Source organism: Lithobates pipiens, unplaced genomic scaffold (genome assembly GCF_037356315.1).
Source record: "Lithobates pipiens isolate NorthernLeopardFrog02 unplaced genomic scaffold, aLitPip1_a1.2 Scaffold_8, whole genome shotgun sequence".
NCBI classification, from domain to species: Eukaryota; Metazoa; Chordata; class Amphibia; order Anura; family Ranidae; genus Lithobates; species Lithobates pipiens.
In genome coordinates, this window is record NW_027507903.1 from 410,984,912 (window position 1) to 411,273,269 (window position 288,358).

Here is a 288,358-nt window from a genome sequence, read left to right on the forward strand (position 1 = left end):
ATCCAGTGCTCTCGGAGTTGCCTGAAGTCTTCTGGGACCTATGACACTCATATCCCAGAGGTTGCAAAAAGTGTAGTAAATCATTCTCGCCTAGGAAAGAAATGCATGAGTGAGGATAACAAAAAGGAAAAAAAAAGAATCTTGACCTGTAAATTCCATAATCTTGCAGAGTACGGGACACGGTACATGTATTCATAGACCATGATTATATGCAGGTCATGTTGGACACTGGCAAACTTTGCTAGGGTTACCCCTAATGCACATTAATATAACCCCACCACTCAGTGAAACTCCAGAGGGACATGTGTCCTGTACTGTACTCCAACTTAAGGAATTTACAGGTATGTCAAAATTCTTATTACCTTAACTGAGGGGTGAGAAACAACACAAAACAGAACTGCCAACATGCCCACAAAGAAAGATCCTTCAAACACTTAAATAACAGTTTGAAGCACTTCATCCTCGAAGCTTGCATCCTGGTAGAACTTCGAAAATGTGTAAACAAGAGACCAGGTAAATCCAGAGACCAGGCAAATCATGAGACCAGGTAAATCACGAGACCAGGCATTGTAAATCTGGGATACACATGCTTGATGCTAAAAAGACCAAGAGAGTACAACTTCCCTGGTGAAATGAGCTCTGATGGGTAAGGGAGAAAAGCTTTCCTTATAGTATAAAAGAAGGTAAAACATTTTTTTTAAGTTTTGAATAGAAAGGATATGGATTAGAACACCTGTCATATTTTTTATTTTTTTGCTCCCTGTGCCTCTATTAGGGAGATTAACTTCCTCTGTTTGTCCTGTTTACTGTTATCATCAAAATTGAACTGCCATAGACTTTCATTCTGCTTTTTGCCCCCCCCCCCCCACACACACACTTCTGTGGGTCTTTCTCTCCTTGCTCCTTTTTTCTCTTAACACCCCCCCCCCCTTTTTTTTTGGGCTGTCAATTAACTGATTCTGCGCACCTCGCAGTCTGGTTATCGCTGCTTGTGGACATGTATTCTGTTTTGATCATTTCAATTGACCCACCTATATTTGTAAATTGTCTGACTTTTTTTTCTGTGCACAATTGAGAAATAAAGGAATTAAAAAAATAATATTGAAAGCAAAAGAACATCCCAAATTCTGGGTTTACACCAAAACAGTGATAGAGTAGAAATCTTCTAGTAGTTCTGGTGACCCTGGTGACACCCTGGGATTCCCTCACATTGGAGGGAGTGTCTCTGACTTCCTGTCTTGGCACAGGAAGCGAGGGGGGAATCTCTCCCATGGGACACAGAGGGCAAAAAAGAACCTGACAGAGGTTATAACCCTCCCTTACTCTATACAAATGAAAAAAGATGCCTTTAGTTACACTGTAAGGGTGTAAGCCTTGGAAATAAGTTATCTGATCCATCTGGAAATCCAGAAGCAGAATTTCTTCTATGAGAACCTCCAGAACAAAGAGGGACTTTTTCTTTCGAACAAAGGCCAAGGCTGTCAAGTAGATCCTGAAAGCCCTGACTGCATCCAGACAATGTAAGGCAGTTTCCTTGTTATGTTTTGGAGCAAAACAGAGGGAAGATAAGACAATGTCCTCACTGAGGTGGAAAGAAGAGACTGTCTTAGATAAAAAAAGGAAGGTTTTGGTTTCTATGCAAAACGAGAAAAGGCTTTTTACAAGAAACGGCTGCCAACTCAGAAAAATGCCTAACAAATGTAATGGCGACCAGAGGGCATCTTAAACCCTTGGACCTGACAACAGAATGCAGCCTTTTAGTGGGTGGGCCTTAACGTTGAGCGGCCATATACATGTGGCCCTGTGTAAACAAATTACCGCGCCGAAAGCGAGCTCCCTGCATGCTCCCAGCATGGTAGCCAGTGGGGATCGGTAAGCGCCCATACTTGGGATCGGGAGTTGTCTGATCATGTGACCACTGTGACAGCCAATCATAGCAGTCACATGACCTGAATGGCCACCTCCGCCTCCCGTTTTTTTCCCCAATTATTTTTTTGCAGTTATAAAACAAAACAAACAAAGAAGGAGAAAAATAACTACCAAAACATATACATTCAGTTGCCATATACATGTAAGCTTCATGTGAGAGCTATCTTAATCAGTCAGACAATTATATAAACCAAAGAGATGGTACGTAGATTCACATTCTAGAACAATACATATAATGACACTACATGTTTATATCCCTGATTTTGTATAGCGACCGGACATGAGGAAGCACCAGCTCTACTAAAAATATATGCAAAACATAACGCTGTCTGCATTCGCACGAGCATGGCTATTCGCTTGATCACAACTTGAAACAATACGCATCACTATAACGACTGGATTATTCAATTGCTCAGACCATTTATCATCCAATTAGTACCCACAACCTTGTAAAAGAGATACTAAGTGCTCCTAGTTAAATTCAACAACATCGCAGTAGTCTGAAAGAGACCAGCGAAAAGGGAGCTAGTCCTGGTACTGCTAGCCACAGTTCCCAAAGTATATAAAATGAATTAGGCATGCTCCTATTGTGGTATATAAAGTATCTCATAAAGTGAGTACATACATCACATTTTTGTAAATATTTTATTATATCTTTTCATGTGACAACACTGAAGAAATTACACTTTGCTACAATGTAAAGTAGAGAGTGTACAGCTTATATAACAGTGTAAATTTTCTGTCCCCTCAAAATAACTCAACACACAGCCATAAATGTCTAAACTGCTGGCAACAAAAGTGAGTACACCCCTAAGTGAAAATGTCCAAATTAAGCCCAATTAGCCATTTTCCCTCCCCGGTGTCATCTGACTCATTAGTGTTATAAGGTCTCAGGTGTGAATGGGGAGTAGGTGTGAGAAATTTGGTGTTATCACTCTCATACTTGTCACTGGAAGTTCAACATGGCACCTCATGGCAAAGAACTCCCTGAGGATCTGAAAAAAAAAGAATTGCTGCTCTACATAAAGATGGCCTAGGCTATAAGAAGATTGCCAAGACCCTGAAACTGAGCTGCAGCATGGTGGCCAAGACCATACAGTGGTTTACCAGGACAGGTCCCACTCAGAACAGGCCTCGCCATGGTCGACCAATTAAGTTGAGTGCACGTGCTCAGTGTCATATCCAGAGGTTGTCTTTGGGAAATAGATGTATGAGTGCTGCCAGCATTTCTGCAGAGGTTGATGGAGTGGGAGGATCAGCCTGTCAGTGCTTAGACGATACGCCGCACACTGTATCAAATTGGTCTGCATGGCTGTTGTCCAAAAAGGAAGCCTCTTCTAAAGATGATGCACAAGAAAGCCCACAGTTTGCTGAAGACAAACAGACAAAGGCCATGGATTAATTGAACCCTGTCCTGTGGTCTGATGACACCAAGATAAACTTATTTGGTTCAGATGGTGTCAAGCATGTGTGGCAGCTACCAGGTGAGGATTACAAAGACAAGTGTGTCTTGCCTACAGTCAAGCATGGTGGTGGGAGTGTCATAGTCTGGGGATGCATGAGCGCTGCCGGCACTGGGGAGCTGCAGTTCATTGAGGGAACCATGAATAGCAACATGTACTATGACATACTGAAGCAGAGCATGATCCTCTCCCTTCAGAGATTGGACCGCAAGGCAGTATTAAAACCATTATAACAACCCCAAACACACCTCCAAGATGACCACTGCTTTGCTAAAGAAGCTGAGGGTAAAGGTGATGGACTGGCCAAGCATGTCTTCAGGCCTAAACCCTATTGAGCATCTGTGGGGCATCCTCAAATGGAAGGTGGAGGAGCGCAAGGTCTCTAGCATCCACCAGCTCCGTTATGTCATCATGGAGGAGTGGGGGAGGACTCCAGTGACAACCTGTGAAGCTCTGGTGAACTCCATGCCCAAGAGGGTTAAGGCAGTGCTAAAAAATAAAGGTGGCCACACATAACATTGACACTTTGGGCCCAATTTGGACATTTTCACTTAGGGGTGTACTCACTTTTGTTGCCAGCGTTTTAGACATTAATGGCTGTGTGTTGAGTTATTTTTAGGGGACAGCAAATTTACACTGTTATACAAGCTGTACACTCACTACTTTAGATTGTAGAAAAGTGTAATTTCTTCAGTGTTGTCACATGAAAAGATATAAAAAAATATTTACAAAAATGTGAGGGGTGTACTCACTTTTGTGAGATATTGTATATATATGAAATTACTTTTTTACTTGTTTCATACTATTGTCATGAATAAATAATGTTCACTACTACTTTACTATGTTGTCTGCATATAAGAAGACTTTCTCTACCCAGCCGCCTCTATTAAGCGCTTGCCGACGGCCTCACGCCGATATACGTCGGCAGAAGGGCTCGTACAGACAAACTAACGAACCTGTACGTTGCCCTTTAAGAGGCGGCCAGAACGGACGCCCGCAGTAAGCTCCGTGAATCGGGTCACGGGTCCCACGGACTCGATGTCCGAGGGGATACCCACGATCGTCTCACGGGGAGGAAGAAAGGGGAGATGCTAATGTAAGCAAGCATCTCCCCATTCTGCCTAGTGACAGTGTCACTGATCTCTGCTCCCTGTGAGGGGGAGCAGAAATCAGTGACACGTCACACATAGCCACACCCCCCAGTTAACCCCTTCACTCCCAGTGTCATTTACACAGGAATCGGTGCATTTGTATAGCACTGATTACTGTATAAATGACAATGGTCCCAAAAATGTGTCAAAAATGTCCGATGCGTCTGCCATAATATCGCAGTCATGATAAAAATCGCTGATCACCACCATTACTAGTAAAAAAAAATAAAAAAAAAAAGATTAATATAAATGTCATAAAACTATCCCTTATTTTGTAAACGCTATAACTTTTGGGCAAACCAATCAATACACGCTTATTGTGATTTTTTTTTTACCAAAAATATGTACAAGAATACGTATCGGCCTAAACTGAGGAAAATTTTTTTATATATATTTTTGGGATATACATTTTAGCAAAATGTAAAAAATAATGCGTTTTTTTCAAAATTGACGCTCTTTTTTTGTTTATAGCGCAAAAAATTTTAACCGTAGAGGGGATCAAATACCACCAAAAGAAAGCTCTATTTGTGGGAAAAAAGGGACGTCAATCGTCAGTTAAAGCGACGCAGTGCCGAATTCCCGAAAAGTGCTCTGGTCTTTGCCCAGCTTAAGTGGTTAAACCTACAGATGGTATCCGCCTGTCCTATATAGCTGGGGCTAATGGTTCAATGGCCAGCACAAGCTATTCATTTCCATACATGCCCTAGGGGCAAAATATAATAATTTGACCCATGATATGAATCGACTGCCAAGACCAAACAAGCCCAATACCTCCCACAAGTATGCCAAGGCCTTGGCCATGTTAAGTGACAAAATAGACCTTTTCCCAGGCTTATCCATTGGCAGCTGCATATTTAGAAAAAGTCTGCTTATATTTATCTCTGTGGACCTAGTAGGGATAAAACTGCACAGGTCTGGATGAATCAGTTTCTGCATTACCCTACTTAGTCTGGTTGCTAGGAACCTAGCTAAAATCTTATCGTCTGAATTCAATAGCGAAATGGGACAAAAAGATTCCGGAACCAACAGGTCTTTCCCCGGTTTCACAAAACAATGAAACAGGCATCATTCATGGTATCTGTGAGCATAAGTGAGTGGAGTGCCTGGTTAAGGCCCTTTAGCAACTGGTAATTTTAATGGGTCCAGGAACTCCCTGAGACATTTTATAGTATAATCAACTTTACTCTGATACAGGTGTTATTGTAGAAGGAGCCAAAGGAAACCCAGTATTACATTCTGGCTGTGGGAGACAGATCCCGCTGGCATGAGAATAGAGGAGATAAAATTAGTATGGTGCTGAGAATTAGCTGCCACCACTAGCATATGAACACTTCTCTCCCCTGCCTCAAAATAATGACACTTGGAGAAAAATTGTAAGTGATCGGCCTTGTCTATACACCTGTATAGTATTTGCGCGTCCTTCCAAAGTGACCTATTATAGAGGGTGGGATCCTGGACATATTTAGATTCCTTTAGCTTCACCTCATCTGCAAGAAGAGCCTACCACTTCAAGTTAAATTTTTTTGGGGCGCTAATAGCCGTGATCAATAGGCCTCTCAGGAAAGCCTTCATTGCATCCAAGACCTTCAACCAAAAAGCATTAACTCACCAATTAGGCGTAATCCGTGGTTTGAGTTTAGCTATTGTTACTAATAGAGGGGAGAGATCTGAGATACCTCTAGCCATCCGACACACAAAGGAGAATCGAGTCTGTACCCAGAGATAGATCAATTCTAGTCAGGGTCTGATAGGTGCTATAGCAACAGAAGTATACGTAAGACATAGGATTGAGGAGATGCCATATGTCATGCAATCCTAGTTCTCTATATTGTCTAGAGAATGGGGTCTCCATCCGAGGACCCACAGGGTGTCTATCTATGCTAGGATGACATACACTATTAAAGTCACCTCCTATCAATATGGGAATGCCTAGGTAGTCTGCCAAGAAAGTACGTATCCTCTGTAATACCTAACTATTATATGTTGCAGGAATGTACATGGAATCCAAAATACATTGTAGAGAGAATATTGTGCAAACCAATAAGATAAATATGCCTTGGGGATCAATCAATGTTTGCCTGCAGCAGAACTGAATTTTAAAAGAAATCAAAATGCTGGTACCTCTGGCATATGCAGAGCATACAGAACGGAATTGAGTAGGGTTTGTTCTGTTTTGCAACATATATGACTCTATCCACACTGAGGCTGGTTTGGGTTGGGGATAGGGGGGCGCCCGTTCCTTGTCTTGATTCTGGAGCTGCGATGCGTAGCAGTACTTCCCTTCTGTGTCTCTCTTGAGATATTGGCGCCATGCTACGACCTGTTTGTGGCATCTTTTGATGCCGCAATGCTGGGACATTCTCAGTCCATCTCACGCTCGAGATGGGGTTGGCATGGGTCCACTTTGGCACTTGCTTAGTGGATCTCACTCCTATTCTCATACGACATTGTGCATGATGTTGGTCGGGGACCCCCCCACACCCGGATTACATAAGCAGGTGAGCCTGATTGCCTTACCATTTCACTATGTGTTTTACACCAGGGGAGTAGCACACACAGCCCGTTCACTGGATACACACACGTAAGTTATGCACATATTTTTTCGAGTCCCTTTTTTGCCACGTGCAACATACCCATATCTATCTATATATCTATATATAGCTATCTCTCTCTCTCTCTCTCTCTCTATCTCTCTCTTTCTACATATTATTCACATATTTTTATACATTTCTTTCAGAACACTATAGTTGCAATCATCCCCACACATGTGGAATGTGTTGTGGCGATCGGGCATGCTATGTGGATGGGTTATTTTTGGGCCGGGTGGGGATTAATTGCCTCAGCTCCGGAACAGACAACCAGTTTTGAGTTCGATCTTCATCGATGCTAGCTAAGCACAGTGTTTTAGCCGACCTATGAGTATAGACCCCTTTCTCCCCATGGGGTCTTTTCTCCCCTTAAAGTGTATGTAAACCTCAAAAAAAAAATTGATGTCCTAATGTAGAGTATAAGATTTCCTATCATTTGAGGCCAGTCTTGCCACAAACAGTTAATCCAGCTCTGAGCAATCCTCTTTTATTGTTCAGTGAGATAAATCTTGACAAACAGAGAAAAACTTTGTCAAATCCTCCCCCTTGCTTTGAGTGACAGGTGATTTACATATCTCATGCACTAGCCTAAGAAACATGTATTATTTTTTAATTACCTCCCATTCCTTTCTTCTGCTGCTCTGCAAGGATTGGCTGTTCCACACCTCTCAGTTGCCGAATGTTGATGGGAAGTTTCAGCTCCTGTAAAGACAAGGTCCCCTGTACTGTCAGAATATTTCAAACTCAACCCCAGCCGGTAAGGCTGGAATCTCCACCACCCAGAGCAAGTGAAGGAAAGACTTTCCCCTATTTCTGTGCAGGATTGGATATAGACCATGTCAGAGAGGGCTCTGTCTGGCTGAACAAAAGCATTGGGTGATCCAAGGATTGGATTTTATTTGTTCCACATCATAAGTATGTTGGATTAAACAGGTCTGGAGTCAAACTGGGCAAAGTAAACTGCCTTAAAGGAGGCTACCATCAAGCCCAAACCCCTCATGTAGAAGAAAACTGAGAGTTGCTGTTTTGACCTGAAGATCATCATGTGAAACATTTCTCTGAGGAAGGAAGACTCTGGCTTGAGTTGTTTTCTTGATTAGACCTGGGTATTCCAGCTGGTGTAAGGGCTTAAGAGCATTTTTTAGAAATGTCAATTATCCTTCCAAAGGTTTGAAGGAACTGAATTAACCTCTGGACACAGGTATCTAAGGTTGTGAGTGAGAAGTTCTTCCGGGTAACTTGTGACATGAAAGCCCTGATAGTCTGAATGCTAGTGCTACCTTACAAGGAGGACATTGCACAACTAAAGGCTGACACCTCACACCTGGGCAACAGAGTGGAGTCTCTGGAGCAGAGATTTAAAGAGGCACTCCCTGTCATCTCCATGCTGCAGACTAAATGCATCACACAGGATCAGCAGATGGAAACTTTGTTCTGCCAGTTAGATGATGTGGAAAACCGCAGTCAGCAGGCGAATATCCGAATTAGGGGCCTGCCAGAAGCTACGGCCTCCAAGGATATTATCCCTACTCTAGTGGCCATATTTAAGGAAATATTAGAACTGCCTGCTACTGCCACTGTTGAGATCGATTGCACCCATAGGGCACTCAGACCCCCTTCTCGGGATGTGGACAATCCAAGGGACATCATATGTAAGCTACATAAATACACGCTTAAAGACCGCATTATGCAAAACATGCGTAGCAAACCTTACTTTGATTTTGATGGTGCACACTTATCCTTCTATCAAGGTATTTCCAGGCGCACCCTAGTGCAATGCATGGAATTCTGCCCCTTCCTGGCTGCTGTTTAAGAAGCCAGTCTGCCATGCTGATGAGGTTTTCCCTTTTTTCTTCAAGTGACCAAAGAGGGCAAATCGGTGACCTTATGCACCAAAGATGACCTTCTGCAGTTCTTATGCACTCTTGGATTGGATCCTGTAGACTTTCTGGACTGGAGAGGATGGAAAGATTTCCCAACCATCCGACCACCTCATCCATGGCTACTGCCAAACGCAGAAGTTGTAAAAAGGATCAGAAACGTCCTCCATCTGGTTCCTCACCAGGACCAGCTACCTCCAGAGACTGACAGGGCGAGCCTTCATGACTACATGGTTGAATCTTTTTTGTCATGGGGTGTCCTTGCTGATGCGTCTATGACCCCCCTGTGACACCCAGGTCCGGTCTTGATTTATTTAAAATATTGCAGAGACACCCTCCAGTGGAGTCTAGGGCTACCCATGATATGTGCAGACCCACCCAGATTCTGTTTTTTGTTTCTTGTAATTTATTGCTGATGCTGCCTAGGTATGAGCTCTGAATATACACTGGCCTTACCATGCCCGGCTTGAACCGCAGCCTGCAGGCAGTTATTATTGAAATAGAGATTCCTCTCTCTCCCTCCTTCACCTATGGCATCTCGATAGATAGGGTGGAAGGAGGCGGATATTCCTTAACTTACCCCCATGTTGGCACACGTTCCCCACATAGGCCCCAGTTTATTGGGTATAGATCCCTATTGGGACTCTGGGTCATTGCTTGAGACCTTTACCACTAGGAGGCAGGGCCTCGAGCGTGACCCATAGATGTTTAGAACGTTACTATGGTTTTTACCATATTGTTATATCTGTTATGTTTTTACTGATAACTTTACATGTTTTTTTTTTTTCTCCCTTTCCCCCCTCTCTTTTCTCCTTTTCTCCCAGGAGTGGCCTTCTACATCATCACCCACATCAACGCATGTGGCCTACAATGTCCGCGGCGTCTGTTCCCCAGGAAAACGTAGCAAGTTGTGGTAGAAACTAAAAAGGTCTGCGGCACAGGTGATTTTCTTGCAAGTGACCCATTTTATTGCCCATTCAATCCCTAAGCTACCCACTCACCTCTTCTGTCAGTGGCTCCTTAGCACTTCCCCAGTATCTAAATCTAGGGGGACAGTTATTGCAATCCACAAATCCTGCCCCTTTTAGCCTATTGGGAATAGAATAGATCCCCTGGGTAGATACGTTTTCCAGAAGGGCAGCATTGCTGGGCAATTGTATGCGTTTGCCACTATCTATGCCCCCAACACTAACCAACTCATAGATACAGCCCTGGAGCAATTGGCTGAATTTAAGGAGGGTCTCCTGGTCTTTGGGGGAGATTTCAGTGTTAGCCCTGACCCCTTACTTGACAGGACCCATACCAGAGTTTTGCACTCTTATGCTTTCCTCAAGCATTTTTGCAGGACCCTCCAGTCCCACCTTTTAATGGATAGCTGGAGAGTAATCCACCCCTCAGGTCAAGGTTTTAGTTGCTATTCCAAAGTACATGACGTATATACCCGCATAGACCATATTTACGTGGACCGCACTACCCTCGAGCTCCTGCAGGCAGCGTCCATTGGCAATATCACTATTTTGGATCATGCTCCGGTCACAATTGCTCTCACCCTGCCATCAGGCACCCATAGGGCATAGACATGAAGGCTGAACAAAAATCTGCTGGACAATACTGCAGTAATGGCAGGGGTAATGGACGTTATAACTCTTTCAAAGAATATACCATGAATGTCTTCGGTGAAGGCATTGTGTGGGAAAGTCATAAGGCAGTGGTCAAGGAGGAGTTGATCTCCTTGGGCTCAAAACTCAAGAAAGTGTGTTGGGCAGACTTTCAAAGAGTACTTGATGCCCTTCAAAAGTAGAACTCCAACATAAACATAGTGGAGACCCTGAGGCACTGAAGAAACTGACCGAACTGAGGGAGCTATTCTTGAGTTTGCTGGACCGCCAAGCCTGTAAACAGTTTAGATATCTGTCTCATAAATATTATGAACATGGAAATAAGTGCGGTCGTATGTTCGCAGGGGGCCTCCAGAAAAAGCATGGCTTACATACAAAAGCTTCATTCCTCCTCTGGAGAAATTATGGTACAGTCTTTAAAAATTGCCTTAGGGTTCCGGGATTACTACCCCAAATTATATAACTTAGACTCTGGTTTACCCCCCGATGCGCAGGTGACTAGATTGAAGGCCGTTCAGGAGGATTTAGCTTTGGCCGGTGTCCCTCCCCTTATATTCTACTCCCAGAGCACCAGTTAAGGTGAATTGATGCTACCTATCCAATTGACCCCCTCTTTAACAGATAGTTTTCAGACTGCCTTACCTTTCACCTGGGCTAAGTCTTCCATTAGATATTTGGGCATACAGCTAATGGATCGCTTTGATGCTCTACATGCTGCCAACTATGCCCTTTACTCGATGCGGTTAAGAGGGACCTTTCACAATGGACACAAGACTACTTATACATGGCTAGGACAGGTAAATATAATAAAAATGACCGTTCTGCCACGTATACTTTTCTTCCTACAGATGATACCGATACCCCTGCCCAAAAATGTCTTTATCCATTTGTCTAGTATGCTGTCCAGGTTTGTGTGGAATGAACGGAAACCCAGAATAGTCCTGAGAGTACTGAGGAGTCCAAAACATGTGGGTGGCTTGGGAATCTCAGACATACAGTGCTTTACCGGGCTATTGTCCTTCAGAGGATCCTCAGCTGGCGTTTTCATACTCATTCCAAGCTGTGGGTCTCCCTGGAGAAGTGTATGGTAGGCAGGAATTTATCATAAATACCATGGCTGCCCCGGGAACACAGGGGGTTGTCTGATACCACCTCCCCATTGATGGCCCACGCTCTTTTAGTTTGGGATCGGCTCAACCCAATTCTGAATTTATATACTAGTGCTAGACCTCCCTCTATCCCTGACTCACTTCCTCCTGCACATCCTTCCGATTCCAATCAGCAATACAAGAAGAGCACACTGCCGCATTTACTGAATGGAGTTCCTACCTGGGAGGAGTGGATTAGCATTGTGAGTGACATCTGGGAAGTGGAAGACTGGATAGTGACTTGTAGGGGTTCTCGGGACGCTTTGTCAGGGTCTGGACAACCTGGATGGAATATGTTTCCGGCCCTGGACACGTGTCCTCTAGTTTAGACATAGCTTTGTTGGAGTTAGCAGAACCATCCCTTTAAACCCGCATACTGCCAGGAACCTAGAGGGCCGAGAGATACTCCTCGCCACGAGGCAACTCTCCACATTCCTATAGGTCATCTATTTCAATCAGGAACCGGGTACTCGGCGTGGACATGACAAAGGCTTATCGCAAGATTACAGGTATGATTCAGTTGTCTCCTTTCTCCCCTTTCTTTACTATATTCTTTAGAAAATGTGTACATCCCGTTATGTGAATTATGGTTTATGTGTTATAGAACATGCAATAGATTGACATGCTGGCCCAGTGCCTCATCGCTGGAGGGGAGGCTCCGTCCCTTGAAGGTAGCACTATTTATCCCCTCAAGCGTTTAGCATTAGCCTCAGGTACCCCTGGCTTGTGTGGAGGGCCAAGGGAGGTTTGTTGGAGGCTATTTTGTCCCCAATCCCCTGGCACCTAGCGCTGGCTAGGTGACCCTGTATTCACTTTGAAATTATTCATAGCACCCGCTGGCTTAGCGCTAGCAGATGGGCTATCACACGGAGGCTCTTTTATACACATTTCTATATGCCTACAGATTATGTCCACCGTTGTTATTTTCACTAAGGCTGCATTCACACCTGAGTGTTTCCAAAGTCGCATGTTTTTACTGCAACTTTGCTGCCTTTTTACCGTGATTTTATTCAGGTCACCAATGTAAAAGGCAGAAAAACACCTGTATTCTGCCGCAAAGAAGCTTATGTTCTTTTTTGAGCTTAGGGCGTTTTTCAGGTGTTTTGTTTCAGGTGACAAAACGCTCAGATGTAAACAGGTGCCATTGAAATGAATGGGATTTTTCTTGTTGGACGTTTTTTTCTGGCGTTTTATGAGCTGAAAATGCTCAAATGTGAATGCAGCCTCAATCCCTAATGGGGAAAAGAACTTCGGCTACTTAGCAAAATATTCACCATTTTTTTTCCTCTCTTTTCTTTATTTGCTTCTAAAGGAACTGATATAACCAAAGCTTGTGCCTGAAGTTGGTGCATTGTGGTTATGAAATCTGTTTTCTTTCAGTCTGAAGTCTGAAAATTAAAAGGTAAAAAGTGAGGAGGGGGCAGAGATAGAAATTCTATTGTTTACCCCTTTGAAATGACAAATTGGACCCAGAGGTTTGGGACGTCCCAGTTCTAAACTGGCACAGCCACCAACAGACGTCCTCCCACACCTAAGAGTGAGAGTTCCCCTTCGTTCTGAGAAGGGCTACTTGGAATAGGAGTTTAGGCCTTGCGACGAAAGATGTAAATCATACTATAAAGGGGAAGGAAAATCCTCTGTGGTCGCTCCTCTACTCCACCACACTTTGACAGTGGACTGTACCTCAGCATTCTTGAGTCCAATGCAAGGCTATAGGCTCTACTTTGTTCTTGATGATGTCAGAAGAGCTGTCCCGCTGTAGTGCAGGGGAGGAGAGGCTGCAGGGACCGGTCTTATGTTCTATTCACACCCATGTGCTTTTTTCATGCTTTTTTGCTTTTGCAGAAACGCATGACATTATATTTAACATGTACATTTTGTGACACTCTGAGCAGCTACGTGTTAAAACTAATTTTAAAAGCTGCCAAGACCCAACATACTCCCTTTTAAAATGTGCAAATTTAATGCATTTTTGTGCCTCTGCATTTTTGGAAAGGATCAGGGACTTTTTTTTTAACGCAAAACCCTTTTTTTGTTCAATAGACTTCAGTGGAGAAGCTGCAGAAAAGCATATAGTGTGCTTTTTTTTACCACGATTTTGCTGTGATTAATCTGTCCAACAAAAAAACTGCAGTAAAATCACAGTAGCATAACGCAAAAAGCACAGCAAAAAGCACTGCAGAAACACATAAAAGCAACATGCATAGGTGTGAATAGAGCCTTACTGCCTTGTAGAAGATGTGTAAGTAATGCCGTGTACACACGATCAAACAATCCGGTGGAAAAGTCCGGTGGACTCAAGTCTGCCAGACAATCCGCCCGTGTGTAGGCTCCGGGGGACTTTTTTTTACCCAAAAGTCCAGCGGACTAAGATTGTAGTTTTGCACATCAATCTGTCCGCCAAACTCGCATTTCGGTGGACAATATGGCCGTGTGTGTGCTAGTCCGCGGTACTTTTTAAATGAACGGACTTTTCCCGCCCGGAGAAAAGTCTGCTCATTTTGAGCGTGGCTCCAGGTAGCCGGGACCAGCGAAGGAGATGTCGCTGGCCCTGTCACCTGGTATGGACTTAAAGCGGAATTCCCTATGCCGAAAAAACGGCATGGGGGTTCCCCCCTAGGACCATATCAGACCCTTATCCGAGCACGCTACCCGGGCGGCCAGGAAAGGGGTGGGGACAAGCGAGCGCCCCCCCCCCCCCCCCTCCTGAGCCATACCAGGCCGCCTGCCCTCAACATGGGGGGGGTGCCACCCCAAAGCACCTTGTCCCCATGTTGATGAGGACAAGGGCCTCTTCCCGGCAACCCTGGCCATTGGTTGTCGGGGTCTGCGGGCAGGGGGCTTATCAGAATCCGTTAGCCCCCTTTAATAAGGGGGCCCCCGGTCCCCCACCCTATGTGAATGAGTATGGGGTACAATGTACCCCTACCCATTCACCTGTGAAAAAATGTAAAAAAAAACACAACACACAAGGGTTAAAATAGTTTATTGCACAGCTCCGGGGGTCTTCTCGCCGGACTCCTCCGCTATATTCTGCTCTTTTACTAGCTCTTTTACTAGCGGAGGAGCCCGGGTTTCTTCTTCGCCGTCACCCTCTTCTTCCGACTTCGGGGGTCTTGTCCCCCTCTTCCGTGGTCTTGTCCCCCTCTTCGATTCTTCTTGCTGGGCCACCGCGCCTTCTTCTAGCTCTTTTACAAGCGGTGGCCTGGTCTTCTGTCGCCGCTGTCTTCTGGCCTTCTGTTCTTCTCTTTTTGAGCTGTTGCCTCGTTTCTGTCTCTGGTCACAATGACAGAGACGCGGCGTGCGAGACTTATATAGGGACATCGCCGGATGATGTCCCCGCCCATTATGATGTCACAGTCCCAGCATCCTCTGGGAAGAGAAGAACAGAAGGCCAGAAGACAGCGGCGACAGAAGACCGGGGCCCCCACATGTAAAAGAGCTAGAAGAAGGCGCGGTGGCCCTGCAAGAAGAACCGAAGAGGGGGACAAGACCCCCGAAGTCGGAAAAAGAGGGGGGCGGCGGTGAAGAAGAAAGCCGGGCTCCTCCGCTAGTAAAAGAGCAGAAGATAGCGGAGGAGTCCGGCGAGAAGACACCCCAAAGATGGAAGAAGACCCCCGGAGCTGTGCAATAAACTATTTTAACCCTTGTGTGTTGTGTTTTTTTACATTTTTTTCACAGGTGAATGGGTAGGGGTACATTGTACCCCATACTCATTCACATAGGGTGGGGGGCCAGGATCTGGGGGCCCCCTTATTAAACCACCCATGTTGAGGGCACGCGGCCTGGTACGGCTCAGGAGGTGGGGGGGTGCTCACTCGTCCCCACCCCCTTTCCTGGCCGCCCGGGTAGCGTGCTTAGATAAGGGTCTGATATGGCCCTAGGGGGGACTCCCACACCGTTTTTTCGGCGTAGGGAATTCCCCTTTAAGGCCATACCAGGTGACGGGGCCAGCGACACCTCCTTCGCTGGTTCCGGCTACCTGGAGCCGCGCTCAAAATGAACGGACTTTCTTCCGTGTGTGTGGGCGAGTCCGTTCATTTCAAAAGTATGGCGGATAGTCCGGCGGACTTAGTCCGCCGCAAAAGTGCCGTGTGTGGGCAGGTAGCTCGTTCGGAAAGTCCGGCGGTTTGTCCGCCAGACAAAGTCCGCCGGATAGTCTGATACGTGTGTACGCGGCATAAAAGTGATTTTTCTTTGCAGCCCCAAAGACCTAAATAAGCATTCAACCCTTGCAAGGGGTCAACTAAAAACCTGAGGATGTCTTTAGATTAAAACAAATTGTGCAGCTTTGACTAAAGTTAAATAATACCCATCCTATTGGTGTAGTAGGTCATTTATTGTACTTACCTCATGAAGCCTTATCTGAAGACTCCCAGGATATTGCTAAGAGAGGTTCAGCTATTAGACCCCTTTCACACTGGGGCCACCCTTAGTGGTTAATGGTAAAGCGCCACTGGATTTAGTAGCGCTTTACTGCAGATTAAGCGGCGCTTTTTGGCTGCTAGCAGTGCTCTTTTAACCCTAAAGAATGGGTTAAATACGCCCGTGTTGCGGCTCTTCCGAAGTGCTTTCCAGGCATCCATTGTAATGGACGGGAGTTCTGGGAGTGCCAAACCGTCCCAAAGATGCTGCTTGCAGAACTTTTTTCTAACGTCCTGTGAGCGCACCACCCCAGTCGAGCTTTCACATTCGGACGACATGGGAGGCAGGTTTCAGGTGCTTTTTCTAGCTCTAAAACTGCTTCTGTGTGAAAGGGGTCTTACTGTTCATCTTTAATATCACAGGAGTCAGTTCTTAAACTCTGAGCTGAGATATTGCATCAGGGGAGAGACAGAACATGTGAAGAGGTTTGAATCAGAAAAAGAGTCAATGCCTGTGATGATGAACAGCAATAGCTGGGCCCAGTGCTGGGACAAGGTCATCCAGCGCCCAGGGCAAAGATGCCAAACTGCGCCCCCCTTTCCCTTAGGGTTAGGGTCAGGGTGCCCCCTACCCCTGCAATAAACCATTGCGCCGGGGCAGCCATCCCTCCTGCCCACCCCTTGTCCCGGCCCTGGCTGGGCCTCTCTTGGCAAAGTCCCGTGAGTTTTTAGGTCAGTGTTCGTGAGTAAGGATGAGCTCAGGCGTGTTCACATGCTCCATGTGCAGAGCTCGCCAGGAAGTCGACGCAGCGCTACGCTAATCACAGGCAGTGAGACATTTCCCTGATGCACAGCTGCAGAGACCAGGCAATGCCTCACTGCCTGTGATTAGCGCAGCGCCAACTTCCTGGCGGGCTCTGCATGTGACATGCCTGAGCTCATCCTTATTCGTGAGGTATGCACTTGGCCTACACCTATAGCTAGGGCATTATTCAAATTTGGTCAAAGCTACTCAGTTTGTTCTCATCTAAAGATATCCTTTATCTGTATAGGCAGTTTTTTTTATTCATCTTAGCAGTCAAAAGTCGCAGGACAAGTTTCACAAGTGGAAACAGTGCTTTAGGCTGCATTTCCATGCAACTTTAGACGCATGAAAAGTCACAGCCCATTGATTTCAATGGCATCCATTCCCATCTATGCAACTGAAAGTTTCCACGACTTTGATTGGGGTCCTGCATTACTTTGATATGACTTTTGACGCATCTTTGATCCATAGACTGTAAAGTTGGATCAAAGCTGCACTCAAAGTCACATCAATGTCACACTCTAAATTGTGCGACTTTGGGGTTGCAAATAGCTGAAATGTAGCCTAAATGAAATAAAAGCCAGGTTCTGATACTCATTTTATATGCTACTTGCAGAAAAAGACATTACTATACCATACATAAAGTAATCCTATTCTGCTTTGCACGCCTCAACTTTTCCTGCTCACACACATCACAGCCCACTATCACACTGTACACCCATCACTGTCCTGACTTGTCTCGTTATCTAAGCCTACACACCGATCACGTGGCCTGAGCGCTCAGGAAAAGTAGGCGCTCTCCGAATGGTCGCTCTCAGTACACTGAGTAGACCGCAGACTGTATCGATCACCGGCAGTGTGGCTTTCAGTGCGCCTGCCCTGGCTGGACAACATGGCGGATGACAAGGTGAGTGCGGAGAAGCGGCTAGAGCTTCGTAAAACCCTATTAACTTTGTCTTTTACTAAATACTCTTTGAGGTGAAAGTCTTATCTGTTCACCAGAGTGGGGCATTGAGTGTGTTGTTCTAGTAAAGGGCTACAACATGGGTGATATAACTGTGCCCATGCACCTCTAGTTTGGGTGAAAGTTACCAAAGGGTGTAAATGTGCCAATAAAAAGCACCACAAGTGCCAGAAGGCATTTTTAATAATTTAGTTGCTTACATTTGGTTGTAAAAGCTTTATTTATTTATTTTTTAAATGTACCACTTCAATACCGAAGACTTTCATCCCCCCTTCCTGCCCAGACCAATTTTCAGCTGTTGGCACGCTCACACTTTGAATGACGATTACTCAGTCGTGCAACTCTGTACCCAAACAAAATTGTTATCATTTTTTTTTCACACAGAGCTTTCTTTTGGTGGTATTTAATCACAACTGTTTATTTTTTTGCTATATAAGTGAAAGAAAAGCAAAAAGTTTGAAATAAAAAAACTTCTTTTTTTGTTTCTATTATAAAATGTTGCAAATAAGTAATTTTTTGTTTATAAATCTTTGCCAAAATGTATGCTGCTACGCATCTTTGGCAAAAATAACCCAAATTAGTGGATACAATTTAGTCTGTGTGAGCCTAGGTTCACATTGATGTGATTTACACACAGCTGTTGCTGTGTTCTATCGAGAAATGCGCCCCCGATAGGTTTGCTCAGTAACAATATGATATGATCAGCTGGCGTGACGTCCACACAACACGTGTGCACATCGTCAGAGGCATTATCCGACGCTGTGCAAACAGCAGTGGGAGAATGTTCTTGTCAGATTCTGCCTTGCTGTTGTGGGGTGGGTTTTGCCTGTACTGAATGCCGTGTTTGTCTGTTGCACGGCAGGTTCAATGTGATAAATGGAAGGGCGGGTTAAAACGCACACAAAACCTGCCCTTCATCACATCCGCAACCTGCCCCGCAATAGCGAGCAAGAATCTGACAATTACATTCTCCCTCAGCGCTTAGCAGATCGTTGACTACTGCCTCCGATGATCTGTGCACATGCCATGTTGACATCACGCCAGCTGATCAACATATCACCTGGAGTGACGTTGGTTAGTGCGCATACCCATGGGGGTAATTTCTCCATAGAACACCGGCAATGGCACTGATTCCCAAAAGTAGTATCTGTACTACTTTTGGAGACTTAAGCCTCATACGCACGATCGAATTGTTGGCAGACAAAGCATCAGACTTTTGTCCAAAGGGCGTGTGCCTGGATTTTGTCTTGCATACTAACGCCACACAATCGTCTGCCAACAAACACGAACGTAGTGACGTACTATGAGGAATTTTGGCTCTTGAGTGCCACCCTTTGGGCACCTTCTGCTGATGTCTTGTTTGGTGAGCATTGATTCTGAGCATGTGTGTTTGTACTTTCAACTTTTGTGGCTGGACTTGTGTACACAGGATAAGAAAATCTGACAACAGACTGTTGTCTGTTGAAAATTTACTGGCCTGCCATCCAACATTTGTTGGCGGAAAATTGGCCAACAATTGTTTGATGGAGCGTGCTAACAGTTGGATTTTAGGCAAACAGTCTGTCGACCAAAATTTGATCGTGTGTCTATTTCAATAGACATCTGTGCAGGAACCCACACAGATGTCTCTAAAATCGCCCTCAAAGTCAGACTGACGTGTGGGTATTAAATTGTGCATGGTCAGCTGAACTCGCACAATTTCAATCCCGCAGCAGTGTTAACCTGATGAGCAGGTTAGAGTCTACAAGCTATGGTGCCAGTCATGGAAAATTTATCACACCTGATGTACTGATGGCCTATTTAATTTCTAGAGGGCTGGAAATGTCAGGACAGTATAAATGCCCCCTCCCCAAATGACCCCTTTTTGGAAAGTAGACAGTCCAAGGTATTTAGCAAGAGGCATGGCGAGTGTGTGGTGTTTTTTTTTATTTTTATTTTTTTTGTGCTAATTTTTTCCCACAATTCTTGGGAAAATAAAGAAATGAATTGTCATAAGTTATTTCCCACACACAATATATGCATATCTCCAATTACACCCCAAAATACATTTGGTGGCTACTCCCGAGTATGGCGATACCATATGTGTGCGATTTTTTTTCACAGCCTGGCCACATAGAGGTCAGGCATTCTAGGAGCATAAATTACATATATAATTTCCTGAAGACCTCTCACACTTTTGTGGAGCACCAGGCCAATGGAAACGCTCACAAAATTACCCTATTTTGCAAAGCAAATACCCCAACGTATATTCTTTGAGGCATGGGCTGGAGATAAGTACTCGGGTACTCTGATGGGCTGCAGATGGGTACTCTGTAGAGCTGATGTTTAATTGTTAAAAAATCGCAATCTGGCTTCAACCCCCCCCCCCCTCACGATCTTAATCTGGCATTTCCACAATTCTGTGTAACAAGTGCAGAGCCGTCAAAAAAAAAAAAAAAAAAAAAAAAAAAACTGGCAAATGTTTATCAACATTGCTGAGCAATTACTACAGTGCCTTGAAAAAAATATTCATACCCCTTGAAATTTTCCACATTTTGTCATGTTACATCCAAAAACATAGATGTATTTTATGTGATAGACCAACACAAAGTGGTACATAATTGTGAAGTAGAAGAGAAATGGTTTTCATTTTTTTTGTTTTGTTTTTTTACAAATAAATATGTGAAAAGTGTGGGGTACATTTGCATTCAGCCCCCTGAGTCAGTACTTTATAGAACCACCTTTCGCTGCAATTACAGCTGCAAGTCTTTTTGGGTATGTTTCTACCAGCACATCTAGAGAGTGCCATTTTTGCCCATTCTTTGCAAAATAGCTTAACCACTTCCCTCCCGGCCAATGCACATATACGGCCGGGTGGGAGCCGTCTACTCCTGATAGGACGTTCAGGAACGTCCATCAGGAGGAGCGGGATCGCGCGCGGGATCGCGCGCGTGCCCGCGCAGCGGCGCGATCCCGATGCGCCCGTGTCACCGGGACACGGCGCATCTCAGATCGGCAGGAGGGCTCTGTGATTGGCCCTCCTGATCACATGACGGCCGTGTCCAATCACGGCCTTCATGTGATGTAAACAAACAGCCGGTTGCTAGGCAATCGGCTCCTCCTCTCCTCACACAGAAGTCATCGCTGAGGAGAGGAGAGCAGATGGCTGCAACCGGCTGTTGATCAGTGAGTATGAGCTGTTTTTTTACAGCTTTTTACTCACTGATCTTCAGTGTAGTGTAAACACACAACACACCACACAGTGTAAACACAGTCCCCACATATGTCCCCATAACACACATGTCCCTAATAATAAAAACATGTCCCCCACATATGTCCCACTAAAATCACTTGTCCCAATGATTATGTGCACACATATGTACGTGATCACCTGCACACATATGTACATGATCATTTGCGTACATATGTCCGTGATCACACAAACCAATTATTATACACTTAACGGATTTTTTTTTACCAAAAACATGTAGCAGAATACATTTTGGCTTAAATTTATGACAAAATTTGATTTTATTGGATTTATTTTAAAATAGAAAAAAGAAAATATTGTTTTTTTTCCAAATTTCCACTTTTTTGCGCTTATATCGCAAAAAAAAAAAAACGGAGTCGTGAATAAATACCACCAAAATAAATCTCTATTTGTGCGAACAAAATGATAAAAATTTCATTTGGGTACAGTGTAGCATGACCACGCAATTGTCACTGAAAGCGCTAGAGCGATGAAAGCTGAAAATTGGGCTGGGAAGGAAGGGGGCGAAAGTGCCCTGTATTGTAGTGGTTAAAGTAAGACTAAAGGTTCCTTTTTTTTTTTTTTTTTTTTTTTTTTTTTTTTTTAAACAAAAGTGTCATACATATAATGCTCCTCCCCGCATTAGATAACCCCCTGGGAGAAGCGCTCTCCTTGGGGGTTACCTTGCGGGTGCGCTCCCAAGTCCAGAATTTGGCCAATGGCTGCGCTGCTATCAACCTATCCAGTCAGCCGCTGAGAACCCCCTAGCCGATGGACAGTGCGTTTGGGTTCAGGTAAGTAAAACGGGGGGGGGGGGGGGGACCGGTCACTGCCAGGTGTTTTTTCACCTTAATGCAAACACTTACCTTTACAATCCCTTTAAGCTCTGTCAGATTGGATGGAGAGCATCTGTGAACAGTAATTTTCAGTCTTGCCACAGATTTTCAATTGGATTTAAAGAGGAGCTGCACCTTAAAATATATTAAAAGTCAGCAGCTACAAATACTTCAGCTGCTGACTTTTAATAAATGGACACTTACCTGTCATAGGGTCCAGCGATGTCGGCAGCAGATGAGCAATGAACAGGAACAAACTCTGGACTGCCGCACTCTTGAAAAAAAAAAAAACTCCTTTCTTTATTTTAAAAGATTCACATCAAAAAACAAAGAACACATAGCTATGAATAAGGAGTTTTTTTCAAGAGTGCAGCAGTCCAGAGTTTGTTCCTGTTCATTGCTATTAGCAGTTGCCAGCACCTATGGCTTCCAAACCGAGAGGGAGGTTCACCATCTGTGTGTGTGTTCCTGGAGCTGTGAGATTCCCCCCTTCTTTATATTTCAACAGCAGATGACGAGCAATCGCTCGTCTCTCCGCTGCCCCCACCGCCATCCTCTGTCAGGGAATTGTGGGAAGTGAAGCGTTTCCCAGAACACAACGGGGGGGGTGGGGTGGGGCATATGCGGCTAGCTATTCCCAGAAGTGGGTGCAGATACCTAGATTATACAGGTATCTGCACCCCCCTCCCCCCTGAAAGGTGCCAATTGTGCCACCGGAGGGGGGCCGGGCGTTCTGATGAGCAGAACTTCCACTTTAAGTCTGAGCTTTGCCTGGGCCATTCTAACACATGAACATGCTTTGATCTAAACCATTCCATTGTAGCTCTAGCTGTATGTCTAGGGTTGTCTCAAGTCTTTTGCAGACTCTAAAGCCTCGTACACACGATTGGATTTTCCACAGACAAAGCATCAGACTTTTGTCTGAAGGGTGTGTGCCGTGAACTTGTCTTGCATAAAAACGGTACACAATTGTCTGCCAACAAACACAAACCTAGTGACTTACTACGAGCCAATAAAGAGGAAATTCAGTTGTCAGGCGCAACCCTTTGGGATCCTTCTGCTAATTTAATGTTGGTAGAAGTTTGAGTGATGATTCTTGGCCTTGGAGTTATTGCTTTGACCCAAGTCCAGTCCAGGAACAGGAGGAGGAGGATTTCTTGGACCAAAAATTGATTTCTTTATTTAATCGTGACCAATTATGTCATATGCCTTTGCTGCAGGGGCTCCAGGAGAATAATCCAGATGATTTTTGGAATTATCTCCGGGTGACGGACCCCTGCTTTCACTAACTCTTGGCATTGTTGGCCCCCTATATTAAGAAGCAGGACACATGCATGAGGCTTTATTTTATTTTTTGGTTGAATGATTTGATTTGTTATATTTTTGGATGCATAGAATGCACTTTTTGCTTAAGTTCTATTGGCAGATAGCATGACTAATTTTCTTTTCTCTTATATTCACCGACTGACACAGCTCCTCTCTGTAACTAAATGGGTTGTATAGCTTGCCATTAGGAGAACTAGGCAAAATTGTTACACAATACTCAGAACTTTAGTCCCGCCCCAGGGGGCGGAACCTATGCTATCAACCCTCCCCACTGCTCCCAGCAGATTCATGTTTTATTTTGCCTAGGAACCCCACGGGCCCTCTTGGTCCATGTTTTTGCTGCAGGTTTGATGTTTTTTGCTCAAGATAGAAGATCCCAGGATATTTCATCAACTGCCGGCTGGGTGACAGGCTGGTTAATGATTATCCTTGTAGTCTCCCCAGTCCGGCCATCGAGCTTGAGCAGGCCGCAGCTAAGGCTCGGCAGGCCACGACATGCCTTAGCTCCAGAGGTGGTCGGTGAGCTTCAATGCTCCTGGGTATACATATGACTGGGCTACTGATGTCCTGATCACAGTATACCGGGCCAACAGCTATCCTGTAACTGCGCAGGAGTAGGTCTGTGATGGAATGCCTCCCAGCTCTTCAGGACTGGTAAGTACGGCTCTCCCTGCTTCGGTGGGGTGAGCAGCTGGGCATTCCCTGGGGGGTCGATTCGGGGGCCATCTCACCTCCCTATCTTCTCTCCCAAGTCCCTTTCTCCCCTCTGAGGGGTGTGGCTGCATGCGCTGCGGGCTGTGTGTGTGTTCGCTGGATTCTCACCTGTGGGGGCTCTGTGCGGCTGGCATAGGTCCTGGTCCCGGTCTGGGGGGGTCCCAAAAACGTCTGTGGAGGTTGTTCTGGCTGTGGGCAGGCAGCATGGCACTGTCCGGCGGCCATCTTGGATGTGGGAAAGCCTGTATTCCCCTGGTGAGCTTCAGCAGCCATCTTCCTTAGGATCTCCTATTAGTTTCATTGACGGCCATTTTCTTGAAGCCTGAGCGCTCTTTTCGCCGCTGTTCTATTGTGGCAGCATTACATGTGCTCTCACTTGCAGTTTCCTGTGTCCACTGTGTGTACAGGACGCTGGATGGCTCCTTGCTGAATGCTGAAGCTAGCTCTGCAGAACGTTTCACCGCTGTTATAACCAGCTGTTGCTGACACAGTTTTTCTCCTCTCTGCAACTGGAACCTCCTAGGGACTGCAGGCACTGCTGGTGGCATTCACAGAACACCCCAGGGTGGTGAGTCTAGCGCTAAGTACCCCCCCCACCCGGCGGCAGCAGGAGGGTGGGACCATCACTGTCCTAAGTCCCCTTGCAGGTGGCAGACAGGCTAGGATCAGCATGGCTTCAGAAACTGGTGTTTCTTCCCCCGAAATCCAGGCTATAGCAACCGGGTCACCTGCGGATAGCGCCGTGCGCATGGCCACCCTGATGGTGGTCCTTGACTCTTTTGTTAAGATAGAAGCGGCGCGTGGAAGGAAAGGTGCATGTAAGAGGCCGCTGACCCCCCGTCCTCTGGGGAGAGCTTCGATGCAGACTCGGGCCCTGCTGCGGCTGGAGACCCCTGCTCTGACCTATCAGACAAGGCTGACCAGGACCATTCGGACAGTGGGGATGATTCCCTGTCCGGGTGTGACAAAGCGCTTGTTGGAGGACTTATCACAGCTGTGTGTGATACCCTGAAGATTCAGGAGCCAGCGGATCCCTCTGGTGATGTACCGGTCCCTTTTGGGTCCCACAAGCCAGCACGTTCACCTAAGGTGTTCCCGTATTTGACTTATTTTGACAAATTCATCTACAGGGAATGAGGTCGCCCGCAACGGACCTTTTCGGTCCCCAAAAATTTGGCGGTGCGTTACCCCTTTGAGGAAAGCCTTCTCAAAAAGTGGTTGGCTCCTCCGGTCGTGGACCCCCCAGTATCCAGGTTAAATAAAGTACCCACGATCCTGGTTGAGGGGACTACTGCATTCAAGGATCCTGTGGACAGGAAGGCCGAGGCGGTGGCTCGTTCCTTGTTTATGGTTGTGGGGTCAGCCGTGCGACCTGTACTGACATCCGCACTGGTGTCGCAGACACTGACTGAGTGGGCAGAACTTTTGCACTGCGAATTGGGAGAGCAGAACGCCTGTTGGAACTAGCAGGCCAACTAGTGCAAGGCCTTTAAGTATGTTTGTGACGTGGCCCTGGATACTCTCCCTCTGTTATCCAGGGCTTCAGTGTCAGCTGTGGTGCTGAGGTGCCTGATTTGGCTAAAATGCTGGTCTATTGACCAGGCATCCAAGAAAGCCCTGATGGATCTTCCCTTCCTTGGCGAGCGGCTCTTTGGAGCCTCGTTGGATGACATTATTATGAATGCCACCTCTTGGTAAGAGTACACTACTCCCACAGGTCAGGAAGGCTAAGGAGCCTCACCGCAGGCAAGGGTCCTCTTTTTCCGCCCACAAGCAGCTTTTTCTTCCGCCCGGTGCTTCGGCAAAATGCCCCCAGCCCGACAGGACCCCCACGGACGGTCAGAAGTGTCCCTGGAACCGCAAGCCTAACAAGCCTGCGACGAAAAAGTGCTACCACATGAAGGTTTGCACCCACCCACTTATTGGGTGGGGGGTCGTCTTCGGGATTTTGCAGCCCGGTGGACCTCCCGGTTATCTGACCAATGGGTCTGCAATCTGATTTCCACAGGCTACAAGATAGAGTTTGTATCTTGGCCGCCAAACAGATTCTTCCTCTCCAGCATACCCGTGTCCCCGGTTCGCCAGGAGGCCCTGTTAGGGGCAGCAAGGGACTTGCTGAATCAGGGGGTGATCATACCGATTCCGGAATCGGAACGCTTCCAGGGGCTCTACTCAAATCGGTTTGTGGTTCCCAAGAAGGAAGGGGTATGGCATCAGCCCCCCGAATCCTTACCAAAGTACTGGCTCCAGTATTGGCGTTGCTGAGGCTGCGCGGGATCGCGATCGTGGGTTACCTAGACGATCTCCTCCTGAGAGCATCTTCCGCCTCATAATTAGAGGAGGATGTGGCGCTCACCATGCAGACCCTGCAAGAGTTTGGGTGGCTGTTGAACCTAAAGAAGTCTGTGGTTGTACCAACTCAGCATCTGGAGTACCTGGGGTTGCTGTTGGACTCCAGGGCAGCGAGGGTTTTTCTCCCCTCGGACAAATTGCTGACTCTCAGATCTGCGGTCAATCTACTGATTAACAGCAAGTGGTCATCGCTCCACTTTTGCATGCGAGTGCTGGGACTCATGGTGGCCTCCTTTGAGGCAGTACCTTATACCCAGTTCCACACCAGAGTCCTGAGATATTGACAAAATGGGACAAATCTCCGTTGTCCCTGGATCAGTAGATCCAGCTGAGTCAACCAGTCAGGGATTCCCTGATCTGGTGGTTGAGGTCCCCAGTGATTCAGGCCAGAAAATCGTTTCTGCCTCTGAACTGGACGGTGATCACTACAGATGCCAGTCTGTCCGGCTGGGGTGGAGTGATGGGGATTCAGTTCGGCTCTGGTCGATGGTAGAATCCAAGTTGCTGATCAATCTGTTAGAATTGAGAGCGTACAGGCTGTGCCTCCACACGTGGTCGACGTGTCTTCAAGGGCATCCGACCAGGATACAGTCAGACAACGCCACGGCTGTGGCATACATAAATCACCAAGGGGGAACAAGAAGCTCAGCCGCTGCTCGGGAGGTCGCTCACATACTTCGGTGGGCAGAGCGACACGTTCTGGCCCTGTCAGCCGTTTACATCCCGGGGGTGGAAAATTGGCAGGCGGACGATCTGAGTCGTCAGATGCTGGACCCAGGAGAATGGGCTTTGCATCCGGAGATATTCAGGCTGCTGTGCCTGAAGTGGGGCACACCAGATGTGGATCTATTGGCCTCCCGTCTCAATCGGAAGGTGCCAAGGTTCGTGTCCAGGACACGAGATCCGTGGGCAGACGCTGGTGGCTCCGTGGGATTAGTACCAGCTGATCTACGCCTTTCCTCCACTAAAAATGTTGCCACGTCTGCTTCGTAGAGTGGAAGCCGAGGGGATTCCAGTAATCCTTGTTGCCCCAGATTGGCCTACTGCGGCCCTGGTACGCAGACCTGGTGCGTCTAGTGGCAGATGCTCCCTGCCGACTGCCGTTGCGGGAGGACCTCCTATCTCAAGGTCCAATCTTTCATCCTGCTTTACCATCGCTGGCTTTGACGGCATAGCTATTGAGAGCCAGGTGTTGAGGAACCGGGGTCTGTCGGACTCGGTGATTCCAACTATGTTAAGGGCTATGTAAAGTCTTCTTCACGGAAGATATACCATCATACCTGGAAGGCCTACATCTCCATGTGTGAGGAGAAAGGATGGCAGCAAGGTGTAGAGCAGAAGTTGGCGTTAAGCACCATCAAGGGGCAATTTCAGCTCTGGCTGTCTTTTTTTCCAGCGACCTTTGGCATCTCACTCATTTAGTGAGTACCTTTGTTCCAGGGGTGCGGCATGTGGTCCCTCTGGTGTGTCCTCCGTTACCTCTGTGGGATTTGAACCTGGTGCTGTCGGCACTTCAGAACCCGCCGTTTGAGAATATCAGGGAGATTCCCTTGTTGACCCTTTCACAAAGTGTTTTTTCTAGTGGCCATCACATCGGCCAGGAGGGTTTTGGAATTGGCGGCTTTGTCATGCAAGTCTCCTTATCTGGTCCTCCACAGGGATAAGGTGGTGTTGCGTCCGCAACCGTCCTTTCTACCGAAGGTTGTGTTGGCTTTTCATATCAATGAGGACATTGTATTGCCATCGTTGTGTCCTAAGCCGAAGCACCCCAAGGAGGTGGCCCTTCACGCTCTCGATGTGGTTAGGGCTCTGAAGGTGTACTTGTCTGCCACGGCTCCCTTTCGGAAGTCAGACTCGCTGTTTGTTTCGGTGGCTGGCCCAAAGAAGGGCATGGTGGTCTCGTCGGCCACCATTTCTAGGTGGATCAGACAGATTGTAGTACAAGCCTACGCCTTGAAGGGGCAGGTGCCCCCCTTTCCAGTCAAGGCCTACTCCTACAAGAGCAATGGGAACGTCTTGGGCCTTCCGACACCAAGCGTCTGTCGCTCAGGTGTGGTCGTTCTGTCCATATGTTTACCAAGTTTTACAAGGTAGACGTCCGTGCATCGGCTGATGCCTGTTTTGGCCTCAAAGTTTTGCAGGCGGCCGTGTAGTTGCAATGGAGTTGTTTTTTTTTTTTTTCCCTGGTTTTTCGATAAAAACGCAATACTGTTTTGTTAATGCACTGTTGCATTACTTCCGCAATGTTGCGGTCATGGGGATCACTCCTGTTGAGGATACCCGGTTATATGGTGGAATTTTACACACGCTGCTGTTTTTTTGTGGGTTTAGTTTCACTAGTTCCCACTTGCCATGGTGGATGAAGTTCTTATGCTGTTTTTCCCACCCCTTGTTTGGCACTGCTTGGGGACATCCCATTTAGTTACAGAGAGGAGCTATGTCGGTTGGTGAATATAAGAGAAAATAGGATTTTTGTACTCACCGTAAAATCCTTTTCTCTGTAATTCACCGACTGACAGAGCACCCACCCCTCCTTTTCTTTACGTTTATACTGCTTGACGTAATGAATCTGCTGGGAGCAGTGGGGAGGGTTGATAGCACAGGGTCTGCCCCCCAGGGCGGGACTAAAGTTCTGTGTATTGTGTAACAATTTTGCCTAGTTCTCCTGATGGCAGGCTATACAACCCATTTAGTTACAGAGAGGAGCTGTGCGGTCAGTGAATTACAGAGAAAAGGATTTTACGGTGAGTACAAAAATCCTATTTTTCTTATTATTTTTTTTTTTTTTATGCACAATAAAAAAAAAATGTGGAGAATAATACTTGGCTATGTGTTTTACTTCAAATGACAGTTTGGGAGTAGGCAATTATGTTTTAAAAAATACAATGTAAAATTAACAAGGGACACGAACATAGTTGTATCTTTGATCTTAACCACTTCCATATCGGGCCTATTCTGGCACTTCTCTCCTACATGTAAAAATAATATTTTTTTTTTGCTAGAAAATTACTCGGAACCCCCAAACATTATTTGTTTTTTGTTTTTTAGCAGACACCCTGGGGAATAAAATGGCACTCATTGCAACTTTTTATCTCACACGGTATTTGCGCAATTTTTCAAATGCCATATTTTTTTTAAACTGTTTCATAATTTTATAGTTACGTAGTTAGTAAGGTTGAATAAAGACACCAGTCCATCCAGTTCAACTTGAGTGAGTGTCTACAATTGTCTCTATCCCTGTACATTGCACACTCACATCGGTCCCTACCCTCAAGGAGCCCACAATCCAAGGTCCCCATTCATATACTAGGGCCAATTTGGGACAGAAGCCAATTAACCTACCTGCATGTCTTTGGAGTTTCCGGAGGAAACCCACACAGGCACAGTGAACATACAAACTCCAGGCAGGTAGTGTTGTGGTTGGGATTCGAACCAGTGACCCTTTTTACTGCTAGGTGAGAGTGCTAACCACTACACCACTGGGCCGTTTCATGAATTAAAAAATAACAAAACAGTAAAGTTAGCCCAATTTTTTTTGTATAATGTGAAAGATGTTACGCCGAGTAAATAGATGCCTAACATGTTACACTTCAAAATTGTGCACGCTCATGGAATGGGCAGCCAAACTTCGGTACTTAAAAATCTCCATAGGCGGCACTTTGAAAATTTTTACAGGTTACCAGTTTAGAGTTGCAGAGGAGTTCTAGTGCTAGAATTGTTGCACACGCTCTAACGTACACGGCGATACCTCACGTGTGGTTTGAATGGCGTTTACATATGTAGGCGGGACTTGCATGTGCGTTCGCTTCTGAGCGTGAGCTACTGAGATCGGGTGTTTTTTTTAAAAAAAATTATTTCTTTTATTACTTTTACTTTTTTATTTTTTATTTTACACTTTTATTTTTTATTTTATTTTTTTTGGTCACTTTTATTCCTATTACAAGGAATGTAAACATCCCTTGTAATAGGAATCAATGTTACAGGTCCTCTTTATGGAGAGATGCGGGGTCAATCGTAGAATTGTGCAGCTCTAGTACTTGGGTATTTTGAGCTAGAGACGGGTACTCTTTATTACTGGATCAATCTGTGTATTTTACTGTGCACTGTAAGCGGTAACTAGCTGTTACCGTAGTCTCCTCCTCACACAGGATGCGCAAGGATGAGAACTCGGCTAGTTACCGTGGTTTGACATTTGTGACCGGCTGTGATTAGACACAGCCAGTCACGTGGCTGTGTCAGAGTGACATGCCTCATCCCTGATCCTCACACCCCTGGAGTCGTGCGCAAGCGTTGTGCACAAAGACAGTGATTGGACGCAGCCGGTCAAGTGGTAACAAATTTTCATTGGCTCTTTACCCTGATTGGTTGTTTTAGTCGAACTTGTATTTTTTTTTTTTCTTCATTTTTGCCACTCTACCCCATAGCCCAGCCATATGAAGAATATGGGAGACTGCTGTCACATGTACCAGACAGCTAGTACTTGCTCGGTTTTCAGCACCTTTTTAACTGCTTCCCGACCGGCGCACAACGATGTACGTCGGCAGAATGGCACGGACAGGCAAATTGGCGTACAGGTTGGAGCAGAGATCAGTGATCTGTAAATCACAGCCACGCCCCTCACAGTTAGAAACGCACCCCTAGGGCAAAAAATAAAAAACACAGAGGTGATCAAATACCATCAAAAGAATGCTCTATTTGTGGGGAAAAAAAAGATGTCAATTTTGTTTGGGAGCCACATCACACGACAACGCAATTGTCCGTTAAAGCAACTCTGTGCAGAATCGCAAAAAGTGCTCTGATCTTAAGCCAGCAAAATGGTCCTGGACTTAAGTGGTTAATGTTGCTCTAGGCCTCTTGGCAGCCTCCCTGACCAGTTTTCTTTCATTTTGGAGGGATGTCCAGTTCTTGGTAACGTCGCTTTTGTGCCATATTTTCCCCACTTGATGATGACTGTATTCACTGTGTTCCATGGTATATCTACTGCATTGGAAATAAAATTTTGTACCCTTCTCCTGGCTGATACCTTTTTAACAGTGAGATCCCTCTGATGCTTTGGAAGCTCTCTGTGGACCATGGCTTTTGCTGTAGGATGCGATTAAGAAAATAGCAGAAAAGAACAGCTAAGCTTTATTTAGGGTTAATCAGAGGCACTTTAAATGATGCCAGGTGTGTACTTATTGCTGTTTAACCGCTTCCGGACTAGCTGCAGTTTTACTGCGGCAGGTTGGCTCCCCTGCGTGAAACCACATACCGTATATACTCGAGTATAGGCCGACCCGAGTATAAGCCGAGGCCCCCAATTTACCCCCAAAAAACTGGGAAACCTATTGACTCGTGTATAAGCCGAGGGTGAGATATGCCTGTCCATCCCTGTGTGTGTGTCCATCCATCCATCCATCCCTGTGTGTGTGTCCATCCATCCATCCATCCCTGTGTGTGTGTGTGTCCATCCATCCATCCATCCCTGTGTGTGTGTGTGTCCATCCATCCATCCATCCCTGTGTGTGTGTGTGTGTCCATCCATCCATCCATCCCTGTGTGTGTGTCCGTCCATCCATCCATCCCTGTGTGTGTGTCCATCCATCTGTGTGTGTGTGTGTGTGTGTGTGTGTGTGTGTGTGTGTGTGTGTGTGTGTGTGTGTGTGTGTGTGTGTGTGTGTGTGTGTGTGTGAGGCCTTGTGTGTCCAGCCTACCTGTGTCCCCAGCCTCCGTCCGGTCCCGAGCCTCCGTCCGGTCCCGTCCTGTCCCGAGCCGAGCCTCCGTCCGGTCCGGTCCCGTCCCGTCCCGAGACTCCGTCCCGTCCCGAGCCGAGCCGAGCCTCCGTCCGGTCCCGTCCCAGGATCACCGCTCTTCGTCGGCGCCCATTTTCCTGTTCAAATGCCGCGCCTCCCTGTCTGTGATAGGCGGAACACAATTTCCCAGCAGTCTGTGTTCCGCCTATCACGGCCATCCTTTCATCCTCGTCCGTAGTACGAGGATGAGCGGATGTCCGTGATAGGCGGAACACAGGCTGCTGGGAAATTCAGTGTTCCGCCTATCACAGGCGAAGGCGGAGCCGGAGGCGCGGCTTTTGAATTAGAATAGAATGGCCGCTGTCTGTCTGCTCGACACGCTGATCGAGCAGGCAGACAGCGATGACTCGAGTATAAGCCGAGGGGGGCACTTTCAGCCTCAAAAAAGAGGCTGAAAATCTCGGCTTATACTCGAGTATATACGGTAACTGTATGTGGGCTCGCTGGGTCGGATAGCGCGGGTGCCGATACTCGTGGCCAGGGGTCATTGCAACCGCGATTGTGAGCTGGAAACACAGAACAGGGACGAGTTTGTGTGTAAACACACACACTTCCCTGTTCTGTTCTGATAGGATTGACAGATCGTGTGTTCCTATTAGCTAGGAACCACGATCTGTCACTACCTGTGGTTAGTCCCTCCCCCTCCAGTTAGAATCACCTCCCAGGGAACGCAGTTAACCCTTTCACCGACCCTAGTGTTAACCCCTTCACTGCCAGTGACAAATTTACAGTAATCAATGCATTTTTAATCGCACTATTGCCAATGGTTCCAAAAATGTGTCACAATTATCCGATTCGTCTACCATAATGTCAGTCACAATAAAAATCACAGATCGCTGCCATTACTAGTAAAAAAAGTTTGTAGACATTATAATTTTTGCGCAAACCAATCAATATACGCTTATTGCGATTTTATTATTTTTGATTACAATTTTTTTTATTTTTTTTATGTAGAATACATATCGGCCCTTTTTTTTCTTTTTTTTTTTTTTTTTTTTTTTATTATATTCAAAATTGTCGCTCCTTTTTTTTGTTTGTTTATAGCGCAAAAAATAAGAACCGCCGAGGCAATCAAATACCAAAAGAAAGATCTATTTGTGGGAAAAGGGACATCAATTTTGTTTGAGTACAACGTCGCACAACCGCGCAATTGTCAGTTAAAGTGACGCAGTGCTGAATCGCCAAAAGGTCTCAGGAAGGGGGTAAATTCTTCCGAGGCTGAAGTGGTTAAAGTGATTGTAAAGGCTCTTAAAAAATAATTATATATACAGTGCCTTGCGAAAGTATTCGGCCCCCTTGAACTTTTCAATCTTTTGCCACATTTCAGTCTTCAAACATAAAGATATAAAATTTTTATTTTTTGTGAAGAGTCACCAACAAGTGGGACACAATTGTGAAGTGGAACGAAATCTATTGGATTTTTGAAACTTTTTTAACTAATAAAAAAATGAAAAGTGGGGCGTGAAAAATTATTCGGCCCCCTTGCGTTAATACTTTGTAGAGCCACCTTTTGCTGCGATTACAGCTGCAAGTCGCTTGGGGTATGTCTCTATCAGTTTTGCACATCGAGAGACTGAAATTCTTGCCCATTCTTCCTTGCAAAACAGCTCGAGCTCAGTGAGGTTGGACGGAGAGCGTTTGTGAACAGCAGTTTTCAGCTCTTTCCACAGATTCTCGATTGGATTCAGGTCTGGACTTTGACTTGGCCATTCTAACACCTGAATACGTTTATTTGTGAACCATTCCTTTGTAGATTTTGCTGTATGTTTGGGATCATTGTCTTGTTGGAAGATAAATCTCCGTCCCAGTTTCAGGTCTTTTGCAGACTCCAACAGGTTTTCATCCAGAATGGTCCTGTATTTGGCTGCATCCATCTTCCTCCTCAATTTTAACCATCTTCCCTGTCCCTGCTGAAGAAAAGCAGGCCCAAACCATGATGTTGCCACCACCATGTTTGACAGTGGGGATAGTGTGTTGAGGGTGATGAGCTGTGTTGCTTTTACGGAAAAAATATCGTTTTGCATTGTGGGCAAAAAGTTCGATTTTGGTTTCATCTGACCAGAGCACCTTCTTCCACATGTTTGGTGTGTCTCCCAGGTGGCTTGTGGCAAACTTTAGACGAGACTTTTTATGGATATCTTTGAGAAATGGCTTTCTTCTTGCCACTCTTCCATAAAGGCCATATTTGTGCAGTGTACAACTGATTGTTGTCCTATGGACAGACTCTGCCACCTCAGCTGTAGCTCTCTGCAGTTCATCCAGAGTGATCGTGGGCCTCTTGGCTGCATCTCTGATCAGTCTTCTCCTTGTCTGAGCTGAAAGTTTAGAGGGACGGCCAGGTCTTGGTAGATTTGCAGTAGTGATGCACCGAAATCTCGGCTGCCGAAACATATCGGCCGAAAATGCCCTTTTCGGCAATTTGCCGAAAGAGAAAAATGGCCGATAATGGAGCCGAAAATGGGGCGTGGCCTGTGTGGGGGCGGGGCTCCGCCCCCCGCCCCTGGTGACACCCATCATGGGGGTTGTATAGCGCAGGAGAGCCGCCTCCGCCGCCTATTTGATCACAGCGCCGGGAACATCACAGCTTTCATTTCAATAGCTGTGTGTTCCCGGCCGCGCGCCGTCACACGCAGCCCCTCCCCCTTGTCCGGGCACTTAGATAGACAGATCATCCGCAGGATTCGACGGATGATCTGTCTATCAAAGTGCCCGGACAAGGGGGAGGGGCTGCGTGTGACGGCGCACGGCCGGGAACACACAGCTATTGAAATGAAAGCTGTGATGTTCCCGGCGCTGTGATCAAACAGGTGGCGGAGGCGGCGCTCCTCCCTGCACAGGCTGCAAAATGGGACACACGCTGGCTGCAATGGGGGGGACACGCTGGCTGCAATGGGGGGGACACGCTGGCTGCAATGGGGGGGACACGCTGGCTGCAATGGGGGATGCCTCCTGTACCACGTCCTCTGTCTCTGACCACCTCCTGTACCGTGTCGCCAGTCTCTGACCACCTCCTGTACCGTGTCGCCAGTCTCTGACCACCTCCTGTACCGTGTCGCCAGTCTCTGACCACCTCCTGTACCGTGTCGCCAGTCTCTGACCACCTCCTGTATAAAAATATTTTTTAAAAACAGTCATTTTCGGTTTCGGTTTTCGGCCTAGTGTATTTTTCATTTTCGGTATCGGTTTCGGCACCAAAAAACCCATTCGGTGCATCCCTAATTTGCAGTGGTCTGATACTCCCTCCATTTCAAAATGATCGCTTGCACAGTGCTCCTTGGGATGTTTAAAGCTTGGGAAATCTTTTTGTATCCAAATCCGGCTTTAAACTTCTCCACAACAGTATTACGGACCTGCCTGGTGTGTTCCTTGGTCTTCATGATGCTCTCTGCGCTTTCAACAGAACCCTGAGACTATCACAGAGAAGGTGCATTTATACAGAGACTTGATTACACACAGGTGGATTCTATTTATCACCATCAGTCATTTAGGACAACATTGGATCATTCAGAGATCCTTGCTGAACTTCTGGAGTGAGTTTGCTGCACTGAAAGTAAAGGGGCCGAATAATTTTGCACGCACCACTTTTCAGTTTTTTATTTGCTAAAAAAGTTAAAAATATCCAATAGATTTCGTTCCACTTCACAATTGTGTCCCATTTGTTGGTGATTCTTCACAAAAAAATAAAATTTTATATCTTTGTTTGAAATGTGGCAAAAGGTTGAAAAGTTCAAGGGGGCCGAATACTTTCGCAAGGCACTGTCTGTGTGTGTGTGTGTGTATATATGTGTATATATATATATGTGTGTGTGTGTGTGTGTGTATATATATATGTATGTGTATATATATATGTATGTGTGTGTGTGTGTGTATATATATATATATATATATATATATATATATATATATATAATTTCTCAAACATGTTATACTTCCTCCGTGCAGTTGGTTTTGCACAGAGCAGCTCAGATCCTTCTCTTCTCAGGTCTCTCTTTGCTGGTGCTAGCCCCTCCCTCCTTTTGAGTGCTCCTCAGCCAGCAGGTTGTTACAGGGTGCACCCAAGTCAAAGCTCCGTGTATCCATTATAGAGGTCGACCGATATATCGGCCGATATTTGCCGTTTTTTAAATAATCGGCATCGGCCGATTCTGCTGATAAAAAGCCGAGCGGGACTTTGAAATTACTTCTGTAAGAAGTCAGTGTGAGTTGCTGAGTTGTCATAGCAACACTTTCCTCCTCTCTGGGCAGACTGCCAAGAAAAGAACTAAATGTTACAATGTTTACACTGAATGAATGAAGTCATCTCTGTGTAGAAGTTCTCAGTTTAACCATTTAAATACTTTTCTTACACTTGTTGCTTACAAGTAAAAATCCTGTATTTTCTGCCAGAAAATCACTTAGACCCCCAAAAATTATATATATTTTTTTTTAGCAGAGATCCTAGGGAATAAAATAGCAGTTGTTGCAATATTTTATGTCACACAGCATTTGCACAGAGGTCTTTCAAATGCATTTTTTGGGGAAAAAAATACACCATTTAAAAAATAAAAATAAAATAAAAACAGTAAAGTTAGTCCATTTTTTTTTTTTTTTTTTTTGTCCAAAAGTTTTGACTACCCGTTTTTATTTAATATATAGTTTTTTTTTTTTTTTTTTTTTTTTTAGTCTAGATCATACATACAAGTAAACTGATTAGAGGTTTGTTTTGTTTAATAAATGTTTAAGTGTAAGAAATTTTCTGTATCACTAATGAAGGCTGCTTTCACACTGGAGCGGGCAGGCGTTGATGGTAAAGCGCAAGTTTTAGCGGCGCTTTACCATCATTTTAGCGGTGCTATTTGGCTGCTAGTGGGGCACATATAACCCAGCTAGCGGCCAAGGAAGAGGTTAAATGCGCCCATGAAGCACCGCTTCGGCAGTGGTGCCCATTCATATCAATGGGCAGGAGTGGTGGAGGAGCGGTATACACCACTCCAAACGTGCTGCTTGGAGGACTTTTTTTTTAAGATCCTGCCAGCGCATCGCCTCAGTGTGAAAGCACTCTGTCTTTCACACAGACTGCAGGGGAGCCATTTTGCAGGCACTTTACAGGCGCTATTTTTAGCCCAAAAGCGCCTTAAAAAACGCCCCAGTGGGAAAGGTGTGTTAGATCAAGGGGGATTAAAAATAAATAAATAAAATAAAATACAATCGGCCTAACATATCGGCCCCAAAAAATCGGCATTATATATCGGCTATCGGCCACCATGATTTCTAAATATCGGCATCGGCCAGAGAAAAACCCATATCGGTCGACCTCTAATCCATTAGCCAATCGGGAGGAGTGTACTTGATGGCTGAGGGGATCATGGACATCTCTGGAGAGAAAAGAGCTCAGGTAGGTAATGGGAGGGGGAGGGGGGGGGGGCTGGGGAGGCTGCTACACATAGGTTTTTTTTATCTTAATGCATAGAACAACTCCTTTAAAATGAGTTTGAATGTGATTGCTTAATTCTGAACACGGCTACATCCCCAGTTATACACTTACACAATCACATTATTTTAGTTTTTTTTTTTGGTAAAAGGTTCAATGACACCCAGTGTATTTACGTACATGACAGAATATTAAGACATTGAGAGGTCTGGAGTCCTACATTTTGTGTGTATTCAGGGAGGGTGACATACTGCTATCACCCCTACCCCCCCCCCCCTTCTTTTACCATCCCTTTTCCCTCCCCCTACATATTTTTTTTCTTTTTTCCACCCAGAAATTGAACTTCTGCTTTAAGTACTCGTGACCCCCTGGCATGGTGTTTGTTTATTTTTTTGTTTTTTTTGCGGTGGGGGACAGGCGAATGTCTGTTTATTAAAAGTCAGCCGCTACCCATTTGGTGGCTGATGACCTTTAAATGGGTTAAACTCTTCTTTAAAATGTAATACATTGCTCTGTTACCTTTTTATAAAGTTCTATGGAAGTATATACCCAGTAGGGATCAACCGACCGATATCGTTTTTTTTGGTGCTGATACAATACCAATATTTCGGCCACCTCTTCTGCCGAATTGGTGGCTGCACTTGCACAATTGGTGACTAACCAAATACTTTTTTTTCCCCCATTGTATTTAGAGACTAGGCTAGTGATGTAGCCGGGGGCTAAATTGTGGATGGCTTTGTAAATAGTTGTTAGTATTTTTAATCAAATCTTTTGGATGAGCGGAAGCCAGTGGAGGGATTGACAGAGAGGGGTAGCAGACACACAGCGATTGGTAAGGTGGATGCGTCTGGCAGCAGCATTCATGATGGATTGAGGAGGTGATAGACTATGTAGAGGTAAGCCAATGAGAAGGGAGTCGCAGTAGTCGAGGCGAGAGATGACCAGCGAGTGAATTAGGAGCTTTGTTGTGTCATTGATTAGAAAGGGGCGTATGTTGGAGATGTTGAGGCGGCAAGATTTGGAAAGTGATTGGACGTGGTGCCTAAAGGAGAATTCAGGACTACACCTAGAACCTTGACATGCGGGGATGAATTTATAGTTGTGCCATCAATTTTTGACTGGGAGATCAGGGGAAGGGAAAGGGGCATATGGGGGAGGAAAAATGTATAAGTTCGGTTTTGAATAGATTAAGTTTGAGGAAGTGGTGTGACATCCAGACTGATATATCTGATAGTAAATTTGTGATACGTGAGGAGACAGAGGCAGTGAGCTGAGGGGTAGAGAAATAGATTTGGATGTCGTCGGTGTAGAGGTGTTATTGGAGGCTATCAGCTGACCCAGGGAGGACGTGTAGATTGAAAATAGGAAAGGTCCAAAAACAGAACCTTGGGGGACCCAAACAGAGAAAGTAAGAGGAGAGGAGGAAGAAGAGTTGTAAGAAATGCTAAAGGTGGATAAGTAGGAAGAGAACCAGCGAAGAGTACAGTCATGGAGACCAAACGTGTGGAGTTTTTTGAGGGGGGTTGTCAACTATATCAAAGGCAGCAGAGAGGTCCAGGAGTAGGGGTACAGAATATTGTCGATTGGTTTTAGCTGTTAGATTGTTAGTTTTAGGAGAGCAGTTTCTGTGGAGTGTTGACGAAATCCAGACTGAAGGGGATCTAGATGGCTATTTGCAAGGAGGACGCTCAGTTGGTTGTAGACCAGACGTTCAAGGAGTTTGGATAAGAAGGGGAGCAAGCAAATGGAGCATAGCTTAAGATTGGATGGGTCCAGTGAGGGCTTTTTAAGTTTTGGGTCTGACAAGTGCATGTTTTAGAGCGTTGGGGGAGATGTCAGAAGAGAGGGAGAGTTTGAAGGTGTGGGTTAGAGAGTGTAGCATTTGTGAGGGAACAGGAGCCAGAGGGCAGGTGGTAAGATGGACGTTGGCAAGTAGTTTGACAACCTCGTTTATAGTGGTGGGGTTGAAAGAAGGAAGTAATGATTACACTATGCCTACAGGTACAAAGCGTGGAGGGTTTCTGAACAGTAGAGATCTCCTTACGAATTGTATTAGTGATTACGATCTCCTGGGCAGTCAGTGAGTTGGTGGGTGGAGACAGTGGAGGACAAAGTAGAGAGTTGAAGGTAGAGAAGAGTTGATGGGGACGTGATAAGTTGCTAATGAGAGTGATAAAATAGGTCTACTTGGCAGTAGGGATGCTGGAATTGTATTTTCGGAGGGCAGATTTATATTGGTTGAAATCTTTCTGAGACTTAAGCCTCATACACACGATCGGACTTTGTACAAACTTTCCCTTGGATTTTTGTACAAAGGGCGTCGGCTGAGAACTTGTATTGCATACACACGGCAGGACTTTTTCAGCCAACTTTCACCAAATCATGTGGTTTTTCTGCTCTTTACCGCCACCTTTGGTCAACTTCTGAATTGTCTGATCGTTTGCATTGGTTCTGAGCATGCCTGTTTGCACTTTGTACAAAAGTCCTATGGTTTTCTGTACACACGAACAGACTTTGCTCCATCGGACTTTTGTTGCCATAAAGTTTGTCCGTTCGCACAGCCAACAAAAGTCCGATGAAAACCAAAAAAGTTTGTCCGATGGAGCGTACACACAGTCGGATGTTGCTCCAAAACAGCTAATTTGCATGTTTGTTGTCAAAAAGTCTGATCGTGTGTGTGGGCCTTTAGTCTTACGCCACAGGCTCTCATGAGCACGACTGTTTTTTCAGACTTCTAGTATCTGTTTGTCAAGGTTGAAGGGGTCGGGGGCCTGATTCTGTGTGTAGTGAGGGGGGCCAGTGAGGCTTTTGTTGTAGAGGTTGTTGGTAGCAGCGAAGAGAAGGGTTGAGATGACGTAGGTTTGTGTGGGTAACTTTTAGGTGGGTGGAAGAGAGGGAGAGAGTGAAACTAATAAGGTGGTGATCAGAGAGGGAATGGATAGTTAGTGAGGTTGCATGGAGTGCAAAGGTGAGGGAAAACCAGGTCAAGGGTATTGCCTTCAGAGTGAGTAGGAGCATGTATCCACTGCTTCAGGTTAAAGGAGGAGGTTAGGCTGAGCAGTTTGGAAGTGGCAGGAGTGTCGGTATTAATAGGGATGTTGAAGTCACCCAGAATGATTATGGGGATTTCAGAAGAAAGAAAGTAGGGTAGCCATGCAGAGAATTCATCAAGAAGAAAGTTTGATACTGGTCCAGGGGGCTGGTAGATCACAGCTATCCTTAGAGAAATTGGAGTGAAAAGACAAATGCAGTGTGCTTCGAAAGAGGAGAGTGACTGAGGGAGGTGGTTTAAGTACCTGAAAGGTGCTGTGTGGGGCTAGAAGGATTCCGACGCCTCCTCCCTTACATTCACTGAATCTGGGCGAGTGAGTCCAGGGAAGACCACAATTGGATAGGGCAGCAGAAGATGCAGTGTCAGATTCATGAAGCCAGGTTTTGGTAATGCTTTGGCGATAAAGAGGTCATGGAGAGAGGTGAGTGTTGCAGACAGAACGGGAGTTCCAAAGGGCACAAGAAAAAGGGAGTCTGGTCTTGGTAAGAATAGAGATGGGAACTTAATTGTGTTGATTGCGGCCACTGCCAGAGGGTGATGGGGATATATTTCCAGAGGTTAGGAGAAACAGAAGGGTGAGGGAGGTAATGTGGGATTTATATGAAGGGACATGCCCCAGGGTCCTAGAGATTTATAGACCCAGGAGAGGTCTGTGAAAACAGCTAATGTCAGCCTGCCAGGCCTATCGTAAAAACTGTCATCCTCTCAATTCGGAGAACCAGCAGATATCAGTCGTAAATACCTTAGTGCACATAAAGCTTAAACAGTGGAATAGGTATGAAATTTCAGCATGTTTCATAACTTCATATAAGTAATAGTAGCACAGCCATATTATGGACATTTAGTTTCCTCAGATAATTTGTAACATTTCAAGTCCAGACACCCCTATGTCGGGTCATATGGGAAACTATTGGTACCCCTTATTCCTCCTAGATATACCAGACATTGGAGACATGGCATGTTTATATCTGTTTTGAAGGAAATCTCGCGCTGAACAACAATATGGATATTTTCCATCTGTAAACAGTAGAGCTATGACTACAAAGTGTACCTGGAACATGAGTGTAGACACCTCCCATCAACCAACCCCTAAATAAGATGACCAGATAATTGGTTACTGGTCGCTGTCAACGCCCCTTTTGATCTGACAGAAAAGAGGAGATGCCAGGACAATGGTCAGTTCTCCTTTTACCATCCAATCAGAAATATCTGTCAAGTTTTGAGAACCGATTACCCAGCTCATTAATCGAATTCTGATCAACCCTCGGACATTAATTGCATGTATTCTTCTTCCCTCGTTCTACCTTATTTATTGGTTTCTGTATATTGTCGTTATCTCTTTGAAACATCTTTTTTTCTGTAAATGTTTTTATTTGCACCAACTTTGACCTTTTTGTATTAAACCCTTATGTTAAAAAGTGTTAACCTTGTTTCTAAAGCTTTTAATGCAAGCTATGAATGAACCTGCCTCTTGAAGAGCGCCACTGTTTTAGAGTAAGGCCTCTGAGCAGACTCTTATTCTGAAATCATAATTGGTATTGATGGAAGGCCTGACCCTACCTAAACAAATGTCAGTGGTGGCAGTTAAAGGGTTAATTGCAAAATTAGCCCAGTGACAATCGCTCTCAGGCTGCTGGCACCTAGATTATGGTACTGCAAGCTGGAAAATCTTTGTGCTGGGGGCAGCTGAGAGTGACTTTGTTACGTAAGTGGCGGAGTGATGTGAGGTTGGCCGGTCATTTGTTTTGAGGGCAGGGATCTGACACCTGAGTTCGTCACATATTGGAAATAAAAGTAAATTCCATATATTGCTCAATGGTTTGGAAAAATAGATGACGTGTCTCATGGAAAATCTTGCACAGATGTAATTCTCCTAACCATCATAGCAAGATATGGGCCTATTGGTTTGTTTTCAAAGCATTTAACTTTTAAAATGTTTTAGATATTGTCTCACAACCTGCTATATCCATTTTTTGTCCAGTCTATTCTAATGCTTGTGCGGCAGGCTTAGGATCAAGGCCTCTTTCCTCTCGGGCCCCCCCCCCCCCCCCACTTTTATTTTTATTTTTTTTCTGTATTTCTCTCTCTCTCTCTCTCTCTCTCTCTCCCACGACTTTTACGATCCTTTTTCTCTTTGGAACGTTACTATACTTTACACTGACTTTTACACTACCAGGTTATACTGATGTGCCTAAAATTTTTGGATTCTTGTGCACTATCTGTAAGATACCGTATGTGATATGCATGCTGGATTTATCTCATGACCTTGCCATGGTCACCTCTCTACTGTTGTACTTTCAACTTGCAAAAACGTTTAATTAAACATATATATATATAATTTTTTTTTTTTTCAAGAAATTATGCACACCAGAGCTTGAGCATTTACATGCAATTTTTGCATAGTGTGTTTCTGTTTTTTATTTTTATTTTTATTTTTTTCTCCAAGCGTATTCAGGATCAGCGTTTTTGCTTTAGCCAATGGTGAGCTAAATACAAGGTGGTTTAGGCTAGTTGAAGTCTGTGGGGTCATAAATTCCCTATTCTGCTTCAAAAGTAGCTCATCTACAGTCCCTTTTCTGAGCTTCAGGTGTCGAGCTGCAGGCATCTGAAAGCTCATGTGAAGGGTCACAATTTAAAATTATGACATTAATGTTGTTTGAATTTATAAGTGTAAAGTTCCAAAACGCTCAGAGTATTTAGTTATGAATTGAGCTTGGGTTTGAGGTCCCTTTTTTTTAAAGTTGTAGTGTTTGTTAACACTTTTTTGCAGCGAGTTAAAATACAAGAAGGATCCATTTTGGCTGGCGGTGTTTGTGTTTTTTTTTTTTTTTTTTTGCATATTTATTGAATTACACATTTTAAGGATGATTTTTACTGATGGCTGTGAATAATAGGACTTTTTAATACAGCTTACCTGTAAAATCCTTTTTCTTGGGAGTACATCACGGGACACAGAGCTCTAAAACTTAGTGGGTTAGATGGTCACCATCAGGTGATTGGACACTGGCAAACCCTAATTACAAGGCAAGTTCCTCCCCTATATAACCCCTCCGATATGGAGAGTACCTCAGTTTTAAAATATCCCAGCGTATATATACATAAATCCTGAAGCAGGGCTCTGTGCCACGTGATGTACTCCCAAGAAAAGGATTTTACAGGTAAGCTGTAATTAAAAAAATATATATATTTTCTTGTTCATACATCACGGGACACGGAGCACTAATTACTTAGTGGGATGTACCAGAGCAATCCCCAAATTGAGGGGAGGGAGACAGATCAAAAAGCAGGCCGCCATCGGATGTGAGGACCTATACTGCTGCCTGCAGCACACTGCGCCGAAGGCGGTATCCTCATGCTCTTTCACATCCACCCGAAAGAATTTGGTGAATGTATGGATGGAAAGCCAAGTTGCAGATTTGAGCCAAGGAGGCTTAGTGAAACACTGCCCATGAAGCACTTAGTGCTGTAATCGAGTGCGCTCTTAACCACTTAAGCCCCGGACCAATTTGCAGCCAAAGGACCAGGCCCCTTTTTGCGATTCGGCACTGCGTCACTTTAACTGACAATTGTGCGGTCCTGCGACATGGCTCCCCAACAAAATTGGCGTCCTTTTTTTCCCACAAATAGAGATTTCTTTTGGTGGTATTTGATCACCTCTGCGGTTTTTATTTTTTGCGCTATAAACAAAAATAGAGCGACAATTTTGAAAAAAAAGCAATTTATTTTTGCTATAATAAATATCCCCCAAAAATATATAAAACATTTTTTCCTCAGTTTAGGCGGATACGTATTCTGTTACATATTTTTGGTAAAAAAAATCACAATTGATTAGCGCAAAAGTTAGAGCGTTTACAAAATAGGGGATAGTTTTATAGCATTTTTATTAATATTTGTTTTTTTACTAGTAATGGCGATCAGCGATTATTTTTTTTTTGTGACTGTGACATTATGGCAGACACATCGGACATTTTTAACACATTTTTGGGACCATTGTCATTTATACAGCAATCAGTGCTATTTAAATTCACTGATTCCTGTGTAAATGACACTGGCAGTGAAGGAGTTAACAACTAGGGGGCAGTGTAGGTGTTATGTATGACGTTATGTGTGTGTGTGTGTGTGTGTGTGTTTTTTTTTTTTTTTTATTGTAGGGGGGCGTGGCCTGCCATGTGGTGTCACTGATTATCTTTCCCTATAAAAGGGAACAGACGATCGGTGACCGGCTCAGCAGGAAGCACAAGGAGAGGTTTGTTTACACAGACATCTCCTCATTCTTCAGCTCTGTGACCCGATCGAGGGACAACACCCACGGCCACGGAGCTCGGGAGCCGTCGCCGCCGGCGCGCTCCCGACCCACGGCTGGGCACTTAAAAAGCAATGTACCGATACGTGCTTGTGCCATTCTGCCAACGTATATGTGCAGGAGGCGGTCCTTAAGTGGTTAAATGAAACCATAAGCCTGAACAATAACCTGCCAAATCTACTTAGTTAGTGGATTTCGACGCTGCCTGACCCTTTCTAGGATCTTCAGGCAGTACAAACAAAGCATCAGCTTTTCGTATCAGAGCAATAGCTTTCAGCTAGACCTTGACTGCCCTTACTACATCAAGAGAGTGTAACCACCTTTCTTCCACAGAATTCGGACCCATACAAAGACAGTAGGACAACATCTTGGTTCAGATGAAATCCTGATACCACCTTAGGCAGCAAAAAGCTGTTAATTCTGATACCCCTCTAGCAGAGGATATGACAACCAGAAACTCTATCTTCTGGTTAAAGGGACCAAAGGAATATGGCATATTGGTTCAGAAGGCTGTTTTTGTAAAGCCGGCCATTCAAATCTCACGGGCACAAGGGAGACTCAACTGGCGGAATTAAACAAGACACCCCTTGGATAAAAAGCCGGACTAAGCAATGAGAGGCGTGTGGCCTCTGGGGGGGGGGGGGGGGGGAAGGAAAAATTGGTCGAGAACTGACCATTGATGTGCTCAAGGCCAGTTTAATTTCTACCCCTAACTGTAGAAAGGCAAGACTTCTGCCACTGGCATACCTTTTTGAGGATGCCAACCCCTGGATTCACACCGGGAAACATACGCCTTCCAGACTCTGATAGACAAGCCTGGAGGCCGGCCCACTAGCATTAACCAGAGTAGAGAGAACTGTACACCAAAGACCACGACTTTTCAGGATGTAGGTATCAACAGTCAACCCATCCAATTTAGATTCTGTAAGGAAGGATGGAATACTAGTTCCTGCGAGAGAAGGTCTAGGAGTAGTGGAAGAATCCAGTCTTCCTACCGCCATATCCAGGCAGACACTTATTCCTATGCGAACATAAGGCATCCTGTGTAATTAAGGGGGCTAAATGAACATGCCTCGTTATGCAACCATGCAAATCTAGGCGATCATGCAACCTTAGGCGATCATGCATTCTTATGCGATTCGGCATCTTTTATGCGACCAAACATTCTATGCATTATAAGCGCTACTGTGCGGACAAATACCTTTGTGAGACCAAGGACTCTTGTGTGATCAAGCACCCCGTGCGATCCAGCATCTTTATGAAATCAAGCATCTTTATCCGATTTTAGGCATTTCTGTAAAGCAAGCCTCTCCGTGTGACCAAGTATCCTTGGGTAATCAAGAAAACATGTATCTCTGTGTATTACATTGTCTGGCAAATGCATCTTGTACATTCCAATACGCCAGTAATTTATGCAAATATGTAGACTGATAAAAAAAAAAGTTATCCTCCGCTGACGTGCATTCCCGTACTCATGCATTTAGCTGTTTGTGTAAGCAAAAATGTGCACAGAACCGTGTATAGCACCTGGTATTCCCAGACGGTCTGCCATCCAGGTACTAACCAGGCCCGACCCTGCTTAGCCTCTGAGATCAGATGATATTGGGCACTTTCAGGGTGATGTGGCCGTAGCCATCTCAGCAGTTGTGCGTTTTGGCTAGTTTGTAAGCAAGTACCTGCATGAGGACCTTGTGGAGGTTCTACACCTCTTTGTAGTAATGGACGGACTTGGAAAGGTACAAGAAGCCTATGGGAATGTAAGAAAAACCCAAGTAGGAGACAGAGGCTTTGGCTGTCTAGGCTGAGGGTAAGTTATAGGCAGCCTGAATCCCTGTAAAAGATTGCAGCTACAACTCCAGAGCTTGTGAGGCCTCCGATACCTCCACCTCGTCAGATTGTACCTGTTCCCTGTCCTCTGATGGTGACCTTTCATCATCAGATTGTTGATCCTCTTGATTGAGGATTTGGGGCAGGGGAACTTCCCCAATTTCTGCTCTCTTGTGAGGATGCTGCGATTAAGCAGCTAACGTCTCCTGTACACCACACACTGCAGATGCAAACAACCATCTTTAAAAAACCTGTGCAGTGTTGGGTGCAGGGCTGCAGTGTTGGGAGAGGCTGCAAGCCTGACAGGGGCAATGGCTCATCCTGTGCGGCTGCCTCCAGTCTTTCACGGGGGATAGAACCTTTAGATCTGGGCTTGTTTACTTGCCCCTGAAGCCCTCTTATGGGGAGACGTAGTCCTAAGCTGACAAAAGCAGAGGTACTAGTATAAATGCAATCACTGTTGTGCCTAGTCTTACAATATTATTATTATTTATTATTATTATCATCATCATCTTAGTCTGCACAACCTGATACTGAGTAGGTGTCTTAGATATGCCTGGATCCGAACCCACAGAGATGCTTACTGCCCATAGCTCTGTGTCTGAGGGCTCTGGCATTCTGGGATTTTAAAAACAGCCGCCTCGCGCCTACGCACTGATGCGCCATGCATGGTGCTAGCAACCACTCCCCACGACTTCGCCTTAAAGTGTGCACGCGTGTAGGACCAACATGGCCGGGGGGGGGGGGGGGGAGAAAGTAGACAACCGGAGGACTATGTGGGACCCTCTAGACTTTCTGAGATCCCCCTTTCAGATCATGTGGCAGAGCCTGCAGCGGAGGAGGTGAGCGGCTTCACTGAGTGTGCATTCTGGAATGCATGTAAGTATACAACAGGTATGTCTCTTACTCCCTTTAGTGGCGGAAAACAGGTAAGATATGCAAACTACTCGGAAGATAATCCATAAGGTGTATAGGTAGGCTTGTCTTCACTTACCTTATCCTCGCCGCAGGACTGTTGAGAACTGACAGATCCAACCTTCACCCATCACGACGGGTAACGTGCCAACTTCTGGGTTCCTACTTGCAGGATCCTCTTCCCTGGACCTGTAGAAGATTCTGCTAGAAACTTTTCGAGCAACTTTTAATTTATGCCCCAAAGTGCTGGATCCCAAAGCCCAGTCCTCAGACGTTACAGGCAAAACCTTGTTCCTTCTTTCACGAGGCCCGGGTACCATCCATCTTAGGCGTTTTTATTGGCCCGAGGCATGGATACGGTTGTATAGCTCCTAGACCCCTGCAGAGACCATCAAACAGGGCTATCATCTTAGCACATCTTAGCACATATTCAACGTGACCAACCACCACTGGTGAAAAAACTGAGGTGCTCTCCATATAGGAGGGGTTATATAGGGGAGGAACTTGCCTTGTAATTTGGGTTTGCTAGTGTCCAATCACCTGATGGTGACCATCTAACCCACTAAGTTTTAGAGCTCTGTGTCCCGTGATGTATGAACAAGAAATTGAGTTTTATTATATAGACAGCAATGTGTAGTATTGCACACTACAATTTATTTAGTCTGCTCTTTTTTTTTTTGTACTTTCCACAGGGTACCCCAAAGTTAAAGGACCTTGTCTTTCTTAAAGATCAGTTAGAAGGCCTGCAGCGTAAACTGGAAAATGAGGTGCAAGCCGGGGTATCTCAGGTAAATTCAAATTTCGATCTCACCTTTAAAATAACGATTGTTCCTTATGTTTTAAGTACATACATTTGTCAGACTGGCACTGAGGTCCAAAATTCCATACTGGCTTATGCCCAATAATTTTGTAATGCAGCGGGTGGAGCCTGATGGGAAACAGAGCCTGGTTCCATTCATGACTGATTACCAGCACAGACATGCCCTATATTTTATTCAATATAGAAAGCATCAAATGTTTAAACCTGAGAAAATGTACCATTTTAAGAAAAATAAATTGATGACGGCAACAGGTCTCAAAGTTGGGAACGGTATCAAAAAGCTGGTAGAGTGGTACTTACGGAAGAGCTGGAGGAACATTGTGCAACTAATTAGGTTAATTGGCAACAGGTCAGTAACGTGATTAGGTGAAAAAAAGACAGTCAGAGTAAATCTGGGCAGAGGTTCACCCTTCTGTGAAAAGCTATCTTCCTCCTCTCCACTTGAAATCTATACAGGGAGATCGGTGCTTGTAACTCTCTCTCTAAATTTAGATCATTATGTATTCTGATGCATATTTTTGGTAAAAAAATAATTCCAATACTCGTATATTGATTGGTTTGCACAAATTATAGCGTCTACCATGCGATAGATTTATGGAATTTTTTTTTGCGGTACTGTGGCAGAAAACTCTGACACTAGGTGATACTGTCACTGTACTAAAGACATAGGGAGATGAGCATTTTACTGTGGAAAAACAGATCGGTGTTCCTGCTTAGCTTTTCCGTTCTTTATACATGTACATTTTGCAAGTACGGTAAGGCAGCAATTTTTAAGGGAGGGTGACACCTAAGCCTAATAAGCAGACCATACATTTTATTGCAAGGTCCACTTTAACAATTACACACACACACACACACACACACACACACACACACACACACACACACACACACACACACACACACACACACACACACACACACACACACACACACACAAACGTATTTAGTCAGCCACCAATTGTGCAAGTTCTCCCACTTAAAAAGATGAGACAGGCCTGTAATTGTCACCATAGGTATACCTCAACTATGCGAGACATAATCGCATTGTCTGTCTGATTTTGGAAAGAATTTATTTGCAAATTATGATGGAAAAGAAGTATTTCGTCACCTACAAACAAGCAAGATTTCTGGCTCTCACAGACCTGTATCTTCTTCTTTAAGAGGCTCCTCTGTCCTCCACTCATTACCTGTATTAATGGCACCTGTTTGAACTTGTTATCCATATAAAAAACACCTATCCACAACCTCAAACAGTCACACTCCAAACTCCACTATGGTGAAGACCAAAGAGCTGTTGAAGGACACCAGAAACAAAATTGTAGACCTGCACCAGGCTGGGCAGACTGAATCTGCAATAGGCAAGCAGCTTGGTGTGAAGAAATCAACTGTGGGAGCAGTAATTAGAAAATGGAGGACATACAAGACCGCTGACAATCTCCCTCGATCTGGGGCTCCACGCAAGATCAAAATGATCACAAGAACGGTGAGCAAAAAGGGGGGACCTAGTGAATGACCTGCAAGAGAGCTGGGGCCAACGTAACAAAGGATACCATCAGTAACACACTACACCACTAGGGACTCAGCTCCTGCAGTGTCAGACGTGTCCCCCTGCTTAAGCCAGTACATGTCCGGGCCCATCTGAGGTTTGCTAGAGAGCATTTGGATGATCCAGAAGAGGATTGGGAGAATGTCATATGGTCAGATGAAACCAAAGTAGAAATGTTTGGTAGAAACACAACTTGTCGTGTTTGAAGGAGAGAGAATGCTGAGTTGCAACCAAAGAACACCGTACCTACTGTGAAGCATGGGGGTGGCAGCATCATGCTTTGGGACTGTTTCTCTGCAAAGGGAACAGGACGACTGATCCATGTACATGAAAGAATGAATTGGGCCATGTGTGGTGAGATTTTGAGTGCAAACCTCCTCCCATCAGCAATGGCATTGAAGATGAAACGTGGCTGGGTGTTTCAGCATGACAATGATCCCAAACACACCACCCGGGCAATGAAGGAGTGGCTTTATAAGAAGCATTTTAAGGTCCTGGAGTGGCCTAGCCAGTCTCCATATCTCAACCCCATAGAAAACATTTGGAGGGAGTTGAAAGTCTGTGTTGCCCAGCGACAGCCCCAAAACATCACTGCTCTAGAGGAGATCTGCATGGAGGAATGGGCCAACATACCAGCAATAGTGTGTAACAACAACCTTGTGACTTACAGAAAACATTTGACCTCTGTCATTGCCAACAAAGGATATATAACAAAGTATTGGGATGAATTTTTGATATTGACAAAATATTTATTTTCCACCATAATTTGCAAATAAATTCTTTCAAAAATCAGACAATGTGATCGTCTGGATTTGTTTCCACATTTTGTCTCTCATAGTTGAGGTATACCTGACAATTGCAGGCCTCTCATCTTTTTAAGTGGGAGAACTTGCACAACTGGTGGCTGACTAAATACTTTTTTTTGCATATATATATAATATAAAATATATATAAATGTGTGTGACCAGATTATTATTTTTTTAATATAAATCTCTATTTAAGAACTGAATCATCCTTTCCATCAGCTCCTTGTACTAACTTCATTAATATGATTGTTTAGCAACTTGCTTTGGGAAAACTGCACGGCTGTTTGGTGTGTAGTCCCTGTGGTTTGTTTATTGCAAACCAGCAGTCATGTCATTGTGTGTTGCAACTATAAAATAAAAATGAGTGAAATGCTTAGGACCTAGCCATAAATGAGCAGTAATACATTTTGCTGTCCCAGCTGATGGCCAATGAAGACGTATGACATCAGTCAAGTGGGCACATCTGCAGATTGGTTTAATGTGGTCCCTGATACTGTTATGAGTATTGTTAAAGTAAAATAATTCTGTCAAATCGGAGATGGAGAGAAGGTGCTGCCTTATGTACTCAAAACATCTTGCTGATTTTATTTAGGTAGCCTCTCATGTTGAAGGACTTATAGGCAGGGGGATGGGGGAGGGGGCGGGGGGTAGGCAGTCCTTGACTTTATATTAATATTTAGCATTATACCGATTCGGGTAGCTTTGGAGGCATGCATTCAGAAAAAACAAATGCATAAAATGTGATGGTGGTTTAAAGTCTGGCATGTCCCTTTTATGGTTTAAGGCCAGAGGCGTGACCTGCCATAGGATATACTTAAAAGGCAGCTGTTTGTATGTGTTTTTTATTTTTTGTTTTGTGTTTTTATTTTTATTTTTTCGTCTACTATGCCATTTGAGCTTGACTGACATCTGGAGGGATCATACTAATTGCCCCTTGGGATCCCTTTATTTGCATTGGTCCAATAGATACTTCATTCAACAATACTAACTACCGGTACTTACAAATGGGGCTTTAATAGTGAAGCATTAAATTAGTTTTGTGTACAGGATAGACCCTAATGGACCTAATCTGACCCATTTATGTAAGTCCCCTTCCACATGGAGTGAAACCCGCTGTGATCCTCTTGCTCAGCAGGAGATCTGTCCGCAGAGCAGGTGGATGGCTGGTTCATGTCTTCTCCGCTAAGGCAGAGTGGACACATGCACAGACCGCTCTCCTCTTGGGGAGGTCGGATATAAATGGACCACTTGTTTGTTTACACCCAACTGTCTGATTCAATCGGCTAGACCAGTGGTTCTCAACCTTAGTCCTCAAGTACTCCCAACAGGCCATGTTTGCAGGTTTTCCTTTATCTTGCACAGGTGCTTTTAAAGCAGAGTCAATAGTTTGGTATTTTGGACAGCTATTTTATATAAGAGAAATTCCCAAAACATGGCATGTTGGGGGTACTTCAGGATTGAGGTTGAGAACCACTACGCTAGATTGGTGGGAAATGGATGTTTTTAGAAGATTGGCTTGGATGTTGGCAGGTGTAAATGGAATCGTGTCTGTTCACATTGACTGCTGCATAATGGAGGGTCCAACTGGGTCTGCCTGAAAAACTCACACGGGTATACCGCTCAGGACCGCCTGTCAAAGGGGGCTAGATTACAACTATACTATGTATAGCACATAACTTGACATTTATTTAGCTATTTGTAAGGGGGCATTCCTCCCACAAACCACAACTATAAGAAGCATTCTTCCCACTGACCGCCACACTTCTCTACATGAGTTGTTAAAGTGGAGCCTCCACCCACAAAAGGAAGTTTTTTGCTTGTTTGCATTCCTCCCTCCCCCCGCCACATTTGGCAATATTTATGGGGGGGATGATCTTAGAGATGTTTGTACCCCTCCTTCCCCCGCATTCTTCTGAGACACATCATAGATCCTAGAAGACTATGGGACCATTCACAAGGTACGACTAGCGCATGCGCAGTAGGGAGCCAGCTGTGAAGCCACAAGGCTTTGCTTTCCCTTACTTGCACCTGCACCCTAAGCCGATTGAAGACTCGCTTTGGGTGAGAACATCGCTGAATCCCTGGACAGGTATGTGTCCTTTTTATATTAAGTCAGCTGCTACAGTATTTGTAGCTGCTGACTTAATTTTTTGGGGGAGCCTGGAGCTCCTCTTTTAATATAGTAATTGACGGGGCTCCCCGGGACCTAAAATTTTGTTTTAAGGGTTCCTCTGTGTTTGTTTAAAAAAAAAAAAAAGTTGCTCTATGTCTTTTACTGAACATGGAATCAAACTGAAAACCGATTTGAACTTCTATTGACTCCAAGTTTCTGGAGAGGGAGGTATGTTAGCATAGCCTTGCAGGGAAGAAGTATTTTGTGCATTTTGTAGCGGGTTGCTCATGCTCTGAGCTCAAAGGACATGGGTTGAATGACACTGAGCATTATTCGGTCCAAGCCAGTGCAGGGCTATAGGGGAAAGGTTAGTAATGGGGGGAGAGAGAATGTGCTTTGACACTTACTTTTTATTTGTGGGGAGACTATTTTATAGCGATTTTAGAAGGTGCTCAATATAACAAGGTTAGGTTATATGTGCAAATGTGCATCCTCCGCCCCTCCATGTAATTTATAAGGCTATAATATGAATTCTACTTTCTTGTTTGCAGGAAGGCTCTTTCCTCAGCTCTCCATTCCTAAAGGGGTTCCTGGCTGGCTATATCGTTTCCAAACTCAGAGCTTCTGCTGTGCTGGGCTTTGCAGTGGGAGCCTGCACAGGAATTTATGCTGCTCAGGCTTATGCAGTACCAAACGTGGAGAAGACCATCAAAGACTACCTGGGCTCTTTAAGAAAATGACCTGATTAAGCCAGGAGGAATATGCTGACACTCCATTAACTGCTCCTTCCATGCTTTAAGTGCTTTCTTGGAACTATATTCCATATTGGGTACCTCCTAATTGCATACTGTGTCACTATGTGTGCAGTTGTCTAAACTGGATCTGCAGCAGGTAGTAGGAATTGGCTCAGCACGTCTGATAGCACATTGTTAAGTGCTTTCTCTAATTTTACTTTTCTAGATTCAATGCAAATTGTATTTTGGATGAAACGTTACAGAGCAGTGCTGAAAAAGTGATGAGAACATTGCTATTGGCACATTTTGCACTCACTGTGGACAATCAGCAAATTGACTTAAACTGGTCATGAATTTTAAATAACACGTCTAAATCTCAGTAGTGTCATCTCTAACTTGGTGGACAAGTATTGCATATAAACCTTTTTAGCACATTACATATTAACCCACGTGGTACAGTCTGTAGCTCCCAGAGTATATAGCTTTTTTTTACTTAACTTTAGCTGTGCAAATATACATGAATGTACACGAATAAATGAGACTTGATTCCACTATTGTATGTATTTGCATAGCTGTCTCCTATGTAATAAAATGCAGGGATTGGGGTGGACGTGTTGATGTTGTGAACCATTCAGTCCCATCCACAAATAAGCATTTTAGGAGTTGCAAATCATGTTTTCCCATTGACGGCAGTAGAAAAGACATAACCTTTGAACAGTAGTCTATTTGGTGCCTTGCCTATCTGTGTTCCCTATGATTTTGTTCTCTCTAATCTACTGATAAAGCTGTACTGACACAGCTGTAATGATTGTGATCGATAATGTAGGTGCAGAGGAATCATTGAGATCCCCCTCTGCAGATATGTTGAGAAGAGTACAGTGGACAATTATGTTAATACTGTCTGTAGTCATCTATGGATCTCATGCACCTCTAATATCTATTTGTAGAGTGGATGGGGTGATACCTTTCAGTTCATCAGCAGTTGTCCTTCTCATTGAGGTATTGAAATTTATAATATCTTTGGCATGTCTCCTGGTCACAGAGAATAAACCATTTGATATGTCGGTGTCATGGAGGCTTGCTCTCCCCTATTTATTTCCTGCCATTCTCTATGGTGCCAACAATAATTTGGTGATTCACATGCAGCATTTCATGGACCCCAGCAGTTTCCAAGTGTTGAGTAACCTTAAGATAGTCAGTACTGCTCTACTCTACAGCATCTTACTGGGTCAGAGACTTTCCATTCGCAAATGGTTTGCCATGTTTTTCCTGACAGCTGCTGGTGTGTTCTACAGCTATGGTGGTATTCAGGATGTAGAAAAGACCTCAGCTGCTAAGCAACTTTACATCACTCTTCCAGGGTTACTGATAATGGTAATCTATTGCCTGTTCTCTGGAATGTCTGCTGTTTACACCGAGATGACACTAAAGACTCAAAAGATCCCTCTAAACTTGCAAAACATTTTCTTATATTCCTTTGGCGTTGTAATAAATTTGCTAGTCTACTTGTCAGGCAGTCACAATGGTGGTTTTCTAGACGGTTTTTCCATTTGGGTTTTTGTCATTGTCATCAGTCAGGCTTTCAATGGTTTGATCATGTCTGTGGTCATGAAGCACAGCAGTAACATCACCAGACTTTTCATCATTTCCTGTTCCATGCTAGTGAATGGACTTCTGTCTTACATGTTATTTCAGCTGCAACTTACTTTTCTTTTCTTCTTAGCAGTCATTCTCATTGGCTTTGCTGTTTATTTGTTCTATGGCATTAGGTGAAATTAGATTCAACTAGCGTTTATGATAGTACTAGAGCTGCACGATTCCCAATACAATGAGAATCGCGTTTTTGTTTTCGCTTAGCATGAAGATCACGATTCTCTTGGCATAACATCTTTCCCATTATACAAAAAAATTGTGCTAACTTTACTGTTTCTTTTTATTTTTTTAAATGAATTGGAAGTGTATTTTCTCCCAAAAAATTGCATTAGCAAGACCGCTGCGCAAATACAGTGTGACATTAAAATATTGCAACGTTCATTTTATTGTCTAGGGTCTCTGCTAAAAAGCGTGCGTATAGGTGTATAAGAACTGCACGATTAATCATCAAGAATTGCTATCACGATCTTGACTAAAGTATTTCCTGATTCTTTCTATGCCAATAATTCTGTCTGCTCTTCTGAAGCCACAGCCTTCAAAAGGAAGGGAAAAAAAAAACGGGCAGTCTGCCAAGAATCAAAAAATTCTTTATCAGTTGAACTTAAGTATAAACATTGTAACAATTTGTCAATGGAATAGACTTTGTGTGTAAGTGAAAAAAGTTTAACCACTCAGCCTGGGCTCACACATGTGCAGTGCGAATTGAAGCTCAGGTTTCCCTGCAAAGAGAAAACGCAGTTGTTCAGTGTTTCATGTCAGTTTTTGATCAGTTTCAGCTCAGGATTGCATCAGTATTTTATCCTGTTCACAACAGAACACATCTGCGAATCAGATGCGTGCCCATAGAAGATAATTCGCACCTGAGCTGGACCACACTGCCTAGAAAACGCACATGCAATGCGGAGTGCGAGTGCACCACAGATATGTGAACCAGCCTCATTAAAATTAATGTATTTTGAAATGTCCTGCGAATTGGATGCGCAGTGTAAGCCGCATCTAATTCGCATAGGTGTGAATGGGGCCTTAAACACTAAACCTTTTTCTGACATTTTTCAGTTTTTCAACTTAAAATAATTTTTTTTGCTAGAAAATTACTTCGAACCCCAAACATATAATAAAATATATACAGTGACTACAAGTAGTATTCAACCCCCTGCAGATTTAGCAGGTTTGATAAGATGCAAATAAGTTAGAGCCTTCAAACTTTAAACAAGAGCAGGATTTATTAACAGATGCATAAATCTTACAAACCAAAAAGTTATGTTGCTCAGTTAAATTTTAATAAATTTTAAACATAAAAGTGTGGGTCAATTATTATTCAACCCCTAGGTTTAATATTTTGTGGAATAACCCTTGTTTGCAATTACAGCTAATAATCGTCTTTTATAAGACCTGATCAGGCCGGCACAGGTCTCTGGAGTTATCTTGGCCCACTCCTCCATGCAGATCTTCTCCAAGTTATCTAGGTTCTTTGGGTGTCTCATGTGGACTTTAATCTTGAGCTCCTTCCACAAGTTTTCAATTGGGTTAAGGTCAGGAGACTGACTAGGCCACTGCAACACCTTGATTTTTTCCCTCTTGAACCAGGCCTTGGTTTTCTTGGCTGTGTGCTTTGGGTCGTTGTCTTGTTGGAAGATGAAATGACGACCCATCTTAAGGTCCTTGATGGAGGAGCGGAGGTTCTTGGCCAAAATCTCCAGGTAGGCTGTGCTATCCATCTTCCCATGGATGCGGACCAGATGGCCAGGCCCCTTGGCTGAGAAGCAGCCCCACAGCATGATGCTGCCACCACCATGCTTGACTGTAGGGATGGTATTCTTTGGGTCGTATGCAGTGTCATCCAGTCTCCAAACGTCACGTGTGTGGTTGGCACCAAAGATCTCGATCTTGGTCTCATCAGACCAGAGAACCTTGAACCAGTCTGTCTCAGAGTCCTCCAAGTGATCATGAGCAAACTGTAGACGAGCCTTGACATGACGCTTTGAAAGTAAAGGGGCTTACGGGCTCGTCTGGAACGGAGACCATTGCGGTGGAGTACGTTACTTATGGTATTGACTGAAACCAATGTCCCCACTGCCATGAGATCTTCCCGGAGCTCCTTCCTTGTTGTCCTTGGGTTAGCCTTGACTCTTCGGACAAGCGTGGCCTCGGCACGGGAGGAAACTTTCAAAGGCTGTCCAGCCCGTGGAAGGCTAACAGTAGTTCCATAAGCCTTCCACTTCCGGATGATGCTCCCAACAATGGAGACAGGTAGGCCCAACTCCTTGGAAAGGGTTTTGTACCCCTTGCCAGCCTTGTGACCCTCCACGATCTTGTCTCTGATGGCCTTGGAATGCTCCTTTTGTCTTTCCCATGTTGACCATGTATGAGTGCTGTTCACAAGTTTGGGGAGTGTCTTAAATAGTCAGAAAAGGCTGGAAAAACAGATAATTAATCCAAACATGTGAAGCTCATTGTTCTTTGTGCCTGAACTACTTCTTAATACTTTAGGGGAACCAAACAGAATTCTGTTGAATTGAGGGGTTGAATAATAATTGACCCTCTGAATAAACTTTTCACTATTTAAAAAAAAATTAAACAAAGAAATAACATTCTTTTTTGCTGCAGTGCATTTCACACTTCCAGGCTGATCTACAGTCCAAATGTCACAATGCCAAGTTAATTCCGAATGTGTAAACCTGCTAAATCTGCAGGGGGTTGAATACTACTTGTAGGCACTGTATATATAATATCACACACCCTTTCTAGCAAAAAATTATTTCAGTGTAAGCAACAAGTGTCAGAAAAAAAGGTTTGGTCTTTGAATGGTTAAACTGCCCTCATTTACAGAATTTCATTCCTTTGATCTAAAAGAACCGAATGATGCATTGTATGTCTTCTTTATCTCTCAGTGCTGAGGAACTTTGATAAACAGATTTGTCGGCTTTTTTTTTTTTATTTTTTTATTTTTTTTTACGACAGCCCAGTTACACACCATTTACATAGAACCACGGAAATGGCTGATCGGGAGGGGGGTTGAATCGAGATGATCGTGATCTTTCAACAATTAATCATGCAGCTCTAGCTAGTACTATCCATTACTTTCCGTTATCCATTAACATCACAATCAATAAAAATTGGGTGATGAATCTTAAGGGTCTATTTGTCAATGTTTTCACCTATGTGCTCTAAGTCGCATATGTATTTTTCATTTTGTAATGCAGCAAAAATAAGGATTCATATATTTACCTGTCTATACAATTACAGTAATACCTTGGATTACAAGCATAATTCATACCAGAAGCATGCTTGTAATCCAAAGCACTCGTATATCAAAGCAAGTTTCCCCATAATAAATAATGCAAACGCATAAGATTTGTTCCACAACCACTGCTGGTATATGCAGTACTGTATGTGGCCAGAGGTGCGGGGGTGCTGGTGTATGCAATACTGTATGTGGCCAGAGGTGTGCCCCCACAACTCTGGCCACATGCAGTACTGCATACACCAGTGGCTTTACTACAGGGTTTGTACTGCTCGTATATCAAGTCAGCACTCGCATATCAAGTAAAAAAATTTTTTTTAAATGATACTCGTCTTTAGAAATGCTTGTATACCGCATTACTCACAATACAAAGTATTACTGTATTGTATGATGAGTTTTGCTTAGTCTTCCACATTATAGTGTGTGAATTTCAATCATCTTTTCTCTGTATTTTTCCAAACATTAGAAGCCTGTTCTAATAAAGACTTACAACCTATATCATTAAAAAAAAATACATTTCCAAAAGTTTAGTTGACTGTGCAGCTATCCCTTCCTTTGTTCCTGCCAACTGTAAATACAGCATTTATAAAGCAGAGCAGATTCTTCACTTGTTTCTTTGAATTTCCATCTAATCTGCTGCCTTGGTAGCACAGCTCCTGGTGTTCTCAGAGCGGGTATGTCTGCCACAGGTGGTAAATGGTCCACAATTTTGGGAAGCATATGAATGGTATGATTATAAAAATGGTCACTTTAATTTATACAATCTTTTACATCCCGTGTACTATACCTTAAGCTGAGAATGTATAAAAGGCTGGTTATGTTTAACTATATTAAATCTACACTTCTGTTTTACCAATAAAATACAACTTATTTTTCATGATGCTGTTTTTATTTATGAAGGGGGGCTTGTATTTTGGGATTAAGTTCCTATTTAAGCTCAGGCACAGAGTTCAGCTTTCATGCCAGAGGAACGGCACTAGAGCCAAGGAAATGACAGTACTTTAATCATACAGTACTGGACACAGGCTGAGTATTCATAGACCCGTGCTCGTACCTTCAGGTGATTTACCAAACTTTTGAGAACACGCCACCCCCCTGGGTACGTCCCACTTTAACCACTTCAGCCCCAGAAGGATTTGCCCCCTTAATGACAGGCTGTTTTTTGTGATACCTCACTGTGTCGCTTTAACTGACAATTGCGCCCCATGCGATGCTGTACCCAAGTAAAATTTACGTATTTTTCTCAAACCGCCTTTCAGGACAACCTTGGAGAGAGCACAACTCCTCTTCCACCATGGCTTCAGTTATTGTGTTTCCTCCGCCATGGTGGAAGTACGTGCTGGAACCAGTGAGCTGTGCTGTCTCCAAGGTGGAGGGAGAAAGCTTACCTTTGTGAAGCTGTGTAGTGACCACCCCAGCACCCCCCCCAGTGTGGGCATGGGGTGTTCCGGAGTCCCTGGTCTCTCCAGCTCAGGGAATGCAAGGGCCCGCAGGACTCGTCAGTGCCGTCCGCCCGGGGTCCGCTGGCATGGTCCTGGCGGGCGGGTGCCGCTGCTGGTCAGCGGTGTGTCCCGCATGACTGTTCCCGGTCCCGGCCAGCGGGTGATGTCTTGTCCGGTGACGCGCCTTCCTGCGGGTGCATGGTGCAAGTGGTTGCAAGAGCTTGGAGCACAGAGACTACGGGACAGTTCTATTGACCTGCGCTTCCGGTCTGGCCCTCGATGACGTCAGGACCAGGTGACACAAAAACTAAATGGGTTTTCTCAGTACCCTGCTGCGCTCTCTGCCAGCATGGAGGAGAGACCGATGGCTACAGCGGAAGCAGGCACCGGTCAAGCCCAGGTAAGGGGGATACAGTGGTGCCTTTTATTCTTGTCCGTATGGGCCTATGTTTGTGGTGGTTTTTGGGATCCTCCCTGTATTGGAGCCTGTGGCTGCACGGTCCGAGGTTACTCCGTTTGGACCCTGGAGTTTGGACTTGGTGATTGCTGGGGGGATTGCAATGCTTGGGGCACTGTTTCCTTCTGCCTGGTGGTGGTCTAGTTGTGCACTAAGGGTTGCAAAGTTGTGTCAGAGGAGGAAGAGGGCCCTTAAGTGAGTTTAATTTTTTCTCATTGCATGAAAAAGCTTTAGGAAAATCCAAGCATTTAAACACCAAGTCAGAGGAAATGTCCTTCCTGCAAGAACCCCCTCAGAGTCATGGCAGAAGGCAATTTGCAGGTCCTGTATTAAGGACTTGCTTGAACAGGAAACATCCCAGCAATACAAGGACTTGTCCTCTTCAGTACGGCTGGTACAGAGCTGGCAGGCCAGGTAGAGCCACAGCATCCACCATCGAGCCCGAGGGCATCCACCTCTAGAGCAGTAGAGGTCATGGACTCAGGGCATGAGGGGGCAAGTACTCTTCCCTCCCTCAGGGATTCAGACGAGGAAGAAGACGATAGCTGAGCCTCTAGGTACAAACTATCTTTGAAGGAAGTGGACGACCTTCTGAGAGCGATCTACACTACCCTTGAGATCCAGGAGGAAAAGGTGCAACTGTCGGTTCATGATAAAATGTACCAGGGACTGGATGACACTAAACAGTGTTCCCAGTCCATAGAATCCTCTCGGACACGCTAAAGAAAGAGAGCATGGAAGGCCCCTTTTCCAAGACCCTTAGGTTTTCCTTTTGAAGATAAGGAGTCAGAAGTATGGAATAAGAAACCCCCGGTAGATGCCACATTCTCATAGGTTTCCTGTCACACAGACCTAGCATTCGAGGACATGGGGGGTGCTGAAGGATGCGATGGATAAAAGGGAGCAGACTCCCTCTTGAAGAAAAGTGCTATTCCACATCTGCCAGCCTCAAATCCACTATGGCTTTCACGGTTGTCGCAAGGTACCTAGAATGCTGGGTAGAGAAGCTGAAGAGCCACGTAGAAGCGGCTACTTCGTGGAAAGATCTTCTGGAGTCCTTCCCATTGATACTGAAGGCAGTAAAGTACATGGCTGATGCATCAGCCGAATCAGTTAAGATGTCAGCAGGGTAATTAGCACTGGTGAATTGAGCCAGACGTGCTATCTGGCTAAAAACTTGGTCTGTTGACACAGCTTTCAAGATTAAGCTATGTGGCCTACCTTTTTTTCGGGTGATCTTTTTGGTCCAGACCTTGAAACCATTTTGCACAGGACAGCCGACAAGAAAAAGGCTTTCCCTTCCAAAAATAATTTTCGTGTTCAACAGCTCCGAAAAAATAGGGATCAAGAAGACCACAAGAACCGCTGGGTCTCCCAAAGGGGTAAGAGAAGAGGAGGAGTTGATTTCAGATTCCCCACACCAGCCCCCTAAAAACAAATGACAATCCTACTCCAGTAGGGGGGAAGATTGTAGGCCTTTCAGCTACAGTGGAACAAAACCACTACAAACCTGTTTGGGAAAAACGTCATCTCTCTCAGGGATACAGTCTGGAGTTTTCAGAGCCCCCTCCGAGCAGATTTTGTTACGGCTCTTCCAAAGGATCAAGAAAAAGCTTCCGCAATGAGCCTGCTACAGGATCTGATTTAACAGGAAGTGATCATCCAGGTCCCAAAACATCAGGAAGGCAGAGGCTTCGATTCCCACATCATCTTGGTGAAAAAGCCTTTGGGGAAGTATCGGTTGATTCTGAACTTAAAGATCCTGAACAGATCGATCCACTACAATCATTTTCGGATGGACATGGTCCATTCAATCACAAAATGACTGATTACCAGCTGTGCTATACCTTTCCCCCCCCTTTTACCGTGATACCACTGGTTCTAAGGAAATTCAGGAAGGAAAATGCTAATCTGATCCTGGTCACTCCCTTCTGACCAAAAAGACCTTGGTTTGCAACACTACTAAACCTGGCCACAACCTCCATGGAAGCTGCCACGCAGAAAGAACCTGCAGGGGTCTGTGTACCACCCGGAAGCAGACCGGCTACATCTAACTGCTTGGTTTCTGAAGACCTCCTGAAAGCCAAGGGGACTATCTGATAAATTAGTGAAGACCCTACTTTCCAGTAGAAAGGAGGTAACTTGGGCCATATACCTGAAAGTTTGGAAAGTTCCATTCCTGGTGCACTTCTAATGCCACTTACACACAACTGGGCTTTTCGACAACGTGCATCCGTCTGACAATTCGATCGTGTGTGGGCTCCATCTGACCTTTTTGCTGTCCAAAAATCTGACGGACTTTAGAAATAGAACATGTTTCAAATTTTTTCGCCGGGACTCCGCCGGACCCAGTTCCTATCAAGAAATCCGCTCATGTATATGCTAGTCCAGATGAAAACAGACGCTAGGGCAGCTACTGGCTATGAACTTCCTTATTCTAGTTTGGTCGTGTTCGAATCCGTCAGACTTTGGTGTGATTGTGCGTGGCCAAGTCCGTTCATTCGGAAAGTCCGTTGGAAAGACCGTTGGACCTAGTCCGTCAAAGTCTGCTCGTGTGTATGTGGCATTAGGGCCTCCAGGTCAAAAATGTAGTCAGTCTTAGAATTTTTCCATGACTGAATGGAGAAGGGGCTGGCAGCCAGCACCCTGAAAAGCCAGGTGGTGGCTCTATCAGGTGTGTGTGTGTTTTTATTTATTTTTATTTTTTTTTGAGAAGTACTTCAATATTTTTTTTTATTTTTTTTGGCACTTGCATGAAATAGGCCGGTATCCCTTCATTTTTCCCAGTTGTAATTTGTCTGTCATTTTACAGGGTTTCACAGGGGACACTGTTTTGAACCCTTGCAGGAAGCAGCATCCTTCCAAATGTAGTTCTTAAAACAATTTTTCAGGCAGCCATCAGGTCGGCAAGAAGAGTCAGGTCCTGGCAGTCGCAGAACCCTTTCTAAATGTTTTTTCAGACCTTCAAACAGATCCAACGTTTCTATCTAATGTTTCTTCAACTTTTCACAGGAAATAGTCTTGCCCACTTTCTCCTCGACTCATGCCAATCCAGAAGAAGCATTCCACACATTGGTTGTGAGGAAATGCCTGCTACACTTTTCTAACAGCCACTAAAAAATTCAGAAAGTCAAATGCTCGCTTGTTGATATTCTCAGGCTCACGTAAAGGGGAGAAAGCTTCTAACATCACGCTGGGCAGATGGCTTAGATGGGCAATCACGGAGGCCTACAAAGCTAAGGGAGAAATACATCGCTCATGTATTCCTGCTCATTCTACAAGATCAACGGCAGTTTCCTGGGCCAAAAGGGCCAGTGCTATGCTTGAACAAATTTGCAAGGCTGCCACTTGGTCCAGCTACTCAACATTTCTCCGATTATAGGTTGGACTTGCTGTCCGCTGCAGATCAAGCCTTGGGCAGGAAGGTACTGCAGGCAGGAGTCCCACCCCTAGGGTAAGTTTCTCTTTTGATCCTCTGCAAGGTTGTCCTGAAAGGCGATTTGAGAGACTTGGTTAGACCGGTGACTGTATTTATAAGAGCCTTTCAGGACAACCGCTACTTCCCTCCCTTTTATCTTAGAAGTGGTTTTAAGTGTCTGTCGTGGTTGTTTGCGCTTTTCTGTGCTTTGTTTTCCAGTATGTCGGAGACCACACAATAACTGAAGCCATGGTGAAAGAGGAGGGATTTAAAGGCTGCATGCATTTGCTGGAAAATGGGCAGAGCTGTGCTCTTTAGGGTTGTCCTGAAAGGTTCTTAGAATTGCCATCACCGGTAAGTCTAACCAAATCTTTTTTTCCCCCACAAATAGTTTTCTTTTGGTGGTATTTGATCACCCATGCGGTTTTTATTTTTTGCGCTATAAACAAAAGATTGACAATTTTGAAAAAAATGCAATTTTTTTTTTACTTTTAGCTATAATAAATATCCCCTCAAAAAATGTAAAAATACAAATTTCTTCATCAGTTTAGGTCGATATGTATTCTAGATATTTTTGCTACATTGCAATAAGCGTATATTGATTGGTTTGTGAAAACGTTATAGCATCTACAAAATAGGGGATTTGTGGGGTTTTTTTTTTTTTGTTTTTTTTTTTTATAATATCGGTGATCTGCGTTTTTTTGTGGTGGACAGATCAGACACTTTTTTTTGGGACCATCAATGTTTTATATAGCGATCAGAACTAAAACTAGCCACTGATTACTGTATATATGTCATTAGCAGGAAAGAGGGTTAAACACTAGGGGGCGATCAAGGGGTTAAGTGTGTCCTAGGGAGGTGTTCTAACTGTAGGGGGTATGGGCTCACTACAACATGAGAGATCACTGCTCCAGACAACAGGGAGCAGTGGATCCCTGTCATGTGGCTAGGCAGAAAAGGGAAATGCCTTGTTTACATTTCCCCGGTCTGCCTCTCCTCACTGCAATCGCGGGCCGTCGGCAAACATAGAGTCTGCAGGACCCGCGGGCACGCGTGCCCGATTGGCGACAAATTCAAAGGAATGTACAGGTATGCCCATTTGCCTGCCTGTGCCATTCTGTGCAAGTGGTTAAGGATGATTTTTACTGATGGTTGTGAATATTGAGTTTTATTTTTATTATCTAGACAGCAATGTTTAGTATTGCACACTACAATTTAGTCTAGGGGGCGATCAAGGTGTTAACCGCGTGTCCTTGGGAGTGATTCTAACTGGGGAGGGTGGAACTGACTGGAGGAGGAGACCGATTGTTGTTCATACTTAGTATGAACAACAGATCAGTCTCCTCTCCTCTGACAGCACAGAGATCTGTCTGTTTACATTGACAGATCTCCATTCTGTGTTTCTCGGGATCGATCGCAAGTGCCTGGTGGACATCGCAGCTGTCTTGCACACACATCGCCTGCACCGCGGGCGTGCCCCCTAGTTCTCTTAAAGCGGTTGACACATACCTACAGCGATTTGCCCAGGTGAGCCAACATGCCACAGTATAACTGCAGCTGCTGGTCGTCTAGTAGTTTTAGTGTTTGTTAACCCAGCGTTTCAAATTCCTGATATGTGCTTGCTGAACCATGTGCTTGTATGAAAAAGTATCCTGTGATTCATTTATTTTTTTTCCTTTGTGGTGTTCCTGCCAGTCCATCTCCTTTCCTATTTAAAACTGACCACACAAGGGTCAATGCCAAAATTGTTTTTAAAAACTGCATTTTTTTCGGGAGCTCAGATTTCAATGACTATTAAAGTGAAAAAAAAGTGAAATATTCCTTTAAATATCGTGCCTGAGGGGTGGGGTGTCTATAGTATGCCTGTGAAAGGGCACGTGTTTCCCGTGTTTAGAACAGTCCCTGCACAAAATGACATTTAGCGAAAAAAAAAGTAATTTAAAACTGCTTGCGGTTTTAATGTAATATCTGGTTCCGGCAATATGTATGAAAATCATTGAGAAAAATGGTATGTGTAGCCCCCCCCCCCGGCCCATTACCAGCCCCTTTGGGTCTTGTACGGATATTAAGGGGAACCCAATACCCATATTAAAAAAAGGAAATGCGTGGGCCCTATATACGCAGAACAGCAGTATACAGGCGGTGCAAACAAGACAGGGACTGTGTAGGTTTGTTGTGTTAAGTTGAATCTGTTTGTAATTTTCAACTGGTACATTTTTAAAGTGTAGCTCCAGTCAAAAAATAATTTTTTTTGGAAAACAGGGAAGGGTTATCACCGCTGTTTAATTTTTTTTGCCATCCGTCTTTTTTCATCTCACTTCCTGTTGTTTCCTTCCGTTTGCAAGTAGGAGGCGTTTGTAAGTTTGATGTTTTGAAAGTAGGGGCCTGTCCTATATGCTCTGCAGAAATGGGGGCCTAAGGTGTTGGTGTTGCCACAACACTGTAAGCCCTCAAAGTGATTCTTGGTGGGTGCTGGAGCGCCCTGCTGTGAACGATTATATCAAGAATTGTAATTACATGCCATTGTTGAACAGTGGTAGGAAATTTGGGCCTTTGGTGGTGGTGCTGGTGCCACAACACTATCAGTCCTCCACAGTTACTCTCGGTGGGCACAGGAACGGGCCCTGCTGTGAAATATTATATCAAGAATTGTAATTACATGCCCCTGTTAAATTGGGCCTTAGGCAATGCTTGCTGGTGCCACAACACTGCAACCTCTCCCAGATACTCTAGTTGGAGTGCAGGAATGAGTCCTGTTGCAAAGCATTGCATCAAAAATTGTACTACATGCCCCTGTTAAACAGGGGCTGAAAAATTGGACTGGTGGCATCACCCAGGACCAAAAAATGTATCAGTCAAGATATCAGTGGTATCATTGAGGAGGAAGAGGATAGTTGGTCAACATAACAGGACAGTTACTCAGCATAGGCAGTCTTGAAGGGATGTGACATTTCCAAAAAAATTTGGTTGCTTCAGGTGCTTGGTAGTTGGTGGTGATCCAAGACTGATTCATCTTTATGAAGGCCAGTCGATCAACTGAGTCGGTGGACAGGCGCACCCTGTGATCGATTACAAAGCCACCAGCAGCACTGAAGGTGCGTTCCAAAAGAACGCTGGATGTAGGACGGAACAGTAGCTCAATTGCATACTGTGCAAGCTCTGGCCAGTGATCCATCCTCAAGACCCAGTAAGCCAGAGGATTTTCGGTGGGAAAGGTGTCCCAAGTCTGACCTTGCCCCTTGGTATTGCTGCACCATGTAAATCAGATGCTGGCGATGGTTGCTGGAACCGATCATACCTTGGGGCTGCGGACTAAAAAATTGTCTGAACGCTTTTTTCCGGGGGGAGTGGTCTGAGCATGGCTGAGTGAGGGCGTGCAGAGTCTGTGCTCCTAGCTGAACCGCCAGTCATAGGTGATTTGCACCTGAGGATCCCGGAATGAGCGCACCTAGACAGAGAGAAACGAAAACCTCGCGCAGAGCTGCAGGGAGCAGTGCCCCACAACCCGCTATACAGCAGTATTTCTCCCCGAGGCGGATGTCAGCTGCCGGGCACATCGCGGAGACTACGGATGTAGCTAAGCCCCGCGAGGTGGTGAGCGCTCGGACAAACAGGGGGGAGATGAAAAGCTCAATCGAGGCTGGGAACGGCAGAGAGGAAAACGAAGGAGCTACCCCTCGCACTAAACGATCGGAAGTGGAGGTGAGCGTGCGGGCGAATAGGGGGGAGATGAAAAGCTCAACCGAGGCCGGGAACGGCAAAGAGGAAAACGAGGAAGTCACCCCTCGTAGTATACGATCGGAAGCGGAGGATCTGAAGAGCTTAATCCAGGCTCTACCAACGAAAGCCGATATAGAGGCTCTCATTAAGAGAGTGGAGGAGACACACCGTGCTGAGATCCAGCAAGTACACACTGAGATCCAGGTCATTTCCGACCGCTTGATAGCGGGGAGGTAAGAGTATCCTCATTTGAAGGAAAAATGGAGAGAGTGGAAAGGGAGAGCAAAGAGCGGGGTGAGATGTTGGTGGAGATGCAGCTTCAGATCGAGGAACTTGAAGATCGTAGTCGTCGCTGCAACTTAAGGCTCCGAGGTGTTCCAGAAGTCGCTGAACAGGAGGACTTGCAGGAGAAGGTAATGAGCATTTTTCACATGATTTTAGAGGGTAATGTCCCGCCCAACATGGATTTGGACAGAGTACACAGGGCGCTAGTCTAAACCAGCAGATCCGCAAAGGCCCAGGGATATAATTTGCCGCCTCCATAGATATGCGCATAAGGAGACTCTGCTGAGGAAGGCATGGGTGGCTGGCAAGATTGAGATAGAGGGATCAGTAGTGAAGCTCCTACCTGACTTATCCCGGGCCACACTACAGCGCAGAGCACAGTTGCGTACTGTCTTGGACTGTGTACGGCGGGAGGGACATACATACAGATGGAAATACCCTCTTGCTGTGGTAATAAGAAAAGGAACATCTACATGCACACTGAGACTATACAGCGATCTTCCAAAGTTATTCGCCTTTATAGGTGTGGAGCCGTTTATGGTGCCGAACTGGAGACTCCCACTCTCTCAGCTACAGAGAAAAAAAACAAAGTACAGGAGGGAAAGAGAGGGAGTGGGAAAGATGAGAAAGACATATTACAGTACAATGAGACTTGTGTTAGAAATTAAGCTAAATTAACTCATATCTCTGAACCTGCCTTTTTTTTTTTTTTTTTTTTTTTTTTTTTTTTTTGTGCGCCTGCTGGGGCTTTTCCCCTTCTCCGTTTCCTTTTTTTTTTTCCCTCGTAGCCTCATCCCATAGGTTTTCAACTTGTCTAATCACTCCCCCCCATGATGATTTAAGAAGTATGGGAGGAGAGAGATATGCTCTCAATTTCTTTTTTTTTTTGGATAAGGATGAATGGAGATAATGAGGGACGAGGTGGGGGTAGCGGGTGGGTGGGGGGGACGAGGGGGGGGGGGGATACAGGTGGAGAGTCTAAGATAAATACACAAATAAGATTAGACAATTATAGTAATGGGGGGGGGGGGGGCTCAGGCCCCTGGGGGGGATTTACATGACCTAGGTTCCTAGAAGAGGTGGTCACTTAGGAGAGTATTATAATTCACTAGGGATAAAGTGGGGAAAATGGGATGATAGGGGTTGCAGTGGTTTTTCCTTTTTCCCTTTTTTTTTTTATTTATTTTTTTTTTTTTCTTCCCCCCCCCCCCTCTTTTTTTTTTTCGAAGTGTGGGGAGGAGGGGGGGATTTAATATAATACATAATATTTTTCTTTGGTTTTTTTGCTTTTTTGGGGGGGGGGGGGGGGGGGTAATGGATGTGGAGGGTTAGTAAATGAATATGTGAATGATGGTGCACAGGGGATGGTTTAGACTTGTGAGGGATGAGAGGGCGGGATAAGGAGGGATAATGAGCAGGGGGGGGGGAGAGTACATAGAACTAGAACACAAGAAACTGTTGGTTCCTTTTTTTCTTTTTTTTCGGATAATTAATAAATATGGTCAATCACTAATCACTAATATTAGTAACCTTTAATATCATCACTATTAAAATAAAGCACATAGCTAAGGACCTGGGGGAAACGGAGGGTTTACGGATTGGGACCAGACCCCCCTACCTGAACCAAAGGATGAATAAAATAACTTTATAAGATGTGGCCTCCGGCTCTGTCCCCCTCCCCCCCCTCTTTTCCTTTTCTCCCTCTCCCCACCTTGCCTCCCCCCTTTATTTTTTTTTATTTTTTTTGGGATGAGGAATGTAAGGTATTATATTGTATTGTTGTTTTATTGTATTAATGTACGTTTTTTTTGGAACAAGGTCAATACACAATATGGCTCTTGGAGGAAGGAAGAGAGAAACGGAGAGGAGACATGGAAAATGGGAAAGGGGGGGGATTGATATAAATTATATATACAGGGGAGGCTTAAGCTTTGGATAAATATAGAGATGGGTACATGTATGAATTTGCAAACACAGGTGCAGCTGTGGATGTGTGTGTCCATATATGTATATGCAAGGGTATAGGTGTATATATGTAAAAGTATATACGTAGATGGGAATGGACAGACATAATTAACTTTGCCTCTATTTTGGCTTTTGTCTCCTTTTTTTTTTTTTTATACCCCCCCCCCTCTTCCAAAGAGCCATGTTGGAGTAGACACAATCTGTGTAGAGAAGTAACAGGTGACAGTAGAAAACATGATATTATAAAAGACTGGCGGAGGGCACGGGGGAAGCTCGCCCAGGAGCAGCCAAGCACAACCACAAAACCCCATTAGGTAAACACTCATAATCCGGAGGGTCCGGAAATTGAGTGGTTAAAAGCAGTAGAGCTTTGAAATTCGTGGGGAGACCGTTGGTAAACGGCCAACCCAGGGATTGGTAGTTGGGGAGGGAGGGAGTAGTAGATTGGACGGGAGGGAGGGGGGCGGGAGGGGGTAGGGCTAGAGGGGGGTTCTTCCCCCCCCCCCCCTTTTTTTTTTTTTTTTTGCACCTTTATTTGTCTCTGCCTCTTTCCCCGAGAAGATATGGAAACTTTAAAAATAATGTCCCTGAATGTAAAGGGACTGAACGTTCCGGAAAAAAGATGAATGTTATTCCATGATTTAAAGAGACTGAAGATAGATGTAGCGTTTATTCAAGAAACACATTTCAGAGAAAATAATCTCTCTCTGCTGAGTTCTACGGGGTATCCAACGGTTTACCATGCACTTAACCCGATTTCCAAAACTAAGGGAGTCACCATCATGATATCAAAAACAGTAGCATGGAATCATAGGGATTCCATGATAGATGCAAAGGGAAGGTGTTAGGAAATTCCCTTGTGATCAGTAAAAAAAACATCAGGTGTTCTGAGAAGCAGGAAAATGTATTTCTGATGTGGCCCACAACAGGGAGACATGCTTACAGCACGAAAGCTGAAGAAAAAGTCCCAACAAAAGAAAGTGTTCCTCCCTCACATATCCCACAAGAATAACATCTCTGTGCTTCTATTGGCTGAAAGAACATAAATAACGTGTCATGGCACAGGCTTGCACTTGATAAGCTATACATATTCCGTGCATTCTTAGGCTATCATATTTAGTTAAATCTAATCATCCTACTTACTATGGAGTTAATTAGGACAAAACAATACAATGAGTTAATACAATAATGTGCTCAGAAGTAAGCTTTTTAACAAATCAGTCTCAGGACTATTGTTTTTCTAATAGTCACACAATAAACATTTAAAACTTTTCTAACATTCCCTCCTCTTTGTGTGACTATTTTATCTCCACACATTTCGATGAAAGTCCCTGTGTTATACACTTTCGGACTGTATGTCATTAAGTTGAGCTTCAATGTCCACATAGGTCTCCTCAGAGGTAGAGAGGGTTTGATACATTGTTCCTGAGACTGCAGTTTCAATGAGTTTTTGTGAAAGTCCTTGAATACAGGGAATGCAGCAGCATCCGCAAGTGACCAAAACAGCCAAAGCCACAGCGATTGAGATCAAACATGATATGATAAATCCAGTCCATTTACCGAACCATCCTTCAAGCCAAGTTGTGAATGGATCATTAATACCTGAGTTTTCCGCCAATTCATTCGATAGCGCAGTCAGTCCTTCCAAGGCTCTGGTCATGATCCCTCCAGGAGCTGTATTGTTAGGGATAAAGGTACAACACATGCTACCAAACATTTTGCATACCCCTCCTCTTTCAGCTAAGACCATATCTAAAGCCATTCGGTTCTGCCAGGCCATTAGAGATGTGGGGGCCAACTGTTCTGCTAGGCCCCTCACAGCATCCCTAGTATAGTTTACAAATCGTTGTTGGTTATAATATATATAATTAATCCAGTCAACATTTTTATCTATAGTCACCCACCAGAGAAGAGACTCAAACCCAGCTGTCACCTGATTCCTGGCTTTAAACTCGTCCGGCACCCCGCGAGGAACCCCAATCTCATCTATGTAGATCTGAGAATCAAATGACCCCAAGGGAGAGGTGTCCCTACGATACTGTCGGTGACTCTTAGTCCACGGGTATTCTGACAGGATTCTCAGGGGCATAGCCAGCTGGACCATAGCGCAATCCCCTTGGGCATTGGCTGGTAGTCTAGCTCGCAGTTTCTTATCCCCACACATCCACCAGACATCAGCTCTCTGAATGTCATGTTCAACCCAGTCACCGTTGTCCGTGTTAATCCTCTCCACGCAGTAGTCATCAGGTAGTGACCCAAGATCCACCGCGCTACGGTTCCCTGGGAGTGCAAAACAAGTAAAGTTGCCCGGATAAGCGGCAACCGCTGGAGGTATCTGAGGTCTCTGTACTGGGGGAAACAACAAACTCAATGTGTGACAAGTAGAATTTATTTCAGGTTTATAGCTCTTATTATACAATTGCAACATACATTTTAAACCTTCTGGATCTGTATTGTGATCTAGAGGAAAAGGAACTGTTGCTAAATGTGGTCTGGCTCCGGCACAAACTAAACAGTTTTCCTTTTTCAGAGTTCTAACCGTGTACCTCAACCATTCTAACCACTCATTTTTTCTTGGTAGCCCGTCTCCAAAGCTATGGCATCTTCTATTGTTAGGTTAGTGAATCTTATAGTTATACTCAGAACTTCTATTTTAGTATGGCCTACTTCTTTCCCTTCTGAGTCTACTTTTTCCTGTTGTTTAATTTTATTTGGTGGTAATACCTCAAGGAAAAATATTCCTGAGGGGTCAGTTCCTGACACCCATGCTCCCATGGAATACAACCGCTGATCTTCCTTCCTCGGCTCCGTTAATGTTATTAATAGTTGGTTACAGTTCTTACTATTTGTGCAGGGGGAGTTGGCCGCTTTTGTGATTATGAGTCTCTCCTTTATACCACTCTTTTTAGCTCCTGGTTGATTATACCCCCAATCTTGATGCGCTGTAGTCCACAGGGCCTGATCCCATGCTTGACATCCTACCTTATTCCAGAGCCAGCAGATATATATATCTGCCTATAGAAGTCCTCTAGCCCCAGTTGTATCCCCACAATCTGCAATCTGACAGAAGTCTACCAGTATAGTGCTAGTTATTCCCTCTATAAAGTTTTGGATTTAATGCTTTTCCTGTTCTTTCCCAATCCAAAAGTTCCTCTACTCTTCCATAGCGCCTACCCCCTCTTATGGATGCCTCTCCTAGAGTCACCAGTAACCCAAGGATAATTACTGTCCCTTTCATCCTAACCAGCTACAGAGTTCCAGCGGATAGGATAGGGGAGTTGGAAGGGGAGGGAGACTTCACCGGTTTGAGACAAGTCCCACCTTGTGTGAGACCTCCCTTTGTAGCCGGACTTTCTGGACCTCTTGTAGCCAACTTGGCCCTACTCTGCCTGTAAAACGTTTTTACAATGGGACTGGTGAATCCAGGTAGACCTCTCTGCAATCCTTATCACAGTAGGGGTAGTTAAAAGGACTTTGAAAGGACCATCCCACCTTGGGGAGTTACCACTGCTTTTTTCTTATTACTTTTTATTGAGACCCAATCTCCCACATGCACCTTTTTCATCTTCTTTTGGGGGTGTGATATACATACTGGTCACAGCTACTAGTAAGCAATACATCCAATTATTTTTACCTATTTCTTCCATAACTTTTCTCAGTTTGCTTTTTAGAATGCCATTATGTCTTTCTACCAATCCAGCTGATTGGGAATGATAGGCACAATGGTATTTCCCTTTAATTCTCATCACTTCTATCAAATGTTGTATATTTTTTAATTACAAAATGGGGTCCATTATCACTGTAAATCCTTTCAGGGATTCCAAATCTAGGAATAATATCTCTTAGTAATGCTTTGGCTACAGTCTGTGCATCTGCACTTCCTGTCGGGAATATCTCCACCCATTTGGTCAGGGTGCCTGGGTACCAAACAATATTTCTTCCTTTCACATTTGTCTAATTCAATAAAATCCATGCAAATGTGTTGGAATGGATATTGTGGTGTAGAGAACTTCCCTTTCTGTGGTCTTATACCTCCCTGAGCATTGTGTCTTGCACATATAAGACATTGAGAGCAAAAAGTTTTTTTTTTAAAATAATTTGTGAATCCATAGGCTGTACATACCGTATATACTCGAGTATAAGCCGAGATTTTCAGCCTCTTTTTTGAGGCTGAAAGTGCCCCCCTCGGCTTATACTCGAGTCATCGCCGTCTGACTGCTCGATCAGCGTATCGAGCAGACAGACGGCGGACATACTACAATTCGAAAGCCGCGCCTCCGCCTGTGATAGGCGGAACACTGAATTTCCCAGCAGCCTGTGTTCCGCCTATCACGGACATCGTCTCATCCTCGTCCGTAGTACGAGGATGAGACGATGTCCGTGATAGGCGGAACACAGGCTGCTGGGAAATTCAGTGTTCCGCCTATCACAGGCGAAGGAGGAGGCGCGGCTTTTGAATTTTAGAATGGCCGCCGAGGCGCCGACGAAGAGCGGCGATCCTGGGACGGAGGCAAGGCAAGGCACGGGACGGAGGCAAGGCAAGGCACGGCACGGGACGGAGGCAAGGCACGACACGGGACGGAGGCAAGGAGGCAAGGCACGGCACGGCACGGGACGGAGGCTCGGGACACAGGTAGGCTGGACACACACACACACACACACACACACACACACACACACACACACACACACACACACACACACGGATGGAGACACACACACACAGGGATGGATGGATGGACACACACACACACAGGGATGGATGGATGGATGGACACACACAGGGATGGATGGATGGACACACACACACACACAGGGATGGACGGACACACAGGGATGGACGGACACACAGGGACGGACACACACACAGGGATGGACAGGCATGTCTCACCCTCGGCTTATACACGAGTCAATAAGTTTGCCAGTTTTTTTGGGGGTAAATTGGGGGCCTCGGCTTATATTCGGGTCGGCCTATACTCGAGTATATACGGTACTTTATTTAACATCTCAGTCATCCCCCTGTTTGACACATACGTTACTCCATGTGTCAATACTGCTGCATACCTAAATAAAGATTTTGGTAATACCGGTTTCCCTTCAGGTGATGTGTAAATATCATCAATTATTGTGTAACCCTTTGTTTTCCAATATTGTTTTCCCCAGGGGGGGGCATTTTGCTGCATATCAGTAAGGACTGTATGATCTATCACTATGATTTCTCGTCATTATTTTATGTGCAGCTTCATCTGCCCTTTTATTTCCCTTTGAAATGGGGTCCATATATTTTGTGTGTGCTTGACATTTACAGATTGCAAGCTTTTTTGGTAACTGTATTGCATCTAGGAGTTCTAAAATGAAGTCCGTATGTGAAATTGGTTTACCACTGGAGGTGACCATCCCCCTGTTTTTCCATTGTTGTGCAAAAACATGCACTGTTGAAAAGGCATATTGACTGTCAGTGTATGTGGTTACAGATTTCCTTCTGACAGTATACATGCTCTTGTCAGTGCTACAAGTTCTGCAACTTGTGCTGAATAATGTTTTGGTAGTGGCCCCGCTTCCAAAATCTCATCCTGTGTCACTACTGCATATCCTGTTGCATTTGTGCCATCTGGATTTTTCTTACTAGAACCATCAACAAAAAGTATCATGTCAGGGTTAGATAATGGTACATCTTTCAGATCACTTCGTGGCAGTACCTTTTCAGCGATGGCAACAGTGCAGTCATGTTTATACCCGTCAGTAGGAAGTAGTAGTAGTGTGGATGGTTTTAATGTAGTACACCTCTGTATTGTTAAGTGAGGTTGTGTCAAAAGTATTGTCATACAGGAAAGGTGTCGTGCTGGGCTCAAATGTGATATTCTTTTGCTGTAACAGGATAACAAACACTGCATGTGGTACCTTTTCAGTTAGTAAAGTTGAATAAAGACACCAGTCCATCCGGTTCAGCCTGAGTGAGTGTCTAGCCCCTACCCCTGTACACCCACATCGTTCTCCACCCCCAAGGATCCAACGTCCCCATTCATATACCAGGGCCAAACCGGAACAGAAGCCAATCAACCCACCTGCATGTCCCCGGAGTGCGGGAGGAAACCAGAGCACCCGGAGGAAATCCACACAGGCACAGGGAGTACATGCAAACTCCAGGCAGGCAGCGTCATGATTAGGATTCGAACCAGTGACCCCCTTCACTGCTAGGCGAGAGTGCTAACCACTACACCGCTGATGCTACCAGTGCTTATACACAGGGTGGAAGTACTCTCGTTGCACTGTCTATTTCTGTAGAGTAATCCTTCCTCTATGAGACCCCTCTAGTTCTGCCTCAGCAGTGTACTCTTCTGCATCCTCCTCCCTTTCATCACCTTGCATAAGAACCTTTAATTTCACATTCTTTTTTGCTTTCGCTTTCAAATACTTCTCAGAATGCTTAGCATATTGTAAAACATCTAAAACTGATGCAGTTCGGTAAGTAACCATGTTTTAAACAATGTAATCCTTATGATCCTGTTTCAATCCATTTAAAAAAGCAATCTTTAGCTGTTGCTAATATGCACTATTCACATCTTCAGCTTCGGGGAGCCCGGAGAACACTCTAAAAATCTCTCGTAATTTATTTAGGTAGTCACTGACACTTTCTTTGTCTTCTTGTACTGTCATATTTATTTATTTTTTGCCAATCAGTCCGTTATACCCATCTAAGCTGGCATCTGTTCAGTAGGGCAGTCAACCTGTTTCCTAAGTCTGGGCTTTCTGGAGGCAATGGATCCCCCCATCCATGTGCATTTGCTGGGGCGCAGGGGTCCCAATCCCCCTTTACCGAAGCCCAATCTGACCCTAATACTCTCCTCAGGGCTCTCTCTACTTCCACCCCATTCAATTTATAACTGTTCCGTAATCCCTCTATGTTTTCAATGAATTCAGCTGGACCTAATTTTGGATGTTTTATGTGTTCTGTAGCCTTTTGTATATCACTGTCAGTCCATGGTCGAAAAACAGTCATAGTCAAGGGATATGGCTGGCCCAGTGCATCATTCTGTCCTCCCCTTGGGTTTGGGACCTCTATCAAGGGGTATTCCTCACCATCCTCCACACCATACCTAATAGGAGGTTTACTTAGTCTCTTGGCTCCTGCTGGGGCACCTAATACATGAGTTATGGCGTCATTTAATGTTTCAAGGATCGATCTGTTCATCTCCAAGACTGAACTGCTGTCTGGAGAGATTGAGGAAGTGGAATTGGGGTTTTGTTCAGAGGCGGTTCCTTTGACAGGGGTGGATGTCACAGGGAAGGTGTTACTCTGGGCAGTTACTTGCACCTGAGGGGGAGGACCATTATAGGGAGGTGGTCTCTGGGTGTAGCAGATGAGATCATCCTCTTTGTCCACTAGGGGCAATTGGGCTTGGCATTTTTCCTTTGTTCTTCCTTCTACCCTAATTCTAGCATGCTGAAGCCAATATTCCGCCATTTTTAACCCATACCTTTTTTGAACTTTGGGTCCTGATATTTTAAGCTTATCCACAGGACCCCAAAATAGAACTTTCTTTCTTTTTAATTTTTTTTTTTTAGTATTCTGATTCAGAACTTAGCCTTTTGACTTATAAATGTACCCAAATATAAACAGCATTGCATCATTAACACTTCACAGTTGAAAGTCTATGAATTCTAAAAATAACTCCAATCCAATATAAATATTTACTTTAAGACTATTTTTCAAACTCTTTTTCCCACCAAAAGTCCTAATATTTTCACAGATGCACAAATTAACCTCTGTCAGGCAATCTGCATTTTCTTGTTTCTGAGAAACAACTTCTTGACCTTCATAGCAATGAAAACATCCACAGCCTTTTTTTTTTCATTTCTTTTCACATTCATCAAACCACCTGATAATTCTACAACATTCTATTTACTCCAAAATGCCATCTACCTTCTTTTTCTTTTATGCTAAGTTTCAATATATACAATATAACCCTTCTGTATTGTCATAGCTAATCAAGGGTTAACTTTTACAACGGTCTTGCAGGATCAGGAGAAATCCTTCCATGAGGGGAGGGGGAGGGGGAGAGAGTTCAGTGAATTTGCCTTCTTATCTGCTGAGAAATACCAGCACAAAAACCATGTCAATACAAGAGAAAAAAAAAACATCAACAAAGATAAAGTAAACACACACACAGAAGAAAATTAGCCTTGCGATCTTTGTAGATCACTTAACTAAACAGCGCGTAAAATAGTCAGGCAATTAACCTCTGACATTCGGTATACCTCAAATCTTTTTGTTATCTGTCCGGACAGCGGGCGACGTAATTTTTTACCTTAGACAACGTCCCCAAGTGTCTCTGTCTACGAGCACTGGATCATCTAGATATTATACGATCAATACCAATGTCGGCAATTACAACACATTAAACCAGAAGCAAGAGAAAGAGAAGAAAAGACTCAGAAAGAATTAAGAATAATTTAAATTATCTTACCTCTCAAACACCTGGACTGGATCACACAAGGTTCGGAAACAGACAGTGGAATTCAGATCTATGGCCCCGCCCCTTTTTCACCAAATAACATTGATTGGGGGGACTTGTAAGGTTCGGTGAGCTTCAAAGTCCAATACTCACCGAAGTGTTGTCGGGCCGTCTGATCTGAAAACCAGCGTGTTGCTCCCGGCTCGAAAGACCAAAAATGTTAGGAAATTCCCTTGTGATCAGTAAAAAAAAACATCAGGTGTTCTGAGAAGCAGGAAAATTTATTTCTGATGTGGCCCACAACAGGGAGACATGCTTACAGCACGAAAGCTGAAGAAAAAGTCCCAACAAAAGAAAGTGTTCCGCCCTCACATGTCCCACAAGAATAACATCTCTGTGCTTCTATTGGCTGAAAGAACATAAATAACGTGTCATGGCACAGGCTTGCACTTTATAAGCTATACATATTCCGTGCATTCTTAGGCTATCATATTTAGTTAAATCTAATCATCCTACTTACTATGGAGTTAATTAGGACAAAACAATACAATGAGTTAATACAATAATGTGCTCAGAAGTAAGCTTTTTAACAAATCAGATGATTTAAGAAGTATGGGAGGAGAGAGATATGCTCTCAATTTCTTTTTTTTTTTTTTTGGATAAGGATGAATGGAGATAATGAGGGACGAGGTGGGGGTAGCGGGTGGGTGGGGGGGACGAGGGGGGGGGGGATACAGGTGGAGAGTCTAAGATAAATACACAAATAAGATTAGACAATTATAGTAATGGGGGGGGGGCTCAGGCCCCTGGGGGGGATTTACATGACCTAGGTTCCTAGAAGAGGTGGTCACTTAGGAGAGTATTATAATTCACTAGGGATAAAGTGGGGGAAAATGGGATGATAGGGGTTGCAGTGGTTTTTCCTTTTTCCCTTTTTTTTTTTTTTTTTTTCTTCCCCCCCCCCCCTCTTTTTTTTTTTCGAAGTGTGGGGAGGAGGGGGGATTTAATATAATACATAATATTTTTCTTTGGTTTTTTTGCTTTTTTTTGGGGGGGGGGAGGGGGTAATGGATGTGGAGGGTTAGTAAATGAATATGTGAATGATGGTGCACAGGGGATGGTTTAGACTTGTGAGGGATGAGAGGGCGGGATAAGGAGGGATAATGAGCAGGGGGGGGGAGAGTACATAGAACTAGAACACAAGAAACTGTTGGTTCCTTTTTTTCGGATAATTAATAAATATGGTCAATCACTAATCACTAATATTAGTAACCTTTAATATCATCACTATTAAAATAAAGCACATAGCTAAGGACCTGGGGGAAACGGAGGGTTTACGGATTGGGACCAGACCCCCCTACCTGAACCAAAGGATGAATAAAATAACTTTATAAGATGTGGCCTCCGGCTCTGTCCCCCTCCCCCCCCCTCTTTTCCTTTTCTCCCTCTCCCCACCTTGCCTCCCCCCTTTATTTATTTTTTATTTTTTTTGGGATGAGGAATGTAAGGTATTATATTGTATTGTTGTTTTATTGTATTAATGTACGTTTTTTTTGGAACAAGGTCAATACACAATATGGCTCTTGGAGGAAGGAAGAGAGAAACGGAGAGGAGACATGGAAAATGGGAAAGGGGGGGGATTGATATAAATTATATATACAGGGGAGGCTTAAAGCGGGAGTCCACCGGGACTCCGCGTTTTTTTTTTTTTTTTTTTAAAAGCCAGCAGCTACAAATACTGCAGCTGCTGACTTTTAAATAGTGACACTTACCTGTCCAGCGCGCCCGCGATGTCGGCACCCGAAGCCGATCGCTCGCTCGGCTGCCGGGTCCCGCCGCCATCTTGGGTATGGGAATCAGGAAATGGAGCCTTTCGGCTTCATTTCCCGGTTCCCTACTGCGCATGCGCGAGCCGCGCGGCGCAATCCGGACGGTCCCCGCTGCCTCTGGGAGCTGTGTGTTTCCCAGCAGGCAGCGGGGCACTTGCTGAAGGGGGCGGGGCATTGCGGAACGGGGGCGTAACCTACGCTCGTTCCGCAGACAGCTAGCCCGGAAGTGGGTGCAGTTACCTGGATTATCCAGGTAACTGCACCCCCCTCCCCCCTGAAAGGTGCCGATTGTGGCGCCGGAGGGGGGGAGGGATCAGATGAGCGGAGGTCCATTTTAGGGTGGACCTCCGCTTTAAGCTTTGGATAAATATAGAGATGGGTACATGTATGAATTTGCAAACACAGGTGCAGCTGTGGATGTGTGTGTCCATATATGTATATGCAAGGGTATAGGTGTATATATGTAAAAGTATATACGTAGATGGGAATGGACAGACATAATTAACTTTGCCTCTATTTTGGCTTTTGTCTCCTTTTTTTTTTTTTTTTTTTTATACCCCCCCCTCTTCCAAAGAGCCATGTTGGAGTAGACACAATCTGTGTAGAGAAGTAACAGGTGACAGTAGAAAACATGATATTATAAAAGACTGGCGGAGGGCACGGGGGAAGCTCGCCCAGGAGCAGCCAAGCACAACCACAAAACCCCATTAGGTAAACACTCATAATCCGGAGGGTCCGGAAATTGAGTGGTTAAAAGCAGTAGAGCTTTGAAATTCGTGGGGAGACCGTTGGTAAACGGCCAACCCAGGGATTGGTAGTTGGGGAGGGAGGGAGTAGTAGATTGGACGGGAGGGAGGGGGGCGGGAGGGGGTAGGGCTAGAGGGGGGTTCTTCCCCCCCCCCTTTTTTTTTTTTTTTTTTGCACCTTTATTTGTCTCTGCCTCTTTCCCCGAGAAGATATGGAAACTTTAAAAATAATGTCCCTGAATGTAAAGGGACTGAACGTTCCGGAAAAAAGACGAATGTTATTCCATGATTTAAAGAGACTGAAGATAGATGTAGCGTTTATTCAAGAAACACATTTCAGAGAAAATAATCTCTCTCTGCTGAGGTCTACGGGGTATCCAACGGTTTACCATGCACTTAACCCGATTTCCAAAACTAAGGGAGTCACCATCATGATATCAAAAACAGTAGCATGGAATCATAGGGATTCCATGATAGATGCAAAGGGAAGGTATCTGTTTGTAAAGGGGACTATAGGAGGGGTAGGAGTTACATTAGCAACATATTATGCCCCCAATATACAACAAGACCTCTTTGTTAAAGAGATACTTGATAAACTTATGGAATTCGAAGAAGGACAGTTGATTATGGGGGGAGACCTTAATATCCCATTAATCCCCAGGGAAGACACCTCATCAGGGACATCGTCAGTGACACCTAAAATAAGAAAGAGGATATCCCAGGCAATAACAAAAACAAAACTGGTAGATATATGGCGATTATTACACCCCAAGGAAAGAGATTACTCTTTTTTCTCTAATCCGCACAGAGTGTATTCACGGATAGATATGTTTTTTATTCCGCATAAACAATTATCCTCAGTTAAGGAAGCCACTATTGGTCTAATTACCTGGTCAGATCATGCCCCAATCTTTTTAAAATATAACTTAACGGGGAAAAAACATTTAACCTCTAGGATGTGGAAACTCAATGAGAGCCTCCTTCAGGATCCTTTTGTCCTGGAGGATGTCAGAAAGGAGATAAAATTCTTCTTTCAGGAGAATGAAGGCCCAGAAAGTTCCTCGGGAACAATCTGGGAAACGCACAAGGCAGTAATCAGAGGAGTATTGATTAAGCATGGAGCAAGGATTAAGAAGGAAAGAGAAACTAAGTTAACAGAATTATTAGTAAAAATGCAACATCTAGAAGCCCAACATAAACATGCCCAGAACTTAGAAGTTGAACAAGAATTAATAAGTACACATAGGCAAGTTACAGATCTGCTACAGTACAGAGCTAAAATGGCAATTCAGATAGGACGTAAGTGTAGCTATGAATCCGGCAATAAATGCGGAAAACAACTAGCGAGAGCATTACGGGAAATACAATCCAAGACATACATACCTATAATTAGAAAAAAAGGTGGGGAGGAAGAACGAGTGCCAGAACAGATTGCTGGTGTGTTTGGCGATTTCTACTCCTCATTGTATAATCTGAACTTGAGGGCATCAGATCAAGCTAAGATAAATGAATATATAAGATCAAGCGAAATGCCGACTCTGACAAGTACTGCATGGGAGGAGATGGAATCTCCAATCACACTAGAAGTACAAAACACGATAAAACAGATAAAAAGTGGGAAAGCACCTGGCCCAGATGGACTAACAGCCCAATATTATAAGACGCTTATGCCGGAATTATGTCCATATATGGTTAAACTGTTTAATGAAATAGGAGACATATCGACTTTCCACTCACACACTTAAAGCTACAATCACAGTGATACAGAAAGAAGGTAAAGACCCAAAACAATGTGGAAGTTATAGGCCAATATCTTTACTGAACGCAGATTTGAAAATATTTAGCAAATTACTAGCCTTGAGGATACAACAGTATTTGCCCTCTTTGATTCATCAAGACCAAGTGGGATTTGTCCCAACAAGAGAATCAAGGGACAATACTATTAAGGCCTTAAACCTAATACATACAGTCAACTCTACCGAGACCCCCTGTATATTTCTGGGAACAGATGCAGAAAAGGCTTTTGATCGGGTGGGGTGGGGGTTCATGTTCTCGGTACTCCGACATATATAGCTAGGAGGGAAAATGATGGGCTGGATAACAAGCTTGTATGAAAAACCTACAGCTCAAGTAAGAGTAAATGGAGTGGTATCTACATCTTTCCCAATAACAAATGGGACCAGACAGGGATGTCCATTGTCCCCTTTGTTATTTGCGTTGACCCTTGAACCACTTCTATGCAGAGTAAGGCTCAACAGGGATATCCAAAGAATAACCATAGGAGAAACCCATAATAAAGTTGCAGCATATGCAGATGATATTCTTTTTACAGTGACGAATCCGATAATCTCGCTCCCAAATCTATGTAAGGAAATCGAGACATACAGTACACTATCCCACTTTAAAATAAACTGCTCCAAGTCAGAAGCCTTAATGATAGCAGTCCCAGAGAAAATGACGAGACTAATAAAATTAAATTATAAATTTAATTGGACGGACTATGGCTTGAAATACTTGGGAATGACGATCGCAACAGATTTCAATAAGATATATGAATTAAATTTCGCACCAGTATTGAAGATGGTACGAGGATGCCTGGAGAGATGGCACAGGGGAATACATTCCTGGTTTGGAAGAAATAATATAATCAAGATGAATATTCTGCCAAAACTCCTGTACCTCCTCCAGGCGATCCCAATGTTAATACCAAGAATTTTTTTTAGAACTATACAAACATTATTTATGAAATTTATTTGGGCAGACAAACAACCAAGGATACGGAGGACATTATTAACATTACCAAAGCAATACGGGGGATTAGCAACACCAGACATATATAAATATTACCAGGCAATACATCTAGGTAGATTACTAGACTGGTGTCGACATGGAGATCAGAAAATATGGGTAAAATTAGAGCAAGCACAATGTAGGGAGCTACTACATAGAGCACCTTGGTGCTACAGAAATTTGACCTCAGATACGAAGCTACACCCTACAGTAGGACCCACATTACAGATATCTTATTCTTAGCTAAGAGATGGTAGCATATCGACACAGAACTCCCCTCTAGTCCCTATATTGGGTAACCCCCGATTTATACCAGGCATACAGAAAGGACCTTTTGATAAGTTGATTAAAAAAGGAATATATCAAGCTTCGCATTTCGTGAAAAAAGGTAAATGGCCAACAATGCAGGAGATGATAGATAGAAAAGGCCCCTTTCAATTAGATTTCTGGCAGGCGGCACAATTAGGACATTTTCTAAGAACAGAGATAGTGCCAGAGTTATTAGACCGAGACTATATGCCATTTGAGAAACTCTGTACGGAAAAGGAACCAATTACGCATGTAATCTCGAAAATGTACGCGTTACTGATTAAACCCGTAGAAAATTTTCAGTTACCCTTCTTTCGGAAGTGGGAAATAGACCTAGGAAGGACTTTCTCTGAGGAGCAGAAGAAAAATATGATACAATCAATTTTTAAAACAGCAACATGCACAAAATTACAGGAAACTAATTATAAAATTATCGCACAGTGGTACAGAACACCAGAAAAACTTCAAAAATATTTCCCTCATATATCAAATAAGTGTTGGAGGTGCCAGAAAGAAGTGGGAAATTTTTTACATATATTTTGGTCATGTTCAAAAATTAAGAAATACTGGAAAGATGTACGAGAGATTGCTCAAAAATTCAGTGAAGTAGAAATACGGGAGGACCCAGCAGTATTCCTCCTGAACTTGTCAGAGACCTCAGGAAATATAGGTGGGAATTCCATCCTGTGTCACTTGGTAAATACAGCCAAGTCATGTATAACACTTAGGTGGAAACAAATACAACCCCCCAGTGTGAGCATGTGGTTGAAGAAAGTTGAGGAGGTGAACAGGATGGAAGACCTAATATGGACAGCCAGGAAAAGAAGGAAAATTTACTTGGAAATATGGACACCATGGAACCTCTATATCTCCTCGGGGGAGGGAAGGAGACAGATCGATGCGATTTAAGGGGGAGGAGGGGGAGATATAGGGGAAGGAGATGAGAACTCCCCCTCTCTCCCCCCCTCCCCCTCTCTTTGGTTTGGTCCCCCTTTTTTTGGGGGGGGGGAGAAGAATAGGGGGGGAAATATTAGGAGGGGAAGATGAGAAATAAGAGGATAACAATACAACTCTGGCCTGATTGGGAACAGTACCAACCTAGGACCAGACATGGGGTATGTGGGACTGAGAGAGAAGTTTCTATGATACTGTCCCGATATATTATATATATTACCAGTAACCTAGCCTGCTCTCTCTTTGGATTTATACATTACATTATAAAGGGAGTAAGAGGCTAAGGGAATAGAATGAATTGTTGTGCTCTTTTTGTTTATTATGTATGAATATGGAAACTTGATGTATGACTCTTAGATTGTTTATGTAAAATTCTATTCTATTCTTGTTTACTTGAGGAAAAAATGGAAAGGGAAAAAATAAATAAAGAAATTGAAAAAAAAAAAAAAATTGTCTGAACGCAATGGTCAGACGGCTAGTGATGGACGAACTTCCGACGGGACGTTTCGCGAACGCAGCCGATTAGCTGTGCAAACATAGTCCCACCACATGGCCAATGACATAACACATGTATGAGGTGGATCTGGGATCGACAACTACAAGCATTCTTTTTTTTTATATGTGAAATTGTTGTGACAATTCAGGACTGTGGAGTGCATGAAGGCAATGGAGGAGGGGGAAGGTCAGGGTAGGCAAAGAAGAGGGTGCAGGAGATGATCACCAGCAGCGTGACATACAGCAATGACACCTGCACCGTGATAGAGTGATCTGACACCAGCACCGTGATAGAGAGCACTGACATCAGCGTGACATAAAGCACTGACAGCAGCACCGTGATAGAGAGCACTGACATCAGCAGCGTGACATACAGCAATGACACCTGCACTGTGATAGTGATCTGACACCAGCACCGTGATGGAGAGCACTGACATTAGCAGCGTGATATACAGCACTGACACCTGCACAGTAAGCAGCCCCAGGAGGAAGTCAGCATAGCACAGGGATGGTGGGAGCCCCCTCATAATGAGCATAGCACAGGGATGGTGGGAGCCCCTCATAATATGCACAGCAGAGGTACAGCCCCAGGAGGAAGTCGGCACAGCACAGGGATGGTGGGAGCCCCTCATAATAAGCAGCCCCAGGAGGATGTCCGCATAGCACAGGGATGGTGGGAGCCCCTCATAATGAGCAGCCCCAGGAGGAAGTCAGCACAGGGATGGTGGGAGCCCCTCATAATAAGCAGCCCCAGGAGGATGTCAGCATAGCACAGGGATGGTGGGAGCCCCTCATAATAAGCAGCCCCAGGAGGATGTCAGCATAGCACAGGGATGGTGGGAGTCCCTCATAATAAGCAGCCCCAGGAGGAAGTCAGCACAGGGATGGTGGGAGCCCCTCATAATAAGCAGCCCCAGGAGGATGTCAGCATAGCACAGGGATGGTGGGAGCCCCTCATAATAAGCAGCCCCAGGAGGAAGTCAGCACAGCACAGGGATGGTGGGAGCCCCTCATAATAAGCAGCCCCAGGAGGAAGTCAGCACAGGGATGGTGGGAGCCCCTCATAATAAGCAGCCCCAGTAGAAATATGACACCGCTCAACCTCTTCAAACAGGAGGGGCATATAGTACAGCAGAGGTACAGCCCCAGGAGGAAGTCAGCACAGCACAGGGATGGTGAGATCCCCTCATAATAAGCAGCCCCAGGAGGAAGTCAGCACAGGGATGGTGGGAGCCCCTCATAATAAGCAGCCCCAGTAGAAATATGACACCGCTCAACCTCTTCAAACAGGAGGGGCATATAGTACGGTGTGCTTTTTTTGGACAAGGAAGTGAGCCAAATGAAGAAAGAAGGTCTGTGTGCTTGATTAAAACAATTGTTTATAGACATATACATGGTCTGCTGGTCACGTGTTGAATTCCTCCGAGATCCATGCCTCATTCATTTTTAGAAATGTGAGGTAGTTAACACTGTCGTGAGCTAGGCGAGTACGCTTATCGGTCACGATCCCCCCTGCTGCGCTGAACGTCCTTTCGGACAGGACACCGGACGAGGGGCAAGCCAACAGTTCGATTGAAAATTGGGCAAGCTCTGGCCAGAGGTCAAGCCTGCCCACCCAGTAGTCCAGGGGTTCATCACTCCTCAGAGCGTCCACATCGGCCGTTAACCCGATGTAGTCGGACACCTGACGGTCTATGCGTTCCCTGATGCTGGATCCGGATGACACCTGTCGATGGGTCGGCTGAAAGAATGACCTCATATCCGAAGTCACCAACACATCTTCAAACCGGCCTCTTCTTGCAGGCGCTGTTGGATTGGTACCCGCAACTCCTTCTCTGGGAGTGGGAATTGCTCCTCTGCCAGCGCACGCAAAAGCAGAATGCAGCATTTCTCGAAGCAAGGCCTGGAAGTGCTCCATTCTGACAGCCCTCTGTGACGGCGGTAACATTTCTGCCATTTTGTGTTTGTACCGGGGGTCTAAGTACGTTGCCACCCAGTACTGGTCCTTGACCCTTATGCTTTTTATACGGGGGTCCCTATTAAAACACTGGAGCATGAAGGCCCCCATTTGCAGTAAACTGGAAGCGGTGTGGTGGCCTGGCTCCTGCTCATCATCCAGGATAATGTAGTCCTCTTCATTCTCCTCTCCCCATCCACGCACAACAACAGGGATCCCAGAAAGGTTTAAAGCATGCTCTTCTTGCTCCGCCTCATCCGCCCCGGCACCATCCTCCTCTGACTCCTCTTCAGACTCCTGTTGTTGACTTGTCTCAGAGTAGCCCCCCCTGGGAATTCATCCAGCATTGCGACTTCCTCATCTTCCCGCTCCTGCTCCTCCACAGCTTGATCAATGACACGACGCAATGCACGTTCCATAAAGAAGGCATAAGGTACCATGTCACTGATGGCACCATGGCTGCAACTGACCAGTTTGGTGATCTCCTCAAATGGCCACAGAAGTCTGCATGCGTTGCGCATGAGCAGCCACTGGCGTGGTGAAAAAAAACCCAGCTCCCCAGAACCTGTTCTGCCGCAGAGTTCATACAGGTAGACGTTAACTGCGCGTTTCTGCTGGAGCAGCCTATCAAGCATATAGAAGGTTGAATTCCATCGTGTTGGGCAATCGTAAATAAGACGTCTGACCGGCAGATTGTGTCGCCACAGAATGTCAGCAAGGCGAGCCATGGCCGTGTAAGATCTTCTGAAATGGGCCGAGATTTTCCTTGCCTGCCACAAGATGTCCTGGACCCCAGGGTATTTGACAACGAATCTCTGCACGACCAAGTTTAAGACGTGTGCCATGCATGGCACGTGCGTAATTTTGCCCTGTTTCAATGCGCTAAGCAGATTGGCACCGTTGTCAAACACCACTTTACCAACTGTCAAATTGAGCGGTGTTAGCCACTGATCTGCCTGTGAACGCAAAGCTGAAAGGAGTGCCGGGCCAGTGAGGAGGAGGAGGAGAAGAAGAGCCAGGCCTGCATGCAATCCGTGGCGGTAAAACCAAATCTGCACGGGTGCCACGGGTTACATGCTTGACGGCCGTCAGAAGGTTCACCCAGTGGGCAGTAAAAGTGATATACCTTCCCTGCCCGTGTTTGCTAGACCACGTGTCTGGTCAGATGTATCTTGGCACCGACACTGTGTGCCAGAGATACATTCACTTGCCGCTGAACATGGCCATATAGCTCTGGGATGCCCTTCTCTGAGAAATACTTCCTTCCTGGGACCTTCCATTGTGGTGTTCCAATGGCCACAAATTTTCGAAAGGCCTCCGAGTCCACCAGTTTATATGGCAGTAGTTGGCGGGCTATCAGTTCTGACAAGCCAGCCGTCAACCGTTGGGCAAGAGGGTCATCCGGCGTCATCATTTTTTTACGCTCGAACATTAGGCCCACGGAAGCCTGCCTTTTTGCAGAAAAACGTGAGCTTGGCGTGATGGAAGGTGGAGTGGAGGACAATTGTGAGGAGAGAGGAGAAGGAGAAGTAGAAGACGAGGCTGGACGGTGAGAGCTTGGAGTGTGGCTTTGTGTGTTCCGTTGCTCCCACTGGGCTCGGTGATGGCTGCTCATGTGCCTTCTTAAGGTGGTCGTCCCTAGGTGAGTGTTGGGCTTACCGTGACTAATGCGTTGACTGCAAAGATTGCAGATGGCAATGCTATTGTCAGCAGCGGATACGTTAAAAAAAAGCCCACACTGCGGAGCCATGTGCCGGTGTCCTGGGAGCGCCAGATGTGACTGTACATGGTCGATGACTCGCTCCTGATACATTAGCAGTCTGCTTTGTCCCTCCTGTGCAATGTAAGTTATTCCTGCTTCTCCTCCCTCTCTGCTGGTCCATATCTCCCTCTGAACTCCCCTCCTCTTCCTCTCTTGTGGGCACCCACATGACATCGCTAGACATGTCGTCACCGACGTCACCTTCCCCACCGCTATAAGTAGAGATCATCGGAGTAGGCAGCAACCCCGGGGACCAACCTCCTCCTTGGGCTGATCTGGGTACTGTCGTCAGACTGCTGCATGGCGGTTGTTGCTACCTCCTCTTCCTGATCCAATACCAAGAGTGGCTGCGCATCAGAAATGTCTTGATATGGATCGGAAAATAATTCCTGTGACTCAAGCGGAAGGTATGTGGTGGTGGTGGTGGTGGTAGTGTCTTTGGGGGTACACATAGCAGAGAGTGAAGAAGAGGGTGCAGATCGAGAGGATGAGGAGGGTGCAGAAGAGTAAGGCTGAGTGAGCCACTCAACCAAGTCTGGTGCGTCCTTTAAAGTAATTGAACACACCTTCTGCAACTTCCCACTTTGGTTCAAGCATGTTGCTCCTGCCCTACCCCTACCACCCCTGCGGAAGGGCCTGCCTCTTCCTCTGCCTGTCATTTTTTAAATGACCCTGTGACAAAACTCTCAGTCCCTATACTGATAAAGGACTGCTGCAGCAGAAGGGCAGCAGTCAGCAGTAGTGCACCTCAACCTTATGTATTGTGGACCTATACCAGTCCTTAATGAATAGCAGACTGTACCTCACTCAACCCTATGTACTGTAGTACCTTATACCTTACCAGTCCTTATAAGGACCTTTGTTGAACTAGTAGGTTGTGAATGATTAGCAGACTGTACCTCAGTCCCTATACTGATAAAGGACTACTGCAGCAGAAGGGCAGCAGTCAGCAGTAGTGCACCTCAACCCTATGTATTGTGGACCTATACCAGTCCTTAAGGAATAGCAGACTGTACCTCACTCAACCCTATATACTGTAGTACACTATACCTTACCAGTCCTTAGAAGGACCTTTGTGCAACTAGTAGGTTGTGAATGATTAGCATTTACCTCAGTCCCTATACTCATAAAGGACTGCTGCAGCAGAAGGGCAGCAGTCAGCAGTAGTGCACCTCAACCCTATGTATTGTGGACCTATACCAGTCCTTAATGAATAGCAGACTGTACCTCACTCAACCCTATGTACTGTAGTACCCTAGACCTTACCAGTCCTTATAAGGACCTTTGTGGAACTAGTAGGTTGTGAATGATTAGCAGACTGTACCTCAGTCCCTATACTCATAAAGGACTACTGCAGCAGAAGGGCAGCAGTCAAGTATAATATTCTTTCTAGATTTTGGAAGAAAGAATATTATACGTGTACAAGCCTATTACAATACCAGTCCTGAAAAGAACCTTTGTGGACCTAATAGTAACAGCTACTGATTAAACTGACTGTCCCTCACTGCCTCACACACAGCTTCCTGCCTGTCCCTATTTAAACTGACAAAACAGAGGCTGCTGGAACAATAACTTGAATAGCACTTTTGTGGACCTAATAGTAACAGCTAATGATTAAACTGACTGTCCCTGCAGCACACAGCGTCCTGTCCCTCTCTCTACACTGACTAAAGACAGGCTCCTGCAAAAATCAGTAGCACAGCAGTGCCTCAAACCTATATCCTGAACTACACCTATATCAGTCCTGAAAATAACTTTTGTGGACTAAATAGCTAGCGATTTGGGTCACTGCAGTCTCTCCCTGCTCTACACAGCAACCTCTCCCTATAGTGACAGAAGAAAGAATGTAAAATGGCCGCCGGATCGGGTCTATTTATAAGTTAGGGGGAATGTCCAAGTGTCCATGTGCTGTAATGTCTGAATTGGCTGTCCTGTACCCCATGATGGATGTGTCATCATAGGTCAAAATTCTTTTACACAGTAAACACGGAAGTCCGCCGGGCGAACGGCGGCAATAGTCCGCCGATCGGGCGGACGGCGAACAGCCGAAATTCGCCGCGTAACGACCGCCGGGCGAACCGTTCGGCCATCCCTACAGACGGCCGCCACCTCCACCGCTCCTGCTGACCGAAGTCTCAGCAAAATGTTGTTGTCCAGGACCAGGAGTTTGTAACCTCGCAGTCTCTGGGAACGCATTGCACAGACCTTTCTGCAAGGCCTCCCGGAGATGTCTCATCCTCTGCTCCCTCTGCGACGGCAAGATAAGGTCTGCAACCTTACCCTTGCACCTTGGATCAAGGAGAGTGGCCAGCCAGTAATGGTCCCTCTCCTTGATCTGAAGAATGCCTGTATGAGAGAACACCAGCAATAACGGTTGGATACAGGTGTATACTGTGCTGTGCTGGAGGCACACAACATCCACTAACTCCTGCAGATAGCTGTATTAGAAAACTCCAGCAATAAAGGGTAGATACAGCTGTATATTGTGCTGTGCTGGAGGCACACAACACCCACTAACTCCTGCAGATGGCTCTATTAGAGAATGTGACGGAACCGATACCACACTCCGATTAAGTGCTTCCATCTATATACCTCTTCCTAAGTCCTGGAACACAAGTCCAATGGATCTGGCTATAGGAACCCCCAAGAACTAGACGACACCAGTCTTGGAGGACATCAGGAATGACCTTTATTTGAGATCTCACACAAAATATATACAGTGGGGTGACTAAAACCTAACCTAATTAGCATGAGCTAATTAATCAACACTGGACTCCTTCATTCAATTGCAGGTTAATTAGCACAAACAACAAAACAACAATAGGTGAAATACTCTTTAGAATCTGTGTCAAGCCAGACTAGACTAATTTACATCATACAAGACACAGCCAGGTGGCTGGAGGTGATGACATTAGCATCTAAGAGTTTGTGTCCCAATAGTGTGATTCAGTCTATTGCTAACGTGGCATTTACATATCCAGAGTCTGTGTGTCTTGGGGGGGGGGCACAGATCTGAATCCAAGTAACACCACCTCAGGGCTCCACAGGCATACAGCTCACAAAGAGCACCGTTCCCCCAAATGCGAGGGCCCATAATTACAAGGCAAGAGGCTCGCATTCAGTCCCCTCCAAGAGCCTCGGTCCCAGCTAGGTCTGTCACAGAAAACAGCAATAAAGGGTAGATCAAGGTGTATACTGCACTGGAGGCACACAACACCCACTAACTCCTGCTGATGGCTCTATTAGAGAACAACCGCAATAAAGGCTAGATGCAGGTGTATACTGCGCTGGAGGCACACAACACCCACTAACTCCTGCAGATGGCTCTATTAGAGAACAGCAATAAAGGCTAGATGCAGGTGTATACTGCGCTGGAGGCACACAACACCCACTAACTCCTGCAGATGCCGGAACACTACACAAGGCCGCCGCGCTGGTGGCCTTATATAGTGTGGGGCGTATACTAAACACCCTGAGCTCTAATTGGCCACAGGCATCCTGCCTGTGGCCAATTATGGCTCTCCTCGCTGCCGGTGCTGTGATTGGCCAAGCATGCGGGGTCACAGTGCATGCTTGGCCAATCATGAGCCAGCAATGCACTGCGATGGCGCAGTGCATTGTGGGCTGTGAGCGCCACACGAATTTGGCGTGAACGGCCCATAACGTTCGGTATTCGCCGATCGTGCGAACGGCCAATGTTCGAGTCAAACATATGTTCGACTTGAACACAAAGCTCATCCCTACCTGTGTCCTTGACCTGTACTGTAATGGCAGGCATTGTTTGGAATGTATTAACTTCTACAGTGTAAGCTTTGTGCTAAAAATGTATACCCTCGGAGCTCAGTTTCTGGTGGATGACCAGATGTTGCATCCCACCACTGGTGACACTTTTCCACCACTTCTGTATAAAGCCCCTTGTAAGGAACTCACTCTGCTTCCCACCCTTTCATCTTGAGGACATTGATTGCTACAGTACAGTCTGCACCCGGGTTACCGCATTCTTCTTCCGGACAGGCTTATATTTCTGCAGCCTACTCCATGTGTATCCAACAGGAGATTACTCTAACTGGTGTCGGAAACAAGGTGAAAGGGAGCCTCAGCAAATACACAGGCATTTACTTTGTTGAAGGCATGCACAACACTCAAGCTCATAGTGACTATGCTTTCCTTGCACAAAAGCAGGACCTGATTTTTAACACTAATTTCTGCAGCTGATTTTACCTTCATCTGGCCAGGGAGGAATTTTCTGCAACTACTGTATGTCACAATTCCCATGGATAACTGATGACCAGGGATGAGCCGAACACCCCTCAGTTCGGTCCGCACCAGAACACACCGAACAGGCAAACAATTTGGAAGAACACACCTGTTAAAGTCTATGGGACACGAACATGAAAAATCAAAAGTGCTAATTTTAAAGGCTTGTATGCAAGTTATTGTCATAAACGGTGTTTGGGGACCTGGGTCCTGCCGCAAAGGACATATATCAACGCAAAAATAATTTTTAAAAACTGCAGTTTATTGCGGGAGCAGTGATTTTTTTTTTGATTTTTTTTAAATGCTTAAAGTGAAACAATAAAAATGAAATATTCCTTTAAATATTGTGCCTGGGGGGTGTCTATAGTATGCCTGTAAAGTGGCGCATTTTCCCATGTTTAGAATAGTACCACAGCAAAATGACATTTCTAAAGGAAAAGTTGTTATTTTAAACGGCCGTAATGAATTGTCTGGTCTCTGCAATATAGATAAAACTCATTGAAAAAAAGAGCATGCCCCGCCCCCGTCCATTCCCAGGCCCTTTGCGTCTGGTATGAATATTAAGGGGAACCCCAAACCAAAATGTAAAAAAAAAAATGTGTAGGGGTCCCACTAAATCCATACCAGGCCCTTCAGGTCTGATATGGAAATTAGGGGGAACCCTGCGCCAAATAAAAAAAAAATGTTGTAGGGGCCCCCCCAAAATCTATACCAGACCCTTATACGAGCATGCAACTGGTAGGACGCAGGAAAAGAGGGGGAGGTGAGAGAGCGGCTCTCCCCTCCACAGGACACATGCCCTCAACATGGGGAGGGTGCTTTGGGGCTGACCCCCAAAGCACCTTGTCCCCATGTTGATGGGGACAAGGGTCTCATCCCCACAACCCTTGCCTGGTGGTTGTGGGGAGTATGCAGGTGGGGGGCTTATCGGAATCATGAAGCCCCCTTTAACAAGAGGACCCCCAAATCCTGGGATCGCGGCCCCTATGTGAATTGTTAATGGGGTACATTGTACCCCTACCCTTTCATGAAAAAAGTGTCACAAATGGTAAAAAAAAGACGAGACAGCTTGGGACAAGTCCTTTATTAAAAGATAAAAAAATAAAAATGTCCATTCATCTTCTATCACACTGTCCGACGGACCGAAAAAGGAAAAAAAAAGCTGCAACCATTCCGCCTCCGTGGGAAGCTCCTGCCGACTGATGCTTCTCTGTGACAGTTCTTATATAGCTGAGGGCTGGGCTGGGCCACATACCCCAAAGTACCCTCCCCATGTTGAGGGTATGTAGCCTGGTACGGTTCAGGGGGGAAGGGGTGCTTTCCCATCCCCCCTCTTTTCCTACGGCCTGCCAGGTTGCATGCTCGGGTAACGGTCTGGTATGGATTTTGGGGGGCACCCCCTACGCCATTTAAAAAACAAAATTGGTTCAGGGTTCCCTTTAATTTCCATATTAGACCTGAAGGGCCGGTATGGATTTTAGGAGGATCCCCACGCAATTTAATTTATTTTTTAATTTTGACTTAGGGTCCCCCTTAATACTCATACCAGACCCAAAGGGCCTGGTAATGGACTGGGTGGGAACCCATGCTCTTCTTCCTTCTTTTTTTTTTATTCGTTTTATCTATATTGCAGAGACCCGACAATTCATTACAGTCGCGATCAGTGTTAAATGACAAGTTTTCCTTTAGAAATGTAATTTTGCTGTAGTACTGTTGTAAACACAGGAAAAATGCGCCAGTTTACAGGCATACTATAGACACCCCCCAGGCACGATATTTAAAGGAATATTTAATATTTATTGTTTCACTTTAAGCATTTAAAAAATCACTGCTCCCGAAAAAATGGGCGTTTAAAAAAAAAAATTTGCATTGATACATGGACCCAGGTCCCCAAACACTTTTTATGTCAATAACTTGCATATAAGCCTTTAAAATTAGCACTTTTGATTTTTCATGTTCGTGTCCCATAGACTTTAACCACTTGCCGCCCGCCAATTGTCAAATGACGGCTGCAAAGTAGTTTCAAAATCCTGATCGGAGGTCATAGGACGTCCTCAGGATTGTGAACCGCTGGGGGCGCGCATCACGGCAATCGTTGTTGCGGGGTGTCAGTCTGACACCCCGCAACTACGATCTCAGTAAAGAGTCTCCGACGGAGACTCTTTACCATGTGATCAGCAGTGTTCAATCACGGCTGATCACAGTGTAAATAGGAAGAGCCTGTGATCAGCTTTTCCTCACTCGCGTCTGTCAGACGTGAGTAGAGGAGAGCCGATAGGCTGCTCCTCTAACAGGGGGGTCTGGGCTGATCGATTATCAGCACAGCTCCCCCGAGGATGCCCACACTGGACCACCAGGGATGCCCAGCACCAGGTATGCCACCCTAAACCACCAGGGATGCCAGTCAGTGCCCACAATGGATGCCAATCAGTGCCCACAATGGGCATCACTGATTGGCATGCATTATTGTTTGGCACTGATTGGCATCCTCAGTACAAAACAAAGCAACATTGTATTGCATATCAGTGCCCATCCGTGCCACCTACCAGTGCCCATCTGTGCTGCCTATCCATGCCCATTCATGCCACCTATCCATGCCAATCTGTGCCAGCTATGAGTGCCAATTTGTGCCACCTATCAGTGTCCATCCGTGTCTCCCATCAGTGTCTCCCATCAGTGCCACATATCCATGCCCATTAATGCCACCTCATCAGTGCCGCCTTATCAGTGCCCGTCAGTGCAGCTCCATCATTGCCCATCAGTGAAGGAGAAACATACTTATTTACAAAGTTTTGAAACTGAAACAAAAAAAACAACATTTTTTTTTTCCAAATTTTCGGTCTTTTTTATTTGTTTAGCAAAAAATAAAAACCGCAGAGGTGATCAAATACCACCAAAAGAAAGCTCTATTTGTGGGGAAAAAATGATAAAAATGTCAAAATGTACATCGTCATAAGGCGAAATGTATGTCGAGACGCATTCCGCTCACGTCACTTCCGGGTCAAGAACTTCTGGTTTTCCGCATTATGGCAGTGGAACGCACAGCAACAGTGGGAAATCTCAACCACACACATTGGATGCAACTGCAAAGATTGCTGCTAGGGTTGCACCGATGCTAAGCATTTGCACGAGTATCAGTACTTGTGCAAATGCGCCGATACCTTCAAGTTCGGCTCTTTCATCTGTCAGCGTGCTTCCCCCGCTGACAGATGAAATGTATGCAAAAGAAAGCAGGCAGTCATTAGTTGTTAAGGAGCGGGGTCGCCAGTGGGGTTTTCCCTTGCCCGCAGTGGACCCGTCCTGCCGCCGCCCTCCCCCTTAGCTCAGTTTTTTGTGTCTTCTAGCGATGTGCTTCTCCTCCTCGGGGTCTTCTGGGGGTAGCTGACAGGTGACTGATCTGCCTGCCTGGTGAGTAGTGTGTCCTGCACTGAGCTAGGCTTTGCTGCTGCAGAACTTCTTGGAGGAGGGCAGGTCTGCTGGGTGCTGTAGTGCAATGATTGGCTGTGTGTGTAGGTTCCCAAATACCCCCCTCTCTGCCCAAAACAATAACCCCCCCTCCCTGCCCCTCCACCCTAAACAATAACTCCTCTCCCCACCTCTCCACCCTAAACAATAACACCCTCCCCACCTCAACAAAGTTAGTTATAAAAATGTAAATAATTTTATTTTATTTTTTAAATAGGTAAAACAAAGCATTTGACACAGTTCCCCATAAACGTTTACTATACAAAATAAGGTCCATTGGCATGGACCATAGGGTGAGTACAAGGATTGAAAACTGGCTTCAAGGGCGAGTTCAGAGGGTGGTGATAATTGGGAAATACTCGGAACGGTCAGAGGCAGGGTAGTTGGGTCCCCCAGGGTTCTGTGCTGGGACAAATCCTGTTTAATTTGTTCATAAACTACCTGGAGGATGGGGTAAATGTTTCAATCTCTATATTTGCTGGCGATACTAAGCTGAGCAGGGCAATAACTTCTCCGCAGGATGTGGAAACCTTGCAAAAAAGATCTGAACAAATTATTGGGGTGCGCAACTACATGGCAAATTAGGTTCAATGTAGAAAAATTGAAAATAATGCATTTGAGTGTCAAAAACATGAATGCAAGCTATACGTTGGGGGCAGAACCTCTGGGGGAATCTAGGATGGAAAAGGACCCGGGGGTCCTAGTAGATGATAGCAGCAGCTTACCATTGCATGCCATTGCTTAGCCTAACAAAGCAAACAGAATATTGGCATGCATTAAAAAGGGGATTAATTCCAGAGATGAAACGATAATTCTCCCGCTCTACAAGACTCTGGTCCTGCCGCAGCTGGAGTATACTGTCCAGTTCTGGGCACCAGTCCTCAGGAAGGATTTGCTGGAAATGGAGCGAGTACAGAGAAGGGCAACAAAGCTAATAAAAGGGTCTGGAGGATATTAGTTATGAGGAAAGGTTGCGAGCACTGAACTTATTCTCTCTGGAGAAAAGATGCTTGAGAGGGGATATGATTTAAATTTACAAATACCGTACTGGTGACCCCACAATAGGGATAAAACCTTTTCGCGAAAGGTAGTTTAACAAGACTCATGGCCACTCATTAAAATTAGAAGAAAAGAGGTTTAACCTTAAACTACGTAGAGGGTTCTTTACAAGGATGTGTAATTCCCTTCCAGAGGCGGTAGTCTCAGCGGGGAGCATTGATAGTTTCAAAGAACTATTAGGTTGACCACAATATACAAGGTAATACTGATATGTAATCACACACAAAGGTTGGACTTGATGGACTTGCTTCTTTTTTTTCAACCTCACCTACTATGTAACTGTGGTAATCGGTATTGGCGAGTATTTGAGGAAAAGTATCGGTTCTTGTACTCTTCAAAAACTATTGGTGCAACCTTAATTGCTGCCTATGGTGTTATGATTTGGCAATATATCACAGAAGAATTTATAGACTTTTGAAGGATTATATTTCTACTGTTTATTCACTTAAAGAGGAGGGCCGTTTAAAAAAAAAAAAATTAAAAGTCAGCAGCTGCAAACACTGCAGCTGCTGACTTAATAAGCCGACTTACCTGTCCAGGACGCCCGCGATGTTGGCCGCCCGAGGCCGACCCGTCCCTCGGCTCTTGGATCCCAGCGCCGCCATTCCTTCTGAGGGAAACAGGCAGTGGAGCCTTGCGGCTTCACTGCCCGTTTCCTACTGCGCATGCGCGAGTCGCGCAGCGCTTTGTGAATGGGACGTGCTGTGTTCTGGGACACACAGTTCCCAGAACACAGCGCGACCCATTACCCAGAAGACAACGCGACGAGGAGAGAAGAAAGAAGATCTCCGCGGAGGAGGAAGAGGAAGATTAGGATTATGTGCCTAGCAACAGGCATTTCTGGTAAGTAAAAAAAAAAAAAAATTTTTTTTTTTTTTAGATTTTTTTGTAATTTTTAATATTTTATTTTTTTCAGGGTGGCCCTCCACTTTAAGCACGGTGCACTTCATTTGGAATTGCAAAGGTTTATTTGATGTTTGTGACATTTCAACGATTATTGTCAGCACTTTAGCACCCCCTACCATTGTTAAAAATCAGTTACGTTAGCATTGTCGATACTTTAAGGGGAGCAGCTTTATTAATCACAATTTTATATTCTCTATAGCGCGAGGTTCACATAATTTCACTGCAGATGTCCATAGACAATTCGGATGCTCCAGGCTGGGTAATCCAATATCCAAAAATCTCTCCAGCCTTCCCTTAGCCTGGAATACTTGTTCATGTCCTGAAGACATCCCAAGCAAAGATTTTCCTTGCAGAGAATAAAATGTGCACTCTCTCAGAACTTGTGCTTCGGAATTAAGGTTAAAGAGACATCCCTCTGTAACATTCCCCATGAGCGTCTAGGCCTAATGGTAGCCCCCCATAAGGCTGTTCAATTCACTTAATTCCATTCAAGGGCATTCCAACACAAAATCTTGATGACCTGAAAGAAGCATGCTTCTTTTTTTGATTTACACATGCTTCCGTCCAACCAAGCAAGCAACTCTGCCTTGGTGGATCTCAAGCTCGGCCTTAATGAAGGACTGACTTTCCTATTGTTATTCACTTGATAACAGATAATAGGCTTTCAAGCTGGGAAAGAGTATTCCAGTCCTTCACAATCCAGGGGCACATGGTCATTAGTGGAAGCTAAGCTCCCCCTCACTGTCTTGGAGCTCAGAGCAATGAAAATGTCTCTCGTCTTCTACATGGACATACTATGAAGGTATAATCAGAAAATGCTACAGCTTTAGCTTACATAAACCAAGCAAGTCAGAGTATCTCTTGGACAGAGACTCGCTGTCCAGTGATCTCTGCAGTCCACATCCTGAGAGTAGACAACTGGAAAGCAGCTCACCTCAGCCTTCACAGCCCAAATCAAGAGGAAGGTGCCCTTCACTCTGATATCTTCAACCTGATATGTCAGAAAATGGGGAACCTGGATGTGGCTATCCTGAACTCCAAATTCAAAAACAAACTACAGTGGTACATTTGGATTATGAGCATAATTAGTTCCAGAAGAATGCTTGTAATCCAAAGCACTCATATATCAAAGCGAGTTTCCCCATAGGAAATAATGGAAACTGAGATAATCCATTTCAGTGGCACTGCTAGTGTATGCAGTACCACATGTAACCAAAGGTGGGGAGGCGCCTGAGGCATTCAGAAAAACTCAGAGAGCACTCTGAGCCGCTCTGATGCACTCAGAGACACTCAGGAACGGAGTGTTCCTGAGCGGCTCCGAGTGTCACCGATGCCCCCGCACCTCTGGCCAAATGTGGTACTGCACACCCTAGAGGCTTAAATCCTGCTTGTTTTGCGAGACAACGCTCGCAAACTGAGTCAGGATTTTAAAAAAAAAATAGCTCGTATTGCGAAACGCTCGTAAACTTCGTTACTCGCAATCCGGGGTATTACTGTACCTCTGTTTGTTGCAATGTCCAAATATCTTTTAAGCCCTGGCATCAGATACCATTAAAATCCTCTCCTCCTGCACTTTTACACAACCGCTCCACCAGTTCGGTTGCAGTTTCCTTGCCATTCCAGCACCAGGCCCCTGTAAGGCTATCACATGATCTTCTGTTCATACCTTTTTTAAAGTTTTATCGGGTGGATGTCCAATCTTCTGCAGCTGCAGCCTTCAGTGCAAGGTTCTTGCAGTGGCACTCTTAAGTTGGATCTGTTGGCACAGATCTTTTTGCCTAGTTATTGCTCACCCCTTTACTGTATATTTTATATCTTGGAGTACAGGACACAGGCCAACCTCCTCTTCTTCCTTGGTTATTCTGCAGTGCTTGCTACTGCACGGAGCACAGGCATGTCCTCAAAACTATTTAAGTGTCAGGGCTGGCTTAGCCCTTCCTCCTTTGGGCTGGCCACTCAGTTGTCGGCTAATTGCCAGCTCTCTTCTCTTTCCACAGTTACCAGCTGTTCCCGATGATGCTCGTCTGACCTGCCTATTTAAAGCCTTCCAGCTCACTCCTCCCTTGCCTTCACGTTGGTCAAATCTCAAGGAACCATCTCCTGCTGTTTGTTTCAAGACTGGCTTGCTGACATCCCTCCTGGCTTCTTATCCTGCTTGCAGTTGCTCTCCTTGGATACCTGACTTCAGGCCTGGCTGATTACCCAAACTGGTTCATGAACTTTGGACTGGCTGACTAACCGATCTGGCTACTGGACTCTGGCTATGCTTGGCTACGCTTTTTTCTATTTACCTTTTTATTTTTATTAATAAACAAGTGTGATTTATTTGTACTTCTGTCTCAGTCTGATTCATGGTTTCTGACATTAAGTTTCCAGTCACCTGAAGGTTGGACAAATGCCCCAGTATTGTCGTCTTGCCCCAGACGAAACGTATTTCGTGTTGGAGGACATAGTGGTGATGTCAGCACACCCGCTGGGGCACAGGAAGGTTGTATAGTGCCTGACGTTTTTATCATACCTGCACAACCAGCGATTGTGTTCCTTTCTCCATATGGGCCTGGTTGATAAATGGTGATCTCTTACAGGCTGAATGGTCCGGAGATTCCTCTGATGATAGATCTGCCATGGGGGACCTTTTGGAGGGAGCCCTATATTCATGTCCGCAGTGGGGGGATTTTGCTCACTGTTGCGTGGCTAGAACTTGTTACAGGGGCCTCTGTGTCTGGTAAGAGTCCATTTATTACATGTGGTGAAGCACTAATAAATGATCACATTGAGCACTATTTGGATGGAATTAAGTGTGCAGCACCTTTTGTCGCCACTGACATTGGAATTGGGACTATTCCTGTTTTGGTTATTACAGTGAGGGAAAAGGGTATTTGATCCCCTGCTGATTTTATGTTTGCTCACTTATAAAAAAAAAAAAAGATGTCTATAATTTTAATGGTAGGTTTATTCGAGAGACAGAATAACAAAAAAAATCCAGAAAAGGACATTTCAAGAAAGATATGAATTGATTTGCATTTTGATGAGTGAAATAAGTATTTGACCCCTTCACAAAACATGACTTAATACTTGGTGCAAAATGTATAGCGTTTACAAAATAGGGGATAGTTTTATGGCGTTTTTATTAGTAATTTTTTTTTTTTTTACTAGTAATGGCGATCAGCGATTTTTATTGTGACTGCGACATTATGGCTGACACATCGGACATTTTTGACACATTTTTGGGACCATTGTCATTTATAAAGCAATCAGTGCTTATAAACCGCATGTATTTTCCTACTATACACATCGTCAGTAACTTAACTTTTGTTTAATAAGCTACATTACAGCATCCATATTTATTTGTAGAGTCCAAAATGTGTGTGAAAGTGCCATGATGTATCTAATTATCCTGTTAAAAGCAATTGTGTTATCCTACAAGAAGAACATGCTTAGAAAACTGACCCTTTATTTCCATTGTTCTCTGGGGGGATCACTTTCTCAGGAGAAGCTGTCAGGAATTCACAAATCAAGCATTGTAAACTGTTGAAATCAGTACACAGACTGCGGTGTAATGATGCCAATGCTGATCTTTGTTACTTGATTATCATGTTGATCTTTTTAAAGCATATGAAACCCCAAAAAAACTAATTTATTATATTGCAGTTAACCAAACCTTAGATGTGGCTGCATTCGTTTTCTTTTTTGTAGGCTTTTTTTTTTTTTTTTTTTAAACATTCACCAGTTGCTCTTACTAGTAAAACACTTTGGGGGTTATTTACAACAGGCAAATCCACTTTGCACTGCAAGTGCACTTGGAAGTGCAGTCGCTCTAAATCTAAGGGGTAGATGAGGGGAAGCTCTGCTGATTTGATCATCCAATCATGTGCAAGCTAAAATGCTGTTTTTTTATTTTCCTTACAAGTCCCCTTTGAATCTACAGCGACTACTTCCAAGTGCACTTGCTGTGCAAAGTGGATTTTCCTTTAGTAAATAAACCCCTTTGTGTCTTAGAGTAGCTACACCTAATCCTGCCTTGTATCTTTGAAAGGCCAACATAACCATCTTTGGACAACATCAATGTCAAATTGTGCAGAGGATATTGTTAGATGGACTTTAAATACCGTATTTATCGGCATATAACACACACTTTTTTTCCCCTTAAAGTCAGGGGAAAATCGTGGGTGTGTGTTATACACCAATCCCCCGCTGATTGTGAGCCTGTGGGCAGCTTTCGGAAGTTCTCAGCGGCTTTCAGGCGCCTTCAGCCATTTTCTGCGGCTTTCAGCCGCCTTCAGGCGTTCTCTGCGACCTTCAGATGCTCTCGGCGGCCAAAAGCCACCAAGAGCGCCCGAAATCCGCCGAGAGCGGCCGCAGGCGGCCAAAAGCCACCGGGAACAGCCGAAGGCGAGAGAAAGCCGGTGAGAACAATCAAAGGCCGCCAAGAACGGCTGAAAGCAGGACATCTGGCTCTGTAGCTCGCCGGCGCCATTTTTAAATGGCAAAGCTGAAAAAGACCCTGACAAGGCTGCATGACAAGGCTGCAAATGACCCTAAAAGGCTGCATGACAAGGCTGCAAATGACACTGACAATGCTGCAGATGGACACTGATAAGGCTGCATTGATGGGCATTTAAATTTAAGTTTTTTTCCTTAAAATTCCCACCTAAACTTGGGGTGCGTGTTATACGCCGATAAATATGATAAGTGACTAACAAATGAAAGCCTAACTCCAGCTAATATTCCCTGTTGGTAAAAAAAGGTTTTAATTACATTTAAAAAAGTTGATCGTCCTAAGCAAATCTAACTACCAATTTTGCTGCACAGCTTGGTCTGGTAAAGGAAGTTGAACAAGAACTGACTTGCCGGATCAACCAGTAATAAAACTAGAGTGGTGAACTGGAACTAAAATCTCCTATCCTTTACAGCCAAGGAAGCTTCCATCTTGGCCTCTGTTTGATCTGCAGTTGCCATGGTGCTGCACATGCAATATTTTTGAGACTGGCCATTTGATGGCTTGACAGCTGGGTTTAGCGTATAAACAAAAGTGACAGTTAGCCCAGGTTCACACTGAGCTGCGGGAATGAAGCCATGCCGATTTCACTCCCGCATGTCGGTACCGATTCCAGCTGCAATTTCACAGACATCTGTGCAGGTTTCTGCACAGATGTCAATGGAAATTGCACCCTGAAATTGCAAAAAGTAGTACAGAAACTACTTTTGAAATCGGTGCGGCGCCGCAATAGCCGCTGATTTGACATGTAAAATCGCATGTCAAAACCCACCAGTGTGAACCAGGGCTCGCATTCAAGGCATGCCAGGAATGATAACTAACTGGGAAACCTAAACTGATTGGCTTACTGTAGTTCTGCTTTAATACTATTGCTGGAAGGCATCATATACAGTATGTCATTGATGATTTTGCCCATGGTTCTATGTTACCAAATCAATCAAAATTTGCAAATTAGATAGATGAGGACTTCTGAATTTTCTCACTTGTCTACTTTTTGCAGGTCAGCAGGAGTGGGAGGCAAGTAACGTTTTTTAAAAACTGTTTAGAAACCCTCCTCCATCCAAGTGAAATGAAACCCACCAATTTAACAGTTTACCAAAACAGGTTCAGTGCATGACTTGAATGATAACTGTTAGTTACTACTATGGTTATATTAGCTCTCAACCAAACTGGTAAGCCATCAACCTGATGTCACAGCTGATTACATGTGCAGCACCATTTGAGACTTGGCAGATATCTTTGACACATCTCTGCACGCACAGGTTTCCATGTGCAAGGACAGCTCAGCTCATGTACAGATGCCCTGCAGGGTTCTGCCTGGTCCCTAAGCCCTTCAATCAAGGAGAATGAAGTTCCTCCTTAAGCTGTGTAAATTTTACTTTGAGCTACTGGAGTTTGTAAACAGAGGCTTTTTTTTTTGTTTAAAAAAAGGCTGTAAAAGGATAACACATAAAGAATTCCTACTGCTACCTAAAACAAAACATTTCCAATCAAGTGCAATTTCCATAAGGATGTACTGTATATTGCACACATAAAACACAGAGGATCACCAAACCGATTATTCCACTGCGAGGAGAGGATCACCAAACCGATTATTCCACTGAAAGGAAAATAATGTAAAAGTGAGAACTGGCCAGCCCAGGAGCTGATTTATGCTGCAAGAAGTCTCCACAAACCTCAAAATGTAATTTTGGGATCTTCAGGTAACTCTTACAACATTTGGTGACAAAGTGCATACATCTACTGTCAGAAAAACATTGCACCAATTTAACCAATGTGGAAGGTGTCAGGAAAAAGCCTTTATTGTTCAAAAAAAACCATTACAGCAAGAGTACTGTTTGCTGTGGAAACATATAGGTAAAGGCAAAGCCTTCTGGAACAATATGCTGTAGGCTGATGATTCAAAGGTAGAATTCTTTGGCCATAGTTACAGTAGTCATGTTTGGCACAAACCAAATAAAAAAATTTAAGAGAAGAACCTCATACTAATTGTGAAGCAAGGTGGTAAAAAGGCCATGGGCAATTTGCAGTCATCAAGTAAAACTATGAATTCTGTGCCACATCAAAGGGTGCTTAAAAATGAGACGGCCCCGACACCTGTTCCCTCCTCCCCCCTGAAAGGTGCCAAATGTGGCACCGGAGGGGGGAAGGAGACGGATAAGCAGAAGTTTCACTTTTGAGTGAGAATGTGAGGCCTTATGTCATAAAGATAAATCAGAAATAGATCTTTTAACAGCTAATGATCTGAAGCTTATTAGAAAATCCACAAAGAAGGAAGAACTGGAGGATTATAGACTGATCTAGTCAAAGCCCTGATTTGAATCGTATTAAAATGTTGTGGGGGAATTGTAAAGGGGTAGTTCATGTAAGGAAATCCACATATATTGTGCAACTGAATGCATATTACATGTACGCAGTGTCAAGCATTTCAAAACCTAGTGGGCAAATGCGCAAAACACAACAATTTCTACTAAAGGGGTCAATATCTGTTTTAGGCTTGATTCACACCTATGCATTTTTTGTGCTTTTTGCATTTTGCAGATTTGCACTACAGAACGTGTTCCCTAGGAAACCATGTTAAATAGACTGTAGTGAAAATCAGCAAAATGCAAAAAGCAATAAAATTGCATAGGTGTGCATCAAGCCTTAGGCCTGATTCACACCTATGCATTTTTTGTGCTTTTTGCATTTTGCAAATTTGCACTACAGAATGTGTTCCATAGGAAACCATGGTAAATGGACTGTAGTGCAAATCTGATAAATGCAAAAAGCACTAAAAATGCATAGATGTGAATCAGGCCTTAGAGGCCAAGGGTGCATAGTACTTAATTGTTCACAGGATACTATTGTATCTGTTGATATTTTGATACATGATTGAAAAGGTAAATTTTCTTAGTGCTTTTATTCAAGTATCTTAGCTGTACTTGTGGGTTTTTAACCACTTTCAGACCGGACCATTTTGCTGGTCAAAGACCAGACCACTTTTTGCGATTCGGCACTGCGTCGCTTTAACTGACAATTGCGTGGTCGTGCGACGTGGCTCCCAAACAAAATTGACGTCCTTTTTTTCCCACAAATAGAGCTTTCTTTTGGTGGTATTTGATCACCCCTGCGGTTTTTATTTTTTGCGCTATAAACAAAAATAGAGCGACAATTAAAAAAAAAAAAACGCATTATTTTTTACTTTTTGTTATAATAAATATCCCCCAAAAATATATAAAAAACATTTTTTTCCCTCAGTTTAGGCTGATACGTATTCTTCTACATATTTTTGGTAAAAAAAATCGCAATAAGCGATTATTGATTGATTTGCGCAAAAGTTATAGCGTTTACAAAATAGTGATAGTTTCATAGCATTTTTATTAATAATTTTTTTTATTTTTTTTTTTTACTAGTAATGGCGGCGATCAGCGATTTTTTTTATTGTGACTGCGACATTGTGGGGGACCCATCGGACATTTTTGACACATTTTTGGGACCATTGTCATTTATACAGTAATCACTGCTATATAAATGCAGTGATTCCTGTGTAAATGACACTGGCAGTGAAGGGGTTAACCAGTGGGTGGCAGTGTAGGGGTTAAGTGTTCCTAGGGATGTGTTACTAACTGTGGGGGGGTTGGGCTTTCATTTAGTGAACACTGATCTCTGCTCCAATCACATGGAGCAGAGATCAGCGTCACTAGTTGCTAGGCAGAATGGAGAAATGTTGTTTACAACGGCACTTCTCCATTCGGCCGCTCCGTGAGACGATCGCGGGGATGCCTGCGGCGATTGAGTCCGCGGGTGCCGCGACCGGACTCACGGGGGTCCCGACCAGCGCGGGAGCGCGCCGCCGTCGGCGCGCTCCCGATGGCAGTGCGGCAAATTTAAAGGGACGTACATGTACGCCCATTTGCCTGCCCGTGCCATTCTGTCGACGTACATCGTCGTGCGCTGGTCAGCAAGTGGTTAAAGAAAAGCAAATGTTTGCCTTTTCAAATGCATTGAAAAAGTCAACAGTTTCCATGGGGTGTACTTACTTTTTCACCAGTAGACAAGTCCGCATGACTGTTCATGTCCCAATAGTAATGAAGGTTTACCCGACCACGCAATGGTGTTCTCAAGATACAGCGATAAAATGAATATGCTCTCCACGTCCTACCTAAATCCACCCTTTTAAAGCAGAATTCATACTTTTAAGTTTTAAAATCTGTGAGCAGGCAATATTTTTTTCTTTTTGAAGAAGCATACTCTGTCTATTCGAAAATTAAACATTCTTACCTGCCTGTTTTTGTATTCCTATTTACAATGTACACTGAACTACATACAGGGCTGCTGATAAGGCAGTATGGCTCTATTGCCTTATCGCTGACACTGTTCCGCTTATGTCCCTGCAGCACTGTTGGCTTCTCTTCCTTTCCCTCCCTCCAGCTGCAATACAGGGGAATTGCCCTAAGGACTTATTCACACAGGTACACTGGCCACATAAATGAGTGAATTGTTCATGTGGCTGGAGTCACCTGTTACTCTAAGGGGAACCAGCAGCTTTACAAACACAGCGGCAGGTCCTAATTTGACATGTGTGCCCCCTGAATGTAAGCTGTCTGTGTTCAGGGCCATAAGCCTGCACCCTCATACCTGTCAAATTAGGACCTGCGGTTGTGATCATAGAGCTACTGCATCCCCATAGCATAGGCTGCCTGCACACAGCTCCATGCAGTTCCAGCCATGTAAATGTAGCACTGACCCCAGAAGGAGCTGCTGGTTTTGTTTGGGCTTACCGTTACCTCACCCGTTTGCTTCTTCATCTTGGGGTCCCCGTGGTAGATGGCCCAAAGAATGTGGAAACTGACACTGAATCCTCTTTTGTTTTTTTATTTAGAACAGAACAGAGACTTTCAATAAAGGGTAGAGGGTTAGGAGTGAGTTCAGGTACTTAGAATGTAGTAATGGAAGTCTTTAGAGAAAATCCAGTGAATAGAAACCGTTTCACAACTGGATTTAACAACCCCCAGATAGACCTCTCTCACTAGGCCTAGCAGCCGGTGGGGTGCTCGACACAGTCTCTGCCACAGACTTGTGAGATACACTTGAACGTTACTGAGGGATGTGGATAAATTTAAGAAACTAGAATACGGTACCAGGTTCTCTCAGCCGATCCGGCGATACCGTATGAGTGTTGATCCAGGTTGCGTCCTTCAACTAAGCCTCCAGCTTCCTTCAGAGAAGCCAGCCTTGCGCACCTCCTTCTCCTGTAGAGTCCTCCCCTGGGGTCCTTCAGTTGCTGGGCCTCTCCCTTCAGATGAGATGGCACCGGACCACCCTCGGATCAGTAGGCCCAGAAACTTCACTCGGGCCTGTCCCTGCAGTTGTGTCGCCTCGGGCCAGCCGGCCTCGAGACTCAGGATGCATGGTTCCACACTCCAGGCCAGAAGGGCCATGGGGCTGGGTCAGGAGGACCACCAGAACCAAACAGACAGAAAATAATACCCCGCCAACATGGCGTCAGTACCTTAAATACCACCCCCCAGAATGCACAGCAGGAAAACACTCCCACTGAACTGGTTCAGAGAGAATAGTGGCATTCAATGCAACCAGCTAGACTGCGTTTCTGCTCTTGCTGGCGGTGACAGCGACACCTACGTTCAAGGAGAACCCAGTGCAACCCAGCTGGACTGGTACTGAAACCAGAAATTTGGAGAAATGGTCCCAAAGCCCAGCTTTAGGCGATTTAACTTTTCAAAAACCATAGCGCCTGCTCGTCAGGAGCCAGCGCTACATCAACAAACTACTGATATACACCATATAGCCCACAGCACCCATGTGAAGAGCCCAGAGACCTCATTCACACACAGAGCTTTATTTATTACCTGAATACAATGTTTTTCTTTTATATTTACCAGGAAATTTGCTGTTTTTATATGATGTGTTTATGTTCACTAATAATCACTTTAGTGTATTTTTTGTGAAAATATCATTTGATATTTTCAAGGGGGCTGTACAGGGCTCCATGATTTCTAATAGTAGCCCTGGCTGTTTATGCTGTGAATGCAGTGTAGATTCTGGGCATGCATTGGTGACAGGAGGCCTAGCCAATCAAGATATTCGTGCCACGGAAGGGAAAGGAGGTGAGTATCAGTGATTTTAGTTAAATTTTAACATGGAGAGGTACGTTTGTCCAATCTTCAGCCATCCAACTTTGGTGATCCCATGGCTACTAGTCTTATTATCCTCTTCATAGCTGGCAGGTGTGGATTCCAACATAATCTTCTACCACTGTGACCCATCCTCTTTAAGGTTCAACGTGTTGTGCATCCACAGCAATCCTTCTACACATCTGTGTTCTAAATATTTGATTGGAATACCAGGCGGTCAATAGATTCCAAGATGTTGCATTCAACCGTTACATCTGGCACCAACAATAATTGCAAAGTGAGAGAGGCAGCTTCTCAGTATAATGCACAATGGAACAAAAACGTAACCCCCTCACCATGCTTAATGCTTTTATGTATTGATTTGCAGCAACATGGTTCACTCTTTAGCTAATGCACTAATGAGCATGCGTTCCCATAAAAGTGGCTGTATATTGAAAGACAGTCAAATTATTATTCAAATAGATTTACTTTAATATATTCAAATTATACACCTGAAACTTTTTTAGATTCTCGTCTTCTTCTACGATTTCTTTGGTTCTTTTCCTTTAATCTCTGTGATGGCTGAAATCAGAAGTTATGGGAAGTTGAGAAAGCAAGCCATTCTAAAAACACTATTCAAGCTAACAGTACACATTAGCAAGCAAGCAGAAAGACAGAGAAGCAATGAAGATTTTTTTGCTGCCCCTAAAGTGGCAATGGGTTTAATTTACTAAAGGCAAATAGACAAATCTCATTTGTGAAATATATATCCTTTTTGGCTTTATTCATTTTGCCATCATGTTAAAAGAAGTAAAGTGCACGAGTAGGAGAGAATAGGATTTATTTACTAAATGCAAATATACTGTGTACTTTGCAAAGGGCAGTTGCTCCAGAGCTTAGTAAATTAAAGCTTCACCTTGCAAAGTACCCAATCACATACAAGGAAAAAAAAAACCACACGGTCGGACTTTCCAATGGAAATTGTGCGATCGGACTGTGTTGTTGGAAATTCCGATCATGTGGGCTACATCTGACTTTTTGTGTTAGACAGAGGATCTGATTGGCTTTCACTTCCTGCAAAACTAATCAGTGCTTCTTTGATACTTTGTGTGTGAGATCTGTGTACTTAAATTTTCTTTTCTTTTTTTTTTTTTTGAGGTGGGTTTGCACAACTGCTTTGCCCATTATGATACATCACTATTCTCCCTGCTTGATTTTTTATTCATTTTATATTGTGGACCATTACAATAAGAAGACACATTGCAGATGTGTGACAGCTTTCTGTAAAAATTTACAGTTTCGGGGTTGGGGGACAAATCATTAACACTGACAGAGGTGCTTGGAAAGGTTGTCTTTTGGATTAGGCATGATTTAAAGTGTAACTTTACCTGGAACAGTTTGATAACAATGAATGTTCTTTAAAAGCTAAAAACTGTGCCTGTAAAGCGCCTTCCATGCCTCCCAGTGTGATAGCCTGAGTGCTTTCACACTGGAGTGGTGCGCTTGCGGAATGGGAAAAAAAAGTCCTGCAAGCCGCATCTTTTGGGGCGGTACACGAGCGGTGTATACACCGCTCGTGCACCGCCCCTGCCCATTGAAATGAATGGGCAGCGCTGCCAAAGGGCCTGCAAATTCGATTCATCAGCGCTGCAAAACAGGCATTTTAACCCTTTGGTCGCTAGCAGAGGTTAAAAGCACCCTGCTAGTGACCAAAAAGTACTGCTATATCAGCGGTAAAGCGTCGGTAAAGCTAGCTGCGCTTTACCACTAATGCCAGCACCGCTCCAGTGTGAAAGTACCCTTAGTGAGTGCTGTAAATTGCCTCTAGAATTGCTCCTTTTTATTCTTGCTGATGGCCACCATTTTGTTGAAGCCCAAATCAGTCACTTCCTTACTGAAAACTCTCCCTCCTCTCTTTGGTCATAAAAAAATATATGTAATTTCTGTAATTAAAATGTGTGCATTTCTAGCCCTGATTTTAGCCCTGATTTTATGTCTTTACAAAGCTCAGTCTCAGTCCTCAGTCCTTTTACAAAAGAAAAAAAATGTTGCTGCAATTGATTAAAAAGTGTCGGTTGCAGTTATGCTTTGTTAATGCTAGTAACAACAATCCTTTATATATGTTTTGCTTTTTCACAAAGTTCTAATTTAACAACAATAACTTTTATATTTGTATTATAGATTGGGCTTTTAGCAAAATAATAATGGTAAATAAATAGTAAATGTATTTATATAGATTTGTGCAGCAGAGCTATAAAGAGATAAACAAGGAGGAAACAAGTGAGTCCTTTCAGTGCATAGTTATATACGGTATATCTCCCCCAATTGATAGAAAGGATGAACCACCGCTCCAAGGTAATCCTTGAGGACTGAAGCTCTATCTCCTATTGATGAGCCCCAGGTGCTGACCATTACACACACACTGAGCAAACAAGCAGGACAAAACTCTGGATAGCCGCACACTGGAAAAAGACTTGAAATCCCATCTTTAATTGAAACAACATGGGTCACATCAAGACAAAGTAAAAAAATCCACAGCAAAAGGAATAACAGGGTACAGGAAAATTCTGACGTGTTTCGCACCGCAATCAGTGCTTAATCACAGCTACGAGTAAACACTGATTGCGGTGCAAAAAGCGTCAGATTTTCCTGTACCCTGTTATTCCTTTTGCTGTGGATTTTTTGATTTAGTTTTGATGTGACCCACGTTGTTTCAATTAAAGATGGGATTTCAAGTCTTTTTCCAGTGTGAGGCTATCCAGAGTTTTGTCCTGCTTGTTTTCTCCATATCTCCACCAATGTTTGGAGGCCCATGAGTGAGTGAGGTGGCAGCAAGCTAGAAAAGCTATGAAATAGCTGTATCCCTTCTACAACTGTAGTTCCATCAGTATTTCACATGCAACAACCTTACAGTAAAACAAAACTTAACAATGTGATGCAATAGATATGTGCCCATGTGTTTACCATTTTGTAGTTGCTTGATCTCTTCTTCCAACTCCTGGTTGCGGGCTGAGAGCTGAATTGCATCCTGAATTGTTTCCTCTAGAAGTTTTCGATAGCGGTGTTCCTGCGTATCCATCTGTTCTTCCAACATTCCCCGATAAGCATGAAATATCTGGTCGCACAAGAATCAGAGTAACATAATAAGCAAAATGCCAACGGTCAACGTGTTTTCTGTAGGTCTTATTGTGGTCATACAAACAGCAGATCTCTTGCCATTTCAACCATTTTAATTAGCTTTCATTTCAACAAACAACTGAACAGATTAGGGTAGCCTTTAATAAGTATACACTGCATTCTATTATCAATATCGTGAAATAATCTAAACTGTAAATGGTGGATTGCCTAGATGTGTTCAGGTAAAAACAGTTATAAGATTGCTAAATTGTTAATAGATTGCTAAAAGGTGCTTGAAAACCACCACAGTGCCATTGAATGCACATTTTGATTTGGTTTAAAAATAAACCGTGATGCAGGTGCACGGCTACTTATAAGAGGCACCTCACACTGGATTGTGAGATGTGCTGGTAATGCTGTACTGTAGGGTACCATAGATTTAGATGCTCCTGAATGCTTCTTGCATCAAAGTAGTCATATTTTATACCTTTAATTGCTTCAATACTGGCCACTTTCACCCGTTCCTTCCCAGACCAATTTTCAGCTGTCAGCGCTGTCACATTTTTAATGAGAATTGCGTGGTCATTCAACACTGGACCCAAATGACATTTTTATCATTTTTTTTCATACAAATAGAGCTTTCTTTTGGTGGTATTTAACCACCTAATATAAAAACAGTGCAGCGCATATATAATAAACATCAAAGTGTCCATAAATCCGGGAGAAAGGATACGATAGATAAATCCTATAGAAATTCCTTGTGTGGAAAATCCCAGAAGGACAAAACACACCAGATCCGATGCGAGAGTGAATCCACGACCGACATTAATACTGCTTCTCTCACCTCAATGTGTTGACCTCTATCACCACAGAAAGGTCAAACTCACAATTTCCCACTAACAAGGGTATAATGTAGAGACGCGCTGGGACTATCAGCTGACAGCCAGTCGGGACTCTCTCAGATGTTAAAATGACATCCATGTATCATATGAGCATTAAAGAAAGGAACAATCTAAGTGCTCTCTGCATAAATTGCGTGGACATGCTTTTATTACACAAACAACTTACAGGATCCTTCGTCTTCTGTACAGCATAAAACCCAAATTACCTCTGAGTGGCTTCTGACACGTCACGATACAATCGGATGGCGGTGGGTGACGTCAACAGAACGTGGCTCCTCCTCCTGTATGCCTTACGTCCTACGGGACTTCGTCAGCGGGTTGGAGCCACGATGTCACGCGATGTTACTTAAAAGGGAAGCGCCATCATGGAGACACTAACACCAACTTCTTTTGCAGCTGTCCAGTGTTGATTAGACACCGTCTAAACACACTGAAGGCAAACTCGTTCTACAGCAATAATAGAGGATCAATCAGCACTCAGAACTTCCAAAAAGAACATACATTTCTAAAAGATCTATCTTTTGAAAGATCTATACAGCCCTGTTCAGGCATTTAGTCGAACTTAGCCAACAAATCTGTGTTTAACACCCTCAATTCCAACAATAAACATTTAGAGGTATTCAAAAATATGGTGCTCAGTGAGATAGAAGGGTTGAATCTTAGAAAGGTCCAAGACCCCATACATATTGAAAAAGGAATAGCTTCATCGGAAAGTAAAAAATAAGTGGTGATTCGCCCTGGGAGGGGGTCTTGTGGTGCTTAGTAAATCCTTTTATAAGGATGAAATGGGTCGTCTTTTTGGTGATAGGGAAACTTATCAACTGAGACGTGACCTTATTTTGACTATAAAGAAGAATTACATCTCCTTATTGAAAGGGGGAAAGATAAGCAAATCCTTACTAAAAGGGAAGCTCTATATTTGGACCCCTTGACATGTTGGTCACAAATTATATATTGTCTACCTAAAATTCACAAGAATGCCCAGGTACCACCAGGTAGACCTATAGTGAATGGTACTGAATTGATGTCCACGTGTCTGGGACAGTAGAGATTTTTTTCTGAAACCTTTGGTGTCCGAAACAAACATTTATTTAAGAAATACTAAGCACATGATTAAATTATTAGAAACCATATCATTTAGTCCAAATAGTGTACTGGTTACAGCCAATTTTAGTTCCCTCTACACCATTATTGGACATCAGGATATCTTATTATCTGTAAAGTGGGCTTTAGAGGGTTCTTCTCTCTCATGTAAATATAAGCGTTTCCTGGCTTAATGTTTGGATTTCTGTTTAAATAGAAATAATTTTTTGTACGATAGACAATTTTACTTACAAATTAAAGGAGTTGCGATGGGGGCTCGGTTTGCTCCCAGTGTCCATAATCTTTTTATGGCAAACTGGGGGGAGGAAATTATTTTTCAAAACTGCCCCCACCAGCTAAAGTCCTACAAGAGGTGCATCGATGACCTCTTTATGGTCTGGGAAGGTGATTTAGACAGCCTTCAGGAGTTTCTAAATACTTTAAAGGCTAAGTGCACCTTCTTTTTTTCCCCCTAAATTCCAGCTCCCCTATCCACCAATATAGCATTCATGTACTTTTTTTTGCAAAAATATCAAAGCTTTCCATAAAATACAGACACTTACCTTACTGTCCTCCATTCATGATTCCAAATGTATCTAATGCTTCTGTCTTATTTCCTTACAGACTGTAGGTCTTGACACAGGAAGGAGTTAACTTCATTAGCACACACCCTGCATCTCCAACTCACTCCCAGCTGCACGTTTTTTTAAATGAAATGGAATGAATCAGTGATCACCCTTCTCACTAAATACACAATCGGATTGCATAGTGTATAGTCATCTTTATACAAGTACATAGAAGGGAGTGGACAGAAACACTCAGTTGTCAAGCCTCGTTCATTGCTCTGAATAGCGGTAACTCGCATTCCCACATGCATTTTTTTTTAAGCGAGATGAGGAGGCGTTTTGGAGCATTTTCATTCATCACACATAGGACAGCATATTCACCTGAATGGGCTGCCCTACACGAAACAATCGCCCCAAAAAAGCTTCAGAACTTTTCAGAGTGGAGCTTGGTGCGTTTTTTACTGCAATTTTTGGTGCAGCGCATTTCTGAAATGCAAAGGAACGCACAGATGTGAATGGAGCCTCATTGTCAGGACTGACCAGCAGGATATCATCAACAGGTGAGTCACTGTGGAGAGATAGGAGCTGGCAATTAGCCGGCAGCTGAGAGGCAGCTGAGCGGCCAGCTCAGAGAAGAAAGGGCTGAGTTCAGCCCTGACATAAGATAAGTGTCTGTAGATTTTATGGAAAGCATTGATATTTTTGCAAAAAAAAAGTACATGAATGATATTCATGGCACATAGGGGAGCTGGAGCTGGGATTTAGAAAAAAAAAAAGGTAAACTTAGCCTTTAAATTCCAATAATAAAAATGTCACCCTTTCCTGGAATGTTGACAGTGAACGCATGGTATTTTTGGATTTGTAAATTTTTAAGGAGGGGGATCATTTTGGGACACGTACACATTTCAAAGCCTACAGACAGATATCCTTTGTGACAGCTGTCACCACAAAACATGGATTTGTAATATCCCTAAAGGACAGTTTGTGTCAGAAGGAATGGATCTTCTTTGATTTTTAACTCCCAATCAGAGGTTCTAGTAGAGAGATTTGTTGAGAAAGGATACAATATGAATTTTCTAGAGGAAGAGAAAAAACATTGTTCATGAGTTAGGCAGGCCCCAAGAAAATGAAGGAACAAAAACATGAGTTTAGGTTGGTGTTGGATTACAATTCATAACACAAAAAGCTTGAAAGAATTATTAAACATTGGGGAATTCTGCTGAGGGACCGTATTTTGGGACAAGCTTGGATTTATTTATTTCAGATAGTGTAACAGATGGCTGCGGGTGATGAAATTAATGATATTTTAATGGTATCTCTTAGCCCTTGTACACACGGTCGGACATTCCGACAACCAAATCCATCGGATTTTGTCTGACAGATTTTGTCTGAAACTGTTGCATACACACAGTCGGACAAAGTTGTCAGAAAATCTGATCGCACTTAACATGATGATGTTATTTCATTAGGACGGGACTACGTTCAGGCTAGTAGCCAATAGCTTTGGTCTAGGAATTTGATCTGAGCATGCGTGGCACTTTGTCCGATCGGAATTCTCTACACATGATCGGACAAAGTCAGATCGGATCATGTTGTTGGAAAATTTTATAGCACAGATGGAAAACTTGGTCCGTCGGATACTCCGACGGAAACAGTCCGATGGAGCCCACACACTGTCAGATTATCCGACAACACGGTCCTATCGGACATTGTCCATCGGAATGTCCGACCGTGTGTACAAGGGCTTAGAATTATTAATGATACAGCTGTGCTGACATTTTTTTTTAAATAAGCTTATTAAACATATATATTTTTTAGAAATGTATGTTCTTTTTGGAGGGTCCGAGTGCTGACTGATCCTCTATTATTGCTGTAGAGCGAGTTTACCTTTACCTGCTGATGAAGTCCCGTAGGACGTAACACGTTATGGAAGGAGGTGCCACGTTCTGTTGATGTCACCTGCTGCCATCCGATTGTATCGTGCTGTGTCAGAAGCCGCTTGGTGACATTTTGGGTTTTATCCTGTACACAAGACGAAGTATCCTGTAAGTTATTTATGTAATAAAAGTGTGTCCACGCAATTTATGTAGAGCGCATTGGATGTCGTTTTAACATCTGAGAAAGTCCCAACCGGCTATGTCCCTGCAATATTCTCAAGTGGGAAATCCCGAGTTTGACCTTTCTGTGGTGACAGAGGTCAACACATCAAGGTGAGCGAAGCAGTATTAATATCGGTGGATGGCTCTTTCTTACATCAGATCTGGTGAATTTTGTCCTTCTGGGATTTTCAGCACAAGGGGTTTCTTCTATAGGATTTCTCTATCGCATCCTTTCTCCCAGAATTATGGACATGCACTGTTTTTATATTAGATTACGATTGGGCTTATGAATTTCTTGGGTGTTCAGCTGGCATATTCATTTAGTTTAATTAGTATTGTTTTAAGGTTTGAGCTGATTGTATTATCTATTAATTTATCGGTATTTAATCACAACTGGGGTTTTTTATTTTTTTGCTACAAATTAAAAAAGACCGAAAATTTTCACCCCAAAAATTTTTTCTTAGTTTCTGTTATAAAATTTCGCAAATAAGTCATTTCTCTTCATAAATTTTTACCAAGAATTATGCTGCTACATTTTTTTGGTAAAAATAACCCAAATCAGGGTTTATTTGGTGTTGGCGGCGATGGGGGACAGCAGGGGCGGGCTGGGCCGGGGGGCAGGGATGCAATTTCCCCCCCAGGCTGCTCTCTAAATCCCCGTAAAAAGGCTGATGTGCTGCCAGCTGAGAACTGAGCATGTGCAGTTGGCCAAGTGTTACTGTGTTACTACTGAGGGAGGCTGGCAGGGCTGGATAACAGCCCAGAAGTTCAGGAACATTAGCGCTGTGAGAGGACATTTGTCATGTCACAGTGCTGTTCCCTGTTTCTGAGCTGACAGTCTGTGTCCATTCCATTCAGACTGAGCACAGCCGCAGAGGGTGGATCTGCTCCGCCTCCTCCAGCCCCCTCTCTCACTGTGCCCGCCCACACACCGGGCAGCCTGTGTGCTGTGTCTTTGAATCGGACGTGTGGGCAGGAACATTCAAACTGAGATCCGTCGGTGATCTGTATGGGAAGATCTAGAAGCTGATAACCGAGCCTTCTGTCTGCTGGGTCCTTCCAAGTGAGTGAACTGTGACCGGCCTCTCCCTTCTCTCTCCCAAATTCCTCTCCCCCCCTCTCTCTGCAGATAAGAAGCTTTCTTTCAGCAGCATGTGCAGTACCTGCTCCTATGTACTATGTGCTGGGCTCACACTGGTCTGCTGCAGTGTTGGTGATCTCACGGTCTTCCTGCATGTCCCATAGACTTCTATTAGTTTGCACATTTTTGCTGCATTTTCTGAAAGTGCACAAAAATGGCTGCATCTTTGGTGTGCTATAAAAAAACAGCAGCAAAAAACGTACAACCTAAAATAAGCCTATGGGACTGTGGCCGCAGTGCTTATGTACACAGTTTTCCTTAGCCGAACTGCAGCACACCAGTGTGCGATGAAAGGCTTGTACACACTTGCAGCAGGCACTGCCACTCCGCTGAAAAGTGATCAATGCTCAGGTCACTTTTGCTCATGCTCAGCAGCTCCAACCAGAGCTGTCAGTTTTTGTTTTTTTTGTTAAACTCACTGGATTGAGAAAAAAAAAATAGTGGTGTGTACAAGGCTTTACTATGTTGATAAAGGAATCAAGCAATTTTCTTGAGGAGTGGTCTCTCTGTGCGGACAATTTGGAGCGATGTCTCTCTCTGTCTGGTGGCTTGTACTCAAAATATTTTTTTTGGGGGGGGGGGGGGTGCAAACTAAAAAATACTGAAAAATAGCCTCACTCTGCTATTAAATGCAGCCTCGCTGTGCCCCATCAAATGCAGCCTCGCTGTGCCCCATCAAATGCAGCCTCGCTGTGCCCCATCAAATGCAGCCTCACTGTGCCCCATCAAATGCAGCCTCACTGTGCCCCGTCAAATGCAGCCAATGTTACCCCCCCATCGGCATTTAACCAGCGCCCCACTTCGCCCGCTGTCTGACCGGCACTTACCCCATCTGGGTGGCAGGTCAGGCAGCGAGTGATGGCGGGGAGCTGTGGGACAGGCAGCGGCTCCTGTGTTCTCTATGCTTACTCCATGCTTTTCCTCCTGCTAGACATCCAATAGGAGCGCCTGTCCTTTCAGCCAATCAGGTGACGAATATCAGACCCGCTCTTCCTGATTGGCAGAGAGGCAGTTCAGTGTTAGAAAAGCAAATATTAATTTGCTTTTCTAACACGCCTGGGTGGGCTCTGAGCACAATGCTCTGCGCTCCGAGTCCACCCTATTTTGAAGCCTATTAGACCCTATGGTCAAGCTGCCTGAGGTGAGGTTGGGAGAAGTGAATGAATTACAACATACGTGTGTCATAGGAGCATGAGCCAGCAGCAGAGGAGGAGATCACATCCTAAATCTCAGCCAGGGTTAATGATGGGACTTGTAGTACCTTACTTTTTGGGATGTAACACCCCAAAAGTGAAGGTCCCAGCATAAACCTCTCATTGCTCAGGATGTGTCACACACCCCTGCCCCCCCCCCCAACTAGTGAAGGACTACAGGGCACAGCATGAACCCGTGGGATCTAAGGGGACACATCCTCAGCTCTGAGGGATTCATACAGGGACTTGCTTGCGGTTTAGTTCCTAGAGGCCATGGTAGTACAAGTCCCCCACAGGCCCTGGATGGCCACATTGTCCTCCCTGCACCCCCCACCTTTGTGATCATGAAAAACCTTAGAGACTGTTTTCCCGATCCACCATTTTGCCACCACCGGTTCTATGGGCCCCTTGACTGGACTTGCCCCCCAGGCCTAAGACTGCCAGTCCTCCCCTGGGAGACAGACAGATGTTTTGTGCACTGTGACAGATGTGATGGGGACAGACAGATGTTTTGTGCACTATGATAGATGTGATGGATACAGGGGTATCAGTGGTGCTTGGTGTACTGTCTGTGGGGGATCTGTGACAGCTCTCTGTACAAAAATCATCCTCACACAGAGAGCTGCCACAGAGCTGCAGATTAACCCCCCGATTGAGCTTGGCGGGGAGAACTGTCACAGAGACACGCATCTCTGTTTACAATGTGACGGCTGTGATTGGAAAATGCTGTCACGTGAACAGGAGGGCCAATCACAGTGCCCATATCCCAATCTCCGCTCGGCTGGATCTTATAATCATAATGATCCTGATTGTCCACTCAAAACAAGGAAAGTACCACCCAGCTGTTTGTGCAGTGACTGGGTGGGAGGTGGTTAAACATGCTGTAAATAGAGAAATATAACTGTTGATATACCAGACATTTAGTACATTACTATCTTCCTCTTTGACATGGCAACACAGTTCTGAATACCTAAGCAAGTGGTGTCAGCCCTGCCTATTTCATTTCTGATGGATTACAAAGAACAAAGATTTCTCATATCCTCCCACTTTCCATGTCTCCATCACAACAGGAAGTTATTAGCTCACAGGATTTCTGGCAAAATAGACAGGTATTTTTTGCACACCCTAAATAGATATGACAATACTTTCAATGGTATATATAGTAGAAAAAAGGGGAGAAAATAAGAGTATTTCATTGATTGGGCTTACCTACCCTTTATGTTTAGAAAGTAATAAGTTTAGAAGAGAACATCTGCCCGTAGACTTATTTTGAGATAACAGAAAAACACAATTGCTTTGCTGCACTATTAAAGTGGAAGTAAACCCTTATATCATTTTCAGTCAAGGAAGCTGCCATCTTGGCCTCTAATGATTCTTCAACTGACATGCAGGGTTGTGATGTAATTTCCTGTGTCTGTGTTCCTGTTGTTTTCCATTAAAAAAAGAATTCAGCCATATGTCCAGCATCATCAGGACTATGAGTCATTTCTGCAGCAACTTTTCTGGTTCAATAATTTTGTATTGCAGAAATAGTATTAAAACATACAACAATGTCAAATGCACCCAGACTGCCTGCGCAGGGGCTAGAACTGGTGCATAAGAGACAAAAAAAAACACAACATAAACAGATGAGGGAAACCTCCTGTCTAAACGGTCACAAAAATCCTTACATACATATTTAGGGGTAACCCCCATTAAGTGCAGGAAATAAACATGGCAAACATGCATTAATTCTGCATTAAAATCGTCCTGGGCATCTGTTGGCAATCGAAAAGGGCTAAGAGCCCCAGTAAGAGAAAAGGGAAACAGAGAGACAAATGAAGAGGGGGGGAAAAAGAAGTAGAGTAGGAGGAAGAGAGAGAAGGAAAAGGGGACACGGGATCACCCGGTAAACCAGTCAGAGCCAACCCATACTAGCCAGAGGGAATTCAGGGAAGGCATATGCTGGCCATGGCTCCCAAACTTTAAGGAACCTGGCATGCATGTCTTTGAGTATACCAGACATTTGTTAATTGACCATCATGGTCGTCATGTGGTTTTTCACTTCCTGAAAGGGGACTGTGGTCTATTTCCATGTGTGAGCGATTGTCCTTTTGGTCACTATAGACAGGTAGGTTGCCAATTTCTGCTGACGAGCAAACAAACCTGGGATAGGGCAATGTAATAGTGCAAATTTAGCCTCTTTACGGACATTCAAATGAAACAGAGAATACAACAAACCAAACACTCTGGACCAGAAACTAAACACAGGCAGGCCCAACAAGTGTGTATGACATCCCCACGATGGCCACATCCCCAGAAGCAGTGATCGAAGCAGTGATCATTAGAGGTCAGGTTGGCATGAGCAATATGTGCTGCAACCCAATACCCCTGCAACAGCACTTTGTATGCTGCCTCTAAAACAGCAGTATTGAAAGAACATTTAGCTACATAAGACCAGGCCTTGCTCCAGTCCACTGGATTGATCCCAGAACCCAAATCTTGTTCCCACTGGGACTGTAGCAACTTTCAACATAATAATGCTGATTACATTTTTAACATAAATCAGATTGCATTCTTATATCTAAGTTATAGAGCAACTGTTTTGTTATTGGGATGTATGACCTGTTGGTCAAACCATGTTCCTCAAATGAATGGTCACTTGTATCCATCTGGTAAGTGAATGTACATCATACCTCTAAGATATGCTGCTTTTGAGCGTGTGCTTCATCCTTATAAAACTGACAGAGTAATTCCAGATCTTTTTCAGCTTCATTTCTTTCTCTCCTTAGAGCCTCCATCTGTAAAACCAACACCGTCTTCTCACTTTTCAGTTGCTGCAATTCCAGCTCAGGTGTCCAGTTCTGCAAGAAATAATAACATAAATTAATGGTAAAGTAGATAAACCTACTAAATTACGCGTTTAACTTCTGTATTCCCCCTACCCAATAGCAGCTTTATAAATATCCCAAAAGGATATTGACAAAATCTCATATAAAATACACTTGCCCTCAAGTCATAAATAAAGTAATCATTCCAATTAATAATCAAAAATAAAATTAAAAATACATTTAAAAAAATAAGTAAATATATATGTACAAATTCAAATAATAATGCATCAAAATAACTATAAGTCCATGAACTATATAACTGTCCTTTTGATATATGTGTAACACTGACCCCCGAAGGAGCGGCTGGTTTTCTTGGGCTTACCGTTTACCTCCTCCGCCTTGTAACTCGTCATTCTTGTCTAGTGGTTCCAGAGGTTGATGGGCCAATAACTGCAAAGACTGACACTTAAATTCCTTTAAGGATTTTTATTTGCATAAAATGTTGAGCAGAAACTCAGTCTCTCAGTTGGGAATAGAGGGTATGGGTGTAGAAAAGTTCAGGTACTTTGGAACTGCTGACACTTAATAAATGTCTCTCACTAGATAATCCAGGGAATAGCCACTCGCAACTGGATTCTTTAACTGTTGGATAAATCCTTGTTTGTGGATCTAGCAGCCAACAAGTGATTTTAGCTTAGCGAAGTCTCAGCCACAGACTTGGTTGCAAAACTTTAGATGAGCACAAAAAGTCTCTCACAGGAACTTAGTTGCAAACGAAAGGATAGTGTTACGAACTTTCTTACAGTACCAGTATCTTGCAGCCGGTCCGGCGATACCGTCAGAAATGCAGATTCAATTAATGTCCTCGCAGCTCAGCTTCCAGGCTCTTACCGAGCAGCCAGCCTCGTGCGTGGCCCTCTTCTGAAGAGTCCTCCCCTGGTTGCATGTTGAGTTGCTGGGTCTCTCCAAAACCCGAGAAGGCACCAGAACACTTTAGAATCCTCCTTCCAGTTACTGTGCCTCGGACTAGCCATTTCGAGGCTCAGAAACGGATGGATCTGCACCCCAGGCAATGAGGGTCTCTGGGGGCTGGTCAGGAGGACCAGGACCACGGAGTCAGAATGATCTTCTGTACTGGAATCCAGAACCACGTGACTTCAGCACCTTAAGTACCTTCTCTGGGAATACACAGCGAGCCCACTGATTGGCTCAGAGAGAGAGATTGGTACCCAATACGTCCAACCAGACTGTGTTCCAATGCCTGTCAAAGTTGCTACCTCCACCCATGACCAGGCCGAACATTAGTACAGCCCAGCCAAACTGATGCCAAAACCACAATTTAAAACAATTAACCACAAGACTCAACTATAGTTTTGGGAAAAACTACATTTACAGACTTCAGGAGTACCGGCGCTACATATGCTATATATACTGTATGTGACAAGTGTGCAAACATCCATTCTCAGTAATGTGCTAGTGCTTCACAACCTCCAACATATACCCCATTGACTCAGAATCACACACCACCAGATATATTTTACCTCTTATAAAAAAAATTGTAAAATGATGCCAAAATATGCAGGGATGCAGAAACTTTCTGGCTCTGAATATACTGGACCTCTTGAAGATGGTCAAAAAGCACTGAATAAAGATAGCAAACTTGCAAGGGCACAGAGGAGCTTCCATTAAGAAAATCGCAGAGAAGAGAGGACAGAACAGTGAGCTGGGCAAGGCACTGTGCTGTCATAACGCAATTGGGGATGTCTGCAGGCATTGACGTTATATACTGGAGAGTGCAGCGGTGCGACACTAATTCCTAGTGCTGATTCTGATCCCAGTGCTATTGGTGAATTGAAGTAATCACCCTTGTGCAAGTCTATGGACCTGTCTACTTTAATCCTGCATAGCATACTAGCTCATTATGAATTACTTACCCGAGATCAAAGCCCATGCATCGGCCCTCGTTCGCCTCCTCCAACGCGCCATCTATCCTGGAGTGACTTCCAGGTATCGTGGTTCCGGCGCTGTGACTGGTCAGAGCCGCACTGGTGCCGCCACTAACAGCATGATCGGCGTTAGAAAGGGCACGCTCAGTGCACCTGCACCCGATGTCTACTGCGCATGCCACTACTTCTGCAAATATCTCCTAAACCTTTTAGGTTTGGGAGATATTTCTTGCACCTACAGGTAAGCCTTAATCTAGGCTTACCTGTAGGTTAAAGTGGTTGTAATGGGTTTACAACCACTTTAATTTACTAAAATTGGAGAGTGCAAAACCTGGTGCAGCTCTTCATAAAAAACTGTTTTTTTTTGTCAATGCTTAATTGAACAAGCTGAAGTTGTAAGCTGATTGGTTACCTACCATGCACAGCTGCATTAGGTTTTGCACTCTCCACTATTAGTAAATCAACATGGAGTTAAGCTAGTTTTCATTTCTCTCCCCAGAAATTGCTGCTAAACTCTGTGAAGCTCCTCTTCAATCAACATGATACAGTGAAAGGGATGGGCACATCCAAATGATACATGTTTTATATCTTGAGGGGCGGTTCACACTTCGAGAGCACAAGTTGCATGTCAAAATCAATGGTTCCATATGAGAGCTGTCTTTACTGGTTCGACTTGTTTAGGTCCGACTTTTGAAAAGGTTCCTGCACTACTTTGGTCTGACTAGGGTCTGTGTTCAGTCCATTGAATTTAACTGAAATGGCACCAAAATCGAATCATCATCTTAACTGAACGACTTGTGACATGTGACTTGATCTCAGAGAAATGTTAACTATGTTAACTACTTGGTCTGGTATGGATTTTGAGGGGAAACCCCATGCCAAAATAAAATGGCGTCGGGTCCCCCTCACAATCTATACCAGACCCTTATCCAAGCATGCAGTCTGGAAGACCAGGAAAGGGGAGAAGAATAGCGAGCACCCCCCCTTCTGAAGCATTCCAGGCCACATGCTGATTGAGACAAGGATCTTGTCCCCACAACCCTGGGCTGTGTTTGTTGGGGTATGCTAGCAGGGGGCTTATCACAATCTAGAAGCCCCCTATAAGAAAAGGGGCCCCCAGATCCCACCCCCACATTTTAGTGTGGGGTTCCCCCTCAAGATCCATAAACAGACTCAGACTCAAAGGCCTGGTATGAATTTTGGGGGGGGGGGGGGACGCCACGCTGTTTTTTACAATTTTTTTAATCAATTTGATGTGAGGTTTCATCCATACCAGAAGGAAAGGAATTGTTTTGATTGGTAAAAGGACAAGTCACAATCATCTCAAAGTCAGATCAAAATCAGATCCCATTAATTTAAGTTGCATGGAAGTCAGACCTAAAGTCGCAGGGCAAAGTCTGAACGAAAGTTGTGCGACTATCGTGGCGGATCAGTGTGAACATGGCCTGAGGCCTCGTGCAAACAAATGTAATAAAAATGACACTTGTCAACACTGAATCTTGCTTCCAGAAGCTGGCAGAAAGATCCCAGTAGAAAAAATGTGTGTAATAACGCGTAAAGTATGTATGTTTATACATATACAGTATCTCATAAAAGTGGGTATACCCCTCACGTTTTTGTAAATATTTTATTATATATTTTCATGTGACAACTCTGAAGAAATGACACTTTGCTACAATGTAAAGTAGTGAGTGTACAGCTTGTATAAGCCCTTGTACACACAGTCGGAGATTCCGACGGAATGTTTCCTATCGGACCGTTTTGTCGGATATTCCGACTGTGTGTGGTCTGCATCAGACTGTTTCCGTCGGAATATCCGACGGACCAAGTTTTCCAACTTACCGGTAAAATTTTCAGACAAAATGCTCCTATCGGACATATTCCGATCATGTGTAGCCTACTCCGACGGACAAAGTGCCAGGCATGCTCAGATCAAATTCCTAGACCAAAGCTATTGGCTACTAGCCTGAACGTAGTCCCGTCGTAACGAAATAACGTCATCACGTTATGTACAATCGGATTTTCCGACAACTGAGTCCGACCGTGTGTATGCAACATCACTTCCGGACCTCTTCCGGAATTAATCTAATTTGGTTGCCGGAATCTCCGATCATGTGTACGGGGGCTAACAGTGTAAATTTGCTGTCCCCTCAAAAAAACTCAACACACAGCCATTCATGTCCAAACTGCTGGCAACAAAAGTGAGTAGACCCCTAAGTGAAAATGTCCAAATTGGGCCCAAAGTGTCAATATTTTGTGTGGCCACCATTATTTCTTATCGTACATCATGGGACACAGAGCCATAGTATTTACTATGTGGGTTTAATGGGCCACCTTCAGGTGCTGGACACTGGCATGCCCTAAACTAAAAAGTGCCCTATATAACCCCTCCCATTGGTGGGAGTACCTCCATTTTTCGCCAGTGTCTAAGGTGTTGTCATGAGTGAAGATGTGCTGTGCTGAGCTCCACTGGAGCAATCCTTGCTGGGGCTAGCCATGCTGACCGGATCCATTCAAAGTGTCTCTTTTGGCCGAATTGAATGGTACCCCGGCCTCGTTCATGAAGAATTGAGGTTTTGCCTGTGAATGCTTCTCTATTAGAGTACTTTTTGGTAGTGAGGCCAAGTTTTACTGGCAGGGTGCTGTTGCAGGCCCAGGATAGTGGGTTTCCTCTAGGATCCCCCAGCTCCTGAAGGTTTATCGGAACCCACCGTGAAGGGTGAAGATTGGGTCTGTTGGTTTACCACAGAAAACCCTGCAGCGGTAAAGGTAAGTGGAGTTTTCTAAGAAATTTTCAACATTTTCTTATGATTTTCTCCTTTAAAATTGTAAATGTTGTCATTCCTATGTAGTCACCACTGGGGGCTGTATTGAGCGCTTACATGACTCGTGCTTCTGAGAAAGCCACAATGTGATCCAGGAAGCAGAAAGTGCTTCCTCCTCCAAACGGCAGAGAGTCCTCCAGTGACCCATTTTAGATCTCAAACATCTAAACTGTTTTTTAAACATCCGTTCCTTTTGCATGGAGCCAATCCGATCTGTAGTCTCCTTCCTACAAGGGGGAGAACTTCTAGCTTCAATCGACATCAAGGATGTTTATCTCCATGTGCCGATTTTCCCCGCTCATCAGAAATTTCTATGCTTCGAAGTAGAAAATCATCACTTTTAATTTGTAGCTCTACCTTTCGGACTGGCTACTGCACCTCGAATGTTTACAAAGATCCTGGCTCCTCTTTTAGCTAGGTTAAAGGCCAAAGGTATTACAATACTAGCCTACTTAGATTATATACTCTTAATAGATCAATCGGTAGCCCACTTAAACCAAACTTTGGTCATCACAGTCAGCTACCTGGAAGACCTAGATTGGATTCTCAACATAGAAAAATCCTCCTTAAAACCATCAAGGAGATTGCAGTACTTGGGGCTGATCATAGATACAGCTCAAAAGAGGGTATTTCTGCCCCAGGAAAAGATCAGTTCCATAAAAGAACTGATCCAGGTGGTCAAAGCAAAGAAGAATCCTTCTATTCGTATTTGCATGAAATTGTTGGGAAAGATGGTGGCTTCTTTCGAGGTCATTCCTTATGCGAAGTTTCATTCGAGACTGCTACAAAACAGTATCCTATCTACTCGGAAATGAAGGTCTATGCTCTGGACTTTCCAATGCATTTATCCCCCAGTGTGTGTCAGAGCCTCAATTGGTGGTTGATATCCAAGAAGAGAATGGTCCCTTCATCCCAACATCTTTCTGTCAATATGTCAAAAATGGGGAGTTCTGGACATGGATCTGTTTGCATCCAGGTTCAACAACATGATCGACAACTTTGTGTCAAGGACAAGGGATCCGATGGCATGCGGAACCTTGGGATCAGTTCTCACTGATCTATGCATTCCCTCCTGTTCTGCTGCTTCCACAGCTTCTTCGCAGGATCAAGCAAGAAGGTAAGTAGGTGATTCTTGTGGCCCAGAAGATCTTGGTTTGCCGAGATCATAAAAATGGCGGTAGGGGACCCTTGAACCCTACCACTGTGGCCAGACCTTCTCTCAAAAGGTCCGGTATTCCATCCTATCTTACAAACTCTAAATTTAATGGTTTGGCTATTGAGACCCACATTCTAAAGGACTGCGGGCTGTCAACTTCAGTAGTTTCGACTATGGTTAATGCTAGGAATCCAGCCTCCAGAATCATATACTATAGAGTTTGGAAGGCATATGTCTCATGGTGTGAATCCAGGGGTTGGCACCCCAGAAAATATGTCATAGGTAGGATCCTTGAATTCTTACAAATGGGATTAGAGTTGAAGCTGGCCTTGAGTACTTTCAAAGGCCAGGTGTCGGCCTTATCTGTGTTTTTTCAATGACCGCTTGCTTCACATTCTCTGTTTCCTGACTTTATTCAGGGGATTACACTGATCCCCTTTTAGATCCCCCTTGAACCCTTGGGACTTAAATCTAGTCCCATCAGCAGACTTCTTCTAGAAGAGTGTCAGAGTTGGCTGCTCTTTCTTGTACAGAGCCATATTTGGTTCTGCATAAGGATAAGGTTGTATGACGACCTCATCCTAAATTCCTACTGAAAGTAGTATCAGGTTTTCATTTAAACCAAGATATTGTTGTGCCTTCTTTTTTTCCAGAGCCTCATTCTGTAAAGGAAAAATCACTACATTCTCTTGAAGTGGTGAGGGTGGTCAAGGTCTATTTGAAAGTGACCGCTCAGATTCGTAAAATAGATGTTTGTTTTGTGTTGCCAGACAGTTCTAAAAGAGGACAGGCAGCATCAAAATCTACTATTTCTAAATGGATTTGTCAAATGATTGTTCAAGCTTATGGTTTAAAGAGGAAAATTCCTCCTTTTCATATTAAAGCACACTCCACCAGGGCTGTTAGTGCTTCTTGGGCAGTGCATTACTAATTCTCCTTGGCTTAGATCTGCAAGGCCGCAGCTTGGTCCTCAGTCCACACATTTACCAAATTCTATCAAGTAGATGTGAGAGGTCATGAGGATAGTGCCTTTGGGCACAGTGTACTATAGGCTGCAGTATGAGTTCTTTGATCTCATGGTGCCCTACATTTGTTGTGTCTCTCTCCCCTCAGTTGGCATCACTCTGGGACATCCCACATAGTAATTATTATGGCTCTGTGTCCCGTGATGTACGATTAAAGAAAATGGGGATTTTTATAATAGCTTACCTGCAAAATCCTTTTCTTTTGAAGTACATCACGGGACACAGAGGTCTCGCCCCTCTTTCCAGTATGTATTGCTTTGCTACAAAACTGTATGGGAGGTCTTATATAGGGAGGCAACTTCCTGTTTAGGGTTTGCCAAAGTCCAGCACCTGAAGGTGGACTATAAACCAACATAGTAATTACTATGGCGCTGTGTCCCATGATGTACTTCAAAAGAAAATGATTTTTACAGGTAAGCTGTTCTGAACGCAGTGCTAGAATATGCTTCTAAACACTGTTGTGTACATGACTGTCTGTGTTCAGATTACAGAAAAAAAAAAACGCCATACGGATCTGAACAAGGAATTTAGATCCATGCATGAGCACTTAAATGAAAGTTCTGTGTTATGTACCAAAGGTTTGTAATTGTGTTCAAACAGTTGGCAATGACATCCATTTTTCTGTTATGAAAAGTTTCCTAAGAAAAAAACATGAACTCAAAACCATTATCATTTCCCTCCAAACAGAAATGTTTAAATGTATTGCAGCCATGGCTAGCAAGTTCCTCAATGAACATCTGGGCAGAACTGCAGTTTCTTGTCTAGTTCTGTGTTGTGTAGCCTCCATTTAATGCTCAGCGTGTGTAAGTAAGGCTGTAGTGGGCCCCCACAGCAATGCTGTCACAATGACCAAAATTGCCATAGTCTATAGGAGTGTCTATAGGGCTTATTCTACACAGTGGTAAACTAGTATGTAGCATCGGTAAAATCTTTTCAGGCATCTTATACGCAGATCCATCGTGCTGAGCTAGTGTGCTAAATTTCTGAAGCTGTGCATATCTCCATAACAAAGCTGTCTTTTATTTTTACAAAAATTATTAATATTAGCCTTAAGCTGATGACAGTGTTGGCACAACAATGGAAGAGAGAATTTTTAACAATAGGCTTGTAATATGTCATTTGCATTACACTAAAGCAGAACTGTGGGAAAATGACTAAATGTACATAAAATATAATAAATATATTGAACAAGACATAAAAGATTACTTAGCATACAACTCTAATCCAGACATTTCCCCACTTACCCTATGGGAAGCACACAAGCCTGTGCTGCGCGGAGAAATTCAATGACAAATGGCACTGATTAAACGTGCACGTAACATTTTAGCGCAGAAGCTAGAAACTTAATTTAGAAACTGAGTTGCCTTTGCAACTTTCCAAAATAATCCTACTTCAATGGCAAAAATACAATTATAAAAAGCCAGCTTTCATATGCAACCCCAAGGTGCCAGATAGTTTAACCTACCCAATGTCACACCCCTGGTCTTCTCGGAACCTCTTCCATCTGGGAACCCTGGTGGACCCTAGATCGCGGAGACTGCTGTCATGCACTGACCTCCAATCCAAATTCGACCTCCCTCGTCAGGGATTTTACAGTTATTTGCAAATACGACACTTCGCTCAGACCATATCCTCCGACCTACGTTTCTCTCTGCCTTCCGCATTTGAAAACGTAATTCTAGCAGGTACGGCCCAAAGAGGAATGATCTCTGATATCTATAAAATAATTAATGCATTCCCTATGGATTCTAAAGGCAAACATGCATATATGCTCAAATGGGAAGAAGCGTTAGGTGAGAAAATTACAGAGGAACAGTGGCGGGTGATATGGTCACAGGCCTCCAAAAGCTCCATATGCACACTTTACAGGGAAAATGCATATAAAATTTGATTTTTTTGGTACATGACCCCGGACGTTCTCCATGCCATCTACCCCTCCATGCCTGACAAATGCTGGCGGTGCCTGGAGCACAGGGGAACCCTTTTACACATTTTTTGACAGTGCCCCTGTATAGTCCCTTTTTGGAAAGAGGTCCAGCACCTCTTGACCGGTATCCTAGACCAGCAGATGGCCCTGACCCCCAAAACCTTTTTGCTTGACATCCCTTTTTCTAAATTGACGAAATCCCAAAAGAAATTATCCCGACACATCCTGACGGCCGCGCGGTGTCTTATTGCCCTCCATTGGAAAAAGACACAGCCTCCTACCCCCGGTGCTCTCCACGCTAGAATCAGAGATGTGGAGCTGATGGAAAAGATGACCGCCAGGATACAGGACCAGTTAGAAGCGCATGATGTGGTATGGAGTCCCTGGAATCTCCGGGAGGATCGGACATGATCAGGCGCATGGAATACCCATGGTGACTACCTACCCTTATTCCCCCCCCCCCCCCCCCATTCCCCTCTTTTCTTTCTCTTGGTTTCTCCTTCTTTTTCTCTTTTCTAGTTCTCTTTTTCTTCCTTTTTATTTTTTCTCTTGAGAGTATTTTTGATAACGTCTCCTACATGCATATAGTAACGTAAGTTGATACCTGCTACCTCAGCATGGGCTCTTTCACTGGAAACAGAGATCTGAGGATTTGTATACCGATTTTCAGTGAAGGATTTTACTAACGACTGCGGATGAGCCTCCTCGTCCTGGTCCGTACCTACTCCAGGTGGCTATACTCCGTAGGTTGATATGCATGGACTACTTGATACTTTTCCTTTTCTTGTTATTTTAATGCTGCAGTGAAATGCATGAAGTGTATTGCATTGTATTAAACTAATAAAAAGTTTTTTGCAAAAAAAAAAAAAAAAGCCAGACTGGAATATGATTTATTCCTTACAGAATCCGCTGACACATCCTTACGCAGATCAAAACACGCTTTCTACATGAAATCAAACAAACCAAACACCTTCCTGGCACGTGCACTAAAATTCATTGACAAACAATCCAAACCTATCAGACTCAAACTATCAAATAACACTTATGCACCGTACACACGATCAGACTATCTGGTGGACTTAGTCCGCCGGACATTCCGAACGAGCAGACCTGTCCACACACGACCGTACTTTTCCAGCGGGGTCACCGGGTGATGTCCCCACCCATTATGATGTCACAGTCCCAGAGGATGCTGGGACTGTGACATCATAATGGGCGGGGACATCACCCGGTGACCCCGCCCATTGTCCCTATATAAGTCGCCACGTAACACGTCCCTGTCATTACAGCCAGAGACAGCGACAAGTCAACATCTTATGCAAGAAGAAGAAGATAAGAAGAGAAGAACAGAAGGCGGCGACGATGACAGAAGACCAGGTCACCGCTAGTAAAAGAGCTGGAAGAAGGAAGGAGGCCCGGCAAGAAGAACTGAAGAGGGAGGCAAGATCCCTGAAGTCGGAAGAAGACCCCCGTATGGCGGCAGTGACGAAGAAGAAAGCCGGGCTCCTCCGCTAGTGAAAGAGCTAGTAAAAGAGCAGAAGATAGCGGAGGAGTCTGGCGAGAAGACCCCCCAAGACAGAAGAAGACTACCGGAGCTGTGCTCCGGTTTTTAAAAATCATTTAAAAATCATTTAAAAACACGTGTTGTCTTTTATTTTTACACTTTTTTTTCACAGGTGAATGGGTAGGGGTACATGGTACCCCAATACTCATTCACATAAGGTGGGGGGCCAGGATCTGGGGGCCCCCTTATTAAAGGGGGCTCCCGAATTCCGATAAGCCCCCCGCCCGCAGACCCCGACAGCCAATGGCCAGGGTTGTCGGGAAGAGGCCCTTGTCCTCATCAACATGGGGACAAGGAGCTTTTGGGGTGGGGGGCCGCAGGGCCCCCCTTCCCCAAAGCACCCCCCCATGTTGAGGGCACATGGCCTGGTATGGCTCAGGAGGAGGGGGGCGCTCGCTCGTCCCCACCCCCTTTCCTGACCAGCCGGGTAGAGTGCTCGGATAAGGGTCGGATATGGACCTGGGAGGGACCCCCATGCCATTTTTTCAGCGTAGGGCTTCCCCTTTAAGTCCATATCAGGTGACGGGGCCAGCGACGTGTCAATCTCGCCGCCAAAGGTGGCAACATTGACCTCCTGTGCTAGTCTTGTCTACCTGGAGCTGCGTTCAAAATGAACTTTTCTCCATGCGGGAAAGTCCGTTAATTTCAAAAGTCCGGCGGACTAGCGAACACACGGACGGATTGTTCGGCGGACTCTGGTCCGCCGGATAGTTTGATCGTGTGTACGCGGCATTACACTAGTAATCCTCTGAAAATTGTTAGGAAATTCCGTACTCATTTAGCTTTGTTATACTCATCAAAAGAATTCAATCGTACTGAAGCTGACATCTTCTTTTCTAAACTAAATCTACCTGTATTAACACATACCCAAAGAAGCTTAATTGAAGAACATATAACAATAGAAGACGTTTCTCAAACTATAAAAGAACTAAAATTAAACAAAAGACCTGGCCCTGATGGCTATTCAGCCTTATGTTACCGAACATTCTCGGAAACTCTCTCTCCTATCTTAGCAGATGCATTTAACACTTTAATAGACTGTTACTCCTTCAGACGAAAATCATTAATATCAATTATATGTATGATCCCTAAGCATCATTCGGATAACACATCCTGCACAAACTATCGCCCCATTTCTCTTTTAAATCATGATATTAAAATTCTAGCAAAAATCTTAGCAACGCGCCTCAATAAGATCATCTGTAAACTAATAGATAATGATCAAGTTGGTTTCATGCCTACAAGGTAAGCAAGTGATAATGTTCGCCGAGCTGTCCTTTTGGCAAATATAGCCAGAATACACTGCATTCCCGCATGCTTTCCCTCTCATGATATCAGAAAGGCCTTTGATTCAGTAACTTGGCCCTATTTACAACACACCCTCCTCAAATGAGGATTTGGCCCCCACATCACTAATTGGATAGCAGCAGTTTACAATAAACCTCAAGCTTATGTGAAATACGCAGGTTATAAATCAGAATATTTCAATATAGAAAAAGGCACACGTCAGGGCTTCCCACTTTCCCCCTTTTTATTTGTCCTTTTAATAGAACCTTTAGCTCAACACCTCAGACTAGATCCAACTATCACCGGAATTGAATTAGGCGGCTATCAACATAAACTCTGCTTATTCACAGATGATATTTTATTGTTTCTATCATCCCCCCAAGTTTCAGGCCCCAACCTCTTTCCCATCCTTAACAAATTTGCCAGTATATCAGGATTAACAATTAACCCCAAGAAACGTATAGCATTAAAAATATCCCTTTCAATAATGGAACTTACTTCAGCAAAAATTGCGTTATCCTTCACTTGGGCAGAAAACTCAATCCCATTTTTAGGGATATACCTTACAGCCTCTCTTTCAAATTTGTATTCTGCTAATTACCCTGTCACGCTGAAACTCATCACAAACCTAATGAAGAACTGGTCCAATCTCCCTATATCCTGGATATATTATTGTATTTATTCAGAGTATTACTGATTACAGTTCCTTCCACTATTTACGACTTGTTCAGAAAAGTTAATCTACATTTATATGGGGATCATCAAAACTGAGTATACCCTTACACACATTAAACCTCCCTAAAAATTCAGGGGGGCTAGGAGTACCAAATTTTGCTACATGTTACAAAGCAGCTCACATAGCTAGCTTTTCTAAATACCACGCCACAAAGGAAATTCCTCTTTGGGTGTTGATAGAGGCTAACTAATGCGATTCTTTATCGATTTCCAATTTATTATGGCTCCGCCCCAAGGACCACCCCGGTTTACGTAAACCTGTAACCAAACATTATTTATCCTTTTGGGATATGTTCAAACTTAAACATCATTTACAATCTCCACACAACCCTCTCCTCTCCTTCCTTAAAAACCCAACCTTTTATCCTGCATGGATCTATTCCTTATCTTTTAAAATATGGTCATCCTTAGATGTATTCAGAATGCACAAATTCGTCTTCATCCTTTATCCCCTTTCCATCCCTCTGCGAAACTCAAGGCATACTTCATGTTAGGTACCACAGATACAAGGGTGCCTTGACGAGGCTCTGTGGCTTACGCATGCATTTGCAAATGTGTGCAGACTAAACACCTGCTTTTAACGCATACTGTTAGCCCTTGTACACACGGTCGGAGATTCCGACAACCAAATCCGTCGGATTTTGTCTGAAACTGTTGCGTACACATGGTCAGACAAAATTGTCGGAAAATCTGACGCGATGACGTTATTTCGTTACAACGGGACTACGTTCAGGCTAGTAGCCAATAGCTTTGGTGTAGGAATTTGATCTGAACATGCGTGGCACTTTGTCCGATCGGAATTCTCTACACATGATCGGAGTATATCCGATCGGAGCATTTTGTCTGAAAATTTTACCAACAAGTTGGAAAACTTGGTCTGTCGGATACTCCAATGGAAACAGTCCGATGTAGACCACACACAGTCGGAATATCCGACAAAACGTTCCGATCGGACACATTCCGTCGGAATCTCCAACTGTGTGTACAAGGGCTAAGACAGGTTATTTGGTTGTCTGCGGGCTGGTGGTAAGTTAAGCTTGGTTTTTCTACTGGATGGAATTATCCTGTGTTAACTCTGGCTAGTTGTGTGCATAACCTAATGTAATGAGAAAAGCTTTTTTAAGAACCTTTACAGTTGAATTCCATGAAAACAATTACATGGTTGAATTACAGATATACATTACGAACCTATTTAACTTCCAAAGATTTAAATTGTCTTGTTATCAATGGCGACTACTGGGTAAATATTAGAATCTGTCTTAAACGAAAAACCTAACTGGTATTTGTGTGTAATGAAACCTAACATTGGCTTCCAGTGTTTGCATAGGGGTCAAGGTAAACTGCTGTTAGCAAAGCTTCTTTTTTTTATTACTGAAGGTTACAATTTTTTAAACAAATGTATTTATACAACAGATGCCACACTTATTAATTTTCTATAATGACATGATTCTGTAATGATTGACTAACCTCTTGTGTGTACACATCTTGCTCCAGAACTGTCATTTCTTTATGGATCAGAGCTCTGTGCTGTTTTTTCAGCCACTCCCTCCTTGCCCGTGCCATGGAGAACTCTAGCTCTATGCCCAAACATTCTGACAATGGCTTCTGCCATAAAATAAAAAAATATATATATTTGACAAATACAGGGTGCACACATGACATAGGGTTCAGAGAGTAATACAGATTTTATAAAGAGAAAAAACAGCAAAAGCCGTTTTCCTTTACACTTTTTGTCTTTGACTGAAAGTTGGCAATAGAAATGGTACCTTGTTAGTGGCCGTCTGTTGATTGTTGTAATGTCTGCAACTGGAGTTTTCTGTGTCATCTTCACTGTTCTTGGTGGAATTTTTCTCCCCTGGTCAAGAGTTTTGGAAAACTATTAGTTGGATTTAATCACATACGAGTCAAGAAATTTGTACCGCAATACAAATATGATTAACTGGTAGTTCCGTTTTTTTGGCCAAGGTATCTGTGTTATGTAACAAGATGATTGACGAATGTAATGCAGATTGTACATATATTATGGTAATCAATGGGTGTGTTGGGATACACCAGCAACACACACACCCTCCTCCCTGGAGCAGTTTCTTCACAACTGGGAATCATATCAGCAAGTGGTTGAGCCAGGGATTGAGAAGGCAAAAATTAAACATCATCTTGCATTTGGCAGACAGTAACGCAGGCAAATAGGACCCACATGTAATGCAGCGCGGTGGTGATGCGTTTACAGTGTTAAAACAGACATTGAAAATATGGCATATCGTCCCCTCACCACCTGTTAAATGCCTTTGAAAAGCGATTCATCATGGATCACTTTTACGGAGGGGTGGCAAGGGCTGCCACGCATATGAACAAGCTTTATGTTCACTTTTGTGGAGTGCATTGTGGCACTATTCATGTTGAATGGCATTCTAGTGCATTCTTACATTAGCAACCAACATGCCCTGCGTTGTAAAAAGCACTGCATTAAAAAAGTACATTTCTGATATTTAGTTTTTTTTAAGGTGTATTGCCAGTACATTCAAAATGAAAGGATTGCCTTAAAGCGGAACTGAAAAATGTCGAGCAGACAGGCTCTTTGTTGCAAGAAGAGATACAGTATGCTATGTCTCTTCTGTAATAAAGCAAACCTACCTGTCTGTTCGCAATCATCTTTAACCTTATGTCTCCCACATAGCACTTACAGCGGATATAGAAAAGAATTACCCCCATTTAAAATAATCACATTTTGTTGTTTTGCAGCCTAAAATTAAGACAGTTTTTGTTTTATCCAGTGCAATGAGTGCAACTTATAACATCCAAGTGAAAGATATAACACCAACATGTTAGAAATAATAGAAATTCAAAAACAGAATCACTGAATTGGTAAAAGGATCACCCCCTCCTAAAAATGACTCAATCAGGTGTAGCTAATCACCTTCTCAATGGCACACAAAGCCATTTGACTTTCAACTGTAATCAGCTGTGATAATTTTGATTAGCTCAAAAGAATGGCCAGACTGCTGGTTGGAAGCTAAACAGTGGGGACCTTGAGTGGAGAGTGAAAAAATCTTGCATTTTGACTGCTGGTGATGGATGGGTTGCATTTGTAGGTTCTTTTTGGGGCTTTTCCTTGTAGCTTTTTAACACCCTTTTCTGACACTTTTTAAACATCTTTCTTCTTTTTTTTTATTTACTTCCTTCAGCCTACTAATTAAGGGGAGTGGTTAATTGGTCACAGGTGCTTGAAGCCTATATAACTTTCTGCAGAACTCATTGTGAGCCTGCTCATCTTTGAGTTTGCTGGAACTTAGACCAAGTGTAACTGGTCTAAGTTGTGTGTTAAAAACCAGAGTTAGTGGAACTGGTCTAAGTGGTGAGTTAAAAATCAGAGTTAGTGGAACTGGTCTAAGTGGTGAGTTAAAAACTAGAGTTTAAAACAGGAGGCTATAACCCGGGGTCATAGTACCCGTGTAGTGTGAGTACCTGAGTGTTGTCTGAGTAGTGTGTGTGTGGATCATTAGTACGTAGTCCTGTGAGTAGTCTGCAAGTTCACGTAGTTCTGCAAGTGCACGTAGGTCTGCGAGTGCACGTAGTTCTGCGAGTGGTCTGCGAGTGCATGTAGGTCTGCTAGTGCACGTACATCTGCGAGTGGTCTGTGAGTGCATGAAGGTCTGTGAGTACCTGTGTATTGTCTTGTTGAGTACCCGTGTATTGTCTTGTTGAATATTAGTGTCAGGAGGCTAGTTGGTCTGCAAGTGCACGTAGGTCTGCGAGTGCACTTAGGTCTGTGAGTGGTCTGCGAGTGGCTTGCGTGTGCACGTAGGTCTGCGAGTGCTCGTAGGTCTGCGAGTGGTCTGCGTGTGCTCGTAGGTCTGCGAGTGGTCTGCGAGTGCACGTAGGTCTGCGAGTGCACGTAGGTCTGCGAGTGCACATAGTTCTGTGAGTGTACGTAGGTCTGTGAGTGCAAGTAGGTCTGTGAGCGCAAGTAGGTCTGTGAGCGCAAGTAGGTCTGTGAGCGGTCTGCAAGTGCACGTAGGTCTGTGAGTGCACATAATTCTGCGAGTGGTCTGCGAGTGTACGTAGTTCTGCGAATGCACGTAGTGTTCTGTGAGTGCACGCAGTTCTGCGAATGGTCTGCGAGTGCATGTAGGTCTGTGAGTACCTGTGTATTGTCTTGTTGAGTACCTGTGTATTGTCTTGTTGAGTATTAGTGTCAGGAAGCTAGTTAGTCTGCAAGTGCACATAGGTCTGCGAGTGCATGTAGGTCTGCGAGTGGTCTGCATGTGCACGTAGGTCTGCGAGTGGTCTGCGAGTGCACGTAGTCCTGTGAGTGGTCTGTGAGTGCACTTAGCTCTGCGAGTGCACGTAGTCCTGCGAGTGCACGTAGTCCTGGGAGTGCACGTAGTCCTGTGAGTGCACATTGGTCTGTGAGTGCATGTAGTTCTGCAAGTGCACGTAGGTCTGCGAGTGCACGTAGGTCTGTGAGTGGTCTGCGAGTGTACGTAGTTCTGCGAGTGCACGTAGGTCTGCCAGTGCACATAGTTATGTGAGTGGTCTGCGAGTGCACGTAGATCCACAAGCGGTCTGTGAGTGCATGTAGTTCTGCGAGTGCACGTAGGTCTGCGAGTGCACACATTCCTGCGAGTGCACGTAGTTCTGCGAGTGCATGTAGGTCTGAGAGTAGTCTGTGAGTGCACGTAGGTCTGCGAGTGCACGTAGTTCTGCGAGTGCACGTAGGTCTGCTAGTGCATGTAGTTCTGTGAGTAGTCTATGAGTGCACGTAGGTCTGCGAGTGCACGTAGGTCTGTGAGTGGTCTGCGAGTGTACGTAGTTCTGCGAGTGTACGTAGGTCTGCCAGTGCACGTAGGTCTGCCAGTGCACATAGTTATGTGAGTGGTCTGCGAGTGCACGTAGATCCACAAGCGGTCTGTGAGTGCATGTAGTTCTGCGAGTCCATGTAGTTCTGCGAGTGCACGCAGGTCTGCAAGTGCACATAGTTCTGCGAGTGCATGTAGGTCTGAGAGTAGTCTGTGAGTGCACGTAGGTCTGCGAGTGAACGTAGGTCTGCGAGTGCATGTAGGTCTGCTAGTGCATGTAGTTCTGTGAGTAGTCTATGAGTGCACGTAGGTCTGTGAGTGGTCTGCGAGTGCACATAGGTCTGCTAGTGCACGTAGGTTTGCGAGTACCTATGTTGAAATCTCGGAACACCCAATAAGAGGATAATATGCGACCGGTCTAAACTACGTGGCATGTTCACCAATGGCAAGAGCCTGGCGGACAAGATGGGTGAACTAGAGATAATGTTGTATGGGGGGGGGGGTGAATTTTGGATTTTGTGGGAATTTCAGTGACCTGGTTCAACAGCTCTCATGATTGGCTGGCAAACATTCAAGTGTATACCCTTTATCGCACGGATATAGAGGGTAAAAACTTGCAGACCTACAGATGAATGTGAGAGATTACATCGCTAAGGGAGCTAGGAAGGAGGTGGAATCCTTATGGGTAGAGCTACAAAGGGATGAAGCGAAGGGGAAAATAATACTGGGAGTATGCTATAGGCCCCCTAACCTGGGGGAGGAAGGGGAGACAGATCTCCTGTCACAATTTGGATTAGCAGCAAGGATGGGAAGTGTTATCATAATGGGGGATTTTAACTATCCAGACATAGACTGGCAGAGGGAACCACACATTCATCTAAGGCTCGCCAGTTCCTAAACGTTTTGCAGCACAATTTTATGGGTCAGATGGTAGAAGCACCAACTAGAAATAAAGCATTACTGGATCTACTGATTACCAACAATACAGACCTGATCACGGATGTGGAAATACGGGGCAATTTAGATACAGTAATCACAGGTCAATTGGCTTCAGTATAAATCACACAAATAGTAAATATAAGGGGAATACAAACACATTGAATTTCAAAAGAGCCAACTTCCCTAAACTACGAGCCTTGCTAGAAGGCATAAATTGGGATAAAATCATAGAAACAAAGAACACGGAGGAGAGATGGGTTTGTGTTAAGAGCATATTAAATAAGGGCATTAGCCAATGCATCCCATTGGGTAATACATTTTAAAGAGTGAACAAAAGTCTTGGATGGCTTAACTCCAATGTAAAAATGCATATAAAAGCAAAGGAGAAGGCCTTAAAAAAAATACAATGTTGAGGGATCATCATCAGCATTCAGACTTTATAAAGAATGCAACAAGAAATGTAAGGGTGCAATAATAGGATTTTTAAAACAGCTTACCTGTAAAATCCTTTTCTTGGAGTACATCATAGGACACAGAGTCTCAAGTAATTACTTGGTGGGTTATAGGCCTACCTTCAGGTGTTGACACTGGTATAACCAATACAGGAAGTTGACTCCCCTATATAACCCCTCCTCCTTCCAGGAGCACTCAGTTTTTGTAGCCAAGCAATATAAGTAATATACTCTCACCCCATAAAACAGAGGGGCGGGAGCTCTGTGTCCTATGATGTACTCCAAGAAAAGGATTTTACAGGTAAGCTGTTTTAAAAATCCTATTTTCTTTTTCGTACATCATAGGACACAGAGTCTCAAGTAATTACTTGGTGGGATGTCCCATAGCAATGCTACTTGAGGGGAGGGAGACACAACCCGTAGGGTAACCCCCAGACCCGAGGACTTATACTGCTGCCTGCAGCACACTGCGCCGAAGGCGATATCCTCATTCCATCTTACATGCACTTGATAACATTTTGCAAATGTATGTACTGAAGGTCAAGTCGCGGCCTTGCAGATTTGAGACCTGGAGGCCTGGTGACGCACTGCCCAGGAAGCACCAACCGCTCTGGTAGAGTGCGCCTTAACTTGAAAAGGGGGAATCTTTCCCTTTAAATCATAAGTTTGAATTATAACTTGCCAAATGCACTTAGCGACAGTGGATTTTGACGCTGCCTGTCCCTTCTTAGGATCCTCTGGCAGAAGAAATAAGATATCAGTCTTACGAATCGGAGCAGTTTTCTTAAATACATTTTCACTGCTCTCACTACATCAAGACAATGTAGTGACCTTTCTTCCCTGGAACAAGGTCTTGGGAAAAAACCCTGGCAGGACAATATCTTCATTCAGATGAAAGCCTGAAACCACTTTTGGCAAAAAACCTGGACGAGGGCGTAACAGCACTCTGTCCTCATGAATAATCAAATATGACTCCTTACAAGAAAGAGCAGCCAATTCTGAAATCCTCCTTGCTGAGGATATAGCAAATGAAAATATCAGCTTCCTAGTCAGAAGGACTAAGGGAACATGCTGTAACGGTTCAAATGGCTGTTTTTGTAACACTGACAAAACTAAATTTAAGTCCCAAGGGCTTAAGAGTGATTTAACTGGCAGATTAATCCGCAGCACTCCTTGCATGAAACCCTGGACTAAAGAATGCATAGCAAGCAGTCTTTGAAATAAAATTGATAAGGCTGAGACTTGGCCCTTAATAGTACTCAGGGCCAACTTCATCTCTACGCTTAATTGTAGAAAGGTAAGAATTCTGCCTATGATATATCTCCGTGGGGTACCAACCCTTGGACTCACACCAGGAAACATAAGCTTTCCAGGCTCTATAATATATAGCTCTAGAAGCTGGCTTCCTAGCATTAATCAAAGTAGAGATAACTGACCTGGAAAGCCCACATTTATTCAGAATGTGGGTCTCAATAGCCAAGCCGTTAAATTTAGCGTTCGTAAAGTAGGATGGAATATCGGCCCTTGAGATAGCAGGTCTGGTCTTAGTGGGAAGAGCCCTGGACCCTCCACTGCCATCTTTACGATCTCTGTGTACCATGACCTTCTGGGCCATGCTGGTGCTACCAGTGTTACCGATTTTCTTTCCAGCTTGATCCTGCAAAGAACTTGAGGTAGCAACTGAATCAGGGAAAAGTGCATTGAGCAGTAAAAACTGATCCCACGGGGTCGCCAACGCATCTGTTCCGTATGCGAGTGGGTCCCTTGTCCTGGATGCAAAGTTGACTAGCTTAGTGTTGAATCTGGACGCTAGAAGGTCTACTTCCGGAGTCCCCCATCTATGGCAAACAGCCTGAAACACCTTGGGGTAAAGAGACTATTCTCCTGGGAATAACTGCAAGCCACTTAGATAGTCCCCCTGCCAATTCTCTTCCCGCGGAATGAAAACTGCCAATAGGCATGAAACATTCTCTTCTGTCCAAGTTAGAATCTGGTTCACCTCTCTCTGAGCTGAGAAACTCTTGGTGACCCCTTGTGGTTGATATATGCCACAGCCGTGGCATTTTCAGACTGGGTCCTGGCCGGCCAATTCTTTAACCTGGAGGTCCAGGTTTCTATAGCCAGATACACTGCCGGAATCTCTAGGATGTCGATGGGCAAGGCTCCTACTCCCCAGCCTGAAAAGCTGGCATCTGTTGTTACTAGCTTCCAGATAATTGATCTGAAGGGCTTTCCCTTCAGCAGGTTCCAAGATAGTAACCACCAACTGAGGCTTTGGGACACTCATGGGGACAGCCACATTGGCAAGTCCAAAGCTTGAATCATATTTTATTTTTATTTTTTTTTCAACATGAATTTTATTAAGTTTTCATAATCATACAGCATAAGCAGTAGGTACAATTCTTATGGTACATATTAAACAGAAGATGGTACTAACGTACCCAAAAAAAAGCAAACAAAAATATAGACGCAGGTGATATCAGTACGTTGAGAACATCAAATAACATAGTAGGTGAAGTTACTAGTAAGTTTATAGTAATGAACAAGTTACCAAAAACAATATAATGTAAAATAATCTCGATCATGAAACGTAATAAACTTAAGAAGTGTTAACGTCTAACGTAGGGATTGTCTAAAAATGGATACAACATCAGTCTCAAATCTCCGGCCACCCCAATGGGGAGCAAGCTGTGACCGGAGAGGGAACTCGGTACCATTACAAGCTTGAATCATTTTGTTCCAAGCAGACAAAATACTGCTTTCAGTTTCAAATGGAATTGAGCATAGGGAACTCCTTCGAATGAAGCTACCATCTTCCCTAACAACCTCATGCAAAGGCAAATTGAAGGATTTCTCTTCGACCTGATTATCCTCACCAGCTCCTGTATGGAGCTGATCCTTGTGGGAGGCAAGAACACCCCTTTTCTGGGCTGTGTCTATGATCAGACCCAGCCTTCTTAGTGGCTTAAGGAGGATTTCTTTAGGTTGAGAATCCAACCCAAAGCTTCCAGGTAACTGCTTGTGATGGCTACACCTTGCTTCAAGCAAGCCACTGACTAGTCTATTAACAATAGATCGTCTAAGTAAGCCAAGACAGTTATGCCCTGTGCCCTTAACCTGACTAGAGGTGGGGCTAATACCTTAGTGAATACCCGAGGTGCTGTAGCAAGCCCGAAGGGCAGGGCTATTAACTGAAAATGCTTCTGTTCTACTTTGAACCGCAGAAACCTCTGGTGAGGAGGAAATATATGGACAAGCAGCTATGCATCTCTGATGTCGATGGACCCCAGAAGTTTTTCTCCTTGCAGGATGGAAGCGACTGACTTGATTGACTCCATGCAAATGGAGCGGATTTTCAGGAACCGATTTAGATTACATAGATCTAGACTTGGTCTGATATCCCCATTTTGGCTTTGGCACCGTAATTAGGTTTGAGTAAAACCTCAAACCTTGCTCTTGTTTGGGAATCTGTCTGATCCCCTTGAGCCAATAATCGGTCTAATGCTTGCAACAGGGATTGCCTTTTCCCTGGATCCTTGGGAACGTTTGATCTCAGAAAACGAGATGGTGGAAACTCTCAAAGCTCTAGCTTGTATCCTAGAGACACTGTGGAGAGAGTCCATTTGTCCTGAATCTCCCTTTGCCAGACTTCTGAGTACATCAGAAGTCTTCCCCCCCCCACCTTGGTAAGGGGAGATGCCTCTTCAAAGGAGGTCTTGTACTCTGCTTTGCAGACTTGTAGCCCCAGGTCTTCCTTTATGCCTGGTCTGATGGCAGAGGCCGAACAGTTTAAATGAAAGACGTTTATATTTTCTTTTGACCTGCAAGAGTACTATTTCCGCTGGAAATTGTTTGAATGTATTTATCCAAACTATCGTCAAATAATCATTCTCCCTTAAAAGGGAAACTAGTTACAAGGTTCTTACAAGGCGTCTCAGCTGACCAACCCTTTAACCAAAGGGTCCTTTGCATATGTACAAGTACAAACGCAAGGCGTGATGCCTGGTGAATAGAATCCTTCATAGCGTCTACAGCAAAGCACAATGCTTTAGGTAGCTCGGCCAGTTCCCCTGCTTGTTGTGCAGGGAGCTCATCCGAGAGCATCTGTGAACTGGTCCTTTAAGAACTGACAGATGCCTATAGCTGCAATTGCAGGCTGAGCAACAGTACCTGCTAAGAAAAAAAGGATTTTAACAGACTTCCAACTTCTTATCTGTTGGATCTTTAAGCATAAGCGCATTGTCCACTGGGTAAAAAAAAACAATTTTTTTTTCCTCACATTGGAAATCGCAGAGCCAACTGCTGGAACTTTCCATCTTTTTTTTTTATTTTTTACCAAGCATTTTATTATGTATTTAACAGCATACAAAGTCACATGGAATAAGAACAATATAATGACATTGTTTAACCAGAAATACAACATGTAGCAGGTTAGACAAGCGGTGATACAAAGACCACTGAGATACAACAGACCCAACAAATAAAGGAATTACAAAGCCAAATGTAAATTTAACAGCTCCTGAGGATTAGATGACCCCCCCGAGATTCACCTGCGCTTCAGCCTCAGGTTCCTCTCCAAAGGGGTAAACCCCCTTGCAATTTCCTCTAAAATTAAAGTCAAATTAAGGGTCTGACTAGACTCCCAGTTAGACCCCATTCACACCTGAGCGTTTTGTAGCTTGACGCCTGAAGCTACAAAACGCTGGAGGAGAAAAAATCCATTATTCTCAATGGAGATGGTTCACATCTCCACTCCAAGTCGCCTGAAGCCCTACGCCTGAAGCTCAAACAAGTTCCGGACCCTTTCTTGTCGCGCGAATCGGGCTGATTTGGGCGTTTTTCTTCTTTTAACATTGGTGACCTTTTGCCCTGCACAAATTCGCGGCAAAACGCGGTAAAAAACGCCGCAAATCGCAGTAATAAACGCCGCAATAAACGATTGAAAATGCTACCCTCAGGTGTGAATGCAGCCTTAAACTGGGATGTGTGGACTAGCATAGGTATTGTTGTTTCAGGGGTCACGATCACAGCAATTGCTACTGTGAGCTCATTACTCCCTTCCTCTTTGCCATAATGCCTTATCGTCCCCGAAGGGAGTAGTAGCCCTATAGAGGGATAGCGAAGGGAGGGGAGGGGAGAGAGGGGGAGGGGAGAAAGGGATGGGAAAAAAAGAGAAGAGAAAGGAAAAAAAAAAGGGGGGGGAGAAGAGGAGCCCAGACTTGAGTGTTGAAGCGAGATTGCCAAGAACAAAGCTACTGAGCAGAGAGGGGGTGGGGGATACCACCAGCTACCCTCTCCGTCTGCGACTGACAGCGACTCAGTTTATGAATTTAAAAGAAAAGAAAAGAAAAAGGGGGGGGGCCAGGCGAAGTACCCAGATCTCCCCGGTACTTGCTCGGCTGCTAAATGGTAGTCACAGTGTTAAAAGTACCCTGTCCGGTTTCAATCGTTGCTCTGTAGCAGTGTCTGATAATGCTGCGATTTCTTAAAGGTGAGCCAAGGCTCCCAGATTGCAGAAAATGTAGAGATATTGTCATGCGATGAATGGATCAGCTCCTCCATCGTCTCAATGCGGTTGATACGGTGTATCCAGGTTCTAATCAAAGGTGGGGCTCTATATCTCCATAAGGCCGGAAAACACACATCCTGGCAGCATTAATCATATGCATGGCTACTGACTTAAAATATTTTTTTTGGGATATATCGGATAGGTGGAGGAGGTATTGCGCTGGGACAAATTCCAGGGGCAAGGAGGAGACGTTCGAGACCACCTCGTGCACCTTGCTCCAATAAGGCTGGATCAAGGGACATGTCCACCACACATGGAGGAAAGTCCCGGCTTCTTGTTCACATCTCCAACACCTATCCGACACAGTCAGGAAGATCTTATGCAACAATTCTGGGGTTTTGTACCATCTCGTTTTAATCTTGTACCCGTTTTCCTGAGCGTTTACATTGAGGGACCCTTTGTGGATAGATAAATGAATGTGGTCCCAGTCTGTGTCTCCTATTTCCCTACCCAGTGGCGCTTCCCAGAACTCTTGATCTGAGTGCAGAACAGAGTGAGTTTCTTTGAACATGGACGCATAAAGTGTGGAAATGACATGATCCTGTGGAGCTGAACCCGAACATAGAGATTCAAACACTGTGGGTATGCTTGTGAAGCCCCTTCTTCTCTCCGGGTGATCTAAAAAGTGTTTCAGTTGAATGTAAGGCCAGAAGGGGAAGGCTTTAGTGCTAGAGATTGCCGCTAAGTCTTGTTGCCGTGCAAACTTACCCCTATGGAAAAAGTGCTTAGCAAGCATCTCCTCATATGGCCATTCCTGTGCCAGATAGGACTTGTCCAGCCCGGGAGGAAAATCAGGGTTGCCTCTTATAGGAGTGATAGGGGAGACTGTGTCAGAGAGCGTGTGTGTTTTACATACTCTTTTAAATTCATGGAGAGTCGCCCCGATAAGCGGGTGTGAAAGAAGGGGGGGGGGCTAGATGGTAATTTGGAAAACCAAGGGAGGGAGCGAAGGTCCTGTTCCGCCAGCCGTCTTTCAAGACTGACCCAGGGTAATAGGGTAGGGCAGGTGGTACAAAAGGTTGTAACTGTGGGGAATGAGCTGATGGAAGTGGTAGGAGATTAGCTGGAGACGTGATAGGCTTTCCTGAAGAGATGAGTTTTCAGGGATCACCTGAAGGTAGCAAGAGTAGGGGATAGCCGGACCAGTGGAGGTAGCGAGTTCCAGAGGATGGGAGAGGCTCTGGAGCAATCCTGGAGACGAGCATGGGAGGAGGAGACAAGATAGCTTGAGAGTAGGAGGTCTTGAGAAGAGCGGAGAGGACGATTTGGGTGATATTTGGAGACAAGTTTGGTGATGTAACTCAGAGCAGAGTTAGGAAGTGAAATTAAGAAGTGAAAGATATTTAGTACAACACAGACCCTCCCTGGATCAGGACATCACTCCAAACTGGATAAAAGAGCTAGGAGGAAACTGGTAAGCAAGGTAGCAAGGTTACCGAGAGGCCTACAGCAACTCTGAAGCAGTTGCAGGAATTTATGACAAAGAGTAGTTATTGGGGGTTATCTACTAAAGGAAAATCCACTTTGCACTACAAATGCACTTGAAAGTGCACTTGGAAGTAAAGTCGCTGTAGATCCAAGAGGGACATGCAAGGAAAATAAAAAAAGCATTTTAGCTTGCACATGATTGGATGATAAAATCAGCAGGGCAGCTTCCCCTTATTTCAGATCTACCATTTAGACTTAGAGCGACTGCACTTTCAAGTGCACTTGCAGTGCAAAGTGGATTTGCCTTTCGTAAATAACCCCCATTGTGTGTATGTGACAACAATATCACAAATTCTCCACAAATGTGGCTTGTATAGGATGGTTGCAAATAAAAAAACCACTCCTCAAGGTAGGCCACATGGGGTAGCGACCAAGCTTTGCCAGAAAGCACCTTGAAGATTCTGAGGCCACATGGATAAAGGTCTTATGGTTTGAACCTAAAATTTAATTATTTGGCCTCAACACCAAACGATATGTCTGGCGGAAATCCAATATAGCTCACCATCCAAATAAAACCAGTCCAACAGTAAAGCATGGAGGTGGTAATATCCTGTTATGGGGTGTTTCTCTGCAGCAGGGACTGGAACACTTGTCAGGATAGAAGGAAAAAATGGATGGGGCAAAATACCGTCATATTATTGAGGAAAATCTGCTGTCCTCTGCCAGAAAGTTGTCAATGGGAAGAAGGTTTACCTTCCAACATGACAATGACCCAAAGCATACAGCACAAAATTTTATACAAGTAGAAGGCGCAAAAACTAAAACAATTATTATCCCTAAAATACTATATCGATGTGCTTGGTGAGCATAGTAATATATGCGTACAATAAGAGGCCTCAAGTCCACAATCTATATGATTGTATTAAGAGGGTCCACAATTGGAACAGGATGATGATAAAAGTGGGAGGGGGAGGAAATGGGGAGATCTAGGGATCTGTTCTATGACCCACACCTTTAGACCAAAGGTAGATCCATGGTGGGCCATAGCAAAGTGTTTAGGAATGCTTTGTGGAAACGTCCCTCCCTCAATGATCCTTCTGTGTTCTCCAAAATGCTGTCTAAGGGTCCAAATATTTCGGCCGACATAGATTAGGCCGCATGGGCAAGTGAGGCCATACATGACATAGTCAGACGAGCAGTTATAGAATTCCTTTAGAGGATAAGTATTTACTTTGGTACAGAACGATTTCTGACCATGTTCTACAAATTTGCAGGTCTTGCAGAGTTTTTTATGACATTGGTACATCCCTGTAATGGGTATCAAAGTGGGTACAGAAGAGGGAACTGGGATAATTTTAATTTTGCTGGGGGGCAATTTTGTTTTTGAGGTTGGAGCCCTGCGATATGTGACTCTTGGGTGTGGAGGAAGGACTGTTTTTAAATGGGGGTATTGCTTTAAGATGTCCCAGTGTTTACAAACTATTTTTGCCACCTTTGAAGAAGGAGCGTGGCCGTCACGTCATTCATGGCCCGTACGCTCAGGAAACGCGTCGCACCCCAGTGACGCCATCCCTTTTTGCCTGGATACCAGCTTGCGCTTCAAGCCTTGTGCGGATACACACTCCACTGCGGCTAGCAGAGAACTATCTAGCGGTGTAGGAGAAGATGACACAGCGCACCTCCACTGGAAGAATGAGGGACTGACCACACTGATTACCCCCTCCCGCTGTTGGGACTACATTAATGCTTGTTTTTAACTCCTAAAATGTGAGTTGCCATTTGATTACCTATTGTATATTAAAGCTGTTAAAAAAAATCTGCACCCAGAGGGGCCTCTTCTCCCCTTCTTGTTTTTTGTAGCACAAATGACCACACAGTGGTTGAAGGAGAAAAGGGTGAATATCCTTGCATGGCCTAGTCAGAGCACAGACTTACATATACACTCACCAGAAGTAAAATGAATGCAAGCCTTGAAAATCTCTTTAAGATTAATGGTCCTTCCCAATTCCTTTTGTCAGTGAAACGAGGGGATTAGCCAGTTTGTTTTTTAATGCCATGCTATAGCTTTGTTACTGTTTTTATTCAAGTTTTTAAATAAGCACTGCGCAATATAAGTTCTTTTGTGGGTTTCCGGTGGTGAGCTTTTTTATGCCGCTTACTGTTTTCCTAACTGATCCCCTCATTTCACTGATAAGAGGAATTGGGAAGGACCATTACCCTTAACTGCTTGCCGACCGCCAGCTGTCAAATGACGGCCAGGCAGCGCGGCTCTTGTGGCAGGAGGCCGTCATATGATGGCCTCCCATTTAAACAGGGAATGCGCATGATCATGCGCGCGCATCCCTGTTCCTTCGGTGGCGGCGTGTCACCGAGACGCCACTCGCCACCGAAGGGGGTGAACAGCCATTGGGTATGGCTGTTTACCATGTAATCGGCCGTGATGAAGTCACGGTCAATCACAGATGGTTACACCCCCACTGTGCACGGCGTGTGCGCGCGATCGTGAGCACGTCGGTGGCGGCATGTTCCCGGGAACACTGCTCATCACCGACGCTGGTAAACAGCCATTGGCCGGCCGTTTACCCACATGATCGGCTGTGATCGTTTCACAGCCGATCACTAAATGTAAACAAACCACGGTAACGAGATGTTACCGGGTTCTCCTCCCCACACACCGATCGTGTGTGAGGAGGAGATTACGGTAACATCTCATTACCGCTTACAGTGTACACACCAATCACACTGATTGCCCCCCCCCCCCAATAAAGAGGACCTGTCACCACCCATCATAGTACCTGTCACTCAGTCCATCAGAGTACCTGTCACAGTCATCAGAGTACCTGAGTACCTGTCAAAGTCCATATGAGTACCTGAATACCTGTCACAGTTCATCTAAGTACCTGAGTACCTGTCAGTCCATCTGAGTACTTGAGTACCTGTCAAAATCCATATGAGCACCTGAGTACCTGTCAGAATTCATCTGAGTACCCGAGTACCTGTCACAGTCCATATGAGTACCTGAGTACCTATCACCGCCCTTCAGAGTACCCAAATACCAGTCACTAGGCCATCAGAGAACCTGTCACCAGGCCATCAGAGTACCTGACTACCTGTCACCAGCCCTTCAGAGTACCCGAGTACCTATTTGCAGCCCATGCCTCATAGACATGGGCGTCCGCAGAACTTTTTCCAAGGGGGGGCATCATTTTAAGGCCGCTCATGCTCCGCCCCTTTTCGGCAATCTCATGAAAATCTTTCCACTGGTAATACATATGTGTTATATAACAGATAATTCATCTTCACTTTGTATTGGAAGTTACTCTGGTGGCTGCGTACCATGCCCATATAGCCTAGAGAATGTACATCTTTTTACATTGCAATACATCTGTTGTGGCCATATTTTGATCTCATACTGTCACTGTATAGGCTGTTTTCATAAAGATAAAAATATGGCAACAACAGATGTATTGCAATGTAAAAAGGATGTACATTCTCTAGGCTATATGGGCATCTTACGCAGCCACCCGAGTAACCTTGCAGACGCCCATGCTTTCAAAAACCAGCCCTGGAAAAAATTTCATACCAGCCTCACAGCATTATTATGCCAGCCCAACAGCATAACGTCATTATTTTCTTGTTCATGAAAGGGAAAACCATACATTTTACCAGTTAATAGTGGTAAGTGATCAATCATCAAGGGGGACCCCAGGAACTCATAACCTTCTGCAGAAAGAATACTCGAAGGTAAAGGGGGTGGGTTACTAATATAAGGAGGAAACCCCTTATATCAGTGCCCCTTACATTATCGTATTCACCCCCCGCTTACATCAGTGACCCCCCCCCCCCCAACTGGCCTGGCGGTGCTTTCACTGACCTCCTCTCAGGTGCACTGTGCAGGGCTCAGTCAGTCGGCTCCAGCTTGGTGGCTCTGGTTTTATCCTATAGTCTCCTGTCCACAGTCCACACAAGTCTGACTTCTCCCATGACCCCCATCCTGGCGGTGCTCCCACTCTTGACTCCTCTCCAGACTCTCTACAGGAGATGGTCAGAGACTGCAAACTTGATGCAAGAGCTCAATGCAGCCTCACCAGTGCCCATCAAATGCAGCCTCCCCAGTGCCCATCAAATGCAGCCTCACTGTGCCCATCAAATGCAGCCTCACTGTGCCCATCAAATGCAGCCTCACTGTGCCCATCAAATGCAGCCTCACTGTGTCCATCAAATGCAGCCTCACTGTGTCCATCAAATGCAGCCTCACTGTGTCCATCAAATGCAGCCTCACTGTGTCCATCAAATGCAGCCTCACTGTGTCCATCAAATGCAGCCTCACTGTGTCCATCAAATGCAGCCTTACTGTGTCCATCAAATGCAGCTTTACTGTGCCGTGAATGCAGCCTCACTGTGTCCATCATTGCAGCCCCTCCTGTGCCCCATGTCCCAGTCTGCAGTCCCTGTCTGTGGGAAGGTGTGTTGTTGATGCTTGGTACAGTACCTTGCATGCCAGCAGGATATCCATGATGGCCAGCAGCAGGCATGGTCTGTTCTCGTTTTGGATGGGGACGGTGCTCCTTCCAGAGGATCTGTCTGCTGTGAGATGGCGTGGTCCCTGGCCACCTGGACCTTCAGCTGTCCTCATTTTCCAGCCCCAGTCAGCCTGTCCTCTGGTTCTGGGGAAGTGGAGAGCACTGGGTGGTGGTTGGAGAGAAGGGGGAGCAAAGAGTACTGGCGGGGTTGGAGAACACATGGGTGGGGGCAAAGAGCGAGGGGGAGTGGAGATCACAGGGGTGGGCAGCGGAGAGCACTGGGGGGGGGAATTGAGAGCACTGGGGGGGCCAATAAGAACAGGGGTAGGGAGCACGGTAGGCTGAGAGCACTGGGGGGGGGCTAAGAGTGTAGGGTGGTGAAGAGCACTGGGGGGGCAGAAAAACAGGGGTAGAGAGCACGGGGGCTGGAGAGGACTGGGGGGGGGTACAAAGAGCAGGGGGGAGTGGACAGCAATGGGGGGGGAGCTTGAGAGCACCAGTGGGGGCCAGAAAGAACAGGGGTGGAAAGCACGGGGGACTGGAGAGCACTATGGGGGGTGGAGAGCACTGGTAGGGTTGGAGAGCACATGGGTGGGGGCAAAATGCAGGGGGAGTGGAGAGTACAGGGGTGGGGGGTGGAGAGTGCTGGGGAGAGCCAAAAATAACAGGGGTGGAGAGCACGAAGGGTAGAGAGCACTGGGGGGGGCTGGAGAACACCAGGGGGGCAGAAAGAACAGGGGTGGGGAGAATGGGGGGCTGGAGAGCACTGGGGTGGGGGCTGGAGAGTGATGGGGAGAGCTGAAGAACAGGGGGGAGAGCACTGGGGGAGTGGAGAGCACTGGGTGGAGAGCACTGGGGGGGGGGGGAGAACAGGGATAGAGCACTGGAGGGTAGAGGAGAGCACTGGGGGGGGGACACTGGGGTAGAGCAGTGGGGGAAGTGGAGGGCACTGGGGGGGAGAACAGGGGGGAGAGCACTGGAGGGGGGAGAGCACTGGAGGGAGTGGAGAGCACTGGAGGGAGTGGAGAGCACTGGGGGGGAAAGAACAGGGGGGAGAGCACTGGGGAGGAGAACAGGGGGAGAGCACGGAGGGGAGAGCACGGAGGGGAGAGGACTGGGGGGAGAGGAGAGCACTGTGGGGGGGGGGCACTGGGCGGAGTGGAGAGCACTGGGGGGAACAGGGGGGGGGAGAGCACTGGGGGGGGGGGCAGGAGGGGAGAGCACTGGGATGGTGGCTAGAGAAGGATGGGGAGAGCTGGAGAGCAGGGGGGGGGGCAGCAAGAACAGGGGAGGAGAAAACTGTGGGGGGGGGCAGGAGAGTGTGGTGGAGGAGAGCACTAGGGGGGGACAAGGGGAGAGCACTGGGGGGAGTGGAGAGCACTGTGGGGGGAGGAGAGTGTGGTGGTGGAGGAGAGCACTGTGGGGGGGCAGGAGAGTGTGGTGGTGGTGGAGGAGAGCACTGGGGGGGCAGGAGAGTGTGGTGGTGGTGGAGAGCACTGGGGGGGAGGGCAGGAGAGTGTGGTGGTGGAGGAGAGCACTGGGGGGTGGCAGAAGAGTGTGGTGGTGGAGGAGAGCACTGAGGGGAGGGCAGGAGAGTGTGGTGGTGGAGGAGAGCACTGAGGGGAGGGCAGGAGAGTGTGGTGGTGGAGGAGAGCACTGGGGGGGCAGGAGAGTGTGGTGGTGGAGGAGAGCACTGGGGGGGGGCAGGAGAGTGTGGTGGTGGAGGAGAGCACTGGGGGGGGGGCAGGAGAGTGTGGTGGTGGAGGAGAGCACTGGGGGGGGCAGGAGAGTGTGGTGGTGGAGAAGAGCACTGGGGGGGGGGGGGGCAGGAGAGTGTGGTGGTGGAGTAGAGTACTGGGGGGGGCAGGAGAGTGTGGTGGTAGAGGAGAGCACTGAGGGGAGGGCAGGAGAGTGTGGTGGTGGAGGAGAGCACTGTGGGGGACAGGAGAGTGTGGTGGTGGAGATGAGCACTGGGGGGGCAGGAGAGTGTGGTGGTGGAGGAGAGCACTGGGGGGGGGGGCAGGAGAGTGTGGTGGTGGAGGAGAACACTGGGGGGGCAGGAGAGTGCGGTGGTGGAGGAGGGCACTGGGGGGGCAGGAGAGTGCGGTGGTGGAGGAGGGCACTGGGGGGGCAGGAGAGTGCGGTGGTGGAGGAGAGAGCACTGGGGGGGCAGGAGAGTGTGGTGGTGGAGGAGAGAGCACTGGGGGGGGGCAGGAGAGTGTGGTGGTGGAGGAGAGCACTGAGGGGGGGAGGCAGGAGAGTGTGGTGGAGGAGAGCACTGGGGGGGGGGCAGGGAGCACAAGGTGAACTGGGGACAGTAAAATAAGTTGGATAGGAGAGTTGGCAGGGGGGCCCCCTGCAGCCCCCCCCCCCCCCGATCCTCCTATCCAGGCACTGTGGCACACAGGGCAGGCTGTACCTGCAGCATCTCCTCATATGGATAAAAGCGCTGGCTGGCTGTGTACGGTGGCCGTTCTGTAACATAGCCCTGCCCCCCGACCGACTCGTGTGATAGGCGGAACGTTGATTCTCTGTACTATCACACAAGCAGGTCTGGGGGGGGCAGGGCCATGTTACAGAGCTGCCGCCGAACACAGAGGTAGCCCGCTCTGTGATCCAGAGGAGAGAGCGGAGGATGCAGCCGCCGGCGGACCCCCCTTGCCCCTTGCTGTGGACACCCATGCTCATAGAATATACATTGAGGTGTTTGCTTTCCAAAATGGGGTAATTTTGTGGGTAATTCCATTGTCCTGGTGCTCCTGGACCTTCAAAAGTGTGATGGGCAGGAATGAAATTAGATGTGTCATTTTTGCTCGCAGAACGCCTGAAGGTGCCACTTCAATGTTGGTGCTCTGTATGTGGCCAGGCTGTGTAAAAGTCTCACACATGTGGTATCGCCATACTCGGGAAGAGTAGCAGAATGTATTTTCGGGTGTAGTTTGTTGTATGCATATGCTGTGTGTGAGAAATAACCTGATAATATGACAATTTTGTAAAAAAAAAATATATATATTTCATTTTGCAAAGAATTGTGGGAAAAAATGACAACTTAAAAAAACTCACCATGCTACTTACTTAATACCTTTGAATGTCTACTTTCTAAAAAGGGGTCATTTGGGGGGTATTTGTACTTTCCTGACTTGTTAGTGTCTCAAGAAATGAGATACACCTGTGTACTGAAGGCCTGATCACATGTGATCAATTTTCAGTGATTGGCACCATAGTTTGTAGACTCTATAACTTTCACAAAGACCAAATAATATACACTAATTTGGGGTTATTTTTACCAAAGATATGTAGCAGTATAAATTTTGGCCAAAATTTATGAAGAAAAATTAGTAATTAGCAAAATTTTATGACGGAAACAAGTAAAAAGGCATTTTTTTCACAATATTTACGTATTTTTTTATTTATAGCACAAAAAACCCACTATTGATTAAATACCACTAAAAGAAAGCTCTATTTGTGTGGAAAAAAGGACGCAAGTTTCATATGGGCCCAGTGTTGCATGACTGAGTAATTATCATTCAAACTGTGAGAGCGCTGAAAGCTGAAAATTGGTCTGGTCAGGAAGGGGGTGAAAGTGCACTGTATTTAGGTGGTTAAAGAGGTGTTCTGTCTGGGTAAAAAAAAAAAATTAAAGTCAGCAGCTACAAATACTGTAGCTGCTGACGTTTAATCCATGGACACTTACCTGTCCAGCTAGCCCATGATTTCGGCACCCCATCTGATTTTCGGTTAGTCTGTCGGGTGCTACTGGTGCCATTCGTCGTAAGGGAGACTTTCGGTTCCCTACTGCTCATGCAAGAGGGAAAGAGAAGGGGGGGTCAAACTTACAAGAGAAAGGGCCACGTCACTGTCTCTCGGAAGTGTGGAAGGGTACCTGTCAAAAACAGGTACCCATTCCCCCCTCCCCCCTGAAAGAGGCCAAAAGGGGAGGAAGCAGATAAGCAGAAGTTCCACTTTTGGGTGGAATTCTGCTTTAAGGAGATCATTAAGGCTTACATTCATCTTATTTCTGGTGATTGTATATGCTGGTGGAGGCTCAAGAGTGAAGTTTTTGGTGTAAGATGGAGGGTTATAAAATTTCTTTGTTCTAACTTTAATACTTTCTGTGCCCAATAAAAATTATTTTTTTTTGGATACAGCATACTGTCTGGGGTCACTCTATACCAACTTACCCTGGGAACTCTTCTGCCCTGTACACACGGTCGGACATTCCGACCACAAAATCTGTCTGATTTTTTTTTTTGGCCTTGTTGCATACACATGGTCGGACAAAGTTGTTGGAAAATCCGTTGTTCGGAACGAGGTGACGTTTGTTCCGTACGCCGAGACTAAGTAGAGCCCGGTAGCCAATAGCTTTCGTCTCATAATTTATTCTGAGCATGCGTGGCACTTTGTCAGTCGGAATTCTCTACAAACGATTGGAAAAAGTCTGATCGGATTTTGTTGTGGGAAAATTTTAGATCCAGCTCTCAAACTTTTGCCCTCAACATGGGGGGGGGGGGCTTTGGGCGTGTGGCCCCCACCCCAAAGCACCTTGTCCCCATGTTGATGAGGACAAGGGCCTCTTCCCAACAACCAACGGCCAGGGTCTGTGGGCGGGGGGCTTATCGGACCCCCCACCCTATGTGAATGAGTATGGGGTACAATGTACCCCTACCCATTCACCTGTGAAAAAAATGTAAATAAAACACAGCACACAAGGGTTAAAAATTATTTATTGCACAGCTTCGGGGGTCTTCTTCCATCTTGGGGGGTCTTTTCACCAGCCTCCTCCGCTATCTTCTGCTCTTTTATTAGCTCTTTTACTAGCGGAGGAGCCCAGCTTTCTTCTATGTCGCCGCCGCCGTCGGGTCTTCTTCCGACTTCGGGGGTCTTGTCCCCCTCTTCGGTTCTTCTTGCCGGGCCTCCGCGCCTTCTTCCAGCTCTTTTACTGGCGGTGGCCCGGTCTTCTGTCACCGCTGTCTTCGCCACCTTCTGTTCTTCTCTTCTTTTCTTCTTGAGATGTTGACTCGTGGCTGTCTATGGCCCTAATGACAGGGACGTGTTGTGCAGCGACTTATATAGGGACAATGGGCGAGGTCACCGGGTGATGTATCCGCCCCTTATGATGGATGTCACAGTCCCAGAGAACGCTATTTTCAGAGGACGCTTATTTTCATGAAAATGGGTTAAGTGTTTTTACTACTATTTTTAGTGTGAAAAGTGAAATTTTATCCAATTGATTGTACCCTGTTGAGCCAAAGTGGGCTGCTAATTTTGAGCCCTGCTTGACAGAGAAAAAATTACAGAAAAAATACTTAATTTCCCTAGTGTACAACTTTAAGTTGTTTGAAACTTGTGAAACTAGAATTAATCTGACATCCTTTTCACACTTATAACTTGCATTAACACATTTCTGGGATGATACCTAACATACAAGTTTGTGTTTTTTTCACTGTATGAATTATCTATCAGACAGTTCATCCAACACATGCTAGAAAATGGTTGCAGAAATGTCTGTTACAGCTCTATTATATCTTGCCATGTCACTGTGCAGTTCTACTCTGAAAAAAAACTGTTCCAGGTATAATACAATTTAACGTGTCAATAAATCTAATATTGACTTCATTAATATTTTGGGGTCACACACTATTCATTTTGAAAGCGGAGAAACTGCAGGTAACTTCCTGAGGAAGGCCAATCTGATAGGCCGAAATGCATAGAGGTTGAGTCACTTTATTGTGACACACTTCCGCCTACACATTCAATCCGGAAATCAAGCCTTTACTGAGCCAGCAGCTGCATCAACCAACCAGGCGGATTTCACTTATTTACTCATACCTGCTGTTCACTCTGGTTGCCAGGACATTAGGCACTCATACATGTGAGTTCAATACCTTTATATTTTTTGGAATAAAAAGCTCTTCAATGGTACTGCGCAATGAGGTTTTTTCTATTATATATATTTATATGAGGAACATTCACCGCTGCCAATCATCGGTCCAGAGGATATCCATAGGGGTCGCCCCACACATGCAATTGACCTAACTAGCGATAGTTGGTCCACTCCCAGGGGTGAGTGCACATCTATTAGGGGGGCACCCTATTTAAAGCACTTAAGAAGCACGGAATCATCCATCTATTATTCAAGTCACAGCACTGGATATTGTTTAACTAGCACAAACACCTTTTTTTCACTGGGGGCTGTTTGATTAATTGTATTAATTGTTACCAGTGTATCATTTATTACCTGTATGTTATTTTTTTAGCATTTAGCGCGGTATACTTTTTATCATTTGGGACAGCGAGCCTGTGGGTGTTAGTGGGACAGGCATCTCTGACAGGTAGGGCGGATGACCCGAAGATCTTCGTGGGTGCCTGTGCGACATTGGGCACACAATGCTCTGGTGTCGGTGGTATACAGATTCTTCCATGGCAGCAGCTGTCTGGTCACAATGTCTCAAACCAAGAGCGTGGAGGATTTTTAATCAGATGGGGTGGTGTGCAGGAGCCAATCAGGAGATAGGCACACACTGTCCATGTGGATTATCATGAGGCACAGCTGGGCAAGTCCTAAAAATAACTACAGCAATGTTCTCTTTGAGGGTGGTCTTCAAGTACATGTGCTAAGCGTAGCCCAACATTGGGCGCTAAAATGTAAGGGGGCAGGCAGGTGACATTTCCTTCATGTTCCCCATTAACTCATTGGGTTCCAAGTGTGGATCACATAGAAGGCCTACCCTGGGGTGGGTTCATTAGGCTATGCCAGGCGATGATCGAGGTCACTCGTCCCAGCACAGGGGTAACACCTTGTCTGACGGCATGCTCACCAATGCCCTGGACCAGTCAAGAGCCACGGTTATGTGAATGTCAAACACTAGGGTAGTCCCCCAACTCAGAGATTAGCTATTTGTGTGTAGTGTTATATGTAGAATTCTTTCAAAGATATTGTCCCTTGTCCTACACACTTGAACAGGTATATGTGTTGCATTAGGAGGGACATACAGAGCCTATGCCCACTTCACCAGTCAGCATACCTCTGTTACCTCACTCCCAGGAACTAAATGGGGTCTCGCCAAGCACAGAGCGCAGACCCCATGCATGCTCTAATTAACCCTTTTAGTTCATTACCAAGTGACCAGGTATTAGGTTTCAGTTACATTAGTCCACTCTCGGAGACCAACGGAGACAGACAGCTAAGAAAGGAGCTGAATGCTGATACCCTTCTCTATGGGAGAACCTACCACCTATTCAGGCGTGGTGCCAATGACTGGTTGCTGCTCCCTTCTGGTTACCTATAGCAACTTGATTGCAAGTTAACTTTTTGTTGTAGTGATGTTTCACAGACCCCAATGTGCTTGTCCAAATTCTTGTTCCGAAGGAAGATATGCCACATGCATCACTTTAGTAACTTCAGACCAGGCTTTGAACAGAGTAAACAACTTTACTGAACATTAGGCAGAACATGTACAATGTGACAACGTCCTTTCCTAGCTAAACTCAACTGTGTCTGCCCCAGGTTACCTGTGCGGATGTAACATCTTAAAGTCCAAACTGGCAACAGCTCGAACAAAGATGTTCATGTCCTGGGAGTATTCCGATAGGTCGGCCTTCCAGCGAGCTTCTTAAGACATATTTCAGAGTCTTAGAGTCTTCAGCATCCCAAGCCTGTTCCAGGGTCCCCACTTCCCCCGTGCTTTGTTTCCCCCCTCCAGGATCCGGGCCTCTTCCCTTTATTTAACACACAGGGAGAGACTGGACCCCAGAGGAAAACCCACAAACACACAAGAAAAGACGGCATTAGCATTAACTCCTTTCACCAAACATGGGCGGCTGGTAGACTAACTAACCAAGAGTAAGCAACCTGCCTACTAGTTTACAATCTACTGTCCCTACTTCAGATACATAGACACACACACACAAACTAGTTTGTCATACTCCAGTTACCCTTCCTATGTACAGGTAATGTATGTTTGAATTTTAGTAGGTAATAAGAACACCTAGAAGAAACCCACAAGCAGCACATACAAACTTCATTATTATAGTGTTTCTGGCGAATTTAGTATTTTATTATTGTACATGTTTTACCTGTGTTTCATGATGACCTCATTGGTCTAGCCACAATTTCACACTCACCAGTTTATGCCTTCAAATAATACCTGAATCCTTGTCTGTTCCATCCAATTCATTATCTTCATTAACTTGTTGTTTTCTAGTCTGGTTAATAAGCTGAACAATCCGTTGGCGAGGAGATGGATCCAGTTTGGACTCTCTCATGTCTTCTGATAACTTACTGCACACACAGTGCTGACATTCCTATGGATGAAGAATATTATCAATTGTTATCTCTTTGGCTACAGACTCCCTATGTTCACAAAATATGTAATTGCACAGATCAGGTTTACCAGCATGTAATTCTTTGTTATTATAAAAATATTATAGGAAAATATAGCAGGGGTTGTTGCTCTTGAAAATATTACTAGCTATTGACTACTGTCATAACTGAGGTTCTTTGAATTGTAAATAACAGTTAAATAACTATTTTACAAAATTGAATAATGACTGTACTTTACATGTGAAAACTGAACGTTTCAATGAGAAAATTATCATTAAACAAAATAGTAAGTGGAGATAAAATAATAAATTCAGCTTTTTGATGCTATAGTGCTCATAATTGCTCAAAAAGGGGTGCTCAGGAGCTTTCAGGAAGTGTGTGCTCAACTCTGGAAAGGGGGCTCTCAATACTCATAAAGGGGTGCTCACAAGTATTTTGGAAAGGGTATTCACAAGCACTTGGGAAGGTGTGCTTACAAACTCTTGGGAAGGGGAGTTCACAAGCACTCAGGAAGGGGGCTCACAAGCATCTAGAAAGGGGTACTCCCAAGCACTCAGTAAGGGTTTTAGAGCAGAGCTGTATATAGACATCATGCTGTCCTACACACTACTGATAAAGACATCCTTTATACACGCTCTGCCCACAGTCTCTGGCAGTCTTTTGTTACATGGGAACAGCTGTGAACAGTATTTTATTATATGTGAGCCACCTTTGACAGTCTTTTGTAATGTGAACACCCGTTTGTATCATCTGCGAGACCTTTTATATATGCAATCCAACTTTTCTCAACCAGAGTTACTCCAGAGGTTGCTAAGGGTACCTTAAGCAATATGCAATTTCTGCCTCCCAGATAAGTAACCATTAATACCAATATTTTTTTTAGCTGTCTGTAAGGGGGGGATTCTTCCAAGTTAACATCACAGTTATGTACAGTGTATATATATTAATCATTAGCAGGGGTTCCTTGGGACTGGGAAGTTATTTCAAGGGTTCCCTCTTGTTTAAAAGGTTGAGAAAGTGCTGTGTGCGGACCCCGTAGAGGATGCCCTGGCACAGGAATCTCTCACAAAGACCCTTACCACGTTGTATCAGGTTCTGTTGCGCTCCGATTCTCCTAGGATGAATACCCTCTGGGACAAGTGGCGGGCGGACATCCCTGGTTTGGATAGGCAGGATTGGGAGGAGTGTTTCGAGGATGGATCCCGGCTGCTTTTCTCCTCTAGGGACCGGTTGATACACACGAAATTTTTACACCGCGTATACTTTACGCCGCAGAGGCTGCACAGAATTTATCCTCATCGGTCCCCGGTATGCCCCAGGTGTCATTACCCTGAAGGCACTTTTCTGCATATGTTTTGGGACTGCCCCCGAATTGCTCGGTTTTGGAGGGATGTTTTTGACTGTATAAACATTCGCCTGCAACTGACGATTCCTATGACGCCTGAGTTCGCTCTCCTGGGGATTCAGGATGATGAACAGCGTCCTCGGTACAGTAAGCTGTTGCTCTCCCTCCTGGTGTTTTACGCCCGGAGGGAGATCCTTCGGCATTGGATATCGTCCTCTCCCCCTACGGTGGAACTGTGGGATGCTGCGGTTAATGCTGTCCTCCCCCTATACAAATTGACTTACCTGGTAAGAGGGTGCCCGCAGAAGTTTGACCGGGTATGGTTACCTTGGGTGGAACAGTTTTGATTTCTTGAAATGTTGAAGTTGAGCCTCCCCTTCCCCCCCCCACCCCCCCCCCCCTTTTTTCCTCCGTACTGGTATTTTTGGAATGGGTATGTTGGGGGTTTGTATGTGAGCTTGCTGTATAGGCACACTCCTTTTTCTTTTTCATGTGCAATTTTGCTGTTCTGGCTCATTTGTTATGTTATAGTATTTTTGGATTACTTCTGTGCTGTACCAGTCTGCTGAGATGTATGCATATTGCTTGCTATGTTCTGTCTTCTCAATAAAACCAACCGTGTTGTTAAAAAAAAAAGGTTGAGAAAGACTGATGTAAATAGTTTAGGACAGGCTTTTGATACATAGAAGATCCGTCTGTCTTTTGATCAGTAACAGTGAACGACAAGTAGGGTTGGTTATCCTACTACTGAATAAATTAATAAAAACTTTTATGCTTCAAAAAACATTTTCCGTAAAGCAGCCTTTTTCTTTTCTAAGAATAAATGACTGTTGGTAAAATCATGCCTATTACCCATGCTCACTAACAGTAAGCCAAACCCACCATTTGCCTCAGTGGTTTACCTTAGCCTCATGTAGCCTTATTTATCATCCTGCTCGTCTGGCTACATTTAGTTTTTAGCTCTGCTGTACTCAGTGGAGCAGCAATCTATTTTCTAGGTCTGGCCAGGTTTCCCTAAGCTCGGTGGTTGATTCCTCCGCTCTTCCTCAGGAAGAAGCTTCCAGAAATAGAGTAGGTGGGTCAGCCACTGAATATTTGATTTCAACAAATCCCTGGGAGGAGACACCCAGAAGGTGGCTAGGGAGGAGATAAATGTTTGGGAGGCTTTTTCAGCAGAGTCATTCTCCTGGGGCTGCTGCCTCTGGGAGGTAGCTGGTCTACTAAAGAGCATGCGCTTGACTGAGGGCCTGGAGGTCCTTGGATTGAAAGATACTTGCTGGAGAAAACTACCCTAAGGAGCTGGGCTAGAGAAGGACCTTTATCACTAAAGAGACTTGAATGGAAGCTGGTTAGTGACAGCTGTCCTTGGACATTGTGTGTAAGACCTTTGGGGGTGAATGCTAGAGGTTCTTGTAAGGACTGGAACTACGCACACGAAGTCTGAGATTATCTGGCTATCCCCTCTATCTCCAGCAAAGGTTAGCAAAGCTAACAAATTTGTGCTTGAAAAGCTGTCTTCCTGTACCTGCTTCGCTTTATGGAGTATCCTGCATCCTCATCCACATCTCCTACAAAAAGACATCTCCATGACCAAGCCTGTGTTTGTTTGTTTGGAATAGCTGACTGGCAGCCTCCGGACAGGTAAGGGAAACCTGGGTCATTTCTCAACAGCCCCTTTGGAAGTGAGCGTTACACTGTTTTCCTCTGATAGAGGTACTTGCCTACCTCCAGCCCCTGCCTAAGAACAGTCATTCTGCTAATTGCTGCCCCTTCTGTCTTACTACCTACAGCACTTCAGAGTCCTGCAGAGCACACTATATAGCATTTCCTATGATGTCACCAATGTCTACTTCAAGTTCAGTTTTCAAAATTTCTGCTAAACTAGTGTAGCACCCTTCAGTGTGTGTGCTAGATGTAGCATAGGTTCTGTAGGGTAGGTCAATTTATTTGGCTCAGGGCTAAGCTTGAGCTGTAAATCTAGGTCAGGGTTCAGTGACTCGGTGCTGGATGACTCATCCTAACAGGGGGTGCCTCCCCCTGTTTCTGGGACATGGGTACCTTGGGCCGGGGCTCGGGTGCTGGAAGACCTGAGCCCTGGGTCAACACACAGAGCAAGCCCTTCCTGGAGGCACGGGAGAAAGAGAGAGAACAGCGTGAGTAGGTCAGCACTACTGGGAACTTATAAGGGCATGACTGCCACATGTAGCCTGTTCTCCCTGAAGACAGCAGTTGGGCTTAAAGTGGTTGGAAACCTGATTCATGAAATTTGAGCTGGGCACATGTATCTGCAGTGTTTTATTATCTCTCTTCAAAGCACTAAGCTCCTGACAAGTTTTCAATCACATATGATAAAAGCAGCATGAGTTTTGTGTTGGGGAGGGAGCTATAAATAGATTAGCAGAGCCCTGACCTATTTAGCGATCAGCTCTGAAAGTCCCTCCCTATGAGGAGAAGGGGTCGTGTGCGCGTTTCCTCCAATCAGCTGTCTTGGCTTTATGCTCAAGCTTCACTGCAGTGTTGAACAGGAAGAGGAAAATCTCCTAAAACAATCTGAACTTTCTAAACAGTATATAAAGCTGAAGACAGCAGATATACATGCGAAACTTATGTAGAAGTATTTGTTGCATTTCTGTGTATCATCTGAGGCTGTTAATTTCACTGGGTACATGTAAGGGTTTACATCCACTTTAAGCCCTTGTACACAGGGTCGGAGATTCCGTCGAAATGTGTCCGATCGGAGCGTTTTGTCGGATATTCCGACTGTGTGTGGTCTGCATCGGACTGTTTCCGTCGGAATATCCGTCGGACCAACTTTTCCAACTTGCCGGAAATATTTTCCGACAAAATGCTCCGATCGGACATACTCTGATCATGTGTAGAGAATTCCGATCGGACAAAGTGCCATGCATGCTCAGATCAAATTCCTACACCAAAGCTAATGGCTACTAGCGTGAACATAGTCCCGTCGTAACGAAATAAGGTCATCACGTCGGATTTTCTGACAACTTTGTCTGACCATGTGTATACAACAGTTTCGGACAAAATCCGACAGACAAAATCCGTCGGATTTGGTTGTCGGAATCTCCGACCGTGTGTACAAGGGCTAAGTCTTCGTCCTTCCTCAGAAGATCTCCTGAGAATAAGTCGGTGGGCTGCTGAACAGTTAGTCTAGATGGGTAGTGAAAGGGGCAGCTGCAGCCAGGTGTGTTGCCAGTGCCTGTAGAGGTAGTGCTAGGACCAGTGAACACCTGGAGGAAGTGTGAAAGTACAAGTTGCGTCATTCCACTGCTTTACACTCATAGGGGCTGCGAGTCCCTGCCTGTAATGGGCCGTTGCTAGAGAGATTGTTAAATCATCACTGAGTGACAAAGCTGGAGCACGCAAGTATGTGCTGAAGGAAGAAGTTGGAGCTGCATATATAGACTGTATATAGGAAGAATGTCCCCGTTTTGTTGAAAATGAAGTGGGCATCCCATTCCTATCCAAGTTATTAACCCTCAATATATTACAAAAAAACAAAGTCTGTTCTCTGTCTCTGGTTCGTCTGTAAAAATACGGTGTGCCTGGCTGTGCAGGAGTAGGGGATCCAGTTCATCTGCTGCTCCTTAGAAGGTGCACTACAGTAAGCTGGAAGAAATTTAGGTGTCAAACATAGTATTTCCTGATGTCATGTCAGCACAGCTGGGGTATAGGCTCCACCCCCCCCACCCATGCCTCCAGGACTTAACTCATATAAATTTTAGCCCACCTACAGCCTCAGTGTTCTTATTTCCTCCTATGCGCAGGACCTAGGTGTGCTCCTCTACCTGGCTGTTCTAAAGGGCTGGCTGTCAATCCATGTGTGTGGATTAGGCTGGACGCAGTCCCTGTCGTCTTGGCTAAATGACCCATAATCCAGGGAGCCCCGCTGCTGGTCCTTGGGGTGGTATTTATTGTGGCTAACAGCCTTGTCTGGGGTCCGCTGGGTCCATGTAAAGTGGGCAGCGGTGTTGGCAGAGTCTCCCCTATCCACGCGCACCCATGCTGTGACGTGCCGGTGTTTTGCGGATGAATGACGGAAGTTGGGTCAGCTAAATTTGAAAAATGCTTTGTATCCAAATTAATGCTGCATTGCTGAGTATTGTTGTGCCTTGCTCCCTGCAGCCACTATGCATAGCCTGAGCTCCTCCACGGGGAGTACTCTGCATAACAGATGCATAAAGTAATACTTTGTCTGTTCACAAATGGCAATAACCTGTTGGGGGCTTCTCATGTTTGCTTTACTATTATGCCATTGTGTCAACCCCCTCAAAAGACCAGCATTTTCAGAGAAGGTAGAGGAGTCACCTGTGGATGACTACTGCAGCCAGCTATGGCCTGTTGAGATATGGGATATCCTTTTATATTTCTATATGCTCTCCAGTCCCCCCCCAAAAAAGGAGGGGAAGCATGTTTATGATATCTACATCTTTGTGTACATTACGGAATATTATTGTAATTCTGTTGCAAATTCCTACCTTTTTGTTGCTGTTTTTATCAAACCTTTTCATTATGTTCTGATTCCTGTTAGGGCAAGGTTTAGCTCATTAACCACCTGGTGAATCAGGGCTGTAGATGGAGGCTTCAGTCTCCCTGTAGGAGTGGTTAACCCTTTAGGGGTTGTTACTAAGCAAACTATTTTACTGCATTTAATTATTTTTATGGACTGGTTTGTTAAATGACACACAAAACCCTGTGGAAAGGTTATCTATTGGTAATTACCAGCCTCAGACCAAAACAGCCCTCTGAAAGCCAAACATGGCTGTATGAGTCTTGCTTTTATATGGTTATATGTTCTGGCAATGACCAGAACATATAGCGTGGTTGGGACCCCTCGGGCTAAGACCGCGCTATATCAAGATACCTCTCACCTCAACTCAGTCTAATAGCCTTCCCAGGCAAATCAGCCTCTTCAGACTCTCTAAAGGGGAAGATGTGGAGGAACATGACTGGGTGAATCTTGCTTTGATTAAGCAACCAGAGAGGAGGATGATGATACCTAACAGGTTGTCTTATTTATTAAACAAGTGGCCAATATACTCAAAGGAGTTATTTCCACTTACCCTGTGAAGGGGTTAAATTCTCCGGCAAGGAGCAGTCTCATAGCTTTCCCAAGCAAAACATCCCTCTTCAGACTCATAAGAGGAATATATGGATGGACATGACAGTATGTATCCCCCTGGCTCAAGCAGCCAGGGATAAGGATGACACCTAATAGGATGTCACATTCAATAAACACATTGTCAATACACTCTAAAGGAGTGGTTTCTGCTCACCCTTTGAAAGGATGATCTGCTCTGGCAATGAGAAGCTGCCTAGACATACCAGGTGAAACAGCCCATTTTCCGAATTTCCGGATGGACATGACGGCATAAATACTGCTTTGTTCAAGCAACCATGGATAAGATATCTAACAGATTGTTTCATGAGGCTAATATGCTCTAAAGAAGTGTTTCCACTCACCCTGTGAAAAGGCTATTCTTTCTACCAGTGAGCAGTCTCCTAGCCTTCCAGGCAAACCATCCTATTTGGGCTCTTCTAAGAAGAAAAGACAGATGAGCATGACAGTATAAGCTCTGTTGATTCAAGCAGCCAGGGATAAAGATGTCCACACCTGCCAGGTTGTCACATTCATTGAACATATTCTAAAGGAGTTGCTTCCACTGTTGTGAAAATGAGTAATCTCAGAACCTCCTCAGGCAAATTAACCCTTGTCAGCTTCTTCCCAAGAAGTGGTGAATGAACATGTATTCCAACTTTGTTCGGGCAGACTGCGATTAAGATGATGGTGACTAAGTTGTCACAATTAAGCATATGGTCAAGACACTCTAAAGAAATTGCTGAATTCATCTTCTGCAAGGGCTATCTACTCTGGCAATGCCCAGTCTTCTATTCAGGGCCTTCTCAAGCCAATCAATCCTCTTCAGTCTCTTCTGAACAAGAAGATGAGGACAACCTTTGTCCAGATTGGTAAGGTTGGAGAAATGCCTGCCAATAGAAGTGAAGCTTTGGAAGTATTTTAGGTACCTCCAGAGGACTGCTTGACAATTTCCTTGTTGGATGGATCAAGTGTTCTTTCTACAAGATTGGAGTATGTTGTCACAGCAGGATGTCAAAGTTATGCCATTTAGACCTGAAAGATGTCAATGGGTTGGGATCACCTCTGTGGTCAGTGTGTGTCCCTTGTGCGATTGGCCAGATACATGACCTTACCATCAGAAGATGTGGTGGCCTTCAAGGACAAATGCAATCACTGCTTTTTTCTTGATCGTAGAATGTCAAGCCTAAATTTAATAGTAGGCAGAATGTCTTCTGAGTTAAAGGAGACCAAAAAGCTCAAGAGTGAGTTTCCACACGCACTCCTACTCCAGAGGGGTTCGATTCTGCATTTCTGACTGGGAGTCCAGGAAAAACCGGGAACCCAATGCATAAGCCAAGAAGTCAGTAAAGAGTTTCATGTTGGGATGCTTTCTGGTATTTTGGGATTGTGCCACCCATAAATGCCTTATGGGCACTTTGTGGCTCCTCTGTGGACATAGGTGTGGCTTTGGTGATTGACACATGTTTCATCCTTCATGTCTCAGAATGAGCCACAGTAATCACCTCGCTCCAGCAGCTCAGGTAGGCTCAGTTTAACTCCCGTTCATGTCGGGTTTATGGACCAGTGGCCTAAACATGTGGCTGAAGAAATTAAATTGTGTGCAATGTCATTCCCTTTTGACAACCTAGTGGCTGGTGGTGCAGTCAGACACCAGCAAAGTAGTAGGGGAACCCTACTTCAAGAGCAATGGGCTCAGGGCCAATGGTCTTTTTCAAGGGTCCAAGATAGTGTCAAATGTCCTGGAGTTGAGAGCAGCATTTCAGGCTCTTAGCCTTCAGTCACCTCATCTGGGGTAAGCCTGTCCTGGTGAAGTTGGACAACTGTGGACTAAATCTGGAAACAAGGCTCAGTCTCTCCCTTCTGAAGGAGGTTTCTCTGATTCTGGAATCTGCCCAAGTCAGTCTTCTGCAGCTATCTGCGGCCTATGTGCCTGGTCAATAGAATCTTCAGACAAACTATTTCTCCAGGACAAGTATGGATGAAATTGAATGGTCCAGACGACTGCAAGTCTTTCGAGAACTAACAGAGCTTGGTATTTTTCTTCCAGAGATAAACCAGCTCACATCCCCAGTCAACACCAAGTTGCTGAAGTTCTATTCCAGGGCCCAGAATCTGAAACCAATCGAGGCGGAGGTGCTGACCGCAGAGTGGATGTCCAAGACAGCTTTTGCCTTTCTGCTGGTCCCTCTGATTCTCAGCTTCCAGATGAGGCTGTGGCGGGGAAAGGTGACAGTTCTGGTGATAATCCCAGATTGTCCGAGGGAGCCTTGGTACCCTCTGCTTATCCTTATGAGTGTCGAGGATTGAATCCCTCTGCCTGTAAGATCAAAATCTTTTCCAAAGTCCCATTCATCCAGCATCCGACAGGCTCAGGCTGATGGCCTGGGTCTGGAGAGGCAGGGGCTAATGGATTTTGAATGTTCTGGGAAGATTATGAATACTCTTACGAAAAACAAGAAAGGACATTGCTGCAGGGGGGCGTGGCTTAGCGGCTGATGTAGGAGGACGTGCATGCCTTGAGCTCCGCCGGCCATCCGTGCTTACATCCTTACAGTCTGATCTGAAAAGCTATTTTTGGAGCCCTTACCTCCTGCCACACTGGGAGAAGCATCCCGGAGCACCGCGGCATATCTCGGAACCCCCGCTGTGATGTCCAGACGCCATACCGGAGGGAAGGGGCTGACGGACCCCCCAGGCCAAGATGGCGCCGGCGCGCGGCGTGCAGCCAGAGACCAGTACAAGGAAGCGGCACAAAAGCCCCTCTATGGTGGTAAATCGTACAAGGATGCCCTGGCTGGCCAGCCCTCGCCTTAAGCTACCCCTGGAAGTTCTCCTGAGGCAGATGACACGGTCCCCTTGGAGGATGATGATGGATTGTCCGCAGCATGGCGCACAGTGAGTACACCTAGAGACAGTGATAGGCCTGAGACACAAACCATCCCCTCTCCAGTATCGGAGGGAGAGCCTACGCTAAGGGACATATTTGCTGCTGTCACCTCCTGTAATCATTCTATTGCAGCCCTCTCAGAGGACATCAAAGGGGTTAAGGCTGAAATAACTTTTGTCTGCCATGACATGCAAAAGCTAAGGGAGAGGACAGCTGCCCTTGAAGGCAGGCTGAGCACAGTAGAATATGATCTGGCCCCCATGCAAAGGGATTTGAAATATAATTGCCATCTTACCGAACAGCACGCTATGCGACTTGATGAGATGGAAAATCGCATGAGACGCAATAATATTCGCGCGCTGGGGATTCCGGGAACGTGTTGAGGGTAAAAACCCGGTTGACTTTATTGAAAACTGGTTAATTGCCACCTTTGGTAAGGACTCCTTATCACCACTTTTTGCTGTGGAACACGCCCACCGGGTGCCGTCTCGCCCCCTACCTCCGGGCAACCGCCCCAGGCCCTTCTTGTTTAAACTCCTCAACTATAGAGACAGGGACACCATTCTCTCTAAAGCGCGGGGGTTGTCAGACAAAATGGAGATTGAGAACTCCAGAATTTCGCTATTCCCGGACTTTTCAGCAGAGCTTCAGAAAAAGCGTGCAACATTTCTTGAGGTTAAGAGACGCCTTCGGGACCTTAACGTTCAATATGGTATGCTATATCCGGCCCGGCTCAGGGTTACGGCTCTGGGCTCCACGCACTTTTTTGATCGCCCTGCGGCGGCGGCACAGTGGCTTGACCAGGAGCACAACGCACTCAAAGCCGCCAAGCTTCAAAGATCTCCTCCACGATAATGACACCTTCAGACAAGATGATTGGACTTACATTTCTTCAGGCCCGGCGGAAGGCAAAGGTTTATGGCTCCATTACAAACCCACCAGAGCTACAGGATGCCTGCACATGTGAAACCCTGTTTGCCATCTAGAAGAGTCTTCTATGGGTGTTTCCATGGCCTTCCCCCCGCCCCAGAGTTCCGGATGGGGGCTATTAGACTGCTGCTTCTCCCGTTTGGAAGCCCAGCGGGCTTCGATACAGAAGTTACCACGTTTTTTTGCTGTTTAACTGTTTCTCTTTTCTTTTTCCTTTTACTTAATTTTTTCTCTCTCAGGACCACAATGGACACGGACTATATCCCAGCATGTCTGCACCCGTCTGGGCGACTCTTCCTCTGTACTGCTGCTCATGAAGGACTTTTTTCTCCCCCTTTTTGGGGCATCCCAGGTGATGCGACTTCTCAGTCGCTTGTTGTTGTTGTATATGTGTTAAATGCATCTTTCCTCCCTAGTTGCTTACGAATGTTAATAAGGTCACTCCTATCTACACTTATGTTTTGTATTCCTGATGGCAAAGGTTAGATTTCTCTCTTGGAATGTCAGAGGGTTGGGCAGCCCGGTAAAAAGGCTGGCGGTGTTAAAACACCTCAAAGATATGAAGGCTGGAATTGTGTGTCTGCAGGAGACACATTTTGCTCCTGTTGGTGCACATGGCCTTGGGCCTAGATTGTATACACAACAATTCCACTCTACACACTCTGCTTATGCAAGGGGAGTGAGTATCCTAATCAGACAACATACCCAATTCTCTTGCTCCCAACAGGTTATTGACCCAGGGGGAGGTACATCTTTTTGCTGTGTAAGATTGCCACTGTACATTGCATTATAGCCAACGTATATATCCCACCTCCCTACTCAGCAGAGGTTCTCAGACGCCTCGCTGGGTTTATGGCACAGTTCCCTGGCATACCCCTACTGGCGATGGGTGATTTTAATAACTATGTTAATGGCATGTGGGATAAGATTCCAACGCCTCCTTTGGTCACCTCCCGCCCTAATGGCGATACTCCCTTTGCTGCCCTATTAGCTGAACTTGGGCTGGTGGATGTCTGGCGGAGAGCCCACCCCCACACCCGATTGTACTCCTGTTGCTCTCCAGCATTTGGGAGCTTGTCTAGAATAGACTTGGGACTGGGGAACTCCACCCTTCTCCCCCTAATTAGTGACTCTGGGTATGGGGATAGACACATATCCGACCACTCCTCTTTGTGGATTGAGATGTCCCTATCTACTGACCTCGCACCTAGGAGTTGGAAGCTTAACCCTTTTTGGCTTACACTCTTTCCGCAGCCTGACCCCATAGCGAGTGCCCTTAAACTCTTCCTGCAGGACAATTTTGACTCGGCCTCTATAGATGTAGTCTGGGATGCAGCTAAGGCCTTCCTTAGAGGGCAATTTATCACTGCTATAAATGGTATAAAACAGAACACTAAAGCTTGGGAAATGGAGGTCGGTAGGGCACTCAGAGAGTCAGAGCAGGCCTATATTGCCAACCCCTCAGAGGACACAAAGAGAACTTGGTTGGGAGCGCAGTCTATGTCCAGACAGGTGGCTCTACAACTGGCAGAAAATAAATGATTTTTCCTACAACAAACACACTTTGAGGAAGGGGAATCGACAGGCCATATGCTGGCTCTGCTGGCAAAGGCTCAGGGTTCTACACCTATGGTTCACTCGCTGTGCGATTCGCAGGGGGTGACCCACTCGGATACCCCTGGGATCTTACAGATATTTCAGTCCTTTTATGCAGACTTGTACTCATCCAAAGTGCAGCCCGGTGACGGGGAGATTGTGGGCTTCCTGGACGGATGTGATATCCCATGCTTGTCTGCGTCGGATGGGGAGCTGTTGAACGCCCCCATAACGGAGGATGAATTGGCCTCTGCACTGGAACACTCCCATAATAATAATGCTCCGGGGGCGGATGGCCTCCCATCCGAGGTATACAAGCGTTACGCTGGTGGTGTTCTACCCACTCTTTTGAAAGTGTTTAATAACGCCCTAGAGACAGGGGTCCTGCCTGCTTCTATGAACGAAGCAATCATAATTGTACTTCTAAAACCGGGTAAGGTAGCGACATCACCGGACGCATACAGGCCCATCTCCTTGCTCACGACGGACGTTAAACTATTGGCGCGGGTCTTGGCAACGAGATTGTCCCTGGTAATCCATAAACTGATCCATAGGGATCAATCAGGGCTTATTCCCTCACGTTCGACTGCCCTAAATATTCACAGTTTATTTCTAAACCTACAGGTCCCTGTGGATAACCCCGGTAATCAGGCCGTCCTCTCGCTGGACGCAGCTAAGGCCTTCGATAGTGTTGAATGGCCTTATCTGTGGAAAGTGATGGAAAGGATGGGGTTGGGCAGTACATTTATTAGCTGAGTCCAACTACTATATGCTAAGCCTACGGCTAGAATTAGAGCTGATGCGGAACTCTCCGAACCATTCATGCTGTATAGAGGCACGAGACAGGGGTGCCCTTTGTCGCCCCTGCTCTTTGCCATGGCGCTTGAGCCACTGGCAGCAAGAATGAGATCGGCTCCGGACATTGTTGGATTCTGCAGGCCCACTGGGACGGATGTGGTATCGCTATACGCGGATGACACCCTTATTTACCTGGGGGACACACAGGGTTCCCTAACAGCAACTATGCACTTGATTACCCTATTTGGTACACTATCCGGTTTTAAGATAAACTGGGACAAGTCTGTATTAATGCCCTTGTCCCCTTTAACGGCACCTCTACCCCCATGCGCAAACATGATACAGACGGTTGCGTCCTTTAAATACCTGGGGGTTCAGATATCCCCCGAGGTGACGAACTACGCCAATCTGAATCTTCTACCGCTATTACTTAAGCTCAGGGAAAAATGTAAAACTTGGTGCAAACTACCGCTATCGGTAGTGGGAAGGGTGAACCTCATCAAAATGTTATGGGCTCCGCAGTTGCTCTACGTTTGTCATAACTCGCCGACCTGGATTCCGAAACGTTGGTTCGATAAAATTGACTCTCAGTTTAGGGAATTAATATGGTGTAGGAAGACGGCCAGGCTTAGTTTACTTACCCTGCAATATAAAAAGGACGAAGGGGGGTTGGCACTACCACATGCTAGATTGTATTTCTTGGCTTCGCAGCTTCAACACTTGGGTGGTTGGGGATCGGATGATCCCCTGGACCCGATACGTAGGATACTTGATGACACTGTCGCCCCGGACACAGCATTGTCCAGGTTGGAAGCAGGCTTCCCTCATATGGACAGGAGTTCCCCAACTATTATATTACTGAATACCCTGTGGTCCCATGTTAAACGACTGCTACGAATACGTGGCTTCCTTGGTCTCACCCCTATTTGGCGGAACGCTAATTATGGCGAGCTTTTTAAGCTCAAGGGATTTGGTAACTGGGGAAGGAGCGGCCTCTGGTACCTCTCGCAGTTGTATAGTGGCCGGGTGCTGAAGTCCTTCATGGAAATACAGGCTGAGTTTGGCATACCACACAGGGACTTTTTTAAATACTTACAGTTACGACATGCGCTACAGGCGCAATCCCACAGTATGCAGCTTTGCCTAACGGATCATGCTGTAGTACAGGGGATATTCATGCAGACTGAACGAAAGGGTATGATATCTAGGGGGTATGACATGCTTCTTGACGCAATGCAGGACCCGGCACATCTTCCATGTCAGCAGAAGGGGGAGGCGGACCTGGGGCCTATGGACGCGGAGACCTGGAACCTTTGCTTGTCCTCCGCTCCGTTGGTGTCGGTATCTGCCTCCTATAAACTCTCCCATCTATATCTACTGCATAGGGTGTATAGGACGCCAGTTAAACTGCACAGCTGGGGTGTTAGGGGGTCCCCCCTTTGCCCAAAATGTATGCGGGACCATGGGGATCTCATGCATATGTTCTGGAGGTGCCCGAAACTAAAAAGGTATTGGGATGAGATCCTTGACACTATCTCTTCTGTATTCTCTGTTGGTATTCCGCGATGTCCATTGGTCTGCCTGTTGGGGGCCCTAGACGAAGAATCGTTAACGCCTTCGGCTCATACTGCCATTATTCGGTCATTATACGTAGCCAGGAAATTAATAGCGCGATTGTGGATAACACACAGGGTCCCCACCAGGCAGCAATGGACGGACCAAGTGAACCAGATGCTGATCAGGGAAAATATAACATACCAACACAGAAACGCACCGCACAAATTTAATGCTATGTGGAAGGGATGGCTCGCGGTTCCGGGGCTAGCCCCCCACCAACTTATACAGGACAGACTTTTACAGGGCTGAATGTGGGTCCAGGGGCTTGTGCATGAAGGTACATAGACACTCTTGATCTCGTCATGGGGCTAATTCTATGTCTCTCCCTCACCCGGCATTTATGGGGGGTGTGAGGAGAAACCAGCAGGACTGGGTGGAGGGATGCTGGACGTTGTGCATAACATTGTACTTATATAGTTGTCTCAAAATGCAATATGGTCTCAGAGAGAATGCCACTTTTGTTTCTATTCTTGGTTTATTTCTCTTATTTTTCAGTTTTAATGACATTGCCTATGTCTCAGCGTTCTACAAACCGGGTCAATTTGTACTTTGTATTCCCAGTATACCTTTAGATGTAAAAACCAATGCTGCTGTACAACTGTATTTTCTATCTATGTTTGGTTTGTACCATATATGTTTTGTAATAAAAACTTATTTGATTTAAAAAAAAAAAGAAAGGACATTGCTAACCATGCCTATAGTAGAATATGGCATAAATTCCCAGCATTATTGCTGATCAAGAATTTACACCGGACTCTGAAGAAGTCTGTTCCAAAATGTCTTGCACATGTGGATTGATTTAGGTCTATGCGTAAATGTGCTATAGGCACACATTTCGGCTATCTCTGCCTTCACCAGCATACAGTGGGCATCCAACACTTAATTATACAGTTTTTCAAGATGCAATTTGGTTGAAACCTCAAATAGTTTTTCCCAAAATGGGATCTCCTATTGCTGTTGGACGTTATTGCATCAGATGCCTTCAATCACCCTGTGGTACCTTTCACTGAAAACGGCTTTACAGGTGGCAATAACATCAGACAGAAGAGAGTCGGCATTGGGGGCCTTGGGGTTTAAAAAACCCATACTTGCATACTTCCCAGACAGGGTGGTACTCATGCCAATGCTCAAATTTTGTGCCTTAAGCAAACTTCAGAGTCAATATCACACAAGAGGTTGCCCTCCTTTTTTGGAAGTACTCTAGAAATTAGCCCATCGGATGTGGGCCAAGCTTTAAAATGTTTAATCAAGGCGACTTCTGCCATCAGGAAATCAGAGCATCTGTTTGTCATTCCAGGTGGAACACATAATGATTTTACGGCTTCCAGCAAGAAAATTGACTCTTGGTTGGTAAAGCTCATCTCCTTGGCCTACAAGTTGAAAGGCTCAGCTGTGCCAGGAGATTCATGGCACTCTTCACTAGAAGGGTCTCGACCTTGAGAGTGGCAGCAGGCCAAGTGTCTGAAACTATCTGCAAGGCAGCTACGTGGGCACCAAAACATTCATATACATGGCTTAATGACAGTTGAGTTTGGCACAGGCATCCTGGCTTCTGTTTTTTTAGTCAGACTTGAGGAGTGTGTAGCATTATTCCTCCCCTGTTTTGGCTAGTTAGTTCCCAGCTGTGCTGACATGGCAAAATGGAAAATTGAAAATTGAATTCAAATACTTACCATAATTTTCCTTTTCCCACGACCTACATGGCAGCACAGATCCCACCCAGCCTAGTAGGACTAGTTACAGAACGCTGAGGCTGTAGGTGGGTTCAAATTTATATGAGTTAAGTCCTGGAGGCATGGTGGGGGGGGGGGGGGGTGAAGCCTATACCCCAGCTGTGCTGCCATGGAGCTCGTCGGGAAATGAAAATTACAGTAAGTATTTGAACTGAATTTTAAATTTTTGAAAAACTGTCAGAAAAATCAAGAGCTACAGACAGAAAACCAGGGAAAGAAAATTATGTTAAACTCATTTTTTCTAGCTAGTTTATAGGGAAGCCAGAAGTTGCCACATCTAAATGTGCCACAACCTCCTAGCATTGCGATGGTAATAGGCATTTAAAGAAGCAGGCAAGTCTGAAAATCAATAGAACAAGACTTGTATATTACAAGAATAAAAAATAAATGAGTTCTAATTTTCTCACCTCATGGTGGCATCTTTTCTTTTCTCCAAGCTTTTTTGATAACTCTCTTTTTTCTTTCCAACTTAGTTTTTTCACCATCTGTAAAGAATGGAATATTAACAGAATGAGCACATATTTATTTTTATTTTTTTGCATTCTCTCGATATGCTGCGGATAAGAACGTGAGTTATTTCCTTAATAATCAGCAATCCTAGTGTGTGGCGAATACAAGCTCTCAAAGTAGAGAAACAATTGTTTTATCAGCCAATCTATCAAGAACTGTCGTATTACTGGTTTTATAAAGAGCATAAATCGGATGCTTTTTTAAAAATACATTTTAGCAAAATCACATACTGCAGGAAAAACTCAATAAATGTTTTTGATAGGGAGGTTTAGCTGGATTTTTGGTATTAAAGGGAATGTGGAGTGGCTGAGTTCTTTTTAAGGTTAAGAATAGGAAATACTTTTTTTTTTTTTTTTTTTTTAGGAGAGGGAGCCACGGAATGATCCGACCCCCAAGGGGAGGGGTAAAGAGGGGCGGGCATGACCTGGTGCCCAGGAGCCAACAGAAGCAAGGGAGTTTGCAATGAACTGAGAGAAGCGAGGGGGGCGGAGCCATATAAAAAGGGGGCGGAGCTTAGACGGGGCCAGTACACGTGGAGAGTTCACAGGAGGAGGCAGCTTTGCTCACTGCTCCTCCACACTCAAGATGGCGGCGATCGAGGCGGCGCTGGCGAGATTGAGGGCGCAGGCAGCGGTGAAGGGACCAGAATGGCTGACCAGGCAGGTGCAGGAGCTGCTGGGGTATAGTGCTGAGGCGAGGGGTGGCGGGGGGACTGTACAGCGGGCCCGGCGGTCTCGGCCGCCGGCGCGATTTTCGCCAGGCCCCGCCCCTCGGCCACCTCGTGACCGGCGGAGCCCGGGGAGGGACGGCTCGGTCCCCCCGGCGAAGAAGAGACAGCAGGAGTGTCGGGGCTCAGGGCGGTCGACACGCCGCCGGCCCGCCCCGGGGAGCGGGGCCACAGGCAGTACCTGCGCTGGTTCCCCGTCTCGCAGCCCGGCAACCAGTCGCGTGGGGGAGCTCGGGGGGGGCCCCAGCACGAGCGGAGTTCGGGTGGAAGAGGTGCCAGGGGCGGAAGACGGCAGGAGCGTAGCGAGGAAGCTGGAGACAGGGGGGAAGGGACGCAGACCGGTGGATGGACAAGCGGGGCGCCGCGGAGGACACGTGGAGGCGCAGGGCGGTACGGGGGGGCACCCCAGGTCCGGTCCTCATCGCCGGTCTGGGAGTGCGCACCCTGTGGAGACACACCTTTCCAGCCGCCGGAGCAATGCGGCCTCTGGGGGGGATCGCCCAGGGGGCTCCCTTCGCAAGCAGAAGCGGACGTGGCGGAGCGGTCGGAGGGAGAGCTGTCCACGGAAGACGAGGTGGCAGATCCGGCAGTGGAGAGCGGCAGTGCGGCTGTGGGAGCGGTTCCTGGTCGGCCCGGTAAGTCCATGCATAATGTTTTGACTGATGCTTTGCAGGGGTTGCTGGGGGTGGTTCAAGGGGTGCCAACGGGGTCTCCGGCACCGGTGGTGCCGGTGGGGGGGGAGCAGCGGGGGGCGGGGCCTGGCTCGACTATGCCGGCGCCTGCACCGCAGCTGCAGGGGCTTCTGGACGGCCTGCGGGCATTGGTGGAGAGGTTTGGGGGGGCTCCGGGCACGCCTGCTCTGGCGGCACCGTGGGGGTCGGGTGCGATTCCGGGGGCGGCTGCGGCCGTGCCGGCGGCGGTGGTTGAACCCGCGGTATCCGGGGTGGAGGGGCCGGCATCGAGTGGGGGGGCCAGTGGTGACAAGGTCGCGGAGGTGGCGGCAGGTCGGTCGGACGTGGTCAGAATTGGGGATGCGGCACGGTGCGAGGTGTACGTCTGCTTCGAGGGCCCGCTTGGAGCGCACCTGAAGCCAGAGGTCCGGGAGAAGATTACAAAAGGTGAGTACGTGGAGATATTCTCGCTGCTCCCATTAGAGAAGTTCAATTTGGATCGGGTCAAGCCTAATGACACCAAGAAGGATGACGAGGAAAAGAGGCGTTACCGGTTGATACCGCGAACGTTTGCAAATTGGTTGCAGGCATTCGCGATATTGGCGAGCGTCATTGGGGAAAAGAACCCCGAGCACTGCTCGGCGTTGTTTTGCTACATGGACGCCATCGGGGAGGCCCACAGGGTGTACGGGGGTGTTGCGTGGCTGCGGTATGATGAACAGTTCCGGCAGCGAAAGGCGGTGCGTCAGGAACTGCGGTGGGATCACAAGGACATCAGCCTCTGGATGCGGCTGATGTCCTCGGCCCGGGCCCAGCCTTCGTTTTTTCAGGGGGGGGCCGGGGGTACAACCTCCTCAGGACTGTCGGCCGGAAAGAAGTGGGGAGTTTGCTGGCAGTTCAACGAGGGTGCGTGCAAGTTCGGGGGTGCCTGCAGATTCAAGCACGAATGTTCTGGTTGCGGGGGGGCCCACGCGCTGTCTCGGTGCTTTAAGAAAGGAAAACGCGCCGGCGACGCTTCTAACAAGAGGGAGGACGCCGGTGAAGGTGGAAAGGATGCTTCCTTTCCTAAATAAGTATCCGGACGGGGAGGCGGCGCGTCTGCTGGCGGAGGGTTTCCGAGTGGGTTTCCGGATTCCTTGTGACCTGCAGGTGGTGCCGCCGTTGGCACGGAACCTCAAGTCGGCCCTACTGCATCCGTCAGTAGTGGATGACAAGTTGGGTAAGGAGGTTGCGCTGGGTCGCATGGGGGGTCCTTTTGAGAAAAAACCTTGGGGGTGTCTTGTGGTGTCTCCACTGGGGGTTGTCCCCAAGAAGGAGCCGAACAAGTTCCGGCTCATTCACCACTTGTCCTTCCCGAAGGGGGGTTCGGTCAATGACTTCATTGATCCGGATTTCTGCACGGTGTCTTATACGTCATTTGACGCGTCGGTCCGGTGGGTGCGGAAGTACGGCCGGGGGGCGCTTATGGCGAAGGCGGACGTCGAGTCGGCGTTCCGGTTGCTTCCGGTGCACCCGGACAGTTTTCCACTGTTGGGTTGTCATTGGAGGGAGCAGTTTTACGTGGACAAGTGTTTGCCCATGGGCTGCTCCGTTTCGTGTGCGGTGTTCGAACAGTTTAGCTCGTTCTTGGAATGGGTGGTGAGGGATGTCTCTGGCCTCGAATCGATCATTCATTATTTGGACGATTTTCTCTGCATTGGCCCCCGGGCTTCGTCTGTGTGTGCGATTCTTCTTTCCACGTTGCAGCACATCGCAAGCATTTTCGGGGTGCCTTTGGCGGCTGAAAAAACGGAGGGTCCTGTGCAGGTGTTGAGCTTTTTGGGCATAGTGATCGATTCGGAGGCCATGGAATGCAGGCTGCCGTTGGACAAACTGGAGGGCCTGCAGAGGGAGATTCGGGAGGTTCAGGGTCGCCGGACAGTGCAGTTGAAGAGCTTGCAGTCCTTGCTTGGAAAACTGAATTTTGCGTGCCGGATTATCCCTATGGGGAGGGTGTTTTGCCGACGGCTGTCGGCTGCGACGGCCGGGGCAAAGGCACCGACGCACTTCATTCGATTGACGAAGGAACACAGGGACGATTTGAGCGCGTGGCATGACTTCCTGTCCTCTTACAATGGCCGGGCAGTCTGGATGGCCGGGCCGGTGAGCAATTTCGATCTGGAGTTGGTCACCGACGCGGCCGGGTCAACGGGTTATGGTGCGTTTTTTCGGGGCGAATGGAGCGCGGCACCGTGGCCGAGCTCCTGGAAGGAGGCAGGTTTCCTGGGCAATTTGGTGCTATTGGAACTCTTCCCGATAGTGCTCGCACTGGAGCTGTGGGGGGAGAGGTGCAGGGATTTGAAATTGCGCATTAACTGTGATAACATGGGGGTGGTGCAGGTGGTGAATCGCATGTCGGCGTCTTCCCCCCCGGTTATTCGAGTTTTGCGTCATTTGGTCTTTCGGTGCCTGTGTTTAAACGTGTTCATTTATGCCGTTCACATCCCAGGGGTGGATAATTCCTTGGCTGACTCACTGTCTCGTTTCCAGTGGGACAAGTTCAGGGAACTGGCGCCTGGAGCGGCGGTGGACGGACTCCCTTGCCCAGAGTGGATGTGGGCGCTGCCCTTGGAATCGCCGCGGGATGGATACGGCGGTCCGTGAGTGGGGCTACCTGGTCAGCATACGAAAGGGTATGGCGGGAATGGCACGGGTTGGTGGAGGAGATGTCCTCGGACGGGGATGCTGGAGACTGGCGTTTACTGGTGCTGTATTTTGTGGTCCGGAATATGGAGGGCGGGCGCTCAGCGGCCGCGATTGACAAGAAAATGGCAGGTTTGTCATTTCTTTTTAAACTGTTGGGTTCGGAGGATTGGACTAAAGACTTTTGGGTGCGACAGATGCTGCGGGGTTTCCGTAAACAGATTAAGCGGGGGGACGGACGGCGTCCGGTGACGTTCAACCTTTTGGTGGCCATATGCGCGGAATTGGGGTCGGTTTGTAAGTCTAGTTTTGAGGTGCGACTGTTTACTACGGCTTTTTCGTTAGCGTTTTACGGGGCGTTTAGGGTGGGTGAGTTGGTCAGCCCATCCAAAAAAATACCGGGAGGGCTGTTGGATCAGGACGTGCAGGTGACAAGGGATAAGGTTTGTTTGCTTATCCGACGATCGAAAACTGACCAGCGGGGTCGGGGTGTGGAGGTTTCGTTGTTTCAGTTACCTGGGTCCCCGGTTTGCCCGGTTGCTGCTGTTCAGGGGTATCGGGGGGTCAGGCCGGGCTGGGAGGGCCCGTTCCTTATGCACGAGGATGGGTCCTTCTTGTCAAGGTTCCAGTTTGTGTCGGTTTTTCGGCGGTGTTTGCGGAATCGAGGTTTAGTGGAGGCGGAGTATGCTTCACACTCCTTCCGCATCGGGGCGGCCACGGAAGCGGCCCGGTGCGGGTTGGACGAAGCATCGGTGCGCAAGATAGGTCGGTGGGAGTCGCGTAGGTTCAGGTCCTACGTTAGGCCGCAGTTGGCGGTAGGGTGATAGCGGTGGGGTGGTTGGTTTGGCGTGGGGTTCCCCATACAGGAAGCGGATAACAGCTAAATAAATGAAAAAAAAAAAAAAAGGGTAACTCGACAACTTGGTTACAGAGGGATTGGTGTCTGGTGGGATGGCACGGTTGGGTGGTTGATGTGTTTTGTTTTGTTTTTGTTTTCTCTCCGTTTCAGTGTCCGTGTGTGTGGTTTTTCGTTTCAGATGGAGGTGCACCACGCCTCGTTTGGATCGTGGGCCATTCTTATGTATGTTGGGGGGCCAGGAGAGGTGACATGAGGCCGGATGGGAGGCAGCTGGGGATTTCCAGGAGAGCAGCGGAGTTGCATTGGTTGGGAATCCCGGGCATGCAGTGGGACGGGGTGATGGGTGTGGTGGACAGGTATGTGCTTTTAGACGGGCCCCCGGATGTGTTGGTGCTCCATGCTGGGGGGAATGACCTGGGGTTGCGTAAGGTCCGGGACCTGCTCGTGGACATAAAGGCGGATTTTCTGCGGCTCCGAGAGAGGTTCCCGAACACGATTTTGCTCTGGTCAGACATTGTGGCCCGGACGAAGTGGAGATGGGCCAGATCGGTGGCCAGTATCCAGAAGACACGGATCAGGGTGAATAAGGTGGTGGGAAGGTTCGTGGTCAAGAATGGAGGGTTGGTGATTAGACACAGGGAGCTGGAGTCTAATGTGGGCTTGTATTTGAAACGGGATGGCGTACATCTCACGGATGTCGGCATCGACTTATGGTCCCTGGGTTTGCAAGGGGGCATTCAAACTGCTTTGGGGGTGTGGGGTTGCCCTCAAGGGTAAGGGGGGTCACCCTTTCAGGCTGTGGCGTTATCTTTCTGGTGGTCTTTGACGGTGGCGGTAAATGGAGGTGATCTAAAAGGGGTGGGGGGCTCATCAGTAATAGGGGGCCCCTCCGGGGTATTCCCGAACGTTGGACGGAATACTGGGTGTTTTTCACTGCAGGAATTGGTTGTCTCCGGGCGGTCACAGCTGGAGGCCTGGTTATGTTAATGGTACCGCAGTGAGGTTGGTTTTTGGTTATAAAAGTGGGTCACCGTCAGAGATCACCAGACTGGACTTTGGTTTAAATGTTGTTTATGGTTTTATATATATATTTATATATTTATATATTTATATACATATCTTTGGAGTGAGTTAAAATTTCGGTGTGTTAATAAAAGGCTGTTGTGGCCAGTTTACTCCAAAGAAAAGGTGTGGTCTCATTATTATTATTAAAGGTTGATAAGGGGCCAGAGGTGTTATGGGGTTAACAATAGGAAAGGGGACATTGGGCTACGCAGGTCAAGGGAGCCACGGAATGATCCGACCCCCAAGGGGAGGGGTAATGAGGGGCGGGCATGACCTGGTGCCCAGGAGCCAACAGAAGCAAGGGAGTTTGCAATGAACTGAGAGAAGCGAGGGGGGCGGAGCCATATAAAAAGGGGGCGGAGCTTAGACGGGGCCAGTACACGTGGAGAGTTCACAGGAGGAGGCAGCTTTCCCACCCTCCCTCCCTAATGTGGGGTTGTTTGAGCATTCAGGTTATTGGTATCTGGCTGGTCGTTGTTTTTCTTTCTTTCTTTCAGGAACAGAGGCTTGGTCGTCACAGCAGTGAAAACGGCCCTATTGGGGGCTGCAGCGTTATCTTTCTGGTGGTCTTTGACGGTGGCGGTAAATGGAGGTGATCTAAAAGGGGTGGGGGGCTCATCAGTAATAGGGGGCCCCTCCGGGGTATTCCCGAACGTTGGACGGAATACTGGGTGTTTTTCACTGCAGGAATTGGTTGTCTCCGGGCGGTCACAGCTGGAGGCCTGGTTATGTTAATGGTACCGCAGTGAGGTTGGTTTTTGGTTATAAAAGTGGGTCACCGTCAGAGATCACCAGACTGGGTTTAAATGTTGTTTATGGTTTTATATATATATTTATATATTTATATACATATCTTTGGAGTGAGTTAAAATTTCGGTGTGTTAATAAAAGGCTGTTGTGGCCAGTTTACTCCAAAGAAAAGGTGTGGTCTCATTATTATTATTAAAGGTTGATAAGGGGCCAGAGGTGTTATGGGGTTAACAATAGGAAAGGGGACATTGGGCTACGCAGGTCATGGAGTTTTAGACTCTTTTTTTTTTTTTTTCTTGCATCTTCCAGAGGCTGCATAAAAACCTGATGCAATAAGCCTGTTGCTTACATGCTCTATAGTTTAAGTTGCAGTTAACAGAGTTAAATGACTTACTTATATGAATACTAGAGTCTCATATCTAGATGTTTTGATCAAACAAAGCTGCAATGTAGCAGGCGGTGACCACTGTTATGTATTAATTTGTGGGCGGGTCATCTTTGTCCTGCACATCTTTCGCAAGGAGCGTGTTTGTAAATGCCCGGTACCAGGTGGAGACTGCGGTCATGTCAAAAACCTAACATTGGTCCCTTTCCTGACTTAGAGACGAGCCTTCACTGTGTGCAGTAAAAGTGCAGCCACTTGGGCTGGTTAAATGCAGCCACTGTGCCCATGATATGCAGCCAGTTGTGCCCATCAAATGTTGTAACTTGTGCCCATCAATTGCCACCACTGTGACCCCCAACCGTCCGCTGTCTGCTTGGCACTTATCCCATCTTATTGGCGGGTCAGGTAGGGGGTGACGGCGGCAAGCTGTGGAACGGCTCCTGTGTCCTCCATGCTCCCCCTTCCTCTCTTCTTCAGTCTGCTAGGCGTATAATCGGGGTACCTATGCCTTCAGCCAATCAGGTGATGGGTATTAGACCCATTCTCACTGATTGGCGGAGAGGCAGTTCAGTGTTAGAAAGGAAAATATTCATTTGCTTTTCTAACACATCTAACAGTTAAGCTGGTTATAAATTTTAGACATGAAATATGAACAAAGCATATCCCTCTATAGCAGTGGTTCTCAACCTTTCTAGTGCCTTGACCCCTTGATAAAATTTCCGAAGTTGTGGGGAAACCTAACAGTAAAGTTATTTTCGTAGCGTAGGTTGTCAGCACCCAAGGCAAGACAAGTAATTTGTGCCCGTAATCCACGGACATTTATCACTCCCTGTGTCCCTTCCAGTCGTACAGTATTTTAGGATGTACCACTCTTTTTAAGTTCTCCTCTTTCCCTTTTATTTCTCTTTATCCTAATTTCTCGTTTTTTTCCCCCATCCCTCTCTCTAGCGGTCTTTCTTGTTCTTTCTCTTATTCTTTCTCTCCCTTTTTCTTTGTTCACCCCCCTCTTTTCCTCTCCCTTCCATGTATTCTCTATTTTTATTCATTCTCTTACTCCTTGGTGGGGGGAATGGGATCAGTGGCAGTGCTGGGGGGAGTTCTGATCATCCAACTTAGGTGCTCTTGATCAAGGTCATCTGCTGATCTGAGAGCTGTAGTGAGGACTCTTAATAGCAATTATAATCACAGGTAGTGTTACTCACTGTGTCTCTAGCTTCACTGTGTCTCTGATTTTGTGATGTCTCGTAGCAATGACACCTATGCTGAAATCAGGAGATAGGGTCTCCTCCAGCCCCTCCCACTTCACATTCCTCACCAGTCAGCTGACCTCGAGTCTCTGCCCCCCAGCCATGCCATGAACTCAATGGGCGGCTGCGAAGAGGCTGAGTGGGCGACCGCGGTCTCCAAGAACAGCCCACCTGGGCGGCCGCAAAAAGGCTGGGAGAGCGGTGCGGGCTTCTGGAACAGCCCAGGATTTGGTGACCCCTGGCAAATCATCATTCAACCCCCAAGGGGATCCCGACCCCAAGTTGAGAACCACTGCTCTAAAGTGTGTGTCTCATTTAGGAGCACCAAGTGTAATTTTTGTCTGCTGCCTCATTTATCTGCTCTCAGTATGAATCACTTCTGACAAGTTTTCCTGACACCAAGCGAAGAAAGGTGACATGGGAGGGAGCTCCAGCTGATTGACAGCTCAGCTCTGTTCCTGTGTACTGTGTGAAGGAGGGGTGTCCCTTCCTTCCAATCAGCTCTCAGAGCTCTTCTCACTGAGCTCTACAGAGTAACGTCAGCTCTCCATTCCCTATTTTCTAAAGCTCTGAGATCTTCTGTAAATTCTGGACTTTGAACGTATGTAGAGTAGAGTAGAGAAGACTGAAGATAAACAAGTACAACTTATGTAGGAGGATCTGTTACATCTCTATGTATCACCTGAGGCGGTCACTTCACTGGTTAAATGTGAGGGTTTACAACCACTTTAGTGTAACCTTACTGAACAGGTTGCAGCATAATAGTTCAATATGAACAATGTATTTCTCCTTAAACTAACTACTGCAGTGTGGCTGCCCAGGCATACCTCTGAGATGAGAGTCCATCTTGGTAATCTCCATGGCTTGGATGTCTCTGAAAATCCCGGTGCCTTTAACGGACTGCAAGGCACAGCAGTCCCAGTATCACCCACCATGAGCAGGAACAGAACCAACCAAAAGAGCCCTGGACCTCAGCCTTCCCCCTTTCTATAGAACAGGTGGGCTGGCTAGGATCACAAAGCCTGGGAACTGAGCTCACAACACTTAATCCTTTCCCCCGGCCTGGGCTAGTTGCTAAGTAGCCAAAACTAACATATTTCAACCTGCCTACAAATTTAAAAACTTAAAATTGTTTAAAATAGACTAGTATAGGTACCTGACTTGGTATCAGCCTCTTGTAATCACCTGTACTGCATCACTAAGACTAGGAGAAGGGGGGGGGGGGGGGCAGAATTGGAGCCATTGAAGCACCACAAACAGATGTGTTGACAAGTGAACAGAGAGATGGGCTCATCAGTGTGTTGCTGCTTCTCCATTGTCCGATCACAAATGGGTTAGAAAGGTGACCAAGCCTAACTGATTAGCTACAGTAAAGAAAAGTGAGGTCATAGACCTGGCTGTGATGCGTAGTGGTCTGACTGAATGGACTGCCAGTATACATACTTTTTTTTTTTTTTTTTTTTTTAGGTAGTGCACCACAACTTATTGGTGTAATTTTCATGCATTACTGTAAACCCCATGTTCAGATATCAAAAATTGTGATGTGATTCCAGTAGAACATTCAACCAGTTTCTAGGAAGTTTAAATAGGGATGAACTAACGGATAAACATCCAAACTTCTGCCTGTACAACCCCCTGTTCGGCGGTAGCCAAGCACCATATATAGAAGTTCTATTTCTACCACATCTAGATACGATAGCTTACCGCTGTCACTGATTTCTAAGAAAGCAGCAAATGTTTACACCTGCTGTGTCACTAGGAACCACCGGTAATCTGTGCCAAATAAGCAAAGGGGCGGGGATAGCAGTGACACCACTATACATATTTGGACAATGATGTCACCACTCCCCTTCTTTTATATACCTGATTACAGTCACGTGTGCTGAGTCATCAAGTTTTTTTTCTCGCAAGTTGTCGAGCAGCAGGCAATGTAATTGAGGATTAATTTAATTACAATGGCCTTTTTTGGGATTAATATTTTGTAAATACAGAGCGTTTAGGTGATAGAAGACCAGGAGCAGGGGAGCGGGGCCCTTACATCACTGGAGGAAAGCACACTTGAGGGAGGTTCTTCCATAATATGCAAGTATGCTATTGGCTGATGAAAGGGAGGATTTGTCTCTGGAAATGCATTCCCAGAATTCTTTGCGTTCCAAGCAGGAGTAATAACCTTCGGTGTTGCAGTGTTTCCTGAGGTCTGGTCCTCCTCTACCTCTCCGTGCAGCGGCAGCGCTCTAACATCCAGTGATGGGAACCATCAAGGATACACTCTGCTCTGATTACTGCTCATATGTTCATAAGTGCAATGCAAGCTGTGTTTGTTTTTATGTGCACCTTATCTAATAAAACTAGGTATGCTAGTGGGCCCATAGGTGCTCAACCTGTGGCCCTCCAGCTGTTGCGGAACTACTAGTTCCATGGAGCATTGCAAGGCTTTTAATTAAATAAATATGCCTCCCAAAGGCAGAGGCATGATGGGACTTGTAGTTCTGCAACAGCTGGAGGGCCACAGGTTGAGCACCCATAGCCTATGAGGCTGTGTTACTCTCTTCCCTATTTCCTGCAGATTTTAATCTCCCAATCCGGTGAATTAGTATTTAGTACACAGTATGACTTCCAGGATTTGTTTTACTTTGAAACATATTTGATGGTTTTATACATTGATTCTTTGTATATTTGTTTATGTACAGTATCTCACAAAAGTGAGTACACCCCTCACATTTTTGTAAATATTTTACTCTATATTTTCATGTGACAACACTAAAGAAATGGCACTTTGCTACAAGGTAAAGTAGTGAGTGTAGAGCTTCATAGCTCCCAACTGTCCCTGATTTTGAGTTACTGTCCCTGATTAGGAACAAAGTCCCTCTGTCCCTCATAGTTCCTCATTTGTCCCTCATTTTGGTCTGATCTATATAGTTGTATACAAAATGCACTAGTGTTTTACAGTGCTAAACCTTTCATCCAATTTCTAAATTGCTGTATTTGTAAATTCCAAAAGCCAATATAATGGGAATTAACAGTGGTAAAAAAAAGCACTTGTGTGTTTAACCACTTAAGGACCGCCGCATGCCAATGTACGCCATCACAATGGCATGTACAGGCACAAGCACGTACATGTACGTGCTTGCCTTCCAGCAGGTGGGGGGTCCAATCGGACCCCCTCCCGCTGGATGCGGCGGTCTGTTTCGCTGCAGGAGCGATCCGGGAGGAGGGGATGGCCGTTGGTTTCTGGCCATCCCCTCTCGATCACTCCTGGTGAATGAGAAGCTTCCTCCCACTGTGTATAGTAAACACAGGTAGGGAGGAAGCGATGTCATTCTCCTCGGGGCGGTCTTATTGAACGGACTACGAGGAGAAGTGAAAGTAAGTATGCACCAACACTACACTGACATGTAGGCACACACAGGCACACAAACCCAAAATTTTTCTGATCACTGCATTAGTGTCGCTAGTGTCGCTAGGTAGCTAGTTAATTTTTTAGGTTCACCACCAGGTTTTTATAGCACTAGGCACCCCCATATACTACCCAATAATGGTTTTAACCCCCTGATTGCCCCTAGTTAACCCTTTCACCCCCTTTTGCCAGTGTCACTAAGCGATCGTTTTTCTGATTGCTGCATTAGTGTCGCTAGGTAGCTAGTTATTTTTTTAGGTTCACCACCAGGTTTTTATAGCGCTAGGCACCCCCATATACTACCCAATAATGGTTTTAACCCCCTGATTGCCCCTAGTTAACCCTTTCACCCCCTTTTGCCAGTGTCACTAAGCGATCGTTTTTCTGATCGCTGCATTAGTGTGACTGGTGCCGCTAAGTAGCTAGTTATTTTATTAGGTTCACCGCCAGGTTTTTATAGCGCTAGGTACCTCGATATACTACCCAATAATGGTTTTAACCCCCTGATTGCCCCTAGTTAACCCTTTCACCCCCTTTTGCCAGTGTCACTAAGCGATCATTTTTCTGATCACTGCATTAGTGTCACTAGTGTCGCTAGGTAGCTAGTTATTTTTTTAGGTTCACCGCCAGGTTTTTATAGCGCTAGGTACCCCCATATACTACCTAATAATGGTTTTAACCCCCTGATTGCCCCTAGTTAACCCTTTCACCAGCGATCACAGTATAAGTGTCACTGGTGACGCTGGTTAGCCAGTTAGTTATTTAGGTTCCCCGTCAGGTTTTTATATAGCGCCAGGGACCCCATATACTACCTAATAAAAATTTGAACCCCCTGATTGCCCCTAGTTAACCCTTTCACCAGTGATCACCATATAAGTGTTACGGGTGACTCTGGTTAGTTTGCTTTTTATAGCATCAGGGAACCCACCATTTATTACCCAATAAAGGTTTAACCCCCTGATCACCCGGCGGGTGATATCAATTAGGTTTTAGGGTCAGGGTCTGCGTCACCCCAGGCAGCGCTAGGTTAGTGTCAGTACCGCTAACACCCACGCGCAAAGCATAAACCTCCCGTAGTGGTATAGAATCTGAACAGATCAATATCTGATCTGATCAGATCTATACTAGCGTCCCCAGCAGTTTAGGGTTCCAAAAAAACACATTGTTGGCAGGATCAGCCCAGATACCTGCTAGCACCTGCATTTTGCCCCTCTGCCCAGCCCACCCAAGTGCAGTATCGATCGATCACTGTCACTTACAAAACACTAAACACATAACTGCAGCGATCGCAGAGTCAGGCCTGATCCCTGTGATCGCTAAGGCCGCGTACACACGCGGGGACTGTTCGCTCAACTTTGTCCGTCAAACAGTTTCAGCGGACAGTCCGCTCAAAATTAGCATGGACGGACTTGCCCACACACGACGAACGAACAGTCCGCTGAAACCGTGCGCGATGACGTGAACGGCACGTACGACGGGACTAGAAAACGACGTCCTATACACTGCAATGCAAACTTCGGCGTGTAAATCCTTTCTGAGCATGCGCGGAACTTAGTTTGACGAACAAGCCTACACACGAGGGGACAAAGTTTCAGCGGACAGTTTTTCGGAATTTCCGAAAAACTTTGTTCAGCAGACTGTCCGCTGAAACTGTCCGCTGAAAGCCCACACACGAGCGGACTGTCCGCCGAAACACTGTTCAGCGGACAAAGTTGAGCGAACAGTCCCCGCGTGTGTACGCGGCCTAACACTTTTTTTTGGTAGCGTTTTATATTTAAATCCGGAAGGCAGTGCTTGGTTTTCGGCGTCCCGTACATGGCTAGGCTCCCAAAAAGTCCCCCACATGTGGTATCCCCGTACTCGGGAGAAGCAGCAGAATTTATTTTGGGGTGTAATTTGACTTATGCTCATAGCATGTGTGAGCAATATATCATTTAGTGACAACTTTGTGCAAAAAAAAATTTTTTTTAATATTCCTGCAACTTGTGGCAAAATATAAAATATTTCATGGACTCAACATGCCTCTCAGTAAATAGCTTGGGGTGTCTACTTTCCAAAATGGGGTCATTTGGGGGGGGGGGGTTGTGCTATTTTGGCATTTTATGGCCTTCGAAACTGTGATAGGTAGTGAGGAGTGAAATCAAAAATTTGCACCCTTAGAAACCCTGAAGGCAGTGATTGGTTTTCGGGGTGCCGTACGCAGCTAGACTCCCAAAAAGTCCCACATATGTGGTATCCCCGTACTCAGGAGAAGCAGCAGAATATATTTTGGGGTGCAATTCCACATATAACTATGGCATGTGTGAGCAATATATCATTTAGTGACAACTTTTTGTAACCTTTTTTTTTTTTTTGTGTCATTATTCAATCACTTGGGACAAAAAAATAAATATTCAATGGGCTCAACATGCCCCTCAGCAATTTCCTTGGGGTGTCTACTTTCCAAAATGGGGTCATTTGGGGGGGGGGGGGTTGTACTGCCCTGCCATTTTAGCACCTCAAGAAATGAGATAGACAGTCGTAAATTAAAAGCTGTGTAAATTCCAGAAAATGTACTCTAGTTTGTAGACGCTATAACTTTTGCGCAAACCAATAAATATACGCTTATTGACATTTTTTTTTACTAAAGACATGTGGCTGAATAAATTTTGCCCTAAATGTATGACTAAAATTGAGTTTATTCGATTTTTCTTATAACAAAAATTATAAAATATGTTTTTTTCTCAAAATTTTCGGTCTTTTTCCATTTATATCGCAAAAAATAAAAATCGCAGAGGCAATCAAATACCATCAAAAGAAAGCTCTATTTGTGGGAAGAAAAGGACGCAAATTTCGCTTGGGTACAACATTGCATGACCGCGCAATTACCAGTTAAAGCAGTGCAGTGCGAAATTGTAAAAAGACCTCTGGTCCTTAGGCTGAAAATTGGTCCAGGGCTGAAGTGGTTAAACAATCAATTTCTTTTGTACAATTCTCCTTTAGGGGGGTGTGGCAGGGGGTGTGTCTTATGCCTACATACTTTTGCTAATAGGTGTCCCTCATTCCTATCTCAGAAAGTTGGGAGGTATGCAGCTTGTATAGCAGTGTAAATTTGTTGTCCTCTCAAAATAACTCAACTAAGGATGAGCCGAACACCCCCTGGTTCAGTTCGCACCAGAAACTGCGATCAGACCTAAACTTTGTGTGAACTTTAGAACTTTAGAACTCTATTAAAGTCTATGGGACTCGAACGTTCAAAATCAATAGTGATAATTTTAAAGGCTAATATGCAAGTTATCCTAAAAAGTGTTTGGGGACAGGGGACATGTATCAATGCAAAAAAAAGTTTTAAAAACTGATGTTTTTTTGGGAGCAGTGATTTTAATAATGCTTAAAGTGAAACAATAAAAGTGTAATATTTCTTTTTAATTTAGTACCTGGGGGGTGTGTATAGTATGCCTGTAAAGGGGTGCATGTTTCCCATGCTTAGAACTGTCCCTGAACAAAGTGTAATTTCTGCAGGAAAAAAAAGTAATTTAAAAGCACTCACGGCTATAATGAATTGTCAGATCCCCGTAATACAGAGAACAGTCTTTGAAAGTCATTGATAAAAAAAAAAAAGCGTGCAGTTCCCCCAAATATCTATACCAGACCCTTCAGGTCTGGTATGGATTTTAAGGGGATCTCCACCCCAAGTTTAAAAAAAATGGCGTGGAGTTCCCCCCAAAAATCCATACCAGACCCTTTATCCGAGCATGCAACCTGGCAGGCCACATGAAAAGAAGGGGGGACGAGAGAGCACCCCCCCGAACCATACCAGGCCACATGCCCTCAAACATTAGGAGGATGCTTTGGGGTCCCCCCCAAAGTATCTAGTCCCCATGTTGTTGAGGACAAGGGCTTCCCGCAGGTTTCCGTTACATCAGAGGGGGGCGGGGTCACCTGCACGTCATTGGGGAAGCCGGGCTTTCCCCTTGCGCCTGAGTGGGGTGGGGTCAGGTGACGGGTGGCCCCGCCCTCCTCAGCTAAGACGTGTCAGGCTGCCAGGATTCCTGCAGTGTCTCCAGTGGAGACAGCAGATGCTCTTTCACTCTTTCGGCGACCGGGAAAAGACACAGGCGTAGTGCACTTTATCTTTTGCTTTATTTTTTACTATTTTTGGTACGCTTAACGTGTATATGAAGAATTTTGTGGTATTAATAAGTGTTTATCAGTATTACACTATGTGGCCACTTTATTCCTCCCACATGGTTCATTGGAGCCCTTGCTAAGCGAGACTGACATCTGGTGGAAGTATAGTGGAGTGGAGGAAAAGCTTATTTACAATTAAAGGCGCAGTATTGCTGTATATCTGGTGAGTGCATTCCCATAGGAGAAGGTTTCCGCATGTGGTGGAGTGTATGGTGGAAGTTTCCTATCTCTCATTTATGGACTATTTATGATAGCTTGTCTGATTAATTAAATTGGACAAGGAGTTCTGCTACAATATTTTAACAACTTATCTAAGACTTTTTATATTGTATTTCACAAATCTTTACAATGTAGCAAAGTGTAATTTCTTCAGTGTTGTCACATGAAAATATATAATAAAATATTTACAAAAATGTGAGGGTGTACTCATTTTTGTGAGATACTGTATATTTGTTTTTCACTGTCATAGACCTCTTGCTAACGCCCCCTTGTGTTCCATAGTGGATGGTGCTAATTGCACATGAATAAAGAGACATCAGGTTCTGTTCTTTGTGCCTTTGACATTTTTTTTTTTTTTTTTTATGTGTGTGATTTGGAGCACAGCATACTTGCACAATATTGCAAATACTCAGAGGCACACATTAAAGAGGAAGTAAACCCTGATGGGTTTACATCCTCTTTGTCTCCCTGCAAAGGTAAAGCATAATGGACTACTATGCATTGCATAGTAGCCCATTATGTGTCACTTACCTGACACAGGAGCCAGCGAAGTCACTGCTGTCCCCTGTAGTCTGGAGCGTCCATCTTCCTTCCGGGTATCATTGCTCCGGCCACTCACAGCGCCGGAGCAGCGATGACGTCACTCCCGTGCATGGGAGCCGCCACTAACGGCATATCGCCATTAGCAGTGGCATGCCGCTAACGGTGATAGTGCGCCTGCGCGCCGCTGTCTACGGCACATGCGCCGTAGACAGCTGTGACTGTCTTTTAGTAAATATCTCCTAAACCGTGTAGGTTTAGGAGATATTTCATGGATCTACAGGTAAGCCTTAATCTAGCTTTACCTGTAGGTCAAAGTGGTTTGTAAGGGTTTACAACCACTTTAAATTGAGTTCCCCTTTAATAAAACACTAGTGGTTTTTTTTTTTTGTTGCAACACTGTTCAACATTTTAGTTAACTGCTAATGTTAAGGAAAAAAATGCATTATTGTCAAAGTAACTATAAAGCATTTACTTCTCCTCCACAATTAAAACATCCTGGACTTTGTTTTCCATTCTATGTGATGCCAGCATGGGGCTCAATAGACAGTAATTAGAGTTCATAAATGAATAATACAATTGTATTGAAAAGTGTGTTTAACTTGTGTAAGTAGGACGGCATCTTTCAAGTAAAGCAGTTCTTGTGTGCCATTTCCCTTTCTCCTGAACACTGTTGCCATGGTAATCCACCTTTTCGCCCTTTGTCTAGAAACAATGTCTCCCTGAGGGACACCACCAGACCAAGCAGAGATACAGAGCTTTATGATCTTACAAACAATGTTCCAAATTAAAACACATGAACGCTAATCATAAGTGCGACCCGAAACTGCCTGAAAGAAAAAAAACACTAATATTATATTGTGATATTCAAAGTTTAAGGGAAAAGGCGGCCTCCCAGTGTTACTGAATGTTAAAGGGGGTGTGAAAATTCCTGTTAAAGAGTCAGTAAGCCTAAAATATGAGTTATACATAAAAAGCATAACGTATTTCTATAGGCGCTCTAGACTGGCTGTTTTTAACCAGGGATCTATTGAACCCTGGGGTTTCCACAGACGTTGCTAGGGATTTATTGAGCTGTGGTTGATTGATCTCCTATGTGATGATGCCTGCAATGTTCCTGGGTCAACACTACTTGGCAGAGCCAGCTGCATGAACCCAATGATCTTTTTATCTATCAGTAAGAGAGACATTTTGACCACATTCTTCTTACAACTAGCCATCCTTGTAAGGGACATTTTCCCCCTGACCACTTTGAATTTGTTTTTCAAGGGTTCCTTGAGACCTGGAAATTATTTCAAGAGTTCTCCTGAAGTAAAAAGGTTGAGAAATGCTGAGTTTCTAGGATATGTTTTCCAACCTTTAACCTCCTGAGTTGCCAAACTCATACTGTGCCCGCTTCATCACTCATACAAAATGTGACTCAGTGTACCTATAAAAGGTAAAATGACTGCATAAGCCAAGTCTCTGATTACCAGCCAATCAGAGGCTGGAGCACCACGCCATTCTGCGCTCCTGCTGGTACTAGCGTGAGGGTATTATAATTGTTAATAAAAAAAGACAGTTGTTCTACATGCTTTATAATAGGATGCAGGCTTGTATTCCCCTGGCATGCCTTGATTAACATAATTGGCACCCTTAATTGAAGTTGAGTTTAATTGAAACCAAACTACCTCCCATGATGGAGCATGCATATTACTAAACCATCTTTGATATACAGGTAGAAGGTCTAGAGTTTTGAAAAACAGAGGCCTCACATTTCCCAGCCCTAAATATTTTACATATTTAGGTTGAACATTCACCTTCATCACATTTGCATTGTCGTAAAGCAGGGATCTCCAAACTTTCTAAATGAAGGGCTAGTTTGCTGTCTTTCAAATTTTAGGGGGGCCAGACTGTGTACAGTGGGTTTAAACAATGCCCTATTGCTGGTGTCAATGGGAGGAATAGTGCCCCATAATTGGTGTCAGTGGGAGGAATAGTGTCCAATCATTGGTGTCAGTGGGAGAAACAGTGCCCCATCGTTGGTGTCAGTGGGTGGAATAGTACCCGATCATTGGTGTCAGTGGGAGGAATAGTGCCCAATCATTGGTGTCAGTGGAAGGAATAGTGCCCCATCATTGGTATCAATGGCAGGAATTATGCTCCATTGTTGGTGTCAGTGGCAAGAATAATTCCTCAAGGGACAGATACAGGCAAGCAAACAGCCACATCTGGCCCCAGGCCACAGTTTGGAGTCCACTCCAGCAAATCTACCTGGTTTCACTAGCAGTTTTACAAAAATGACTGATGTCATGGAACATTGTATGCTAAATAAAAAAAAGTTACCAGGGGCTTCCATCAATAGGATCACTAAGAGAAGGTGAGTTTAGAAATGTTTGTCACCTGCAATTCTTTTACAGTTTCTGCTAGCTGTCTCACTGCACTCTCTTCCAATGTGCTATCTGCCATTAGTTTGGATCTCTGGTTCTTAATTTGTCCTCTCAGCTTGTGAGCAGCTTCTTCTGGATCCCAGATATTTGCAGAAACCTTTTTTGATAGTCCTCTAACCCGATCAGCAACCGACAGAGCAGACACAATCTCCTTCCCAGACAGTTCTGCAAACACAACAGAATATTCTGCTTTGTATCCAGGAATAGAATCATTATGTACTCATCATAGTTTATCAAAATAATTCACAAAAATAAAACACACAGTTACAATAAACTACAAAATGCCAAACCGTCATAATATAGATTTGATTTACAAAGTTAAAACATTAGGTTAAGGCAGCTTATAGATCATACAGGGTTTTTTTTGGTTCAACCGACGGGTTGAATGAAAAAAACTGACTTAATTCCCCCATCCACACACTCAACGTGGATGGGAAATCCTCCCTGTTGAGCTATTGTATTCTGGCAGCAGGAAGACCTGTGGCTCCATCGGACTGCCCTGCAGACTGCAGGATTTCATTTTTGAGTGTAGCCTGGAGCCAGCTATTGTGCCTGCAATTCAGGGACAGTATGCAGGGCTGTTAATGTGGAGCTGTCTCCCTCTAGTGTTGGCTTGGACTCCTTGGGGGTTATTTACTAAAGCATAATCCACTTTGCACTGCAAGTGCACTTGAAAGTGCATTTGGAAGTAAAGTCGGTGTAGATTCGAGGGGGACATGCAAGGAAAATAAAAAACAGCATTTTAGCTTGCACGTGATTGGATGATAAAATCAGCAGAGCTTTCATTCATTTCAGATCTACCCCTTAGATTTAGAGCGTCTGCACTACCAAGTGCACTGAAAGTGCAAAGTGGATTTGCCTTTCGTAAATAACCCCCATGTGTAATTTCCTAAAGACAGAGCTTAGAGCAGAGCACAGCATTGTGGGATGTGTAGTTCAGAATGCTGGGGTTTCAATTCCAGCAGGACTGGCCTCAACTACAACCACCAGATAGCTGAGGAGAGAAGAACAGACTGCTGGGAGAGGATATAAAAAGGCTGGTTGAGGCCTAGATCGCTCTCTTGGGACGTCAGCCTGGATCTGCCAGCAGAAGCTCTGCGCTAGTGTGAGCTGCAGCCTGCATACGACAGAGTTATTCAGCTGTATCCAGAGGGACATCTGTGGACAGCTTCGCTTCCTATCTACAGCAGTTCAAAGGCTGTTCCTGCTCCTTCAGCGCTACCTGCACTTCAGATCCCAGTAGGCCGTGGCGCGGTGTGATGGAGGTCAGATGACATTCCCTGAGCAAGGACCTGGAGGGTAATCCTGAAAGAATTCTCATCATCATCTGCATCGCTACCAGCAACCTCTGTTATGCAGTCGTTGAGCGGGCACCTGCCCATTTAATCCTATAGATCATTGTTTCTGTCCACGTTCCAGATAATTGTAGCGCTACTGGATGCAAGTTCAGTCAATCTCATAGACACTGTATGCAGACATCTGTGCTTTGCTCACATCTCTGTCATCTGTAGTCCTACTGGATACAATACTATTGAAATAACATTTATGGTGACCACTTGTGCTTAGGTCATATGGGAAAAGTTTGTATTTTCAAAGGGATTATTCACATACCAGCTAAATTTGCTCTGCTCTAACATCAAGTTTTTTTCCCTTTACCATACTTTAAGTGCTAGCTGAAGATCTGCTGGATTCTGCAAGGTTGCCATTAACCCCCTTTATTCTCTCCTCATTTTCACAAGTGACTGAGCGTTGTCTAATACAAGGGGTCTGCTCTCATTTCTCTGGAACTCTGCTTAAAGGAGCCAGCCAACTTAAACACAACAGTTTGCTGAATGTTTGTCAGTTGTTTGATGTTTAGTGCCTGTGGGCTGAGGAGACAGAGGGGAGTGGCCTGACATAGTTCTATTAAGTGTCATTCCCCTGCCTCTCTGCTGCCTGTTCACATAGGTCTCAGTGACCTAACAGGATTGGATTGCACTGTGTTTCTTTGCATTTTGTCTTGCTAAATAGAAATCTCTAGATTGCACATTTTATACTAGTGCTATATTGTTTCTAGACAAGTCAACCTAATGACGTACAGTTTTATGTTATGCATTTCTATGTGTCCCTTTTACCACAGTAAACAAATTTAAATCGCTTCACCTGGATTGTGTACGTTTACTGTTATTGGTGTCAACTTGTAAAATATGACTGAACCCAGGGTTTCAGAGGTGTAGGAGGGCTTGCAGTGTTGGGGTACAGATTCTACCAGCGGCCCTCACGAGGGTAGCGCTATATGAGTATGGGTGGTATTAAAAAGATCAGGAAGTAAAAGGAGTGAGGGTGGTATTCAAAATCATGCTTTTATTTGCACATCTGCTATAGCCTGCAGCGCTGATTGAGCGGGTAAAATCAGACAGGGTGGTTGTACAGAAGTCAATAGATCAACTTCTGTACAACCTCCCTGCCCATACATGGATCAAAATTTGGCTGGTCCCTGCTGAAATTGAATTTCAATCCATGTACGGCCAGCTTAAAGAGGAACTTTAGTCGGGAAATTAAGTCCTGCTAGATCACTTCAGGCTGGCCCCTTTTGCAGATATAGCTATGTAAAACATTTCAAAATAAGTGTCTATACTGTTTAAAATCCAGTAATACACTGTCTTAACCTTCTCTGCACATGCTCAGTTGCTCTTCATTTTTAGGCACTGTGCCGAATTTGCAGAGGCCGATCTGCTGACAGCCTTAAAGCAGAATTAAACTTATCCTTTACAGCCAAGGAAGCTGCTTCTGTTTGATCTGAAACTGCCATGGTGTTGCACAGGTGATCAGTTATGACACCAGCCATTTGATAGTTTGGTTGAGGAAACAAGCAAATGTGACAGTTAGCAATCCCAGCACTCCAGGGATGTAACTTTTATTTTTATTTTTTTTTTACAAACTTTTTATTAGGTATAAAACATGATATCATATATCAGGAGAAATACGGTATTAGTAACTTTTTTTTATACTGTTAAATTGATGGGTTTAGTTCTGCTTTATAATTTACTTCTGCTCAGGATCTATGGGCTTCAGCAAAATGGCAGCCACCAGCAAGAAGAAACAGGAGAAATGCTGGAGGTAATTTACAGCACACACTAATTTTGGTAGCATAATTATTAATGTGAAATAATTACTGTACTGGCAGTTATTTTCAGTTAGTTCAAATGCTCCCTCTCCTTGCATAAAACTTAATGGATTCAGTCACATATGGGTTTGTAAAGAGTAACCTCAGTAAGATAGTAAAGTAGACCTATGCTTAATCCTACATTTAGTTTCAGTAGCACAATTTAAAATGTATAGAATGTCTAGGCAAAATAATAATAATAAAAAAAACTCTTATTTAATACATTTCCAATTTTTTTGCCTTTTTAAACACACTCTAACTATAGGAAAATACATTTTGGTTCTTTCAGAAATCCAGGGAGATTCTAACTTGGGCCGACAACAGAGTGCCTCTGAAAAAAAAGCGTTATCAACCCCGCTCGGGTTCTCCCCTGATAGACTACAGAACACCTTCCTCTTTCCTTATCTCCACAACAAATGGGAGAGGTGCTCTGTAGTCAGGAGATAATTGGGCAGTGCTGAAAACTTTGTTTGAGATTTCAGAGTTGTTAGCTCAATCAAGTGTTTAAGAATTCACTGGATTGCTGACTTTTGTGCTTGCAGCATTTTTTAATGGGACTTTCCCCCAGTGGTACACTCTCACTACAGCCCTTCCCGACCTTGCTCACCCCTGTTCAATCGTGTATGTATGTGCAAACAAGGTGGGGGCAAGCAGGCCACACTCTGAGCTGCAGAGTGAAAGTGGTGGGCTTGTGAATCTGGAGATCAGAGGGGCCCAGGCTGGGCACTCTGAGTTAAATCTTTTAGAAATAAGCCCACTGCTTTCACTCAGCAGCTCAGAGAGAAGCAGGGCGTAGTAGTGGTGGGGCCCCAGGTCAACTTTTGCATTAGGGCCCACAAGCCTCAGGCTACGCCTCTGCTTGCAGTTACTCATCACTGGTCCTTTTAAGCTGCAATAGGTGCATTTTAAAGATCTCCTTAACTTCCTGTTCCCATGGCACTGGGACAAGAAATGGGAGTTAATTTATTAACCAAGGATGAGGAGTATACAGAATGGATTACAGACATAACACAGGTGGCATATCTATAAGTGTAACTAGTAAGTATATCAAATTTAGAAATAATTTTCAGATGAAGGTTATAAAACATGAACCCTAATGCAAATCTAGAACTGTTTCTCTTTGTGACACTTACCTTCAGTATTCATGCAGGCAAGCAGAAGAGTGTACGTATTCCCTTCTAAGGCCTCTTTTAATAGAAGTGGAAGAAGCCTCTCTTTTTTATCCACATCGGGTTTCTCTAACACATGCAGCAGTGGCCATGTACTAGGTAGAGAGCAACAACAATGAAAAGTCAGCATTGTTTCTTCTGGATAAGGAAATGTACTGTGACATTATTTTTGAATTACTCAGCATCATAATACAAGTGGTCCCCTAGTTACAAACATCTAACTTACAAATGACTCCTACTTACAAATGGAGGGGGACAACAGGAAGTGAGAGGAAATCTACCCCTAGCAAGGGAAATTCACTCCTGTAAGTGTTATTATGGGAACAAGGTACCTCCACGGATGCTTTACCCCCAAAGCTTATTTCAACAACAACACTTAAAAATGTACCTGTTCTGACTTACAAACAGATTCAACTTAAGAACAAACCTACAGACCCTATCTTATAATAGACAAATACCCCCCCCCCCCCCACACTTTTGGAGATGGGAATGAGGGACACCTATTAGTAAAATATGTAGGCATAGGACATACCTCCTGACATGCCCCTTAAAGGAGAATTATACAAAAAGAATTGGTTAAAGCCACAAGTGCTTTTTTTTTACCAATATTATTGATTTACACTAACGTCTGACATTTACAAATGCAGCCATTTAGAAACTGGATGAAAGGTTTAGCACTGGGAAACACTTTTTGAAAGATAAATAGTGCATTTTATATACAACTATATAGATCAGACCAAAATGAGGGACAAATGAGGAGGAAAGAGGGACATTGCTCCAAATCAGGGACAATTCCTTGAAGTCAGGGATAGTTGGGAGCTATACGGACATGAGTGCATTGAACAGTATTAAGCTAAACTGGATCCCTTCAAGTCAGGCAAAAACATACTATAGGACAAATATAAACTCCACCATTAGAAACAGGCCAAATTTGGGGGGAAAAAACTGAGGAAGCTGAAATATAAGAACTAATTTTGCATAATTATTTAAGTTTTTTGCAGGATAAATATACTAACAAAAATAGTATAATAGCTAAAGCATATATCCCAACTGCCTCTGATTTGGAACACAGTCCCTCTGTCCATCTTTCCTCCTGATTTGTCCCTCATTTTGGTCTGATCTATATAGTTGTATATAAAATGCACTATTTAGCTTTCTAAAAGTGTTTCTCAATGCTAAACCTTTCATCCAATTTCTAAATTGCTACAACTGTCAAAGGCCAGTATAAAGACTTAGTACTTGGTGGAAAAACCCTTATTGGCAAGTACAGAGGTAAGACATTTCTTTTAGTTGGTGACCAGGCTTGCACACATCTCAGAAGGGATTTTGGTCCACTCTTCTTTACAGATCATCTCTAAATCCTTCAGGTTTTTTGGCTGTTGCTTGGCAACTCAAGGTTTCAGCTCTCTCCATAAATTAAGGTCTGGAGACTGGATAGGCCACTCCATGATCTTTATGTGCTTCTTCTTGAACCACTCCTTTGTTGCCTTGGCAGTATTTTTTGGGTCATTGTCATCCTGGAAGACCCATCCATGACCCATCCTCAGTGTTCTGGCTCAAGGAAGAAGGTTCTCATCCTAGATTTTAAAATACAATGCCTCATTCATTTGCTCTTCAATGAGGCAAAGTCGGCCTGTACCTTTAGCAGAGAAACAGACCCAAAGCATAATGTTTACACCTTCCTGCTTGACTGTGATGAGTGATGGTGTTCTTATGCAGCAAACACACAATCGGACTTTCCAGCGGACCAGAGTCTGTTGGACAATTCGATCGTCTGTAGGCTCCAGCGGACTTTTTCTTCCCAAAAGTCCGGCGGACCTAGAAATAAGACTGGCTTCAAATTTGTCCACTGGACTCGGCTTTTAGCGGACAATTCGTTTGTCTGTGTGCTAATCCGATGGACTAAAACCGCCGCTAGGGCAGCTATTGGCTATGAACTTCCTTATTCTACATCATCTTGAATCCGTCAGACTTTTGGAGTGATCGTGTTTGGCCAAGTCCATTAGTTTGAAAGTCCGGCGGACCTCAACTGCAAAGTCTGTCAGATTGTCCGCAGACCAAGTCCATCGAAAAGTCCGGTCGTGTGTACGCAGCATTAGGGTCACAGTCAGCATTTTTCTTCCTCCAAACACAGCGAGTCGAGTTAAAGAGCTCAATTTTGGTCTCATCTGACCACAGCACTTTCTCCCAATCCTTCTCTGAATTATTTTGATGTTCATTGGCAAAATTCAGATGGGCCTTTAGACATGCCTTCTTGTGCCGTGTTTGGTGGAAGAAAAATGCTCACTATGACCCTAAGAAAACCATCCCTACAGACAAGCACGGAGGTGAAAACATTATGCTTTGGGGCTGTTTCTCTGCACAGGTACAAGCCAACTGCTGCATTGAGGGTCCAAAGGAAGGGGCCATGTATTGTAAAATCTTGGATGAGAACCTTCTTCTCTCAGCCAGAACACTGACGATGGGTCGTGGATGGGTCTACCAGCATGACAATGACCCAAAACATACCACCAAGCCAACAAAGGAGTGGCTCAAGAAGAAGCACATTAATGTAATGGACTGGCCTAGCCAGTCGCAAGACCTTAGTCTTATAGAAAATGTATGGAGGGAGATGAAACTTTAAGTTGCTAAGCGACAGCCAAGAAACCTTAAAAGAGAAGTATGGGTGTGGGGGTTATTGCAGTTTCATACTTACCTAGGTGGATGCAGCATCGGTCTGATGCTGTATCTGTCTCCCAGCGTCTCTGCTCTGAGAACCGCATGATGAAACACCGCCGATCACTCTGTTCTGTCAGCTCTCCTAGCAGAGAGCTGCTGCCTGTCAATCAACAGCTCTTCTTCTCTGCTCCTCCATGCAGCTTGCAGCTGAGAAGGGCATCAGTCCAGGCACCTGGCGGATCCAGACTCCCAGAGTCGGGATGACACGGTGCCTGGACTGATATTGGTGACATCAGCAGAGAGCGGACTTCAGTCCACTCTCTGCTGAAAACAGGTCACAGGAGTGCAAAATGAATTGCACTCCCATGACCCATAGGAGAAGCCCAGCCAAACAAGCTTAGGCTGGACTTCTCCTTTAAGGATTTAGAGATCTGTAAAGAAGAGTGAACCAAAATCCCTCCTGAGATGTGTGCAAACCTGATCACTAACTACAAGAGATGTCTTACCTCTGTGCTTGCCAACAAGGGTTTCTCCACCATGTACTATGTGATGTTTTGCTTGGGGATCAAATACTTACAGTATTTTACTCACTGAACTGCAACTCAATTTGTAACATTTGTATCATGCGTGCTTTCTGGATTTTTAATTGATATTCTGTCTTTCATTTAAATTACACCTATGATAAAAATTATAGATCCTTAATTTCTTTGTAAGTGGAAAAACTTACAAAATCTTCATGGGATTAAATAATTATTTCCCCCACTGTACCTTAGGCTTCATTCACATTTGGCATTTTGGGATTGCGGGTAGAAATTGCCATTCAATGCAGTGCAGTTTTACGCAATAAATCATGCAGCAATTGTGGCAAACTGCAACGAGTGAAGTTGTGGCCCAAAAAGGAGCAAGCGGCGACAAGCTCCGCTCATTGTAGTTTGCAGCGATTGCTGCCCGATTTATGCTGCTAAAACCGCACCGCGTTTTAGGTGTCATTGAAAATGAATGACACCCAATGTGTTTTGTGACTGCAAAATGCCAAATGTGAATGGAGCCTTATACCCCGTACACACGATCGTAATTTCCGACAGGAAATTTTTCGATGTGAGCTTGTTGTTGGAAAGTCCAACCATGTGTATGCTCCATCAAACATTTGCTGTCGGAATTTCCTCACACAAATGTTTGAGAGCAGGTTCTCAAATTTTCCGACAACAAAGGAAAGTCCAATCGTGTGTACAAAATTCCACCCATGCTCAGAATCAAGTACGAGACAGAAGCGCTCAGTCTTGTAAAACTAGTGTTTGTAATAGAGATAGCACACTCGTCACACTGCATATTTTGAATGTTTCAAGTTGAGTGCATTCTCTTCTTCTTTATAATGCTAGAATAATGAAGTTGCTTTGCTGCTGGTATTCATACACAGTTCTGACAAACGGATTTCTTATTATTTCTCGTGATCTCCCGAATAATCTTTTTTTTTTTTTTTTTTTTTTTTTATAGTGATCCATTTTTAATTTTTTTTTTTGGTTGGTGTTGGTGGACCATGTTAATTTGACAATGTATTTTTGAAATGTACCTGCCTACTCACAAACAAACTGTCCTTTTTGAAGTAAAACACATAGCCAAGTATTTCTCAAAACAAAAACAAAAAAATGTAATAGGGGTCATAACAAAATAAAGAGGAAGGCAACGCTGGAGAAACAGTTGGAATTGGTGAAGCCTTTGTACCCCAGGGCAGACATCAATTATTTGACAGGCAATATTGGTAGCCCCAGGAGTCCATTTAATAGGGAACAAAATACGGTCCAGGACTCCGAGAGATTGGGAGCAGCAGCAGAGGACATATATGTCCTGAGGCTGTGATCTTACAACAGCCTGCGTTTTTTGCCAGACCACACCAAACCCAGGCCATCACTCTCAAGACTTCCTTGCATGCTTCTTTCCAGGCTGTGGCTGTGTTGTTGGAGGTGTTTCTGGAGGTGGTAGAGGAGTCATATGGTTCAACTCACAGACATGGCTTTTATTGGTAAGTTGGTCCCCTTATTTAAGGCCTAAAATATTACCTCCTCACAGATGAGGCATTGGCCCTCCTCCATTCCTTGCATTTTACTGGTCACCAGTGGTGGCCCGTGCATTGTGGGTGCATGGACTCCACCCCCCGACACCTCGGCTGCCCTCCCTATTCATGTGCCCGGCCCCTTTCAGAATGCCGGACACATGAATAACTATGGCGGGGATAGGCGGGGGTGTGTATTTTGAAGCCCGTGATTAGAGCCCGAGGCTCTAATAGGCTTCAAAATAGGGTGGGTTCGGGGGAGCAGAGTACTGCATCCCTATCCCACCCTGTTGTGTGGCATAGCAAATTAATTTTCGCTATTTTCACACCAACGTTCCTCCCTACCAATCAGCATTCATGTCAGTGAGACCTGTCTCCCAATTGGCCAAAGCATTAGGTGATCCTATTGGATGCCTAATGCTTTGGCAGAAGAAGACACATGGCAGAGGAAGAGAGCCACCGAGCCGCCGAAGGGGAGAGCCACCGAGCCACCAAGGAGAGCCCCGTCACTCCAGGAGAGGAGCGGTAGGTGCCGCCGGACTGGCCGCGGGGGGAGGGGGGTTAGTGAAGTGATGGCTTCATTTACTGGGCACACGTGGCTGCATTTACTGGGCACAGTGGCTGAATTTACTGGGCACAGGAGGCTGCATTTTCTGGGCACAGTGGCTGCATTTTCTGGGCACAGTGACTACACTTACTGGGCACAGGTGGCTGCATTTACTGGGCACAGTGGCTGCATTTACTGGGCACAAGTGGCTGCATTTACTGGGCACAAGTGGCTGCATTTACTGGGCACAGTGGCCGCATTTACTGTGCACAAGTGGCTGCATTTGATGGGCACAAGTGGCTGCATTTACTGGTTATACTCTTCACAAGTGGCTGCATTTACTGGGCACAAGTGGCTGCATTTGATGGGCACAGTGGCTGCATTTGATGGGCACAGTGTCTGTATAAGATGGGCACAATGGCTGCATTTGATGGGCAGAGTGAGGATGCAATTGATGGGGGGTTCAGTATTTTTCAGTTTGTTTGCACCCCCCCCCCCCCAAAATTTTGAGCACCAGCCGCCACTGCTGGCCATCATACACGCAAAGGCCTCATGGACACTAGGGATGGTTGTGAAGACCACAGTAGCCTGCCAAATCAAGGTAGTCACTGACTCCTCCATGTTCCTTGCCTTCCTGGTCCTTTTTGTTGGAAGGAGGAGGTTGAGGAACCTGGAATTCGGTCAGGCTACTGGGCATGGCCACCTCCTGGCTGCCACTTTCCACGGCCACCTCCTGGCTGCCACTTTCCACAGCCACTTCTTGGCTGCCACTTTCCATGGCCCCCTCCTGGCTGAGATTTTCCACGGCCTTCTGGCTGAGACTTTCCTGTGTATGAAAAGGGGACATAGTTTTAGTTTTTTGGTCATCAATCACACACAATTTTGAGCTCATGACTGTTGCAAATGCATTTTTCATTCTTGTCCCAATCATTTTTGGCTACTACTGTCTATTGATATATAAACCATTTTGTTAAATCAGAAATTAGTGATCAATAATAACATCTAGTTAACATCATTCTTTTTAGAAGAAATATGTTGAACAATGCTATACCTGGCTCAAGCTGGGCTCCTCCACATCTTCTTGGGCGGAAGGCCCAGGTTGTACATCGGAAGCCTCATCTGATGTGGAAGGAAGTGTGTAAGGAAGGGTTGAGAGTGATGGCCTGGGTTCACTCTGGTCTGGCAAAAACCACAGTCTGTCATAGTACCAAAGCCTGGGGACATAAATGTCATCTGCTGCTGCTCCTGATCTCAGGGAATCCTGGACCTTTTTGCGCTCCCTATTATATGTGCTCCTCAGGCCACCAATTTTGGCCTTCAAATAGTTGATGTCTGCCGTAGGAAAAACTGGCTTCACCAACTCTAACAGTTGATCCAGCGCTGCCTTCCTCTTTAGTTTGTTGTTATAATATTGGTGTTTTACTTGCCACAGACAGTTCAGCTCTCTGTACTTATCATTAAAGTTTGGCAAGAAATCTGGATCGGTAAATGTATCCATTTTATCTGCAAGACACAACACAAAACAAACCCTAATGTCAGGCTAAACTCTCCTAATCTTGTCCCAATATAGGCCTCAATCTATAAGCAGTATAGGCCATTAACCACTGATGCCCCAAGTTAAAATTGTACCTTTGTTTGCACAATCAGCTCTTATGCTACTCCGTCCTCCGTTCACAGATCGTATGTATGACGCACGCGTGTTATTCTTTATTTACACTGAGCATGCGTGAAACTCCACCCCTGACCTTCTTTCTAGTGTATTGCCCGCCCCTTCTCTTTTGGCGCAGTGGGAGAGCACATGGCGGAGAGACAACAGGTACGTGATAATAGCAGCAATGATGATGAAATCCGCAGCCAGAAACGTCCCGATCCAGGAGGAGATTTAAGGCCTCAAATATGTACTTTGTAGAGATGGTGGAGATCTTGAAGAGGGCTGACTATTATGGGAAGTATGGAAGTGTGAGAAAGGCCAAGATCGTGACTAAAGTTGTGAGAAATTTGGGGTACAACAATCCAAGGAGCAATTGAGGAAACGCTGGCCAGACCTAAAATTGAGGGAGCATGATCAGTACAGAAGGATCAGGAAACTGCTTCTAAAAACAGTAAGTACTTGTCGTGTCTTCCTATTATTATTATTATTACTTGCATGCTGCTCCATGTTCTTTTCTTTACTGTTGTAGAGTTTAAAATGGTTTCAAAAAGTTTCAGGTTCGTGGGCACAGTAATGGTTCGTAGTAAACACCGTTCGTTCGTCCACTAATGCGATGTTTTTAAGCAGATGCAGGTTAACTACATTTGTTCATGCCTATTTGTATTAAAATAAGTTTAGAACATTCTTGCCTAGATGGGTTTGTAACTAGAATGAAATGCAAACTTGATTCAGTGTAAGGAGAGGACACTCAGCAGCTGTTTACACATTTGGACGCAGAAGCACTAGTGTGGAACACCAGAACACCCTTTTTAGTGTGTCCCACACAGGTGCTCCAGTGAATACTAGGGGTCTCTCCATGTGTGATACTTTACCAAAAAAAGGTAAGAATTCCAGCTTTAAGAAAGGTAAAAAATCATGTTTTCTTCAGTTTGGAACTCGGCCAAAACAGACAATTGTATGTCACTTCCAAGCAATGTTTCATATTCCTATTTATTGCCTCAAATATCTGTGTGCTAAGTATACCTTTTTTGTACTCACATAGGGGAGAAAAGAATTGGGACATTTGAGGACACCAGGAACCCCACACCTCCCGAAGAAGGGGAAATCCCCACACACCCTGAATAAGATGTGGAGGGAGAGGTTCATGAAGTGGGTGTAAGGGCTGGCTTAGCCCTTCCTTCTCTGGGCTGGCTGCTCAGCTGTCGGCTAATTGCCAGCTCTCATCTCTCTCCGCAGTTACCAGCTGTTCCTTATCCAGCTCGTCTGACCTGCCTACTTAAAGCTGTCCAGCTCACTTCATATCTGCCTTTGCCTTGGTCACATCACAAGAAACCATCTCCTGGGGTTATGTTTAAACACTGGATTGCTGACATCCCTTCTGGCTCCTTATCCTGTTTGCTGTTGCTCCACTTGGATCCCTGACTTCTGGAATGGCTGATTACCCTATCTGGTTATTGAACTCTGGACTGGCTGACTACTCGATCCGGTTACTGGACTCTGGCTATGCTTTGACTACGCTTACTCTATTTACCTTTTTATTTTTATTAATAAACAAGTGTGATTTAATTGTACTTCTGTCTCGGTCTGATTCATGGTTTCTGACAGTGGGCAAAATAGTGACCACAACAGGTCAGTGTCTGAGACCTCAGGTAATAGTATGCCTGCATATTTATAATACATGTTTTTTTTAATATTTTTAGGTGATGTGGATGTTGTGGAAGAAGAAACTCATTTCAGCAGTGCAAGTGCACAGATCCTCATCAGGGAGATAATGGTGTGCAATTGGGATTTAGAGAAGGTCAATGATGTACAACAAAAAATGAAGATCATTGATGTTTTAGGCAGAAGTTAAAACACCCAAAAATTGAACAGTTTGTTGTATTTTTTATTTTTACTAAAATTTTAAAGTAATTTGAAAGCCAAATTTTGTGTGTCAACATGTGTCAACATGTGCTATCTCCCATCATGGGATATCAATGTACGCATTTTGTCGGTGCAAACCCTTCCTCGCAACTAAAGTAGATGAACAGAAGGGGTTGCAACACGCCCATTTATCCCCGATGATGGGAGCAAGCACATGTAGCAAGGACATTAGGCATGGGATCAGGAGTGAAATACACATTTTCACTCCCAATTTGTGTGCATCTTCAAAATTTGGCTTTTACAGGGGTGACATCACCTCATCTGATGAAGGCAAGATCAACACAGTTTTGACATACTAATGTCTCATATGGCCTTCACTTTATCAAAGTTGAACTTTGTAAGTTCCTGCGTTGTGTATATAATGGTTTTAAACATGCCCGTTTAACCAAAAAAAGGCTATTTCTACTGTCAAACATAAATGTTATACACCAAAGATGTTGGTTTGTTAGAAACCCCTTTTCTAACTCGCATTTAGATGTGCACGGAGTAAAATGTTTTATACTCAACAATGTGTGGCTTCTTTTTTCAGTGCTCAATACCAGTTTTTGGAGTAAGTTGGTGTAGTTACAGTGACAATGGGGGTATTTACTAAAGGCAAATCCACTTTGCACTACAAGTGCATGTTCAGTGCAGTTTCATTGCACTTTCAAGTGCACTTGCAGTGCACTTGTAGTGCAAACTGGATTATCATTTAGTAAATAACCCCCACAGTGCTCTAAAATTTGACCCAATCGGGCCATTTTAGGGACTCAAAGCAATTAATTCATGGAGCTGAAAAGGATGATTATTTTTATCATTAATGCATTACATACAATAACAACAAAAACAATGTGTGTGTGTAGCAGACCCACAACATAATAGCTGAAGAAGAGATTGTCACCTCATGTATCAAATAAATTACGTTTGCACTTTTGAATAAAATGACCAGAAATAAAAGGCCATTGGAGAACCTAGGAGACAGATAAGAAAAACAAGCATAAATAATCAAATATGAGTTCAGTTTATAAAAAAAAAATATTTAAAACATGTTTTAGACATTGTCTGGCATATCAATGCCCCCCCCCCTACCCACAAGGTACTCTACATACTTTTGGCGAACTTCGCGGGCGATTTGGGGGCGGGGGGGGGCAAGCCAGGACGGCCAGCTTCAGGAGCCGTCAAGGTTATTGGATCAGTAAAGCTGGCCTCAGTCCCAACTGAGGCCACATAGTTTGATGCATTTTTCCTCAAGAAATTATGTAGTATTCAGCATGCAAGAACAATATGATTTATTTTATATTCCGCTATGTTGATCGCTGTGAGGAATAGGTGGAACCGGCTGGTCATTATTCCAAAGGCATTTTTAACCACTCTGCTGGCTCTGGCCAGCCAGCAATTAAAAACCCTCTGGTCCAGGGTGAGGGTCCTCATTGGGAACGGTCACATCAGATGGTCACCCAGCCCAAAAGCTTCATCCGCAATGAAGACAAAAGATCCTGCCACGTTGTATTCGAGAGGTGGCAAGCCCAGGGCGCCATTCTGGAACTGTCTGAAAAACTCTGTCTGGGCGATGACTCCATTATCCGACATCCGGCCATTTTTCCCCACCTCCACATACAGGAACTCGTACGTCGCCGACACCACCACCAACAACACAATACTATTAAGCCCCTTATAATTGTAATAGTATGACCCCGAGGGGGTGGGACTATGCGGACGTGCTTCCCATCTATTGCCGCTCCGCAGTTGGGAAAGTCCCACTGCTGGGCAAACTGGGAGGCCACAGTCTGCTATTCCTGTGGGTTTGAAGGGAATTGTGGAGTCAAACAAGAAAAATTAGTACTTTTGCACATAACACTGCAAGCAGATTAGACACAAACTTTCTTGGTCAACATAAGTATAACATTTATTTTAAGAATTTAAAGATAAAAGTATAAGGTCCACTTATTAGATTCCTCTCCCCCTCTGATGGCCCATTGTAATTTGGGGGGGGGGGGGATGTTTTGGACAGTTAACCCTCTCTACTTCATTGAGAGCTGAATGCATAAATAATGTGTATTACTTTGGCCAGCCCCTCCTTACTTACACTATTGGCATCCCACCAGACAGGTAATAAGTGTCATAATCCAAAAATATGAATACACACTGTCCAAATTGAAGCACATTTTTACATTCTGCAAAATATGAGAATAATACTTGAAACAGTACCATTTGAAAGTATTCGGGCAGGCACGTGCACTACACGCTTTGGTGAATTCATTCATAAATATGAACACAAAAGAGGCAGGTATAGTGTGTATGGGTTTGGCAAAGTCAGCAGATAGAGAATTAATATTGGCAGACTTAGCGGTTGGGGACAACAATAACATTTGGACACATTTTAGGGGGTGTTTAGGGTAAGCATTACAATGTTAAGTGACTAGTCTAGGTGTGTATGGGCCCAGGATAGCATGCTGGGGAGGTTAGTGAAGGTGAATATGCATGAAGGACAAAAAAGGAGCTGTAAAAGCATACAGCATGTATGAGGAAAAAGAGGACATTCACAGCATATTACAATCATGGTAATTAGGGAATGATGAAATAAATACAATACAGCAATTAGCAAACATTAAATACATAGGATGTGATGTTATAGGAGAAAACTTACCTTAATATAGTCTTTCTGCAGGACCTGAGTGATGCCAGAACAGGTCTCTGGATTAATGATTCCCAGAGCCTGGGGGGAGATCCCATTCGTAAACTTGATATCCTGAAGACTTCTACCCGTCGCCAAGTACCGCAAGGTGGTGACGAGCCTCTGCTCGGGAGTGATGCCTTGACAGCAAAGCCAACAGACGGTGAAAAATGGGGTCCGTCATCCATTGATAATTTCTGAAATCATCAGAACTATTCTCCACGATCTCCCGCAGCAAAGGCATGTGCGGGAATTGGTCACGCTAGAGCAACCAATTCTTCATCCATGAACTCCTCCTTGCCTTGTTCATGGACTGGACTTAGGTCAAAGCAAGAACTCCAACACCAAGCACAGCATGAACTCTATGAAGAGTACGTACCTGCAACATGGCTAGAAAACGGTCGGCTGGTCAGAAGAAACAGAACGTACTGAAAATCAGAAAGAACCTAAGAACGATCTGAAAATCAGAAACATGCGGACAAGAACGCACTGAAAAATGGATACTAACTATTAAATAGAACACACTGAAATACAGGTACGAACTGACAACATGCATGGAATAACAGATACGAATCCACAAGCACAAACTAACAAGCACTAACGAACTGAAAAGCATGACTCTGAAAAGCGAGAATCGCCTCTCACCAAATTTCTACTAACACGAGATAAACATGAGATTAGCAGAAGGAGCCCAAAGGGTGGAGCACTGGCTATTGAACTTAGTCCCATCATACGTATTGTACGTCACCGTGTTCTTGATGTTCAGAATTTCCGACAACATTTGTGTGACCGTGTGTATGCAAAACAAGTTTGAGCCAACATCCTTAGAAAAAAAAATCCAAGGTTTTATTGTCAGAAAATCCGATCATGTGTACAGAGCATTAAAGTGGAGTTCCACCCCAAAAAACAAAAATGTATTAATGTGCTTTAAAAATAAAAAATAAAAAAAATTTGGAGAAATTTTTTTTTTTTACTCACCTCTAAATACCTGTTTGTAGTCTGCCTCCTTCGATGCCTGGGCTCCTGATGTCACTTCCCTCAGCACAGGAAGGGAGATCACCCCTCCCCCCCTCTTGTCAATCATCTGTGACACGTGACTGGTCCCAGATGATTCTGTGACCAGTGAAGGCATGCTGCGTGGCTCGCGCATGCGCAGTGGGTGCCCGGCTGTGAAGCCACAGCCGGGTGCTCACAGTTAAAATTCCGGCGCCACCAAGCGGAGGGGGGACAAGCGTGGCTGTGATCCCCCGCATCACTGGACTCCAGGACAGGTTAGTGTCCGATTATTAAAAGTCAGCAGCTGCAGTATTTGTAGCTGCTGATTTTTATTTTATTTTTATTGGGAGGGAATAATTTTTTTTTAGCAAAAGACAACTGGAAAGGGGTTGGCACCATTTCTTTCTTTTCAGTCCAGAAAAGGCACTTGGGAGTTGAGTGCATTTCTTGCAGATCAGCAGGCATTATCCTGTACTATCAGGGTCCTTAACCACTTTCCGACCGCCGCACGACGATGTACGTCGACAGAATGGCACGGGCAGGCATATGGGCGTACCTGTACGTCCCTGCCTTCCCGCGGGTGGGGGGCCCGATCGGGCCCCCCCCGGTGCCAGCGGCGGTCGGTATCCGTGCAGGAGCGATCCGGGATGAGGGGGCGGCCATTCATTCATGGCCACCCCCTCGCGATCGCTCCTGACGAATGGGAGTGAAGCATTGCATCACTTCCTCTCCTGTAATGTAAACACAGGAGAGGAAGTGATGTAATCTCTCCTCCGTGTCGGTATTTTTCGTTTTGGCACCGAGGAGAGAGGATCGGTGAGTTGCACCAACACGACACTTCACAGTAGAACATGCCAGGCACACTCACACCCCCCCTTTACCCCCCGATCACCCCCCCAATTACCCCTGCCCCCCCAGTCACAGTGACATTGCATTGCATTGGTGTCATTTGTGACTGTAATAACTGTTAGGGCAGTTAGGGTTAGCCCCCTTTAGTTCTAATGTACCCCCCTAACCCCCCCAATAAAGGTTTAACCCCGTGATCACCCCCCGTCGCCAGTGTCACTAAGGCTGGGTTCACATTGCAGCGGTTTATGAGAACGGATGTGATTCGCACCGCACTGCAGTGCAAATCACATCCGATCTCTGCGATTCGAGTTCAGCCATTCGCCGCACCCGCCGCAAATTCGCACGGGACCCTTTTTTTGGTCCGCAGCAGAATCGGATCGCATGGGTGTTCACACCATGCGATCCGAGTTTGCAGATCGCACTGCGATATGCGAACTGATCTGGGGGTGTCATTAACATTTCACTGACACTCCCAGGAGTTCGCATAGGGCAGTGTGAACTGCCGCCGGGAGGCATGCGATGCGGGAACCCGCCGCGGATTTGTGGCGTTCCCGCATCACTCCAGTGTGAACCCAGCCTAATAAGCGATCGTTTTTCTGATCGCTGTATTAGTGTCACAGGTGACGCTAGTTAGGCAGGTAAGTATTTAGGTTCGCCGCAGCTTTTTATAGCGCCAGGGACCCCCATATACTACCGCATAAAGCCCCCTGATTGCCCCCTAGTTAACCCTTTCACCAGTGATCACCATATAACTGTTACAGGTGACGCTGGTTGGTTAGTTCTTTTTTTATAGTTTCAGGGCACCCGCCATTTATTACCTAATAAAGGTTTAACCCCCTGATCACCCAGGGGGTGTCATTTGTGACTGTAATAACTGTTAGGGCAGTTAGGGTTAGCCCCCTTTAGTTCTAAGGTACCCCCCTAACCCCCCCAATAAAGGTTTAACCCCGTGATCACCCCCCATCGCCAGTGTCACTAAGGCTGGGTTCACATTGCAGCGGTTTATGAGAACGGATGTGATTCGCACCGCACTGCAGTGCAAATCACATCCGATCTCTGTGCGATTCGAGTTCAGCCATACAGATAGTATGGCTGAATTCGCGTTGCACCCGCCGCACCCGCCGCAAACTCGCACGGGACCCTTTTTTTGGTCCGCAGCAGAATCGGATCGCATGGGTGTTCACACCATGCGATCCGAGTTTGCAGATCGCACTGCGATATGCGAACTGATCTGGGGGTGTCATTAACATTTCACTGACACTCCCAGCAGTTCGCATAGGGCAGTGTGAACTGCCGCCGGGAGGCATGCGATGCGGGAACCCGCCGCAGATTCGTGGCGTTCCCGTATCGCTCCAGTGTGAAACCAGCCTAATAAGCGATCGTTTTTCTGATCGCTGTATTAGTGTCACAGGTGACGCTAGTTAGGCAGGTAGGTATTTAGGTTCACCGCAGCTTTTTATAGCGCCCCCATATACTACCGCATAAAGCCCCCTGATTGCCCCCTTGTTAACCCTTTCACCAGTGATCACCATATAACTGTTACAGGTGACGCTGGTTGGTTAGTTATTTTTTTATAGTTTCAGGGCACCCGCCATTTATTACCTAGTCTCACTAGTGTACCCGTAAATTTAGGGGTGTCTACTTTCCAAAATGGGGTAATTTGGGGGGGGTTTGTGCCATCTTGGCATTTTATGGCCTTCAAAACTGTAACGCCCTTAGAAAGCCTGAAGGCAGTGCTTGGTTTTCGGGGCCCCATACGTGGCTAGGCTCCCAAAAAGTCCCACATATGTGGTATCCCCATACTCAGGAGAAGCAGCAGAATTTATTTTGGGGTGTCATTTCACATATGCCCATGGCATGCGTGAGCAATATATCATTTAGTGACAACTTTGTGTAAAAAAAAAAAAAAAAAAGTTTGTAATTTTCCCGCAACTTGTGGCAAAATATAAAATATTCCATGGACTCAACATGCCTCTCAGCAAATAACTTGGGGTGTCTACTTTCTAAAATGGGGTCATTTGTGGGGGTTTTGTGCCATCTTGGCATTTTATGGCCTTCAAAACTGTAATAGGTAGTGAGAAGTGAAATCAAAAATTTACGCCCTTAGAAAGCCTGATGGCGGTGCTTGGTTTTCGGGGCCCCGTACGCGGCTAGGCTCCCAAAAAGTCCCACATATGTGGTATCCCCGTACTCAGGAGAAGCAGCAGAATTTATTTTGGGGTGTCATTTCACATATGCCCATAGCATGTGTGAGCAATATATCATTTAGTGACAACTTTGTGTAAAAAAAAAAAAAAAAGTTTGTAATTTTCCCGCAACTTGTGGCAAAATATAAAATATTCCATGGACTCAACATGCCTCTCAGCAAATAGCTTGGGGTGTCTACTTTCTAAAATGGGGTCATTTGTGGGGGTTTTGTGCCATCTTGGCATTTTATGGCCTTCAAAACTGTAATAGGTAGTGAGAAGTGAAATCAAAAATTTACGCCCTTAGAAAGCCTGAAGGCGGTGCTTGGTTTTCGGGGCCCCGTACGCGGCTAGGCTCCCAAAAAGTACCACATATGTGGTATCCCCATACTCAGGAGAAGCAGCAGAATTTATTTTGGGGTGTCATTTCACATATGCCCATGGCATGCGTGAGCAATATATCATTTAGTGACAACTTTGTGTAAAAAAAAAAAAAAAAAAAGTTTGTAATTTTCCCGCAACTTGTGGCAAAATATAAAATATTCCATGGACTCAACATGCCTCTCAGCAAATAACTTGGGGTGTCTACTTTCTAAAATGGGGTCATTTGTGGGGGTTTTGTGCCATCTTGGCATTTTATGGCCTTCAAAACTGTAATAGGTAGTGAGAAGTGAAATCAAAAATTTACGCCCTTAGAAAGCCTGATGGCGGTGCTTGGTTTTCGGGGCCCCGTACGCGGCTAGGCTCCCAAAAAGTCCCACATATGTGGTATCCCCGTACTCAGGAGAAGCAGCAGAATTTATTTTGGGGTGTCATTTCACATATGCCCATAGCATGTGTGAGCAATATATCATTTAGTGACAACTTTGTGTAAAAAAAAAAAAAAAAAAAATTTTTGTCATTATTCAATCGCTTGAGGCAAAAAAATAAAATATTCAATGGGCTCAACATGCCACTTATCAATTTCCTTAGGGGGTCTACTTTCCAAAATGGGGTCATTTGGGGGGGTTTTGTACTGCCCTGCCATTTTAGCACCTCAAGAAATGAGATAGGCAGTCGTAAACTAAAAGCTGCGTAAATTCCAGAAAACGTACCTTAGTTTGTAGATGTGACAACTTTTGCGCAAACCAATAAATATACAGTTATTGACTTTTTTTTTACCAAAGACATGTGGCTGAATACATTTTGGCCTAAATGTATGACTAAAATTGAGTTTATTGGATTTTTCTAATAACAAAAAGTAGAAAATATCATTTTTTTTTCAAAATTTGCGGTCTTTTTACGTTTATATCGCAAAAAATAAAAATCGCAGAGTCAGTCAAATACCTTTAAAAGAAAGCTCTATTTGTGGGAAGAAAAGGACGCAAATTTCGTTTGGGTACAACATTGCATGACCGCGCAATTACCAGTTAAAGCAGCGCAGTGCCAAAGTGTAAAAAGACCTCTGGTCATTTACCAGCAAAATGGTCCGGTCTGAAAGTGGTTAAAGGAATAAAACATGGGGAAAAGTCCATGCATTGCAAAGATGATGCACTGCATCTATTCTTTCAATATTTTGCCTTGACATACACTTATTTAGACATAGTTAGAAAAATGTACATAGTATACTTTCAAGTTAATCATTTATTTCTCCCCAGAGCTGAATTGCATGCAGACAAATACATGTGTCAATACTTTTATATAAATAGTTTTACCTGCCACAGAAATTGCATTTCTATTCAGCCAGAGAGGGAGCCCTGTAATGATCCACCCGAAGGGGAGGGGTAATGGAGGGGCGGGCATGACCGGGTGCCAGGGGAACCCAGGGAGTAATAGGATAGGTGGAGAGAAGATGGTGTAACGAGTAGGAGGAGCCATATATAAGGGGGGCGGAGACAGATCGGGGCCAGTCACGAGTAGAGGACGTTGGAGGAGGCAGTTTTTCCCACCCTCCCTCCCTACTGTTGGGATTGTTTGTTGGTGGATAAGGGTGTTATTGCTTGCTGCTGTCGTCTGTTTTTTCTTTCAGGGGAAGATGGATGGTCGTCACAACAGTGAAGTCGGTCCTTTTGGGGGCTGCAGCGTGATATTTTCTGGTGGTCTTTGATGGTGGCGGTAAACAGAGGTGATCTAAAGGTGTGGGGGGCTCATTGGTAATAGGGGCCCCTCCGGTGTATTCCTGAACGGTGGACGGAATACTGGGAGGTGTTTGCACTGCAGGAATTTGGTTGTCTCTGAGCGGTCACAGCTAGAGGCCTGGGATGTAAAATGGTAAAAGCAGTGAGGTTGGTGTTGGAGTTAAAGTGGGTCACCGTCAGAGATCACCAGACTGGAGTTTCTAAAGTTGTTCAAAATGTTTGTTTACGGTTGTATATATGTATTTATATATTTATATATACATATCTTTGGAGGGAGTAAATATATTTTTGGTTATGTTAATAAAAGGCTGTTGTGGCCAGTTTACTCAAAAGATTAGGTGTGGTCTCATTATTATAGTTTATAAGAGGGCTGGTAAGAGGTACGGGATTGGGAAAAAAAGGGGACAATTGGGCTACGCAGGTCATGATCATGACACTGTTGGCAAACAGGACAGGCAGGTCTGTGACCTTCCTGTAGACTACACTGTAGTTATGCAATACAGTTCAGGACCCTAGCCTGTGATAATGGGATAATGAAGGCGCAGCTGAACACTGACTGTGTTTCTATCCTCTTCCTTTCATGTATTAATGTTTACAGTTTTACACTGGCCATAGACTAGTAGATTTTAGAACAAACAAGTGTATGAAAATTCACACTATATTTGTTGACCTATCGAGTGTTGTTGGAAAGTATTTCAAAATGTTGTTTGCTTTTTACATTCAATTTTGGAATGAATATAGATTCCTGAACAAAAAACACATACACGCTTAGGCCCCTTTCACACGGGATGTATCAGTAATGATCCGCTTGCTCAGTGGGGATCGCTCCGTTGTCCCCGCTGAGCCGGCAGTGGACAGGGCGGTCTCTGCACACTGTGCAGGGGCCGCCCTTTCAACTCTCCGCTCTCCTCTATGGGGGATCGGATGAGCATGGACCGTCTGTTCGTGTTCATCCGATCCGCTCAGCAGATGGATAGAAAAATAGAATTTTCCTCCGTCTGCAGAATCGGACAATAGCGGAGGTGGACGATAGCAGGTGTCTGCGGATGTTCATCCGCAGACACCCGCTATCCCATAGGAATGCATGTATGTCCATATTTCCACAAACAGATGGATGAAATACGGACATAATGTCCGCATGTGTGAAAGGGGCCTTAGAAGTTCTGTCATATTAGGAAAAAATTATTTCTTGCGCCTTCAAATTTTCTTGTCACTGCAGTCCTAAAACATCTCTAAAATAAACATTTTCAAATGAAATTCTACCAGTGTATTGCCAGCTTTTCCAGTATTACTGTGCGGGGAATTACAAGAGACTGTTTTAGGACAGATGTGTGTGCTTATGTAATTTTTTTTACAAAATATATTTGATGCTTTGAAAATAAATACACTGAGCAAAGTTATAAACGCAACACTTTTGTGTTTGCTGATATTTATCATGAGCTGAACTCAAAGATCTATGACTTTTTCTATGTACACAAAAGGCCTATTTCTCTCAAATATTGTTCACAAATCTCTCTAAACTATCAGTATCTGTGTTAGTGAGCACTTCTCCTTTGCCAAGATAATCCATCCACCTCACAGGTGTGGCATATCAAGATGCTGATTAGACCAAAAACCAGTCAGTATCTGGTGTGACCACCATTTGCCTCACGCTGTGCTGCACATCTCCTTCCCATAGAGTTGACCAGGTTGTTGATTGTGGCCTGTGGAACATTGATTTATTCCTCTTCAGTGGCTGTGCAAAGTTGCTGGATATTGGCAGGATCTGGAACACACTGTCATTTACGCCAATCCAAAGCATCCCAAACAATGGGTGGCATGTCTGCTGAATATGTGGCATGTCTGCTGAATATGTTGGCCATGCAAGAACTGGGATGTTTTCAGCTTCCAGGAATTGTGTACAGATCCTTGCAACACGGGGCCGTGCATTATCATGCTGCAACATGAGGTGATAGTCGTGGATGAATGGCACAACAATGGGCCTCAGGATCTCATCACGGTATCTCTGTGCATTCAAAATGCCATCAATAAAATGCACCCCACCGCCACCATGGGCCACTTGATCCACATTGATATCAGCAAACTGCTCACCCACATGATGCCATAGACGCTGTGTGCCAGCTGCCTTGTACAGTCAAAAATGTCATTCATCTGTGAAGAGAACACCTCTCCAAAGTGCCAGATGCCATCGAATGTGAGCATTTGCCCACTTAAGTCAGTTACAATGACAAACTGAAGTCAGGTCAAGACCCCAAAGAGAACGACAAGTAGGCAGATGAGCTTCCTTGAGACTGTTTCTGACAGTTTGTGCAGAAATCCTTTGGTTTTGCAAATCGTCTGTTGCAGCAGCTGTCCGGGTGGCTGGTCTCAAACAATCTTGGAGGTGAAGATGCTGGATGTGGAGGTCCTGGGCTGGTGTAGTTACACATGGTCTGCGGTTGTGAGGCCGGTTGGATGTACTGCCAAATTCTCTGAAACACCTTTGGAAACAGCTTATGGTAGAGAAATGAACATTCAATTCAATGGCAACGGTTCTGGTGGACATTCCTGCAGTCAGCATGCTAAAGCACGCTCCCTCAAAACTTGCGACATCTGTGGCATTGTGCTGTGTGATAAAAATGCACATTTTAGAGTGGCCTTTTATTGTGGCCAGTCTAAAGGCACACCTGTGCAATAATGATGGTGTCTAATCAGCATCTTGATATGCCACACCTGCGAGGTGGATGGATTATCTCGGAAAAGGAGAAGTGCTCACTAACACAGATTTAGACAGATTTGTGAACAATATTTGAAAGAAATAGGCATTTTTTGTACATAGAAATCTGGTGAGTTCAGCTCATGATAAATAGGGACAAACTCAAAAATGTTGCGTTTATAATTTTGCTCAGTGTACATATCCGGGCTGTAGTGATAGAAAACCATCTGCCTAAATTTCAGCTTTAGGTAGACAGAGCATGACACCATGGAAACATACTCTGTATGAGCGTATGCAGTGATAAGTCTTTCAATTGACACATTTATAAACATTAGAGCAGGGTTTCTCAACCAGGATTTCATGGAACCCTAGGGTTCCCCCAAAGGGGTTCCTTGAACAATGAACAATTTCTGCCTCTCAGATAAGTTCCCAGTGACACCATTCATCTTTTTAGCTATCTGCAAGAGGGTAATTCTTCTCAATGACCACAAGTGTAAGCCCTTGTACACGCGGTTGGACATTCCGACAAAAAATGTCCGATCGGACCGTGTTGTCGGATAATCCGACCGTGTGTGGGCTCCATCGGACTGTTTCCGGCGGAATATCCGACCAATAAAGTTTTAGAGCTGGGCTGTAAAATTTTCCGACAACATGATGTTTGTAGAGAATTCCGATCGAACAAAGTGCCACGCATGCTCAGATCAAATTCCTAGACCAAAGCTATTGTCTGCTAGCCTGTACGTAGTCCCGTCGTAACGAAATAACGTCATCACGTTCTGAACGATCTGATTTTCCGACAACTTTGCCCGACCGTGTGTATGCAACACCAATTTCGGACAAAATCCATCGGACAAAATCCGACGGATTTGGTTGTCGGAATGTCCGACCGTGTGTACAAGGGTTAATGCCTAGAACACAGGATAAGAATATCAGACAAATTATCATTCTTTTTTTTTGCATGCTAGCCTCATATCAAAAACCAATAGGTTGCTGAAGTTACGACAATTCTTGTATGACAAAACACAACCTCGGAAGTGATGTAATGTATTCTTCCCACTAACTATCACACTAACGTATTATGAGTTTTAGGGTTCCTTTGTGTTGAATAGGTTGAGAACTGGCTGCATTACAGTGTCTAGCATGACACATGACTAATAGACGGTTCACACCTGAATCACACAGGAAAGTGCAGTGTGATTCCTTTGAATGGGCTGCAAATCAAACCATAAAGCAGAAAAAGTAGCGCATGCACTATTTTTCAAAAATTCACCTCACCAAATCGCACGGTACTGTGGTGCCATGTGATCTAGTGCCTGCAAATGCAGTGCATTTGTGATCTGTGTTTAGCAAGTCGCAAAGGCAGTGCCAGAAATGTGCAAGATTGCCCTATTCCTCCCCATGTTCTGGTGTAAATGGGCCCTAAAGCTGCAAACAAACAAGTTCTTTGTCTTGAATCCTCAAGAGATTTCCAGGGTGGGTATGTCTTCTGTTCTGAAACTTCTCAGTACACTGAAGGGCAAACAATGAAAAAAACATCTTTACTTTTAACTATCCATTAGAGCTGGATTAATGTCTAACCATTATTAACCAGAAGCCCTGCCAAAGAAAAAAACTGTTTACCCATCCATTGCTTAAAAGTCATAAAACTACTATTCAGTTCAGGCAGTGTAATTATTTCAAAGCTCATGGTTACACAGGCAATTTTTACCTTCAGAGACTGAAAAACAAAACTCCTAGTGCAAAAAATAGTTAATTCTCCTATTGTAGAAGATCATTAAGGAATAGTTCAATTAGTCTGATGAGAATAATCTCAAGTGTACACTTAAATGAGAAAAATCATCAAAGAATTAACAATTGTTGAGAGAGTGGTCTCCAGGTCAGTTCTATGAAGGAGAAAATAGGAGATTAAGCACTAATTGTTTCTGCTACGCAATTAAATTGCTGTCCTGTGAGATCATGGGAGATTATCTGTTTAATCTCATTACTGAAAATCTTATAATCTTTATGTCAAGGCAATATTAAAACAAATATGAAAACAAAAAAAAAAAAACATATTCAGTACAGCTCTATAATGTACACACATTTATCCACCCCCCCCCCCCCCCAAAAAAAGTACAGGAACTTAGTTGCAGATCCTGGCAGAAATCCAGGGGGCTCCTGACTTCCAGTGCGCTTAGCAACGCTGTATCTTGGCCTGGACCAACAAGGCCCAGGCCTAGGGCGGCACTTTGCAGGGGGGGTGGGGGCAGAACAAAAAGAGTACCCGTGGCTTGGCTCCCGTCCCGGACTGGGACGGGAGGCCAATCAGTCTAGCGCCCCCAAAAAGCGGCCGCCCTGGTATGATAATGCTGGCAGGATTTCCATCAGGGTTAATGTTTATACAGTAGGGTAGAAGGAGATCTACACTATTTGGGTGAAACTTGCATGGCACTTACCTAGCTGCCAAAGGGCTTTTAATCTAGGGATAGTGCAGACACAAGGGACACTGACATGGTCACCTATACCTGGCAGGTAGGTAGCAGGACTCTCCTGTAATCATTTGCTTGTGTCAGTTGTACATATTATGGAATCTTTTTTTTTTTTTTTTTACTAATTTCTCTTTATTACATTTTTTAAAACACAGATTTACAATAGCTTTCCCAATTCACAAAAACCTGTCATCTCATACATATATAGTAAAGCCAAAGCCATATACAACACTCAAGTTACCGCAGGCATGCCTGCATGAAGATCCCCCAACCCCCCACCCTACCCGCCCCCCACCTTGAACACACGCTGCACGCCCCAGCCACCTCAATCATGGTTGGCTGGTTGGAAGATGGACGCCGTCGGGGTCAAAAGAAAAGAAAGAAAAGAGGGGGGGGATGCACCCATAGGGCAATCCATCGAGGGGGAGTGCAGAAGAGAAAACACCCCCAACCCCCCCCCCCCCGACCACAAGCCAGTCCAGCGGATACCAAATTTATCCCTCAACAACCCCACTCAGGGGGTAACCCATATCACTCAGCCAAGGGTTCCATAGCTCCCTGAATTTCTTTAAATTATTTTGCTTTATAAGCATCACACGTTCACACCAGATTGTGGAATTAATCCCCTGCCTCTCCCATTCCAAGGATCTATCTATGCCATTTAATTCAGCCAGGTTTCCATTATTCCATAGCGGGGTATAATCGGTCACTCCCACGTATCCCATGAGTTGCTTTACTGTCTGCCACACTTTCCTCACTAATACATTGGTAGGGCACCTATGGGCAAATGAATTGGCTTCCAAAACTTCAACCAATGATTTATGAGGTGCTTTGTCAATCATCAGTTTGTGGTTTGGGCACCCTCCACTTTGGAGCCCGGCCCCAGCTAAATGCTGAAGCTGGGCTGACAAAAAGTATGATCTCGGATGAGGTATCGCCACTCCTCCTCTCCCAACGGGGAGCTGCATTGTCTGTAGCCTAATCCGGGCTTGCCCTTTCTTCCAAATTAGGTCGTGATTCCAATTTCTTGAACCATTTCTGGTTGATCCAGACTGGAGAGTTGTGCAAGATATATAAAAACATATTATGGAATCTTAATTTGTTTTCTGTTGATTGCTGATGGGAAAAATAAACAGATGGATTTATTTGTTCCTGCCCTAATCCTGCCTTTGCTAAATGCCTGGACCACACACCTTCATCACTGTGCTATATGGTTTTCTGCTGGACCACTGGCATAGTTATATCCTCTTATTTCTCTCCATAGATTTAGCAGAAGTGGATGTAAACCCAAAATGTTTTTTTTTAATTAAGGCTTGCACCTTGTACAGTATAGGATTTCATGTCATCTGTGCCCAGTCTTGCCACAAAGAGTTAATCCAGCTTTAAGCAATCCTCTTCTCTTTTTTCAGTGAGATAAAAACATTCTGTGTACTTCAGTTCCCCTCATTTCTTCTCCAGCTCTCCCAGGATTGGCTGCTCAAAATCACAGTATGATTGGAATTTTTTTTTTCATTTTGTATAGAATAAGGGGTGGGGGGGATATAGCCCCTGTCACTTTTATTTTTTGCCATCCCTGTCCCATTGCGGAGATTTCCCTTCTTTCCCTCTTCCATAGCCAAACAGGAAGTGAGAGGAAATCCCTGCAAACTGAGGGACATCACTGTGCCCCCTCCCCCCCAAAGGCCCTCAGAACTAGTATCCCCACTGGAAAATGTCAGGGCGGGTATTAAAAGGGGTTGTGGCCTTGACCGTAAAAAGTGGGAAGGGGTGGGTCATATTTAAATTAGGGGGTGCACAAGTTTAGTCAGGCCTAGGGCAGCACAAAACCTAAATACACCACTGGTGCTTGGTCTGTGCTGCACTGAAATCCAAAACAAAGTTATCAGCCCAACCTAGTTCTGTGCAATACAGAACTCCTGCTGCCTATATTATGGAGACGAGGAGAATGCAAAGCTGTTCCTTAGTTCAAATCAGGAGCAAGCAGCCTGTGGTAACAACATTGGTCCTCCAAAGATACTATTCAGTGAGTAAGCATGGTTGAAAATAAAAGGAAACAAACCTAAAATTATTAAACTAATGCAGCCCCCAGATCTACTGCTAGCCAAACACAGTCAAAATATCCTGTACACACAACCGGTTTTCCTGTCGGAATAAACTCTGACGGTTTTTCCAACGGAGTTATGACAGAATTCCGCTGAAACTGTCTTGCGTATACACAATCAAACCCGACCGTGTCATAAACTAGATGTGACCAGAACTGTGTGACTGCGACAGAGTGAACCAGACATAAATAGGTGGAAGTAAGTTTATTAAAGTAAATGCATATAAATGTGAACACACCACCAATGCAAACTGAGTAAACAAACCAAACAACCAAACAGTGATGATAAACAAACTAACCAGCATATGTAGCAAAAGGGAGTACCAGATTCGTAGTCAAGCCAGGTCAGGGTCATAAACAGGAGGTCAGCAGGTGGGAAGGAGAAAGGGATCAGGTTGCAGGACAAGGTTCCAGGGATGCAGGAATAGACAGGATACAGGAATCAAGGTTCAGGATCAGGTAACAGATAAACAGGCTGCAGGTCAGGGCACAAGGACAATACCAGGGCAAGGTGTGTGTGCACTTGCCGGGTATTTATACAATGGCTGCTATCAGTCATGTGACGCCTGATTGCAGAAGGTAATACCTGCTCCACACTGCCAGTATCCCTCCGCTGGTGGATGCCAGTACTGCGGCCCAAAGATGACATAATTCCAGCAGGGAAAAGCTCTTCTGACAGCTCCAAACTGCCAGGTGACACCTGCTGGTGGATCTCAGTACTGCATGTCAAATGATCAATATTACCAGCGGAGGGAACCTTTCCTGACAGACCGCCAAGAACGCGGTGACCTATAACACGTATGAGGGGACTAGAAAAAGGAAGTTCAATAGCCAGTAGCCAATAGCTTCCATCTCGTACTTGCTTCAGAGCATGCATTGTTTTTGGTCTGTTGGAACAGCATACAGATGAGTGGTTTTCCCGATAGGAATTGGTTCCGCCGGAAATATTTAGAACATGTTCTATTTCTAGGTCCGTGAGAATTTTCGACTTAAAAAGTCGGCTGGGGCATACACACGATCAGAATATACGATGAAAAGCTCCCATCTGACTTTTTCTCTCAGACATTCCGCTCGCGTGTAAGCGGCATAACAGATTTCTCTATCCACACTATACAGCACGGATGGACGAACCTCCCATTGCAGCTATTGAATTTTGACAGCTGCCAGAGCCTAAATCTGATTGGATGCAGCCACTGTTCAACATCAATTTTTCACTCTTGATTCACTTTTGATTTTTCAATAAATGGATGTTTGACGGGTGGGTGGTGACATTGCCACCCACTGATTGAATTTTGCTTTGTGTGTATGGCCACCTTAAAGAATGGTAAATTGCAAAATATTACATTTTTGTTGTTGGGTTAAGAAACTCTTCAAGTTGCAACTCACATTAAAAGTACGATACTAACACAGAAATCAATCTCACACGATATTAGTAGTGTGACTGAGCTTCCAAAAATGCTAGTGTAACTCCAGTCTATATATCATTTTGCAATATGTCAGCAAAGAAACTGAAATCAGGCTGTCAATAGGAGTGACTGTTCCATGAGCTTATGGCTTGGCTACATTGAGTACTTACTTGAAGCATTGCTAAAAGTAAAAGTAAATTTTTTTTTTTTTAGTTTTGGACATAGTGGAGATGTATTATAACACGTATTCGATTATTATTTCTACCTCTGCCCCCATTGTGGAGATTCACCCTCTCTGTTTGTCCTGTTTACCATTATCATTGAAAGTCAAAGTAAAAGAAAACCCCCAATTTTGGGTTGTCATCCAAAAAATAATAGAAGGGAAATCTTCCAATGGGGACACTAGTTCTAGTTCATTGGGGTTCCCAATGAATTCCTTTAATTTGCACGGATTTGTACTCACTTTCTGTTTAGCTATGGGACAGGAGGTGAAAAGAAATCTCCGCAATGGGACACAGATGGTGAACAAAAAAAAAATCTGACAGTGGTTATAACCCTCCCTTGCTCTATCCAAAATGAAAAAAAAAAGTTTTGCCTATAGTTCTACTTTAAGTGGTCTTCAGAATTCAGAGTAAAAAAAGAAGGGAACCACCAGTGTGACAATGTTTACTGTTCATAGATATATTATTGGTAATCACAGCTGATGTGTAAAGTATAGTAGCAATTACATATGATGTTATGGCCATTTTACAGTTGCGAAAAATTGCTAAATTCAAATAGCTGTAAAAAATCAGTGTGGCAGATTTTAGCTGCCAAGAACCAGATCTTGCAATGCAGTTATAAAACATATTTGCCAGCCAAATGTATCCTAAAATCACCATTTTCACTTGCCGGTATTGACCCCCCTATACGCATCGCAGGTTTATGCTAGATAACATGAATTTGTAGGCCAAAGATATCCGCATTTTTAAATATGCCCTCTAGATCAATATGTAGCGCTGGCTCCTGATGAGCATGCACTATATGTTTTTGAAAATTAATATTCCTGAAACCACAGTTGATTTTTAGGGCTAATTTTACTAAATGATGATTTCAGTACCAGTCCAGCTGGGTTGCATTGGGTTCTCCTTGGCCGCAGGTGTCGCCGCCACCACCGGCAAGTGGTAGAACTGGGTGTATTGAGTGCCACGTTTTCTTGGAACCAGCCCAGTGGGAGTGTTCTCCTGTTGTGCACTCTGGGAGGTGGTATTTAAGGTACTGACATCACGTGTTACGGGGTTCCGTGCCAGAGAGTTTTCTGTCTGTTTGGTACTGGTCCTCCTGACCAGCCCCCGTGGCCCTCCTGGCCTGGGGTGCGGTTCTTTGCATTTCCAAGTCTCGGGGCTGGATAGCCTGAGGCGAAGCAACTGCAGGGACAGGCCTGAATGGATTTCAAGGATGGTCCGGTGCCGTCTCATCTAAGGAGAGGCCCAGCAACTCGAGAAGCATCCAGGGGAAGACTCTTCAGGAGAAGGCAATGCACGAGGCAGACTTCATGGATCCACACTCAGACGGTATCGCCGGACCGACTGGTACCGTATGATATCTCTATAAGTTTGTCTATGTCCCTCAGTTACGCTCAAGTCTGTGGCAGAGACTTTTTCTCAAGTATTCTATGCTCAAGTCTGTGGCAGAGACTTTACTTTACTTAACACCCTACCGGCTGCTAGGCCTAGTGAGAGGAGGTCTATCCGGGGGTTGTGAAAATCCAGCTGTGAAACGGTTTTTCTCTGGATTACTTCTATAAAGACTTTCCATTTTTGACAGTCCAAAGTACCTGAACTTCCTCCTAACCCTCTACCCTAAACTGGGAGATCTTGTTTCTATTTCAAATAAATAACCCAAAAGAAGATCCTGTGTCAGTTTCTGAATTTCTTTGGGCCATCTACCACGGGAAACCCTAGACAAAGACGAGGTCAAGAAGGTAATGGTAAGCAGAATAAAACCAGCAGCTTCCTCGGGGGTCAGTGCTACATATACATAACTGAAAATGTAGTCATGGGTTTTCAAGGGAAGCATTTTTTTTTATCCTGGATGCAGCACATGTACTTACACATTCTCAGTGGCCTGCAGAGACTTTTCACCTAGATCAAAAATTTTCACTTCCGAGCGTACATAAAGAGACCTTGTGTCACCGTTTGTCTCACTTCTCTCCACTGTTAGTTCAAATAGTGTGCTAAAATGGAAAAAAAAAGGCCTCTCAGTAAAAAACAAAATTAAAGAAATAATAATTCATCACAAGTGAACAAAAGGTTTGCCTGTCATGTTATAGTTACTAACAGATTAGCAGCAATTCACAAAAGCATACAGCATGAGGTATTTCGACACCATGTGTTATTTGCTATTAATTTTTCTGGTCATATTTTCTTTAGTTCACTAAAAGTTTTATCACATGGGTCTGGTGAATTTATTTTATTGCAAATTACATCAATTCTGTATGTGAAAGCAATTGTACATGTAATTGCCACCACTGTCTAGTTGCAATAAGACAGCCAAGGCTCAATGAGGTTATTATTGAAGAAAATAGAAAAGATGAACTTCCAGCTGTAAAAAAATAACAGATCTTGAGATAAAGTAGAGATCCACGAGAAACCGGAATATAAGCAAATCCATGCCTATCTGCTACTTATTTTTTTGTAAACTGATAGAATAAGGCTCGGTTCACACTACTGCGATGCAACTTTGATGTGATTTGCAGTGCGACTTTTATGCAACTTTATCAAAGAAAGGTGTAGCGCTCCCTAATAAGACATTATAAAATGATAAAATTGAACCAAAGTGAATAAAAAATGTAATATTTAAAAAGTTTGTTCTTAGTCCACATACGGTGAATGGTGAGAAGTATGAAATATACAGGTGTAGCCAGGAAACAAAACAAAAAAACTGCCTCATACCATTCAGCTGTCTTGAAAGGGAGAAATCCAGAGTTGATGGTGTATGCTGGTGGATCGGGTCCTCTGTGAAATATTACCCTTTATGGCAGGGGTCTCCAAACTTTCTAAACAAAGGGCGAGTTTACTGTTCTTTAGACTTAAAGCGGGGTTCCACCCTAAAGTGGAACTTCCGCTGATCGAAACCCTCCCCCCTTCCGGTGTCACAATTGGCACCTTTCAGGGGGGAGGGGGGTGCAGATACCTGTCAAAGACAGGTATTTACACCCACTTCCGGGCATAGACTCCCACGGGAGTCTATGCCTCTTCCTGTCCCTGCGCGCTGTCTGCTGGGACACACACGGGTCCCAGAGACAGCTCGGACAATTCCTATTGCGCTGCGTGACTCGTGCATGCGCAGTAGGGAACTGGGAAGTGAAGCCACAACGCTTCACTTCCTGATTCCCTCACCTAGAATGGTGGCGGCAGCAGCCGAGAGATCGATCGGCCTCGGCTGCCGACATCGCTGGACCCTGGGACAGGTGAGTGTCCATTTATTAAAAGTCAGCAGCTGCAGTTTTTGTAGCTGCTGGCTTTTAATATTTTTTTTCACAGTGAAATAACTCTTTAAGATGAACATAAACAATGCCCCATCTTTGGTGTCATTGGGAGGAATTGTGGTATTAGAGGATAAAAATAGCTCCCCAAGAGCCAGATAAAAGCAAGCAAAGGGCCGCATCTGGCCTCCAGGCCGCAGTCTGCAGACCAATGCTCTATGGAGTATAACTGCGTGTTTTGACTGCTTGTAATTAGGTGGTCAAAACCATCCGGTAAGAGGCTGTGTGTGCTTCTCAGTGGTGGAGAATCATTTTCCTGGCTACACATGTATATTTTATACTACTCAAAAGTCACTGCATGTGCACTAAGAACTGACTTTTTAAATATTAAAATTGTATTCACTTTGGTGTAGGAAGTGAAGTGAAAGGTTTCCATAGTAAGGGGAAATCCAACAAATGTTTCTGGAACAGATGTCCCCACTGGAAGATTTCCCCTTGTTTCTGTTTCAATAACAGCCCAAAAGTTTTTTATTTCTCATCACTTCATGTTTTAACGGGGTGTTAGTATCATATAAGGGGAGGTCCCACCTTTTGCTTGCCAGATAATGGGGTTGTCATTTTAAGTCCCTGAGGACAGCATAGAAATAGTCAGGTGAGTGGAGTTAAGGCTAGTTTGACCTGCAGAGTGAGAAGAGAATGGTGTCTGGTAAAATGGGCTACAAAAAAGGACTGTCACACTCTGTGAGTAACCATTTGGGAAAATGTCCTCCAATTGGAACATGAGGTTGAGCTGCAGTTTCACTGTCCCCTAACTGCTCCCCCTTAAGCTGCAAAGGTATATACCTGCCACAGCTGTGGCATCGCAGGACCATGGCAGGAATTAAACCCCTTGTATCGTTTGGCACGCACTTCCACTCACCAAACGTGACCCTTTCAAGTGGATGGAACTGTGCTGCCCCACAACAGTTGTGCATAATGTATGCCTCTGGAAAATGATCAGATTGAATTGACAAATCTTGACAAAGATATCTGGTCACTACAATCTAAGAGTGAAAATTTGAAAAATCATACACACTTCACAAAGAAATGGCAGGAAGTCAAAAAGTACATCATGTCAGTTCTCTTTGCAAAGGTGGTTTACTGTACTATGCTGTAATTGTGATGGCACACAACCCCCCCCCCCTCCTCCCCCCCTTCCTTTTCTCTTTTCTTTTCTTTTTCCCCCTCTTTTTTCTTCTTGTCTTTCACTTACACTAATGTTTGGGTCTTATCCTAATGCTTGACTACTCAGATACCTGGCAATTATATCTCATACAATCTGTCAATTGATTTGCTTTTTGTATTGTGTAAAACTCTAATAAAAATATGTTTAAAAAAAAAAAGTACATCACCAAAATTACCAAAGATATAATTTTCAAAAAACAAAGTAAATTAATTAAGTATAGGATGGCCTTTGTGGAGGCTTTTGCCGACCGGAGGCAAGCCCCATTTCAAGGGAGGGGACCCAGAAAAAATAATAGTAGAAATCAACATCGGGGATTGAATTTGGTATTACCGATGAGGATACAGAATCTGATTCATCTATGTCTACTCTTTCTTTACAGTTACCCACAAGAAGAGGAGTTACTACTGGGCAAAATGACCCAGGTACACGTAAGAGAAATCATGGTGGAGGGCACTATGCACTCTATTCTAAAAAAAGACCTGATAATCAAGATATTAGACCTTTTGATCACTCACTACACAAAGGTGTTATCTCTGATAATGGTATTGGGCAAATGTCACAAACAAAATATATGAGACCCACAATCACAGCTTAATGTTCCAAATACACAAGTTACACCAAACTTATCCCCTGCTGTGCAGTTACAAAAGTACTCTTGACCCTCACATCAATCAGACAAGCACACAAAACTTCATGTTTTCGCTTCCTCGGGCCCTACCTGTCTCAAACTTAGAATTAGACATATTAAATCTTACTCCCTATCAATTCACCAGGCAACAATTAGATGTGCTTAAATACGGACTCAGTTTTTGTCCCTCTCAAAAACTAGATAGATATGAAACAATCAAGGATGTCCACATGTTCATTAGAAATCTTACATACAAGTTTATGTTCGACAAGGACCATTTGCGGTCCCAACAAGAACAAGAACTTTCAGATAGTATTAAGCATTTTAAGATGGAGGACTTTCGAGCCCTCCGGGACCTTATGCTGCTTTTAGATGAAAATGATCACATTGATACTTCTAATACTGTAGCATATACGACAACATCACCTTCCCTTAATAAATGTAAATAAAAATCCAAAAACTTCCCAGATCTCACTACAAATCCCCAGGCCTGGGCATTTCTATATATTGTAGTGAGTGACATCAAACAGCTTGATGTCGCTCCCAAGGAGAGCTATTTGACACAGACACAGCAGCAGACCATTCTTAAATTACAGAATCATCCTGACCTAATAGTCAAGGCTGCAGATAAAGGAGGAAATGTACTTTTGACCAAATCCAACTATGAAACAATGTGTTTCAATATCTTGTCTAATTCCCATTGGTATCGCCAGATACCCACATCCCGCACCTCTTCCTTTAAATATGATTTTCTGCAAATTATCAATGAGGCCTTCTCTGAGGGCCTCATTGACCAAGATCTGTACAATGACCTGAATGTTCACTCTCCCAGGGTGGCGACATTCTATGCACTACTCAAAGGGCACAAGAATCCTTTTTTCACCCCCTGGTAGACCGATAATTTCAGGTATCTGATCTCTAAGCCCTTGTACACACGGTCGGAGATTCCGACGGAATGTGTCCTATCGGACCGTTTTGCCGGATAATCCGACTGTGTGTGGTCTCCATCGGACTGTTTCCATTGGAGTATCCGACTGACCAAGTTTTCCAACTTGTCCGTAAAATTTTCCGACAAAATGCTCCGATCAGACATACTCCGATCATGTGTAGCCTACTCCAACGGACAAAGTGCCACGCATGCTCAGATCAAATTCCATACCAAAGCTATTGGATTCTAGCCTGAACGTAGTCCCGTCATAATGAAATAACGTCATCACGTTATGTACAATCGGATTTTCCGACAACTTTGTCCGACTGTGTGTATGCAACAGTTTCGGACAAAATCCGACCGTGTGTACAAGGGCTTACAAAGAACGCAAAGAACGCAAGCAAACTGGTGGATTTGGTTTTAATGCCACATGTTATAACTTCCATCATACACAAAAGGATTTCCTCAAACAAATAGAAGGTATGGTCGTTCCTCCTGGCGCCCTGCTTGTGGCATCCCACGCGAGCAGGGTGTCGGGATGATTCGTACCTTCCTCTATAAAGAGTTTCATCACCGTTGGAAATTTAATTCAAATTTAGTTCATTCTGAGGCTTCTTTGCTTCATACTGACTCATCATTGGTTTAGCTTTAAGGATTCCCACTACCTCCAGGTACAGGGGGTAGCCATGGGCACTTACTGTGCACTTGCCTATGCCAACCTGTATCTGGGGGGGTGGGAACGCAATCTCTTTGCTAATGACCTTCTGTTCAGCTTTACAAACCATATCCTTGGACGCATTACATCGATGACGTTTTCATTGTCTGGACAGATACTAGGGATTCCCTGGATAAATTTATGAAATTGCTGAACCAAAATCAATACAACTTGAAATGTATTTACAACTGTGATAGATACAAATCTACCTTTCTTGATCTTACTATATTTAAAGATAAAGACAACTATCTAGCAACCGATCTATTTGTCAAAACAACAGCGGGTAATTCGCTGTTAAATGCGGCTAGCACACATCCACCAGCTCTAATACGAAGCATACCTTATGCTCAATATATTAGATTGTGGCAAAATTGTACACATCTAGCAGATTTTCCCAAACAGGCCAAACTACTACAAGAACATTTGTTATATAGAGGATATAGTAGATCCCTCCTACGGTAAGCCTATAACAAGGCAGCACACCAAACGAGTAATGAACATTTATTTAAACCTAAAATCCCTGCCGTCAAACCGACAGTCAAGCTTATCATGAGATTCACATCTCACCATGTTGAACTTACAAACGTTATGGCCACCCACTGGCACCTCCTTCGGGGGGAATCTAGTCTTAAATAGATATATATTGGCCAGCATCCTGAAATAACCTTCAGATGAGCCAAATCGTTTTGTGACAAACTTGTCTCTAGCCACTACACTGGGGGAAAAGATCGTCCCCTCAAACAACCTCAAGGTGTTTCAAGATGTGGGGGATGTACATTCTGCCCTTGGGTATTACCAGGTCAGAAATGTACACTTCCCAATAGTGAAACATTTTACCCTAAATTGTATGCAAGCTGTGATACAGAGGGCTTAGTTTACCTTATAATCTGCAAATGCAGGGCTTTTTATGTGGGGAAGACAGCCAGACAACTGATACAGAGGAAACCCCCTTACAGACATCGCTACTTTCTGATCATGTTATTACGATTGAACCAAATGTGAGTGTAATTTTATTATTATTTTTTTAATAAATTGGATGTTAAAACGGTATACCTGAGCCCCCTATTTTCGTGGGATGAACACTATAGGAGGATCGCTACGGATGATTTCACGACCTGAAGACTTGCTGAAGATTACACACTAGATGTATGATAGTCTGGTTTGTTAACCTACAAGCCCATATGACTCGAGAGGCATCATTTAGTAAGCCTCCTCTCCCCTTCCTTATCACGGTGGTGGTGGTATTATTCTACACATCAGAAGTTGAATTTCACCTTTTTTTACGTCACCTCAACTTTTTAATTGTGATTGATATTACACATTTCAAGGACTGTTAGACATTCACTTGATGGACTGTATATGTATAATTAATTTTATTTACTTTAACCTTTTGTGTGTATGAGGTTCATGTACTCTTTCACTTGGGAGTAAGATCTCTTGATATACAACAGAATTTACACATATTTTCTTCTCGTTTTCAAGTGTATGTAACTCTCTTCGCTTGAATTAGTGTCTTAGTGACTGGTTCATGTGGTTTGTTGCCACCTAAGCACCACACTTTTTTGTTTTAATTTTTGTATGTTACTGTGTAGTCTTCAGTAGTGTTGGTAGCTGGGTAGAGTACATCTGTTCACAGCGCAGTATTTTTTTTACACCTTTAACTGATACAGAGGATAAATGACTATGTGTACTGTTCGGGTAACAGTAAGATGCTTACTCCAGTCACTTGACATTTAGATCTCTATCATAAGTTTGATACATCCTCAATCTCATTTTATCATAAGTGTAGCGCACCCGCAGCGTGTCACCAGAGCCAATGCGCATGGCCGCCATGTCCGCCGGCCACCCGCGGTCGATACTCAGAGAACCAGAACGGGGATCTGTAAATGTAAACAAACAGATACCCGTTCTGACAGAGGAGTAGAAATAGATCGTCTGTTCCTAGTGATCAGGAACAGTGATCTCTTCTACTCCCAGTCAGTACACTCCCTCCACAGTTAGAAACACCTCCCTAGGGAACACTTAACCCCTTGATCGCCCCCTAGTGTTAACCCTGTCATTTATACAGTAATCAGTTCCTATTTTTAGCACTAATCGGTGTATAACTGTCACTAGTCCCAAAAAAAGTGTCTAATCTGTCCGCTGCAATGTCGCAGTCCTGCTAAAAATCGCTGATCACCGCCATTACTAAATATAGTAAATACATTTCTAAATATATACCCTATTTTGTAGATGCTATAACTTTTGAGCAAGCCAATCCATATACGCTTATTGCGAATTTTGTTTTTACCAAAAATATGTAGAATACATATTAGCCTAAACTGATAAAAACATTTTTTTTTGTGTGGATAAGAAACCTCTCACCCACTTCCACAGCACAACATGGGGAAATGATGACCTTCCTGTGGAGGGGGCTTTGTCCTCTTCTGGGATGGTTGTGAAGGTAGTGATGACCCAGTCTGTCTGTCTGCAGGTTCCACTACCTCAGGATGATGCTCTCTCTGGTGGTTTTTGAGACTGCCTGGCTCAGTCCGATCCGGGCTGAGCCCACATTGATCCACCCTGCTCTCTCTCTCATGTCCAGCCTCCAACACAGTCTCTCCCATCTACCCCATTGCTTTCCCTTTTTAAATGCTCTTGCCCCTTTGCTAGTCCTCATGGGCAGTGTAGTTCAGCTTCAGCTATTCTGGACAAAAGAAATCCTGCTTACAGCATACAAATCCCAGAGTCCCCAACATTTCTGTATGAGTAGTGTGATAACTAAGTTGTGGGACACTGCCATCTTGTGGCAAAAAACAGTTCTGCATAACAATAACATTACACAGTTTTACATGAGTAAGGTATATTGCATTTTATTTAAAATGGATGATTTTACCCACCTATAATTTTTGTCTTCCAGCTGCTCTCTTCCACAAAGATACAAGCTGTAGGCATCCTCTGGGCTGCCAACAATTATTTCACTGGCCCCATCAACGATCCTAAAAAGTCAGAATTTTTTTTTTTATTTTGTCAGTTTATTGATTTAAAATAATGATACCGAACTATATCTATAAGACCAATGTATACATAGAGAAAACATAAGCAATTTTGATAACAGCTAAAACATGCACAAAAAGAAAGAATGACATGCTTATAGTTACAGACATTTGCAAGAAGAGATTTAAAATAATTCTAGCATTTAGGAAGGCTTTTCTGCTCATCAGCACACCATTTCTCACTTATGGAGGTCTCATGATTTAAATGCAAATCATTGACTGTATTACTTTTAGTAGAATATAGAGGCCATTAGGACAAAGAAAGTAGAGCGATATCCTACAAAGTTAACATACTGGGCACATTATTTACTAAGCCTTCTTCCAGTATACATATATAAAGTAGATACTGTATGTGTGAACTCTTACTTGTTAAAAATATTTGTATTTACACATTCCTGTCACACCCTGTAGCTAAAGGTAAGTGTGCTTAAACCTACATCCGTGCAAGGGCTGTGTTTGGCAACAGGGCTGCACAGGTCTTCCATGCCTGCCTGAGCAGGTATTCTCATTTATGTCATTTGGTACATAGTGGCTTCATGGACACAGCTGCTGCTCTCAATTTGACAGCTGTCTGGTCGCAGGTGTATGCAGGTGTGGGTTCCAAACACACACTGTCTGTGTTCAGAGCAGTGCCAGGACAAGATTATCAAGCTACCAAACTGTGTCCCCCCTTTATTATGTGCAAGCTTATGAGGGGGAGAGGGAAATAAAGCACAGCATGCACCTCCTCCTGGCTCTCCCCTCCTCTTCCTGCTGCTTCCAGCATTGGGATGACAGAAGTAGTGATGCTGCTGTCACTATTCCTGTCAGCCTTATATTAGAAGGAACTTGCAGTGACCCCCATCCCTACAATACACACTGCGCCCAGGGCAGCGTTCCTTTCTGCCCACCCCTTGTCCTGGCCCTGGTTCAGAGCATGTAGTTTTGCTTTTATTTGTAGTTGCTTTTATTTAGAATATGTGGTTCTGCAGCTTCCTGCAGAACAGTGTATGTGAGATCCTCACTGCATTCTCTTGTCTTATTTGCATATAAACACTCCTTATTTGGCTACCAGTGCATGAAACATATTAATCTGACACCAGTGTTCAATGCAATAGAGCCCGAAGGGCTTACAGTCTTGGAATGTCTACTCTTAGGCCGCGTACACACGGGCGGATTGTCTGGCCAACTAAGTTCGTCAGACAATCCGACAGACAGTCCGTTCAAAATTTGCATGAACGGACTTGACCACACACGATGAGCAGACAGTCCGCTGAAAGCGTGCGCGATGACGTGTACAGCACGTACGACGGGACTAGAAAAACGACGTCCTATACACTGCAATGCAACCTTCGGCCGTGTAAATCCTTTCTGAGCATGCGCCATACTTAGTCCGTCCAACTTGCCTACACACGAGCGGACTGTCCGCTGAAACCAAGTTTGGACAGACAAAACCAAGTTTGAACGGACTGTCTTACGGAAATTCCGTAAGACTTTGTTCATCAGATTGTCCGCTGAAAAAGTCCGCTGAAGCCCACACACGAGCGGATTGTCCGCTGAAACACGGTTCAGCGGACTAAGTTGGACAGACAATCCGCCCGTGTGTACGCGGCCTTAGACTAAATTTTCGGGTGTGGTGGGGATTATTTGATGTTAACACAAAGTTATATTTCAGAAATGCATAGTGTAAAAACTTTAAAAATTCATGTAGGGTTCATTCACACCTATGCACATGCATGCAATGCAGTACATAAGGTACATATAATTTCCCCTTAAAAACACATTTAATTGCAGCATGTTTTGCTAGAAGTCTGCTTCAAGCTACTCTCTATTCTGGTGTTTCCCATTCTCTGAGAAGTACTCTTTGCTTTCTGTACCTTCCAGCCAACCACTCCTGCTGCTTGTCCTATGCACCTCTTTAAAGTAAAGAGAACCCTAACCCTTTTTTCTACCTTCTTTATTTTAAGGCCTTATTGAGCTCTCACTTTAAATGAGCTAAATACATTCAAAGTGTTCAAAGTCTTAAAGGTTGTTTTCTTTCTAAAGCAGCCACAGTCTGAATAGTACAGCGAGCAGACAGCAGGAACCAGAACCCCATGTCCATGGTAGGACTCTAAGTACTGAGGGGAAGGAGAAATAACGGTTTAGATGGTCCTCTAACCTGTGATTCTGGCCAAGAATAGAGAAAACGGAGCACCCCCGAACCACGCATGCGTGGATTGGGAATAAAAGTCTATTTTTATCTTCACCAAAACTTTGTGATTTTATTCTAGAACATAAAGAAGACAAAACAAACCTGACCTGACAAAAAAGGAAAAAAGGAAGCTGATCTTCCCTCCATATCCACCAGCATTAATTTTACTCTTGAAAAATCAACAGACTGTGTTCCTGTGAGGAAACTCTGTGAGACCCCAAAAGATCCACGGAAGGGGTTCCCAGTCTTATCAGTGCTAATAGTGACCAAAGAACAGTGACTGCGCACGGGAGAGGCTGAACCCAGTGGATGCTGCCAAGGGCAGAGATATGGACGTACTGCTACTCTTCACCAGTTCCAGAGGTATGAGGGAAAAAAAGGAGAATGTTGGGGGAGGGGCTATGCCTTTAATTTATGCTATTCACTAGTCCTGAAGGAGGAGTCAAGCGAAGCTCTATCACATGTATGCTGCCATGGAGGCACCAGGAAAGTTAGATTTCAGCAACAGCTGCACTCTGGTGAGCTAATTTCCACTCCTGTTGAGTGTTTGTCTATTGCATTTTTCATGATATAAATAAATAAAAAATCCAACAGTGAGAGTGAGATGTAGTAGGTATGCAGACCAAAGATCAAACACAAAGTTTTCACCACAACAGTCCCTGTAAAGTACAGAAAACTATTAGGCCTCTTGCACACTGCAGCTTAAAAAAGCTCAGTACAGCTGATCTAAAATGTAGCCTATTATTTACAATGATCCTGTACACACATGCGTGTAAGCAAGGACTGTGTATTCTGGAATAAAAATTAAAAAATTTAAAAAAATGTGCATTCCCAGTCAGTACTTTGTGTGGGTATGTGCAAATACTTGAAAATGCGCACAAATACACATATATATTTATGAATTCTCCCTAGGAATGTATTGTGTTTGCAAATGCACAAATGCGCATAAATACACGAGGATATGCGCAAAACAGATGTCTGAAATTACATCCAAAAAAGCAGATGCTCAAACATCAGTACTGTGTGCAAGAGGCCCTAGGTCAGTGATGGCGAACCTTGGCACCCCAGATGTTTTGGAACTACATTTCCCATGATGCTAAACTACACTGCAGAGTGCATGAGCATCATGGGAAATGCAGTTCCAAAACATCTGGGATGCCAAGGTTCACCATCAATGCCCTAGGTAGTCCAGCTCTCCAGCATCTACCAAAACCAGAAATATCAGTTTTGGTTGGAATGATGACTCTTTAATGAGACAGTCAAATATTACGTGTTCATGCCCAAGTACTTACATTCCAAGATCAGAAACAAAAACTGCTGTCATGTCTTCATTGAGAGGATTGAGTAAATCCATGGCTTTTCCATCTGGATTAAACTGAATATTTATTTTAAAAAAATCAATAGAATCAAAATACATACAATATATAGATTATAGATATATATAGGTTGCAATGCTAGTAAAGAAGGCAGGACATATTTTTCATATTCGGGTACATCTACCCATAAGGCCCGTAGAGTTATGAAACAAGACACAGCAATTAAGATAATTGAGTTGCTTTGTTACATCTTGCTTACAATTAGTTATGATGTGACTTCCACATACCTGCTGCATGTTTTATTAGAATTTTTAGATATACTGTATATGTAAGAGTTCATACACTGGTATTATAAGCAGATAAGCAAACGTAGTTAGCTCGTCTGCCACTAAGTGTCTCAAAATAGTCCTAAAATAGTGTGTGGTAACAGCAAATAATGTAATCGGGCGTTAGGTTCTTAGTAGACCAAAACGTCTTTCTGTAGTGATGTAATAGGTGGAGTTAGTGCCCATATATTTATATCAGGTTGGGAGGAGCCTAGTGCAGATGGGGCATGGGTGCCAATTACCATATACAGTGCCTTGAAAAAGTACCCCTTGACACCCCTTGAAATTTTCCACATTTTATCATGTTACAACCAAAAACGTAAATGTATTTTATTGGGATTTTATGTGATAGATCAACACAAAGTGGCTCGTAATTGTGAAGTAGAAGGAAAACAATAAATGATTTTCCAATTTTTTTACAAATAAATATGTGAAAAGTGTGGGGTGCATTTGTATTCAGCCCCCCTGAGTCAATACTTTGTAGAACCACCTTTCACTGCAATTACAGCTGCAAGTCTTTTTGGGTATATCTCTACCAGCTTTGCACATCTAGAGAGTGACATTTTTGCCCATTTTCCTTTTCAAAATAGCTCAAGCTCTGTCAGATTGGATGGAGAGCGTCTGTGAACAGCAATTTTCAAGTCATTCCACAGATTCTCAATTGAATTTAGGACTGGAATTTGACTGGACCATTCTAACACATGAATATGCTTTTATCTAATCTGTTCCATTGTAGCTCTGGCTGTATGTTTAGGCTGCTTTCACACTAAGCCGTTGGGAGCGTCAGCGATAAAGCGTCACTATTTTTAGTGGCGCTTTAGTGGCAATTCAGCGGCAATGCCCATTGATTTCAACGGGCAGGGTCGCTTTAGGAGCGGTGTGTATTTTTAGTGCTATAGCGCCTGTAAAGTGCCTCAGTGTGGCAGCCTTAGGATCGTTGTCCTGCTGGAAGGTGAACCTCTGCCAAAAAGTTTTTAGTCTCATCTGACAAGAGCACCTTCTTCCACATGTTTGCTGCATCCCCCACATGACTTCTCACAAACTGAAAACGGGACTTCTTATAGCTTTCTTGCAACAATGTCTTTCTTCTCTTCCACAAAGGCCAGATTTGTGGAGTGCAGACTAATAGTTGTCCTGTGGAAAGATTCTCCCACCTGTGCTTCAGATCTCTGCAGCTCCTCCAGAATTACCTTGGGCCTCTTGGCTGCATCTCTGATTAATGTTCTCCTTGCCCGGCCTGTCAGTTTAGGTGGACGGACATGTCTTGGTAGGTTTGCAGTTGTGCCATACTCTTTCCATTTTTGGATGATGAATAAAAAGCTTGGGATATTTTTTTATAACCCAACCCTGCTTTAAACTTCTCCACAACTTTATCTCTGACCTGTCTGGTGTGTTTCTTGGCCTTCATGATGCTGTTTGTTCACTAAGGTTCTCTAACAAACCCCTGAGGGCTTCACAGAACAGCTGTATTTATATTAAAATTAAATTACATTTTCTATCCACTTTACAATTATGTGCCACTTTGCGTTGGTCTATTACATAAAATCCCAATAAAATACATTTATGTTTTTGGTTGTAATATGACAAAATGTGGAAAATTTCAAGGGGTGTGAATACTTTTTCAAGGTACTGTATCTATGCAGATGTGTTCAGCAGCACAGTCAAGGCCCTGCTCAGGGCAGAAGTCCCAGGAGAAGTGTACATAATCTATTAGGAGCACCCGCCCTTGGGACAACTGGAGGAGAGTCATGAGCTGGATGTATAAAATCTAATGGGCAAGTCAGAGCCCTCTGAGTGAGTACTAATGACTCTGGGATCAGGAGAGTAACTTCAGGGAGGGTACATGGCTGGATAGTGCTATGCATTGGGACTTGAAAGGAGAGACTGGTATACTATAAATTGTGTCTTGTTGATCTTGGCTGACAAAGCAGGTTTCTTGACCTTGTGAATCTTGGTTTGCAAAGAGAAGAAGATATAGTATACAGGGAGATAAATCCCAACCTGTGGTGCTCCCTAGGAGAGACACTATGTCAAAGGGAAGATGCTTGGGAGCGATGTGTAATGTGCTGCTTTCACATAATGACTGCTACAGGAAGTCCACCTTATGTGTGATTAGCAAAGTAACGGTAAAGGACCCCGGATAGTGTGTCTATGCCAGGGGTCTCCATACTTTTTAAACAAATAGCCAGTTTATTGTCCTTCAGACTTTAGGGGGGCCAGACTGTGGCCAGCGGGAGTAGACATTTTCCTGGAATTAGTGGGAGTAAGCATCACCACATTTGGTATTAAGGAGAGGAATAGAGCCCCATCACTGATATTATTGGGAGGAATAGTGCTCTATTGTTGGTGTCAATGGGAGAAATGGTGCCCCATTGTTGATGTCAGTTGGCAGAATAGTGTCTCGTACCAGTTGGAGAATAGTGTCCCGAGGGCCAGATAAAGGCAAGTAAAGGGTCACATCCCGCCACTGGGCCACAGTTTGGAGACCACTGATCTATGTGATGTGTAAATGCCATTTTCTGCTATCTTTCACCTTAATGCATCCTATGCATTAAGGTGAAAAAACACCTTGCAGTCACCGACCCCCTAGCCCCCCCATTTTACTTACCGAGCCCTGAATTTCCATTGACATGCCCCCATCATCCCTCTTTCCACGGGTTCCCGGCTCTTGATTGGATAGATTGATAGCAGCACAGCCATTAGCTCCTGCTACTGTCAATCTAATCCAATGACATGGGTGCCGGGGGGGGGGGGGGGGGGCAGCCCGAGTCCTGCTTTCAACCTCTATGGACACCACAAGGTAACCCTCTCGGGAGAAGGCTTCTCCAAGGGGGTTAACTAATGCGGGGAGGAGCTGCAAAAGCCGCAGAGGAACCCTAGAAATGGATGCTCGAGGCCACTCTATGCAAAATGAGCTGCACATTGGAGGTAAGTATGACATGTTTGTTATTTAAAAAAAAATAAAAAAAAGATCCTTTAGTATCACTTTAAAATAAGTGACTCAAAAGCATTAATCCATGCTGTGACCCAGATTTGCCGCAACAGATCCCTAGGTGGAGTGGTCTTACTGTTTTGTCCTGTAGTTACTACACTACCCTTGGTAGTTTGTATACATCTGTAGACATGATATTACAGCTAATAACAAACAATCCGCCAAATCACCCCACTGCCAGATTTAATACATCCTTTCCAGAGACAATGAACAGTCTTTTGCATGCTTTGTTTTTGTTGTTTTATTGGGGGGTACAACTTGGATAGGGATAGGAACATGGGATGCCCATAGGATAAGTCTTTGCCATCTTATTTAAGGATTTTAGTACATTTTGAATAAGAAGAGTCAGAAGATATAATGTGAATATAGGATTTAGTATTAGTTTCCTCCTGCTTCTCCAAGCAGACTGTTTCTCCTCCTGCGGCTCAACTCCCACAGACTATTCCATCTAAGAGTTCTCTAACCTTCCAACCCGACCGTGTGGTGGCAGAGACATCACTAATGACCGTGTAAAAGTAATGTTCTTAGATCTTTCACCTCCTGCCCATAACTTGTTTCCGCCTGTACACTTGGTTCCTCCTTCACAAACTTAGTTACTGTATTGAAATATGTCACATCCTCTTCTATTGAATAGTAGGGGCCCACTCTGAATAAGTCTTCCTACTCTGGCTCTGCTTGCTCGCTGCCACTAGGCCAGAGGCCTGCAGAACCTCTCCCCAGAGGCCCAATGGGTTAAAAGCATATCTTCAAGAAAATTTAGACTACTTTTCCCAGCCAGCCCAACTTGCAAATCTTGTCCCCGCAGGCAGCATCGACTTGACACAGATCCCCATAGTCTCTTTTTCTGATTCAGGACTCCCCATCATCCACCACGTGTATTAAAGAAGACTCCACTGACCGTGTACTAGCAGAGTTCCCTTCACAGACTCCTTGGCACTCCAGCCCCACTGTGGTGACACTCACCAAACTTCCAACAGCCCTGAGTCCTTGATGAGGAACTTTGACTGGACCATGCGTACCGCCAGTTTCACCTGCCCTTCTGCTCCAGGGGTTCCCTGCCATCCAACCGTGTGGTGGCACAGATATTGCCAATGACCGCATAGAGGCGATGTTCCTTTCACAGCTCACCCTGGGCCTCTCCTGCGATTGGCGCACCCCCCCAGATGGGGATGGCCTCCTGCGACTGACTAACATTCCATTTTTCACTTCACCCAGCCGACTTGGTCCCCTGTGGATAATCACCTCAGCTTATATATGAGGCCCACCCACTGCCAATCTCGATGAGAGTTGGTCAGGGCTCACACACAAGCTGCCTGCCACTCAAGTTCTAGGCCCAGGCCCCTTTCCAGAACATTCTCCCCGGGGGGAGGAGCCTCAGAGCCAGAGCACAGGTAATAATGCCCACAGCTACTCTGACCACTCCCAGCCCCCAGATCAAAACAGACAGGCCTAGCACACAGCATAAGCCTACCTAAATTTACCTGTGCTGGATAATCTAGTAAAAATACTTTACTAGGGCGGGCATGGCCAAGAGCGGCATGTGAGCGAACGTGTCTCACAGAGCTCCCTGTAGATATCCTGTAAACGATCCTTCTCCCGACCGACCCGGGGCTTATAACGGGCACCGGAACACACTGACGCCTCCGGGAACCCAGCAGGCACCAGCCGGACCCTCCGCCCGCTAAAGACTCGCCATGTTGGCCCGCAAACAGCTGAAGGGAGAGGAGAGTCTCTCGCAAGACAACCAAAATGGCGCCGCGCTGTCCCAGCGAGCACGAGGAGACAGGAAAGATCAGGGTAAGACGCTTCCTAAAACACCCAAAGCCCAGGGGAAGGATATGGTGTATTATGCACAAAAACTGAATGGCGTGGAGGGACCCCAGGCGGATGAAGTGCTGTATGTTACTCCTGCTATCTTTAACACACAACAGACGGGGGAATCCTATAACCAGGCACAGCAATCGTGGCAGAGCAACCTACCCCAGAGACAGATGTGGAGGAGGAAGGGGATGACGCTGAGCAACCCACTCTTGCTGACATACTACGAGCAGTGCAGAAATGTACCGCCTCAGTGCAGACACTTCAGGAGCACTTTGGTGGCTTAAAGGAGGAGGCGGGACTGATTAGACATGACCTTCAGAAAATCAGAGAGCGCACAACAGCGGTGGAGGGTCGGGTTAGTGAGGTGGAGGATAGGATGGCGCCCATGGTCAGAGAACTGCAGATCACGGCCAGAACTGCAAACGCCAATGAACTTAAAAATTAGGACATTGAGAATCGCCTGAGAAGGAGCAACATCCGTATTGTAGGATTGCCAGAAAAGGCGGAAGGCAGAGATCCTACTGAATTAGTCAAAAACTGGCCGCTGGAGGTGTTCGGCCGTGAGGCTTTTTACTTGATTGAGAGGGCGCACCGGGTCCCACCCAGACCCTTACCACCGGGCCATCCGCCGCGCACCATGCTGGCTAAACTACTCAATTATAAGGACAAAGAGATCATACTGCGCCTGGCCGGGGAGAAGCGAAATATTCAGTATAATGGTGCGAGCGAGAGTCTCCTTTTACCGCGATTTCTCGGCGGAAGTGCAGAGGCGCAGAGCGAAATTTGGGGATGTGAAAAGAAGGCTGCAACGTCTGAGAGCCAACTACACCATGCTATACCCTGCCAAACTCCGCGTGATAGCGGGGGGTCGGGCACAATTCTTTGAATCCGCTGCAGAGGCCTCTGCGTGGTTAGAGGCCTCTGCGTGGTTAGAGGCGAATGAACATTTCCTTCGCCAAGAAAGAAGAAATGAGGAGGAAGCAGACTGATCCTACGAAGCATTTATTTGACTGTGACCCCTAAAGGAACACAGCTATTAGAAAACATCTTTCGGGTATTTGCGTGTTGCAGGAAACCCACCTAACGCCGAACACGTTGTCGTGTTTGAGGTTTGCCTGGGCGGGGTGGACGTACCATTCCACTCACACCTCATATTCTAGGGGGGTGAGTGTGTTGGTGCATCGTACCCTCGACTTTCAGCTGATCGACTCAGTGGTTGATCAGGAGGGGAGATATGTGTTTTTGTTGTGTAGAGTTTCGCAGTTGTAATTTATTCTGGCAGCAGTGTATATACCCCCCTCATTCAACCCCATGGTTTTACGTGCCCTATTGACGTTCCAAATCCGGGGACTCCCTTGGTGGTGGTTGGAGATCTTAATGGAATCATAGAGCCTATTTTGGATAAACACCCTCCTCCACCAGGCGGCCACAATAAGAGTATAATGGCCTTGGCGAGGTTTGTGGGGGAGGTGGGGTGGACAGACCCGTGGAGACATAGGAACCCAACCGAAAGACAATTTTCATGCTTTTCTAAGACACACACATCTTTATCTAGAATTGACCTGTGCCTGTGCTCAGCATCAGCGTCTCAGTATGTAGAGTACCTCACTAGAAGTATCTCTGATCACTCCCCTTTGTTGGTTCACATAACGGTTAAACCAGCCTCCACTTTGCAGAGAGCCCCATGGAAGCTTAATGCCTTCTGGTTGAATCTTCTCCCTCCCACCAACACAATTGAAACAGACATTGTGGCTTACTGGCAGAGGCATGCAGAGTATCCTGATTCGAATGCTCCTGGGACAATTTTAAAGCTTTCCTGAGGGGGCTTTTCATATCTGAGGTCAATGCCATTAAGCATAATACGTCTGCCAGAGGGAACAAGCTGACCGGTTGGTGAGACGCCTGGAGACGGAGTACGTTGCCGGCTCGGGTGGGTCCCCCCGGATAGCATGGATAGCTGCACAGGATGCCATTAATAGAATAGACGCCTCCAAAGCGAATCAAAAAAGGTTTTAACAAATTGGCTTTCTATGAGGAGGGTGAGCAGACCGGTAAGCTCTTGGCTACGATAGTGCACTCTCAACGGTCGTCCCCATCTATTGGGGCTTTGCACAACAAATCCGGCAGGCTGGTTAATACCCCTGACCTGGTGGTGCAGGAATTGGTGGACTTCTACTCTGAGCTCTATGGATCCAGGTAGACATGTACTATAGAGGAGGTTCTGGATTTTCTACAGGGGATAGAGCTACCATGCTTAACGGAGTCCCAGGTGGAATTTCTTGAAGCTCCCTTTACGGTAGAGGAGATGTTTATAGCCACTAACTCGTTCCCCAATTCCAAAGCCCCAGGAGATGATGGCATTCCGATCGAGGTGTATAAACAGTTTGGAGATGTAATATTGCCTCAATTACTCCACACACTAAACTTAGCAAGGGAGTCACATTGCCTTCCGGATTCTATGAGAAGAGCCAGCATTGTATTGCTTCTCAAACCGGGGAAAGACCCGCAAGACCCCGGTTTGTACAGGCCGATATCGCTCTTACAGAATGAAATCAAAATTCTTGCCAAAGTGCTGGCCCTGAGACTTAACACTGTGATATCCTCCATCATCCATCTGGATCAATCGGGTTCTATACCCAAAAGGTCTACGGCAATTAACCTCCGCCGTTTATTTCTTAATATGCAGTCCCGCGCAGATAATGTGGGTGACAGGGCGCTGCTTTCGCTAGACGCCCATAAGGCTTTTTATAGCATCGAATGGTGGTACCTATGGGTGACTCTTGAAAAATTTGGGTTTGGGCCTGGCTTTTTATCGTGGGTTCAACTATTATATAATTCCCCCTCTGCGGTAATAAGGGAAGCTGGAAGGGTGTCCGCCCCTTTTCCTTTATATAGAGGGACTAGACAGGGCTGCCCCCTGTCCCCTCTACTCTTTGCCATTGCCATAGAGCCCATGGCAGCTCTGGTGCGATGTAACTCTTTAATAACGGGTTTTAAATATGGGCAGCTGCACGAAAAATGTATATTATATGCTGACGATGCCATGCTGCTATTGGGGGATACGTCGGGGTCCCTGGATGAGGCCATGAAGGTGGTTAAGAAATTTGGGTCGTTCTCGGGTTTAGTGATTAATTGGACCAAATCAAATATTATGTTATTAGACTCTACCTCTTCCCAAGATCCCACACTGCATGACATTCCAGTGGCTACAAAATTTAAGTACCTAGGGATATGGATCACCCCACAGCCATGCGAATACATACCACTGAATCTCTCCCCGTTATTAAGTAGGATCAAGGATAAAACGAAAGTATAGGCTAAATTAAAAATGTCGTTGATAGGTAGAGTAAACCTTATCAAAATGATTTTTATGCCACAATTATTGTATATCTTACATAACACCCCAATGGTAATTCCACTTAAAATGTTTAGAATCATTAACTCCTTATTTAGAGCATTCATTTGGCTTAACAAACCTCCCAGAATAAGATTGGAACAGCTTCAGAAACCCAAAGAGGCGGGAGGGCTGGCCCTTCCCAACCCGTGGCTCTACTATTTAGCTGCCCAGCTTCAACATATTGCTCGCGCCACATCAAACAGGCGGGAGACAGGGGGAGGGGGGATCCCACCTCTGCTCTCCTGAAGCACACCACGGGTTCGGGTGGGGTAGTAGCGGGCCTAGAGACCTTATCGTTCGCCAAGTCAAACAGGCAGTTTCCAACGTATGCCCTAATTCAGAAAATTTGGAATAAAACACGGCAATTACAAAATGTGGAGGGCTTCACGGAGTACAGTCCGATATGGAATAACCGGTACTATGGGGAGCTGCTTGGCCTGACTTGTGCTGAACGTTGGAGACGATACGGAGTGACCCACCTGACTCAGATTTTTACTGAGGGTAAATTGCTATAATTTGCGGAGTTGAGGGAAAGATATGATGTCCCCCAGGTTATGTATTTCCATTATTTGCAACTGCGACATGCCGTTAAGGCGCAGGCAGGAAACAATCCCTGGATACAATCTCCCGTCCCAATCTTTCGCTATGTGATAGAAGTCACCAGTTACAAGGGTTTTATATCCAGTTCATATGCTATTCTACTTAACGCATTTTTGCCTGGTTTCCCAGCAAAGGTAACTGCCTCATGGGAGAGGGATGTAGGAGCATTTGAGGAGGACCAATGGGCTGAGGCCCTACAGGCAATACAGGGTTGCTCGCTGAATATGGCACAGCGATTGTCACAACTGTACATTGTAATGAGGGTGCACCGCACGCCGGCCAGACTGTACAAGATGGGGATTGGGGAGGGGGATCAATGCACCCGGTGCGCCAGGGACCGGGGAGATCTCATTTATTTACTATGGCGCTGCCCCAAATTGCATATATATTGGAAGGGAGTTATTGATACTCTCAATGGGGCCTTCATGGTGACGGTGCCACAAGATCCAAAGGTGTGTCTCTTAGGTATACTGGACGACCTCCCAATGGACGCGAACTCTAAGGAGGCCATAGGTAGAGCCCTTTTCCAGGCCCGTAAACTTATCCTTCAACACTGGAGAGCGAGTGACCCCCCGAGGTTGAAGGAATGGATAACCCAGATGGGAACCATGTTCAGTATGGAAAAGTACATTTATCAACACAGGGGCCGGGCAGGAAAATTTGAACGGCTATGGGGTCCTTGGCTTGATGCCCCCTGGGTTGTCCCCCCCGGAGCTGGTTATGGATAGATTGCTTATCTAGGACGTGTAAGGAGAATCATACCTGGGAATATAGAGATATAGAGAAATAACAACTGAATTGGTGAGGGCATGCCCAGCTGCACAGGGGTTGAGGCCTGAATGGGCCATATTATTTCTTTAAATTGGTATGCTGTTTATATAGGAGACTATTTATACCATAGTGGTACGTGACATTGACAAGCGAGAAGTACTTTTCTTTGTATGCTGTATGAACATGTACGATATTTTGATTCTGTGATTGTCATTTTTATTTTTGTACCAATAAAATCAGTTTTGAGAAAAAAAAAAAAAAAAAAAATATATATATATATATATATATATATATATATATATATATATATATATATACTTTACTAGCACATACCTATTGTTAGGGGTGCTACACATCTTTGTTATACGTTTATGCCAGGCAATAGAGATCCTAAGGATCTACTCCTCAATCATGTTATTTTATCAAGGGTGGAGTCATGTTATTAAGGAATTTTCATGTTTTCTTTAGAAGTTAGGTATCTTTTAACTGACAACAAGCCAAAAGGCAGGGGTTGTAACATTAACCACTTTCAGACCGGACCATTTTGCTGGTAAATGACCAGAGGTCTTTTTACAATTTGGCACTGCGCTGCTTTAACTGGTAATTGCGCGGTCATGCAATGTTGTACCCAAACAAAATTTGTGTCCTTTTCTTCCCACAAATAGAGCTTTCTTTTGATGGTATTTGATTGCCTCTGCGATTTTAATTTTTTGCGATATAAACGTAAAAAGACCGCAAATTTTGAAAAAAAATGATATTTTCTACTTTTTGTTATTAGAAAAATTCAATAAACTCAATTTTAGTCATACATTTAGGCCAAAATGTATTCAGCCACATGTCTTTGGTAAAAAAAAAGTCAATAATTGTATATTTATTGGTTTGCGCAAAAGTTGTCACATCTACAAACTAAGGTACGTTTTCTGGAATTTACGCAGCTTTTAGTTTACGACTGCCTATCTCATTTCTTGAGGTGCTAAAATGGCAGGGCAGTACAAAACCCCCCCAAATGACCCCATTTTGGAAAGTAGACACCCTAAGGAAATTGATAAGTGGCATGTTGAGCCCATTGAATATTTTATTTTTTTGCCTCAAGCGATTGAATAATGACAAAAAATAATTTTTTTTTTTTTTTTTTACACAAAGTTGTCACTAAATGATATATTGCTCACACATGCTATGGGCATATGTGAAATGACACCCCCAAATAAATTCTGCTGCTTCTCCTGAGTACGGGGATACCACATATGTGGGACTTTTTGGGAGCCTAGCCGCGTACGGGGCCCCGAAAACCAAGCACCGCCTTCAGGCTTTCTAAGGGCGTAAATGTTTGATTTCACTTCTCACTACCTATTACAGTTTTGAAGGCCATAAAATGCCAAGATGGCACAAAACCCCCACAAATGACCCCATTTTAGAAAGTAGACACCCCAAGCTATTTGCTGAGAGGCATTTTGAGTCCATGGAATATTTTATATTTTGCCACAAGTTGCGGGAAAATTACAAACTTTAATTTTTTTTTATTTTTTTTTCACAAAGTTGTCACTAAATGATATATTGCTCACACATGCTATGGGCATATGTGAAATGACACCCCAAAATAAATTCTGCTGCTTCTCCTGAGTACGGGGATACCACATATGTGGGACTTTTTGGGAGCCTAGCCGCGTACGGGGCCCCGAAAACCAAGAACCGCCTTCAGGTTTTCTAAGGGCGTAAATATTTGACTTCACTCCTCACTACCTATTACAGTTTTGAAGGCCATAAAATGCCAAGATGGCACAAAACCCCCACAAATGACCCCATTTTAGAAAGTAGACACCCCAAGCTATTTGCTGAGAGGCATGTTGAGTCCATGGAATATTTTATATTTTGCCACAAGTTGCAGGAAAATTACAAACTTTTTTTTTTTTTTTCACAAAGTTGTCACTAAATGATATATTGCTCACGCATGCCATGGGCATATGTGAAATGACACCCCAAAATAAATTCTGCTGCTTCTCCTGAGTACGGGGATACCACATATGTGGGACTTTTTGGGAGCCTAGCCGCGTACGGGGCCCCGAAAACTAAGCACTGCCTTCAGGATTTCTAAGGGCGTTACAGTTTTGAAAGCCATAAAATGCCAAGATGGCACAAACCCCCCCCCAAATGACCCCATTTTGGAAAGTAGACACCCCTAAATTTAGGGGTACACTAGTGAGACTAGGTAATAAATGGCGGGTGCCCTGAAACTATAAAAAAAAAAAACTAACCAACCAGCGTCACCTGTAACAGTTATATGGTGATCACTGGTGAAAGGGTTAACTAGGGGGCAATCAGGGGGCTTTATGCGGTAGTATATGGGGGTCCCTGGCGCTATAAAAAGCTGCGGCGAACCTAAATACCTACCTGCCTAACTAGTGTCACCTGTGACACTAATACAGCGATCAGAAAAACGATCGCTTATTAGGCTGGGTTCACACTGGAGCGATGTGGGAACGCCACGAATGCGCGGCGGGTTCCCGCATCACATGCCTCCCGGCGGCAGTTCACACTGCCCTATGCGAACTGCTGGGAGTGTCAGTGAAATGTTAATGACACCCCCAGATCAGTTCGCATATCGCAGTGCGATCTGCAAACTCGGATCGCATGGTGTGAACACCCATGCGATCCGATTCTGCTGCGGACCAAAAAAAGGGTCCCGTGCGAGTTTGCGGCGGGTGCGGCGGGTGCGACACGAATTCAGCCATACTATCTGTATGGCTGAACTCGAATCGCACAGAGATCGGATGTGATTTGCACTGCAGTGCGGTGCGAATCACATCCGTTCTCATAAACCGCTGCAATGTGAACCCAGCCTTAGTGACACTGGCGACGGGGGGTGATCACGGGGTTAAACCTTTATTGGGGGGGTTAGGGGGGTACCTTAGAACTAAAGGGGGCTAACCCTAACTGCCCTAACAGTTATTACAGTCACAAATGACACCCGCCGGGTGATCAGGGGGTTAAACCTTTATTAGGTAATAAATGGCGGGTGCCCTGAAACTATAAAAAAATAACTAACCAACCAGCGTCACCTGTAACAGTTATATGGTGATCACTGGTGAAAGGGTTAACTAGGGGGAAATCAGGGGGCTTTATGCGGTAGTATATGGGGGTCCCTGGCGCTATAAAAAGCTGCGGCGAACCTAAATACCTACCTGCCTAACTAGCGTCACCTGTGACACTAATACAGCGATCAGAAAAATGATCGCTTATTAGGCTGGGTTCACACTGGAGCGATGCGGGAACGCCACGAATCCGCGGCGGTTTCCCGCATCGCATGCCTCCCGGCGGCAGTTCACACTGCCCTATGCGAACTGCTGGGAGTGTCAGTGAAATGTTAATGACACCCCCAGATCAGTTCGCATATCGCAGTGCGATCTGCAAACTCAGATCGCATGGTGTGAACACCCATGCGATCCGATTCTGCTGCGGGCCAAAAAAAGGGTCCCGTGCGAATTTGCGGCGGGTGCGGCGGGTGCGGCGGGTGCGACACGAATTCAGCCATACTATCTGTATGGCTGAACTCGAATCGCACAGAGATCGGATGTGATTTGCACTGCAGTGCGGTGCGAATCACATTCGTTCTCATAAACCGCTGCAATGTGAACCCAGCCTTAGTGACACTGGCGACGGGGGTGATTACGGGGTTAAACCTTTATTGGGGGGGGTTAGGGGGGCACATTAGAACTAAAGGGGGCTAACCCTAACTGCCCTAACAGTTATTACAGTCACAAATGACACCAATGCAAAAAAAAAAAAAAAAAAAAAGCAATTGGTGTCACTGTGACTGGGGGGGCAGGGGTAATTGGGGGGTGATCGGGGGGTAAAGGGGGGGTGTGAGTGTGCCTGGCATGTTCTACTGTGTAGTGTAGTGCTTGTGCAACTCACCGATGCTCTCTCCTCGGTGCCGGAACGAAAAATACCGACACGGAGGAGAGAATACATCACTTCCTCTCCTGTGTTTACATTACAGGAGAGGAAGTGATGTCACCGGACATTTTCATTCGTCGGGAGCGATCGCGAGGGGGTGGCCATGAATGAATGGCCGTCTCCTCGTCCGGGATCGCTCCCGAACGAATACCGACCGCCGCAGGCACCGGGCGGGGGCCCGATCGGGCCCCCGACCCGCGGGCAGGCAAGGACGTACATGTAAGCCCTTATGCCTGCCCGTGCCATTCTGTCGACGTACATCGTCGTGCGGCGGTCGGCAAGTGGTTAAAGTCCTTAAAATCAATAACTTTGTTGCCCACAAAAAGTCAGCGATGGGATATTCAGAGTAATCATGGCCTATAATCAGCTACAATAGATTTCACCAGTGGTTTTCAACCGGGGTTTGGTTCCGCAGCGATCTTTGCCCTGTCCCATGTAATGTGCCCTCTCCCATGTAAAGTGCTCTGCCCCATATAATGTGCCCTGCTCCATATAATGTCCCCTATCATGTTCCCTTCCCCATGTAATGTGCTCTGCCCCATGTAATGTGCCCTGTCTCATGTAATGTGCCCTGTCCCATGTAATGTGTCCTGCCCCATGTAATGTGCCCTGCCCCATGTAATGTGCCCTGTCAAGTGCCCTGTCCCATGTAATGTGCTCGGCCCCATGTAATGTGCCCTGTCATGTGCCCTGTCCCATGTAGTGTGCTCTGCCCATTTAATGTGCCCTGTCATGTGCTCTGCCCCATGTAATGTGCTCTGCCCCATGTAATATGCCCTGCCCCATGTAATGTCCCCTGTCATGTGCCCTGTCGTCTGTAATGTACTCTGCCCCATGTAATGTCCCCTGTCATGTGCCTTGTCCCATTTAATGTGCTCTGTCATGTGCCCTGCCCCATGTAATGTGCTGTGCCCCATGTAATGTGCCCTGTCGCATGTAATGTGTCCTGCCCCATGTAATGTGCCTTGCTCCATGTAATGTGCCCTGCCTCATGTAATGTGCCCTGCCTCATGTAAGGTGCCCTGTCCCATGTAATAAGCCCTGCCCATTGTAATGTGCCCTGCCTCATATAATGTCCCCTGTCATCATGTGCCCTGTCCCATGTAATATGCACTGCCCCGTGTAATATGCACTGCCCCATGTAATGCGCACTGCCCCATGTAATGCACACTGCCCCATGTAATGTGCTCTGCCCCATGTAATGTCCCCTGCCTCATGTAATCTGCCCTGTCCCATGTAAAGTCCCATGTAATATACCCTGCCCCATGTAATGTGCCCTGTCCCATGTAATGTGCCCTGTCCCATGTAATGTGCCCTGTCCCATGTAATGTGCCGTGCCCCATGTAATGTGCCCTGCTCCATGTAATGTCCCCTGTAATGTGCCCTGTCCCCTGTAATGTGCTCTGCCGCATGTAATGTCCCCTGTCATGTGCCCTGTCCCACGTAATGTGCTCTGTCATGTGCTCTGCCCCATGTCATGTGCCCTGTCCCATGTAAGCTCCTCTGTCATGTCTCCTGTCCCATGTAATGTGCCCTGCCCCATGTAATATCCCCTGTCATGTGCCCTGCCCCATGTAATGTGCCCTGTCATGTGCCCTGTCCCATGTAATGTGCTCTTCCCCATTTAATGTGCTCTTCCACATGTAATGTGCCCTGCCCCATGTAATGTGCCCTGTCCCATGTAATGTCCCATGTAATGTGCCCTGTCCCATGTAATGTGCTCTGTCCCATGTAATGTGCCCTGCTCCATGTAATGTGCCCTGTCCCATGTAATGTGCCCTGTCCCATGTAATGTGCTCTGCCCCATGTAATGTGCCCTGCTCCATGTAATGTGCCCTGTCATGTGCCCTGTCATGTGCCCTGTCCCCTGTAATGTGCTCTACCGCATGTAATGTCCCCTGTCATGTGCCCTGTCCCATGTAATGTGCTCTGTCATGTGCTCTGCCCCATGTAATGTGCCCTGTCCCATGTAAGGTCCTCTGTCATGTGCTCTGCCCCATGTAATGTGCCCTGTCCCATGTAAGGTCCTCTGTCATGTGCTCTGCTCCATGTAATGTGCCCTGTCCCATGTAAGGTTCTCTGTCATGTCTCCTGTCCCATGTAATGTGCTCTGCCCCATGTAATATCCCCTGTCATGTGTCCTACCCCATATAATGTCCCCTGTCATGTGCCCTGCCCCATGTAATGTCCCCTGTAATGTGCTCTGAATGGATCAGCTCTGCAGCAAAAGAAAGCACGAGTTTCGCATTAAATAGGTACGTTTTAATATTTATTCTTTTATTTAATGCTGTTTCTACAAATATTTTTTGTTATCAACAGCTCGCTGATCATACCAATGTTCCGTGAGCTGTAGATGTGAACAATATTTCAGGGGTTCCTCGAGATCTCAAACTTTTTGGCAGGGGTTCCTCCAAGGTAAAAAGGTTGAGAAACACTGGATTACACCGTTAAAACATGCAACTGCTCTTTACAAGCTTATATATTAATATATGTATTGCATAAATTCTACTGATTATACGTTTTGTGGGTGGTGGGTGTATTGGATTATTTACCACAGCAACCATTGATACATGCCTGCATAAATGCTGCTGTAATCAGAAATTCCTCATTGCTGATTGAATGAACTCCTTGAAAAACTTGTTCCAGTAACTGAAAAGGAGAATAGAAAGTTATTACGGTACTCATCAAAAGATGTATTTTTTTAATACAGGGAACTAATGACTAATCTCAGTCCAGTAAGGGGAAATACTTGCTTCAAAACAACAGATTGCTACAGATGTTTGAGAATGTCATCACTGTATTTCAACACAATCACTGTAATGCCCTGTACACATGGTCAGACTTTCTGACGGAAAATGTGCGATCGGATCTTGTTGTCGGAAAATCCGATCATGTGTGGGCTCCATCTGACTTTTTCTGTCTAAATTTCCGACACAAAGTTTTGCCCCATACACATGGTCGGAAATTCAGACGGCAAAAGTCTGATCGGATTATGTTGTCCGAAAATCCGATCGTGTGTGGGCTCTATCGGACTTTTTCCGTCTGAATTTCCGACAGAAAAAGTTGAGAGCTGGATCTAAAATTTTCTGACAACAAAATCCGATCTGACTTTTTCTGACAAACAAACCAAATAAATTACGAGACAAAAGCTATTGGCTACTGGCCTCTTTATAGTCCCATTCGTACGTGATTTACGGCACATTGTTCTGAATGGTTGGATTTTTCGACAACTTTGTGCGACCATGTGTATGCAACGCAAGTTTTGGCCAAAATCCGTTGGAAAAAATCCAACGGATTTTGTGGTCGGAATGTCTGACTGTGTGTACAGGGTATTTGAGAGTAGGAGCTAAAATTTTCCGACAACAAAATTCGACCGCTTAAATGCCGATCGTGTGTAGACAATACCGACGGACAAAGTGCCACGCATGCTCAGAATAAATTACGAGACAAAAGCTATTGGCTACTGCCCTCTGGTGTTCTATGTCACCACGTTCTGAACGATCGGATTTTCTGACAACTTTGTGCGACCGTGTGTATGCAAGACAAGCTTGGGCCAAAATCCGTCAGAAAAAAATCTGATGGATTTTGACGTCAGAATGTCCGACCGTGTTATTTATAAGGAACAGGAAAAGGCAGATTCCAAATTTTGCATCTACATTGTACATATGATCATGTGACGGACTGGGGTTTATATGGTCACAAAACAGACACCCCAAAGCAAAGTACATATTCATTTTTTTTTATATTTCTAAACATCTCCCTTCTATTCTATTAATAACCAGTAGATGGCAGAGAAGATACACAAACAGAGTCTATATAAGGCCACACACCATGTGACTGGAAATTAAACTACTTCCAGCCATAAAGTCAGTGGTCATATCTCATGCTGTTTGTGTGATTCTTTGCAGGTATGTACTCTAAATTGTTCCTAATCTGTATTAACCTGTGATAGAAAGATTCCTAAACATCTTGAGCAGATGCAGAAAAAGTCTCAGCAGATTTTATGCTATAGTTTTGCTGTAATTAGAAGTTTAGAACAGCATGTGTCAGAAACAAGTGAAAAGTGCATAAGAACATGAAAATACTGCATTAGTCAGAACAAATGTCTATGATAAACACTAAACCTTTCTAAATAGGTATATTTAAACCTGAATTATTGGAAATTGAATAGATTTATAGAAGCCCATGTTTTCTGTTATTTAATATAGAAAAAACCTATTGTATGTAAAGCTTATGTATTGCATCATACAGACATGCAATGTGCACCATCTAGTGGTTAAAAAAGAGTACTACCATGAAAATATTTGTATTAAAGCAATGCATTGCTAGTATGATTATTGCACACTTAAAATGTACCAGAGAGATAAAGATAATTATCTATAACACTGAATAACAGGGATATATATGTTATTAAATTTAGTAATGTTCATTGTTGTAACTACGTTTTAAAATACTTTAGTTAAAATCGGTATTATATATATTGTTAATGGTTATAAACATGTGACTATAAAAATGTAAAAGATGTATTGTTATGTAAAATTAAACTACTTCCAGCCATAAAGTCAGTGGTCATATCTCATGCTGTTTGTGTGATTCTTTGCAGTCCACGCCAAGCTGATCACCTTATCTCATCGCGTCTACAATCATCGGCTCTCTTAATTCACATTTTGAGGCCGGTAACATTTTGGGGGCTCGTGTGCCGGGATTCGTTGTGTTACCAGTGAGAAGGAAGTGCGAGACAAGCGTGAGCCTGCTACAGAGCTACAAGGAGAGTCCTGAGTGTCTTCTGCCTTGTGAGTGCAAGTCTTCAGATTGCAACAGAGATGGCGTCTCCTCGTCGTGCGCTGATGTGGGATATCCGGAAACAAATTCATCTGCTTAATGAAGAACAGCTGCATAGCCTCGCTATTACGCTGGAAGATGAAAGAGACGTGGACGTTCCATCAGTGACTGGTACCAACGAAATGGAACTTGTTGAATTTATTAAAGACTACTTGAGAAGTGATCAGCTGGAAAAGTTGGAAGATCAAGGTATGTCTTACCTACTCATTATCCAAGAGAAGATCAATGAACTAAAACTTAACAAGAAAAGTACACCAACTGTGGACATTGCAACCGCTGCAAAAAAAATAAGTAGTGGAACTGCAAGGACTGAACAGGTATCGGAGGTGGTGAGATTAACTGATGTTGTTGCTTTATTACCACGTAGAGAATTTAAAATGCATGGTGGTGTAATTTCAGATCATGGTTCGGACATGAGTTACAGTAGCGTGTGCAGACAAATTGACGAGGCTCTAACAGAAAAATTCCCTGAATCTGAAATTATACGCACAGTGTTGAGAATAATCAAACCTGGTAATTTTAAAGATATGTTGACTGACAAAGATGATGTGACTGTTGCTGAATTGAAAAGGTTTTTGAAGTCACATATGAGAGAACGAAGTGGTAATAAGTTATTTCATGACCTTAGCAATGCTACCCAGCAAGAAAGAGAAACAGCACAACAATTTGTTTACAGGCTAGTGGGGTTAAAACAAAAAGTTCTGTCTACATCACAACATGATAGGCAAGAGCTTAACTATGACAAAAAACTGGTGCAAGGCATATTCCTTCATACACTCTATCAGGGACTAAATGAGAAAAATTCTAATGTTAGACGAGATATCAAGCCTTATGTGTCTGATTTGACAGTAACGGATGACTTTATCATAGAGCAAGTCACCAGATCAGTTGATGAGGAAACAGAAAGGCAGAGACGCTTAAACAGTGCACCTAAACATAAACCTCTTACTGTTCATTCATCACAGACACCAGGGAATAGTGAAAAAGACACCTTCCAAAAGGGAGTTGAGGGAGATGTTAAAGCAAATCACACTGCATTATTGGAACTAACAACACAGGTCTCTGCTCTCACAAAGAACCTGGAAAAGATGATGAAGCTAACTCCTATTGTTGGAAATCAAATGACTAAGCCACTAACCAATGTTCAAGTTCCAGATACAACTCACTGCAAGCCCAGGTGTGATGATTGCATTAAACGAGAGAGTCAGAACTGCTACCATTGTTTCTACTGTGGTTGGACAGGACACAGAGCGGTTGATTGCTTGAAGAAAAGAAGGCAGTCGGGAAACGACAGACGGTCACTGGGAAAGGGACAACCAGTGACCACCTCAAATGATCTGTCCCATGCTAAGGTAAACAGGGTATTCACCCACCGGTCAACTAGAACACTCCCAAAAGAGAATGGATTCTCCAAACAACACGTAGCACAATTAATTGGAGGAAAATGCCTACTGTCATGTCGGATGAATGGTGTTCCGGTTGACATGTTGATGGATACAGGAGCTCAGGTCAGCATTGTCGGGAAGGCATGGTTAGAAAAGTTTCTACCCAGTGTCTCCATTAGGCACATACAAGATTTACTTTGTGATGACAACTTATCCATTACAGCTGCAAATGGTTCTATCATTCCATTCATCGGGTGGATTGAAGTCTGCCTGGAATTCGAAAGTAGTGGACATGGAAACTCAGCCATTTATGTGCCAATGCTGGTGAGTGACTGCTGTAATGACAATCCAATTCTTGGGTTTAATGTTATCGAAGAATTGATCAGAGAAAACCGTGACCGACCAAACAGCACCCAAAACCTGACTATCTTGCTGAGTGAAGCTATGAAAGTAAGACAGAGTGTAGCGAATAACATTGTCAATGCTGTCAGTCAAGCAACTGACCCAGGAGAAATATTCGATAGTCGTATGGTCAAAGTGGGGAAGAAGGGACTCCAGATTAAAGGAGGCAAGCTCTGTGAAGTTAAATGCAGAATTAGAGCGTGGCCGAAAGGAGGAATCATGCCATTTGAACCACTTCCCGAATATCCAATTGAGGAAGGACTTGAACTATTTCCTTCAGTGGTAGATGTGCCAAATGGGTTCTCTAAACTGGTGAAGATACCTATACTGAACCGTGCTCAACATGACATCTACCTTCCACCCAGAACAGTATTGGGTACCATTTCTCCAGCAGCTGAGATTCTACCATTGTCTCCAAACAAAGACGATGGAAAGGGAATTGACCAGAAGAAAAGGGTGTTTCATGTAAACCAGTTGAATCAAGTGGACACTGGAAATCAGCCACCCACTAACAAATCTGTTAAGTGGCACCCACCTGTCAATTTGGAAGATCTCTCAGAAGAAGAACAGGAGATAGCGAGACAAATGTTATATGATGAATCAGATGTCTTTGCTCGAGATGAGGGAGACATAGGATGCATGCCTAACCTGAAACTGAGGATAAATCTGAAAGATGAAACTCCTGTCCAGAAACGCTACAATTCGATACCGAAACCCCTATACAAAGAAGTGAAAGAATATATCCAAAACCTTCTTGACCGAGGTTGGGTAACAAAATCTTCTTCCGCATACTCATCACCAGTTGTTTGTGTTCGAAAGAAGGACAGTAGCCTACGACTATGTGTTGACTTTAGGGAGTTAAACCGAAAGACTATCCCAGATAGACATCCACTACCCAGAATACAAGATCTGCTGGATAGCTTAGGAGGATTTACGTGGTTCTCAATCCTGGACCAGGGTAGTGCGTATCATCAAGGCTTTGTGCATGAAGACTCCAGACATCTGACGGCTTTCAGCACCCCCTGGGGACTCCTGGAGTGGAACCGTATTCCATTTGGATTAACGAATGCCCCAGCAGCTTTTCAGAGATGCATGGAGAATGTATTAGAGGGCATCAGAGACAAATGTTGTTCTCCATACTTGGATGACGTACTTTGCTACTCCAAAACTTTTCAGGAGCATGTCAATGATATTAGGCAAGTGCTTAGTCGAATGCGTGAGCATGGTATCAAACTTAGACCGAAGAAGTGTGAACTTTTTAAACGACAGATTCGATACCTTGGACGAATGGTGTCAGAAGAAGGCATAAAAATTGACCCAAAAGATCTTGAAGCGGTATTACATTTGAAAAGGAAAGAACCAAAAACAGTGGGAGGAGTCAGATCTTTGTTAGGATTCCTGAGCTACTACCGGTCCTTCATTCAAGATTTCTCTCGACTTGCTAAACCACTGTATGAACTTTTGCAGAACACTGAGAAAGAATCTGCTACATCCATCCCCAAAAACAATCGGAGGGAATCCACAAAGAAAAACGGGAACAAAGCACAAGTGCCATCTAAAACACTGATTCAATGGACACCCAAACATCAAGCTGTAGTATCCAGACTGGTGGACATGCTAACCAATCCACCAATTCTAGCATACCCTGATTTTGACTTACCCTTCATCTTACACACTGATGCTTCCAATGAAGGCCTAGGTGCTGTACTATACCAACGACAAGGAGAAAAACTTCGTGTTATTGGGTTTGGCTCCAGAACATTGACTCCAGCAGAGCGCAATTACCATCTTCACTCTGGTAAACTTGAGTTTTTAGCTCTCAAGTGGGCAGTCTGTGACAAATTCAGAGATTACTTGTACTACGCTCCAACATTCACCGTTTACACAGACAACAACCCATTGACATATGTATTGAGTACTGCCAGATTGAATGCTGTGGGTCATCGCTGGGTTGGCGAGTTGGCCGATTTCCACTTCGATATCAAGTACAGGCCAGGTAAACAGAATGCAGACGCAGATACACTGTCACGATTTCCGGTGGAACTCACGAAGAATCTGAGTGAGTACACAGAGCTTGTACCATCTGAGGTTGTGTCAGCTATGTGGCAAGGAAGCAAAGCTGTTGACGAAGAAGAGGCATTATGGGTGGCTTCATTGACTCTTCACTCGGAAAGTGATGTGGCCGAAGAATTGCTGAAAGGACAGACAATCTGCCCAATGACTCAGGAGAATATCAGAGCATTACAACAAGACGATACCAACATTAGAGAAGTGGTCTGGCTTAAGGAGAACGACTGGATTCCAAACCACAAAGAAAAGGAGAGTATGACCAGCAAAACAAGACGTTTGATACATGAATGGAATAAACTCAGAGTCGATGAAGGAATCCTCTACCGACACTCTGGAACCCGAAAACAGCTAGTTCTACCAGAAAAGTTAAAACCATTGGTCCTAAAAAATCTTCATGATGACATGGGTCACATTGGTACTGACAAGGTAACCCACCTAGCACGTGAACGATTTTACTGGCCATTTATGCAAAAAGACATTGATGAATATGTGCTGAAGAAGTGCAGCTGCATCAAACAAAAGCGTCCAAATATCACCGAAAGAGCACGTATGGGTTCGATTACTACCAGTTCACCTTTGGAGTTAGTATCCATTGATTATCTTCACTTGGAGAAAAGCAAAGGAGGATATGAGTATATACTTGTAATAGTTGACCATTTCACACGCTTTGCACAAGCGTATCCAACTAAGAACAAATCTGGAAAAACGGCGGCAGAAAAGATCTTTCAAGATTTCATACCACGTTTTGGCTATCCAGAGAAACTCCACCATGACCAAGGAAGAGAATTTGAAAACAACTTATTTCAGACATTGCAACGATTGGCAGGGATTTCTCATTCAAGAACTACTCCATACCATCCACAGGGTAACCCAGTGGAGAGACTGAACCGTACTTTGTTACAGATGCTTCGCACCTTAGAGGAAGAGAAAAAGTCAGATTGGAAAGAACATCTTCCACATATGGTTCATGCATACAATTGCACCAGGCATGAAGCCACAGGATACTCGCCATTCTTTCTATTGTATGGAAGATCTCCTCGTTTGCCAATTGACCTAATGCTCAACCTAAATTTGGAAAAGGAATCAGAAAGTCAACCAACATTTACTCAGAAATGGGCATCTAGAATGCAAAAAGCTTACAAAATCGCATCCGAGAATAGCAAAAAATCATCTGCTAAAGGGAAGAAGTACTATGACAAAAAGATAAAAGGAGCACCTCTTCAACCGGGTGATCGGGTCTTAGTACGAAATCTCTCTGAAAGAGGAGGACCTGGTAAACTTCGTTCATACTGGGAAGAATCAGTACACAAAGTGGTAGAAAGAATCAAAGATGGGCCTGTGTACAAAATTCAGCCTGAAAGTGGTAAAAAGACTATTCGAGTACTGCACAGAAATCTTTTACTACCAGTAAATGACCTACCAATTGAAGGACACATTCCAAGAGTACAGATGAAACAAAGACAATCAAGTAACAGAAAGGATACCAGAATGGATGTGGACCAGGAGGAGGAATGTTCAGATGAAGAAAGATGGTATTATCCTTATATACCAGAGACTACAGAAAGTCATGATTGTGTTGTGTCTCAACCAAACTCTCAAAACGTACAGAAAATCCCATTAAGAGTTTCTGCTGAAGAGTTCTATCCTACAACTACCACACCCAATCTTGAACAAGAACAAAATGATGGAACAGTAGTTGGCGACCAGATCTGGGCTACAGATATGGTGGGACTAGACACTGCAGAATTACCCTCATTAAGTCAAGACTTACCTGTGAACCAAGATATGCAAATGGAGAATGATGTTGATGGAGAAGACTCAACTCCTGTCAGAAGATCTACCAGACAAGTTAAGCCTAAAGAGATCTTTACGTATGACACACTAGGTCAGCCAAGATACATACCAAGTCAGATTCACACCATACAAACTCCTACAATGCTAGCTACTCCCATGACATGCCAGGTAGTTAACGTAGCTCCTTGGTGGCAACAAGTACCTATTTGGGTTACTTAAATCACTAAATAGTGTTCAGATACCAATTGAGTTTAATGTCGGGAGCCATTAACTGAAGGAGGGGAGAGTGTGACGGACTGGGGTTTATATGGTCACAAAACAGACACCCCAAAGCAAAGTACATATTCATTTTTTTTTATATTTCTAAACATCTCCCTTCTATTCTATTAATAACCAGTAGATGGCAGAGAAGATACACAAACAGAGTCTATATAAGGCCACACACCATGTGACTGGAAATTAAACTACTTCCAGCCATAAAGTCAGTGGTCATATCTCATGCTGTTTGTGTGATTCTTTGCAGGTATGTACTCTAAATTGTTCCTAATCTGTATTAACCTGTGATAGAAAGATTCCTAAACATCTTGAGCAGATGCAGAAAAAGTCTCAGCAGATTTTATGCTATAGTTTTGCTGTAATTAGAAGTTTAGAACAGCATGTGTCAGAAACAAGTGAAAAGTGCATAAGAACATGAAAATACTGCATTAGTCAGAACAAATGTCTATGATAAACACTAAACCTTTCTAAATAGGTATATTTAAACCTGAATTATTGGAAATTGAATAGATTTATAGAAGCCCATGTTTTCTGTTATTTAATATAGAAAAAACCTATTGTATGTAAAGCTTATGTATTGCATCATACAGACATGCAATGTGCACCATCTAGTGGTTAAAAAAGAGTACTACCATGAAAATATTTGTATTAAAGCAATGCATTGCTAGTATGATTATTGCACACTTAAAATGTACCAGAGAGATAAAGATAATTATCTATAACACTGAATAACAGGGATATATATGTTATTAAATTTAGTAATGTTCATTGTTGTAACTACGTTTTAAAATACTTTAGTTAAAATCGGTATTATATATATTGTTAATGGTTATAAACATGTGACTATAAAAATGTAAAAGATGTATTGTTATGTAAAATTAAACTACTTCCAGCCATAAAGTCAGTGGTCATATCTCATGCTGTTTGTGTGATTCTTTGCAGTCCACGCCAAGCTGATCACCTTATCTCATCGCGTCTACAATCATCGGCTCTCTTAATTCACATTTTGAGGCCGGTGACAATCACATAAACAGATAAGGCACATATGTAATGTTATCCAAACTGTAAATCAGGATTAAGGGAATTAATTGTCAATGAAACAGTATTGATAATAATTCCACAATATAAAATGCGCCTTTATTTTCACATGGATAGATATAAGAATCAGCCCTATGAAAAGGGATATAGAACTACCATTTCCCCAATTTTTGTACAAAGAGCCTTTTCACACTGTGCCGCCTAGGGCGTCAGCGGTAAAGCAGCACTCTTTTTAGTGCAGCTTTATAAACAAAAAAGTCAGTACTACTACCCATACATCACATAGCTAACAGAGCTCCCAGGTGCTCGATCCACAGTCGTTGGCTGAGTAGGGAAATGAGGAAAAGATGATCCACACTCCGGTGATTGCTCTTAAAAAATGTAGTATTTATTAACAAGCCACAGTGACCAAACGCAAATAAGAAAGTTTGACGCGTTTCAGCCTATAAGGCCTTAGTCATAACCTTAGTGCCGCTTTACTGTAGATTTAGTTGAAACCACCCCGCTAGCGGCCGAAGAGGGGTTACATTTGCCTGCGGCGGTTTGCCATCGGTATCTTAGCGCTGCCCCATTGATTTCAATGGGGAGTAGCGGTAGAGGAGTGGTGGAGGAGCGGTGGAGGAGCGGTGGAGGAGCGGTGAGTTTACCGCTCCAAAGAAGCTGCTGGCAGGACTTTTTCTGATGCCCTGCCAGCACACCGCTCCAGTGTGAAAGCCCTCTGGCTTTCACACTAGAATGCATGGAGCAGCTGTTTTAGGGCGTTTTGCAGGTGCTATTTTTAACGCTATAACGCTTTTAACGCAGACTGACACACCGCAACAACGATCGCCATGATGCACGCCCCCGGGGGCGCGCAGTGGCTTAATATCCTGAAGACATCATATGATGTCCGGTCAGGATATTGAAACCAATTTGCCGCCGTCATTTTGCTATATGGCGGGTGGCAAGTAGTTAATGACAGGCCATTTTTTGCGATACGCCACTGCGCTAATTTAGCTGACAATTGCGCGGTCGTGCGACGCTGTACCCAAATTAAATTGATGTTCTTTTTTTCACACAAACAGAGCTTTCTTTTGGTGGTATTTGATCACTTCAGTGGTTTTCATTTTTTGCGCAATAAACACAAATAGACCGGCAATTTTGAAAAAAAAAAAAATATTTTTATTTCCTGCTATAAAACACACTCAATACATTAAAAAAAAATCGAATTTCTTCATCAGTTTAGGCCAATTTGTATTCTGCTACATATTTATGGTAAAAACAAAAAAATCCAAAACAGCGTTTAATGATTGATTTGTGCAAAAGCATCTACAAATTAGGGGATAGATTTATGGCATTTTTATTATTTTTATAGTTTTTACTAGTAATGGCGGTGAGCAGCGATTTTTAGCGGGACGTTGGGGTTCCCCTTTAAGTCCATACCAGGTGGCGGGGCCAGCGACGTCTCCTTCGCGGGCCCCGCCTACCTGGAGACCCGCTCGTAATGAGCGGACTTTTCTCCGGGCAGGAAGAGTCCGCTCATTTCAAAAGTACGGTGGACTGGCACACACACGGCTGGATTGTCCGCCGAAATGCGAGTCCGGCGGGAAGATTGGAATGCAAAATTACTTTCTAAGTCCGCCGTACTTTCGGCTCAAAAAAGTATGCCGGAGGCTACACATGGGGGGATTGTCTGGCGGACTTCAGTTTGCCGGACTTTTCCACCTGATTGTTTGATCGTGTGTACACGGCATTAAAATGTAAACACTACATACATTTATTATGAAACTCTTCATGTTTTCCCACCAGGAGGTAAAAATGAGTAAAATGAAGTGAAGTGATTTAGAAAAACTGATGTTAGCAAGATAGCATTAACCACTCGTCTTACCTGATATATGAATCCAAACTGATTTCCATCTTCGCCATGCAGGAATTGGGTGCTACAACTCCGTGAACCATACAGAAGAATAGATACATTGTATCCAGAAGTAACAGTGTTCAGCATGGAATGAATAAGCTCTGAGAACACCTTATCCTACAACAAACAGATTATCATTAATAGAGTTAATAACTTCAAATGGACTTCACAGTGACCCATAACAAGCCTAGGCAATTCAAACCAAGCACTTGGTAAAAAGATACAGCACACAGAGGTTACCTTCTGCGAAGACTGCATTTCAAAGTGATCAGTGCATTCAAATACATTGGCAACTGAATTTCAAAGGAAATCTTAATTTTTCACTGAGAAGGCAAGCTTGGCAGGCCCTATTCAAATCACAAGCCTGCCTATTGGATCTCTATCACAAACAGTAATGACCAATACTGAGACTTAGCAGGTGTCAAGGGCCCATGCTTGGGTTTTATGGGCAAAGTTATGATTTATTTTATTTATTTATATACTGTATATTTGAAATCCATTAATCATTTTGCCATGTAACTTTCACTGAAGGTAACCAAGTCGTTTGTGTTTTTTCTTCACATCCTCAATCTGAATTGCTCAGGTTCATAATAGGTGTACTTTGAAACAATGTAACTTTTCCATATGATCTGTGAAGCTTCTCGTTTATCTAGGTCATGGTATAGCTAGTGGTAGTTAGCCCCAATATTTAAACAGATGATTTTGCTTGGATAAGAATTAAAACCTCTTCAGCATTACAGATCAAGTTCAGTTGAATATGACTACTATAAGACAGTTTCCATTTTATTGTTTAGTGTCATTGTAACACGTGTGTACACGCGGGAAGGCTCACACCAACATGGCATCCCAGACGGAACAGGCCGATAAGCCACCGCTGGGAGCTGAACAATTCCAGGCGCTCATGCAGGCTATCACAGGCTGCCAGACTACCCTAACCACCAAGATATAGCAGATACAGCTCGACATGGGGCTCATACGGCGCGACATGGATAAGCACCGGGAGAGGCTGACGGAGGTGGAGCGGAGGATAGGGGACACAGAGGATGCGGTCCGTGACCATGATGCCTCCCTCCGCACGCTACAGGTGAAAATGAAGGCATTGGAATCTAGGGCCGAGGACCAAGAAAACAGGAATAGGAGGAACAACTTGAGATTGGTGGGCCTGCCGGAGGGTGCAGAGGGTCGGGACACAGAGGCTTTCACTGAACACCTTCTGCGCACACTCCTCCCGCTGGCAACATTCTCTCCTCACTTTGTAGTGGAGCGGGCACATAGAATGCCTTCTGTCCAGGGCCCGCCGGGAGCTCCGCCACGCACATTTATTTTCCGCTTCTTGAATTTTAGAGACAGGGACCTTGTTCTATGGGAGGCGAGAAAGAAAGGAGAATTACGCTTTTAGAATGTCCAAATCATGCTATTTCCTGACTACTCAGTGGAGACGCAAAGGCAACGCAGGACATTCGACCAAGTTAAGGCCCAGCTGCGCATCAAAGGTCTCAAGTACAACATGATGTTCCCTGCGAAACTCAGAGTGGTCGATGGTGAATCCGTCCGCTTGTTTACCTCCCCGAGTGAGGGCCCAGGTGGATCGATTCCCTCCCCCGGCAGGGCTGATCCTGCATGCGGAGTCTCCGGCAGAGGTCATCCCACACCACCAGCTATGCCCAGCGGTAAGCACACCTATCCCTGCCCAACTTTGACCACCTATATTTGAACTCAGAAGACCAACTGCCCTGACTTCCCCCTTCACAACCTGGTCTCTGATGTGGAGAGATCCCAGATCCGGAGATGAGATGGCCCCAGATATTGCCCCGGGGTCGGCTGGGATCTGGGGTGGGGTGGAGGGATGCATTCTACTCCAGAGGTGTCTTGAGTCCTGTCTTGCCCCCCCTAGCCCCCCCCCCCTCTGGCCAATGGATTTCGGTTACTTATACACGGGCACAGTGATCTGTACTCCTTGAACGGGGCGATGGGAAGGCATGGACTCTACGGTTGTACTCCGATGTGCAGAAGGGGTAAGGGTCATGCTACAATCCTGCTTGCCTTCTGGCCGGGTCTCTCTCAGAGTCTGAGACTGATGGGTGTGCTGCTCCGTTTGGAAGCAACACTTTAGACATGGGCATAGTCCACGTGTGGTGCTGGACCTGGAGACTCTGGTAGCCCAAGATTACAGGCTTTTTTTTTTTTTCCTTTTTATATGGTTCCTTTTCCTTTTTATTTCTTCCTTATTGGAAGTGCTGCAACTAAGAATGGACCCTTGGAACAATCCAAGCGTATATTGTACTTCAGCTTGATGTATTACTTATACCCCTATTTTGTCCCCTCAGTTATGTATTACCTCCAGGAAGCAGAGTCTGCATACTCTAACGCAGTAGACTCTGTCCTAGGTGTGCTGGTTGTTACACACCGCCCCCATAGGAGTTTTTCTCCTTTAAATGAGTTTAATTACGTTTGGTTTGTGTTCTCAAACACCCCGTGGTTTCTTTTTTGGGGTATGGGGTGGGCTGGGAGGGGAGTTTTGTTTGATTCTTATTTGTTTTTTTATTATTTGTTCACACGACTTTTGCTGCAGACAGTCCAATTACAACAAATGTACCATGTATGTCATAACGTTATTAGGTTTGAGGGGTATGTGCGTGGTTTTGGGCAGGCTTCTTGTGAGCTCTGTGTTGCTGCCCCGCCGCCCTGACCTTGGTCAAGCGTTCATCTCCGTTGGTCCCCACTGCCCTTCCAGGTTATGGCTCAGTTAAAGATCCTGTCCTGGAATGTCAGGGGGCTTAACCAAAAGATGAAACGCTCTCTGGCTTTTGATTACCTGAAAAAATATGCGCCACATATTTGTATCCTCCAGGAGACACATTTAGTGGGGGGAAGGATAATGGGCCTGAAAAGACCATGGGTGGGATGCCACTATCACGCCACACACTCCGGCTATGCCCGAGGGGTCAGTATCCTGGTCCAAAAGACCCTCCATTTTGAACCTCTTGATATTGTCACGGATCAGGAGGTATGTGCTGGTGCAGGCAAGAATAGACATGATAGAGATGGTGTTGGTGGGTCTCTACATGCCACCGCCGGCCAATCTGTCTCTGCTGCACAAACTGACTGCCCTAATTGCCCAGTTCCAAACTGATAATGTAGTCCTAGCGGGGGACTTTAATATTCCTCCTAACCCATCTCTGGATAGGTTATCCCCTGACCAGGCTACTGACTCGGCACTCTCTCGGTGGGCCCAGGTGTTTGGGTTGGAGGATGTGTGGAGGTGGAAGTACCCGTCAGATCGCAGGTTTACGTGCCATTTCTCCTCCCACAATACTCTCTCCCGTATTGACCTTGTCTATGCTAGTGTAACCATGCTCCCCAAAGTCCTGGGAATTGAGATGCTCCCTCGGAGCATCTCTGACCACTCCCCACTATTGTGTACATTGCAAACCTCTACCCCCCAAGGGGATAGGCTCTGGCGACTATCTAGGTACTGGATTGAGCACCCCACTAAAGCCATAGAGATGGCCAGAGAAGTACAGGGATTTTGGGCATTCAATGCCAACACATCTGTGAGGGGGATAGTGTGGGATACATTTAAGGCCTACATGAGAGTGTGTTACCGTATTTATCAGTGTATAACACGCGCACCCCAAATTTAGGAGGGAATTTTAAGGAAAAAAACTTTTAGGAGGGAAGTTTACGGGAAAAAAAAACTTACATTTAAATGCCCATCAATGCAGCCTTATCAGTGTCCATCTGCAGCCTTGCCCATCCATCTGCAGCCTTGTCCAGTGTCATTGCAGCCTTGCCCCAGTGTCATTTGCAGCCTTGTCATTGCAGTCTTGAAGTTTAAAAATGGCGCCTCTCGGGGGCTCTCGGGTTCTCTCGACGGCTCTCGGGTCCTCTTGCAGTCCCGAGCAGAGCCGAGAGTACTCGGCTTGGCTCACAGTCACGCCCAGTCCCTGCGTTATGTCCATCATAGGGCGGGACTGTGAGCGGAACTAAGCCGAGTACACTTGGCTATGTATCTCTGCGGGGCCCCCTATTTGGCCGGGGCCATGGGCTTGAGCCCAGTCAAGCCCAATGGTACGTCCTGCCATGCTGGTGACAGATCCTCTTGACATAAATGCTTGTTTTGCGGAGTTCTATACCACCCTTTACTCCTCTAGGGCAAGGTACTCCCATGGGGAGCTGTGTGCTTTCCTGGAGGTGGTGGCGCTCCCTACCCTCACTCCCACGTTTAGGGACAGTTTAGACTCCCTGATCACACTAGAGGAGGTTCGACTAGCACTGGGGTCCATGCAGATGGGGAAAACCCCTGGGGTGGACGGGATCCCCCCGGAATTCTACAAACATTATATGGATGAGGTGGCTATTAGAATGCATGACATGTTTACAAAGACCCTACAAGAGGAGGATCTCCCCCCCATCTATGGCACAGGCCATCATAGTGGTGATACCCAAACCCGGGAAAGACCCCCAGCTGTGCTCTTCCTACCGACCTATCACCCTGCTCAATTCTGACGCATAAGTGCTGACTAAAATTCTTGTCAGGCGACTGAATGACGTCATACTTACCATAATTCATGAGGACCAGTCAGGCTTTATGCCGGGTAAGGGGACCGACATTAATATCCGTAGGTTGTATACTGTCTTGGCCTCTGGGGACGAAGAGGGCAAGGAGGAGGTAGTTGCCTCCCTAGACGCGGTCCGGTCTTTGTCTACTGGGTCAGGGCAGTGCATAAGGCCCCCACAGATAGAGTGCGCATGGGTACGGTCCTCTCCCCGCCTTTTCCCCTGCTCAGGGGAACTAGACAGGGATGCCCCCTCTCCCCGGGGCTCTTTGCACTGGCAATTGAACCTGTGGCGGTTCTCCTCTGATCCTCTCCTGAGGTCCGGGGCATTGCCAGGGGCCCACTGCAGGAAAAGGTGTCCCTGTATGCTGATGATACCTTGTTGTATCTCAGAGATGACGGAACCTCCCTGAAAGCAGCTCTATCAATTATTGACAAATTTGGACAGTTCTCAGGTATACGAATAAATTGGGCGAAGTCAACTTTATCCCCACTACACTCTGGGGCTGGCACCCCTCAGGCAGATGGGCAGCTGCAGAGAGTTTCTCAATTTAGGTATCTGGGGGTGGAGATACATCGAGATTTGAAACAGTTTATTACCCTTAACCTAAGTCCAGTGGTCACCCAGCTAGCCCAGAAATGTAGCACGTGGAGATCCTTGCCCTTATCGCCTGTGGGACGGGTTAATCTAATAAAAATGTTGGTTATGCCCAAGTTTACCTACCTTTTCCGCCAGACCCCGGTGCATATACCGAATAGATTCTTTAGGCAATTAGATGGAATCAACATGTCCTTTGTTTGGAATGGGAAAGCCCCCAGAATAGCTAGGGGACATAGTGTCTCAAGAGCAACTAATCTCCTTTGACGCTCTAAAACGAGATCGGGACCTACCGAACCACATGTTTTTAAGGTTTCTACAGCTGCGGCATGCCTTCCGGTCTCAATTCCCATCCCGGGTGAATCTGGGGGTGTCGGCAGTGGAGAACACGCTTGGTTCTACGGGAGGGAAGTGTACATTATCCACATTATATAATATGCTAGCTACACACAACATGATTAGGGTCTCCCACTTGTTCGAGCTCTGGCAAACTGACATTCCAGAACTTACTGAGGATGACTGGGAGGAGGGTATACAGCAATACCTGCCTCTTGCAATATCGGCAAGGGACAGGTATATACAATTGAAGTTTCTCCACCGGGCATACTACTCCCCGGCACGCCTGGCAAGGATTTACCCTGACCGACCGGCTACCTGCCCTAGATGCAAATCAGATGGTGCTGACTTTTTCCATACGGTGTGGTCTTGCCCAGGAGTGGTGGAATTCTGGAAAGACGTCATGACTGACATTAGCACTGTGGGGGAACTGACGGTCCCATTCAGCCCAATACCTCTCCTGCTGGGTATTTGCGATTTTCTGGAAGTCTCTTGGGGGAAGAAACTATTTATTTTCTACACCACACTGTACGTGAGAAAAGCAATTCTATTGCAATGGAACCAACCCCTCCCCCCCACTAAACAACCGTGGCAGTCCTTGGTGAACACAGCACTGCCGCTATACAAACTGACGTATCTGGGTAGGAACTGCCCCAAAAAATTTGGGAAGATCTGGGCGGCATGGGTGGAGGCGAAGCACCTGACCGTTGATTGAGCCTCGGCAGCAGGGGCTTATGGAACCCCTTCCCCGTATGGTATATGGACCTTGTCCTAACGTAGGAGGTATCAGGAAACATCTGCAATGTGTAATGTAATGACGAGTGCATATACGAACTGCTAGGAAAAGGACTACGATAAGTATGTAGTGAAACTTGGATATTTGTCTGTATGGTTTTTCTTGTAACCTGTTAATGTATGTTTGTGTGTTTAAAGTGTTGCATAAATGCACTATATAAATACCTGTACTACATAAATAACTAATGTAATAGTACAAACTATTGAAGAGAAGCTGTGTCCAAGAAAGGCAGGAAAAGGATTAGTCACCAGTGTTTCTTTGATCTTTTTTGCAACTGATCTCTTCCCCATTACAAAGTCTTACTTGCCATACCTTGCTCTGCACTGCATCCCTGTATTGAGGTGGCCTTCTTAGTAGAGACAGGGCTTTATAATGTCAGAGCCTCCAGCAAAGAAAACACTGAGCAAAACAGTAGACAGAGTAAAAAGTTTCACTTGAAGCTCATCTCAGATCATCAATGGTTTATGAAACTGAGATGACCAGTAGAGAAAATGTTCTCTGTTGACCATCTCAGCACACAGAGAATCTGTCATTGACAGAAACGGCCAATTTATGAAGGTGTGCGCTCAGAATTTCACTGGCAATCTATGTGTGTATTCTCCCTGACAGGCTCTTCAACCCAGAGGTGAAGAATCGGGGAGAGAAGAGAGAATCGCTGGGGAGCTGTGGAGGAAGATTATTGACTTCCTTCTTCTTCAGTCAGAGCCCCCAAGACAGGAAAAAAGCCCAGCCTTTCACAAACACCCCAAAACCAGTAGAACAGGTTATAAACACAAAACAAAAAAAATGCACTGCAAATCGGCCTGGACATATGTGAATCAAGTTTGACGGTATCGGTTTTACTAGTTTTAGTAACAGAGCATTTTCAGAAATACAAAGTTATATAGATGAATATATATATATATATATATATATATATATATATATATATATAACTACCCGGTTTCCAGACCTAGGCAAATGATGTCATACATCCGAAGAGTATTAAGGAGGGGGGAAGAGGTTTTCTCAGCTAAGCACACCCCCCTGCCTGTATGCCTAAACTAAGGGCACACGGATTACAGAAATTAATTCCTACATGAATCATCTGCCCTTACTGAAGATGGCCGTGGCCATCTTGCATTGAATATTAAAAAAATAATTAAATAGTGTTTTTGGTTTGCAAAACTACGATGCAGTGGAGTTCCGCTTTAATTTAATACACACATAATATTAGGGCTTACCTGTCCCATATTAAAACTGAAGACGCCATCAAAAGTAAAATGATATTCCTGAAACAACGCAAAATGGATCCAAATTATTTTCTTGCCAATCAGTTGAAAGTAAACTATAATGGTCATGTAGGTAAATTAGGATTGCTGTCTTACTGTATAAAGCTACAAATAATTCAGATAGCTTTTCTATCATTAGATAGTGACAGAACAGGGTAGAGGAGAACTGCCATAAGGCCCAAACCTCTCTTAGCAATCCAAAAAAAGATCATACCTCTACCTGCTCCACTGAAGACCGCAATACCTGTTTCAGTAAATACTTGCATATTAAAAGGGTAAGTTCGCTTTTAGCAGGCTTTTTATAAAAATCCACATGTAATTCTATAACTTCTGAATATTATATTCTACCACTCCTCCTGTGTTAAATTGTGCACATTCTACCATTATAAATGCAGCTGTTGGGGCGCCTCTCCACAAAACCTGCAAGCCCCACTCTGCTATTTGCAGTATGGGCTGAACATTACAATTATGTGCCCCCCTGGGCTGTGTGCGGTGTGCTCTCCCCTACTATAGCTGAGCTTAGTAATGGCCTCTCCGGGTCGTTGTGTTTATGCGCATGGTTGTCTCTGAACTTAGCACAATTGTATTGTCCAGCTTGTCCTGCAAAGGGCAGGATGGAGGGGGATCAAGGGGCCAGGAGGAGTGAGGGTATGGAATTGCATAGGGGAATTTTTGGAAAATCTTGCTGAAAGTGAACTTACACTTTAAAGGTTAAGTTCACCTTTGCAGAAAAAGCATGATCAGCATTGCACCTGTGATCCTTAGATCACAGGTGCAATGTCAAGCACCCGCAGGTTTCAGCCCATACTTCTTCACAGACTTTCTGTTTGAAAGCTGGAGGACATGTCAGTAGATTACAACAGCGCTCATCAGTGCCCTCCTCGCAGTATGTATTAATTATTAATTAATTATTTTTATAAAAAAACATTTAGAAGGGAAATCAAAGGAAAAGATAATTGAACCAACAATGCACTATCTTAAAGGAACCTATTTAGAAAATAAAAAAAAAAACCTTTACAACCCCTTTAATAATGCAGCTGTGTGGGCGGAGTCCTGCACAGCTGTGGTGTTTATTTTGAAAAAGTGACAGTGGGCGTGGGGAGAAGAATCCACGCCCACTGTCACAGGGAGGGATCGGAAGGAGCAGGAGCTGGAACATGGGGTTGAAACAGCTGAAATATGGGTGGAACATAAACTTTCCTTTAAATATGTAAACAATTAGTAATTCTTTCCCTTGTGTCTGCTTCTGGACCAGCATAATATATAATCTATAATAATATATAAACATATAATCTGAAAGACATAGGTAATTTTGTAGCTGTTATTAACTACACAGCTTTATAACTGTAGTTAATTCTATCAGTAGAATTGTAGAAACAGAAAATTTAAACAGATTTATCATATTGTAAATTGATATTTATATGACAAGCATAAATATACAAATTTAAGATTTCCATGCATCTTTTAGTACGTTTATTAAAAATCCTGTAGGCTGTTTTGTATCATTGGTTACTGTAATGCCCTGTACACATGGTCGAACTTTCTGACGGAAAATGTGCGATCGGATCTTGTTGTCGGAAAATCCAATCGTGTGTGGTCTCCATCGAACTTTTTCCGCCGGAATTTCTGACACACAAAGTTTAAGAGCAGGATCTAAAATTTTCCAACAACAAATTCCGATTGTTTAAATTCCGATCGTGTGTAGACAATTCCGACGGACAAAGTGTCACGCATGCTCAGAATAAATTACGAGACGAAAGCTATTGGCTACTGGCCCTCTTTATAGTCCCGTCGTAAGTGTTCTACGTCACCGCGTACTGAACGATCAGATTTTCCGACAACTTTGTGCGACCTTATGTATGCCAGACGAGTTTGGGCCAAAATCAGTCTGAAAAAATCAGACGGATTTTGTCGTCGGAATGTCCGACCGTGTGTACAGGGCATAATATTTACAGGTGCAATCCAAACATGAATTTGCACTCACATACAGCATACCTACCCGGAACATCTATTTTATACTGTGATGCATCTTATGAGCTGACAATTTTTTTTTTTAAGTGGAAATTCAGTCAAATCATAACTATACTTTAACTTGCTCCCATCCTTATTCTAAGGCTATTCTAACTAGCCTGTGAAAGTAAAGATATCAATACTTACCTATTCTGAGGGTGCTCCAGTCTTGTCACATGATTGGCTTCCAGCGCCCCCTTCAGTGTAGAAGAAGGACAGCCAACAATGGATGCTCCATAGTAAGCATATGGAAGACGTCACCACATAGGCTCTGCAGCCATTGTCGGCAATCTCACCTCTTTACGGAAACCGGCTGAAAAAATCATTTGACCAGAACAGAGCATTTCTAAAACATAAGGGAGAGGTGTTTTGTATTCCAGTAGGATTAATTAGAAACTGCCAAAACCAAAAAAAAATATGCAAAGGCCTGGGTGGCAGACTCTATCTATCCTGACAAATCTTACAGCAGTTGCATTGTATCATGTATGGGAGCATTTACCTTTGTTTCTGTGTCATGTTTATCTCTAAAAATTAAACTCTTGCAGTCTTCATTAACACAGATTGTTTTCTCTTGTTCTGAAATTAGGAGAAAAAAACTAAATGAGCTTGCAGTTTAATTTTTTTAGAGCCATTACCAAACAAACCACAACAAAATAATTGGATATAAATAGGAAAACTTAGTATGGACCAGTTGCCCAAAACACGGCAGCAAGACTAGTCTCAGAAAAAAAAAACCTGGGAATCCATCTCCCCTTCCCTGAGCATTCTACACCCTCTGCCTGACCCACAAATGCACACAAGGAAACGCTCCTCAATACTTATGTGAAAAAATAAAACACTACACTCCCATTCGCAACCTACGATCAACTAACCAAAACCTCCTCCTCATCCTCAAATCCCGGTACAAATCAAGGGGAGAATGGGGAGAATGAAGATTCGCAGTCCAAGGACCACGGCTATGGAACGCACTACCCACGAACATCCGCTTGGAAGGAAACCATCAGGCCTTCAGGAAAAAAACTCAAGACCCACCTCTTTTAAGAAGGAAGTCAATGCAGGACGGATTAAGCGCCTTGAAGCGATTCAGTTCGCATTTGCAGCGCTATACAAGCCATTCATTCATTTATTTCAACGTGTTTTATACATCATGGGAGGATTTACTAAAATTAGAGCATACAAAATCGAATGCAGCTTTGCATAGAAGCCAATCAGTTTCCAGGTTTAAGGCTCCATTGACACTAGCCGACTAGCTACTAGACACTGAAAATCACGCAACTTTGGAGTCCGACTTTGAAGTGGTTTTGATAAGATTTTTACACTCTCTGGTAAAGCTGTGTAAAAATTGGATCAAAGTAGTGCAGGAACCTTTTCTGAAGTCTCAGTGACTTTAGTAGTGTCAATTGGAGCATCTCTCATAGAGATACATGGCTTTTCACATGTCCTGCGACTATGGGTCTTAGAAGTCAGATCCTAAGTCGCAGGAGTGGGGACCTAGCCTAATTCTCAAAGCTTAACCACTTACCGACCACCTCCTGTACATATATGTTGGCACTTTGAAGAGGGATAACTAGGTAACGGCAGCAGCTGCTGCCACAACCGAGATATCCATCTTTACAGGAGGTGGTCATGTTTACGATAATGGTTGCCTCCGCGGTGGGTTCACCGCGAGATCACCATTATCGGCGGCGGGTGAGGTGCCACCCCCCCTACCGCTCTCCCACGCCCTCCACCGCTTACCGGAGCCGTCGGTAGCGACGGAGGCGATCAGGTCCTTTCAGTGCCTGGGTATGGAGATGAGTGAGGCTAAGGCCGCGTACACACGGGCGGACTATCCGTCCAACTAAGTCCGTCAAACAATCCGACAGACAGTCCGTCCTACTTTTGAATGAACGGACTTGACCACACACGACGAACAGACAGTCCGCTGAAAGCTTGCGCGATGACCTATACGGCACGTACGACGGGACTAGAAATACGACGTCCAATACACTGCAATGCAACCTTCGGCCGTGTAAATCCTTTCTGAGCATGCGCCATACTTAGTCCGTCCAACTTGCCTACACACGAGGGGACTGTCCGCTGAAACCAAGTTTGGACGGACAATATTACGGAAATTCCGAAAGACTTAGTCCGCCAGACTGTCCGCTGAAAAAGTCCGCTGAAGCCCACACACGAGCGGATTGTCCGCTGAAACACGTTTCAGCGGACCAAGTCCGTCAGACAGTCCGCCCGTGTGTACGCGGCCTAAGATGGCCCCCACTCTATACCATAGGAGGGCGGAAAGAACGTCAAAACATCACTTCCGCTCATACCTCTTAAAGGAACATTTTGTCAATGTCATTTTTTTTAAATTACATTTTTTTTATTTATTTTTTATTGCATTTAAGTCCAAATATGAGATCTGAGGACTTTTTTCACCCCAGATCTCATATTTAAGAGGACCTGTCATGCTTTTTTCTATTACAAGGGATGTTTACATTCTTTGTAATAGGAATAAAAGTGATCCATTTTTTTTTTAAACAGTGTAAAAATAAATAAAATCAAGTAAAATAAAAAAGACATTTATTTTTTTAAAACACATACATAAAACGCATACGTGAGTAGCGTCCGCATATAAAAACAGTAGTCAAACTACACATGTGAGGTATCACCGCAATCGGTAGAGCGAGAACAATAGATCTAGCTATAGACCTCCCCTTTAACACAAAACAAGCAACCTGTAGATTTTTTTAAATATCGCTTATGGAGATTTTTGAGGGTAAAAGTTTGACGCCATTCCATGAGCGGTCGAAATTTTGACGCATGACATGTTGGGTATCGATTTACTCGGCGTAATATTATCTTTCACAATAAAAAAAAGAATGGGCTAATTTTACTGTTGTCTTATTTTTTTATTCATAAAAGTGAATTTTTTCCCAAAAAAGTGCACTTGTAAGACCACTGCGCAAATACGGTGTGAAAAAAGTATTGCAATGACTGCCATTTTATTCTCTAGGGTGTTAGAAAAAAATATATATAATGTTTGGGGGTTCTAAGTAATTTTCTAGCAAAAAAAATGTTTCTTGATCATACATCACGGGACACAGAAGCTTCATTACATAGTGGGTTATATAGGCACCTTCGGTGATTGGACACTGGCTAACCCCAATTAAGAAGAATTCCTCCCCTATATAACCCCTCCCATATGGGAGGCACCTCAGTTTTTTCGCCAGTGTCTAAGGTGGTTGGTCACGTAAAACATGTGCTATGAAGAAAGCTCTATACAGGTCCCTGCAGGGGTCTAAGGGCTAGGATAACCAGATCCATATCTCGGGCCAATATTTGACTCCCAAGATGATATGGTACCCGGGCCTCGTCATGCGAAGAAACAAGGTTTTGCCTGTAAGTCCTCTCCTTTGGAAGACTGGGCTCTGGGAAAACCAGACTTGGTGTACTATTGAAACAGTGGCACGAAAGTTTCTGGCAGAGTCTTTCACAGGGTCCAGGTAAGAGGTTCCTCTGAGAAGAAACCCAAAAAATCCTGAAGGTTGGCACAACTCTGCCCGCCGTGATGGGTGAAGGTTGGAAACTGTCTGTTTTCAGCAGTTCCTGTGGCGGGGACAGGTAAGAGAAGTTAATCCTATATAAATCATATATTATGGATTTCTTCATGTGAGTAGCTGTAGGTCTTACCTGGTTTCTGCCACTAGAGGGAGTAAAGAGCAGCCTGTTGTATACTTACATACCTTTCCAGGTTATACGCTCAGTGAGGCCATTTGCCGGATGGCTCACATCCTCCGCTGCAGGCTCTGCCACACAAAGGTAAAAGAGAGGTCCCACGTAGTCTGGGGGGGTCCCGCGCAGCTCAGCAGGTGGTCCTCTTCCTCCCCCTCGGACGCCAACAATTCTCATGCATGCGCGAGCGTGCATGCACGCTGGGCGCGCTCCTATGGCAAAACAAGGGGGTGTGGTTGCGGGGCCGTGCATGCCAGTGTGCAGGGCGCCTCACTGCGCAGGCGTCAAAGCGGCAAATTTAAAGAGCCCAGAACGCCAGGGATCTGTAAGCGGATGACACAGAGCTGTGGGCAGTAAGCATCCTAAGGGGTCGAATCCAGGCAATCCTAAGACACCTACTCAGCATCAGGTTATGCAGTTTAAGCATATATGTTTATTGTGAGACTTGTAGCACAACAGTGATTGCACTTTGTACTAGTACCTCTGCTTTGTAGCTTAGGACTATGTCTCCTCGTAAGAGGGTTTCAGGGGGAGGTAACAAGGGCACTGGAAATCACCGCCTAGGTCTAGGGGTCCTAAAGATGCCTGTAGGTTACCATCCCCCCCTGCAAGACTGGAGCCAGCCTCACAGGATGAGCCAGTCCCCCTGTCAGGTTTTGCAGCCTCCCCTAATGTTTCAGCCCCAGCGTATGTCCCTGAAGACTCCCTTAAGGCTACATTGGAGGGTTTTGAAGGGAGGATTATGAATTTTATTTCAGCTTCCCTGAAAGATAGCAGAAAAAGGGGTAGACCCCCTCCCTCTGCTGAAATTCCTCTTTCAGATGACACCTCTGACAATGAGGAGAGATCCCTATCATGGGATAGGGACCAAGAGCAGTCGGATGAATCAGAGGAAGAATAAAGAGTCTCCTCCTCTCAGGCACTCAAAAAGCAGGTTCAATATTACACTGAATTGGTGCATACCACTTTCAGAATGCCCGCTGCTGAGGCCGCTACATCCTCTGTTTCTTCCCTAGAGGTCAGGAAAATCCCACAGACTGCTTTTTCCTTTCCAATTCATCCCTTAATGGATAAATTGTTGTATGAGGATTGGGGGCATCCCGATAAACTGTTTTCTCCTCCTAAAAGGTTTTCAATGCTTTATCCTCTGGAGGAAAGTTTCACCAAGAAATAGGGGGTCCCATCTCCGTTGATGCGGCTGTTTCTTGTGTGAATAAAAACCTGACCTGTCCTTTGGATAATGCTCAGGTATTTAAAGATCCAACTGATAAGAAACTGGAAACGTTACTGAAAGCCTCCTTTTCCATGGCTGGCGCTGTAGTGCAACCTACAGTCGCAACTGTGGGGTTGTGTCAGTTCCTCAAGGAACAGGTTAAGCAGATGCTTGGCCTCCTTCCCAGTGAGGAAGTGGAGAATTATGCTGAACTTCCTCAAATTCTGTGTTTCATGATTGATGCAATTTTGGATTCTGTCCAACAAGCATCTCGTATGTCTCTCCTGTTGGTACACATGCAAAGGTCCCTGTGGCTTAAAAATTGGGCAGCTGAGCTGTCGCGTAAAAAAAATTTGACTGTGTTTTCGGTTTAAATGGGAACGCTTATTTGTGGAGGACTTGGATAAATTCGTCCAAAGAATTACAGGGGGTAAATCTACTCTCCTACCAATCAAAAAGAACAAATGTCCATCATTTAGGCGTTCTCTTTCTCCTGGATAGGGATGAGCCGAACACCCCCAGGGTCGGTTCGCACCAGAACTTTCGAACGGACACCAAATTCGTACGAACTTTAGAACCCCATTGAAGTCTATGGGACTCGAACGTTCGAAATTAAAAGTGCTAATTTTAACGGCTAATATGCAAGATACTGTCCTAAAAAGGGTTTGGGGACCTGGCTCCTGCCCCAGGGGACATGGGTCAATGCCTAAAATGTTTTTAAAAATGGCCGTTTTGGCAGGAGCACTGATTTTAATGACGATTAAAGTGAAAAAAAAAAGTGAAATATTCCTTTAAATATGGTGCCTGGGGGGTGTCTGTAGTATGCCTGTGAAGTGCCACGTGTTTCCCGTGTTTAGAACAGTCCCTGCACAAAATGACATTAAACGGAAATTACACCATTTAAAACTGCTTGCGGTTTTAATGTTATATCTGGTTCCTGCAATATGGTTGAAAATCATTGAGAAAAATGGCATGGGTAGCCCTCCCTGCCCATTACCAGCCCCTTTGGGTCTTGTACGCATATTAAGGGGAACCCAGTACCCATATTAAAAAAAGGAAATGCGTGTGGCCCCCAGGCCCTATATACTCAGAACAGCAGTATACAGGCGGTGCAAACAAGACAGGGACTGTGTAGGTTTGTTGTGTTAAGTTGAATCTGTTTGTAATTTTCAACTGGTACATTTTTAAAGTGTAGCTCCAGTCAAAAAAACAATTTTTAAGCTTTTTGGAAAACATAGGGAAGGGTTATCACCCCTGTATAATTTGTTTTGTTGTCCATCTTTTTTCATCTCACTTGCTGTTGTCTCCTTCCGTTTGCAAGTAGGAGATGTTTGTAAGTTGGATGTTTGAAATTAGGGGCCTGCCCTATATGCTCTGCAGAAATGGCGGAACAAGGTGTTGGTTTTGCCACAACATTGTAAGCCCTCAAAGTGACTCTTGGTGGGCGCTGGAGCGCCCTGCTGTGAACGATTATATCAAGAATTGTAATTACATGCCATTGTTGAACAGTGGTAGAAAAATTGACCTTCGGTGGTTGTGGTGCTGGTGCCACAACACTATAAGTCCTCACAGTTACTCTGGGTGGGCACAGGAACGGGCCCTCCTGTGAAATATTATATCAAGAATTGTAATTACATGTCCCTGTTAAACAGGGGCAGAAAAATTGGGCCTTAGGCACTGGTGCTGGTGCCACGACACTGCAACCTCTCCCATATACTCTTGTTTTATTGCAGGAATTAGCCCTGCTGCAAAGCATTGCATCAAAAATTGTAATTAAACGCCCCTGTTAAACAGGGGCAGAAAAATTGGGCCTTAGGCACTGGTGCTGGTGCCACCACACTGCAACCTCTCCCATATACTCTAGTTTTATTGCAGGAATTAACCCTGCTGCAAAGCATTGCATCAAAAATTTGAATTAAACGCCCCTGTTAAACAGGGGCAGAAAAATTGGGCCTTAGGCACTGGTGCTGGGGCCACCACACTGCAACCTCTCCCATATACTCTAGTTTTATTGCAGGAATTAGCCCTGCTGAAAAGCATTGCATCAAAAATTGTAATTAAACGCCCCCGTTAAACAGGGGCAGAAAAATTGGGCCTTAGGCACTGGTGCTGGTGCCACCACACTGCAACCTCTCCCATATACTCTAGTTTTATTGCAGGAATTAGCCCTGCTGCAAAGCATTGCATCAAAAATTGTAATTAAACCCCCCTGTTAAACAGGGGCAGAAAAATTGGGCCTTAGGCACTGGTGCTGGTGCCACCACACTGCAACCTCTCCCATATACTCTAGTTGAATTGCAGGAATTAGCCCTGCTGCAAAGCATTGCATCAAAAATTGTAATTAAACGCCCCTGTTAAACAGGGGCAGAAAAATTGGGCTAATGGCATCACCCAGAGCCAGAAATGTTCTTCCAACATATCAGCGGAGGAGGAAGAGGATAGACAATCAACATAACAGGACAGTCACTCAGCATCAGCATAGGCAGTCTTGAAGGGATGTGATATTTCAAAAAAAATAATTCGGTTACATCAGCTTCAGGTGCTTGGTAGCTGTGGGTGATCCAAGACTGATTCATCTTGATGAAGGTCAGTCGATCAACTGATTTGGTGGACAGGCACACCCTGTGATCGGTAACAAACCCACCAGCAGCACTGAAGGTGCGTTCCGAAAGAATGCTGGATGCAGGACAGGCCAGTAGCTCAATTGCATACTGTGCAAGCTCTGGCCAGTGATCCATCCTCAAGACCCAGTAAGCCAGAGGATTTTCGGTGGGAAATGTGTCCAAGTCTGACCTTGCCCCTAGGTATTCCTGCACCATGTAAATCAGACGCTGGCGATGGTTGCTGGAACCGATCATACCTTGGGGCTGCGGACTAAAAAATTGTCTGAAAGCATCAGTCAGACGGCCACCTTCTCCACCGCTCCTTCTGACCGATGCCTCAGCAACACATTGTCCAGGACCAGGAGTTTGTAACCTCCCAGTTTCTGGGAACGCGTTTCACAGACCTTTCTGCAAGGCCTCATCCTCTGCTCCCTCTGCGATGGCAAGATAAGGTCGGCAACCTTACCCTTGTACCGTGGATCAAGGAGAGGGGCCAGCCAGTAATGGTCCCTCTCCTTGATCCGAAGAATACGAGGATCCTTCCGCAGGCTTTGCAGGATCAGGGAGGCCATGCAGCGTAGGTTAGCTGAGGCATTCGGTCCGGAGTCCTCTGGGACACTAAGGACAACATGATCCGCAGCTACCTCCTCCCAGCCACGTACAAGTCCACGTGTTTCTTGGGACTGTAAATCATCCCTACAAGACTGCTGCTGCTGCTGCTGCTGATGCTGAGTGCCAGCCTCCACCTCCATGCTGACACAATCATCCTCCTCCTCCTCTTCCTCCTCCTCATCCTCTTCCTGTGTGATGGGTGGCACAGCAGGAACACTGTCTGGATAAAGGGGGCCTTGAGAGGCAAGGAAGTCCTCCTCTTCCTGCCTCTGTTCTGCCTCAAGTGCCCTGTCCATTATTCCACGCAGCGTATGCTCCAACAGGTGGACAAGAGGTACAGTGTCACTGATGCATGCACTGTCACTGCTCACCATCCTTGTGGCCTCCTCAAACGGTGACAGGACAGTGCATGCATCCCTGATCATGCCCCACTGGCGTGGTGAGAAAAAACCGAGCTCCCCTGACCCAGTCCTGGTGCCGTAGTCACACAGGTACTCATTGATGGCCCTCTGCTGCATGTGCAGCCGCTGCAGCATGGCCAACGTTGAGTTCCACCTGGTGGGCATGTCACATATAAGGCGGTTCTTGGGCAGGTTCAACTCCTTTTGGAGCTCAGCCAGCCGAGCACAGGCATTAAATGATCGGCGGAAATGCACACAGACTTTCCTGGCCTGCTTCAGGACATAAGCCGGGGTACCTGCCCAAGAACCGCTGCACCACAAGGTTAAGGACGTGAGCTACACAGGGCACATGGGTCAGTTGTCCCTGTCGGAGGGCGGAGAGGAGGTTGGTGCCATTGTCGCAAACCACCATTCCTGGCTTAAGCTGGCGTGGCGTCAACCCCCTCTCGGCCTGCCCCTGCAGAGCTGACAAAACATCCGCCCCAGTGTGGCTCCTGTCCCCCAAACAAACCAGCGCAAGCACGGCATGGCATCGTTTTGCCTGCGTACTTGCGTAGCCCCTGGAACGCATACGGAGCACCGCTGGTTCTGAGGACAGAGCACTGGAAGAGGCCATGGAGGAAGAAGAAGAGGAGGGGGTGGAGGAGAGAGGTGTGTCACAACCAATAGTAGCATTTTGGAGGCGTGGTGGCGGAACAACCTCCAACACTACTGCACCTTGTCCTGCATCCTTCCCAGCTGCCAGAAGAGTGACCCAATGGGCCGTGAAAGACAGGTAACGTCCCTGTCCATGCCTGCTGGACCATGAGTCAGCGGTAATATGCACCTTACCGCTGACCGCCCTGTCTAGCGAGGCAAGGACATTGCCTTCCACATGCCGGTAGAGACCTGGAATCGCCTTCCGTGAGAAAAAGTGGCGTTTGGGGACCTGCCACTGAGGAACAGCACATTGTACAAACTCACGGAAGGGGGCCGAGTCTACCAACTGAAAAGGCAGCAGTTGAAGTGCTAGCAATTTAGCCAAGCTAGCATTCAACCACTGGGCATGTGGATGGCTGGGAGGGAACTTCTTTCGCCGGTCCAGCAGCTGGGGCAGGGACATTTGCCTGCTATAATCGGACGTGGGTGTACTGCTAGCAGAGTGCCCGGAAGCACTTGACTGTGACACACCTAATTCTACACCTTCATTCCTCTCAGAGCAGGTTTCAGAGAGGACTGAAGGTCTAGTGGGGTTGGAGATGCCAGCTGATGAGGAGCAAGGAGAGGTCCGCTTCGTTCTTTGGTGTGGGTCTTTGAGGTACGCTTGCCAACGAGCTGCATGGCAGGTCAACATATGTCTGGTCAAGCATGTGGTGTCCAAGCAGCTGATGTTTTGGCCACGCGAGATACGCTTGAGACATATGTTGCAAATAGCAGCGGTGCGATCTGATGCACTCGTCTCACATAAGGCCCACACCAAAGAACTTTTAGAATAACGCGCAGAGGCAGCGCCCTGCACAGGCAGAGCTCTGCGGTGTGATTCAGTCGGTGTGCTGCCGCTAAGCTGGCCCCCGGAGGGCATCCTGCCTCGTTGGACATGTGCCTCCTCCTCCTCCTCCTCTCTCCTACCAGGCACCCATGTGGAGTCAGTGCCCTCATCATCCCCTCCCTCTTCATCGCTGTAGCAAACCTGGCAATATGCTGCAGCTTGTGAAAATAGGATGTTTATATACAGCTTACCTGTAAAATCCTTTTCTTGAGAGTACATTACGTGGTGTCTTATTGCTTTGCTACAAAACTGAGGTGCCTCCCATATGGGAGGGGTTATATAGGGGCATAATTCTCCTTAATTGGGGTTAGCCAGTGTCCAATCACCGAAGGTGCCTATATAACCCACTATGTCATGAAGCTTTTTAAGCATGTAAACACTGAGTCTGAAAAAGAGGCCTGGTCCTTAAAGTGGTTGTACACCCTTACAAACCACTTTGACCTACAGGTAAGCCTAGATTAAGGCTTACCTGTAGGTCTAAGAAATATCTCCTAA

General features: G+C 44.8%; 3 protein-coding genes across 3 annotated transcripts; 2 read left to right on the forward strand and 1 right to left on the reverse strand.

Annotated features, from left to right (window-relative positions):
- The first annotated feature begins 17,721 nt into the window (after positions 1-17,721).
- On the forward strand, positions 17,722-54,240 carry LOC143964416 (SLC35A4 upstream open reading frame protein). Its single transcript, XM_077474132.1, has 3 exons — positions 17,722-17,854; positions 48,360-48,455; positions 53,507-54,240. The coding sequence occupies exons 1-3, from the start codon at positions 17,840-17,842 to the stop codon at positions 53,693-53,695; spliced, it is 300 nt and encodes a 99-aa protein (XP_077330258.1). The 5' UTR covers positions 17,722-17,839; the 3' UTR covers positions 53,696-54,240.
- Positions 54,241-54,387: 147 nt separating this feature from the next.
- SLC35A4 (solute carrier family 35 member A4) lies at positions 54,388-59,461 on the forward strand. The gene is made up of 2 exons (XM_077474131.1): positions 54,388-58,745; positions 58,788-59,461. The coding sequence occupies exon 1, from the start codon at positions 54,494-54,496 to the stop codon at positions 55,460-55,462; it is 969 nt and encodes a 322-aa protein (XP_077330257.1). The 5' UTR covers positions 54,388-54,493; the 3' UTR covers positions 55,463-58,745; positions 58,788-59,461.
- Positions 59,462-109,951: 50,490 nt separating this feature from the next.
- LOC143962973 (uncharacterized) lies at positions 109,952-240,712 on the reverse strand. The gene is made up of 12 exons (XM_077472498.1): positions 240,634-240,712; positions 237,013-237,111; positions 229,264-229,386; positions 200,836-200,966; positions 196,511-196,722; positions 177,314-177,391; positions 160,706-160,862; positions 136,615-136,703; positions 136,316-136,453; positions 122,249-122,416; positions 112,437-112,587; positions 109,952-110,054 (listed from the first exon to the last, which is right to left on the reverse strand). Exons 1-12 carry the CDS (start codon positions 240,693-240,695, stop codon positions 110,014-110,016), a joined length of 1,449 nt encoding a protein of 482 aa, XP_077328624.1. The 5' UTR covers positions 240,696-240,712; the 3' UTR covers positions 109,952-110,013.
- Between the last annotated feature and the right edge of the window lie 47,646 nt (positions 240,713-288,358).

Coding starts and splice junctions, on each gene's coding strand:
- LOC143964416 (XM_077474132.1), top strand. Junction 48,456..53,506: donor TGCAAGCCGGGGTATCTCAG/GTAAATTCAAAT, acceptor TCTTGTTTGCAG/GAAGGCTCTTTCCTCAGCTC.
- SLC35A4 (XM_077474131.1), top strand. CDS start 54,494: ATGATTGTGATCGATAATGTAGGTGCAGAGGAATCATTGAGATCCCCC.
- LOC143962973 (XM_077472498.1), bottom strand. CDS start 240,695: ATGGATTTACTCAATCCTCTCAATGAAGACATGACAGCAGTTTTTGTT. Junction 229,387..237,012: donor CTGGAAGACAAAAATTATAG/GTGGGTAAAATC, acceptor TTTCCATTTTAG/CACACTATTTGAACTAACAG. Junction 112,588..122,248: donor AAAAGCAGCATATCTTAGAG/GTATGATGTACA, acceptor TTGTGCGACCAG/ATATTTCATGCTTATCGGGG.